The 288,358-nt window shown below is 57.2% G+C and overlaps 1 protein-coding gene across 1 annotated transcript; it reads left to right on the forward strand.

The window, feature by feature from the left end:
• The first annotated feature begins 94,539 nt into the window (after nt 1-94,539).
• On the forward strand, nt 94,540-239,325 carry LOC124592640 (proteoglycan 4-like). Its single transcript, XM_047131857.1, has 5 exons — nt 94,540-95,064; nt 157,224-157,498; nt 222,428-223,436; nt 227,186-227,237; nt 239,063-239,325. Exons 1-5 carry the CDS (start codon nt 94,540-94,542, stop codon nt 239,323-239,325), a joined length of 2,124 nt encoding a protein of 707 aa, XP_046987813.1.
• The last annotated feature ends 49,033 nt before the right edge of the window (nt 239,326-288,358 follow it).

Consider the following 288,358-nt stretch of genomic DNA (forward strand, 5'->3'; position numbering starts at 1 on the left):
CGCGCCCCACTCGATTCACAACTCACGCGACACCGTCAACGACGGGCTCGCTTCCCGCAACCTACCACCTTTCCGCCACGACGCACAGCCCCAGCCCCACCCGACGACTGCACTTTCACCACCGCCTCCCCCTTCCCCCCCAAAACACACACACACACACACACACACACACACACACACACACAGCCAGCCAAAAACGCACTCGCGACCCACACATGCACGTGCATCGGCACACGCCAACCAGTCAACGTCGACAACCACACGCAAGGCTCGAAACGAAAACGAAACCGGCGTCCTTCCACGTTGCCATCAAGCTACGCGACACAAGACACAAGGAACCAACACAACAGCCGGCCCCACTAATTCCCACTCTCACGCCGCAAAAAGCACACCGACACCGCCAAACACGCACGCACATTCCCCTTCGCACTGACACCACCGACCGGCTCGCTACCACACACCTCTCGGCAGCCGTTTTCACGCCAATTCGCCACACCGCCCACACAGTCGACAAGCGCCCGCCCTGTACGGCACACGCAACGACGCAGCGCAGCAAAGGGCGCCCGCAACACATACCTCTCCGCCGCCCGACGCGCCAACCGCCACGCCACACCACACCGCACCGCCAGCCACTCGCAAATTGTGCACTGCCACCAGCCACACGTCCAACACGCCGCGCCGCCTCCGGCCACCCGCCAGGGGGCGCTCACGTCCGCGACAACAGCGCGGCCCGCCGGGCCGGGCCGAACCGAACCGAGCCGCCGCTGCTCTGCACTCGGCACGGCCACACCCTGCTGCAGACCGGGCTCGTCCCTCTGTACGCGTCTGCCTGCGCATCAACACAACACGACCTTTTGTTTTTTTTTTTTCTCTCTCTACCGCCATCCCTTCTTCTCGCGTTTTACTCGTTGTTGCAGCAGCGGCGCACACCTACACATCCACAGCCCCAGCCGAGCCGGCCTCACCTCAGGGCCCGCCGCCAGCGTCTCCTCCTCGGGCACAGGTGCGGTGCTGTGGCCGCCCATCCAACCGCATTGCTGGCCGTCCAGCCACCAGGCGTTCCCACTGCCGCGAGCCACGCCGCGCACCGACCCTGCTGCAGAAAACGAAGCATAGCCAGAGACCGACCGATACACAAAGCAAGCCGTCGCCTCGCCTCTTGTCCTTCCTGCCTTCCTTCCGCCCCCGCCCTTCTCACACCACCGCCTCTCCACTTTCGCCCCCCCCTCCTTTTTTTTTTTTTTTTTTGTTTTCTTCTTTCTTTCTTTCTTTCTTTGGCCCTCTCTCCTTCCCGCCATGGCGGTTACGGCACCGCGCTGCAGCGGCAGATTTTTTTGCGCCCACACGCCTACTCCTACCACCATTAACCTTGCCCTGCCCTGCCCTGCCCTGCCCTGCCCTGCCCATCAACGTCGCAGTCGAACCGACGCTTGCCAACACACTGCCCACGTTCCTTTCTCTTTTCGGCCTACGCCCATTACGCGCCGCCGCCACAGCACCTTCCCTTCCCACAACACACCGACGTCATCACACGCACCCAAAACAGGGGCCACGACCGTGTTCCTCGCCCACTCCCATCCCGCACGGTACGCACATTCCCAACTACTACCGCGCACCCTCCCTTTCCAATCTGTGTGTCTCTGTGTCTGTGTCCTGTCCGCGCGTGACGCCTCTCAACATCCGCCGTCCCCCGTCCCGTTTTCGCCCCCATGCCGTCGTCGCGCCGCCTCCTCCCCGTCCACCGCCGCCCCTGTCCGCCCCGCACCACACCATACACCGCTGCTTGTCCCGGCCGTTGCCACCAAAGGCGCCGACCGCAAACGCGCCACGCCGCAGCCCCCGTGCGTCTCGCGCTCGCTTGCATCTCCGTGCCGACGCTGCCTCTCTTCCCGCTCGCACTCGACCTCGACAACACAGTCTTTGGCTCCGCCACTGCGTGTTCCGGTGGTACGCACGCTGCAACACGTATGTATTCATTACCAGAGCGATGGCGAGGCATGACAGCATCTCTGTCTGACCAGAGAGTTCTTTATCGCTGCTAGTCGGCGCTTGGACCGCGCCAGACGACAGTAGTGGCACGCACCGGGTCGCCAGGAACAGTTGTTATATATATATTGTAGCGCGAGTCGGGAGAGGTAGTAGTCGGTCGACAGTAGTAGCGGGTGGACGGTTGTACTGAGCGGGCGTCGGCGGCGTGCTCTGCTCGTCTCGCGACTCTGGTCACGGTTCGGGACGATGTATAGTCTATTGTGTTATAATCAAAAGGTGGTGTGACGCTGCATTGCGCAAATCTGATAACGTATGTTCATTGTACTTATTTTGTTCAACAACAAAAGCCCCACTATTACTTTTTTTCTAAAGTAACTTTTGTCTCTTAACGAAAAACATTCACTTTTTAAAGACTACTTCCTATGGCATTTCCCTCCAAGGAGTGCAATTAATTACCAGCCAGCACTCATTCATTGCACACAGCTGTGTAAGGGGTATCTACAATTGAGGAGCGGATATAAATGCAATTTTTTTGTTTTTTTTTGTTTTTTTTTTTTTTTTTTTTTTTTTGTGTGTGTGTGTGTGTGTTGTAACCTCCCAGCAAAATTTAAAATAATGGACAATGTTATTTACGGATGCTAATGGACATTGCGCTAATTGTAACCTCGCCCACAATGAGAGGTATTGAAAATGGCAACAAAAATGTGAAATTCGCAATCTGACTCAAATATAAAGTCTTCACACAACATTTAAAAAAGTCCGTTCAGTGACAAGAAACTTCAATTAAACCGAAATATCGGTCTTTGGCCCTGTGCAAAACAATCAGAATTAAAGTCTTACCTCCGAATAAATGGATGTCACATTTCTGCTCTGGTTGTTGCGCAGCGCTTGGAGGAACTGCATTGCAAATAATAATATTCTCTTTTTTTGTGATTTTAGTGACATTTTTCTTCAAAGAAGTGGAATGAAATGTGAAGTGCAACGAACTCTTTAGTTCAATAAACAATTAAATGTTTGAAAAATGCTTTTGAAATAAAAATTATTATTGGGGAACTTGTTGGAGAATAATTACAATAAATACAATTTTTCATTATCTAATGATTATATTAATTAACAGTATACCTTATTCACCATCTTGACCAGTGTTGCCGACCGCCTACATCACACAACCGCGCTCGGCTGCTACTACTGACCGACCGCTCTGCATGACGACTATTAGCGTACTGCACGCGACGACTACTGACAGAGTACAGCCCTCAACTACACATAGCTACGGACTCGCAACGACTACTGACTGACTGAGAACCGCTCGCAACACTCGCGCAGTCCAGCGCAAACTCTCTGGTCACAGATGCTACAATGTCTCGCCATCGCTACTATGTTACATACGTGTTTCAGTGTCTTTTTCATTGGGGTAACGATCTTTGGCTCTTTTTATTCTGAATACAGGGCCAAAGGTCAACGCTGCTGCCCTTATACAATTTATCAGGTTTCATTATGTCTGTTGCAATGTTACATACGGTTCACTCTTTCATTAATATTATCGTTGGGTTTGTTTTGTAGGGACGTTAACATTCTGGCACATTTTTATTATCATCGGACTCTCTGCTATTTGTGCAGGGAGGTTATACCTGGGTCCATTTCCATTTTAATATTGATAGACTTTTTGTTTTCTCGTTGTTTTTCCTTCTTTTTTTTTTGTTTTGTTTTTCCCGCTCTCACCACCACCGCCGCATCACGCCTTCCGTTTTCTTGGTTTCTTTTCTGTTCTTCAACTGCTTCAACATCACCGCGCCCCATTTCCACACCACAGCCATCAGCCTCCAAGACGGGCGGGCGCAGTGTGCCATTTCCGGCGCACAAGCACACCCGTACGGTACTCTCCTCGCCCCCACGCCACCAACAACACAGCGACCACGCGGCTTTCAGGCATGGCACGGCACCGGCGAAATGCGCCGCCCCCGCCCCTCCGCGCATCCGTCCGTCTCGCCACGTTCACTGACAGCCGCGTCTGCGGCTACACCACGACAACCACAACACAACACCGCTCCCCTCCCTGGCAACTCACATTGTTTTTCTCCTCCTCTTTTGCACAAACCACAACGCCGAGCACAGGCGCAAGCCACCCACACCGCGCCCCTCCCCGTCCCGTCTTTGGCCGCCGCTCCTCGTTTGCCCCCTCCCATCTCCCGAAATGCCATGCCAGCAGCGTTACGCATGCCCCTCCCCTGTCCACACAACACTACCGCCTAACGAACAGCCTTCCGGGCCACATGCAGGGCACGCCCACCTCCAAACACTGCCAATTCACGGACGCACGCACACACACACTCACTTTCTCGACACCTTTCTGTACGGAGGGTGCGTCATCTCGACCGTGACAGAGTGACGGCAACTATCGACGATCCATTTCCCCCCAATGGTAAAACATGTCCACTAACACCTACATACATCATTCACGTACACAGACAATAGCATACACACAATGGGAGGGCACACGAACATGGACGGCACGGCACTGTCATACACTCTTCCTCAGAACCATATCAACAAACGTTACGTACATCCGGGAAAGCGAAAGCGAAAGCAAAAGCAAAGGCAAAGCCCAATGCAGCCGTCAAAGGTAACGTTCACCACGGCAGACACTTGCAGCCGCGCCGCCGTTAAACGCATTTCAGTGCGGCTCCAATACGCCTCCGACACGGGAACGTTCCGTTGCTCTACGAATGCGTTTCTCCCCTTTTTCCCTTCCTCTCTCTTTTGCCCCCCCTCCTTGCACTCTTGCCTCATTCCTCACGTTCTGCCCAGACATTCGACCGATCAAAGTCAACCTTTCGTTACCGTTCTCAGCGCGACGGTGTACAACAGTATGACGGGTGTGCCCAAGACTTCGGTTCAGTTGCGTGACGCCCGTCTATCGCGCCGATCGACAGTTACTCAGGGGGCGACGGATCGGACCACGTCACCGACACACAAAACACTTTCAAACAAACAAATACGCACCGGATGGACACAGACAAACACGTGTACAGACATTCGCCAAACAAACGACCGCCGCCGCCGCCGCCGCCGCCGCCGTCGTCGTCTAGCGTCGCGCTTACTGTACTGCACTGGACACGCGTGCATCTTGAATGACGACATCGGTGTGCGTGCGTCGTACGCAATCAGTCAGACACGGCTATCAAACATCAGAGTCGAATGGTACATCATCGTGCGTGTTCGCCGTACACGTACAGTACAATACAACAACAATGCGTCTTAATGGCACGTTCATTTCAACGTCACTCACACACCTCCACGCTGCAGTTACGTCGCACCATTGTCAAACTCGGCGTACAGCAAAGGGAATAGTGGGCGGCAAAAAAAAAAAAAAAAAAAAAAAAAAAAAAAAAAAAAAAAAAAAAAAAAACAACCAAACAAAAACATTTCACATTTCACCCTCGCCATGTATGATGTGCAAAAAAACAAACCCGCAAACGGCCGTCGTTACGGTGACACAAAAGTCGCCGATCGCACAGTCCCCCCTCGCAGACGGGTAACACACACACACACACCAACAACACCAATGGGTCAAAAACCACGCCAACGAGGCGTGCCACCATTCCACGCCACGGCGACCAACCTCGTGGCCGTACCCCGCGCAACACGCTTTGACGCGCCCCCCCACCCACAATCAAAATGCACACATACATCACAGCCGTCCACACAAACAACAACAACAATTCCGCCCTTCCCGCAAAAGGCAAGTTGGTGGCCCTGAAAAGGGCCGTTTTGCCGCTCTCGCAACGGAGGAGCCTTCTCCATCCTTCCTTCCATTCCAGAGCCACCTCCTTACTTGGAGCTCGTGTACTTGGTCACCGCCTTCGTGCCCTCGCTCACGGCGTGCTTGGCCAGCTCGCCAGGCAGCAACAGCCGCACAGCGGTCTGGATCTCGCGGGACGTGATGGTCGAGCGCTTGTTGTAGTGCGCCAGCCGAGAAGCCTCGGCCGCAATGCGCTCGAAAATGTCGTTCACGAAGCTGTTCATGATGCTCATCGCCTTCGACGAGATGCCCGTGTCAGGGTGCACCTGCTTCAGCACCTTGTAGATGTAGATGGCATAGCTCTCCTTCCTCTTGCGCTTCTTCTTCTTGTCGCCCTTCGAAATGTTCTTCTGCGCCTTGCCAGCCTTCTTGGCGGCCTTCCCGCTAGTCTTGGGCGGCATCTCGAACCAACGTACGGCAGCAGCAACACCAGTACCAAGCGCTCCGCTCTAGTCAGCGTCTCCCCACACAGTGGCACCCGCCGCCAGCCGCCGCCGCACCTTTACCAGCTCGCCCTGTTGCGGCCGCCGACCAATGGGGCGCGCGCGCAACCGGCCGCCGCACCCGAGCCCATAAAGCACCCCCACCCCGGCTGCGCCGGCACTCTCGCTGAGTAGCTTCTGGAGAGTGCGGACGCGTGTGCAGGGCTGCGCTAGCACTTTCCCTCTTCGTTGCTACTCAGCCATAGGAACCTGCTTGCGGGTTTAGTCGCTGATTGTCCTAGCGCTTTTGCTGGACGGTTCGGCACTAAGGCTTCCGAGCTCCTGATTTTTTCAAATTTGGAGCGGAGTAGCGTGAAGATTACGGCGCGGGCGGCTGATTTGACAGCTGCTTGTGAGCATAATTGTCGTTGCGGGTTGCGGGCTGTGGGTTGGCGCGCGTTGGTGCGCGTCCTCTTGCTGCCGCCGGCCGCTTTTCCGGCTACGTCGAGCACCTCAGTCGTCACAAGAACTCCTGCTGCCGCAGAGGCTAGCTCTGCCCCCCCTAGCTTAGGGAAATCTGCACGCCAGGGCCTGGTCGCTGGCCAGTTACCCGCGCGTGATAGGCCGATTAGGGTCGGACTCGCCTGCTTGAGACCTAACGGTGCCAACCAAGGCAGCGACCGACACTCCCTTGGCAGCCACTCTCACCGTTTCGGACATGGCACTACCACCGGTCTTACTAACAATAACGAGGCAAGAAAATTCCCCTGGCAGTTACGAGGTCCACAGGACTGACCAGACGGACAGCCAAGGTGAAATAAGCCCCAAATCTCGCCTCTTACTAGCGAACGCGATAGCGGGATTAACGGGGAAGGATAGAAAAAAGTACGAGCGACGTCTCGAGAGGGCACTCAAACCACGCCCAGAGAGCGAAACTACACCAACTCGTCCACGCCCACTAAAAGCGAGCCCCAAGTCAAACAAGAAAAAGACCCCCATGAAAAAGCGAAAGTCGCCGCTGAGGAAAACTTCGTCAAAGACGAGGAAAACTCAGCGCGCGGAAAGACCGGCTAGCCCGAACGAGGCACAGCCGACCGAGTCAGCGCAGGACGCGCCCGAGCAGACAAAGGCCACCACGCGCCCAGGTAACGGAGCGGGCGGCCCCGCGCAGGTACAATGCGCCGAGGCGCGAGGCGAGCACAATGGCCCGGCCGCGTCACCCGGCCCGTCGCGGGAACAAAGCCGCGACGCAGGTACCTCGCCAGCACCGGCGGCCGCCGTGCAGCGCGCTGCTGCGGGCGCGCCGCGGCATGAGAATGCAACGGCGGGCGGGCAGCAGTGCGCGGACGTGGCTGACGCCGAAGCTACCACACCACACGACGATGACGGTTTCAAGAGGCCCAAAAGAACCGCCGGCCGCTCCCCTGTGCTGCACACAACCTCCCCGGTAGCAACAAGTAACAGGTTCTCCCCCATAGAAGACCCCCCTCACACACAGGACAACACCATCCAGCCAACCGACACAGACGGAGACACGGAGGAGAGACGATATAGGATCCCTCCTCTTATAATCCATTACAATAAATCGTACTCGGAGTTGTATAACGACATCAATGAAACTCTCGGCGAAAACAAATTCACTGCAAAAACAACCGGGGAGGACCAACTCAAGATCACACTAAAGACAGTCGACGATTACAAAGCGGTGAAGGCCATGCTAAAAGAAAAGCAAACTCACTTCTATACCTTCCCCATAGCGGCCAAAAAGCCAATAAAAATAGTGTTCAGGGGCATGCCGCACAAGACGGACACAGAGGAAATAAAACATTACTTGGAAAGGGAAGGTTTCGAAGTGAGCTCGGTCGTCAAGACAAACCCTAGACGACCGTGGCCGCTACACACAGTCACCCTACCAGACTCCGCCCAGAATCGAAAGATATGGGAAGTGACAATGATCATGCGAGTAACAGTCACGCCGGAGAAACTGAAGAAAAGATCGGGCCCAGGGCGATGTTTCAATTGCCAAAAAGTAGGGCACATGGCTAGGGACTGCGACATGCCTATGAGGTGTGTCAGGTGCGGTGAAAAGCACAAGTATGAGGAATGCCCGGTACCGCAGGGGGAGGGCAAGGAGAAGTGCTGCAATTGTGCAGGCGCGCATCCTGCCAGCTACCTGGGGTGCCCGGAATTCCGCAAAGCTAGGGACCGCCTAAGGGGAAAGCAACCACAGACAGCAGGGGCAAAGCATCGCACCGCACCTCCACCACCGCCACCAAGCCGATATCCAAGATCCACAGCGACAAGGGTATTTCAATCCAGAACATACTCGTCAGCTGTCAGTGCCCCAACTCGCCCTCCACCACACAACCAGGTTCCTGTCAACGGAGAATCGCCTAGGGAAGCCCCCCCCTACTCACTAGAGCCCAGTCTGCGTGACACGACACAGAACGTCTCGGTAGAACACCTAGCAGCGACCATAAAGGCCCTTCAGGCTCAGGTGAACCAACTGGCAAACATCTTGGCCACCATGACCCAACACCCCGCCGAGCACTTATCGGCAGCAAAGCAGGCGCCGTCATCGGCGATGACTTCAGGAAACCCCACCCCCCGACATGGATAGACGACCTAACATACAAGGTCTAAAAATGTGCGTCTTCAACGCAAACGGTCTATTCCAGCAAGCCCTCGAATTCAGGGAATTCATAAAAGAGGAAGACATTGACATATGCTTAGTGGCCGAAACACACCTGAAGCCAGGTGTAAGAGCATCTGTAGCTAACTACAACTGCTACAGACGCGATCGGCCTACCGCTGGAGGCGGGGTTGCAGTATATGTCAAACGAGGTATTAGACACCATCAAGTGTACCCACCAGCAACTCGCCAAATTGAAACAGTCGCAATAGAAATTGCCACTGTAACAGGGCCCCTCACAGTCGTTGCAGCCTACCGCCCCCCTTCCCAAACGTTAGAAGAAGAGGACATAGCTGCACTAGGGAGAATAAGAGGCAAACTCCTAATAGGAGGAGACCTCAATGCCAAGCACGCAGACTGGCACTCACGAGTAAGCAACAGAGCTGGTCGACAACTGCAACGACTCGCGCGCACCCACCAGTTTCAGGTATGGGGCCCCGAGGAGCCCACCCACTTCCCAAACAACGGAAACAGGGCGGACGTCCTCGACATCGCACTCACGAAACACGTCACGGGTTTCGTGTCTGCCAGTTCGATAAACAGGATGTCGTCGGACCACAATCCAGTTATCCTAGAGGTCGACATGGGAGAATGGCTCTCGCTCCCACAGCGCACCACAAATTACAAACGAACAAACTGGGAACAGTTCAGCAACGGAATAGCTGCTGAACTTGCCCAAGCCCCGCCTCCAACAGCAGAGACTGCTGAACAAGCGCTGGACGACTTCACTAAAGCGATCCTGCAAGCAGCTGAGGAAGCAACGCCTGCGCCAGCGGGAGCCCCCCGCTCCAGGCAGCTCCCACAGCACCTGCTTGCCCAAATAAGACACAAAAATAGGATCGCCAAAGAATGGAAACTTACTAGGAACAAAACCACAAGGAGGCTGCTCAACAGACTACAAAGAGAGTTGAAAGTTACACTCACTGAGTATCGCAACCAGCAATGGTCAGAACGACTATCAACTCTCAAACTAGATGACCACAGCTTGTGGCAAGCCACAAAGCAGTTCACGAGAAGACGCGCAAAAATGCCCCCTCTGCATGGTGAACGTGGACTGCAATTCAGCACTGAAGACAAAGCAAATGCGCTAGCAGACGTGTTCGAAAAACAATTTACGCCAGCAGAGGTACAAGACAGAGAACACGTCGCAATCGTCCGCAGACAACTGGCCACCTTTTTAGAGGCAGACGACGATGAGGAATACACGCCGATCTTCAGTTCCGAAGACGTGGCGAGTGTCATCAAATCGCTGCCAACAAAAAAGGCACCAGGCCACGACCAGCTCACCAACGAACTATTAAAACATATCCCGCCCATGGCAATAACACACTTAACAGATATACTTAACGAAATTACGCGATCGCTAAAATTCCCGACACAGTGGAAACACGCTGAAGTAGTCTCGATCGCAAAACCTGGAAAAGACCCGGTGTTCCCGCAACACTACAGACCAATTAGTCTACTGCCTACCCTCAGTAAACTATATGAGCGCCTCCTCTTAGTACCGATACAGGATCACATCAGTAGAGAGCAAATCCTGCCCAAATTCCAGTTTGGGTTTCGCCCACATCATTCGGCCCCCCAACAAATAATGAGGGTGGTTGAAGCAGCCACAGAAAGCTTCAACCGCAAAGGCTACTGCGGGATAGTCTTACTAGACGTGGCAAAAGCCTTTGATTCTGTTTGGCACACCGGGCTACTCCACAAAATGTACACCCAGGGCTTCCCCGGAAAGATTGTGAAACTTATAAAAAGCTATCTCTCCGGTAGGACATTCTCCGTAAAAGTAGAAACATCACTGTCAAGCAGGAGAAGAATACATGCAGGGGTACCACAGGGTTCGGTTCTTGGACCAACCCTGTACAGTCTCTACACTGCAGACATACCAACCACACTACACGTACAAACAGCACAGTATGCTGATGACACTGCATTCTTCTCCTGCTCAACAAACAGGAACCTGGTCACGAGACGTCTTCAAACCGCCCTGAACAAGACAGACGAATGGGCCAAACAATGGCGAATCTCACTTAACTCCGAGAAAACACAAGCCATGCTGATGACTAGACGTCTCGGTAAACGCCGCCCCCCCAGAAGACCCTACCAAATGCTGCACCTGCAGGGCCAAAACCTCCCCTGGAGAAACTCTGCGAGGTACCTCGGTGTGACACTAGACAAGCGTCTGACTTGGAAGTGCCACATCGAGGAGGTTCGCAAAAAGGCCCTAGGCAGGATGCAGATCCTTTACCCAATACTCAACAGTACAAGTTCCCTTGACCCGAGCACAGGAGTAGCCGTATATCGAAGTCTAATTAGACCGATACTGGAGTATGCGTGCCCAGTATGGGGTTACGCTGCTAGATCGACGGTAGAACGGCTACAAAAAATTCAAAACAGAGCGCTCAGAAGAGCCCTACACACACCGCCGCGCTTCCCGACGGAAGACCTCCACATAGCGGCCGACATTATAAAATTAAACACGCGATTCCGTACCCTGGCGGAGCAGTTCTACGCCAACGCGGAAAGGTCGCCAAACGATTTAATAAACTCACTTGGTCGGTACAATAACGTACCAGACCGATACAAAAGACCAAAGGCATTACTCGTAGCTTAAAATAAAAAAAAAAAAAAAAAATATATAAATAAATAAATAGAAAACAAAAAAGCCGTCACCACTAGAGTGACAGAAGAGAAACACATAATACTCTAAAGAACAGAATTAACAAAAGATAGGCACATCCAAAAACTAACCAAAAATTGAAGGAAATGTCCGAATAGGACAAAAACCTTCGCAGTAAACATCCTCTCTCTAAAGACAGAGGAAGAAATTAGAGTGTGCTGCTGCTGCGCCGGCACGCACTCCGCTGCTCGACTCGCTGCCGCTCGCACCGGTCGTTTTCGTTTCCGTTTCGTGTGCACCGTCGCTAGCCCATCGCCATGTCCGGACGCGGAAAGGGAGGCAAAGTCAAGGGCAAGTCAAAGTCCCGCTCAAGCAGGGCTGGGCTCCAGTTCCCGGTCGGCAGAATCCACCGCCTCCTGCGCAAGGGAAACTACGCAGAGCGCGTCGGCGCCGGGGCGCCCGTCTACCTCGCCGCCGTCATGGAGTACCTCGCGGCTGAGGTGCTCGAGCTGGCCGGAAACGCGGCCCGCGACAACAAGAAGACGCGCATCATCCCGCGCCACCTGCAGCTTGCCATCCGCAACGACGAGGAGCTCAACAAGCTCCTGTCGGGCGTCACCATCGCACAGGGTGGTGTCCTGCCCAACATCCAGGCCGTCCTGCTGCCAAAGAAGACCGAGAAGAAGGCCTAAAGGAGGCCAGGCAATCGCAGCCGCCGCGTGCTCCCCTGCACGCAACGCGCTTTGCCGGCTCGGCCCACAACAATCGGCCCTTTTCAGGGCCACCACACAAACCTACGTCCAAAGCAAAATTTCAGTCGTCCTCGCCGCACCTTGTTTTGTTTTTTAACTTTGCACTTTCACAGCACAGCCGCCGCCGGCGCACGTCCGCCATCTTGTCGTCCACACAGCCCGTGTGGCCCAACACACACACACACACACATTTTGCACGGTCGCAGTCGCCTTCCAAACGACAACGGCAGCAATAATGACCATTGTTAAAGGGAGGCGTGTCGACACACCGCCCTCCACTCCCGCGCGCAACGGCCGTCGACACGAACGAAACAGCTGATCCGGCCGCCTTGCCTCGGAAACCCCAACGCCGCCGCAAACACACAGAGCCAAACCACGCAAGCAAATAATCACCGCCTCTCGCACAACAACACACAGCCCGCCATCTCCGTCGCGATCGATACAAAGACACACAAACGAAGCAGCTCCACACACAGCCAGCCACATGACACGTTTCCTTTCCTTCTCCCCTCCCAGTCACATCACGTCGCTCACAAACGGAAAGAAAGAAACAAAGAAAGAAAGAGAGAGAGAAACAAACAAACAACACAGCGCACACACGCAGCAACAACACAGACTCTTTCGCACTTTTCAACTTCCGAACAGTGTGGTGGCCCTGAAAAGGGCCGTTTTCTAGTCTCTCCCACCCACAAGCACGGCCGCGGGAAGGCCAGCGCCCGCTGCGACGCAGCCTAACCGCCGAAACCGTACAGGGTGCGCCCCTGCCTCTTCAGGGCGTACACCACGTCCATGGCCGTCACAGTCTTGCGCTTGGCGTGCTCAGTGTACGTCACCGCGTCGCGGATCACGTTCTCCAGGAACACCTTCAGCACCCCGCGGGTCTCCTCGTAGATCAGACCAGAGATGCGCTTCACGCCGCCCCTGCGAGCCAGGCGGCGGATGGCGGGCTTCGTGATGCCCTGGATGTTGTCGCGCAACACCTTGCGGTGCCGCTTGGCGCCACCCTTGCCGAGCCCCTTTCCTCCCTTGCCGCGGCCTGTCATCCTTCCTTCCTCGGGCAAAGCAAAACGTGCACAAACAGCAGCTGCAGCGGCTGGAGAGTCGGCTACGGTCTGCGCCCAGCGCGCCCGCCGCCCCCCTATATAGACTCTGGCCCGCCCTCCCCCCACCACGCGCAACCGAGGGCATATAAGCGCAGCACGGAGGCGCGCGGGCCCGTTGTCAAGGCAGCACCGGACGCCGCGCCGCACCTAACCTCCACGCACGCCGCTCCGCTACCGCTACCGCCATGGCCCGCACAAAGCAAACGGCCCGCAAGTCCACCGGCGGAAAGGCGCCGCGCAAACAGCTCGCCACCAAGGCGGCGAGGAAGAGCGCGCCCGCCACCGGAGGCGTCAAGAAGCCCCACCGCTACAGGCCGGGCACCGTCGCCCTGCGAGAAATCAGGCGCTACCAGAAGAGCACAGAGCTGCTCATCCGCAAGCTGCCATTCCAGCGCCTAGTGCGCGAGATCGCCCAGGACTTCAAGACCGACCTGCGCTTCCAGAGCTCCGCAGTCATGGCCCTGCAGGAGGCCAGCGAGGCCTACCTCGTCGGCCTCTTCGAAGACACCAACCTGTGCGCAATCCACGCCAAGCGCGTCACCATCATGCCCAAGGACATCCAGCTCGCGCGCCGCATCCGCGGCGAGCGCGCCTAAACCGCGCCGCGGCACCGCACCGCACAAACAAAAACGGCCCTTTTCAGGGCCACTAACATCTCTCCGTCGCGAGCAACCTTTGTCGGTCGCCTGCCTCTCGCCCCGCAACCCAAAAACAAAAACCACCACTTCCCGTCCGTCCGCCACACCCGCTCACTCTGCCTGCCTGCTAGCAGCGCGCAACAATCACACATCATCCCTCCCCGGCGCACAATACCCAACGGCCGACGTCACACCGCACGGGTGGCTGGCCGGCCGCCGCTTTCGTTTCGAAAACAAAAACAAAAACACCCGCACTCCACTCCGACGGCCAACGGCCAGGCAGGCGCGCTCGCTCGCTCTACACGCCACCGAAATCCCCCGCCGACTCCTTCCCACATCTCAACGTGCCCCCCGTTGCAAAACATAACACACACAAAGGAACAAAACAAAGACCAGACACGACTCGACAAGACGACAGACATCCGAGAAGAACGAACGCAGGCAAGCCAACCAACGTATTCAAACAAAACAACAACGTGACAGAAAACCAACCGTCGGCCGCCGCCACAAACACGGCGACAATCAACCACGACAACAACAACAACACCGCTTACCGCTACCGCCGCCCACACCCGCCACCGACCCCCGCAATCCAACCACCGCGGCACGCAAACAGCATCCCCACGGGCATACAGACAGACCCCCACACCAAACGCAACACGACAATCAAAACCTTCCCCGACGTGCTTTGATGGCCCTGAGAAGGGCCGTTTTGGGCCGCGCGTCTCTTGCGCGCCACTAGACGACGACGGGGGGTGGGGACGACGGAGCCAAGCGCCAAACCCTTCCTTTCCCATCTCTTTCTCCTCTACTCTACTTCTTCTTCTTGGGCGAAGCCTTCGCCTTAGACGGCGTCGTCGCCTTCTTCGGGCGCGGCGCCTTCGGCTTCTTCGTCGGAACCTTGGCGGCCTTCTTCGCCTTCGACGGCGACTTGGCCTTGGCCGGCTTGGCCGCAGCCGCCTTCTTCGCACCCGCGGGAGCGGCCGACGCCGCAGACGCCTTCTTGGCGGCGCCCGCCTTCCGACCGGTCGCCGCCTTCACGCCACCAGCCTTCTTTGCGCCGGCCGCACGGGCGCCCTTCTTCTCCTTGCTGGCCGGAGCGGCGCGCTTCTTCTTGGCACCGCCAGCACGAGCCTTGCCGCCCTCGGCCGCCCCCCCGCCGCCGCCGGCGCCGGCAAGCTTGAACGAGCCGGACGCGCCCTTCCCCTTCGTCTGCACCAGCTCGCCCGCCACGACGGCCGACTTGAGGTACTTCTTGATAAACGGCGCCAGCTTCTCCGCGTCCAGCTTGTAGTGCGCGGCTATGTACTTCTTGATCGCCTGCAGCGACGACCCGCCGCGCTCCTTCAGACTCTTGATGGCGGCCGTCACCATCTCAGAGGTGCGCGGGTGCGCAGGCTTGGCGCGCGGCTTCTTCGCAGACGACGCAGACTTGGCCTTCTTCGTAGTGCCGGTGGCGGCGGGTGCCGCAGCAGTCTCGTTCGTAGCCGCCTGATCTGCCATTTCGACGACGCGCGTAACACACAGCGAGAGCGAGCGGGACGGCAGGCACGCAAGCACAGCACAGCAGCAGAGCAGAGAATGAATGCCTTCTGTTTGCACTTTTGTAATGAAGTACCACTGGGCTGTGCCCGTCTGACTTCTAGAAATGCGCTAGAGGGTTCATGAAGTTGGTGGTTTGGTTTGTGTGCGTGTTTTTGAGTAAATGTTTGTTCTGGGTGTGTGTTTGTGTGTTTTAAATGTCCCTAAAGTGGCGCGTGAGGGTTAATTTAGGTCTCTTATGTTGAAGGTTTGGGTGTTCGCAGCCTAAATTTTGAATGAGGTGATGGGGCGATGCTTGTGTTCTCTCATAAAGTTTGGCAGATTTTTCCTTTATCAGGGAATAGATGGTGGGCTGTTCTAGGAATTCTCTGATATGTGTGTTCCGGACGTATCTGTCAGCACCTGAGATTACCCGGAAGGTTTTATTTTGTAGCCGTTGTAGCCTTAAGAGTGAGGTGTCTGACGCCATTGACCACACTTCCGAACCATACAAGATGACCGGAAGCATGAGTTGGCGCCAGAGAAGCATTTTGCATTTCAAGGTGAGTCCTTCACCCTTCAAAAGAGGGTATAGTTGGGACAGGAGCGCGCACCCTTTGTTTGCCGCTTTCTTTATGTGTTGCCTCCATGTGAGGCGGCTGTCGATCTCCATCCCGAGATATGTGATGCAATTTCGCCAGGCTAGGTCCCGACCCCCAATTGTTAGTTGCTGGTCAGGGAGTTTTAGCCTGGTTGTGAAGTATATGGCCTGGGTTTTGTTGGGATTGATTTTAATTTTCCATAAATTGCACCACTGCGTTATGGAGTCGAGGTGGGCTTGCAGCTTTCGTCGTATGAATTCAAGGTTGCGGCTACTCCTGTAGATGGCTGTGTCGTCGGCGTAGAGAGCGATCTCCCCGCCGACCTGCTTCGGTATGTCGTTCGTGTAAATGGAGTATAGGACTGGACCTAAAACCGAACCCTGGGGAACTCCGGCCGCAATCGGTCGCATCTGGCTCAATCCCGTCCCATTTCTTACGAAGAAGTGACGCTCCGCAAGAAATGAGTCAATGATCTTTATTATATGTTCTGGGCACCCTATGTGATCTAGTTTAAATATTAGGCCATCGTGCCAGACGCGGTCGAATGCTTTCTCTATGTCCAGGAATACTGCTCCTGTGGATTCTCTCTTTGCCCTGGCCAGACAAGCGTGTTCAACCAAGCGCAGGCATTGTTGGACTGTGGAGTGCTCAGCGCGGAATCCAAACTGCTCAGGCAACAGGATGTTGTTGTCAGTAAGGAATTTCTGGAGGGTTGTGAGTATAAGCAGCTCAAGGATTTTACTCATGCCAGTGAGTAAGGAAATTGGTCTGTAACTTTCAGGTAGGAGAAGGTTTTTGTTAGGTTTGGGGAGGGTGATTACCTTAGCAGTTTTCCACGCTGAGGGGAAGTAGGTGAGTTTTAGGCAAGCGTTGAAGACGCTTACCAGAAATGTTATGGCGGGAGGCGGAAGGTGCTTTAGGAGTGGGGTGCGGATGCGGTCAGGGCCAGGAGCCTTGTGGTTTCCCTGTCGCTTGATGAGTGCACTTATTGTCGGTTCGTTAACGGGCACGAATTCTGTGTTTGGGCGCGAATTTCTTATCTGAGTCACTCGTCCGATGACTATTCTTTCCTGCCTCTCACTCTCGTCATCATCGATGACGTGAGTTCGGAATTGTGACTCTAGTGATTTTGCCATTATTTCCGCCTTTTCTTGGTCTTCGTAAGCTAGTCCGTTCTCGCCGTGGAGTGGCCTGTTCTCTCTGGTGGGGGCTTTCCGCTGCCGGGCTATTTGCCAGATCTTGCGTTTACTGTTCTCTGTTTCGGCGGTTTGTAACATCTCCTCCCAGCAGTGGCTCCTGTGCTCCTGCAGTCGGAGTTTCACCTGGTCCTCAAGCCTCCGCAGCAGGCGGCGGTCAGTGGGGTCGCGGTGACGCTGCCACTGCTTACGCAGCCTGCGTTTGGCGACTATGAGGTCCCAGATGTCAGGGGGCAGGTCCCTGGCGCCCGGCTCTGTAGTGAGTCTGACGCTAGTAGCACGAGCACAGGCGTGGAGGACGTCTGTGAAGTTCGCTATTGCGTCGTCAATTTCTCCTGTTGTCTCCATCTGCGGGATTTCCTCCACGTGCTCACCCACCAGGTATTTATATCGGTCCCAGTTTGTTATAACTTCTGTTCTTGCCATCCTCCCGGCATCGTCTTCGACACTGGCTATGTCCAGAACGACCGGATTATGATCGGAGTTCAGCTCGTGGTGCACTGTGACCGTCGCATCGAGAGCAAAGTTTTTAACGACAAAAATATCCAGGATATCCGGGTTTTTTGTCGGGTCCGCAGGGATATGCGTAGGCTCGTCGGGTGCGATGACGCTGAGGGCGGCACGCCTCTCGACGAGTCTATGCAACCTCACGCCACTACAGTTCTCGGCGCGGCAGCCAAAGGCCCTATGCTTCGAGTTGAGGTCCCCCCCCACAATTACACGAGCGCCAGTACCGAGCAGTGCCTGAAGGTCCTGTTGCAGTATAGTGGTGGCTGGGGAGTGGTACGCGGAAATTACAATGTGTGTTGTGTTTCTGATTTTTATTTCTATACCGGCCGCCTCGATGCTGGGTGTCTGAGGTAAGTCCACGGTGCGAAAGCACCGCCTGCCTTTCACAAGGATCGCCACTCCGCCACCTGCGCGGCCTACGCGGTCGGCTCTATGTATGACATAGTTACGGACGGAGAAGCGGTCCTCGGGCTTAAGGTGGGTCTCTGTCAGGCACACAACATCGATGTCATGCCGGTCGAGAAATTCTTCTAGCAACTGTTTTTGAGGTTTTACGCCATTGGCGTTAAAATTTAATATTGAGACTTTTCTGGATCTAGGGGGATCCATTAAAAGTTTCAAATAATGTCATAGCTCCCTCAGCGAGGGCCATGAATTTGCTGAGGCCATCAGGCGCCGCCCGCACGCGCGCCATGGTGTCCCTAATTGTGTACATTATGTTTGCTAGGCTGAAGCCCGCAAACAGTTGGCGCAGCTCGTCAAAGACGCCGAGCGGCGTCCCTGGTTGCTGGCCAGCAGCCCACTGAGGCGGCGCGGCAGCTGCGGGCGCCTGAGTGCGCTGGTGGCGTGGAGGGGGTGGCCAGGCGGCGGCAGCCGTCGGGGCGCGTGGTGGGGGTAGCGAGGGAAAGGCCTCTCGCCCCGGCGCAGTCGCTCCGCGACTGCTGGTGGCGGCAGAGCTAGCTGTCGGCGCCTTGGCCGCAGAGGCAGGCTGCGCCGACCCCGCAGAAGCGCCCCGCGTCAGCGCCACGCCGTTTGCCGACCGGGGTGGACGGGTAGCCATTAGCTGTATGCGTGCGGGGCAGCGGCTGTAGTTCGCCGGGTGATCGCCCTCGCACAGCGCGCATTTTGCTGGGGTCTTTCGGCTCTTTTTGCACGCGTTTGTCAAGTGCGGCCCGGCGCACTTGACGCATTTTGGGGGGTGGTGGCATTGTTCCGCAGTGTGGAACAGCTGTTGGCATTGGTGGCACTGTACAGGGCCTTCAGGCTGTTGGTATTTTTCAATGGTGACCTTACAGTTCATGAAGAGCTCGGTCCTTAAGAGCTCTCTATTCTTCTCGTCTGGGTGAAGGATCACCTTGAATTGCGCACGCTTTCTACGTCCCTCACCGGGGTTGTTGGGGTCAGAGGCGCGCGTTTCCTGTTTTACCTCAATGACTTTGTATTTGCGCTCAATGAGGAGTTCTTTTATTTCGGCGGGATCGGTGTCTCGCGGGAGACCCTTAATCACCGCCTTATATGCGTTTTTTTTCCGTTACCGGAAATGTGTGGAAGGGGATTTTCTTTTGTGTGAAATACTCCACAAGAAATCTGAAGTCAGGAGGTGTCGACGGTTGAAATTTCACCGACGACCCTTTGCATGACGTATTGAGTCCCCCTTTTAATTGTGGGGCGACCTCTTTTATGAGTTTCATGGTCCCATTTTGGATAGTGGCAATAATGGGAGGCACTTTCTCCCGTCTCTGTTTTTGTTGCGCTTGCGCGCCAGAGGTCGAGGGACGGGCTGGCGTCGCTTCGACCGCTTCCACGCCGTCGGAAGCGATCGGCGCGAAGCTGTTTGATGTGGGGATGTTGGCTACAACGGTTTCCCCCCCTACTTCCATGTCATCGCTGTTTGGGGTCTCGTTTTCCTCAGCGAGCCGGCTTGGGGCCGGACGCTTAGGTGCTGGCATTACGTCCGTATCTTGTAAACGTGTTTTTGCCTTGGTTATGCTTGTGGAGGATTGGCCGCGGGTACCCAGGGCCTGGGTGCCGCAGCGGACTGGGACTTTGGGCTTACCCAATATGTCTGATCTAGCGGTCCTAGAAGCCTGACATGCACTGCCAAGGGGCACTGGTTGCTCGCTCGTTGGCACCGTTAGGTTTCCCTGAGCAGTGCCAGCCCTAACATTGACTACGCGCGGGTTACCGGGTAGCACCACGGGCCCTGACGTAGGAATTTCCCTACTCTCGGGGGAGCAGGGAGGATGCCCTGCGGCAGTGTCTGAACGGATCACTACGGAGGCAGATCAGACGACGATTGAACAAGAAAACCACGGCCCTCGCCGCCACCGCGCCGCCAGTAGACCGGCGGCAGCTGCACGACAAAGGGACCAGGCCCGTGTCACCACACGACAATAATGCGGCGCAATCGCTAAGCGTGCGCACCCACACACACGACAATTTTGCTTGCGTTACGCATGCGCAACGCACACAACAATTTTGCCCCGCTACGGCAAGCGTAGCGCGCTCGAAGTATCGTCCGGCAGCGTGCGGCAGCAACGCGTCCGCACTCGACCGGTCGTCCCCCTCGAATGCGCGGCAGAGAATCACAAGGCCCAGCCAGTGTCGCGGGCGGGCGCGGACGGCCGAGAGAGCGGCCGCCACTCTGCGCGCCGCCGCGCCGCGCCTCCCGCGCTTGCTACCGCCCAACGTCCGACAGCCTGTGCGGAGCAGCCCCAAACCTGCGCCACAACCGCCCGCGCCTTTCAAACCACCGAGGATGGGGCTACACACAGCCACACCACAGTCGCCAACCAGTCGCCACGGCAGCGCCGCAAACCACGGCCAAACTGCAGCTACCGCGCGCTACAGCCTGGGTCGGCCCGCCGAGAATCGCCGCCCCCGCCCAAATGCCGCCCCCACAGCCCCAGCCGACGACCCGCCACAATGGCCAAACCTTCGGCAAAACTCCCACACCGTCGCCGCGGCAGCCCGGCCAGCGCGGCCGGCGCGGCCGGCGCCACAGCCACACAAGCCGAGGCGTGCGGCGATGACGGCCGTGCAAACGCGCCTCCGCCGCCCCATCGCCTTCCGTCGCCCTCCCGCCGTTTCCCGATCGGCCCGCAGCCGTCGGGCCACATCGCGCGCCGTCCTCCTCCTCTCGCCGGCCAACATTCACAGCCGTTTCTCACCAATTGCCCGCCGCAAACGGACGCCGCCTGCGCAACAGGCGCCGCCGCCCCTCGCCGCTTCCGACCCAACCCCTCGACCGAGGCAAACCGCAATCCGAATCTACAGACCAACCCAATCTGCCGTCAAGCACACACGACAGCCGACCTTACACGTTACGCGTTACACATTACGTTTACACGTCTACGTTAGGTTAGGTTAGGTGGACGTGGGTTAGGTTAAGGGGACTTGGGTTAGGTTAAGCGTCAAACTTAGGTTAAGCATTCAAACACGTCAGGCGTCAGAGGTTAGGTTAGGTTAGGTTACACGTTAGGTTAAGGGGTCAGTGCTAGGTTAAGAAGCGTCAAACGTAGGTTAAAAAAGCGTTCAAACGTGAGGCGTGAGCCGGACAGCTTACCTTACGTAGACGTTAGGGGCTCACAGGCTGAGCTCACCTCGCCACACCACAGGTTAGGTTCGGTTCGGTTCGCTCGGCTCAGCGTAAAGCGCCGAGGTCAGGGTTACGTTCGTTCACCTTCGGGCGCCACACTTTCGGTTGAAAGGTCGCGACGGGACGACGTCGGCACGCACGCCGCAAACGAACAAAAACGTACAGACGACGTCGGAAACCGCCGACAGACGGGGGAGCAGCACGACCACGACCAGACACCGAGCGCGAACGAGACACACGCGAACCACCCCCACCGGCCAAAGGGCACCACACAACAACCCAGAGCACCACGTGTCGACACCAGAGCAACCCGCCGCTCACGCGACATGGCTGGCACCGAAGGGCAACCGCCCGCAACTGCGCTTTCCGCGCCGGCCCGGATGCACGTCGTGCTACAACAACACCACTACCGTACACAGCCGCTGTTCACAACATCACTATCAATGGCGCGCCCGCGGCTCGCCGCCGTCGCAGTCGCAGCCCCAACGCCAGCACTTTTGCACCACCATTCACACGCACCGCAACACAGCTCGCCGACACAGCCGAACAAAACAAACACCACACAACAACAGCAACAACAACGCCGCCGCCTCTACTTGTGCCGGCGACCCACCCCGCCGATGGCGCACCTTTCGCCAGCCGGCAATCGACACACACGCACCCACCCACCGGGGCCCAGTGCAAAAAAAAAAAAAAAAAAAAAAAAAAAAAAAAAAACACACAAAAACAAAAAAACCAAACAACACAAACGACACGGGAAGCGCACACCGCCACTTCGCGCGCACGCCACCAACCAGTCGTCGTCTCAAAATAACAAACACAAACAAAATAAACTAACAACTAGGGCAACACAAAACAAAAACGCCTCGCACGAACCGAACCGCCCACAAAAAGGACAAGCACACGCACAGCCTCTGCTGACGACCACGACGCAGCGGCACGCTGCTCCTGTCCCGCGCCCCGCGCCCCGCGCCCCACTCGATTCACAACTCACGCGACACCGTCAACGACGGGCTCGCTTCCCGCAACCTACCACCTTTCCGCCACGACGCACAGCCCCAGCCCCACCCGACGACTGCACTTTCACCACCGCCTCCCCCTTCCCCCCCAAAACACACACACACACACACACACACACACACACACACACACAGCCAGCCAAAAACGCACTCGCGACCCACACATGCACGTGCATCGGCACACGCCAACCAGTCAACGTCGACAACCACACGCAAGGCTCGAAACGAAAACGAAACCGGCGTCCTTCCACGTTGCCATCAAGCTACGCGACACAAGACACAAGGAACCAACACAACAGCCGGCCCCACTAATTCCCACTCTCACGCCGCAAAAAGCACACCGACACCGCCAAACACGCACGCACATTCCCCTTCGCACTGACACCACCGACCGGCTCGCTACCACACACCTCTCGGCAGCCGTTTTCACGCCAATTCGCCACACCGCCCACACAGTCGACAAGCGCCCGCCCTGTACGGCACACGCAACGACGCAGCGCAGCAAAGGGCGCCCGCAACACATACCTCTCCGCCGCCCGACGCGCCAACCGCCACGCCACACCACACCGCACCGCCAGCCACTCGCAAATTGTGCACTGCCACCAGCCACACGTCCAACACGCCGCGCCGCCTCCGGCCACCCGCCAGGGGGCGCTCACGTCCGCGACAACAGCGCGGCCCGCCGGGCCGGGCCGAACCGAACCGAGCCGCCGCTGCTCTGCACTCGGCACGGCCACACCCTGCTGCAGACCGGGCTCGTCCCTCTGTACGCGTCTGCCTGCGCATCAACACAACACGACCTTTTGTTTTTTTTTTTTCTCTCTCTACCGCCATCCCTTCTTCTCGCGTTTTACTCGTTGTTGCAGCAGCGGCGCACACCTACACATCCACAGCCCCAGCCGAGCCGGCCTCACCTCAGGGCCCGCCGCCAGCGTCTCCTCCTCGGGCACAGGTGCGGTGCTGTGGCCGCCCATCCAACCGCATTGCTGGCCGTCCAGCCACCAGGCGTTCCCACTGCCGCGAGCCACGCCGCGCACCGACCCTGCTGCAGAAAACGAAGCATAGCCAGAGACCGACCGATACACAAAGCAAGCCGTCGCCTCGCCTCTTGTCCTTCCTGCCTTCCTTCCGCCCCCGCCCTTCTCACACCACCGCCTCTCCACTTTCGCCCCCCCCTCCTTTTTTTTTTTTTTTTTTGTTTTCTTCTTTCTTTCTTTCTTTCTTTGGCCCTCTCTCCTTCCCGCCATGGCGGTTACGGCACCGCGCTGCAGCGGCAGATTTTTTTGCGCCCACACGCCTACTCCTACCACCATTAACCTTGCCCAGCCCTGCCCTGCCCTGCCCTGCCCTGCCCATCAACGTCGCAGTCGAACCGACGCTTGCCAACACACTGCCCACGTTCCTTTCTCTTTTCGGCCTACGCCCATTACGCGCCGCCGCCACAGCACCTTCCCTTCCCACAACACACCGACGTCATCACACGCACCCAAAACAGGGGCCACGACCGTGTTCCTCGCCCACTCCCATCCCGCACGGTACGCACATTCCCAACTACTACCGCGCACCCTCCCTTTCCAATCTGTGTGTCTCTGTGTCTGTGTCCTGTCCGCGCGTGACGCCTCTCAACATCCGCCGTCCCCCGTCCCGTTTTCGCCCCCATGCCGTCGTCGCGCCGCCTCCTCCCCGTCCACCGCCGCCCCTGTCCGCCCCGCACCACACCATACACCGCTGCTTGTCCCGGCCGTTGCCACCAAAGGCGCCGACCGCAAACGCGCCACGCCGCAGCCCCCGTGCGTCTCGCGCTCGCTTGCATCTCCGTGCCGACGCTGCCTCTCTTCCCGCTCGCACTCGACCTCGACAACACAGTCTTTGGCTCCGCCACTGCGTGTTCCGGTGGTACGCACGCTGCAACACGTATGTATTCATTACCAGAGCGATGGCGAGGCATGACAGCATCTCTGTCTGACCAGAGAGTTCTTTATCGCTGCTAGTCGGCGCTTGGACCGCGCCAGACGACAGTAGTGGCACGCACCGGGTCGCCAGGAACAGTTGTTATATATATATTGTAGCGCGAGTCGGGAGAGGTAGTAGTCGGTCGACAGTAGTAGCGGGTGGACGGTTGTACTGAGCGGGCGTCGGCGGCGTGCTCTGCTCGTCTCGCGACTCTGGTCACGGTTCGGGACGATGTATAGTCTATTGTGTTATAATCAAAAGGTGGTGTGACGCTGCATTGCGCAAATCTGATAACGTATGTTCATTGTACTTATTTTGTTCAACAACAAAAGCCCCACTATTACTTTTTTTCTAAAGTAACTTTTGTCTCTTAACGAAAAACATTCACTTTTTAAAGACTACTTCCTATGGCATTTCCCTCCAAGGAGTGCAATTAATTACCAGCCAGCACTCATTCATTGCACACAGCTGTGTAAGGGGTATCTACAATTGAGGAGCGGATATAAATGCAATTTTTTTGTTTTTTTTTGTTTTTTTTTTTTTTTTTTTTTTTTTTTTGTGTGTGTGTGTGTGTGTTGTAACCTCCCAGCAAAATTTAAAATAATGGACAATGTTATTTACGGATGCTAATGGACATTGCGCTAATTGTAACCTCGCCCACAATGAGAGGTATTGAAAATGGCAACAAAAATGTGAAATTCGCAATCTGACTCAAATATAAAGTCTTCACACAACATTTAAAAAAGTCCGTTCAGTGACAAGAAACTTCAATTAAACCGAAATATCGGTCTTTGGCCCTGTGCAAAACAATCAGAATTAAAGTCTTACCTCCGAATAAATGGATGTCACATTTCTGCTCTGGTTGTTGCGCAGCGCTTGGAGGAACTGCATTGCAAATAATAATATTCTCTTTTTTTGTGATTTTAGTGACATTTTTCTTCAAAGAAGTGGAATGAAATGTGAAGTGCAACGAACTCTTTAGTTCAATAAACAATTAAATGTTTGAAAAATGCTTTTGAAATAAAAATTATTATTGGGGAACTTGTTGGAGAATAATTACAATAAATACAATGTTTCATTATCTAATGATTATATTAATTAACAGTATACCTTATTCACCATCTTGACCAGTGTTGCCGACCGCCTACATCACACAACCGCGCTCGGCTGCTACTACTGACCGACCGCTCTGCATGACGACTATTAGCGTACTGCACGCGACGACTACTGACAGAGTACAGCCCTCAACTACACATAGCTACGGACTCGCAACGACTACTGACTGACTGAGAACCGCTCGCAACACTCGCGCAGTCCAGCGCAAACTCTCTGGTCACAGATGCTACAATGTCTCGCCATCGCTACTATGTTACATACGTGTTTCAGTGTCTTTTTCATTGGGGTAACGATCTTTGGCTCTTTTTATTCTGAATACAGGGCCAAAGGTCAACGCTGCTGCCCTTATACAATTTATCAGGTTTCATTATGTCTGTTGCAATGTTACATACGGTTCACTCTTTCATTAATATTATCGTTGGGTTTGTTTTGTAGGGACGTTAACATTCTGGCACATTTTTATTATCATCGGACTCTCTGCTATTTGTGCAGGGAGGTTATACCTGGGTCCATTTCCATTTTAATATTGATAGACTTTTTGTTTTCTCGTTGTTTTTCCTTCTTTTTTTTTTGTTTTGTTTTTCCCGCTCTCACCACCACCGCCGCATCACGCCTTCCGTTTTCTTGGTTTCTTTTCTGTTCTTCAACTGCTTCAACATCACCGCGCCCCATTTCCACACCACAGCCATCAGCCTCCAAGACGGGCGGGCGCAGTGTGCCATTTCCGGCGCACAAGCACACCCGTACGGTACTCTCCTCGCCCCCACGCCACCAACAACACAGCGACCACGCGGCTTTCAGGCATGGCACGGCACCGGCGAAATGCGCCGCCCCCGCCCCTCCGCGCATCCGTCCGTCTCGCCACGTTCACTGACAGCCGCGTCTGCGGCTACACCACGACAACCACAACACAACACCGCTCCCCTCCCTGGCAACTCACATTGTTTTTCTCCTCCTCTTTTGCACAAACCACAACGCCGAGCACAGGCGCAAGCCACCCACACCGCGCCCCTCCCCGTCCCGTCTTTGGCCGCCGCTCCTCGTTTGCCCCCTCCCATCTCCCGAAATGCCATGCCAGCAGCGTTACGCATGCCCCTCCCCTGTCCACACAACACTACCGCCTAACGAACAGCCTTCCGGGCCACATGCAGGGCACGCCCACCTCCAAACACTGCCAATTCACGGACGCACGCACACACACACTCACTTTCTCGACACCTTTCTGTACGGAGGGTGCGTCATCTCGACCGTGACAGAGTGACGGCAACTATCGACGATCCATTTCCCCCCAATGGTAAAACATGTCCACTAACACCTACATACATCATTCACGTACACAGACAATAGCATACACACAATGGGAGGGCACACGAACATGGACGGCACGGCACTGTCATACACTCTTCCTCAGAACCATATCAACAAACGTTACGTACATCCGGGAAAGCGAAAGCGAAAGCAAAAGCAAAGGCAAAGCCCAATGCAGCCGTCAAAGGTAACGTTCACCACGGCAGACACTTGCAGCCGCGCCGCCGTTAAACGCATTTCAGTGCGGCTCCAATACGCCTCCGACACGGGAACGTTCCGTTGCTCTACGAATGCGTTTCTCCCCTTTTTCCCTTCCTCTCTCTTTTGCCCCCCCTCCTTGCACTCTTGCCTCATTCCTCACGTTCTGCCCAGACATTCGACCGATCAAAGTCAACCTTTCGTTACCGTTCTCAGCGCGACGGTGTACAACAGTATGACGGGTGTGCCCAAGACTTCGGTTCAGTTGCGTGACGCCCGTCTATCGCGCCGATCGACAGTTACTCAGGGGGCGACGGATCGGACCACGTCACCGACACACAAAACACTTTCAAACAAACAAATACGCACCGGATGGACACAGACAAACACGTGTACAGACATTCGCCAAACAAACGACCGCCGCCGCCGCCGCCGCCGCCGCCGTCGTCGTCTAGCGTCGCGCTTACTGTACTGCACTGGACACGCGTGCATCTTGAATGACGACATCGGTGTGCGTGCGTCGTACGCAATCAGTCAGACACGGCTATCAAACATCAGAGTCGAATGGTACATCATCGTGCGTGTTCGCCGTACACGTACAGTACAATACAACAACAATGCGTCTTAATGGCACGTTCATTTCAACGTCACTCACACACCTCCACGCTGCAGTTACGTCGCACCATTGTCAAACTCGGCGTACAGCAAAGGGAATAGTGGGCGGCAAAAAAAAAAAAAAACAACCAAACAAAAACATTTCACATTTCACCCTCGCCATGTATGATGTGCAAAAAAACAAACCCGCAAACGGCCGTCGTTACGGTGACACAAAAGTCGCCGATCGCACAGTCCCCCCTCGCAGACGGGTAACACACACACACACACCAACAACACCAATGGGTCAAAAACCACGCCAACGAGGCGTGCCACCATTCCACGCCACGGCGACCAACCTCGTGGCCGTACCCCGCGCAACACGCTTTGACGCGCCCCCCCACCCACAATCAAAATGCACACATACATCACAGCCGTCCACACAAACAACAACAACAATTCCGCCCTTCCCGCAAAAGGCAAGTTGGTGGCCCTGAAAAGGGCCGTTTTGCCGCTCTCGCAACGGAGGAGCCTTCTCCATCCTTCCTTCCATTCCAGAGCCACCTCCTTACTTGGAGCTCGTGTACTTGGTCACCGCCTTCGTGCCCTCGCTCACGGCGTGCTTGGCCAGCTCGCCAGGCAGCAACAGCCGCACAGCGGTCTGGATCTCGCGGGACGTGATGGTCGAGCGCTTGTTGTAGTGCGCCAGCCGAGAAGCCTCGGCCGCAATGCGCTCGAAAATGTCGTTCACGAAGCTGTTCATGATGCTCATCGCCTTCGACGAGATGCCCGTGTCAGGGTGCACCTGCTTCAGCACCTTGTAGATGTAGATGGCATAGCTCTCCTTCCTCTTGCGCTTCTTCTTCTTGTCGCCCTTCGAAATGTTCTTCTGCGCCTTGCCAGCCTTCTTGGCGGCCTTCCCGCTAGTCTTGGGCGGCATCTCGAACCAACGTACGGCAGCAGCAACACCAGTACCAAGCGCTCCGCTCTAGTCAGCGTCTCCCCACACAGTGGCACCCGCCGCCAGCCGCCGCCGCACCTTTACCAGCTCGCCCTGTTGCGGCCGCCGACCAATGGGGCGCGCGCGCAACCGGCCGCCGCACCCGAGCCCATAAAGCACCCCCACCCCGGCTGGTCGATGGCCAGTTACCCGCGCGTGATAGGCTTGTTAGGGTCAGAACAACCAGCTGGAAACCTAACGGTGCCAACCAAGGCGGTGACTGACACTCCTTTGGCAGCCTCCCGTTTTCGTCCGGACATGGAGCATAAGACACAGTCCCCAGTGGTCCTCACGGTCACAAGGAACACAGAGACACCTGGCAGCTACGCGGTCCAAAGGACCGACCACACGGACTGCCAGGTTGAAATCAGCCCGAAGTCCAAGCTTCTGCTTGCTAACGCTATCGCGGGACTCACGGGCAAAGATAGAAAGAAATATGAACGGCGTCTCGAAAGAGCGCTGAAACCGAAAACGGAAAACGAAAAAATACCAACACCAACACGACCACCGAAATCGAACTGCGGAGCGCGCCAGAAAAAGACCTCCACAAAAAAACCGCGCAGCTCCCCAACAAGGACAAAACAGAAGCAGACGCTTACACGGTCACGCAAGCGTAAAGTCTCACACCTGCCCGCAGACCCGAGCGCGGAGCAGCAGACCGCACTAGCGAGCGCTCACCAACACCACACAAAGGCGGCCGCCCACCCCGGAAGCGGGGAGGGTGACCGCGCGAGCGAACAAAGCCCTCAGGTATGCGGCCAGCGGCCCGAGTCGGCCGCGTCACCCGAACACGTGCAGGAGCGGAGCGGCACGGACCGCGCGCCGCGTGGCGAGGCGCCGGCCGTGGCGGAACGGGCGACCGGCGGGCCGCGGCAAAACGAAATGGCCGCGGCCGGCGGGCCGCAACGAGCCGTCACGACGGACGTCGAAGAGCTAGCCCACGCCGACGTGAACACAACAGACGCAGACGAGGATGGCTTCATACTCGCCAGAAAAACAGCCAGTCGACTCACCACCCCCGTCACACACACACCAGTCACAACACACAATAGGTACGACACAATAGATGAACAAAACACAGAGACAACGGCACCGGACGACACACAAACTAACAACACAAAAACAACAGAGGAAGAGGTGACAAAATATAGAATCCCCCCACTAGTAGTTCAGTACGACCAATCGTATAAAACCATCCATGACCTGATTAAACAAACCGTAGGAGACGGAAAATTTACGGTAAAAACTACAGGGGAAGATAAAATAAAAGTAACACTACACACAGTAGACGAATACAAGAACGTCAAAACAATGTTACAAAACCACAAAGTCCACTACTATACGTTTCCAATAGCGGCTAAGAAACCCATTAAGGTAGTGTTCCGCGGCATGCCGCATAAAACTAACACAGCTGACATCAAAACATTCCTCGAGGAACAAGGCTTCGAGGTAAGCACGGTGGTAAAAACCCACCCAAAGAGGCCATGGCCCCTACACACTGTCACCCTCCCAGACTCCTCACAGAACAGAAAGATTTGGGAGGTGGAGAGAATCCTGGCAGTGGAAGTAACTCCCGAAAAACTGAAGAAGAAATCAGGACCGGGTAGATGCTTCAACTGCCAGGAAATAGGACACCTAGCAAGGGACTGTGGCATGCCAATGAGATGCGTCAGATGCGGAGATGCCCACACATATGACGAATGCAGGGTGCCTAGGGGGGAAGGCAAGGAATCGTGCTGCAACTGCAGAGGAGCACACCCTGCCAGCTACCTAGGGTGCCCTGCATATCGGCACGCCAGGGATCGCCACAGGGGAAAACAAACCTACGGTGGCCGCTCTCAAAGACCGGCAAATAAAACGGCACCCCAACAACCGCCCCCTTACCGACAATTTAGACAGACAACAACGAGAGTGTACGCATCGCGTACATACGCAGCAACCGTAGGCGATCCCAACAAACCACCCGACCCAAACCAGGTTCCTGGAAACGGAGAACTGCCTAGGGAAGCCCCTCAGCGCCCCCCCAAGCCCAGTCTGCATCAATCAACCGAGGACGCCACTATACAGGGACTCGCCTCGTCGATCAAAATGCTGCAAGAACAGATGACCCACTTGGTCAACGTTCTTGCCAGCATCACGCGCCTTCCAGCCGAACTCGCTACGGCAGCTAAGCAGTCGCAACCTACAGCGACTACCACAGGAAACCCCACACCCCACCATGGATAGACGACCAAATATACAAGGTCTCAAAATCTGCGTCTTCAACGCAGACGGTCTATTCAATCAAGCCCTCGAATTTAGAGAATTCATAAAAGAGGAAAACATTGACGTATGCCTAGTAGCCGAAACACACCTTAAACCAGGGGTAAGGGCATCTGTACCAAATTACAATTGTTACAGACGCGATCGGCCCACTGCAGGAGGCGGGGTCGCAGTATACGTCAAACGAGGCATAGAACACCACCAGGTGTACCCACCAGCAACCCAACAGGTAGAAACGGTCGCAATACAAATAGCCACCGTAACAGGACCCCTCACAGTCGTTGCAGCCTACCGCCCCCCTTCCCCAACGCTTGAAGAGGACGACATAGCTGCATTAAGCCAAATAAGAGGCAAGCTCCTAATAGGAGGAGACCTCAATGCCAAACACGCAGACTGGCACTCAAGAGTAAGTAATAGAGCTGGTCGACAACTGCAACGACTCGCGCGCACGCATCAGTTCCAAGTGTGGGGCCCAGAGGAACCCACCCACTTCCCGAAAAACGGGAACAGGGCAGACGTCCTCGACATTGCGCTCACAAAACACATCATGGGTTTTGTGTCCGCAAGTTCAATGAACAGAATGTCGTCGGACCACAACCCTGTCATTCTCGAGGTCGATATGGGAGAATGGCTCTCTATCCCACAGCTAAGAACCTCACACAAACGCACAAATTGGGAACAGTTCCGCGCCAATATAGCTACAGAACTGACCCAAGCCCCGCCTCCAACAGCAGACACTGTCGAGCAAACGCTGGAAGACCTCACGAAAGCGATCCTGCAAGCAGCTGAGGAAGCCACGCCTGCGCCAGCGGGTCCCCCCCGCCCCAGGCAACTTCCCCAGCACCTGCTTGCACAAATAAGACACAAAAACAGGATCGCCAAAGAGTGGAAACTCACAGGCAACAGAAACACAAGGAGGCTGCTCAACAGACTACAAAGAGAGTTGAAAGTTGCGCTCACTGAGCACCGCAACCAGCAATGGTCCGAAAGACTATCAACTCTCAACTTAGAAGACCACAGTCTATGGCAAGCCACGAAACAGTTCACGAAAAGACGCGCTAGAATGCCGCCTCTGCACGGCGAACGTGGACTGCAGTTCAGCGCCGTAGACAAAGCAAACGCGCTAGCCGACGTGTTCGAGAAGCAATTCACGCCAGCAGAGGCACAGGACAGGGAACACGTCGAAACAGTTCGCAGACAACTGGCCACCTTTTTAGCAGCAGAAGACGAAGATGAATACACGCCACTCTTCAGCCCTGAAGACGTGGCAGGAGCCATCAAGTCACTGCCAATAAAAAAGGCACCAGGCCACGACCAGCTCACCAACGAACTCCTAAAACATATCCCGCCACTGGCAATAACCCACTTAGCTGATATCTTCAATGAAATTACGCGATCACAAAAATTCCCGACCCAGTGGAAACATGCAGAAGTAGTCGCGATCGCAAAACCAGGGAAAGACCCGGTATTCCCGCAGCACTACAGACCAATTAGTCTCCTGCCCACCCTCAGCAAACTGTACGAGCGCCTCCTCTTAACTCCGATTCAAGATCACATCAGAAGAGAGCAAATTATGCCAAAATTTCAATTCGGTTTCCAGCAACAACACTCCGCCCCCCAACAAATAATGAGGGTAGTTGAAGCAGCTACAGAAAGCTTCAACCGAAAGGGCTACTGCGGGATCGTCTTATTAGACGTCGCCAAGGCTTTTGATTCAGTCTGGCACACCGGAATCTTGCACAAAATGTACACCCAAGGCTTCCCAGGGACGATAGTAAAACTTATACAGAGCTATCTAACCAGTAGGACATTCTCCGTTAAGATCGATCGATCACAGTCGAGCAGGAGAAGAATACGCGCTGGAGTGCCCCAAGGGTCCGTACTGGGTCCTACCCTGTACAACCTTTACACAGCCGACATTCCTGTAACGCAGCACGTCCAAACAGCACAATATGCAGACGACACCGCCTTCTTCTCCTGCTCCACGAACAGGAACCTGGCAACGAGAAGACTACAAACAGCACTAAACAGGACTGACTCATGGGCCAAGAAATGGCGCATCTCATTGAATACTGAAAAGACCCAGGCACTTATGATAACAAGACGCATCGGGAAACGCCGCCCCCTAAGAAGACCCATCCAACTGCTGCAGCTACAAGGGCAAAATCTCCCCTGGAGAAACACGGCGAGATACCTCGGTGTGACACTGGACAAGCGACTAACTTGGAAGTGCCACATCGAGGAACTCCGCAAGAAAGCCCTAGGAAGGATGCAAGTCCTCTATCCTATATTGAATGAACGCAGTTCACTAGACCCCAGCACCGGAGTAGCGGTCTATAGAAGCCTTATTAGGCCGATACTGGAATACGCATGCCCCGTATGGGGCTATGCAGCCAGATCGACAATAGGCCGCCTACAAAAGATTCAAAACAGAGCTCTCCGGAGAGCCTTACACGTACCTCCACGATTCCCCACAGCAGATCTACATGCTGCTGCGGATATCGATACACTACAAACACGGTTCCGAAACCTGGCAGAACAGTTTTATGCCACAGCCGGTACCGCATATAATGAACTCATCAACACACTTGGCCAATACGACCAAACACACGATAAATATAAGAGACCCAAATCAATACTCTCCTGAGTAAAACAACAGAAACACACACCTCTCACGAGTAAAACAACAGAACCACACACCTCTCACCACAACAGATAAAAACAAAAGAACAGTACATCCAAAAACACCCAGCCACAGTGAAGGAAATGTCCCCAAGGGACAATAACCTTCCCAGCAACACCTTCCAATAAGAGGAAGAAATTAGAGAGGAGCGCGCGCTGCGCCGGCACGCACTCCGCTGCTCGACTCGCTGCCGCTCGCACCGGTCGTTTTCGTTTCCGTTTCGTGTGCACCGTCGCTAGCCCATCGCCATGTCCGGACGCGGAAAGGGAGGCAAAGTCAAGGGCAAGTCAAAGTCCCGCTCAAGCAGGGCTGGGCTCCAGTTCCCGGTCGGCAGAATCCACCGCCTCCTGCGCAAGGGAAACTACGCAGAGCGCGTCGGCGCCGGGGCGCCCGTCTACCTCGCCGCCGTCATGGAGTACCTCGCGGCTGAGGTGCTCGAGCTGGCCGGAAACGCGGCCCGCGACAACAAGAAGACGCGCATCATCCCGCGCCACCTGCAGCTTGCCATCCGCAACGACGAGGAGCTCAACAAGCTCCTGTCGGGCGTCACCATCGCACAGGGTGGTGTCCTGCCCAACATCCAGGCCGTCCTGCTGCCAAAGAAGACCGAGAAGAAGGCCTAAAGGAGGCCAGGCAATCGCAGCCGCCGCGTGCTCCCCTGCACGCAACGCGCTTTGCCGGCTCGGCCCACAACAATCGGCCCTTTTCAGGGCCACCACACAAACCTACGTCCAAAGCAAAATTTCAGTCGTCCTCGCCGCACCTTGTTTTGTTTTTTAACTTTGCACTTTCACAGCACAGCCGCCGCCGGCGCACGTCCGCCATCTTGTCGTCCACACAGCCCGTGTGGCCCAACACACACACACACACACATTTTGCACGGTCGCAGTCGCCTTCCAAACGACAACGGCAGCAATAATGACCATTGTTAAAGGGAGGCGTGTCGACACACCGCCCTCCACTCCCGCGCGCAACGGCCGTCGACACGAACGAAACAGCTGATCCGGCCGCCTTGCCTCGGAAACCCCAACGCCGCCGCAAACACACAGAGCCAAACCACGCAAGCAAATAATCACCGCCTCTCGCACAACAACACACAGCCCGCCATCTCCGTCGCGATCGATACAAAGACACACAAACGAAGCAGCTCCACACACAGCCAGCCACATGACACGTTTCCTTTCCTTCTCCCCTCCCAGTCACATCACGTCGCTCACAAACGGAAAGAAAGAAACAAAGAAAGAAAGAGAGAGAGAAACAAACAAACAACACAGCGCACACACGCAGCAACAACACAGACTCTTTCGCACTTTTCAACTTCCGAACAGTGTGGTGGCCCTGAAAAGGGCCGTTTTCTAGTCTCTCCCACCCACAAGCACGGCCGCGGGAAGGCCAGCGCCCGCTGCGACGCAGCCTAACCGCCGAAACCGTACAGGGTGCGCCCCTGCCTCTTCAGGGCGTACACCACGTCCATGGCCGTCACAGTCTTGCGCTTGGCGTGCTCAGTGTACGTCACCGCGTCGCGGATCACGTTCTCCAGGAACACCTTCAGCACCCCGCGGGTCTCCTCGTAGATCAGACCAGAGATGCGCTTCACGCCGCCCCTGCGAGCCAGGCGGCGGATGGCGGGCTTCGTGATGCCCTGGATGTTGTCGCGCAACACCTTGCGGTGCCGCTTGGCGCCACCCTTGCCGAGCCCCTTTCCTCCCTTGCCGCGGCCTGTCATCCTTCCTTCCTCGGGCAAAGCAAAACGTGCACAAACAGCAGCTGCAGCGGCTGGAGAGTCGGCTACGGTCTGCGCCCAGCGCGCCCGCCGCCCCCCTATATAGACTCTGGCCCGCCCTCCCCCCACCACGCGCAACCGAGGGCATATAAGCGCAGCACGGAGGCGCGCGGGCCCGTTGTCAAGGCAGCACCGGACGCCGCGCCGCACCTAACCTCCACGCACGCCGCTCCGCTACCGCTACCGCCATGGCCCGCACAAAGCAAACGGCCCGCAAGTCCACCGGCGGAAAGGCGCCGCGCAAACAGCTCGCCACCAAGGCGGCGAGGAAAAGCGCGCCCGCCACCGGAGGCGTCAAGAAGCCCCACCGCTACAGGCCGGGCACCGTCGCCCTGCGAGAAATCAGGCGCTACCAGAAGAGCACAGAGCTGCTCATCCGCAAGCTGCCATTCCAGCGCCTAGTGCGCGAGATCGCCCAGGACTTCAAGACCGACCTGCGCTTCCAGAGCTCCGCAGTCATGGCCCTGCAGGAGGCCAGCGAGGCCTACCTCGTCGGCCTCTTCGAAGACACCAACCTGTGCGCAATCCACGCCAAGCGCGTCACCATCATGCCCAAGGACATCCAGCTCGCGCGCCGCATCCGCGGCGAGCGCGCCTAAACCGCGCCGCGGCACCGCACCGCACAAACAAAAACGGCCCTTTTCAGGGCCACTAACATCTCTCCGTCGCGAGCAACCTTTGTCGGTCGCCTGCCTCTCGCCCCGCAACCCAAAAACAAAAACCACCACTTCCCGTCCGTCCGCCACACCCGCTCACTCTGCCTGCCTGCTAGCAGCGCGCAACAATCACACATCATCCCTCCCCGGCGCACAATACCCAACGGCCGACGTCACACCGCACGGGTGGCTGGCCGGCCGCCGCTTTCGTTTCGAAAACAAAAACAAAAACACCCGCACTCCACTCCGACGGCCAACGGCCAGGCAGGCGCGCTCGCTCGCTCTACACGCCACCGAAATCCCCCGCCGACTCCTTCCCACATCTCAACGTGCCCCCCGTTGCAAAACATAACACACACAAAGGAACAAAACAAAGACCAGACACGACTCGACAAGACGACAGACATCCGAGAAGAACGAACGCAGGCAAGCCAACCAACGTATTCAAACAAAACAACAACGTGACAGAAAACCAACCGTCGGCCGCCGCCACAAACACGGCGACAATCAACCACGACAACAACAACAACACCGCTTACCGCTACCGCCGCCCACACCCGCCACCGACCCCCGCAATCCAACCACCGCGGCACGCAAACAGCATCCCCACGGGCATACAGACAGACCCCCACACCAAACGCAACACGACAATCAAAACCTTCCCCGACGTGCTTTGATGGCCCTGAGAAGGGCCGTTTTGGGCCGCGCGTCTCTTGCGCGCCACTAGACGACGACGGGGGGTGGGGACGACGGAGCCAAGCGCCAAACCCTTCCTTTCCCATCTCTTTCTCCTCTACTCTACTTCTTCTTCTTGGGCGAAGCCTTCGCCTTAGACGGCGTCGTCGCCTTCTTCGGGCGCGGCGCCTTCGGCTTCTTCGTCGGAACCTTGGCGGCCTTCTTCGCCTTCGACGGCGACTTGGCCTTGGCCGGCTTGGCCGCAGCCGCCTTCTTCGCACCCGCGGGAGCGGCCGACGCCGCAGACGCCTTCTTGGCGGCGCCCGCCTTCCGACCGGTCGCCGCCTTCACGCCACCAGCCTTCTTTGCGCCGGCCGCACGGGCGCCCTTCTTCTCCTTGCTGGCCGGAGCGGCGCGCTTCTTCTTGGCACCGCCAGCACGAGCCTTGCCGCCCTCGGCCGCCCCCCCGCCGCCGCCGGCGCCGGCAAGCTTGAACGAGCCGGACGCGCCCTTCCCCTTCGTCTGCACCAGCTCGCCCGCCACGACGGCCGACTTGAGGTACTTCTTGATAAACGGCGCCAGCTTCTCCGCGTCCAGCTTGTAGTGCGCGGCTATGTACTTCTTGATCGCCTGCAGCGACGACCCGCCGCGCTCCTTCAGACTCTTGATGGCGGCCGTCACCATCTCAGAGGTGCGCGGGTGCGCAGGCTTGGCGCGCGGCTTCTTCGCAGACGACGCAGACTTGGCCTTCTTCGTAGTGCCGGTGGCGGCGGGTGCCGCAGCAGTCTCGTTCGTAGCCGCCTGATCTGCCATTTCGACGACGCGCGTAACACACAGCGAGAGCGAGCGGGACGGCAGGCACGCAAGCACAGCACAGCAGCAGAGCAGAGAATCACAAGGCCCAGCCAGTGTCGCGGGCGGGCGCGGACGGCCGAGAGAGCGGCCGCCACTCTGCGCGCCGCCGCGCCGCGCCTCCCGCGCTTGCTACCGCCCAACGTCCGACAGCCTGTGCGGAGCAGCCCCAAACCTGCGCCACAACCGCCCGCGCCTTTCAAACCACCGAGGATGGGGCTACACACAGCCACACCACAGTCGCCAACCAGTCGCCACGGCAGCGCCGCAAACCACGGCCAAACTGCAGCTACCGCGCGCTACAGCCTGGGTCGGCCCGCCGAGAATCGCCGCCCCCGCCCAAATGCCGCCCCCACAGCCCCAGCCGACGACCCGCCACAATGGCCAAACCTTCGGCAAAACTCCCACACCGTCGCCGCGGCAGCCCGGCCAGCGCGGCCGGCGCCACAGCCACACAAGCCGAGGCGTGCGGCGATGACGGCCGTGCAAACGCGCCTCCGCCGCCCCATCGCCTTCCGTCGCCCTCCCGCCGTTTCCCGATCGGCCCGCAGCCGTCGGGCCACATCGCGCGCCGTCCTCCTCCTCTCGCCGGCCAACATTCACAGCCGTTTCTCACCAATTGCCCGCCGCAAACGGACGCCGCCTGCGCAACAGGCGCCGCCGCCCCTCGCCGCTTCCGACCCAACCCCTCGACCGAGGCAAACCGCAATCCGAATCTACAGACCAACCCAATCTGCCGTCAAGCACACACGACAGCCGACCTTACACGTTACGCGTTACACATTACGTTTACACGTCTACGTTAGGTTAGGTTAGGTGGACGTGGGTTAGGTTAAGGGGACTTGGGTTAGGTTAAGCGTCAAACTTAGGTTAAGCATTCAAACACGTCAGGCGTCAGAGGTTAGGTTAGGTTAGGTTACACGTTAGGTTAAGGGGTCAGTGCTAGGTTAAGAAGCGTCAAACGTAGGTTAAAAAAGCGTTCAAACGTGAGGCGTGAGCCGGACAGCTTACCTTACGTAGACGTTAGGGGCTCACAGGCTGAGCTCACCTCGCCACACCACAGGTTAGGTTCGGTTCGGTTCGCTCGGCTCAGCGTAAAGCGCCGAGGTCAGGGTTACGTTCGTTCACCTTCGGGCGCCACACTTTCGGTTGAAAGGTCGCGACGGGACGACGTCGGCACGCACGCCGCAAACGAACAAAAACGTACAGACGACGTCGGAAACCGCCGACAGACGGGGGAGCAGCACGACCACGACCAGACACCGAGCGCGAACGAGACACACGCGAACCACCCCCACCGGCCAAAGGGCACCACACAACAACCCAGAGCACCACGTGTCGACACCAGAGCAACCCGCCGCTCACGCGACATGGCTGGCACCGAAGGGCAACCGCCCGCAACTGCGCTTTCCGCGCCGGCCCGGATGCACGTCGTGCTACAACAACACCACTACCGTACACAGCCGCTGTTCACAACATCACTATCAATGGCGCGCCCGCGGCTCGCCGCCGTCGCAGTCGCAGCCCCAACGCCAGCACTTTTGCACCACCATTCACACGCACCGCAACACAGCTCGCCGACACAGCCGAACAAAACAAACACCACACAACAACAGCAACAACAACGCCGCCGCCTCTACTTGTGCCGGCGACCCACCCCGCCGATGGCGCACCTTTCGCCAGCCGGCAATCGACACACACGCACCCACCCACCGGGGCCCAGTGCAAAAAAAAAAAAAAAAAAAAAAAAAAAAAAAAAACACACAAAAACAAAAAAACCAAACAACACAAACGACACGGGAAGCGCACACCGCCACTTCGCGCGCACGCCACCAACCAGTCGTCGTCTCAAAATAACAAACACAAACAAAATAAACTAACAACTAGGGCAACACAAAACAAAAACGCCTCGCACGAACCGAACCGCCCACAAAAAGGACAAGCACACGCACAGCCTCTGCTGACGACCACGACGCAGCGGCACGCTGCTCCTGTCCCGCGCCCCGCGCCCCGCGCCCCACTCGATTCACAACTCACGCGACACCGTCAACGACGGGCTCGCTTCCCGCAACCTACCACCTTTCCGCCACGACGCACAGCCCCAGCCCCACCCGACGACTGCACTTTCACCACCGCCTCCCCCTTCCCCCCCAAAACACACACACACACACACACACACACACACACACACACAGCCAGCCAAAAACGCACTCGCGACCCACACATGCACGTGCATCGGCACACGCCAACCAGTCAACGTCGACAACCACACGCAAGGCTCGAAACGAAAACGAAACCGGCGTCCTTCCACGTTGCCATCAAGCTACGCGACACAAGACACAAGGAACCAACACAACAGCCGGCCCCACTAATTCCCACTCTCACGCCGCAAAAAGCACACCGACACCGCCAAACACGCACGCACATTCCCCTTCGCACTGACACCACCGACCGGCTCGCTACCACACACCTCTCGGCAGCCGTTTTCACGCCAATTCGCCACACCGCCCACACAGTCGACAAGCGCCCGCCCTGTACGGCACACGCAACGACGCAGCGCAGCAAAGGGCGCCCGCAACACATACCTCTCCGCCGCCCGACGCGCCAACCGCCACGCCACACCACACCGCACCGCCAGCCACTCGCAAATTGTGCACTGCCACCAGCCACACGTCCAACACGCCGCGCCGCCTCCGGCCACCCGCCAGGGGGCGCTCACGTCCGCGACAACAGCGCGGCCCGCCGGGCCGGGCCGAACCGAACCGAGCCGCCGCTGCTCTGCACTCGGCACGGCCACACCCTGCTGCAGACCGGGCTCGTCCCTCTGTACGCGTCTGCCTGCGCATCAACACAACACGACCTTTTGTTTTTTTTTTTTCTCTCTCTACCGCCATCCCTTCTTCTCGCGTTTTACTCGTTGTTGCAGCAGCGGCGCACACCTACACATCCACAGCCCCAGCCGAGCCGGCCTCACCTCAGGGCCCGCCGCCAGCGTCTCCTCCTCGGGCACAGGTGCGGTGCTGTGGCCGCCCATCCAACCGCATTGCTGGCCGTCCAGCCACCAGGCGTTCCCACTGCCGCGAGCCACGCCGCGCACCGACCCTGCTGCAGAAAACGAAGCATAGCCAGAGACCGACCGATACACAAAGCAAGCCGTCGCCTCGCCTCTTGTCCTTCCTGCCTTCCTTCCGCCCCCGCCCTTCTCACACCACCGCCTCTCCACTTTCGCCCCCCCCTCCTTTTTTTTTTTTTTTTTGTTTTCTTCTTTCTTTCTTTCTTTCTTTGGCCCTCTCTCCTTCCCGCCATGGCGGTTACGGCACCGCGCTGCAGCGGCAGATTTTTTTGCGCCCACACGCCTACTCCTACCACCATTAACCTTGCCCTGCCCTGCCCTGCCCTGCCCTGCCCTGCCCATCAACGTCGCAGTCGAACCGACGCTTGCCAACACACTGCCCACGTTCCTTTCTCTTTTCGGCCTACGCCCATTACGCGCCGCCGCCACAGCACCTTCCCTTCCCACAACACACCGACGTCATCACACGCACCCAAAACAGGGGCCACGACCGTGTTCCTCGCCCACTCCCATCCCGCACGGTACGCACATTCCCAACTACTACCGCGCACCCTCCCTTTCCAATCTGTGTGTCTCTGTGTCTGTGTCCTGTCCGCGCGTGACGCCTCTCAACATCCGCCGTCCCCCGTCCCGTTTTCGCCCCCATGCCGTCGTCGCGCCGCCTCCTCCCCGTCCACCGCCGCCCCTGTCCGCCCCGCACCACACCATACACCGCTGCTTGTCCCGGCCGTTGCCACCAAAGGCGCCGACCGCAAACGCGCCACGCCGCAGCCCCCGTGCGTCTCGCGCTCGCTTGCATCTCCGTGCCGACGCTGCCTCTCTTCCCGCTCGCACTCGACCTCGACAACACAGTCTTTGGCTCCGCCACTGCGTGTTCCGGTGGTACGCACGCTGCAACACGTATGTATTCATTACCAGAGCGATGGCGAGGCATGACAGCATCTCTGTCTGACCAGAGAGTTCTTTATCGCTGCTAGTCGGCGCTTGGACCGCGCCAGACGACAGTAGTGGCACGCACCGGGTCGCCAGGAACAGTTGTTATATATATATTGTAGCGCGAGTCGGGAGAGGTAGTAGTCGGTCGACAGTAGTAGCGGGTGGACGGTTGTACTGAGCGGGCGTCGGCGGCGTGCTCTGCTCGTCTCGCGACTCTGGTCACGGTTCGGGACGATGTATAGTCTATTGTGTTATAATCAAAAGGTGGTGTGACGCTGCATTGCGCAAATCTGATAACGTATGTTCATTGTACTTATTTTGTTCAACAACAAAAGCCCCACTATTACTTTTTTTCTAAAGTAACTTTTGTCTCTTAACGAAAAACATTCACTTTTTAAAGACTACTTCCTATGGCATTTCCCTCCAAGGAGTGCAATTAATTACCAGCCAGCACTCATTCATTGCACACAGCTGTGTAAGGGGTATCTACAATTGAGGAGCGGATATAAATGCAATTTTTTTGTTTTTTTTTGTTTTTTTTTTTTTTTTTTTTTTTTTGTGTGTGTGTGTGTGTGTTGTAACCTCCCAGCAAAATTTAAAATAATGGACAATGTTATTTACGGATGCTAATGGACATTGCGCTAATTGTAACCTCGCCCACAATGAGAGGTATTGAAAATGGCAACAAAAATGTGAAATTCGCAATCTGACTCAAATATAAAGTCTTCACACAACATTTAAAAAAGTCCGTTCAGTGACAAGAAACTTCAATTAAACCGAAATATCGGTCTTTGGCCCTGTGCAAAACAATCAGAATTAAAGTCTTACCTCCGAATAAATGGATGTCACATTTCTGCTCTGGTTGTTGCGCAGCGCTTGGAGGAACTGCATTGCAAATAATAATATTCTCTTTTTTTGTGATTTTAGTGACATTTTTCTTCAAAGAAGTGGAATGAAATGTGAAGTGCAACGAACTCTTTAGTTCAATAAACAATTAAATGTTTGAAAAATGCTTTTGAAATAAAAATTATTATTGGGGAACTTGTTGGAGAATAATTACAATAAATACAATGTTTCATTATCTAATGATTATATTAATTAACAGTATACCTTATTCACCATCTTGACCAGTGTTGCCGACCGCCTACATCACACAACCGCGCTCGGCTGCTACTACTGACCGACCGCTCTGCATGACGACTATTAGCGTACTGCACGCGACGACTACTGACAGAGTACAGCCCTCAACTACACATAGCTACGGACTCGCAACGACTACTGACTGACTGAGAACCGCTCGCAACACTCGCGCAGTCCAGCGCAAACTCTCTGGTCACAGATGCTACAATGTCTCGCCATCGCTACTATGTTACATACGTGTTTCAGTGTCTTTTTCATTGGGGTAACGATCTTTGGCTCTTTTTATTCTGAATACAGGGCCAAAGGTCAACGCTGCTGCCCTTATACAATTTATCAGGTTTCATTATGTCTGTTGCAATGTTACATACGGTTCACTCTTTCATTAATATTATCGTTGGGTTTGTTTTGTAGGGACGTTAACATTCTGGCACATTTTTATTATCATCGGACTCTCTGCTATTTGTGCAGGGAGGTTATACCTGGGTCCATTTCCATTTTAATATTGATAGACTTTTTGTTTTCTCGTTGTTTTTCCTTCTTTTTTTTTTGTTTTGTTTTTCCCGCTCTCACCACCACCGCCGCATCACGCCTTCCGTTTTCTTGGTTTCTTTTCTGTTCTTCAACTGCTTCAACATCACCGCGCCCCATTTCCACACCACAGCCATCAGCCTCCAAGACGGGCGGGCGCAGTGTGCCATTTCCGGCGCACAAGCACACCCGTACGGTACTCTCCTCGCCCCCACGCCACCAACAACACAGCGACCACGCGGCTTTCAGGCATGGCACGGCACCGGCGAAATGCGCCGCCCCCGCCCCTCCGCGCATCCGTCCGTCTCGCCACGTTCACTGACAGCCGCGTCTGCGGCTACACCACGACAACCACAACACAACACCGCTCCCCTCCCTGGCAACTCACATTGTTTTTCTCCTCCTCTTTTGCACAAACCACAACGCCGAGCACAGGCGCAAGCCACCCACACCGCGCCCCTCCCCGTCCCGTCTTTGGCCGCCGCTCCTCGTTTGCCCCCTCCCATCTCCCGAAATGCCATGCCAGCAGCGTTACGCATGCCCCTCCCCTGTCCACACAACACTACCGCCTAACGAACAGCCTTCCGGGCCACATGCAGGGCACGCCCACCTCCAAACACTGCCAATTCACGGACGCACGCACACACACACTCACTTTCTCGACACCTTTCTGTACGGAGGGTGCGTCATCTCGACCGTGACAGAGTGACGGCAACTATCGACGATCCATTTCCCCCCAATGGTAAAACATGTCCACTAACACCTACATACATCATTCACGTACACAGACAATAGCATACACACAATGGGAGGGCACACGAACATGGACGGCACGGCACTGTCATACACTCTTCCTCAGAACCATATCAACAAACGTTACGTACATCCGGGAAAGCGAAAGCGAAAGCAAAAGCAAAGGCAAAGCCCAATGCAGCCGTCAAAGGTAACGTTCACCACGGCAGACACTTGCAGCCGCGCCGCCGTTAAACGCATTTCAGTGCGGCTCCAATACGCCTCCGACACGGGAACGTTCCGTTGCTCTACGAATGCGTTTCTCCCCTTTTTCCCTTCCTCTCTCTTTTGCCCCCCCTCCTTGCACTCTTGCCTCATTCCTCACGTTCTGCCCAGACATTCGACCGATCAAAGTCAACCTTTCGTTACCGTTCTCAGCGCGACGGTGTACAACAGTATGACGGGTGTGCCCAAGACTTCGGTTCAGTTGCGTGACGCCCGTCTATCGCGCCGATCGACAGTTACTCAGGGGGCGACGGATCGGACCACGTCACCGACACACAAAACACTTTCAAACAAACAAATACGCACCGGATGGACACAGACAAACACGTGTACAGACATTCGCCAAACAAACGACCGCCGCCGCCGCCGCCGCCGCCGCCGTCGTCGTCTAGCGTCGCGCTTACTGTACTGCACTGGACACGCGTGCATCTTGAATGACGACATCGGTGTGCGTGCGTCGTACGCAATCAGTCAGACACGGCTATCAAACATCAGAGTCGAATGGTACATCATCGTGCGTGTTCGCCGTACACGTACAGTACAATACAACAACAATGCGTCTTAATGGCACGTTCATTTCAACGTCACTCACACACCTCCACGCTGCAGTTACGTCGCACCATTGTCAAACTCGGCGTACAGCAAAGGGAATAGTGGGCGGCAAAAAAAAAAAAAAAAACAACCAAACAAAAACATTTCACATTTCACCCTCGCCATGTATGATGTGCAAAAAAACAAACCCGCAAACGGCCGTCGTTACGGTGACACAAAAGTCGCCGATCGCACAGTCCCCCCTCGCAGACGGGTAACACACACACACACACCAACAACACCAATGGGTCAAAAACCACGCCAACGAGGCGTGCCACCATTCCACGCCACGGCGACCAACCTCGTGGCCGTACCCCGCGCAACACGCTTTGACGCGCCCCCCCACCCACAATCAAAATGCACACATACATCACAGCCGTCCACACAAACAACAACAACAATTCCGCCCTTCCCGCAAAAGGCAAGTTGGTGGCCCTGAAAAGGGCCGTTTTGCCGCTCTCGCAACGGAGGAGCCTTCTCCATCCTTCCTTCCATTCCAGAGCCACCTCCTTACTTGGAGCTCGTGTACTTGGTCACCGCCTTCGTGCCCTCGCTCACGGCGTGCTTGGCCAGCTCGCCAGGCAGCAACAGCCGCACAGCGGTCTGGATCTCGCGGGACGTGATGGTCGAGCGCTTGTTGTAGTGCGCCAGCCGAGAAGCCTCGGCCGCAATGCGCTCGAAAATGTCGTTCACGAAGCTGTTCATGATGCTCATCGCCTTCGACGAGATGCCCGTGTCAGGGTGCACCTGCTTCAGCACCTTGTAGATGTAGATGGCATAGCTCTCCTTCCTCTTGCGCTTCTTCTTCTTGTCGCCCTTCGAAATGTTCTTCTGCGCCTTGCCAGCCTTCTTGGCGGCCTTCCCGCTAGTCTTGGGCGGCATCTCGAACCAACGTACGGCAGCAGCAACACCAGTACCAAGCGCTCCGCTCTAGTCAGCGTCTCCCCACACAGTGGCACCCGCCGCCAGCCGCCGCCGCACCTTTACCAGCTCGCCCTGTTGCGGCCGCCGACCAATGGGGCGCGCGCGCAACCGGCCGCCGCACCCGAGCCCATAAAGCACCCCCACGCTCACGCCGCGGAGAGTACACGTTAGCTCGTTGTCGCTGTTACTACTCGTGATGTCGGGACGCGGAAGTGGACGCAAAGCTGCTGCCTTGGCTGAGTTGCTGCTCACGTTAGCAGGACCAGCCGGGAAGAAGAAGAAGAAGTCTACACCGCAGTGCTTTCGCTGCCAAAAGCTTGGCCACGTCGCCAAGCACTGCAGCGGAGCAGTCGCGTGTTTGAAGTGTGCGCAAGCACACGACACACGCGACTGCAAGAAGCAGAAGGACGCCCCCTGCACCTGTGCCAACTGCGGTGGCGCACACGCGGCTAACGCCCGTTCCTGCGCGTACAGGAGAAATTGGCGCGGACCAGAGAAGACGCAGAAGCAAGTGACCACTACACGCGAAGAGGTGGTCACTCGCACAGAAGACGTCATCACCAGGCGCCTCAACGACGCCGTAGAAGAAGCCATGTCCGCCTTCAAATCCGCCATGGCGGAAGAGAGGGCGGCCATGCTGGCGGAACTGGGCGAGGCTCGGCGTCAGATTGCTGAGCTGACGCAGGAGCTTCGCTCAGCCAAGGCAGCTTCCGCCACAGCGGTCGACACCGCCAGCCAGACGACTCCTCCACGAGAGAAGAAGTTTGCGACGGTGGCCACGCAGACCGACGTGCCTGCCGAAGGGGAGCCCAAGACGGACACCGAGGCAGCAGCGCACGAAGACGAGTGGGAAGAAGTCCCATTCCTCCCGCTTCCGGACATGTACAGCGCAAGCGCTGTGACGCAGAAGATCGCTGCATCGCTTCGCGACGGTACTTACCCCCACCACGATAACCCTTATCCTTTCGTTCCGCCTACCCATCCTAAACCACAACTCCCACATCGCCCACTCGGGTACCCAGAAGGCCTTCTTGGTCTTTCTAGGGAGGAGTTCAATCTGATTGACTCCTACCCTATCTTCACAGATGCGCAGATGCGCTGTATCATCATCGCTCTCGTCAACGGGGAGTATGATAAAGCGGGATGCATTTTGCACAACATCCCAACCGAGGAAGAGCCCTCAGCCACAGCAAAGAAGAAAAAGAAGAATCGTCATAACGACAAGTCCAGAAGATAGGTCATCGGCACTCCTTGCCAGTACAGAAGAACCTACAAGTCAAGAAAGAAGACTCATCAATCATCCCAGGGGAGTAAAGGCCAACAGGCCACAAACTTCCACCTGAACCTCCTCACAGTGAGGAAGTCAGAAAAGGAGCAGAGAGAGGCTGCAAACCCATTCGCCGAGCGGCAGTCGGGCGTTGAGCAAGTCTCCGTCAGTCTGTGACGCGAAGCCATAGGCCCCCGCTTGTACGGGTGACTAACCAGGGGTGTTTTCGGATGCGCCTTTATTAAGGCGTAGACGAGCACTCGCAGCTAATTGTTTATGTCTATGACGAGCGAATCTTCGACTGCGATGGCAAGTTGCAGTGACGCCTTGGGGCCCCAGCAGCACGCTGCTGGCGGCAACGACGCCGTCTCCTTGTTTCCGCCGGCCGCTTTTCCGGTTGGCTCGAGCGCCTCAGCTGCCGCAGAGAATAGCTCTGCTCCCCCGAGCGTTAGGGCAACCACAGGTCAGGGCCTGGTCTCTGGCCAGTGTCCCGCGCCTGCTAACGTGATAGGACCAGTTTCAGCCGCCGGAAACCTAACGGTGTCGGCAACTAAGGCGGCGACTGGTAGCCCCACGGCAGCCATTGACTTTGGTTCCCTTACCTGCGTGCGACATGCAAATGGGGAGTACACGACCAAAAGGAGCTCATCTCTCCCACCTACCAGCGGTAGGATGTCCATGGCCACCCTGATGATCACCACAGGGCAGGCACAAGCGCTGGCACAGCACCTTACCCCTGCACAAAAAAGGCATCTCCCAGTCAGCATCCTCCCCAAGCCCTTACCTATAGCCCAACCCAAAAAGACCGCTCCCGCCCCTAAACCCTCTCCTCCCGAACAAACCAAGACGCCACACCCATCTGCCCCCTCCAAACGCATCAAAGACGTAGTCAAAAGTGCGAAAAAACACAGAACTACTGTCAGGCGCAAGCCAACAAAGAAAGCAATATCAATCCCACCACCCCCCACCAAGACACGTACTCCCTCCCCCTCAGGGAGCGGAGACGAGGTAGACCGCCCCCTCGTCATCGACGAGTCCAGAGAGACAACCGAGCCTCAAACACCCGTCACCGACGGGGATGGGTTTCAAAAAGCGCGGAAAACCGCCCGCCCACCCACCCCCCAGCAAGCGAGAGGCATTGCCTCTACTAGTAATAAGTTCTTGCCACTATCCGACGAGGACGAAGCGGTACCCGGGAGCAGTGATGCGCCACAGCACATACACACGCCTAGACACAGACTCCCCCCAATTATCGCTGAATTTGACAAAAACTACGAGGAGCTTCACTCCCTCGTCAGCAACTGCCTCGGAGAGAAGCAGTTCACAGCGAAGTCCGCCGGAGGGGACAAAATCAAACTTATGTTCAGAGAGCTGGACGATTACACCGCTGTGAAGGCCCTGCTCTCTGAACACAAAGTCCCCCATTACACCTTCCCCACAGCCAAACAACGTCTAATGAAGGTAGTACTAAGGGACTTACCCCGCAAAGTGGGCACTGACGCCATCAAGAAGGACCTGCAGAGGCAGGGCTTCGAAGTCAACAGCGTCACCCACATGAAGGAAGTCTACAGTGGCAACAAATGGCCACTGTATCAAGTCAACCTTCCTGACACTCCGCAAAACAGACAGAAACACGTCACACACGTCCTGTCAGTGCCAGTCACAGTCGAACCTCTACGCAGGAAAAGTGGCAATGTGCAGTGCTACAACTGCCAAGGATTAGGGCACGTTGCCAAGCACTGCGACATGCCCACCCGCTGCATGAAATGCGCAGAAGGGCACCCAACTTCCGAGTGCTCCTTACAGAGAGGAGACCCAAAAAGCAAGTGTGCCCTATGCGGCGAATCTGGACACGGCGCCTTCTACCAAGGCTGCCGAGTACAGAAAGAGTACCGCCTACGCGCACAAGGGACCAAAACCCCCGCCACACCAAAAACCAACCGTGGCGCCGGTCCTACAAACTCTAGAGCGCCGGCGAATCCACAACCGCGCCAAACACGTCCAGCAACCCGCTCGAGACCGCGAGGTGGCGCAAGCTACGCGAGTGTGGCAGGCACTGACAGGAGCCAACAAACGACTCCTACCATACACTTAGCCCAGCAGCCGATCCCCGCTAACGGAGAAACGTCCAGGGAAGCCTCCCCCCCCCATAGTCCCAAGCCCAGTCTGCGGCCAGTAGCGGCAGCTGAGTGCACATCAAAAGGCCCTCAGCTTAGCACTTCTGAAGAGAGTGCAAATGCCCTACGGCCCTCAGGAGTCGTGGAGCAAACGTTAGGCCTCCTAACGCAACTGCTCCACGAAATCAGGCAACAGAACGCCCAAATTCTTACCGCCATTAATTTGGTGCTCCAAGGGTCGCACAACAATGCGACCACAGCAGAGACATCCTCCCTTCAGTGATGGATAGACGACCCCATATCCAAGGACTCAAAATGTGCGTCTTCAACGCAAACGGCATTGTCGGACAAAACAACGAGTTCCGCGAGTTCCTACGCGATGAAAACATAGACGTATGTATGGTGGCCGAGACACACCTTAAACCGGGTGTAAGGGTGTCGGTACCCAACTACAACTGCTACAGGACCGACCGGCCCACCGCTGGAGGCGGGGTAGCAACATACGTCAAACGCGGAATCCCCCATCATCAGGTCCACCCACCAGCAACTAGGCAAATAGAAACAGCGGCAATAGAGATTGCCACTGTCACAGGGCCCCTCACTGTCGTTGCAGCATATCGCCCTCCCTCCTATACTCTGGAAGAGGACGACATAGCAGCCCTAGGCCAAATAAGAGGAAAACTCTTCATTGGCGGTGACCTAAACGCCAAACATGCAGACTGGCACTCGCGAAACTCAAACAGAGCTGGTCGTCAACTGCAACGACTCGCGCGCACCCACCACTTTCACATATGGGGTCCAGAGGAGCCCTCCCACTTCCCCAGAAACGGGGGAAGGGCGGACGTCCTCGACATAGCGCTCACCAAAAGAATAACGGGATTTGTGACCGCGCAATCGGTTAACCGAATGTCTTCCGATCACAATCCCGTGATTCTCGAGGTCGACATAGGAGACTGGGTACCTCTCCAGCAACAACACGTCTCATACAAGCGCACTAATTGGGAGCAATTCAAAGTTGACGTAACTTCAGCAATTGCCCAGGCCCCGCCTCCAACTGCAGATTCTGCAGAACAGGCGCTTAAAGATCTCACCAGCACGATCCTGCAAGCAGCAAAGGAGGCCACACCACAGCCACCGGACGGCCCTCCCCCTGTTAAGCAACTCCCGCCGCACCTGCTTGCCCAAATTAGAAACAAAAATAGGATCGCCAAAGAGTGGAAGCTCACAAAGAACCCCGTAACTAGGAGGCTACTGAACCGCCTACAAAGAGAGCTCAAGGTCGCACTCACTGAGCACCGCAACCAGCAATGGTCGGCGCGACTTTCGGCCCTCCGCGTGGACGACAATAGCCTCTGGCAGGCGACCAAACAGATCACCAAAAGACGCGCCAGACTGCCACCTCTGCACGGCGAGCGCGGACTTGTCTTTAGCACCGCAGATAAGGCAAATGCCCTGGCAGATGCCTTTGAAAAACAGTTCCGCCCCGCGGAGGCGCAGGACAGGGACCATGAAGCCGTCGTTCGACGTCAGCTCGCCACATTCCTTGCGGCGGACGACGCCGACGACGACGAAGAAAACACACCGCTCTTCACACCCGACGACGTGAACCGAGTAATCAGGTCGCTACCTAACAAAAGAGCCCCAGGCCACGACCAGCTCAACAACGTAGTAGTGAAACACCTCCCACCCCCTGCCGTAGCCCACATCGCAAATATCTTTAATGAGATCACGCGTTCCCGCAAGTTTCCAAGGTGCTGGAAACACGCAGAAGTCGTTGCGATCGCGAAACCCGGTAAAGACCCGGTTATCCCGCAGAACCACCGACCAATCAGCCTTTTGCCAACCCTTAGCAAAATTTACGAACGCCTGCTACTCATCCCCATTCTCGACCACGTCAGCACACAACAAATCCTGCCGGACTTTCAGTTCGGTTTCCGGCAGGAACACTCCGCGCCCCAGCAACTAATGAGGGTCGTCGAAGCAGCTACCGAAAGCTTCAATCGTAAAAGTTACTGCGGGGTAGTGCTACTTGACGTAGCCGCTGCCTTTGACTCTGTCTGGCACACCGGGCTTCTCTACAAGCTATACTCCCAAGGCTTCCCAGGTCCGATAGTGAAGCTACTCGCGAGCTATCTCTCCAAAAGGACCTTCTCCGTTAGGATCGAGTCGTCGCTCTCCACAAAGCGGCGCATCAGGGCAGGTGTGCCCCAGGGGTCGGTACTGGGCCCGGTTCTGTACAACCTGTACACTGCCGACCTCCCGACCGTACCGCTGGTGCACACTGCTCAGTATGCCGACGACACAGCGTTCTTCACGCGTAACCCGAACAGAGACAGGGTTACGCGAAGATTGCAAACAGCGCTGGACGAGACCGGCCGCTGGGCTAAAAAGTGGCGCATCACCCTCAACGAACAGAAAACCCAAGCCATCATGATCACCCGCAAACTGGGCAAGCGGGCTCCCGCCCGTCGGCCGCTACTGCTCAAGCTGAACGGCCAAGAGCTTCCATGGCGACGTACCGCCAGGTATCTTGGAGTCACTCTCGACACCAGGCTCACCTGGAGGGCTCACATCGGGGACTTGCGCCGGAAAGCTAGTGGTAGGATGCAAATGTTGTATCCTATCCTTAACACCCACAGCACCCTAGCGGCTGACATAGGAGTTAGAACGTACTGTTCCTTAATAAGACCAATAATGGAGTATGCTTGCCCAGTCTGGGGATACGCGGCGGATTGGCACCTCCGCAAACTTCAGGCAGTGCAAAACCGTGCACTTAAAAGGGCATTACACCTTCCCTTCCGCTTCCCCACTGCTGACCTGCACGAAGCAGCGGGAATTCCAACGCTCCATGAGCGATTCAAAGAACTGGCCGAAAGCTTCTACGAGAACTCGGCCAGATCAGACAATAGACTTATTAAAAACCTGGGACTGTATGACACATCACTGGACAGACACAGACGACCTAAATTCATGATTACAAATTAAAACAGCCGTAAAGGCAGCACAGAAACAGTAAACACACTGCACCATAAAATGACGTACCAAAAAAACATCGACCATTTACCCACTCAACATAGAGGAGGAAATGTCCAGAAGGACAACACCCTCCATTACATACGCTCTCCTCGAAAGTGAGGAAGCTCAAATGCAGTAACGGCGGCTGCAAACTAGACGACAATAGTTTATGGCAAGCCACCAAACAGTATACAAAAAGACGCGCAAAAATGCCACCACTCCATGGCGAACGCGGACTGCAGTTCAGCCCCATCGACAAAGCTAACGCACTAGCCGACGTGTTCGAAAAACAGTTCAGACCAGCAGAAGTACAGGACAGAGAACACGTCGCAACAGTCCGCAGAGAACTGGCCGTGTTCCTGGAAGCAGACGACGAAGATGACTACACGCCACTCTTCAATACTGAAGATGTGGCGCGCTGCATCAAGTCCCTGCCCACCAGGAAAACCCCGGGTCACGACCAGGTCACAAATGAATTGCTGAAACTCCTCCCGCCTCTGGCAATCACCCACCTGACCGATATAGTTAATGAACTGACGCGATCACAAAAATTCCCGGCGCAGTGGAAGCACGCAGAAGTTATTGCGATCGCGAAACCAGGAAAAGACCCGGTGTTCCCGCAACACTATAGACCAATTAGTCTACTGCCTACCCTCAGTAAACTTTACGAGCGCCTCCTACTAACCCCCATACAGGACTATATCACAAGAGAGCAGATTCTGCCGAAATTCCAATTCGGATTTAGGCAAAGACACTCCGCCCCCCAGCAAATCATGAGGGTGGTTGAAGCAGCCACAGACAGCTTCAACCGAAAGGGCTACTGCGGGCTTGTCTTGTTAGACGTAGCAAAAGCCTTCGACTCAGTCTGGCACACCGGGATATTACACAAGATGTACACCCTAGGCTTCCCCGGAAAGATAGTCAAAATCGTTAAAAACTATCTCTCCGGTAGGACTTTCTCAGTCAAGATCGATGGATCCCTGTCGACCAGGAGAAGAATCAGTGCAGGCGTGCCCCAGGGCTCAGTCCTGGGACCCGTCCTCTACAGTGTCTACACTGCTGACATCCCTACGACTCAGCATGTAAACACTGCACAGTACGCAGACGACACTGCATTCTTCTCCTGCTCGACAAACAGGAACCTGGTTACAAGGCGTCTGCAAACCGCCCTAAACAGGACGGAAAACTGGGCAAAGCAGTGGCGCATCTCAATTAACTCTGAGAAAACACAAGCCATGCTGCTCACCAGACGCTATGGGAAACGCCGACCCCCAAGAAGACCATACCAACTGCTGAGATTGCAGGGGCAGAATTTGCCATGGAGAAATTCTGCGAAGTACCTCGGTGTCACACTTGACAGACGCCTGACATGGAAGTGCCACATAGAGGAGCTTCGCAGAAAGGCTCACGCCAGGATGCAGATTCTGTACCCTGTCTTGAACAGCACCAGTTCCCTCGACCCCGCAACAGGAGTAGCGATCTATCGAAGTCTAATTCGACCGATACTGGAATATGCGTGCCCTGTATGGGGCTACGCAGCCAGATCGACGATAGATCGCTTACAAAAGACTCAAAACAGAGCGTTAAGACGAGCCCTACACGTCCCCACGCGCTTCCCCACGGCAGATTTGCACGAAGCCGCAGACATAGAGCCAATCACCACAAGATTCCGCGCCCTGGCAGAAGTGTTCTACGCCACGGCGCGGAAGTCAGAAAACGAATTAATCAACACCCTTGGGCAATACGAACCCCATAGGCAGAGATATAACAGACCCAAGTCGCTACTCCTGCAGTAGCAGAAAAAGAACAACTAAAGAAAACTCTCAACGAACAGCAACCAACAAAAGCAAAGAAACAAAAACAACACAAAAGAAAAGAGGAGGAAATGTCCTAATGTGACAACAACCTCCACCAGCACACCCTCTAAAGGTAGAGGAATAAAAGAGAGAAGCTGAGGCTGCGCCGGCACGCACTCCGCTGCTCGACTCGCTGCCGCTCGCACCGGTCGTTTTCGTTTCCGTTTCGTGTGCACCGTCGCTAGCCCATCGCCATGTCCGGACGCGGAAAGGGAGGCAAAGTCAAGGGCAAGTCAAAGTCCCGCTCAAGCAGGGCTGGGCTCCAGTTCCCGGTCGGCAGAATCCACCGCCTCCTGCGCAAGGGAAACTACGCAGAGCGCGTCGGCGCCGGGGCGCCCGTCTACCTCGCCGCCGTCATGGAGTACCTCGCGGCTGAGGTGCTCGAGCTGGCCGGAAACGCGGCCCGCGACAACAAGAAGACGCGCATCATCCCGCGCCACCTGCAGCTTGCCATCCGCAACGACGAGGAGCTCAACAAGCTCCTGTCGGGCGTCACCATCGCACAGGGTGGTGTCCTGCCCAACATCCAGGCCGTCCTGCTGCCAAAGAAGACCGAGAAGAAGGCCTAAAGGAGGCCAGGCAATCGCAGCCGCCGCGTGCTCCCCTGCACGCAACGCGCTTTGCCGGCTCGGCCCACAACAATCGGCCCTTTTCAGGGCCACCACACAAACCTACGTCCAAAGCAAAATTTCAGTCGTCCTCGCCGCACCTTGTTTTGTTTTTTAACTTTGCACTTTCACAGCACAGCCGCCGCCGGCGCACGTCCGCCATCTTGTCGTCCACACAGCCCGTGTGGCCCAACACACACACACACACACATTTTGCACGGTCGCAGTCGCCTTCCAAACGACAACGGCAGCAATAATGACCATTGTTAAAGGGAGGCGTGTCGACACACCGCCCTCCACTCCCGCGCGCAACGGCCGTCGACACGAACGAAACAGCTGATCCGGCCGCCTTGCCTCGGAAACCCCAACGCCGCCGCAAACACACAGAGCCAAACCACGCAAGCAAATAATCACCGCCTCTCGCACAACAACACACAGCCCGCCATCTCCGTCGCGATCGATACAAAGACACACAAACGAAGCAGCTCCACACACAGCCAGCCACATGACACGTTTCCTTTCCTTCTCCCCTCCCAGTCACATCACGTCGCTCACAAACGGAAAGAAAGAAAGAGAGAGAGAAACAAACAAACAACACAGCGCACACACGCAGCAACAACACAGACTCTTTCGCACTTTTCAACTTCCGAACAGTGTGGTGGCCCTGAAAAGGGCCGTTTTCTAGTCTCTCCCACCCACAAGCACGGCCGCGGGAAGGCCAGCGCCCGCTGCGACGCAGCCTAACCGCCGAAACCGTACAGGGTGCGCCCCTGCCTCTTCAGGGCGTACACCACGTCCATGGCCGTCACAGTCTTGCGCTTGGCGTGCTCAGTGTACGTCACCGCGTCGCGGATCACGTTCTCCAGGAACACCTTCAGCACCCCGCGGGTCTCCTCGTAGATCAGACCAGAGATGCGCTTCACGCCGCCCCTGCGAGCCAGGCGGCGGATGGCGGGCTTCGTGATGCCCTGGATGTTGTCGCGCAACACCTTGCGGTGCCGCTTGGCGCCACCCTTGCCGAGCCCCTTTCCTCCCTTGCCGCGGCCTGTCATCCTTCCTTCCTCGGGCAAAGCAAAACGTGCACAAACAGCAGCTGCAGCGGCTGGAGAGTCGGCTACGGTCTGCGCCCAGCGCGCCCGCCGCCCCCCTATATAGACTCTGGCCCGCCCTCCCCCCACCACGCGCAACCGAGGGCATATAAGCGCAGCACGGAGGCGCGCGGGCCCGTTGTCAAGGCAGCACCGGACGCCGCGCCGCACCTAACCTCCACGCACGCCGCTCCGCTACCGCTACCGCCATGGCCCGCACAAAGCAAACGGCCCGCAAGTCCACCGGCGGAAAGGCGCCGCGCAAACAGCTCGCCACCAAGGCGGCGAGGAAGAGCGCGCCCGCCACCGGAGGCGTCAAGAAGCCCCACCGCTACAGGCCGGGCACCGTCGCCCTGCGAGAAATCAGGCGCTACCAGAAGAGCACAGAGCTGCTCATCCGCAAGCTGCCATTCCAGCGCCTAGTGCGCGAGATCGCCCAGGACTTCAAGACCGACCTGCGCTTCCAGAGCTCCGCAGTCATGGCCCTGCAGGAGGCCAGCGAGGCCTACCTCGTCGGCCTCTTCGAAGACACCAACCTGTGCGCAATCCACGCCAAGCGCGTCACCATCATGCCCAAGGACATCCAGCTCGCGCGCCGCATCCGCGGCGAGCGCGCCTAAACCGCGCCGCGGCACCGCACCGCACAAACAAAAACGGCCCTTTTCAGGGCCACTAACATCTCTCCGTCGCGAGCAACCTTTGTCGGTCGCCTGCCTCTCGCCCCGCAACCCAAAAACAAAAACCACCACTTCCCGTCCGTCCGCCACACCCGCTCACTCTGCCTGCCTGCTAGCAGCGCGCAACAATCACACATCATCCCTCCCCGGCGCACAATACCCAACGGCCGACGTCACACCGCACGGGTGGCTGGCCGGCCGCCGCTTTCGTTTCGAAAACAAAAACAAAAACACCCGCACTCCACTCCGACGGCCAACGGCCAGGCAGGCGCGCTCGCTCGCTCTACACGCCACCGAAATCCCCCGCCGACTCCTTCCCACATCTCAACGTGCCCCCCGTTGCAAAACATAACACACACAAAGGAACAAAACAAAGACCAGACACGACTCGACAAGACGACAGACATCCGAGAAGAACGAACGCAGGCAAGCCAACCAACGTATTCAAACAAAACAACAACGTGACAGAAAACCAACCGTCGGCCGCCGCCACAAACACGGCGACAATCAACCACGACAACAACAACAACACCGCTTACCGCTACCGCCGCCCACACCCGCCACCGACCCCCGCAATCCAACCACCGCGGCACGCAAACAGCATCCCCACGGGCATACAGACAGACCCCCACACCAAACGCAACACGACAATCAAAACCTTCCCCGACGTGCTTTGATGGCCCTGAGAAGGGCCGTTTTGGGCCGCGCGTCTCTTGCGCGCCACTAGACGACGACGGGGGGTGGGGACGACGGAGCCAAGCGCCAAACCCTTCCTTTCCCATCTCTTTCTCCTCTACTCTACTTCTTCTTCTTGGGCGAAGCCTTCGCCTTAGACGGCGTCGTCGCCTTCTTCGGGCGCGGCGCCTTCGGCTTCTTCGTCGGAACCTTGGCGGCCTTCTTCGCCTTCGACGGCGACTTGGCCTTGGCCGGCTTGGCCGCAGCCGCCTTCTTCGCACCCGCGGGAGCGGCCGACGCCGCAGACGCCTTCTTGGCGGCGCCCGCCTTCCGACCGGTCGCCGCCTTCACGCCACCAGCCTTCTTTGCGCCGGCCGCACGGGCGCCCTTCTTCTCCTTGCTGGCCGGAGCGGCGCGCTTCTTCTTGGCACCGCCAGCACGAGCCTTGCCGCCCTCGGCCGCCCCCCCGCCGCCGCCGGCGCCGGCAAGCTTGAACGAGCCGGACGCGCCCTTCCCCTTCGTCTGCACCAGCTCGCCCGCCACGACGGCCGACTTGAGGTACTTCTTGATAAACGGCGCCAGCTTCTCCGCGTCCAGCTTGTAGTGCGCGGCTATGTACTTCTTGATCGCCTGCAGCGACGACCCGCCGCGCTCCTTCAGACTCTTGATGGCGGCCGTCACCATCTCAGAGGTGCGCGGGTGCGCAGGCTTGGCGCGCGGCTTCTTCGCAGACGACGCAGACTTGGCCTTCTTCGTAGTGCCGGTGGCGGCGGGTGCCGCAGCAGTCTCGTTCGTAGCCGCCTGATCTGCCATTTCGACGACGCGCGTAACACACAGCGAGAGCGAGCGGGACGGCAGGCACGCAAGCACAGCACAGCAGCAGAGCAGAGAATCACAAGGCCCAGCCAGTGTCGCGGGCGGGCGCGGACGGCCGAGAGAGCGGCCGCCACTCTGCGCGCCGCCGCGCCGCGCCTCCCGCGCTTGCTACCGCCCAACGTCCGACAGCCTGTGCGGAGCAGCCCCAAACCTGCGCCACAACCGCCCGCGCCTTTCAAACCACCGAGGATGGGGCTACACACAGCCACACCACAGTCGCCAACCAGTCGCCACGGCAGCGCCGCAAACCACGGCCAAACTGCAGCTACCGCGCGCTACAGCCTGGGTCGGCCCGCCGAGAATCGCCGCCCCCGCCCAAATGCCGCCCCCACAGCCCCAGCCGACGACCCGCCACAATGGCCAAACCTTCGGCAAAACTCCCACACCGTCGCCGCGGCAGCCCGGCCAGCGCGGCCGGCGCCACAGCCACACAAGCCGAGGCGTGCGGCGATGACGGCCGTGCAAACGCGCCTCCGCCGCCCCATCGCCTTCCGTCGCCCTCCCGCCGTTTCCCGATCGGCCCGCAGCCGTCGGGCCACATCGCGCGCCGTCCTCCTCCTCTCGCCGGCCAACATTCACAGCCGTTTCTCACCAATTGCCCGCCGCAAACGGACGCCGCCTGCGCAACAGGCGCCGCCGCCCCTCGCCGCTTCCGACCCAACCCCTCGACCGAGGCAAACCGCAATCCGAATCTACAGACCAACCCAATCTGCCGTCAAGCACACACGACAGCCGACCTTACACGTTACGCGTTACACATTACGTTTACACGTCTACGTTAGGTTAGGTTAGGTGGACGTGGGTTAGGTTAAGGGGACTTGGGTTAGGTTAAGCGTCAAACTTAGGTTAAGCATTCAAACACGTCAGGCGTCAGAGGTTAGGTTAGGTTAGGTTACACGTTAGGTTAAGGGGTCAGTGCTAGGTTAAGAAGCGTCAAACGTAGGTTAAAAAAGCGTTCAAACGTGAGGCGTGAGCCGGACAGCTTACCTTACGTAGACGTTAGGGGCTCACAGGCTGAGCTCACCTCGCCACACCACAGGTTAGGTTCGGTTCGGTTCGCTCGGCTCAGCGTAAAGCGCCGAGGTCAGGGTTACGTTCGTTCACCTTCGGGCGCCACACTTTCGGTTGAAAGGTCGCGACGGGACGACGTCGGCACGCACGCCGCAAACGAACAAAAACGTACAGACGACGTCGGAAACCGCCGACAGACGGGGGAGCAGCACGACCACGACCAGACACCGAGCGCGAACGAGACACACGCGAACCACCCCCACCGGCCAAAGGGCACCACACAACAACCCAGAGCACCACGTGTCGACACCAGAGCAACCCGCCGCTCACGCGACATGGCTGGCACCGAAGGGCAACCGCCCGCAACTGCGCTTTCCGCGCCGGCCCGGATGCACGTCGTGCTACAACAACACCACTACCGTACACAGCCGCTGTTCACAACATCACTATCAATGGCGCGCCCGCGGCTCGCCGCCGTCGCAGTCGCAGCCCCAACGCCAGCACTTTTGCACCACCATTCACACGCACCGCAACACAGCTCGCCGACACAGCCGAACAAAACAAACACCACACAACAACAGCAACAACAACGCCGCCGCCTCTACTTGTGCCGGCGACCCACCCCGCCGATGGCGCACCTTTCGCCAGCCGGCAATCGACACACACGCACCCACCCACCGGGGCCCAGTGCAAAAAAAAAAAAAAAAAAAAAAAAAAAAAAAAAACACACAAAAACAAAAAAACCAAACAACACAAACGACACGGGAAGCGCACACCGCCACTTCGCGCGCACGCCACCAACCAGTCGTCGTCTCAAAATAACAAACACAAACAAAATAAACTAACAACTAGGGCAACACAAAACAAAAACGCCTCGCACGAACCGAACCGCCCACAAAAAGGACAAGCACACGCACAGCCTCTGCTGACGACCACGACGCAGCGGCACGCTGCTCCTGTCCCGCGCCCCGCGCCCCGCGCCCCACTCGATTCACAACTCACGCGACACCGTCAACGACGGGCTCGCTTCCCGCAACCTACCACCTTTCCGCCACGACGCACAGCCCCAGCCCCACCCGACGACTGCGCTTTCACCACCGCCTCCCCCTTCCCCCCCAAAACACACACACACACACACACACACACACACACACACACACAGCCAGCCAAAAACGCACTCGCGACCCACACATGCACGTGCATCGGCACACGCCAACCAGTCAACGTCGACAACCACACGCAAGGCTCGAAACGAAAACGAAACCGGCGTCCTTCCACGTTGCCATCAAGCTACGCGACACAAGACACAAGGAACCAACACAACAGCCGGCCCCACTAATTCCCACTCTCACGCCGCAAAAAGCACACCGACACCGCCAAACACGCACGCACATTCCCCTTCGCACTGACACCACCGACCGGCTCGCTACCACACACCTCTCGGCAGCCGTTTTCACGCCAATTCGCCACACCGCCCACACAGTCGACAAGCGCCCGCCCTGTACGGCACACGCAACGACGCAGCGCAGCAAAGGGCGCCCGCAACACATACCTCTCCGCCGCCCGACGCGCCAACCGCCACGCCACACCACACCGCACCGCCAGCCACTCGCAAATTGTGCACTGCCACCAGCCACACGTCCAACACGCCGCGCCGCCTCCGGCCACCCGCCAGGGGGCGCTCACGTCCGCGACAACAGCGCGGCCCGCCGGGCCGGGCCGAACCGAACCGAGCCGCCGCTGCTCTGCACTCGGCACGGCCACACCCTGCTGCAGACCGGGCTCGTCCCTCTGTACGCGTCTGCCTGCGCATCAACACAACACGACCTTTTGTTTTTTTTTTTCTCTCTCTACCGCCATCCCTTCTTCTCGCGTTTTACTCGTTGTTGCAGCAGCGGCGCACACCTACACATCCACAGCCCCAGCCGAGCCGGCCTCACCTCAGGGCCCGCCGCCAGCGTCTCCTCCTCGGGCACAGGTGCGGTGCTGTGGCCGCCCATCCAACCGCATTGCTGGCCGTCCAGCCACCAGGCGTTCCCACTGCCGCGAGCCACGCCGCGCACCGACCCTGCTGCAGAAAACGAAGCATAGCCAGAGACCGACCGATACACAAAGCAAGCCATCGCCTCGCCTCTTGTCCTTCCTGCCTTCCTTCCGCCCCCGCCCTTCTCACACCACCGCCTCTCCACTTTCGCCCCCCCCTCCTTTTTTTTTTTTTTTTTTGTTTTCTTCTTTCTTTCTTTCTTTCTTTGGCCCTCTCTCCTTCCCGCCATGGCGGTTACGGCACCGCGCTGCAGCGGCAGATTTTTTTGCGCCCACACGCCTACTCCTACCACCATTAACCTTGCCCTGCCCTGCCCTGCCCTGCCCTGCCCTGCCCATCAACGTCGCAGTCGAACCGACGCTTGCCAACACACTGCCCACGTTCCTTTCTCTTTTCGGCCTACGCCCATTACGCGCCGCCGCCACAGCACCTTCCCTTCCCACAACACACCGACGTCATCACACGCACCCAAAACAGGGGCCACGACCGTGTTCCTCGCCCACTCCCATCCCGCACGGTACGCACATTCCCAACTACTACCGCGCACCCTCCCTTTCCAATCTGTGTGTCTCTGTGTCTGTGTCCTGTCCGCGCGTGACGCCTCTCAACATCCGCCGTCCCCCGTCCCGTTTTCGCCCCCATGCCGTCGTCGCGCCGCCTCCTCCCCGTCCACCGCCGCCCCTGTCCGCCCCGCACCACACCATACACCGCTGCTTGTCCCGGCCGTTGCCACCAAAGGCGCCGACCGCAAACGCGCCACGCCGCAGCCCCCGTGCGTCTCGCGCTCGCTTGCATCTCCGTGCCGACGCTGCCTCTCTTCCCGCTCGCACTCGACCTCGACAACACAGTCTTTGGCTCCGCCACTGCGTGTTCCGGTGGTACGCACGCTGCAACACGTATGTATTCATTACCAGAGCGATGGCGAGGCATGACAGCATCTCTGTCTGACCAGAGAGTTCTTTATCGCTGCTAGTCGGCGCTTGGACCGCGCCAGACGACAGTAGTGGCACGCACCGGGTCGCCAGGAACAGTTGTTATATATATATTGTAGCGCGAGTCGGGAGAGGTAGTAGTCGGTCGACAGTAGTAGCGGGTGGACGGTTGTACTGAGCGGGCGTCGGCGGCGTGCTCTGCTCGTCTCGCGACTCTGGTCACGGTTCGGGACGATGTATAGTCTATTGTGTTATAATCAAAAGGTGGTGTGACGCTGCATTGCGCAAATCTGATAACGTATGTTCATTGTACTTATTTTGTTCAACAACAAAAGCCCCACTATTACTTTTTTTCTAAAGTAACTTTTGTCTCTTAACGAAAAACATTCACTTTTTAAAGACTACTTCCTATGGCATTTCCCTCCAAGGAGTGCAATTAATTACCAGCCAGCACTCATTCATTGCACACAGCTGTGTAAGGGGTATCTACAATTGAGGAGCGGATATAAATGCAATTTTTTTGTTTTTTTTTGTTTTTTTTTTTTTTTTTTTTTTTTTTGTGTGTGTGTGTGTGTGTTGTAACCTCCCAGCAAAATTTAAAATAATGGACAATGTTATTTACGGATGCTAATGGACATTGCGCTAATTGTAACCTCGCCCACAATGAGAGGTATTGAAAATGGCAACAAAAATGTGAAATTCGCAATCTGACTCAAATATAAAGTCTTCACACAACATTTAAAAAAGTCCGTTCAGTGACAAGAAACTTCAATTAAACCGAAATATCGGTCTTTGGCCCTGTGCAAAACAATCAGAATTAAAGTCTTACCTCCGAATAAATGGATGTCACATTTCTGCTCTGGTTGTTGCGCAGCGCTTGGAGGAACTGCATTGCAAATAATAATATTCTCTTTTTTTGTGATTTTAGTGACATTTTTCTTCAAAGAAGTGGAATGAAATGTGAAGTGCAACGAACTCTTTAGTTCAATAAACAATTAAATGTTTGAAAAATGCTTTTGAAATAAAAATTATTATTGGGGAACTTGTTGGAGAATAATTACAATAAATACAATTTTTCATTATCTAATGATTATATTAATTAACAGTATACCTTATTCACCATCTTGACCAGTGTTGCCGACCGCCTACATCACACAACCGCGCTCGGCTGCTACTACTGACCGACCGCTCTGCATGACGACTATTAGCGTACTGCACGCGACGACTACTGACAGAGTACAGCCCTCAACTACACATAGCTACGGACTCGCAACGACTACTGACTGACTGAGAACCGCTCGCAACACTCGCGCAGTCCAGCGCAAACTCTCTGGTCACAGATGCTACAATGTCTCGCCATCGCTACTATGTTACATACGTGTTTCAGTGTCTTTTTCATTGGGGTAACGATCTTTGGCTCTTTTTATTCTGAATACAGGGCCAAAGGTCAACGCTGCTGCCCTTATACAATTTATCAGGTTTCATTATGTCTGTTGCAATGTTACATACGGTTCACTCTTTCATTAATATTATCGTTGGGTTTGTTTTGTAGGGACGTTAACATTCTGGCACATTTTTATTATCATCGGACTCTCTGCTATTTGTGCAGGGAGGTTATACCTGGGTCCATTTCCATTTTAATATTGATAGACTTTTTGTTTTCTCGTTGTTTTTCCTTCTTTTTTTTTTGTTTTGTTTTTCCCGCTCTCACCACCACCGCCGCATCACGCCTTCCGTTTTCTTGGTTTCTTTTCTGTTCTTCAACTGCTTCAACATCACCGCGCCCCATTTCCACACCACAGCCATCAGCCTCCAAGACGGGCGGGCGCAGTGTGCCATTTCCGGCGCACAAGCACACCCGTACGGTACTCTCCTCGCCCCCACGCCACCAACAACACAGCGACCACGCGGCTTTCAGGCATGGCACGGCACCGGCGAAATGCGCCGCCCCCGCCCCTCCGCGCATCCGTCCGTCTCGCCACGTTCACTGACAGCCGCGTCTGCGGCTACACCACGACAACCACAACACAACACCGCTCCCCTCCCTGGCAACTCACATTGTTTTTCTCCTCCTCTTTTGCACAAACCACAACGCCGAGCACAGGCGCAAGCCACCCACACCGCGCCCCTCCCCGTCCCGTCTTTGGCCGCCGCTCCTCGTTTGCCCCCTCCCATCTCCCGAAATGCCATGCCAGCAGCGTTACGCATGCCCCTCCCCTGTCCACACAACACTACCGCCTAACGAACAGCCTTCCGGGCCACATGCAGGGCACGCCCACCTCCAAACACTGCCAATTCACGGACGCACGCACACACACACTCACTTTCTCGACACCTTTCTGTACGGAGGGTGCGTCATCTCGACCGTGACAGAGTGACGGCAACTATCGACGATCCATTTCCCCCCAATGGTAAAACATGTCCACTAACACCTACATACATCATTCACGTACACAGACAATAGCATACACACAATGGGAGGGCACACGAACATGGACGGCACGGCACTGTCATACACTCTTCCTCAGAACCATATCAACAAACGTTACGTACATCCGGGAAAGCGAAAGCGAAAGCAAAAGCAAAGGCAAAGCCCAATGCAGCCGTCAAAGGTAACGTTCACCACGGCAGACACTTGCAGCCGCGCCGCCGTTAAACGCATTTCAGTGCGGCTCCAATACGCCTCCGACACGGGAACGTTCCGTTGCTCTACGAATGCGTTTCTCCCCTTTTTCCCTTCCTCTCTCTTTTGCCCCCCCTCCTTGCACTCTTGCCTCATTCCTCACGTTCTGCCCAGACATTCGACCGATCAAAGTCAACCTTTCGTTACCGTTCTCAGCGCGACGGTGTACAACAGTATGACGGGTGTGCCCAAGACTTCGGTTCAGTTGCGTGACGCCCGTCTATCGCGCCGATCGACAGTTACTCAGGGGGCGACGGATCGGACCACGTCACCGACACACAAAACACTTTCAAACAAACAAATACGCACCGGATGGACACAGACAAACACGTGTACAGACATTCGCCAAACAAACGACCGCCGCCGCCGCCGCCGCCGCCGCCGTCGTCGTCTAGCGTCGCGCTTACTGTACTGCACTGGACACGCGTGCATCTTGAATGACGACATCGGTGTGCGTGCGTCGTACGCAATCAGTCAGACACGGCTATCAAACATCAGAGTCGAATGGTACATCATCGTGCGTGTTCGCCGTACACGTACAGTACAATACAACAACAATGCGTCTTAATGGCACGTTCATTTCAACGTCACTCACACACCTCCACGCTGCAGTTACGTCGCACCATTGTCAAACTCGGCGTACAGCAAAGGGAATAGTGGGCGGCAAAAAAAAAAAAAAAACAACCAAACAAAAACATTTCACATTTCACCCTCGCCATGTATGATGTGCAAAAAAACAAACCCGCAAACGGCCGTCGTTACGGTGACACAAAAGTCGCCGATCGCACAGTCCCCCCTCGCAGACGGGTAACACACACACACACACCAACAACACCAATGGGTCAAAAACCACGCCAACGAGGCGTGCCACCATTCCACGCCACGGCGACCAACCTCGTGGCCGTACCCCGCGCAACACGCTTTGACGCGCCCCCCCACCCACAATCAAAATGCACACATACATCACAGCCGTCCACACAAACAACAACAACAATTCCGCCCTTCCCGCAAAAGGCAAGTTGGTGGCCCTGAAAAGGGCCGTTTTGCCGCTCTCGCAACGGAGGAGCCTTCTCCATCCTTCCTTCCATTCCAGAGCCACCTCCTTACTTGGAGCTCGTGTACTTGGTCACCGCCTTCGTGCCCTCGCTCACGGCGTGCTTGGCCAGCTCGCCAGGCAGCAACAGCCGCACAGCGGTCTGGATCTCGCGGGACGTGATGGTCGAGCGCTTGTTGTAGTGCGCCAGCCGAGAAGCCTCGGCCGCAATGCGCTCGAAAATGTCGTTCACGAAGCTGTTCATGATGCTCATCGCCTTCGACGAGATGCCCGTGTCAGGGTGCACCTGCTTCAGCACCTTGTAGATGTAGATGGCATAGCTCTCCTTCCTCTTGCGCTTCTTCTTCTTGTCGCCCTTCGAAATGTTCTTCTGCGCCTTGCCAGCCTTCTTGGCGGCCTTCCCGCTAGTCTTGGGCGGCATCTCGAACCAACGTACGGCAGCAGCAACACCAGTACCAAGCGCTCCGCTCTAGTCAGCGTCTCCCCACACAGTGGCACCCGCCGCCAGCCGCCGCCGCACCTTTACCAGCTCGCCCTGTTGCGGCCGCCGACCAATGGGGCGCGCGCGCAACCGGCCGCCGCACCCGAGCCCATAAAGCACCCCCACCCCGGCTGCGCCGGCACGCACTCCGCTGCTCGACTCGCTGCCGCTCGCACCGGTCGTTTTCGTTTCCGTTTCGTGTGCACCGTCGCTAGCCCATCGCCATGTCCGGACGCGGAAAGGGAGGCAAAGTCAAGGGCAAGTCAAAGTCCCGCTCAAGCAGGGCTGGGCTCCAGTTCCCGGTCGGCAGAATCCACCGCCTCCTGCGCAAGGGAAACTACGCAGAGCGCGTCGGCGCCGGGGCGCCCGTCTACCTCGCCGCCGTCATGGAGTACCTCGCGGCTGAGGTGCTCGAGCTGGCCGGAAACGCGGCCCGCGACAACAAGAAGACGCGCATCATCCCGCGCCACCTGCAGCTTGCCATCCGCAACGACGAGGAGCTCAACAAGCTCCTGTCGGGCGTCACCATCGCACAGGGTGGTGTCCTGCCCAACATCCAGGCCGTCCTGCTGCCAAAGAAGACCGAGAAGAAGGCCTAAAGGAGGCCAGGCAATCGCAGCCGCCGCGTGCTCCCCTGCACGCAACGCGCTTTGCCGGCTCGGCCCACAACAATCGGCCCTTTTCAGGGCCACCACACAAACCTACGTCCAAAGCAAAATTTCAGTCGTCCTCGCCGCACCTTGTTTTGTTTTTTAACTTTGCACTTTCACAGCACAGCCGCCGCCGGCGCACGTCCGCCATCTTGTCGTCCACACAGCCCGTGTGGCCCAACACACACACACACACACATTTTGCACGGTCGCAGTCGCCTTCCAAACGACAACGGCAGCAATAATGACCATTGTTAAAGGGAGGCGTGTCGACACACCGCCCTCCACTCCCGCGCGCAACGGCCGTCGACACGAACGAAACAGCTGATCCGGCCGCCTTGCCTCGGAAACCCCAACGCCGCCGCAAACACACAGAGCCAAACCACGCAAGCAAATAATCACCGCCTCTCGCACAACAACACACAGCCCGCCATCTCCGTCGCGATCGATACAAAGACACACAAACGAAGCAGCTCCACACACAGCCAGCCACATGACACGTTTCCTTTCCTTCTCCCCTCCCAGTCACATCACGTCGCTCACAAACGGAAAGAAAGAAAGAGAGAGAGAAACAAACAAACAACACAGCGCACACACGCAGCAACAACACAGACTCTTTCGCACTTTTCAACTTCCGAACAGTGTGGTGGCCCTGAAAAGGGCCGTTTTCTAGTCTCTCCCACCCACAAGCACGGCCGCGGGAAGGCCAGCGCCCGCTGCGACGCAGCCTAACCGCCGAAACCGTACAGGGTGCGCCCCTGCCTCTTCAGGGCGTACACCACGTCCATGGCCGTCACAGTCTTGCGCTTGGCGTGCTCAGTGTACGTCACCGCGTCGCGGATCACGTTCTCCAGGAACACCTTCAGCACCCCGCGGGTCTCCTCGTAGATCAGACCAGAGATGCGCTTCACGCCGCCCCTGCGAGCCAGGCGGCGGATGGCGGGCTTCGTGATGCCCTGGATGTTGTCGCGCAACACCTTGCGGTGCCGCTTGGCGCCACCCTTGCCGAGCCCCTTTCCTCCCTTGCCGCGGCCTGTCATCCTTCCTTCCTCGGGCAAAGCAAAACGTGCACAAACAGCAGCTGCAGCGGCTGGAGAGTTGGCTACGGTCTGCGCCCAGCGCGCCCGCCGCCCCCCTATATAGACTCTGGCCCGCCCTCCCCCCACCACGCGCAACCGAGGGCATATAAGCGCAGCACGGAGGCGCGCGGGCCCGTTGTCAAGGCAGCACCGGACGCCGCGCCGCACCTAACCTCCACGCACGCCGCTCCGCTACCGCTACCGCCATGGCCCGCACAAAGCAAACGGCCCGCAAGTCCACCGGCGGAAAGGCGCCGCGCAAACAGCTCGCCACCAAGGCGGCGAGGAAGAGCGCGCCCGCCACCGGAGGCGTCAAGAAGCCCCACCGCTACAGGCCGGGCACCGTCGCCCTGCGAGAAATCAGGCGCTACCAGAAGAGCACAGAGCTGCTCATCCGCAAGCTGCCATTCCAGCGCCTAGTGCGCGAGATCGCCCAGGACTTCAAGACCGACCTGCGCTTCCAGAGCTCCGCAGTCATGGCCCTGCAGGAGGCCAGCGAGGCCTACCTCGTCGGCCTCTTCGAAGACACCAACCTGTGCGCAATCCACGCCAAGCGCGTCACCATCATGCCCAAGGACATCCAGCTCGCGCGCCGCATCCGCGGCGAGCGCGCCTAAACCGCGCCGCGGCACCGCACCGCACAAACAAAAACGGCCCTTTTCAGGGCCACTAACATCTCTCCGTCGCGAGCAACCTTTGTCGGTCGCCTGCCTCTCGCCCCGCAACCCAAAAACAAAAACCACCACTTCCCGTCCGTCCGCCACACCCGCTCACTCTGCCTGCCTGCTAGCAGCGCGCAACAATCACACATCATCCCTCCCCGGCGCACAATACCCAACGGCCGACGTCACACCGCACGGGTGGCTGGCCGGCCGCCGCTTTCGTTTCGAAAACAAAAACAAAAACACCCGCACTCCACTCCGACGGCCAACGGCCAGGCAGGCGCGCTCGCTCGCTCTACACGCCACCGAAATCCCCCGCCGACTCCTTCCCACATCTCAACGTGCCCCCCGTTGCAAAACATAACACACACAAAGGAACAAAACAAAGACCAGACACGACTCGACAAGACGACAGACATCCGAGAAGAACGAACGCAGGCAAGCCAACCAACGTATTCAAACAAAACAACAACGTGACAGAAAACCAACCGTCGGCCGCCGCCACAAACACGGTGACAATCAACCACGACAACAACAACAACACCGCTTACCGCTACCGCCGCCCACACCCGCCACCGACCCCCGCAATCCAACCACCGCGGCACGCAAACAGCATCCCCACGGGCATACAGACAGACCCCCACACCAAACGCAACACGACAATCAAAACCTTCCCCGACGTGCTTTGATGGCCCTGAGAAGGGCCGTTTTGGGCCGCGCGTCTCTTGCGCGCCACTAGACGACGACGGGGGGTGGGGACGACGGAGCCAAGCGCCAAACCCTTCCTTTCCCATCTCTTTCTCCTCTACTCTACTTCTTCTTCTTGGGCGAAGCCTTCGCCTTAGACGGCGTCGTCGCCTTCTTCGGGCGCGGCGCCTTCGGCTTCTTCGTCGGAACCTTGGCGGCCTTCTTCGCCTTCGACGGCGACTTGGCCTTGGCCGGCTTGGCCGCAGCCGCCTTCTTCGCACCCGCGGGAGCGGCCGACGCCGCAGACGCCTTCTTGGCGGCGCCCGCCTTCCGACCGGTCGCCGCCTTCACGCCACCAGCCTTCTTTGCGCCGGCCGCACGGGCGCCCTTCTTCTCCTTGCTGGCCGGAGCGGCGCGCTTCTTCTTGGCACCGCCAGCACGAGCCTTGCCGCCCTCGGCCGCCCCCCCGCCGCCGCCGGCGCCGGCAAGCTTGAACGAGCCGGACGCGCCCTTCCCCTTCGTCTGCACCAGCTCGCCCGCCACGACGGCCGACTTGAGGTACTTCTTGATAAACGGCGCCAGCTTCTCCGCGTCCAGCTTGTAGTGCGCGGCTATGTACTTCTTGATCGCCTGCAGCGACGACCCGCCGCGCTCCTTCAGACTCTTGATGGCGGCCGTCACCATCTCAGAGGTGCGCGGGTGCGCAGGCTTGGCGCGCGGCTTCTTCGCAGACGACGCAGACTTGGCCTTCTTCGTAGTGCCGGTGGCGGCGGGTGCCGCAGCAGTCTCGTTCGTAGCCGCCTGATCTGCCATTTCGACGACGCGCGTAACACACAGCGAGAGCGAGCGGGACGGCAGGCACGCAAGCACAGCACAGCAGCAGAGCAGAGAATCACAAGGCCCAGCCAGTGTCGCGGGCGGGCGCGGACGGCCGAGAGAGCGGCCGCCACTCTGCGCGCCGCCGCGCCGCGCCTCCCGCGCTTGCTACCGCCCAACGTCCGACAGCCTGTGCGGAGCAGCCCCAAACCTGCGCCACAACCGCCCGCGCCTTTCAAACCACCGAGGATGGGGCTACACACAGCCACACCACAGTCGCCAACCAGTCGCCACGGCAGCGCCGCAAACCACGGCCAAACTGCAGCTACCGCGCGCTACAGCCTGGGTCGGCCCGCCGAGAATCGCCGCCCCCGCCCAAATGCCGCCCCCACAGCCCCAGCCGACGACCCGCCACAATGGCCAAACCTTCGGCAAAACTCCCACACCGTCGCCGCGGCAGCCCGGCCAGCGCGGCCGGCGCCACAGCCACACAAGCCGAGGCGTGCGGCGATGACGGCCGTGCAAACGCGCCTCCGCCGCCCCATCGCCTTCCGTCGCCCTCCCGCCGTTTCCCGATCGGCCCGCAGCCGTCGGGCCACATCGCGCGCCGTCCTCCTCCTCTCGCCGGCCAACATTCACAGCCGTTTCTCACCAATTGCCCGCCGCAAACGGACGCCGCCTGCGCAACAGGCGCCGCCGCCCCTCGCCGCTTCCGACCCAACCCCTCGACCGAGGCAAACCGCAATCCGAATCTACAGACCAACCCAATCTGCCGTCAAGCACACACGACAGCCGACCTTACACGTTACGCGTTACACATTACGTTTACACGTCTACGTTAGGTTAGGTTAGGTGGACGTGGGTTAGGTTAAGGGGACTTGGGTTAGGTTAAGCGTCAAACTTAGGTTAAGCATTCAAACACGTCAGGCGTCAGAGGTTAGGTTAGGTTAGGTTACACGTTAGGTTAAGGGGTCAGTGCTAGGTTAAGAAGCGTCAAACGTAGGTTAAAAAAGCGTTCAAACGTGAGGCGTGAGCCGGACAGCTTACCTTACGTAGACGTTAGGGGCTCACAGGCTGAGCTCACCTCGCCACACCACAGGTTAGGTTCGGTTCGGTTCGCTCGGCTCAGCGTAAAGCGCCGAGGTCAGGGTTACGTTCGTTCACCTTCGGGCGCCACACTTTCGGTTGAAAGGTCGCGACGGGACGACGTCGGCACGCACGCCGCAAACGAACAAAAACGTACAGACGACGTCGGAAACCGCCGACAGACGGGGGAGCAGCACGACCACGACCAGACACCGAGCGCGAACGAGACACACGCGAACCACCCCCACCGGCCAAAGGGCACCACACAACAACCCAGAGCACCACGTGTCGACACCAGAGCAACCCGCCGCTCACGCGACATGGCTGGCACCGAAGGGCAACCGCCCGCAACTGCGCTTTCCGCGCCGGCCCGGATGCACGTCGTGCTACAACAACACCACTACCGTACACAGCCGCTGTTCACAACATCACTATCAATGGCGCGCCCGCGGCTCGCCGCCGTCGCAGTCGCAGCCCCAACGCCAGCACTTTTGCACCACCATTCACACGCGCCGCAACACAGCTCGCCGACACAGCCGAACAAAACAAACACCACACAACAACAGCAACAACAACGCCGCCGCCTCTACTTGTGCCGGCGACCCACCCCGCCGATGGCGCACCTTTCGCCAGCCGGCAATCGACACACACGCACCCACCCACCGGGGCCCAGTGCAAAAAAAAAAAAAAAAAAAAAAAAAAAAAAAAAAAAAAAAAACACACAAAAACAAAAAAACCAAACAACACAAACGACACGGGAAGCGCACACCGCCACTTCGCGCGCACGCCACCAACCAGTCGTCGTCTCAAAATAACAAACACAAACAAAATAAACTAACAACTAGGGCAACACAAAACAAAAACGCCTCGCACGAACCGAACCGCCCACAAAAAGGACAAGCACACGCACAGCCTCTGCTGACGACCACGACGCAGCGGCACGCTGCTCCTGTCCCGCGCCCCGCGCCCCGCGCCCCACTCGATTCACAACTCACGCGACACCGTCAACGACGGGCTCGCTTCCCGCAACCTACCACCTTTCCGCCACGACGCACAGCCCCAGCCCCACCCGACGACTGCACTTTCACCACCGCCTCCCCCTTCCCCCCCAAAACACACACACACACACACACACACACACACACACACACAGCCAGCCAAAAACGCACTCGCGACCCACACATGCACGTGCATCGGCACACGCCAACCAGTCAACGTCGACAACCACACGCAAGGCTCGAAACGAAAACGAAACCGGCGTCCTTCCACGTTGCCATCAAGCTACGCGACACAAGACACAAGGAACCAACACAACAGCCGGCCCCACTAATTCCCACTCTCACGCCGCAAAAAGCACACCGACACCGCCAAACACGCACGCACATTCCCCTTCGCACTGACACCACCGACCGGCTCGCTACCACACACCTCTCGGCAGCCGTTTTCACGCCAATTCGCCACACCGCCCACACAGTCGACAAGCGCCCGCCCTGTACGGCACACGCAACGACGCAGCGCAGCAAAGGGCGCCCGCAACACATACCTCTCCGCCGCCCGACGCGCCAACCGCCACGCCACACCACACCGCACCGCCAGCCACTCGCAAATTGTGCACTGCCACCAGCCACACGTCCAACACGCCGCGCCGCCTCCGGCCACCCGCCAGGGGGCGCTCACGTCCGCGACAACAGCGCGGCCCGCCGGGCCGGGCCGAACCGAACCGAGCCGCCGCTGCTCTGCACTCGGCACGGCCACACCCTGCTGCAGACCGGGCTCGTCCCTCTGTACGCGTCTGCCTGCGCATCAACACAACACGACCTTTTGTTTTTTTTTTTTCTCTCTCTACCGCCATCCCTTCTTCTCGCGTTTTACTCGTTGTTGCAGCAGCGGCGCACACCTACACATCCACAGCCCCAGCCGAGCCGGCCTCACCTCAGGGCCCGCCGCCAGCGTCTCCTCCTCGGGCACAGGTGCGGTGCTGTGGCCGCCCATCCAACCGCATTGCTGGCCGTCCAGCCACCAGGCGTTCCCACTGCCGCGAGCCACGCCGCGCACCGACCCTGCTGCAGAAAACGAAGCATAGCCAGAGACCGACCGATACACAAAGCAAGCCGTCGCCTCGCCTCTTGTCCTTCCTGCCTTCCTTCCGCCCCCGCCCTTCTCACACCACCGCCTCTCCACTTTCGCCCCCCCCTCCTTTTTTTTTTTTTTTTTTGTTTTCTTCTTTCTTTCTTTCTTTCTTTGGCCCTCTCTCCTTCCCGCCATGGCGGTTACGGCACCGCGCTGCAGCGGCAGATTTTTTTGCGCCCACACGCCTACTCCTACCACCATTAACCTTGCCCTGCCCTGCCCTGCCCTGCCCTGCCCTGCCCATCAACGTCGCAGTCGAACCGACGCTTGCCAACACACTGCCCACGTTCCTTTCTCTTTTCGGCCTACGCCCATTACGCGCCGCCGCCACAGCACCTTCCCTTCCCACAACACACCGACGTCATCACACGCACCCAAAACAGGGGCCACGACCGTGTTCCTCGCCCACTCCCATCCCGCACGGTACGCACATTCCCAACTACTACCGCGCACCCTCCCTTTCCAATCTGTGTGTCTCTGTGTCTGTGTCCTGTCCGCGCGTGACGCCTCTCAACATCCGCCGTCCCCCGTCCCGTTTTCGCCCCCATGCCGTCGTCGCGCCGCCTCCTCCCCGTCCACCGCCGCCCCTGTCCGCCCCGCACCACACCATACACCGCTGCTTGTCCCGGCCGTTGCCACCAAAGGCGCCGACCGCAAACGCGCCACGCCGCAGCCCCCGTGCGTCTCGCGCTCGCTTGCATCTCCGTGCCGACGCTGCCTCTCTTCCCGCTCGCACTCGACCTCGACAACACAGTCTTTGGCTCCGCCACTGCGTGTTCCGGTGGTACGCACGCTGCAACACGTATGTATTCATTACCAGAGCGATGGCGAGGCATGACAGCATCTCTGTCTGACCAGAGAGTTCTTTATCGCTGCTAGTCGGCGCTTGGACCGCGCCAGACGACAGTAGTGGCACGCACCGGGTCGCCAGGAACAGTTGTTATATATATATTGTAGCGCGAGTCGGGAGAGGTAGTAGTCGGTCGACAGTAGTAGCGGGTGGACGGTTGTACTGAGCGGGCGTCGGCGGCGTGCTCTGCTCGTCTCGCGACTCTGGTCACGGTTCGGGACGATGTATAGTCTATTGTGTTATAATCAAAAGGTGGTGTGACGCTGCATTGCGCAAATCTGATAACGTATGTTCATTGTACTTATTTTGTTCAACAACAAAAGCCCCACTATTACTTTTTTTCTAAAGTAACTTTTGTCTCTTAACGAAAAACATTCACTTTTTAAAGACTACTTCCTATGGCATTTCCCTCCAAGGAGTGCAATTAATTACCAGCCAGCACTCATTCATTGCACACAGCTGTGTAAGGGGTATCTACAATTGAGGAGCGGATATAAATGCAATTTTTTTGTTTTTTTTTGTTTTTTTTTTTTTTTTTTTTTTTTGTGTGTGTGTGTGTGTGTTGTAACCTCCCAGCAAAATTTAAAATAATGGACAATGTTATTTACGGATGCTAATGGACATTGCGCTAATTGTAACCTCGCCCACAATGAGAGGTATTGAAAATGGCAACAAAAATGTGAAATTCGCAATCTGACTCAAATATAAAGTCTTCACACAACATTTAAAAAAGTCCGTTCAGTGACAAGAAACTTCAATTAAACCGAAATATCGGTCTTTGGCCCTGTGCAAAACAATCAGAATTAAAGTCTTACCTCCGAATAAATGGATGTCACATTTCTGCTCTGGTTGTTGCGCAGCGCTTGGAGGAACTGCATTGCAAATAATAATATTCTCTTTTTTTGTGATTTTAGTGACATTTTTCTTCAAAGAAGTGGAATGAAATGTGAAGTGCAACGAACTCTTTAGTTCAATAAACAATTAAATGTTTGAAAAATGCTTTTGAAATAAAAATTATTATTGGGGAACTTGTTGGAGAATAATTACAATAAATACAATTTTTCATTATCTAATGATTATATTAATTAACAGTATACCTTATTCACCATCTTGACCAGTGTTGCCGACCGCCTACATCACACAACCGCGCTCGGCTGCTACTACTGACCGACCGCTCTGCATGACGACTATTAGCGTACTGCACGCGACGACTACTGACAGAGTACAGCCCTCAACTACACATAGCTACGGACTCGCAACGACTACTGACTGACTGAGAACCGCTCGCAACACTCGCGCAGTCCAGCGCAAACTCTCTGGTCACAGATGCTACAATGTCTCGCCATCGCTACTATGTTACATACGTGTTTCAGTGTCTTTTTCATTGGGGTAACGATCTTTGGCTCTTTTTATTCTGAATACAGGGCCAAAGGTCAACGCTGCTGCCCTTATACAATTTATCAGGTTTCATTATGTCTGTTGCAATGTTACATACGGTTCACTCTTTCATTAATATTATCGTTGGGTTTGTTTTGTAGGGACGTTAACATTCTGGCACATTTTTATTATCATCGGACTCTCTGCTATTTGTGCAGGGAGGTTATACCTGGGTCCATTTCCATTTTAATATTGATAGACTTTTTGTTTTCTCGTTGTTTTTCCTTCTTTTTTTTTTGTTTTGTTTTTCCCGCTCTCACCACCACCGCCGCATCACGCCTTCCGTTTTCTTGGTTTCTTTTCTGTTCTTCAACTGCTTCAACATCACCGCGCCCCATTTCCACACCACAGCCATCAGCCTCCAAGACGGGCGGGCGCAGTGTGCCATTTCCGGCGCACAAGCACACCCGTACGGTACTCTCCTCGCCCCCACGCCACCAACAACACAGCGACCACGCGGCTTTCAGGCATGGCACGGCACCGGCGAAATGCGCCGCCCCCGCCCCTCCGCGCATCCGTCCGTCTCGCCACGTTCACTGACAGCCGCGTCTGCGGCTACACCACGACAACCACAACACAACACCGCTCCCCTCCCTGGCAACTCACATTGTTTTTCTCCTCCTCTTTTGCACAAACCACAACGCCGAGCACAGGCGCAAGCCACCCACACCGCGCCCCTCCCCGTCCCGTCTTTGGCCGCCGCTCCTCGTTTGCCCCCTCCCATCTCCCGAAATGCCATGCCAGCAGCGTTACGCATGCCCCTCCCCTGTCCACACAACACTACCGCCTAACGAACAGCCTTCCGGGCCACATGCAGGGCACGCCCACCTCCAAACACTGCCAATTCACGGACGCACGCACACACACACTCACTTTCTCGACACCTTTCTGTACGGAGGGTGCGTCATCTCGACCGTGACAGAGTGACGGCAACTATCGACGATCCATTTCCCCCCAATGGTAAAACATGTCCACTAACACCTACATACATCATTCACGTACACAGACAATAGCATACACACAATGGGAGGGCACACGAACATGGACGGCACGGCACTGTCATACACTCTTCCTCAGAACCATATCAACAAACGTTACGTACATCCGGGAAAGCGAAAGCGAAAGCAAAAGCAAAGGCAAAGCCCAATGCAGCCGTCAAAGGTAACGTTCACCACGGCAGACACTTGCAGCCGCGCCGCCGTTAAACGCATTTCAGTGCGGCTCCAATACGCCTCCGACACGGGAACGTTCCGTTGCTCTACGAATGCGTTTCTCCCCTTTTTCCCTTCCTCTCTCTTTTGCCCCCCCTCCTTGCACTCTTGCCTCATTCCTCACGTTCTGCCCAGACATTCGACCGATCAAAGTCAACCTTTCGTTACCGTTCTCAGCGCGACGGTGTACAACAGTATGACGGGTGTGCCCAAGACTTCGGTTCAGTTGCGTGACGCCCGTCTATCGCGCCGATCGACAGTTACTCAGGGGGCGACGGATCGGACCACGTCACCGACACACAAAACACTTTCAAACAAACAAATACGCACCGGATGGACACAGACAAACACGTGTACAGACATTCGCCAAACAAACGACCGCCGCCGCCGCCGCCGCCGCCGCCGTCGTCGTCTAGCGTCGCGCTTACTGTACTGCACTGGACACGCGTGCATCTTGAATGACGACATCGGTGTGCGTGCGTCGTACGCAATCAGTCAGACACGGCTATCAAACATCAGAGTCGAATGGTACATCATCGTGCGTGTTCGCCGTACACGTACAGTACAATACAACAACAATGCGTCTTAATGGCACGTTCATTTCAACGTCACTCACACACCTCCACGCTGCAGTTACGTCGCACCATTGTCAAACTCGGCGTACAGCAAAGGGAATAGTGGGCGGCAAAAAAAAAAAAAAAAACAACCAAACAAAAACATTTCACATTTCACCCTCGCCATGTATGATGTGCAAAAAAACAAACCCGCAAACGGCCGTCGTTACGGTGACACAAAAGTCGCCGATCGCACAGTCCCCCCTCGCAGACGGGTAACACACACACACACACCAACAACACCAATGGGTCAAAAACCACGCCAACGAGGCGTGCCACCATTCCACGCCACGGCGACCAACCTCGTGGCCGTACCCCGCGCAACACGCTTTGACGCGCCCCCCCACCCACAATCAAAATGCACACATACATCACAGCCGTCCACACAAACAACAACAACAATTCCGCCCTTCCCGCAAAAGGCAAGTTGGTGGCCCTGAAAAGGGCCGTTTTGCCGCTCTCGCAACGGAGGAGCCTTCTCCATCCTTCCTTCCATTCCAGAGCCACCTCCTTACTTGGAGCTCGTGTACTTGGTCACCGCCTTCGTGCCCTCGCTCACGGCGTGCTTGGCCAGCTCGCCAGGCAGCAACAGCCGCACAGCGGTCTGGATCTCGCGGGACGTGATGGTCGAGCGCTTGTTGTAGTGCGCCAGCCGAGAAGCCTCGGCCGCAATGCGCTCGAAAATGTCGTTCACGAAGCTGTTCATGATGCTCATCGCCTTCGACGAGATGCCCGTGTCAGGGTGCACCTGCTTCAGCACCTTGTAGATGTAGATGGCATAGCTCTCCTTCCTCTTGCGCTTCTTCTTCTTGTCGCCCTTCGAAATGTTCTTCTGCGCCTTGCCAGCCTTCTTGGCGGCCTTCCCGCTAGTCTTGGGCGGCATCTCGAACCAACGTACGGCAGCAGCAACACCAGTACCAAGCGCTCCGCTCTAGTCAGCGTCTCCCCACACAGTGGCACCCGCCGCCAGCCGCCGCCGCACCTTTACCAGCTCGCCCTGTTGCGGCCGCCGACCAATGGGGCGCGCGCGCAACCGGCCGCCGCACCCGAGCCCATAAAGCACCCCCACCCCGGCTGCGCCGGCACGCACTCCGCTGCTCGACTCGCTGCCGCTCGCACCGGTCGTTTTCGTTTCCGTTTCGTGTGCACCGTCGCTAGCCCATCGCCATGTCCGGACGCGGAAAGGGAGGCAAAGTCAAGGGCAAGTCAAAGTCCCGCTCAAGCAGGGCTGGGCTCCAGTTCCCGGTCATCAGAATCCACCGCCTCCTGCGCAAGGGAAACTACGCAGAGCGCGTCGGCGCCGGGGCGCCCGTCTACCTCGCCGCCGTCATGGAGTACCTCGCGGCTGAGGTGCTCGAGCTGGCCGGAAACGCGGCCCGCGACAACAAGAAGACGCGCATCATCCCGCGCCACCTGCAGCTTGCCATCCGCAACGACGAGGAGCTCAACAAGCTCCTGTCGGGCGTCACCATCGCACAGGGTGGTGTCCTGCCCAACATCCAGGCCGTCCTGCTGCCAAAGAAGACCGAGAAGAAGGCCTAAAGGAGGCCAGGCAATCGCAGCCGCCGCGTGCTCCCCTGCACGCAACGCGCTTTGCCGGCTCGGCCCACAACAATCGGCCCTTTTCAGGGCCACCACACAAACCTACGTCCAAAGCAAAATTTCAGTCGTCCTCGCCGCACCTTGTTTTGTTTTTTAACTTTGCACTTTCACAGCACAGCCGCCGCCGGCGCACGTCCGCCATCTTGTCGTCCACACAGCCCGTGTGGCCCAACACACACACACACACACACATTTTGCACGGTCGCAGTCGCCTTCCAAACGACAACGGCAGCAATAATGACCATTGTTAAAGGGAGGCGTGTCGACACACCGCCCTCCACTCCCGCGCGCAACGGCCGTCGACACGAACGAAACAGCTGATCCGGCCGCCTTGCCTCGGAAACCCCAACGCCGCCGCAAACACACAGAGCCAAACCACGCAAGCAAATAATCACCGCCTCTCGCACAACAACACACAGCCCGCCATCTCCGTCGCGATCGATACAAAGACACACAAACGAAGCAGCTCCACACACAGCCAGCCACATGACACGTTTCCTTTCCTTCTCCCCTCCCAGTCACATCACGTCGCTCACAAACGGAAAGAAAGAAAGAGAGAGAGAAACAAACAAACAACACAGCGCACACACGCAGCAACAACACAGACTCTTTCGCACTTTTCAACTTCCGAACAGTGTGGTGGCCCTGAAAAGGGCCGTTTTCTAGTCTCTCCCACCCACAAGCACGGCCGCGGGAAGGCCAGCGCCCGCTGCGACGCAGCCTAACCGCCGAAACCGTACAGGGTGCGCCCCTGCCTCTTCAGGGCGTACACCACGTCCATGGCCGTCACAGTCTTGCGCTTGGCGTGCTCAGTGTACGTCACCGCGTCGCGGATCACGTTCTCCAGGAACACCTTCAGCACCCCGCGGGTCTCCTCGTAGATCAGACCAGAGATGCGCTTCACGCCGCCCCTGCGAGCCAGGCGGCGGATGGCGGGCTTCGTGATGCCCTGGATGTTGTCGCGCAACACCTTGCGGTGCCGCTTGGCGCCACCCTTGCCGAGCCCCTTTCCTCCCTTGCCGCGGCCTGTCATCCTTCCTTCCTCGGGCAAAGCAAAACGTGCACAAACAGCAGCTGCAGCGGCTGGAGAGTCGGCTACGGTCTGCGCCCAGCCGATAGACCATCTTCTTCAGGGTGTGCTCTCTTCACCCCGGTTGCTTGGAGTCCCTGCAGGATGTCCCTGCACTGCCTCCATTCATCTCTTTGACTAGATGTTGGTAATGCTTCTCTTTTCTTTCTTGTCTTCTCGTCGGCCCTTTTCAGGTATATGTTGGCTTCTTGGTTGCCCGCACGTGCGGACAACGGTGCTTGTCCGTGGACAAGCCGTCTTCAGTGCTCCCGGCGCGGACGGCGTTGGGAGCGTCTTATTTCGACGGCTGTTGAACAGCCGCCGGTGAGGCGGTCATCACTGTTTCAGCCACTCTCTGCAGCGTGTCGGCAAGGTGTGTTACCTTGTCGATTGCCGCAGAGAGTGCTGAAATTGCTGCAGCCAGCCCTCCTTCGAGCGCTGATGTTGCGGCGCCTTGGCTGGTTGCTGCAGGGTGACGTGAGGCGGCTGGCGCGTTGCCGCGCCTTTCGCCTCCCGTCGTTTGGTGGTCTTCTTTGCGCGCCTTCCCGTGGTAGGCGCGCTGGTCATCTGGCGTGCGCTCGCGCGCACGTTTTCTGACGCGGGTGCGCCAGCTTTTGTTGTCCCCTTCAGTGGGGACAGTGGTGGCAGCATTGGCTGCCGGCGTCTGCCTGGCGTGTGCCGGCCGCCTCGCCGGTTTTGCGCCTGGGCGCGGACGGCGGAGGGAGCGGCCGGCAGTCGTCTTCGCCTGCTGCCCGTTTTGGCGAGCTATTGCGGCTTTGAAGACTTCGCAGCCGCGGTAGCTCGCCACGTGTGGGCCGCTGCAGTTCGCACACTTGGGCGTGTGCGACCTCGGTAGCGGACAAAGTCTGCTGGCATGGGCCCCGGCACACTTCACGCACTTCTCGGGGAAGGAGCAGTGGCGAGCCACGTGCCCCATCCCCTGGCAGCGGAAGCATTGTACCAGGCCCCTCTTCTGTTTCAGGTTTTCGACGGTGACCTTTGTGTTGGCCACCCTCGTCACCTGGTAGAGCCGCCTGTTTTCTGGTGTATCGGTGGCGATAACCAGAAGTGACGGCGACTCTTTGTGGCTGACGTGCGACTTCACGCGCGTCACGTTGCGCACGCTGAAGTCGAGATCTGTCAGCTCCTCTCGTAGCAGCTCCGGTTGAGCTGCCATCGGTAGTCCCTTAAAGACTATCTTCAATAGTCGCTCGGGGACGGCGGCGTGTGTGAACCAGTGGAGGCCCTGGTTTGACGCCTCGCTCGTCACCTTGATGTAGTCGTCTGTGTTGGCGACCTGTAGCCGCACCAGGTTCCCTGCTGCAGCTCGCAAGGTGAAGTCGGCAGTCGTCCACTGCCTTACGAGCTGCAGGAAACCTTTGTAGTCTTCGGCCACCTCGAAGACTATGGGCGGCGGCCTCCGGTGTGACCGTCCGGTGGTGGGGACGGCCTCTTCATCTTCATCATTTGAACAGCCTGCTTCGGCGGCGGCCGTGGGCGCCGACCGCTCTGGAGTAGGCTGTTCAGTCGTAGTTTCGACCGCAAGGGCCCCAAAGCGGTTTGCGGTCGATGTGGGCGGCGGTGTAGGCGTCTTCCTGGGCCTGGCCGCACGTTTTGACGTAACAGTCGTCCAGGTTGCTCCCGCACCGCTGTCGTCAGGTAGGGCGCGTCTTCTGCCCCCGTTTGTGGAGACAGCCAGCTGCCTCCTCTTCTTTGGCGTCTTTTTGGCGCCGGATGCTGCGGTAGTACACGACCGCTTGCGCCGCTCGCCCGCAGGGCGCTGCTGCGTGATGGCCGTCGTTCTCCGCGCCCTCTCGTCGGCCGGTAGTGCGCCGTGCACCACGATGTCATCTTCACTGGATCCGTCGTCCAAGTCGTAGTCCGTGGACGGTGGCCGGGTCGTCCTAGGCGGCGGGTCAGACGGGGCCGCCGGGGGAGCAAGCTCCTCCGGACGGCGGTCTGCCACACCAACATCTCCAGTCGTCGTATGTGGGGGGCCGGATGGGGCCGTCGACCGAGCGGGCTCGGCCGAACGGCGATCCGCCACACCCATAGCTCTACTCAGCGATCCTCTAAACTCCGGGCGTGCCCACGACATCTCTGCGCGCTGCCGGAGCGACGACTCGTCTGCGTCTGGTCTGCGTCTGCGGTCTGCGTCGGTCTGCGCCCAGCGCGCCCGCCGCCCCCCTATATAGACTCTGGCCCGCCCTCCCCCCACCACGCGCAACCGAGGGCATATAAGCGCAGCACGGAGGCGCGCGGGCCCGTTGTCAAGGCAGCACCGGACGCCGCGCCGCACCTAACCTCCACGCACGCCGCTCCGCTACCGCTACCGCCATGGCCCGCACAAAGCAAACGGCCCGCAAGTCCACCGGCGGAAAGGCGCCGCGCAAACAGCTCGCCACCAAGGCGGCGAGGAAGAGCGCGCCCGCCACCGGAGGCGTCAAGAAGCCCCACCGCTACAGGCCGGGCACCGTCGCCCTGCGAGAAATCAGGCGCTACCAGAAGAGCACAGAGCTGCTCATCCGCAAGCTGCCATTCCAGCGCCTAGTGCGCGAGATCGCCCAGGACTTCAAGACCGACCTGCGCTTCCAGAGCTCCGCAGTCATGGCCCTGCAGGAGGCCAGCGAGGCCTACCTCGTCGGCCTCTTCGAAGACACCAACCTGTGCGCAATCCACGCCAAGCGCGTCACCATCATGCCCAAGGACATCCAGCTCGCGCGCCGCATCCGCGGCGAGCGCGCCTAAACCGCGCCGCGGCACCGCACCGCACAAACAAAAACGGCCCTTTTCAGGGCCACTAACATCTCTCCGTCGCGAGCAACCTTTGTCGGTCGCCTGCCTCTCGCCCCGCAACCCAAAAACAAAAACCACCACTTCCCGTCCGTCCGCCACACCCGCTCACTCTGCCTGCCTGCTAGCAGCGCGCAACAATCACACATCATCCCTCCCCGGCGCTCAAAGCGCACAATACCCAACGGCCGACGTCACACCGCACGGGTGGCTGGCCGGCCGCCGCTTTCGTTTCGAAAACAAAAACAAAAACACCCGCACTCCACTCCGACGGCCAACGGCCAGGCAGGCGCGCTCGCTCGCTCTACACGCCACCGAAATCCCCCGCCGACTCCTTCCCACATCTCAACGTGCCCCCCGTTGCAAAACATAACACACACAAAGGAACAAAACAAAGACCAGACACGACTCGACAAGACGACAGACATCCGAGAAGAACGAACGCAGGCAAGCCAACCAACGTATTCAAACAAAACAACAACGTGACAGAAAACCAACCGTCGGCCGCCGCCACAAACACGGCGACAATCAACCACGACAACAACAACAACACCGCTTACCGCTACCGCCGCCCACACCCGCCACCGACCCCCGCAATCCAACCACCGCGGCACGCAAACAGCATCCCCACGGGCATACAGACAGACCCCCACACCAAACGCAACACGACAATCAAAACCTTCCCCGACGTGCTTTGATGGCCCTGAGAAGGGCCGTTTTGGGCCGCGCGTCTCTTGCGCGCCACTAGACGACGACGGGGGGTGGGGACGACGGAGCCAAGCGCCAAACCCTTCCTTTCCCATCTCTTTCTCCTCTACTCTACTTCTTCTTCTTGGGCGAAGCCTTCGCCTTAGACGGCGTCGTCGCCTTCTTCGGGCGCGGCGCCTTCGGCTTCTTCGTCGGAACCTTGGCGGCCTTCTTCGCCTTCGACGGCGACTTGGCCTTGGCCGGCTTGGCCGCAGCCGCCTTCTTCGCACCCGCGGGAGCGGCCGACGCCGCAGACGCCTTCTTGGCGGCGCCCGCCTTCCGACCGGTCGCCGCCTTCACGCCACCAGCCTTCTTTGCGCCGGCCGCACGGGCGCCCTTCTTCTCCTTGCTGGCCGGAGCGGCGCGCTTCTTCTTGGCACCGCCAGCACGAGCCTTGCCGCCCTCGGCCGCCCCCCCGCCGCCGCCGGCGCCGGCAAGCTTGAACGAGCCGGACGCGCCCTTCCCCTTCGTCTGCACCAGCTCGCCCGCCACGACGGCCGACTTGAGGTACTTCTTGATAAACGGCGCCAGCTTCTCCGCGTCCAGCTTGTAGTGCGCGGCTATGTACTTCTTGATCGCCTGCAGCGACGACCCGCCGCGCTCCTTCAGACTCTTGATGGCGGCCGTCACCATCTCAGAGGTGCGCGGGTGCGCAGGCTTGGCGCGCGGCTTCTTCGCAGACGACGCAGACTTGGCCTTCTTCGTAGTGCCGGTGGCGGCGGGTGCCGCAGCAGTCTCGTTCGTAGCCGCCTGATCTGCCATTTCGACGACGCGCGTAACACACAGCGAGAGCGAGCGGGACGGCAGGCACGCAAGCACAGCACAGCAGCAGAGCAGAGAATCACAAGGCCCAGCCAGTGTCGCGGGCGGGCGCGGACGGCCGAGAGAGCGGCCGCCACTCTGCGCGCCGCCGCGCCGCGCCTCCCGCGCTTGCTACCGCCCAACGTCCGACAGCCTGTGCGGAGCAGCCCCAAACCTGCGCCACAACCGCCCGCGCCTTTCAAACCACCGAGGATGGGGCTACACACAGCCACACCACAGTCGCCAACCAGTCGCCACGGCAGCGCCGCAAACCACGGCCAAACTGCAGCTACCGCGCGCTACAGCCTGGGTCGGCCCGCCGAGAATCGCCGCCCCCGCCCAAATGCCGCCCCCACAGCCCCAGCCGACGACCCGCCACAATGGCCAAACCTTCGGCAAAACTCCCACACCGTCGCCGCGGCAGCCCGGCCAGCGCGGCCGGCGCCACAGCCACACAAGCCGAGGCGTGCGGCGATGACGGCCGTGCAAACGCGCCTCCGCCGCCCCATCGCCTTCCGTCGCCCTCCCGCCGTTTCCCGATCGGCCCGCAGCCGTCGGGCCACATCGCGCGCCGTCCTCCTCCTCTCGCCGGCCAACATTCACAGCCGTTTCTCACCAATTGCCCGCCGCAAACGGACGCCGCCTGCGCAACAGGCGCCGCCGCCCCTCGCCGCTTCCGACCCAACCCCTCGACCGAGGCAAACCGCAATCCGAATCTACAGACCAACCCAATCTGCCGTCAAGCACACACGACAGCCGACCTTACACGTTACGCGTTACACATTACGTTTACACGTCTACGTTAGGTTAGGTTAGGTGGACGTGGGTTAGGTTAAGGGGACTTGGGTTAGGTTAAGCGTCAAACTTAGGTTAAGCATTCAAACACGTCAGGCGTCAGAGGTTAGGTTAGGTTAGGTTACACGTTAGGTTAAGGGGTCAGTGCTAGGTTAAGAAGCGTCAAACGTAGGTTAAAAAAGCGTTCAAACGTGAGGCGTGAGCCGGACAGCTTACCTTACGTAGACGTTAGGGGCTCACAGGCTGAGCTCACCTCGCCACACCACAGGTTAGGTTCGGTTCGGTTCGCTCGGCTCAGCGTAAAGCGCCGAGGTCAGGGTTACGTTCGTTCACCTTCGGGCGCCACACTTTCGGTTGAAAGGTCGCGACGGGACGACGTCGGCACGCACGCCGCAAACGAACAAAAACGTACAGACGACGTCGGAAACCGCCGACAGACGGGGGAGCAGCACGACCACGACCAGACACCGAGCGCGAACGAGACACACGCGAACCACCCCCACCGGCCAAAGGGCACCACACAACAACCCAGAGCACCACGTGTCGACACCAGAGCAACCCGCCGCTCACGCGACATGGCTGGCACCGAAGGGCAACCGCCCGCAACTGCGCTTTCCGCGCCGGCCCGGATGCACGTCGTGCTACAACAACACCACTACCGTACACAGCCGCTGTTCACAACATCACTATCAATGGCGCGCCCGCGGCTCGCCGCCGTCGCAGTCGCAGCCCCAACGCCAGCACTTTTGCACCACCATTCACACGCACCGCAACACAGCTCGCCGACACAGCCGAACAAAACAAACACCACACAACAACAGCAACAACAACGCCGCCGCCTCTACTTGTGCCGGCGACCCACCCCGCCGATGGCGCACCTTTCGCCAGCCGGCAATCGACACACACGCACCCACCCACCGGGGCCCAGTGCAAAAAAAAAAAAAAAAAAAAAAAAAAAAAAAAAAAACACACAAAAACAAAAAAACCAAACAACACAAACGACACGGGAAGCGCACACCGCCACTTCGCGCGCACGCCACCAACCAGTCGTCGTCTCAAAATAACAAACACAAACAAAATAAACTAACAACTAGGGCAACACAAAACAAAAACGCCTCGCACGAACCGAACCGCCCACAAAAAGGACAAGCACACGCACAGCCTCTGCTGACGACCACGACGCAGCGGCACGCTGCTCCTGTCCCGCGCCCCGCGCCCCGCGCCCCACTCGATTCACAACTCACGCGACACCGTCAACGACGGGCTCGCTTCCCGCAACCTACCACCTTTCCGCCACGACGCACAGCCCCAGCCCCACCCGACGACTGCACTTTCACCACCGCCTCCCCCTTCCCCCCCAAAACACACACACACACACACACACACACACACACACACACAGCCAGCCAAAAACGCACTCGCGACCCACACATGCACGTGCATCGGCACACGCCAACCAGTCAACGTCGACAACCACACGCAAGGCTCGAAACGAAAACGAAACCGGCGTCCTTCCACGTTGCCATCAAGCTACGCGACACAAGACACAAGGAACCAACACAACAGCCGGCCCCACTAATTCCCACTCTCACGCCGCAAAAAGCACACCGACACCGCCAAACACGCACGCACATTCCCCTTCGCACTGACACCACCGACCGGCTCGCTACCACACACCTCTCGGCAGCCGTTTTCACGCCAATTCGCCACACCGCCCACACAGTCGACAAGCGCCCGCCCTGTACGGCACACGCAACGACGCAGCGCAGCAAAGGGCGCCCGCAACACATACCTCTCCGCCGCCCGACGCGCCAACCGCCACGCCACACCACACCGCACCGCCAGCCACTCGCAAATTGTGCACTGCCACCAGCCACACGTCCAACACGCCGCGCCGCCTCCGGCCACCCGCCAGGGGGCGCTCACGTCCGCGACAACAGCGCGGCCCGCCGGGCCGGGCCGAACCGAACCGAGCCGCCGCTGCTCTGCACTCGGCACGGCCACACCCTGCTGCAGACCGGGCTCGTCCCTCTGTACGCGTCTGCCTGCGCATCAACACAACACGACCTTTTGTTTTTTTTTTTTCTCTCTCTACCGCCATCCCTTCTTCTCGCGTTTTACTCGTTGTTGCAGCAGCGGCGCACACCTACACATCCACAGCCCCAGCCGAGCCGGCCTCACCTCAGGGCCCGCCGCCAGCGTCTCCTCCTCGGGCACAGGTGCGGTGCTGTGGCCGCCCATCCAACCGCATTGCTGGCCGTCCAGCCACCAGGCGTTCCCACTGCCGCGAGCCACGCCGCGCACCGACCCTGCTGCAGAAAACGAAGCATAGCCAGAGACCGACCGATACACAAAGCAAGCCGTCGCCTCGCCTCTTGTCCTTCCTGCCTTCCTTCCGCCCCCGCCCTTCTCACACCACCGCCTCTCCACTTTCGCCCCCCCCTCCTTTTTTTTTTTTTTTTTTGTTTTCTTCTTTCTTTCTTTCTTTCTTTGGCCCTCTCTCCTTCCCGCCATGGCGGTTACGGCACCGCGCTGCAGCGGCAGATTTTTTTGCGCCCACACGCCTACTCCTACCACCATTAACCTTGCCCTGCCCTGCCCTGCCCTGCCCTGCCCTGCCCATCAACGTCGCAGTCGAACCGACGCTTGCCAACACACTGCCCACGTTCCTTTCTCTTTTCGGCCTACGCCCATTACGCGCCGCCGCCACAGCACCTTCCCTTCCCACAACACACCGACGTCATCACACGCACCCAAAACAGGGGCCACGACCGTGTTCCTCGCCCACTCCCATCCCGCACGGTACGCACATTCCCAACTACTACCGCGCACCCTCCCTTTCCAATCTGTGTGTCTCTGTGTCTGTGTCCTGTCCGCGCGTGACGCCTCTCAACATCCGCCGTCCCCCGTCCCGTTTTCGCCCCCATGCCGTCGTCGCGCCGCCTCCTCCCCGTCCACCGCCGCCCCTGTCCGCCCCGCACCACACCATACACCGCTGCTTGTCCCGGCCGTTGCCACCAAAGGCGCCGACCGCAAACGCGCCACGCCGCAGCCCCCGTGCGTCTCGCGCTCGCTTGCATCTCCGTGCCGACGCTGCCTCTCTTCCCGCTCGCACTCGACCTCGACAACACAGTCTTTGGCTCCGCCACTGCGTGTTCCGGTGGTACGCACGCTGCAACACGTATGTATTCATTACCAGAGCGATGGCGAGGCATGACAGCATCTCTGTCTGACCAGAGAGTTCTTTATCGCTGCTAGTCGGCGCTTGGACCGCGCCAGACGACAGTAGTGGCACGCACCGGGTCGCCAGGAACAGTTGTTATATATATATTGTAGCGCGAGTCGGGAGAGGTAGTAGTCGGTCGACAGTAGTAGCGGGTGGACGGTTGTACTGAGCGGGCGTCGGCGGCGTGCTCTGCTCGTCTCGCGACTCTGGTCACGGTTCGGGACGATGTATAGTCTATTGTGTTATAATCAAAAGGTGGTGTGACGCTGCATTGCGCAAATCTGATAACGTATGTTCATTGTACTTATTTTGTTCAACAACAAAAGCCCCACTATTACTTTTTTTCTAAAGTAACTTTTGTCTCTTAACGAAAAACATTCACTTTTTAAAGACTACTTCCTATGGCATTTCCCTCCAAGGAGTGCAATTAATTACCAGCCAGCACTCATTCATTGCACACAGCTGTGTAAGGGGTATCTACAATTGAGGAGCGGATATAAATGCAATTTTTTTGTTTTTTTTTGTTTTTTTTTTTTTTTTTTTTTTTTTTTTTGTGTGTGTGTGTGTGTTGTAACCTCCCAGCAAAATTTAAAATAATGGACAATGTTATTTACGGATGCTAATGGACATTGCGCTAATTGTAACCTCGCCCACAATGAGAGGTATTGAAAATGGCAACAAAAATGTGAAATTCGCAATCTGACTCAAATATAAAGTCTTCACACAACATTTAAAAAAGTCCGTTCAGTGACAAGAAACTTCAATTAAACCGAAATATCGGTCTTTGGCCCTGTGCAAAACAATCAGAATTAAAGTCTTACCTCCGAATAAATGGATGTCACATTTCTGCTCTGGTTGTTGCGCAGCGCTTGGAGGAACTGCATTGCAAATAATAATATTCTCTTTTTTTGTGATTTTAGTGACATTTTTCTTCAAAGAAGTGGAATGAAATGTGAAGTGCAACGAACTCTTTAGTTCAATAAACAATTAAATGTTTGAAAAATGCTTTTGAAATAAAAATTATTATTGGGGAACTTGTTGGAGAATAATTACAATAAATACAATTTTTCATTATCTAATGATTATATTAATTAACAGTATACCTTATTCACCATCTTGACCAGTGTTGCCGACCGCCTACATCACACAACCGCGCTCGGCTGCTACTACTGACCGACCGCTCTGCATGACGACTATTAGCGTACTGCACGCGACGACTACTGACAGAGTACAGCCCTCAACTACACATAGCTACGGACTCGCAACGACTACTGACTGACTGAGAACCGCTCGCAACACTCGCGCAGTCCAGCGCAAACTCTCTGGTCACAGATGCTACAATGTCTCGCCATCGCTACTATGTTACATACGTGTTTCAGTGTCTTTTTCATTGGGGTAACGATCTTTGGCTCTTTTTATTCTGAATACAGGGCCAAAGGTCAACGCTGCTGCCCTTATACAATTTATCAGGTTTCATTATGTCTGTTGCAATGTTACATACGGTTCACTCTTTCATTAATATTATCGTTGGGTTTGTTTTGTAGGGACGTTAACATTCTGGCACATTTTTATTATCATCGGACTCTCTGCTATTTGTGCAGGGAGGTTATACCTGGGTCCATTTCCATTTTAATATTGATAGACTTTTTGTTTTCTCGTTGTTTTTCCTTCTTTTTTTTTTGTTTTGTTTTTCCCGCTCTCACCACCACCGCCGCATCACGCCTTCCGTTTTCTTGGTTTCTTTTCTGTTCTTCAACTGCTTCAACATCACCGCGCCCCATTTCCACACCACAGCCATCAGCCTCCAAGACGGGCGGGCGCAGTGTGCCATTTCCGGCGCACAAGCACACCCGTACGGTACTCTCCTCGCCCCCACGCCACCAACAACACAGCGACCACGCGGCTTTCAGGCATGGCACGGCACCGGCGAAATGCGCCGCCCCCGCCCCTCCGCGCATCCGTCCGTCTCGCCACGTTCACTGACAGCCGCGTCTGCGGCTACACCACGACAACCACAACACAACACCGCTCCCCTCCCTGGCAACTCACATTGTTTTTCTCCTCCTCTTTTGCACAAACCACAACGCCGAGCACAGGCGCAAGCCACCCACACCGCGCCCCTCCCCGTCCCGTCTTTGGCCGCCGCTCCTCGTTTGCCCCCTCCCATCTCCCGAAATGCCATGCCAGCAGCGTTACGCATGCCCCTCCCCTGTCCACACAACACTACCGCCTAACGAACAGCCTTCCGGGCCACATGCAGGGCACGCCCACCTCCAAACACTGCCAATTCACGGACGCACGCACACACACACTCACTTTCTCGACACCTTTCTGTACGGAGGGTGCGTCATCTCGACCGTGACAGAGTGACGGCAACTATCGACGATCCATTTCCCCCCAATGGTAAAACATGTCCACTAACACCTACATACATCATTCACGTACACAGACAATAGCATACACACAATGGGAGGGCACACGAACATGGACGGCACGGCACTGTCATACACTCTTCCTCAGAACCATATCAACAAACGTTACGTACATCCGGGAAAGCGAAAGCGAAAGCAAAAGCAAAGGCAAAGCCCAATGCAGCCGTCAAAGGTAACGTTCACCACGGCAGACACTTGCAGCCGCGCCGCCGTTAAACGCATTTCAGTGCGGCTCCAATACGCCTCCGACACGGGAACGTTCCGTTGCTCTACGAATGCGTTTCTCCCCTTTTTCCCTTCCTCTCTCTTTTGCCCCCCCTCCTTGCACTCTTGCCTCATTCCTCACGTTCTGCCCAGACATTCGACCGATCAAAGTCAACCTTTCGTTACCGTTCTCAGCGCGACGGTGTACAACAGTATGACGGGTGTGCCCAAGACTTCGGTTCAGTTGCGTGACGCCCGTCTATCGCGCCGATCGACAGTTACTCAGGGGGCGACGGATCGGACCACGTCACCGACACACAAAACACTTTCAAACAAACAAATACGCACCGGATGGACACAGACAAACACGTGTACAGACATTCGCCAAACAAACGACCGCCGCCGCCGCCGCCGCCGCCGCCGTCGTCGTCTAGCGTCGCGCTTACTGTACTGCACTGGACACGCGTGCATCTTGAATGACGACATCGGTGTGCGTGCGTCGTACGCAATCAGTCAGACACGGCTATCAAACATCAGAGTCGAATGGTACATCATCGTGCGTGTTCGCCGTACACGTACAGTACAATACAACAACAATGCGTCTTAATGGCACGTTCATTTCAACGTCACTCACACACCTCCACGCTGCAGTTACGTCGCACCATTGTCAAACTCGGCGTACAGCAAAGGGAATAGTGGGCGGCAAAAAAAAAAAAAAACAACCAAACAAAAACATTTCACATTTCACCCTCGCCATGTATGATGTGCAAAAAAACAAACCCGCAAACGGCCGTCGTTACGGTGACACAAAAGTCGCCGATCGCACAGTCCCCCCTCGCAGACGGGTAACACACACACACACACCAACAACACCAATGGGTCAAAAACCACGCCAACGAGGCGTGCCACCATTCCACGCCACGGCGACCAACCTCGTGGCCGTACCCCGCGCAACACGCTTTGACGCGCCCCCCCACCCACAATCAAAATGCACACATACATCACAGCCGTCCACACAAACAACAACAACAATTCCGCCCTTCCCGCAAAAGGCAAGTTGGTGGCCCTGAAAAGGGCCGTTTTGCCGCTCTCGCAACGGAGGAGCCTTCTCCATCCTTCCTTCCATTCCAGAGCCACCTCCTTACTTGGAGCTCGTGTACTTGGTCACCGCCTTCGTGCCCTCGCTCACGGCGTGCTTGGCCAGCTCGCCAGGCAGCAACAGCCGCACAGCGGTCTGGATCTCGCGGGACGTGATGGTCGAGCGCTTGTTGTAGTGCGCCAGCCGAGAAGCCTCGGCCGCAATGCGCTCGAAAATGTCGTTCACGAAGCTGTTCATGATGCTCATCGCCTTCGACGAGATGCCCGTGTCAGGGTGCACCTGCTTCAGCACCTTGTAGATGTAGATGGCATAGCTCTCCTTCCTCTTGCGCTTCTTCTTCTTGTCGCCCTTCGAAATGTTCTTCTGCGCCTTGCCAGCCTTCTTGGCGGCCTTCCCGCTAGTCTTGGGCGGCATCTCGAACCAACGTACGGCAGCAGCAACACCAGTACCAAGCGCTCCGCTCTAGTCAGCGTCTCCCCACACAGTGGCACCCGCCGCCAGCCGCCGCCGCACCTTTACCAGCTCGCCCTGTTGCGGCCGCCGACCAATGGGGCGCGCGCGCAACCGGCCGCCGCACCCGAGCCCATAAAGCACCCCCACCCCGGCTGCGCCGGCATTCCCGCTCACGCCGCGGAGAGTACACGTTAGTTCGTTGTCGCTGTTGGTTATCGTGATGTCGGGACGCGGAAGTGGACGCAAAGCTGCTGCCTTGGCTGAGTTGCTGCTCACGTTAGCAGGACCTGCCGGGAAGAAGAAGAAGAAGTCTACACCGCAGTGCTTTCGCTGCCAAAAGCTTGGCCACGTCGCCAAGCAATGCAGCGGAGCAGTCGCGTGCTTGAAGTGTGCGCAAGCACACGACACACGCGACTGCAAGAAGCCGAAGGACGCCCCCTGCACATGCGCCAACTGCGGTGGCGCACACGCGGCTAACGCCCGTTCCTGCGCGTACAGGAGAAATTGGCGCGGACCAGAGAAGACGCAGAAGCAAGTGACCACCACACGCGAAGAGGTGGTCACTCGCTCAGAAGACGCCATCACCAGGCGCCTCAACGACGCCGTAGAAGAAGCCATGTCCGCCTTCAAATCCGCCATGGCGGAAGAGAGGGCGGCCATGCTGGCGGAACTGGGCGAGGCTCGGCGTCAGATTGCTGAGCTGACGCAGGAGCTTCGCTCAGCCAAGGCAGCTTCCGCCACAGCGGTCGACACCGCCAGCCAGACGACTCCTCCACGAGAGAAGAAGTTTGCGACGGTGGCCACGCAGACCGACGTGCCTGCCGAAGGGGAGCCCAAGACGGACACCGAGGCAGCAGCGCACGAAGACGAGTGGGAAGAAGTCCCATTCCTCCCGCTTCCGGACATGTACAGCGCAAGCGCTGTGACGCAGAAGATCGCTGCATCGCTTCGCGACGGTACTTACCCCCACCACGACAACCCTTATCCTTTCGTTCCTCCTAACCATCCTAAACCACAACTCCCACATCGCCCACTCGGGTATCCTGAAGGCCTACTCGGTCTTTCTAGGGAGGAGTTCAATCTGATTGACTCCTACCCTATTTTCACAGAGTGGCAGATGCGCTGCATCATCATCGCTCTCGTCAACGGAGAGTACGACAAAGCGGGATGCATTTTGCACAACATCCCAACCGAGGAAGAGCCCTCAGCCACAGCAAAGAAGAAAAAGAAAAGTCGTCATAACGACAAGTTCAGAAGATAGGTCATCGGCACTCCTTGCCATTACAGAAGAACCCACAAGTAAAGAAAGAAGTTTCATCAACATCCCAGGGGAGTAAAGGCCAACAGGCCACAAACTTCCACCCGAACCTCCTCACAGTGAGGAAGTCAGAAAAGGAGCAGAGAGAGAGGCTGCGCCGGCATTCGCCGAGCGGCAGTCGGGCGTTGAGCAAGTCTCCGTCAGTCTGTTACGCGAAGCCATAGGCCCCCGCTTGTACGGGTGACAAACCAGGGGTGTCTTTCGGATGCGCCTTTATTAAGGCGTAAACGAGCACTCACAGCAGATTGCCGATGTCGAGCGATTCTTCGTTTGCGATGCCAAGTTGCAGCGGCGCCTTGGGGCCCCAGCAGCCTGCTGCTGGTGGCAACGACGCCGTCTCTTCGTTTCCGCCGGTCGCTTTTCCGGTTGGCTCGAGCGCTTCAGCTGCCGCAGAGAATAGCTCTGCTCCCCCGAGCGTTAGGGCATTCACAGGTCAGGGCCTGGCCTCTGGCCAGTGTCCCGCGCCTGTTAGTGAGATAGGACCAAGTTCTGCCGCCGGAAACCTAACGGTGACGGCAACAAAGGCGGCGACTGGTAGTCCCATGGCAGCCATCGACTTTGCTTCCCTTACTTGCGTGCGACATGCAAACGGGGAATATACAACAAAAAGAAGTTCTTCTCTTCCACCCACCAGCGGTAGGATGTCTATGGCCACCCTGATGATCAGCACAGGGCAGGCACAAGCGCTGGCGCAGCACCTCACCCCTGCGCAAAGGAAACATCTACCAGTCAGTATCCTCCCTAAACCAAACCCCATAGCCCTACCCAAAAAGACCGCTCCCGCTCCTAAACCCTCTCCTCCCGAACAAACCACGTCCCAACACCCATCTGCCCCACCCAAGCGCATCAAAGACGTGGTTAAAAGTGCCAGAAAGCACAAAACCACCGTCAGGCGCAAGCAAACCAAGAAAGCGTCATCCATCCCACCGCCCACCACCAAGGCACGTACACCCTCCCCCTCCGGGAGCGGTGACGAGTCAGACTGCCCCCTCGTCATCGACGAATACCGCGAGACCACCTCCGCAGGCACCGATGGCGATGGCTTCCAGAAAGCGCGAAAAACCGCCCGCTTACCCGTCACTCAGCAGGCGAGAGGCATTGCTTCCACAAGCAATAAGTTCCTGCCGCTGTCTGACGAGGACGAAGCGGTGCCCGCGAGCGGACCCGCGAGTGGTGATGCGCCACAACCCACACACACACAAAGACACAGACTCCCCCCCATAATCGCCGAATTCAGCAACAACTACGAGGAGCTTCACTCCCTCGTCAGTAACTGCTTAGGCGAGAAGCAGTTTACTGCTAAGTCCGCCGGAGGGGACAAAATCAAACTTATGTTCAGAGAGCTGGACGATTACACTGCTGTGAAGGCCCTGCTCTCTGAACATAAAGTCCCCCACTACACCTTCCCCACAGCCAAGCAGAGACTGATGAAGCTGGTAATAAGGGACTTACCCCGCAAAGTCGGCACTGACGCTATTAAGAAGGACCTGCAGAGGCAGGGCTTCGAAGTAAATAGCGTCACCCACATGAGGGAAGTATACAGTGGTAACAAATGGCCACTGTATCAAGCCAATTTACCTGACACCCCTCAAAACAGGCAGAAACACATCACACACGTCCTGTCAGTGCCTGTCACAGTCGAACCACTACGCAGGAAAAGTGGCAACGTGCAGTGCTATAACTGCCAAGGATTAGGGCACGTTGCCAAGCACTGCGACATGCCAACTAGGTGCATGAAATGCGCAGAAGGGCACCCCACATCCGAGTGCTCCTTAGAGAGAGGCGATCCCAAAAGCAAGTGCGCCCTATGCGGCGAATCTGGACACGGCGCCTTCTACCAAGGCTGCCGTGTACAAAAAGAGTACCGCCTACGCGCACAAGGCACCAAGCCCCCCGCCACACAGAAAACCAACCGTGGCGGCGGTCCTACGAACTCGAGAGCGCCGGCCAATCCACCTACGTACTCGAGAGCGCCGGCCAATCCACATACGCGACCAACAACTACCCGTTCGAGACCGCGAGGTAGCGCAAGCTACGCGACCGTGGCAGGCACTGACAGGAGTCAACAAACGACCCCAACAATACACCTAGCCCAGCAGCCGATCCCCGCTAACGGAGAAACGTCCAGGGAAGCCTCCTCCCCTCAAACTCTTAAGTCCAGTCTGCAGCCAGTAGCGGCAGCTGAGTGCTCGTCACAAGGCCCTCAGCCCAGCACTCCTGAAGAGAGTGCAAATGCCCTACGGCCGTCAGGAGTTGTGGAGCAAACGTTAGGCCTCCTAACGCAACTGCTCCACGAAATCAGGCAACAGAACGCCCAAATCCTAACCGCCATCAATTTGGTGCTCCAAGGGTCGCATAACAATGCGACTACAGCAGAGAAATCCTCCCCTAAGTGATGGATAGACGACCCCACATCCAAGGACTCAGAATGTGCGTCTTCAACGCAAACGGTATCGTCGGACAAAACAACGAGTTCCGCGAGTTCCTACGCGATGAAAACATAGACGTATGTATGGTGGCCGAGACACACCTAAAACCGGGTGTAAGGGTGTCGGTACCCAACTACAACTGCTATAGGACCGACCGGCCCACCGCAGGAGGCGGGGTAGCAACATACGTCAAACGCGGAATCCCCCATCATCAGGTTCACCCACCAGCAACTAGGCAAATAGAAACAGCGGCAATAGAGATTGCCACCGTCACAGGGCCCCTCACTGTCGTTGCAGCATATCGCCCTCCCTCCTACACTCTGGAAGAGGACGACATAGCAGCCCTAGGACAAATCAGAGGAAAACTCTTCATTGGCGGCGACCTGAACGCCAAGCACGCAGACTGGCACTCGCGAAACTCAAACAGAGCTGGTCGTCAACTGCAACGACTCGCGCGCACCCACCACTTTCACATATGGGGTCCAGAGGAGCCCACCCACTTCCCCAGAAACGGGGGAAGGGCGGACGTCCTCGACATAGCGCTCACCAAAAGAATAGCGGGATTTGTGACCGCGCAATCGGTTAACCGAATGTCTTCCGATCACAATCCCGTGATTCTCGAGGTCGACATAGGAGACTGGGTACCTCTCCAGCAACAACACGTCTCATACAAGCGCACTAACTGGGAGCAATTCAAAGTTGACGTAACTTCAGCAATTGCCCAGGCCCCGCCTCCAACTGCAGATTCTGCAGAACAGGCGCTTAAAGATCTCACCAGCACGATCCTGCAAGCAGCAAAGGAGGCCACACCACGGCCACCGGACGGCCCTCCCCCAGTTAAGCAACTCCCGCCGCACCTGCTTGCCCAAATTAGAAACAAAAATAGGATCGCCAAAGAGTGGAAGCTCACAAAGAACCCCGTAACTAGGAGGCTACTGAACCGCCTACAAAGAGAGCTCAAGGTCGCACTCACTGAGCACCGCAACCAGCAATGGTCGGCGCGACTTTCGGCCCTCCGCGTGGACGACAATAGCCTCTGGCAGGCGACCAAACAGATCACCAAAAGACGCGCCAGACTGCCACCTCTGCACGGCGAGCGCGGACTTGTCTTTAGCACCGCAGATAAGGCAAATGCCCTGGCAGATGCCTTTGAAAAACAGTTCCGCCCCGCAGAGGCGCAGGACAGGGACCATGAAGCCGTTGTTCGACGTCAGCTCGCCACATTCCTCGCGGCGGACGACGCCGATGACGACGAAGAAAACACACCGCTCTTCACACCCGACGACGTGAACAGAGTAATCAGGTCCCTACCCAACAAAAGAGCCCCTGGCCACGACCAGCTCAACAACGTAGTAGTGAAACACCTCCCACCCCCTGCCGTAGCCCACATCGCAAATATCTTTAATGAGATCACGCGTTCCCGCAAGTTTCCAAGGTGCTGGAAACACGCAGAAGTCGTTGCGATCGCGAAACCCGGTAAAGACCCGGTTATCCCGCAGAACCACCGACCTATCAGCCTTTTGCCAACCCTTAGCAAAATCTACGAACGCCTGCTACTTATTCCCATTCTCGACCACGTCAGAATACAACAAATCCTGCCTGACTTTCAGTTCGGTTTCCGGCAGGAACACTCCGCGCCCCAGCAACTAATGAGGGTCGTTGAAGCAGCTACTGAAAGCTTCAATCGCAAAAGTTACTGCGGGGTAGTGCTACTTGACGTAGCCGCTGCCTTTGACTCTGTCTGGCACACCGGGCTTCTCTACAAGCTATTCTCCCAAGGCTTCCCAGGTCCGATAGTGAAGCTACTCGCGAGCTATCTCTCCCAAAGGACTTTCTCCGTTAGGATCGAGTCGTCGCTTTCAACAAAACGGCGCATCAGGGCAGGCGTGCCCCAGGGGTCGGTACTGGGCCCGGTACTGTACAACCTGTACACTGCCGACCTCCCGACCGTACCGCTGGTGCACACTGCCCAGTACGCCGACGACACAGCGTTCTTCACGCGTAACCCGAACAGAGACAGGGTTACGCGAAGATTGCAAACAGCGCTGGACGAGACCGGCCGCTGGGCTAAAAAGTGGCGCATCACTCTCAATGAAACAAAAACCCAAGCCATTATGATCACCCGGAAACTGGGCAAGCGGGCTCCCGCCCGTCAGCCGCTACTGCTTAAGCTGAACGGCCAAGAACTCCCATGGCGACGAACCGCCAGGTACCTTGGAGTCACCCTCGACACCAGGCTCACCTGGAGGGCTCACATCGAGGACTTGCGCCGCAAAGCTAGTGGTAGGATGCAAATGTTGTATCCTATCCTAAACACCCAAAGCACCCTAGCGGCTGACATAGGAGTCAGAACCTACTGCTCACTGATACGACCACTAATGGAGTACGCTTGCCCTGTCTGGGGATACGCGGCGCACTGGCACCTCCGCAAACTTCAGTCAGTACAAAACCGCGCGCTCAAAAGGGCACTACACCTTCCCTTCCGCTTCCCCACTGCTGACCTACATGAAGCGGCTGGAATACAAACGCTCCACGAGCGCTTCATAGAACTGGCCGAAAGTTTTTACGAAAACACGGCCAGATCTGACAACCGACTAATCAAATACTTGGGACAGTACGACACAACACTGGACAGACACAGACGACCAAAAAGCATGTTAACTAACACAGCCTAAAAGGCAGCACAGCAACACCAAACACACTGCACCATAACATGACATACATGACAGCAAAGACAAACCACACATAAGCATAGAGGAGGAAATGTCCCAGAGGACAACACCCTCCACCACATATGCTCTCCTCGAAAGAGAGGATAGCACAAATGCAGTAGTCGGCGGCTGCGCCGGCACGCACTCCGCTGCTCGACTCGCTGCCGCTCGCACCGGTCGTTTTCGTTTCCGTTTCGTGTGCACCGTCGCTAGCCCATCGCCATGTCCGGACGCGGAAAGGGAGGCAAAGTCAAGGGCAAGTCAAAGTCCCGCTCAAGCAGGGCTGGGCTCCAGTTCCCGGTCGGCAGAATCCACCGCCTCCTGCGCAAGGGAAACTACGCAGAGCGCGTCGGCGCCGGGGCGCCCGTCTACCTCGCCGCCGTCATGGAGTACCTCGCGGCTGAGGTGCTCGAGCTGGCCGGAAACGCGGCCCGCGACAACAAGAAGACGCGCATCATCCCGCGCCACCTGCAGCTTGCCATCCGCAACGACGAGGAGCTCAACAAGCTCCTGTCGGGCGTCACCATCGCACAGGGTGGTGTCCTGCCCAACATCCAGGCCGTCCTGCTGCCAAAGAAGACCGAGAAGAAGGCCTAAAGGAGGCCAGGCAATCGCAGCCGCCGCGTGCTCCCCTGCACGCAACGCGCTTTGCCGGCTCGGCCCACAACAATCGGCCCTTTTCAGGGCCACCACACAAACCTACGTCCAAAGCAAAATTTCAGTCGTCCTCGCCGCACCTTGTTTTGTTTTTTAACTTTGCACTTTCACAGCACAGCCGCCGCCGGCGCACGTCCGCCATCTTGTCGTCCACACAGCCCGTGTGGCCCAACACACACACACACACACATTTTGCACGGTCGCAGTCGCCTTCCAAACGACAACGGCAGCAATAATGACCATTGTTAAAGGGAGGCGTGTCGACACACCGCCCTCCACTCCCGCGCGCAACGGCCGTCGACACGAACGAAACAGCTGATCCGGCCGCCTTGCCTCGGAAACCCCAACGCCGCCGCAAACACACAGAGCCAAACCACGCAAGCAAATAATCACCGCCTCTCGCACAACAACACACAGCCCGCCATCTCCGTCGCGATCGATACAAAGACACACAAACGAAGCAGCTCCACACACAGCCAGCCACATGACACGTTTCCTTTCCTTCTCCCCTCCCAGTCACATCACGTCGCTCACAAACGGAAAGAAAGAAACAAAGAAAGAAAGAGAGAGAGAAACAAACAAACAACACAGCGCACACACGCAGCAACAACACAGACTCTTTCGCACTTTTCAACTTCCGAACAGTGTGGTGGCCCTGAAAAGGGCCGTTTTCTAGTCTCTCCCACCCACAAGCACGGCCGCGGGAAGGCCAGCGCCCGCTGCGACGCAGCCTAACCGCCGAAACCGTACAGGGTGCGCCCCTGCCTCTTCAGGGCGTACACCACGTCCATGGCCGTCACAGTCTTGCGCTTGGCGTGCTCAGTGTACGTCACCGCGTCGCGGATCACGTTCTCCAGGAACACCTTCAGCACCCCGCGGGTCTCCTCGTAGATCAGACCAGAGATGCGCTTCACGCCGCCCCTGCGAGCCAGGCGGCGGATGGCGGGCTTCGTGATGCCCTGGATGTTGTCGCGCAACACCTTGCGGTGCCGCTTGGCGCCACCCTTGCCGAGCCCCTTTCCTCCCTTGCCGCGGCCTGTCATCCTTCCTTCCTCGGGCAAAGCAAAACGTGCACAAACAGCAGCTGCAGCGGCTGGAGAGTCGGCTACGGTCTGCGCCCAGCGCGCCCGCCGCCCCCCTATATAGACTCTGGCCCGCCCTCCCCCCACCACGCGCAACCGAGGGCATATAAGCGCAGCACGGAGGCGCGCGGGCCCGTTGTCAAGGCAGCACCGGACGCCGCGCCGCACCTAACCTCCACGCACGCCGCTCCGCTACCGCTACCGCCATGGCCCGCACAAAGCAAACGGCCCGCAAGTCCACCGGCGGAAAGGCGCCGCGCAAACAGCTCGCCACCAAGGCGGCGAGGAAGAGCGCGCCCGCCACCGGAGGCGTCAAGAAGCCCCACCGCTACAGGCCGGGCACCGTCGCCCTGCGAGAAATCAGGCGCTACCAGAAGAGCACAGAGCTGCTCATCCGCAAGCTGCCATTCCAGCGCCTAGTGCGCGAGATCGCCCAGGACTTCAAGACCGACCTGCGCTTCCAGAGCTCCGCAGTCATGGCCCTGCAGGAGGCCAGCGAGGCCTACCTCGTCGGCCTCTTCGAAGACACCAACCTGTGCGCAATCCACGCCAAGCGCGTCACCATCATGCCCAAGGACATCCAGCTCGCGCGCCGCATCCGCGGCGAGCGCGCCTAAACCGCGCCGCGGCACCGCACCGCACAAACAAAAACGGCCCTTTTCAGGGCCACTAACATCTCTCCGTCGCGAGCAACCTTTGTCGGTCGCCTGCCTCTCGCCCCGCAACCCAAAAACAAAAACCACCACTTCCCGTCCGTCCGCCACACCCGCTCACTCTGCCTGCCTGCTAGCAGCGCGCAACAATCACACATCATCCCTCCCCGGCGCACAATACCCAACGGCCGACGTCACACCGCACGGGTGGCTGGCCGGCCGCCGCTTTCGTTTCGAAAACAAAAACAAAAACACCCGCACTCCACTCCGACGGCCAACGGCCAGGCAGGCGCGCTCGCTCGCTCTACACGCCACCGAAATCCCCCGCCGACTCCTTCCCACATCTCAACGTGCCCCCCGTTGCAAAACATAACACACACAAAGGAACAAAACAAAGACCAGACACGACTCGACAAGACGACAGACATCCGAGAAGAACGAACGCAGGCAAGCCAACCAACGTATTCAAACAAAACAACAACGTGACAGAAAACCAACCGTCGGCCGCCGCCACAAACACGGCGACAATCAACCACGACAACAACAACAACACCGCTTACCGCTACCGCCGCCCACACCCGCCACCGACCCCCGCAATCCAACCACCGCGGCACGCAAACAGCATCCCCACGGGCATACAGACAGACCCCCACACCAAACGCAACACGACAATCAAAACCTTCCCCGACGTGCTTTGATGGCCCTGAGAAGGGCCGTTTTGGGCCGCGCGTCTCTTGCGCGCCACTAGACGACGACGGGGGGTGGGGACGACGGAGCCAAGCGCCAAACCCTTCCTTTCCCATCTCTTTCTCCTCTACTCTACTTCTTCTTCTTGGGCGAAGCCTTCGCCTTAGACGGCGTCGTCGCCTTCTTCGGGCGCGGCGCCTTCGGCTTCTTCGTCGGAACCTTGGCGGCCTTCTTCGCCTTCGACGGCGACTTGGCCTTGGCCGGCTTGGCCGCAGCCGCCTTCTTCGCACCCGCGGGAGCGGCCGACGCCGCAGACGCCTTCTTGGCGGCGCCCGCCTTCCGACCGGTCGCCGCCTTCACGCCACCAGCCTTCTTTGCGCCGGCCGCACGGGCGCCCTTCTTCTCCTTGCTGGCCGGAGCGGCGCGCTTCTTCTTGGCACCGCCAGCACGAGCCTTGCCGCCCTCGGCCGCCCCCCCGCCGCCGCCGGCGCCGGCAAGCTTGAACGAGCCGGACGCGCCCTTCCCCTTCGTCTGCACCAGCTCGCCCGCCACGACGGCCGACTTGAGGTACTTCTTGATAAACGGCGCCAGCTTCTCCGCGTCCAGCTTGTAGTGCGCGGCTATGTACTTCTTGATCGCCTGCAGCGACGACCCGCCGCGCTCCTTCAGACTCTTGATGGCGGCCGTCACCATCTCAGAGGTGCGCGGGTGCGCAGGCTTGGCGCGCGGCTTCTTCGCAGACGACGCAGACTTGGCCTTCTTCGTAGTGCCGGTGGCGGCGGGTGCCGCAGCAGTCTCGTTCGTAGCCGCCTGATCTGCCATTTCGACGACGCGCGTAACACACAGCGAGAGCGAGCGGGACGGCAGGCACGCAAGCACAGCACAGCAGCAGAGCAGAGAATCACAAGGCCCAGCCAGTGTCGCGGGCGGGCGCGGACGGCCGAGAGAGCGGCCGCCACTCTGCGCGCCGCCGCGCCGCGCCTCCCGCGCTTGCTACCGCCCAACGTCCGACAGCCTGTGCGGAGCAGCCCCAAACCTGCGCCACAACCGCCCGCGCCTTTCAAACCACCGAGGATGGGGCTACACACAGCCACACCACAGTCGCCAACCAGTCGCCACGGCAGCGCCGCAAACCACGGCCAAACTGCAGCTACCGCGCGCTACAGCCTGGGTCGGCCCGCCGAGAATCGCCGCCCCCGCCCAAATGCCGCCCCCACAGCCCCAGCCGACGACCCGCCACAATGGCCAAACCTTCGGCAAAACTCCCACACCGTCGCCGCGGCAGCCCGGCCAGCGCGGCCGGCGCCACAGCCACACAAGCCGAGGCGTGCGGCGATGACGGCCGTGCAAACGCGCCTCCGCCGCCCCATCGCCTTCCGTCGCCCTCCCGCCGTTTCCCGATCGGCCCGCAGCCGTCGGGCCACATCGCGCGCCGTCCTCCTCCTCTCGCCGGCCAACATTCACAGCCGTTTCTCACCAATTGCCCGCCGCAAACGGACGCCGCCTGCGCAACAGGCGCCGCCGCCCCTCGCCGCTTCCGACCCAACCCCTCGACCGAGGCAAACCGCAATCCGAATCTACAGACCAACCCAATCTGCCGTCAAGCACACACGACAGCCGACCTTACACGTTACGCGTTACACATTACGTTTACACGTCTACGTTAGGTTAGGTTAGGTGGACGTGGGTTAGGTTAAGGGGACTTGGGTTAGGTTAAGCGTCAAACTTAGGTTAAGCATTCAAACACGTCAGGCGTCAGAGGTTAGGTTAGGTTAGGTTACACGTTAGGTTAAGGGGTCAGTGCTAGGTTAAGAAGCGTCAAACGTAGGTTAAAAAAGCGTTCAAACGTGAGGCGTGAGCCGGACAGCTTACCTTACGTAGACGTTAGGGGCTCACAGGCTGAGCTCACCTCGCCACACCACAGGTTAGGTTCGGTTCGGTTCGCTCGGCTCAGCGTAAAGCGCCGAGGTCAGGGTTACGTTCGTTCACCTTCGGGCGCCACACTTTCGGTTGAAAGGTCGCGACGGGACGACGTCGGCACGCACGCCGCAAACGAACAAAAACGTACAGACGACGTCGGAAACCGCCGACAGACGGGGGAGCAGCACGACCACGACCAGACACCGAGCGCGAACGAGACACACGCGAACCACCCCCACCGGCCAAAGGGCACCACACAACAACCCAGAGCACCACGTGTCGACACCAGAGCAACCCGCCGCTCACGCGACATGGCTGGCACCGAAGGGCAACCGCCCGCAACTGCGCTTTCCGCGCCGGCCCGGATGCACGTCGTGCTACAACAACACCACTACCGTACACAGCCGCTGTTCACAACATCACTATCAATGGCGCGCCCGCGGCTCGCCGCCGTCGCAGTCGCAGCCCCAACGCCAGCACTTTTGCACCACCATTCACACGCACCGCAACACAGCTCGCCGACACAGCCGAACAAAACAAACACCACACAACAACAGCAACAACAACGCCGCCGCCTCTACTTGTGCCGGCGACCCACCCCGCCGATGGCGCACCTTTCGCCAGCCGGCAATCGACACACACGCACCCACCCACCGGGGCCCAGTGCAAAAAAAAAAAAAAAAAAAAAAAAAAAAAAAAAAACACACAAAAACAAAAAAACCAAACAACACAAACGACACGGGAAGCGCACACCGCCACTTCGCGCGCACGCCACCAACCAGTCGTCGTCTCAAAATAACAAACACAAACAAAATAAACTAACAACTAGGGCAACACAAAACAAAAACGCCTCGCACGAACCGAACCGCCCACAAAAAGGACAAGCACACGCACAGCCTCTGCTGACGACCACGACGCAGCGGCACGCTGCTCCTGTCCCGCGCCCCGCGCCCCGCGCCCCACTCGATTCACAACTCACGCGACACCGTCAACGACGGGCTCGCTTCCCGCAACCTACCACCTTTCCGCCACGACGCACAGCCCCAGCCCCACCCGACGACTGCACTTTCACCACCGCCTCCCCCTTCCCCCCCAAAACACACACACACACACACACACACACACACACACACACACACAGCCAGCCAAAAACGCACTCGCGACCCACACATGCACGTGCATCGGCACACGCCAACCAGTCAACGTCGACAACCACACGCAAGGCTCGAAACGAAAACGAAACCGGCGTCCTTCCACGTTGCCATCAAGCTACGCGACACAAGACACAAGGAACCAACACAACAGCCGGCCCCACTAATTCCCACTCTCACGCCGCAAAAAGCACACCGACACCGCCAAACACGCACGCACATTCCCCTTCGCACTGACACCACCGACCGGCTCGCTACCACACACCTCTCGGCAGCCGTTTTCACGCCAATTCGCCACACCGCCCACACAGTCGACAAGCGCCCGCCCTGTACGGCACACGCAACGACGCAGCGCAGCAAAGGGCGCCCGCAACACATACCTCTCCGCCGCCCGACGCGCCAACCGCCACGCCACACCACACCGCACCGCCAGCCACTCGCAAATTGTGCACTGCCACCAGCCACACGTCCAACACGCCGCGCCGCCTCCGGCCACCCGCCAGGGGGCGCTCACGTCCGCGACAACAGCGCGGCCCGCCGGGCCGGGCCGAACCGAACCGAGCCGCCGCTGCTCTGCACTCGGCACGGCCACACCCTGCTGCAGACCGGGCTCGTCCCTCTGTACGCGTCTGCCTGCGCATCAACACAACACGACCTTTTGTTTTTTTTTTTTCTCTCTCTACCGCCATCCCTTCTTCTCGCGTTTTACTCGTTGTTGCAGCAGCGGCGCACACCTACACATCCACAGCCCCAGCCGAGCCGGCCTCACCTCAGGGCCCGCCGCCAGCGTCTCCTCCTCGGGCACAGGTGCGGTGCTGTGGCCGCCCATCCAACCGCATTGCTGGCCGTCCAGCCACCAGGCGTTCCCACTGCCGCGAGCCACGCCGCGCACCGACCCTGCTGCAGAAAACGAAGCATAGCCAGAGACCGACCGATACACAAAGCAAGCCGTCGCCTCGCCTCTTGTCCTTCCTGCCTTCCTTCCGCCCCCGCCCTTCTCACACCACCGCCTCTCCACTTTCGCCCCCCCCTCCTTTTTTTTTTTTTTTTTTGTTTTCTTCTTTCTTTCTTTCTTTCTTTGGCCCTCTCTCCTTCCCGCCATGGCGGTTACGGCACCGCGCTGCAGCGGCAGATTTTTTTGCGCCCACACGCCTACTCCTACCACCATTAACCTTGCCCTGCCCTGCCCTGCCCTGCCCTGCCCTGCCCATCAACGTCGCAGTCGAACCGACGCTTGCCAACACACTGCCCACGTTCCTTTCTCTTTTCGGCCTACGCCCATTACGCGCCGCCGCCACAGCACCTTCCCTTCCCACAACACACCGACGTCATCACACGCACCCAAAACAGGGGCCACGACCGTGTTCCTCGCCCACTCCCATCCCGCACGGTACGCACATTCCCAACTACTACCGCGCACCCTCCCTTTCCAATCTGTGTGTCTCTGTGTCTGTGTCCTGTCCGCGCGTGACGCCTCTCAACATCCGCCGTCCCCCGTCCCGTTTTCGCCCCCATGCCGTCGTCGCGCCGCCTCCTCCCCGTCCACCGCCGCCCCTGTCCGCCCCGCACCACACCATACACCGCTGCTTGTCCCGGCCGTTGCCACCAAAGGCGCCGACCGCAAACGCGCCACGCCGCAGCCCCCGTGCGTCTCGCGCTCGCTTGCATCTCCGTGCCGACGCTGCCTCTCTTCCCGCTCGCACTCGACCTCGACAACACAGTCTTTGGCTCCGCCACTGCGTGTTCCGGTGGTACGCACGCTGCAACACGTATGTATTCATTACCAGAGCGATGGCGAGGCATGACAGCATCTCTGTCTGACCAGAGAGTTCTTTATCGCTGCTAGTCGGCGCTTGGACCGCGCCAGACGACAGTAGTGGCACGCACCGGGTCGCCAGGAACAGTTGTTATATATATATTGTAGCGTGAGTCGGGAGAGGTAGTAGTCGGTCGACAGTAGTAGCGGGTGGACGGTTGTACTGAGCGGGCGTCGGCGGCGTGCTCTGCTCGTCTCGCGACTCTGGTCACGGTTCGGGACGATGTATAGTCTATTGTGTTATAATCAAAAGGTGGTGTGACGCTGCATTGCGCAAATCTGATAACGTATGTTCATTGTACTTATTTTGTTCAACAACAAAAGCCCCACTATTACTTTTTTTCTAAAGTAACTTTTGTCTCTTAACGAAAAACATTCACTTTTTAAAGACTACTTCCTATGGCATTTCCCTCCAAGGAGTGCAATTAATTACCAGCCAGCACTCATTCATTGCACACAGCTGTGTAAGGGGTATCTACAATTGAGGAGCGGATATAAATGCAATTTTTTTGTTTTTTTTTGTTTTTTTTTTTTTTTTTTTTTTTTGTGTGTGTGTGTGTGTGTTGTAACCTCCCAGCAAAATTTAAAATAATGGACAATGTTATTTACGGATGCTAATGGACATTGCGCTAATTGTAACCTCGCCCACAATGAGAGGTATTGAAAATGGCAACAAAAATGTGAAATTCGCAATCTGACTCAAATATAAAGTCTTCACACAACATTTAAAAAAGTCCGTTCAGTGACAAGAAACTTCAATTAAACCGAAATATCGGTCTTTGGCCCTGTGCAAAACAATCAGAATTAAAGTCTTACCTCCGAATAAATGGATGTCACATTTCTGCTCTGGTTGTTGCGCAGCGCTTGGAGGAACTGCATTGCAAATAATAATATTCTCTTTTTTTGTGATTTTAGTGACATTTTTCTTCAAAGAAGTGGAATGAAATGTGAAGTGCAACGAACTCTTTAGTTCAATAAACAATTAAATGTTTGAAAAATGCTTTTGAAATAAAAATTATTATTGGGGAACTTGTTGGAGAATAATTACAATAAATACAATTTTTCATTATCTAATGATTATATTAATTAACAGTATACCTTATTCACCATCTTGACCAGTGTTGCCGACCGCCTACATCACACAACCGCGCTCGGCTGCTACTACTGACCGACCGCTCTGCATGACGACTATTAGCGTACTGCACGCGACGACTACTGACAGAGTACAGCCCTCAACTACACATAGCTACGGACTCGCAACGACTACTGACTGACTGAGAACCGCTCGCAACACTCGCGCAGTCCAGCGCAAACTCTCTGGTCACAGATGCTACAATGTCTCGCCATCGCTACTATGTTACATACGTGTTTCAGTGTCTTTTTCATTGGGGTAACGATCTTTGGCTCTTTTTATTCTGAATACAGGGCCAAAGGTCAACGCTGCTGCCCTTATACAATTTATCAGGTTTCATTATGTCTGTTGCAATGTTACATACGGTTCACTCTTTCATTAATATTATCGTTGGGTTTGTTTTGTAGGGACGTTAACATTCTGGCACATTTTTATTATCATCGGACTCTCTGCTATTTGTGCAGGGAGGTTATACCTGGGTCCATTTCCATTTTAATATTGATAGACTTTTTGTTTTCTCGTTGTTTTTCCTTCTTTTTTTTTTGTTTTGTTTTTCCCGCTCTCACCACCACCGCCGCATCACGCCTTCCGTTTTCTTGGTTTCTTTTCTGTTCTTCAACTGCTTCAACATCACCGCGCCCCATTTCCACACCACAGCCATCAGCCTCCAAGACGGGCGGGCGCAGTGTGCCATTTCCGGCGCACAAGCACACCCGTACGGTACTCTCCTCGCCCCCACGCCACCAACAACACAGCGACCACGCGGCTTTCAGGCATGGCACGGCACCGGCGAAATGCGCCGCCCCCGCCCCTCCGCGCATCCGTCCGTCTCGCCACGTTCACTGACAGCCGCGTCTGCGGCTACACCACGACAACCACAACACAACACCGCTCCCCTCCCTGGCAACTCACATTGTTTTTCTCCTCCTCTTTTGCACAAACCACAACGCCGAGCACAGGCGCAAGCCACCCACACCGCGCCCCTCCCCGTCCCGTCTTTGGCCGCCGCTCCTCGTTTGCCCCCTCCCATCTCCCGAAATGCCATGCCAGCAGCGTTACGCATGCCCCTCCCCTGTCCACACAACACTACCGCCTAACGAACAGCCTTCCGGGCCACATGCAGGGCACGCCCACCTCCAAACACTGCCAATTCACGGACGCACGCACACACACACTCACTTTCTCGACACCTTTCTGTACGGAGGGTGCGTCATCTCGACCGTGACAGAGTGACGGCAACTATCGACGATCCATTTCCCCCCAATGGTAAAACATGTCCACTAACACCTACATACATCATTCACGTACACAGACAATAGCATACACACAATGGGAGGGCACACGAACATGGACGGCACGGCACTGTCATACACTCTTCCTCAGAACCATATCAACAAACGTTACGTACATCCGGGAAAGCGAAAGCGAAAGCAAAAGCAAAGGCAAAGCCCAATGCAGCCGTCAAAGGTAACGTTCACCACGGCAGACACTTGCAGCCGCGCCGCCGTTAAACGCATTTCAGTGCGGCTCCAATACGCCTCCGACACGGGAACGTTCCGTTGCTCTACGAATGCGTTTCTCCCCTTTTTCCCTTCCTCTCTCTTTTGCCCCCCCTCCTTGCACTCTTGCCTCATTCCTCACGTTCTGCCCAGACATTCGACCGATCAAAGTCAACCTTTCGTTACCGTTCTCAGCGCGACGGTGTACAACAGTATGACGGGTGTGCCCAAGACTTCGGTTCAGTTGCGTGACGCCCGTCTATCGCGCCGATCGACAGTTACTCAGGGGGCGACGGATCGGACCACGTCACCGACACACAAAACACTTTCAAACAAACAAATACGCACCGGATGGACACAGACAAACACGTGTACAGACATTCGCCAAACAAACGACCGCCGCCGCCGCCGCCGCCGCCGCCGTCGTCGTCTAGCGTCGCGCTTACTGTACTGCACTGGACACGCGTGCATCTTGAATGACGACATCGGTGTGCGTGCGTCGTACGCAATCAGTCAGACACGGCTATCAAACATCAGAGTCGAATGGTACATCATCGTGCGTGTTCGCCGTACACGTACAGTACAATACAACAACAATGCGTCTTAATGGCACGTTCATTTCAACGTCACTCACACACCTCCACGCTGCAGTTACGTCGCACCATTGTCAAACTCGGCGTACAGCAAAGGGAATAGTGGGCGGCAAAAAAAAAAAAAACAACCAAACAAAAACATTTCACATTTCACCCTCGCCATGTATGATGTGCAAAAAAACAAACCCGCAAACGGCCGTCGTTACGGTGACACAAAAGTCGCCGATCGCACAGTCCCCCCTCGCAGACGGGTAACACACACACACACACCAACAACACCAATGGGTCAAAAACCACGCCAACGAGGCGTGCCACCATTCCACGCCACGGCGACCAACCTCGTGGCCGTACCCCGCGCAACACGCTTTGACGCGCCCCCCCACCCACAATCAAAATGCACACATACATCACAGCCGTCCACACAAACAACAACAACAATTCCGCCCTTCCCGCAAAAGGCAAGTTGGTGGCCCTGAAAAGGGCCGTTTTGCCGCTCTCGCAACGGAGGAGCCTTCTCCATCCTTCCTTCCATTCCAGAGCCACCTCCTTACTTGGAGCTCGTGTACTTGGTCACCGCCTTCGTGCCCTCGCTCACGGCGTGCTTGGCCAGCTCGCCAGGCAGCAACAGCCGCACAGCGGTCTGGATCTCGCGGGACGTGATGGTCGAGCGCTTGTTGTAGTGCGCCAGCCGAGAAGCCTCGGCCGCAATGCGCTCGAAAATGTCGTTCACGAAGCTGTTCATGATGCTCATCGCCTTCGACGAGATGCCCGTGTCAGGGTGCACCTGCTTCAGCACCTTGTAGATGTAGATGGCATAGCTCTCCTTCCTCTTGCGCTTCTTCTTCTTGTCGCCCTTCGAAATGTTCTTCTGCGCCTTGCCAGCCTTCTTGGCGGCCTTCCCGCTAGTCTTGGGCGGCATCTCGAACCAACGTACGGCAGCAGCAACACCAGTACCAAGCGCTCCGCTCTAGTCAGCGTCTCCCCACACAGTGGCACCCGCCGCCAGCCGCCGCCGCACCTTTACCAGCTCGCCCTGTTGCGGCCGCCGACCAATGGGGCGCGCGCGCAACCGGCCGCCGCACCCGAGCCCATAAAGCACCCCCACCCCGCAGCACCTCACCCCTGCGCAAAGGAAACATCTACCAGTCAGTATCCTCCCTAAACCAAACCCCATAGCCCTACCCAAAAAGACCGCTCCCGCTCCTAAACCCTCTCCTCCCGAACAAACCACGTCCCAACACCCATCTGCCCCACCCAAGCGCATCAAAGACGTGGTTAAAAGTGCCAGAAAGCACAAAACCACCGTCAGGCGCAAGCAAACCAAGAAAGCGTCATCCATCCCACCGCCCACCACCAAGGCACGTACACCCTCCCCCTCCGGGAGCGGTGACGAGTCAGACTGCCCCCTCGTCATCGACGAATACCGCGAGACCACCTCCGCAGGCACCGATGGCGATGGCTTCCAGAAAGCGCGAAAAACCGCCCGCTTACCCGTCACTCAGCAGGCGAGAGGCATTGCTTCCACAAGCAATAAGTTCCTGCCGCTGTCTGACGAGGACGAAGCGGTGCCCGCGAGCGGACCCGCGAGTGGTGATGCGCCACAACCCACACACACACAAAGACACAGACTCCCCCCCATAATCGCCGAATTCAGCAACAACTACGAGGAGCTTCACTCCCTCGTCAGTAACTGCTTAGGCGAGAAGCAGTTTACTGCTAAGTCCGCCGGAGGGGACAAAATCAAACTTATGTTCAGAGAGCTGGACGATTACACTGCTGTGAAGGCCCTGCTCTCTGAACATAAAGTCCCCCACTACACCTTCCCCACAGCCAAGCAGAGACTGATGAAGCTGGTAATAAGGGACTTACCCCGCAAAGTCGGCACTGACGCTATTAAGAAGGACCTGCAGAGGCAGGGCTTCGAAGTAAATAGCGTCACCCACATGAGGGAAGTATACAGTGGTAACAAATGGCCACTGTATCAAGCCAATTTACCTGACACCCCTCAAAACAGGCAGAAACACATCACACACGTCCTGTCAGTGCCTGTCACAGTCGAACCACTACGCAGGAAAAGTGGCAACGTGCAGTGCTATAACTGCCAAGGATTAGGGCACGTTGCCAAGCACTGCGACATGCCAACTAGGTGCATGAAATGCGCAGAAGGGCACCCCACATCCGAGTGCTCCTTAGAGAGAGGCGATCCCAAAAGCAAGTGCGCCCTATGCGGCGAATCTGGACACGGCGCCTTCTACCAAGGCTGCCGTGTACAAAAAGAGTACCGCCTACGCGCACAAGGCACCAAGCCCCCCGCCACACAGAAAACCAACCGTGGCGGCGGTCCTACGAACTCGAGAGCGCCGGCCAATCCACCTACGTACTCGAGAGCGCCGGCCAATCCACATACGCGACCAACAACTACCCGTTCGAGACCGCGAGGTAGCGCAAGCTACGCGACCGTGGCAGGCACTGACAGGAGTCAACAAACGACCCCAACAATACACCTAGCCCAGCAGCCGATCCCCGCTAACGGAGAAACGTCCAGGGAAGCCTCCTCCCCTCAAACTCTTAAGTCCAGTCTGCAGCCAGTAGCGGCAGCTGAGTGCTCGTCACAAGGCCCTCAGCCCAGCACTCCTGAAGAGAGTGCAAATGCCCTACGGCCGTCAGGAGTTGTGGAGCAAACGTTAGGCCTCCTAACGCAACTGCTCCACGAAATCAGGCAACAGAACGCCCAAATCCTAACCGCCATCAATTTGGTGCTCCAAGGGTCGCATAACAATGCGACTACAGCAGAGAAATCCTCCCCTAAGTGATGGATAGACGACCCCACATCCAAGGACTCAGAATGTGCGTCTTCAACGCAAACGGTATCGTCGGACAAAACAACGAGTTCCGCGAGTTCCTACGCGATGAAAACATAGACGTATGTATGGTGGCCGAGACACACCTAAAACCGGGTGTAAGGGTGTCGGTACCCAACTACAACTGCTATAGGACCGACCGGCCCACCGCAGGAGGCGGGGTAGCAACATACGTCAAACGCGGAATCCCCCATCATCAGGTTCACCCACCAGCAACTAGGCAAATAGAAACAGCGGCAATAGAGATTGCCACCGTCACAGGGCCCCTCACTGTCGTTGCAGCATATCGCCCTCCCTCCTACACTCTGGAAGAGGACGACATAGCAGCCCTAGGACAAATCAGAGGAAAACTCTTCATTGGCGGCGACCTGAACGCCAAGCACGCAGACTGGCACTCGCGAAACTCAAACAGAGCTGGTCGTCAACTGCAACGACTCGCGCGCACCCACCACTTTCACATATGGGGTCCAGAGGAGCCCACCCACTTCCCCAGAAACGGGGGAAGGGCGGACGTCCTCGACATAGCGCTCACCAAAAGAATAGCGGGATTTGTGACCGCGCAATCGGTTAACCGAATGTCTTCCGATCACAATCCCGTGATTCTCGAGGTCGACATAGGAGACTGGGTACCTCTCCAGCAACAACACGTCTCATACAAGCGCACTAACTGGGAGCAATTCAAAGTTGACGTAACTTCAGCAATTGCCCAGGCCCCGCCTCCAACTGCAGATTCTGCAGAACAGGCGCTTAAAGATCTCACCAGCACGATCCTGCAAGCAGCAAAGGAGGCCACACCACGGCCACCGGACGGCCCTCCCCCAGTTAAGCAACTCCCGCCGCACCTGCTTGCCCAAATTAGAAACAAAAATAGGATCGCCAAAGAGTGGAAGCTCACAAAGAACCCCGTAACTAGGAGGCTACTGAACCGCCTACAAAGAGAGCTCAAGGTCGCACTCACTGAGCACCGCAACCAGCAATGGTCGGCGCGACTTTCGGCCCTCCGCGTGGACGACAATAGCCTCTGGCAGGCGACCAAACAGATCACCAAAAGACGCGCCAGACTGCCACCTCTGCACGGCGAGCGCGGACTTGTCTTTAGCACCGCAGATAAGGCAAATGCCCTGGCAGATGCCTTTGAAAAACAGTTCCGCCCCGCAGAGGCGCAGGACAGGGACCATGAAGCCGTTGTTCGACGTCAGCTCGCCACATTCCTCGCGGCGGACGACGCCGATGACGACGAAGAAAACACACCGCTCTTCACACCCGACGACGTGAACAGAGTAATCAGGTCCCTACCCAACAAAAGAGCCCCTGGCCACGACCAGCTCAACAACGTAGTAGTGAAACACCTCCCACCCCCTGCCGTAGCCCACATCGCAAATATCTTTAATGAGATCACGCGTTCCCGCAAGTTTCCAAGGTGCTGGAAACACGCAGAAGTCGTTGCGATCGCGAAACCCGGTAAAGACCCGGTTATCCCGCAGAACCACCGACCTATCAGCCTTTTGCCAACCCTTAGCAAAATCTACGAACGCCTGCTACTTATTCCCATTCTCGACCACGTCAGAATACAACAAATCCTGCCTGACTTTCAGTTCGGTTTCCGGCAGGAACACTCCGCGCCCCAGCAACTAATGAGGGTCGTTGAAGCAGCTACTGAAAGCTTCAATCGCAAAAGTTACTGCGGGGTAGTGCTACTTGACGTAGCCGCTGCCTTTGACTCTGTCTGGCACACCGGGCTTCTCTACAAGCTATTCTCCCAAGGCTTCCCAGGTCCGATAGTGAAGCTACTCGCGAGCTATCTCTCCCAAAGGACTTTCTCCGTTAGGATCGAGTCGTCGCTTTCAACAAAACGGCGCATCAGGGCAGGCGTGCCCCAGGGGTCGGTACTGGGCCCGGTACTGTACAACCTGTACACTGCCGACCTCCCGACCGTACCGCTGGTGCACACTGCCCAGTACGCCGACGACACAGCGTTCTTCACGCGTAACCCGAACAGAGACAGGGTTACGCGAAGATTGCAAACAGCGCTGGACGAGACCGGCCGCTGGGCTAAAAAGTGGCGCATCACTCTCAATGAAACAAAAACCCAAGCCATTATGATCACCCGGAAACTGGGCAAGCGGGCTCCCGCCCGTCAGCCGCTACTGCTTAAGCTGAACGGCCAAGAACTCCCATGGCGACGAACCGCCAGGTACCTTGGAGTCACCCTCGACACCAGGCTCACCTGGAGGGCTCACATCGAGGACTTGCGCCGCAAAGCTAGTGGTAGGATGCAAATGTTGTATCCTATCCTAAACACCCAAAGCACCCTAGCGGCTGACATAGGAGTCAGAACCTACTGCTCACTGATACGACCACTAATGGAGAACGCTTGCCCTGTCTGGGGATACGCGGCGCACTGGCACCTCCGCAAACTTCAGTCAGTACAAAACCGCGCGCTCAAAAGGGCACTACACCTTCCCTTCCGCTTCCCCACTGCTGACCTACATGAAGCGGCTGGAATACAAACGCTCCACGAGCGCTTCATAGAACTGGCCGAAAGTTTTTACGAAAACACGGCCAGATCTGACAACCGACTAATCAAATACTTGGGACAGTACGACACAACACTGGACAGACACAGACGACCAAAAAGCATGTTAACTAACACAGCCTAAAAGGCAGCATAGCAACACCAAACACACTGCACCATAACATGACATACATGACAGCAAAGACAAACCACACATAAGCATAGAGGAGGAAATGTCCCAGAGGACAACACCCTCCACCACATATGCTCTCCTCGAAAGAGAGGATAGCACAAATGCAGTAGTCGGCTGCGCCGGCACGCACTCCGCTGCTCGACTCGCTGCCGCTCGCACCGGTCGTTTTCGTTTCCGTTTCGTGTGCACCGTCGCTAGCCCATCGCCATGTCCGGACGCGGAAAGGGAGGCAAAGTCAAGGGCAAGTCAAAGTCCCGCTCAAGCAGGGCTGGGCTCCAGTTCCCGGTCGGCAGAATCCACCGCCTCCTGCGCAAGGGAAACTACGCAGAGCGCGTCGGCGCCGGGGCGCCCGTCTACCTCGCCGCCGTCATGGAGTACCTCGCGGCTGAGGTGCTCGAGCTGGCCGGAAACGCGGCCCGCGACAACAAGAAGACGCGCATCATCCCGCGCCACCTGCAGCTTGCCATCCGCAACGACGAGGAGCTCAACAAGCTCCTGTCGGGCGTCACCATCGCACAGGGTGGTGTCCTGCCCAACATCCAGGCCGTCCTGCTGCCAAAGAAGACCGAGAAGAAGGCCTAAAGGAGGCCAGGCAATCGCAGCCGCCGCGTGCTCCCCTGCACGCAACGCGCTTTGCCGGCTCGGCCCACAACAATCGGCCCTTTTCAGGGCCACCACACAAACCTACGTCCAAAGCAAAATTTCAGTCGTCCTCGCCGCACCTTGTTTTGTTTTTTAACTTTGCACTTTCACAGCACAGCCGCCGCCGGCGCACGTCCGCCATCTTGTCGTCCACACAGCCCGTGTGGCCCAACACACACACACACACACATTTTGCACGGTCGCAGTCGCCTTCCAAACGACAACGGCAGCAATAATGACCATTGTTAAAGGGAGGCGTGTCGACACACCGCCCTCCACTCCCGCGCGCAACGGCCGTCGACACGAACGAAACAGCTGATCCGGCCGCCTTGCCTCGGAAACCCCAACGCCGCCGCAAACACACAGAGCCAAACCACGCAAGCAGATAATCACCGCCTCTCGCACAACAACACACAGCCCGCCATCTCCGTCGCGATCGATACAAAGACACACAAACGAAGCAGCTCCACACACAGCCAGCCACATGACACGTTTCCTTTCCTTCTCCCCTCCCAGTCACATCACGTCGCTCACAAACGGAAAGAAAGAAACAAAGAAAGAAAGAGAGAGAGAAACAAACAAACAACACAGCGCACACACGCAGCAACAACACAGACTCTTTCGCACTTTTCAACTTCCGAACAGTGTGGTGGCCCTGAAAAGGGCCGTTTTCTAGTCTCTCCCACCCACAAGCACGGCCGCGGGAAGGCCAGCGCCCGCTGCGACGCAGCCTAACCGCCGAAACCGTACAGGGTGCGCCCCTGCCTCTTCAGGGCGTACACCACGTCCATGGCCGTCACAGTCTTGCGCTTGGCGTGCTCAGTGTACGTCACCGCGTCGCGGATCACGTTCTCCAGGAACACCTTCAGCACCCCGCGGGTCTCCTCGTAGATCAGACCAGAGATGCGCTTCACGCCGCCCCTGCGAGCCAGGCGGCGGATGGCGGGCTTCGTGATGCCCTGGATGTTGTCGCGCAACACCTTGCGGTGCCGCTTGGCGCCACCCTTGCCGAGCCCCTTTCCTCCCTTGCCGCGGCCTGTCATCCTTCCTTCCTCGGGCAAAGCAAAACGTGCACAAACAGCAGCTGCAGCGGCTGGAGAGTCGGCTACGGTCTGCGCCCAGCGCGCCCGCCGCCCCCCTATATAGACTCTGGCCCGCCCTCCCCCCACCACGCGCAACCGAGGGCATATAAGCGCAGCACGGAGGCGCGCGGGCCCGTTGTCAAGGCAGCACCGGACGCCGCGCCGCACCTAACCTCCACGCACGCCGCTCCGCTACCGCTACCGCCATGGCCCGCACAAAGCAAACGGCCCGCAAGTCCACCGGCGGAAAGGCGCCGCGCAAACAGCTCGCCACCAAGGCGGCGAGGAAGAGCGCGCCCGCCACCGGAGGCGTCAAGAAGCCCCACCGCTACAGGCCGGGCACCGTCGCCCTGCGAGAAATCAGGCGCTACCAGAAGAGCACAGAGCTGCTCATCCGCAAGCTGCCATTCCAGCGCCTAGTGCGCGAGATCGCCCAGGACTTCAAGACCGACCTGCGCTTCCAGAGCTCCGCAGTCATGGCCCTGCAGGAGGCCAGCGAGGCCTACCTCGTCGGCCTCTTCGAAGACACCAACCTGTGCGCAATCCACGCCAAGCGCGTCACCATCATGCCCAAGGACATCCAGCTCGCGCGCCGCATCCGCGGCGAGCGCGCCTAAACCGCGCCGCGGCACCGCACCGCACAAACAAAAACGGCCCTTTTCAGGGCCACTAACATCTCTCCGTCGCGAGCAACCTTTGTCGGTCGCCTGCCTCTCGCCCCGCAACCCAAAAACAAAAACCACCACTTCCCGTCCGTCCGCCACACCCGCTCACTCTGCCTGCCTGCTAGCAGCGCGCAACAATCACACATCATCCCTCCCCGGCGCACAATACCCAACGGCCGACGTCACACCGCACGGGTGGCTGGCCGGCCGCCGCTTTCGTTTCGAAAACAAAAACAAAAACACCCGCACTCCACTCCGACGGCCAACGGCCAGGCAGGCGCGCTCGCTCGCTCTACACGCCACCGAAATCCCCCGCCGACTCCTTCCCACATCTCAACGTGCCCCCCGTTGCAAAACATAACACACACAAAGGAACAAAACAAAGACCAGACACGACTCGACAAGACGACAGACATCCGAGAAGAACGAACGCAGGCAAGCCAACCAACGTATTCAAACAAAACAACAACGTGACAGAAAACCAACCGTCGGCCGCCGCCACAAACACGGCGACAATCAACCACGACAACAACAACAACACCGCTTACCGCTACCGCCGCCCACACCCGCCACCGACCCCCGCAATCCAACCACCGCGGCACGCAAACAGCATCCCCACGGGCATACAGACAGACCCCCACACCAAACGCAACACGACAATCAAAACCTTCCCCGACGTGCTTTGATGGCCCTGAGAAGGGCCGTTTTGGGCCGCGCGTCTCTTGCGCGCCACTAGACGACGACGGGGGGTGGGGACGACGGAGCCAAGCGCCAAACCCTTCCTTTCCCATCTCTTTCTCCTCTACTCTACTTCTTCTTCTTGGGCGAAGCCTTCGCCTTAGACGGCGTCGTCGCCTTCTTCGGGCGCGGCGCCTTCGGCTTCTTCGTCGGAACCTTGGCGGCCTTCTTCGCCTTCGACGGCGACTTGGCCTTGGCCGGCTTGGCCGCAGCCGCCTTCTTCGCACCCGCGGGAGCGGCCGACGCCGCAGACGCCTTCTTGGCGGCGCCCGCCTTCCGACCGGTCGCCGCCTTCACGCCACCAGCCTTCTTTGCGCCGGCCGCACGGGCGCCCTTCTTCTCCTTGCTGGCCGGAGCGGCGCGCTTCTTCTTGGCACCGCCAGCACGAGCCTTGCCGCCCTCGGCCGCCCCCCCGCCGCCGCCGGCGCCGGCAAGCTTGAACGAGCCGGACGCGCCCTTCCCCTTCGTCTGCACCAGCTCGCCCGCCACGACGGCCGACTTGAGGTACTTCTTGATAAACGGCGCCAGCTTCTCCGCGTCCAGCTTGTAGTGCGCGGCTATGTACTTCTTGATCGCCTGCAGCGACGACCCGCCGCGCTCCTTCAGACTCTTGATGGCGGCCGTCACCATCTCAGAGGTGCGCGGGTGCGCAGGCTTGGCGCGCGGCTTCTTCGCAGACGACGCAGACTTGGCCTTCTTCGTAGTGCCGGTGGCGGCGGGTGCCGCAGCAGTCTCGTTCGTAGCCGCCTGATCTGCCATTTCGACGACGCGCGTAACACACAGCGAGAGCGAGCGGGACGGCAGGCACGCAAGCACAGCACAGCAGCAGAGCAGAGAATCACAAGGCCCAGCCAGTGTCGCGGGCGGGCGCGGACGGCCGAGAGAGCGGCCGCCACTCTGCGCGCCGCCGCGCCGCGCCTCCCGCGCTTGCTACCGCCCAACGTCCGACAGCCTGTGCGGAGCAGCCCCAAACCTGCGCCACAACCGCCCGCGCCTTTCAAACCACCGAGGATGGGGCTACACACAGCCACACCACAGTCGCCAACCAGTCGCCACGGCAGCGCCGCAAACCACGGCCAAACTGCAGCTACCGCGCGCTACAGCCTGGGTCGGCCCGCCGAGAATCGCCGCCCCCGCCCAAATGCCGCCCCCACAGCCCCAGCCGACGACCCGCCACAATGGCCAAACCTTCGGCAAAACTCCCACACCGTCGCCGCGGCAGCCCGGCCAGCGCGGCCGGCGCCACAGCCACACAAGCCGAGGCGTGCGGCGATGACGGCCGTGCAAACGCGCCTCCGCCGCCCCATCGCCTTCCGTCGCCCTCCCGCCGTTTCCCGATCGGCCCGCAGCCGTCGGGCCACATCGCGCGCCGTCCTCCTCCTCTCGCCGGCCAACATTCACAGCCGTTTCTCACCAATTGCCCGCCGCAAACGGACGCCGCCTGCGCAACAGGCGCCGCCGCCCCTCGCCGCTTCCGACCCAACCCCTCGACCGAGGCAAACCGCAATCCGAATCTACAGACCAACCCAATCTGCCGTCAAGCACACACGACAGCCGACCTTACACGTTACGCGTTACACATTACGTTTACACGTCTACGTTAGGTTAGGTTAGGTGGACGTGGGTTAGGTTAAGGGGACTTGGGTTAGGTTAAGCGTCAAACTTAGGTTAAGCATTCAAACACGTCAGGCGTCAGAGGTTAGGTTAGGTTAGGTTAGGTTACACGTTAGGTTAAGGGGTCAGTGCTAGGTTAAGAAGCGTCAAACGTAGGTTAAAAAAGCGTTCAAACGTGAGGCGTGAGCCGGACAGCTTACCTTACGTAGACGTTAGGGGCTCACAGGCTGAGCTCACCTCGCCACACCACAGGTTAGGTTCGGTTCGGTTCGCTCGGCTCAGCGTAAAGCGCCGAGGTCAGGGTTACGTTCGTTCACCTTCGGGCGCCACACTTTCGGTTGAAAGGTCGCGACGGGACGACGTCGGCACGCACGCCGCAAACGAACAAAAACGTACAGACGACGTCGGAAACCGCCGACAGACGGGGGAGCAGCACGACCACGACCAGACACCGAGCGCGAACGAGACACACGCGAACCACCCCCACCGGCCAAAGGGCACCACACAACAACCCAGAGCACCACGTGTCGACACCAGAGCAACCCGCCGCTCACGCGACATGGCTGGCACCGAAGGGCAACCGCCCGCAACTGCGCTTTCCGCGCCGGCCCGGATGCACGTCGTGCTACAACAACACCACTACCGTACACAGCCGCTGTTCACAACATCACTATCAATGGCGCGCCCGCGGCTCGCCGCCGTCGCAGTCGCAGCCCCAACGCCAGCACTTTTGCACCACCATTCACACGCACCGCAACACAGCTCGCCGACACAGCCGAACAAAACAAACACCACACAACAACAGCAACAACAACGCCGCCGCCTCTACTTGTGCCGGCGACCCACCCCGCCGATGGCGCACCTTTCGCCAGCCGGCAATCGACACACACGCACCCACCCACCGGGGCCCAGTGCAAAAAAAAAAAAAAAAAAAAAAAAAAAAAAAAAAAAAAAACCACACAAAAACAAAAAAACCAAACAACACAAACGACACGGGAAGCGCACACCGCCACTTCGCGCGCACGCCACCAACCAGTCGTCGTCTCAAAATAACAAACACAAACAAAATAAACTAACAACTAGGGCAACACAAAACAAAAACGCCTCGCACGAACCGAACCGCCCACAAAAAGGACAAGCACACGCACAGCCTCTGCTGACGACCACGACGCAGCGGCACGCTGCTCCTGTCCCGCGCCCCGCGCCCCGCGCCCCACTCGATTCACAACTCACGCGACACCGTCAACGACGGGCTCGCTTCCCGCAACCTACCACCTTTCCGCCACGACGCACAGCCCCAGCCCCACCCGACGACTGCACTTTCACCACCGCCTCCCCCTTCCCCCCCAAAACACACACACACACACACACACACACACACACACACACAGCCAGCCAAAAACGCACTCGCGACCCACACATGCACGTGCATCGGCACACGCCAACCAGTCAACGTCGACAACCACACGCAAGGCTCGAAACGAAAACGAAACCGGCGTCCTTCCACGTTGCCATCAAGCTACGCGACACAAGACACAAGGAACCAACACAACAGCCGGCCCCACTAATTCCCACTCTCACGCCGCAAAAAGCACACCGACACCGCCAAACACGCACGCACATTCCCCTTCGCACTGACACCACCGACCGGCTCGCTACCACACACCTCTCGGCAGCCGTTTTCACGCCAATTCGCCACACCGCCCACACAGTCGACAAGCGCCCGCCCTGTACGGCACACGCAACGACGCAGCGCAGCAAAGGGCGCCCGCAACACATACCTCTCCGCCGCCCGACGCGCCAACCGCCACGCCACACCACACCGCACCGCCAGCCACTCGCAAATTGTGCACTGCCACCAGCCACACGTCCAACACGCCGCGCCGCCTCCGGCCACCCGCCAGGGGGCGCTCACGTCCGCGACAACAGCGCGGCCCGCCGGGCCGGGCCGAACCGAACCGAGCCGCCGCTGCTCTGCACTCGGCACGGCCACACCCTGCTGCAGACCGGGCTCGTCCCTCTGTACGCGTCTGCCTGCGCATCAACACAACACGACCTTTTGTTTTTTTTTTTTCTCTCTCTACCGCCATCCCTTCTTCTCGCGTTTTACTCGTTGTTGCAGCAGCGGCGCACACCTACACATCCACAGCCCCAGCCGAGCCGGCCTCACCTCAGGGCCCGCCGCCAGCGTCTCCTCCTCGGGCACAGGTGCGGTGCTGTGGCCGCCCATCCAACCGCATTGCTGGCCGTCCAGCCACCAGGCGTTCCCACTGCCGCGAGCCACGCCGCGCACCGACCCTGCTGCAGAAAACGAAGCATAGCCAGAGACCGACCGATACACAAAGCAAGCCGTCGCCTCGCCTCTTGTCCTTCCTGCCTTCCTTCCGCCCCCGCCCTTCTCACACCACCGCCTCTCCACTTTCGCCCCCCCCTCCTTTTTTTTTTTTTTTTTTTGTTTTCTTCTTTCTTTCTTTCTTTCTTTGGCCCTCTCTCCTTCCCGCCATGGCGGTTACGGCACCGCGCTGCAGCGGCAGATTTTTTTGCGCCCACACGCCTACTCCTACCACCATTAACCTTGCCCTGCCCTGCCCTGCCCTGCCCTGCCCTGCCCATCAACGTCGCAGTCGAACCGACGCTTGCCAACACACTGCCCACGTTCCTTTCTCTTTTCGGCCTACGCCCATTACGCGCCGCCGCCACAGCACCTTCCCTTCCCACAACACACCGACGTCATCACACGCACCCAAAACAGGGGCCACGACCGTGTTCCTCGCCCACTCCCATCCCGCACGGTACGCACATTCCCAACTACTACCGCGCACCCTCCCTTTCCAATCTGTGTGTCTCTGTGTCTGTGTCCTGTCCGCGCGTGACGCCTCTCAACATCCGCCGTCCCCCGTCCCGTTTTCGCCCCCATGCCGTCGTCGCGCCGCCTCCTCCCCGTCCACCGCCGCCCCTGTCCGCCCCGCACCACACCATACACCGCTGCTTGTCCCGGCCGTTGCCACCAAAGGCGCCGACCGCAAACGCGCCACGCCGCAGCCCCCGTGCGTCTCGCGCTCGCTTGCATCTCCGTGCCGACGCTGCCTCTCTTCCCGCTCGCACTCGACCTCGACAACACAGTCTTTGGCTCCGCCACTGCGTGTTCCGGTGGTACGCACGCTGCAACACGTATGTATTCATTACCAGAGCGATGGCGAGGCATGACAGCATCTCTGTCTGACCAGAGAGTTCTTTATCGCTGCTAGTCGGCGCTTGGACCGCGCCAGACGACAGTAGTGGCACGCACCGGGTCGCCAGGAACAGTTGTTATATATATATTGTAGCGCGAGTCGGGAGAGGTAGTAGTCGGTCGACAGTAGTAGCGGGTGGACGGTTGTACTGAGCGGGCGTCGGCGGCGTGCTCTGCTCGTCTCGCGACTCTGGTCACGGTTCGGGACGATGTATAGTCTATTGTGTTATAATCAAAAGGTGGTGTGACGCTGCATTGCGCAAATCTGATAACGTATGTTCATTGTACTTATTTTGTTCAACAACAAAAGCCCCACTATTACTTTTTTTCTAAAGTAACTTTTGTCTCTTAACGAAAAACATTCACTTTTTAAAGACTACTTCCTATGGCATTTCCCTCCAAGGAGTGCAATTAATTACCAGCCAGCACTCATTCATTGCACACAGCTGTGTAAGGGGTATCTACAATTGAGGAGCGGATATAAATGCAATTTTTTTGTTTTTTTTTGTTTTTTTTTTTTTTTTTTTTTTTTTTGTGTGTGTGTGTGTGTGTTGTAACCTCCCAGCAAAATTTAAAATAATGGACAATGTTATTTACGGATGCTAATGGACATTGCGCTAATTGTAACCTCGCCCACAATGAGAGGTATTGAAAATGGCAACAAAAATGTGAAATTCGCAATCTGACTCAAATATAAAGTCTTCACACAACATTTAAAAAAGTCCGTTCAGTGACAAGAAACTTCAATTAAACCGAAATATCGGTCTTTGGCCCTGTGCAAAACAATCAGAATTAAAGTCTTACCTCCGAATAAATGGATGTCACATTTCTGCTCTGGTTGTTGCGCAGCGCTTGGAGGAACTGCATTGCAAATAATAATATTCTCTTTTTTTGTGATTTTAGTGACATTTTTCTTCAAAGAAGTGGAATGAAATGTGAAGTGCAACGAACTCTTTAGTTCAATAAACAATTAAATGTTTGAAAAATGCTTTTGAAATAAAAATTATTATTGGGGAACTTGTTGGAGAATAATTACAATAAATACAATTTTTCATTATCTAATGATTATATTAATTAACAGTATACCTTATTCACCATCTTGACCAGTGTTGCCGACCGCCTACATCACACAACCGCGCTCGGCTGCTACTACTGACCGACCGCTCTGCATGACGACTATTAGCGTACTGCACGCGACGACTACTGACAGAGTACAGCCCTCAACTACACATAGCTACGGACTCGCAACGACTACTGACTGACTGAGAACCGCTCGCAACACTCGCGCAGTCCAGCGCAAACTCTCTGGTCACAGATGCTACAATGTCTCGCCATCGCTACTATGTTACATACGTGTTTCAGTGTCTTTTTCATTGGGGTAACGATCTTTGGCTCTTTTTATTCTGAATACAGGGCCAAAGGTCAACGCTGCTGCCCTTATACAATTTATCAGGTTTCATTATGTCTGTTGCAATGTTACATACGGTTCACTCTTTCATTAATATTATCGTTGGGTTTGTTTTGTAGGGACGTTAACATTCTGGCACATTTTTATTATCATCGGACTCTCTGCTATTTGTGCAGGGAGGTTATACCTGGGTCCATTTCCATTTTAATATTGATAGACTTTTTGTTTTCTCGTTGTTTTTCCTTCTTTTTTTTTTGTTTTGTTTTTCCCGCTCTCACCACCACCGCCGCATCACGCCTTCCGTTTTCTTGGTTTCTTTTCTGTTCTTCAACTGCTTCAACATCACCGCGCCCCATTTCCACACCACAGCCATCAGCCTCCAAGACGGGCGGGCGCAGTGTGCCATTTCCGGCGCACAAGCACACCCGTACGGTACTCTCCTCGCCCCCACGCCACCAACAACACAGCGACCACGCGGCTTTCAGGCATGGCACGGCACCGGCGAAATGCGCCGCCCCCGCCCCTCCGCGCATCCGTCCGTCTCGCCACGTTCACTGACAGCCGCGTCTGCGGCTACACCACGACAACCACAACACAACACCGCTCCCCTCCCTGGCAACTCACATTGTTTTTCTCCTCCTCTTTTGCACAAACCACAACGCCGAGCACAGGCGCAAGCCACCCACACCGCGCCCCTCCCCGTCCCGTCTTTGGCCGCCGCTCCTCGTTTGCCCCCTCCCATCTCCCGAAATGCCATGCCAGCAGCGTTACGCATGCCCCTCCCCTGTCCACACAACACTACCGCCTAACGAACAGCCTTCCGGGCCACATGCAGGGCACGCCCACCTCCAAACACTGCCAATTCACGGACGCACGCACACACACACTCACTTTCTCGACACCTTTCTGTACGGAGGGTGCGTCATCTCGACCGTGACAGAGTGACGGCAACTATCGACGATCCATTTCCCCCCAATGGTAAAACATGTCCACTAACACCTACATACATCATTCACGTACACAGACAATAGCATACACACAATGGGAGGGCACACGAACATGGACGGCACGGCACTGTCATACACTCTTCCTCAGAACCATATCAACAAACGTTACGTACATCCGGGAAAGCGAAAGCGAAAGCAAAAGCAAAGGCAAAGCCCAATGCAGCCGTCAAAGGTAACGTTCACCACGGCAGACACTTGCAGCCGCGCCGCCGTTAAACGCATTTCAGTGCGGCTCCAATACGCCTCCGACACGGGAACGTTCCGTTGCTCTACGAATGCGTTTCTCCCCTTTTTCCCTTCCTCTCTCTTTTGCCCCCCCTCCTTGCACTCTTGCCTCATTCCTCACGTTCTGCCCAGACATTCGACCGATCAAAGTCAACCTTTCGTTACCGTTCTCAGCGCGACGGTGTACAACAGTATGACGGGTGTGCCCAAGACTTCGGTTCAGTTGCGTGACGCCCGTCTATCGCGCCGATCGACAGTTACTCAGGGGGCGACGGATCGGACCACGTCACCGACACACAAAACACTTTCAAACAAACAAATACGCACCGGATGGACACAGACAAACACGTGTACAGACATTCGCCAAACAAACGACCGCCGCCGCCGCCGCCGCCGCCGCCGTCGTCGTCTAGCGTCGCGCTTACTGTACTGCACTGGACACGCGTGCATCTTGAATGACGACATCGGTGTGCGTGCGTCGTACGCAATCAGTCAGACACGGCTATCAAACATCAGAGTCGAATGGTACATCATCGTGCGTGTTCGCCGTACACGTACAGTACAATACAACAACAATGCGTCTTAATGGCACGTTCATTTCAACGTCACTCACACACCTCCACGCTGCAGTTACGTCGCACCATTGTCAAACTCGGCGTACAGCAAAGGGAATAGTGGGCGGCAAAAAAAAAAAAAAACAACCAAACAAAAACATTTCACATTTCACCCTCGCCATGTATGATGTGCAAAAAAACAAACCCGCAAACGGCCGTCGTTACGGTGACACAAAAGTCGCCGATCGCACAGTCCCCCCTCGCAGACGGGTAACACACACACACACACACACACACACACACCAACAACACCAATGGGTCAAAAACCACGCCAACGAGGCGTGCCACCATTCCACGCCACGGCGACCAACCTCGTGGCCGTACCCCGCGCAACACGCTTTGACGCGCCCCCCCACCCACAATCAAAATGCACACATACATCACAGCCGTCCACACAAACAACAACAACAATTCCGCCCTTCCCGCAAAAGGCAAGTTGGTGGCCCTGAAAAGGGCCGTTTTGCCGCTCTCGCAACGGAGGAGCCTTCTCCATCCTTCCTTCCATTCCAGAGCCACCTCCTTACTTGGAGCTCGTGTACTTGGTCACCGCCTTCGTGCCCTCGCTCACGGCGTGCTTGGCCAGCTCGCGCCGCACAGCGGTCTGGATCTCGCGGGACGTGATGGTCGAGCGCTTGTTGTAGTGCGCCAGCCGAGAAGCCTCGGCCGCAATGCGCTCGAAAATGTCGTTCACGAAGCTGTTCATGATGCTCATCGCCTTCGACGAGATGCCCGTGTCAGGGTGCACCTGCTTCAGCACCTTGTAGATGTAGATGGCATAGCTCTCCTTCCTCTTGCGCTTCTTCTTCTTGTCGCCCTTCGAAATGTTCTTCTGCGCCTTGCCAGCCTTCTTGGCGGCCTTCCCGCTAGTCTTGGGCGGCATCTCGAACCAACGTACGGCAGCAGCAACACCAGTACCAAGCGCTCCGCTCTAGTCAGCGTCTCCCCACACAGTGGCACCCGCCGCCAGCCGCCGCCGCACCTTTACCAGCTCGCCCTGTTGCGGCCGCCGACCAATGGGGCGCGCGCGCAACCGGCCGCCGCACCCGAGCCCATAAAGCACCCCCACCCCGGCTGCGCCGGCATTCGCTGCGTGGCAGTCTGGCATCGAGCATCGTCTCTGTCAGTCTGTGACACAAAGCCATAGGCCCCCGCTTGTACGGGAGACAAACAAGGGGTGATCTCGGATGCGTTTTTATTAAAACGTAGACGGGCACTCACTGCGAACTGGCACCAGCACCTAAGACGGCGTCTGGTGAGCAAAACTTGTCGTTGTGTGTGGCGGACTGTTGTTGGCGCGGTTTGGTGCGCGCCTTCCTGTTGTCGCGCGCCGTTTTTCCGGCCACGTCGAGCGCCTCAGCCGCACAGGTACTCCTGCTGCCGCAGAGAATAGCTCTGCTCCTCCTAAGTTAGGGCATACTGCACGTCAGGGCCTGGTCGATGGCCAGTTACCCGCGCGTGATAGGCTTGTTAGGGTCAGAACAACCAGCTGGAAACCTAACGGTGCCAACCAAGGCGGTGACTGACACTCCTTTGGCAGCCTCCCGTTTTCGTCCGGACATGGAGCATAAGACACAGTCCCCAGTGGTCCTCACGGTCACAAGGAACACAGAGACACCTGGCAGCTACGCGGTCCAAAGGACCGACCACACGGACTGCCAGGTTGAAATCAGCCCGAAGTCCAAGCTTCTGCTTGCTAACGCTATCGCGGGACTCACGGGCAAAGATAGAAAGAAATATGAACGGCGTCTCGAAAGAGCGCTGAAACCGAAAACGGAAAACGAAAAAATACCAACACCAACACGACCACCGAAATCGAACTGCGGAGCGCGCCAGAAAAAGACCTCCACAAAAAAACCGCGCAGCTCCCCAACAAGGACAAAACAGAAGCAGACGCTTACACGGTCACGCAAGCGTAAAGTCTCACACCTGCCCGCAGACCCGAGCGCGGAGCAGCAGACCGCACTAGCGAGCGCTCACCAACACCACACAAAGGCGGCCGCCCACCCCGGAAGCGGGGAGGGTGACCGCGCGAGCGAACAAAGCCCTCAGGTATGCGGCCAGCGGCCCGAGTCGGCCGCGTCACCCGAACACGTGCAGGAGCGGAGCGGCACGGACCGCGCGCCGCGTGGCGAGGCGCCGGCCGTGGCGGAACGGGCGACCGGCGGGCCGCGGCAAAACGAAATGGCCGCGGCCGGCGGGCCGCAACGAGCCGTCACGACGGACGTCGAAGAGCTAGCCCACGCCGACGTGAACACAACAGACGCAGACGAGGATGGCTTCATACTCGCCAGAAAAACAGCCAGTCGACTCACCACCCCCGTCACACACACACCAGTCACAACACACAATAGGTACGACACAATAGATGAACAAAACACAGAGACAACGGCACCGGACGACACACAAACTAACAACACAAAAACAACAGAGGAAGAGGTGACAAAATATAGAATCCCCCCACTAGTAGTTCAGTACGACCAATCGTATAAAACCATCCATGACCTGATTAAACAAACCGTAGGAGACGGAAAATTTACGGTAAAAACTACAGGGGAAGATAAAATAAAAGTAACACTACACACAGTAGACGAATACAAGAACGTCAAAACAATGTTACAAAACCACAAAGTCCACTACTATACGTTTCCAATAGCGGCTAAGAAACCCATTAAGGTAGTGTTCCGCGGCATGCCGCATAAAACTAACACAGCTGACATCAAAACATTCCTCGAGGAACAAGGCTTCGAGGTAAGCACGGTGGTAAAAACCCACCCAAAGAGGCCATGGCCCCTACACACTGTCACCCTCCCAGACTCCTCACAGAACAGAAAGATTTGGGAGGTGGAGAGAATCCTGGCAGTGGAAGTAACTCCCGAAAAACTGAAGAAGAAATCAGGACCGGGTAGATGCTTCAACTGCCAGGAAATAGGACACCTAGCAAGGGACTGTGGCATGCCAATGAGATGCGTCAGATGCGGAGATGCCCACACATATGACGAATGCAGGGTGCCTAGGGGGGAAGGCAAGGAATCGTGCTGCAACTGCAGAGGAGCACACCCTGCCAGCTACCTAGGGTGCCCTGCATATCGGCACGCCAGGGATCGCCACAGGGGAAAACAAACCTACGGTGGCCGCTCTCAAAGACCGGCAAATAAAACGGCACCCCAACAACCGCCCCCTTACCGACAATTTAGACAGACAACAACGAGAGTGTACGCATCGCGTACATACGCAGCAACCGTAGGCGATCCCAACAAACCACCCGACCCAAACCAGGTTCCTGGAAACGGAGAACTGCCTAGGGAAGCCCCTCAGCGCCCCCCCAAGCCCAGTCTGCATCAATCAACCGAGGACGCCACTATACAGGGACTCGCCTCGTCGATCAAAATGCTGCAAGAACAGATGACCCACTTGGTCAACGTTCTTGCCAGCATCACGCGCCTTCCAGCCGAACTCGCTACGGCAGCTAAGCAGTCGCAACCTACAGCGACTACCACAGGAAACCCCACACCCCACCATGGATAGACGACCAAATATACAAGGTCTCAAAATCTGCGTCTTCAACGCAGACGGTCTATTCAATCAAGCCCTCGAATTTAGAGAATTCATAAAAGAGGAAAACATTGACGTATGCCTAGTAGCCGAAACACACCTTAAACCAGGGGTAAGGGCATCTGTACCAAATTACAATTGTTACAGACGCGATCGGCCCACTGCAGGAGGCGGGGTCGCAGTATACGTCAAACGAGGCATAGAACACCACCAGGTGTACCCACCAGCAACCCAACAGGTAGAAACGGTCGCAATACAAATAGCCACCGTAACAGGACCCCTCACAGTCGTTGCAGCCTACCGCCCCCCTTCCCCAACGCTTGAAGAGGACGACATAGCTGCATTAAGCCAAATAAGAGGCAAGCTCCTAATAGGAGGAGACCTCAATGCCAAACACGCAGACTGGCACTCAAGAGTAAGTAATAGAGCTGGTCGACAACTGCAACGACTCGCGCGCACGCATCAGTTCCAAGTGTGGGGCCCAGAGGAACCCACCCACTTCCCGAAAAACGGGAACAGGGCAGACGTCCTCGACATTGCGCTCACAAAACACATCATGGGTTTTGTGTCCGCAAGTTCAATGAACAGAATGTCGTCGGACCACAACCCTGTCATTCTCGAGGTCGATATGGGAGAATGGCTCTCTATCCCACAGCTAAGAACCTCACACAAACGCACAAATTGGGAACAGTTCCGCGCCAATATAGCTACAGAACTGACCCAAGCCCCGCCTCCAACAGCAGACACTGTCGAGCAAACGCTGGAAGACCTCACGAAAGCGATCCTGCAAGCAGCTGAGGAAGCCACGCCTGCGCCAGCGGGTCCCCCCCGCCCCAGGCAACTTCCCCAGCACCTGCTTGCACAAATAAGACACAAAAACAGGATCGCCAAAGAGTGGAAACTCACAGGCAACAGAAACACAAGGAGGCTGCTCAACAGACTACAAAGAGAGTTGAAAGTTGCGCTCACTGAGCACCGCAACCAGCAATGGTCCGAAAGACTATCAACTCTCAACTTAGAAGACCACAGTCTATGGCAAGCCACGAAACAGTTCACGAAAAGACGCGCTAGAATGCCGCCTCTGCACGGCGAACGTGGACTGCAGTTCAGCGCCGTAGACAAAGCAAACGCGCTAGCCGACGTGTTCGAGAAGCAATTCACGCCAGCAGAGGCACAGGACAGGGAACACGTCGAAACAGTTCGCAGACAACTGGCCACCTTTTTAGCAGCAGAAGACGAAGATGAATACACGCCACTCTTCAGCCCTGAAGACGTGGCAGGAGCCATCAAGTCACTGCCAATAAAAAAGGCACCAGGCCACGACCAGCTCACCAACGAACTCCTAAAACATATCCCGCCACTGGCAATAACCCACTTAGCTGATATCTTCAATGAAATTACGCGATCACAAAAATTCCCGACCCAGTGGAAACATGCAGAAGTAGTCGCGATCGCAAAACCAGGGAAAGACCCGGTATTCCCGCAGCACTACAGACCAATTAGTCTCCTGCCCACCCTCAGCAAACTGTACGAGCGCCTCCTCTTAACTCCGATTCAAGATCACATCAGAAGAGAGCAAATTATGCCAAAATTTCAATTCGGTTTCCAGCAACAACACTCCGCCCCCCAACAAATAATGAGGGTAGTTGAAGCAGCTACAGAAAGCTTCAACCGAAAGGGCTACTGCGGGATCGTCTTATTAGACGTCGCCAAGGCTTTTGATTCAGTCTGGCACACCGGAATCTTGCACAAAATGTACACCCAAGGCTTCCCAGGGACGATAGTAAAACTTATACAGAGCTATCTAACCAGTAGGACATTCTCCGTTAAGATCGATCGATCACAGTCGAGCAGGAGAAGAATACGCGCTGGAGTGCCCCAAGGGTCCGTACTGGGTCCTACCCTGTACAACCTTTACACAGCCGACATTCCTGTAACGCAGCACGTCCAAACAGCACAATATGCAGACGACACCGCCTTCTTCTCCTGCTCCACGAACAGGAACCTGGCAACGAGAAGACTACAAACAGCACTAAACAGGACTGACTCATGGGCCAAGAAATGGCGCATCTCATTGAATACTGAAAAGACCCAGGCACTTATGATAACAAGACGCATCGGGAAACGCCGCCCCCTAAGAAGACCCATCCAACTGCTGCAGCTACAAGGGCAAAATCTCCCCTGGAGAAACACGGCGAGATACCTCGGTGTGACACTGGACAAGCGACTAACTTGGAAGTGCCACATCGAGGAACTCCGCAAGAAAGCCCTAGGAAGGATGCAAGTCCTCTATCCTATATCGAATGAACGCAGTTCACTAGACCCCAGCACCGGAGTAGCGGTCTATAGAAGCCTTATTAGGCCGATACTGGAATACGCATGCCCCGTATGGGGCTATGCAGCCAGATCGACAATAGGCCGCCTACAAAAGATTCAAAACAGAGCTCTCCGGAGAGCCTTACACGTACCTCCACGATTCCCCACAGCAGATCTACATGCTGCTGCGGATATCGATACACTACAAACACGGTTCCGAAACCTGGCAGAACAGTTTTATGCCACAGCCGGTACCGCATATAATGAACTCATCAACACACTTGGCCAATACGACCAAACACATGATAAATATAAGAGACCCAAATCAATACTCTCCTGAGTAAAACAACAGAAACACACACCTCTCACGAGTAAAACAACAGAACCACACACCTCTCACCACAACAGATAAAAACAAAAGAACAGTACATCCAAAAACACCCAGCCACAGTGAAGGAAATGTCCCCAAGGGACAATAACCTTCCCAGCAACACCTTCCAATAAGAGGAAGAAATTAGAGAGGAGCGCGCGCTGCGCCGGCACGCACTCCGCTGCTCGACTCGCTGCCGCTCGCACCGGTCGTTTTCGTTTCCGTTTCGTGTGCACCGTCGCTAGCCCATCGCCATGTCCGGACGCGGAAAGGGAGGCAAAGTCAAGGGCAAGTCAAAGTCCCGCTCAAGCAGGGCTGGGCTCCAGTTCCCGGTCGGCAGAATCCACCGCCTCCTGCGCAAGGGAAACTACGCAGAGCGCGTCGGCGCCGGGGCGCCCGTCTACCTCGCCGCCGTCATGGAGTACCTCGCGGCTGAGGTGCTCGAGCTGGCCGGAAACGCGGCCCGCGACAACAAGAAGACGCGCATCATCCCGCGCCACCTGCAGCTTGCCATCCGCAACGACGAGGAGCTCAACAAGCTCCTGTCGGGCGTCACCATCGCACAGGGTGGTGTCCTGCCCAACATCCAGGCCGTCCTGCTGCCAAAGAAGACCGAGAAGAAGGCCTAAAGGAGGCCAGGCAATCGCAGCCGCCGCGTGCTCCCCTGCACGCAACGCGCTTTGCCGGCTCGGCCCACAACAATCGGCCCTTTTCAGGGCCACCACACAAACCTACGTCCAAAGCAAAATTTCAGTCGTCCTCGCCGCACCTTGTTTTGTTTTTTAACTTTGCACTTTCACAGCACAGCCGCCGCCGGCGCACGTCCGCCATCTTGTCGTCCACACAGCCCGTGTGGCCCAACACACACACACACACACATTTTGCACGGTCGCAGTCGCCTTCCAAACGACAACGGCAGCAATAATGACCATTGTTAAAGGGAGGCGTGTCGACACACCGCCCTCCACTCCCGCGCGCAACGGCCGTCGACACGAACGAAACAGCTGATCCGGCCGCCTTGCCTCGGAAACCCCAACGCCGCCGCAAACACACAGAGCCAAACCACGCAAGCAAATAATCACCGCCTCTCGCACAACAACACACAGCCCGCCATCTCCGTCGCGATCGATACAAAGACACACAAACGAAGCAGCTCCACACACAGCCAGCCACATGACACGTTTCCTTTCCTTCTCCCCTCCCAGTCACATCACGTCGCTCACAAACGGAAAGAAAGAAACAAAGAAAGAAAGAGAGAGAGAAACAAACAAACAACACAGCGCACACACGCAGCAACAACACAGACTCTTTCGCACTTTTCAACTTCCGAACAGTGTGGTGGCCCTGAAAAGGGCCGTTTTCTAGTCTCTCCCACCCACAAGCATGGCCGCGGGAAGGCCAGCGCCCGCTGCGACGCAGCCTAACCGCCGAAACCGTACAGGGTGCGCCCCTGCCTCTTCAGGGCGTACACCACGTCCATGGCCGTCACAGTCTTGCGCTTGGCGTGCTCAGTGTACGTCACCGCGTCGCGGATCACGTTCTCCAGGAACACCTTCAGCACCCCGCGGGTCTCCTCGTAGATCAGACCAGAGATGCGCTTCACGCCGCCCCTGCGAGCCAGGCGGCGGATGGCGGGCTTCGTGATGCCCTGGATGTTGTCGCGCAACACCTTGCGGTGCCGCTTGGCGCCACCCTTGCCGAGCCCCTTTCCTCCCTTGCCGCGGCCTGTCATCCTTCCTTCCTCGGGCAAAGCAAAACGTGCACAAACAGCAGCTGCAGCGGCTGGAGAGTCGGCTACGGTCTGCGCCCAGCGCGCCCGCCGCCCCCCTATATAGACTCTGGCCCGCCCTCCCCCCACCACGCGCAACCGAGGGCATATAAGCGCAGCACGGAGGCGCGCGGGCCCGTTGTCAAGGCAGCACCGGACGCCGCGCCGCACCTAACCTCCACGCACGCCGCTCCGCTACCGCTACCGCCATGGCCCGCACAAAGCAAACGGCCCGCAAGTCCACCGGCGGAAAGGCGCCGCGCAAACAGCTCGCCACCAAGGCGGCGAGGAAGAGCGCGCCCGCCACCGGAGGCGTCAAGAAGCCCCACCGCTACAGGCCGGGCACCGTCGCCCTGCGAGAAATCAGGCGCTACCAGAAGAGCACAGAGCTGCTCATCCGCAAGCTGCCATTCCAGCGCCTAGTGCGCGAGATCGCCCAGGACTTCAAGACCGACCTGCGCTTCCAGAGCTCCGCAGTCATGGCCCTGCAGGAGGCCAGCGAGGCCTACCTCGTCGGCCTCTTCGAAGACACCAACCTGTGCGCAATCCACGCCAAGCGCGTCACCATCATGCCCAAGGACATCCAGCTCGCGCGCCGCATCCGCGGCGAGCGCGCCTAAACCGCGCCGCGGCACCGCACCGCACAAACAAAAACGGCCCTTTTCAGGGCCACTAACATCTCTCCGTCGCGAGCAACCTTTGTCGGTCGCCTGCCTCTCGCCCCGCAACCCAAAAACAAAAACCACCACTTCCCGTCCGTCCGCCACACCCGCTCACTCTGCCTGCCTGCTAGCAGCGCGCAACAATCACACATCATCCCTCCCCGGCGCACAATACCCAACGGCCGACGTCACACCGCACGGGTGGCTGGCCGGCCGCCGCTTTCGTTTCGAAAACAAAAACAAAAACACCCGCACTCCACTCCGACGGCCAACGGCCAGGCAGGCGCGCTCGCTCGCTCTACACGCCACCGAAATCCCCCGCCGACTCCTTCCCACATCTCAACGTGCCCCCCGTTGCAAAACATAACACACACAAAGGAACAAAACAAAGACCAGACACGACTCGACAAGACGACAGACATCCGAGAAGAACGAACGCAGGCAAGCCAACCAACGTATTCAAACAAAACAACAACGTGACAGAAAACCAACCGTCGGCCGCCGCCACAAACACGGCGACAATCAACCACGACAACAACAACAACACCGCTTACCGCTACCGCCGCCCACACCCGCCACCGACCCCCGCAATCCAACCACCGCGGCACGCAAACAGCATCCCCACGGGCATACAGACAGACCCCCACACCAAACGCAACACGACAATCAAAACCTTCCCCGACGTGCTTTGATGGCCCTGAGAAGGGCCGTTTTGGGCCGCGCGTCTCTTGCGCGCCACTAGACGACGACGGGGGGTGGGGACGACGGAGCCAAGCGCCAAACCCTTCCTTTCCCATCTCTTTCTCCTCTACTCTACTTCTTCTTCTTGGGCGAAGCCTTCGCCTTAGACGGCGTCGTCGCCTTCTTCGGGCGCGGCGCCTTCGGCTTCTTCGTCGGAACCTTGGCGGCCTTCTTCGCCTTCGACGGCGACTTGGCCTTGGCCGCAGCCGCCTTCTTCGCACCCGCGGGAGCGGCCGACGCCGCAGACGCCTTCTTGGCGGCGCCCGCCTTCCGACCGGTCGCCGCCTTCACGCCACCAGCCTTCTTTGCGCCGGCCGCACGGGCGCCCTTCTTCTCCTTGCTGGCCGGAGCGGCGCGCTTCTTCTTGGCACCGCCAGCACGAGCCTTGCCGCCCTCGGCCGCCCCCCCGCCGCCGCCGGCGCCGGCAAGCTTGAACGAGCCGGACGCGCCCTTCCCCTTCGTCTGCACCAGCTCGCCCGCCACGACGGCCGACTTGAGGTACTTCTTGATAAACGGCGCCAGCTTCTCCGCGTCCAGCTTGTAGTGCGCGGCTATGTACTTCTTGATCGCCTGCAGCGACGACCCGCCGCGCTCCTTCAGACTCTTGATGGCGGCCGTCACCATCTCAGAGGTGCGCGGGTGCGCAGGCTTGGCGCGCGGCTTCTTCGCAGACGACGCAGACTTGGCCTTCTTCGTAGTGCCGGTGGCGGCGGGTGCCGCAGCAGTCTCGTTCGTAGCCGCCTGATCTGCCATTTCGACGACGCGCGTAACACACAGCGAGAGCGAGCGGGACGGCAGGCACGCAAGCACAGCACAGCAGCAGAGCAGAGAATCACTTTTCTTTTTTTTTTTTTTTTTTTTTTTTTTTTTTTTTTTTTTTTTTTTTTTTTTTTTTTTTTTTTTTTTTTGTTCGTGCGATGGCTGGGGTTCTAGCTCCTTAGGAGCTTGGTCCCCCGTGTGTGCAGGATAGGTTTTTCTTAATTGGGGGCTCCATTTATTTATTAGCAAGAACAAATAATGGGGTCTCCTTTTTCAGCGCTTTGGGACTCACTGTGGACACTTTCGCCCTTTTGTGGTCCTCATTTAATGGTGGTTCATGGGCTTGAGTATTGTTTCTTGTGTTCTACTTGTTTGTGTTCTTTCTTCACTCTCATCGGTTCCTATGTAGGTGCTTACTATTGTTGGTTCCTAATGATTGATAGAGGTACCTTGACTTTGTGCCAGGCGGTTGGTTCCACCGTGGCGATGTCTTCAAGCCTGTTGTTCGTGGGTCTGAGTCTCTCTATCTTTGTCACCAGTTTCCTGGTGGCTTCTTCGATTTGTTCAGCTATTCGTGGCATCTCGAGCTCCCTGTGGATTGCCTCTGTGCTGGTCCATGGAGGTGCGTGTAGGGTGAGTTTTAGGCACCTGTTCTGGAGTGTCTGCAGTTTCTTGATGTTCGTCTTGCACGTGATGCCCCATGCGGAGCACCCGTATAGGATGGCCGGCTGTATTATTGCCTTGTAAATCCGCAACTTAGTCCGGGTTGTCATTTCTTTGCTTGTCAGAAGTGGGTAGATAGCGTGGATTGCCCTTGTAATTTTCATCTTCTTCTCCTTGATGTGGTCTGTGAATAACATTTTCTTGTCAAGTGTGACTCCTAGATATTTTACTTTGTTTGTCCAGTTGATTCTATGTCCGTTGAGTTGTATTCTGTCTTGTATGTCCGGTCTGCGTCTTGTGAACAGGATGGCTTTGGTCTTTTCTGCGTTAATTTTTATTTTATTTAGCTTTGCCCACTTTTCAGTTAGGTTAGTTTGTTCTTGTAGTCGTCTCATTGTGGTGTCTAGTCTTCTGTGGCTTGTCAGTATTGCCGTGTCATCGGCGAATTGGGCCAGTACTGTATCCTCTGTTTTTGGAATGTCATTCACGTACACTGTGAAGAGGGTGGGAGACAGTACCGATCCCTGAGGAATCCCTTCCTCCAAGGTCTTGGTTTCAGATCTTTGCCCGTTTATTTTTACAAAAAATCGTCTGTTTGTCATGAAGCTGTTGATCATGCGTAAGTAGCACCTGGGTATGTCGGTATCTTCTTTTAGCTTCACCAGCAGATTGTTCCTCCACACCTTGTCGTATGCTTTTTCGACGTCCAGCATTAGTGCTGCTGTGTACTTTGCCAGGTTCATTGCTTTTGTGATCTCCTCTGTGATTCTTAGCAGCTGGAGCTCCGCTGATAACGTTTGTTGGTAAGCGAACTGTTCTCTCCTGATGACGTTCCCATCCAGGAGGGGTTGTCTTATTCGCGGGAGCAGCACACGTTCTAGAAGCTTCGACATGGTGCAGAGTAGGCTAATCGGGCGGTGGTTCTCGGGCTTCTTTAGATCTTTCTCTGCCTTGGGGATCGGTACTATCTTGCTGATTTTCCACGCATCTGGAAAGTAGTTTAGCATCATGCACGCATTTATGATGCGTGTTAGTAGCACCAGCGGTTTTCGTGGGATTTGTTTCAGCTGTTCGTTTGTGATGTTGTCTGGTCCAGGTGCTGAGCGTGTTCCTAGTCTTGCTATTATTCTCCGGACCTCTGTTGGTGTCGTCAGTTCTGGCCTATCATCTGCTGGTATGTTTTTGATTGCGTCAGCCTCCTGGTTGATGTGTCTGGCGAATTCTATCTCTTCTAGTGTTGGGTTACCCTCCTCTTCTATCTTGTTCTGCTCCTCATAGGTCTGGGCGAAGAGCTCTGCTTGTCGTAGTGCGTCAAATACTACGGTGTTTCCGTCCATTAGTGCTGACTTTCTTGGTTTAGGGTTCTTTAGGCTTTTGATCAGCTTCCAGTCCTCTCTTCCTCTGAGTGTTAGCTCACTCATGCGGTCCTCCCACTTTTCCGCCTTCCATTCTAGCACTCTTTTGTGTATTTCACGCGTGAGTCTATTCACCTCTCTTCTGTCTTCTGGGTTTCTGTCTCGAATCCATCGCTTCCTCGCTCTGTTTTTGAGGTACTTGAGGTCTTGGATCAACGGTGGGAGCTCGCTGTTCTTTCCTTCCACGAATGTCATTTTGGTTGTGGCCTTTCTTTGCGCGTTTTTGATCTGGTCCGCGAGGGTACCAATCACCTCGTCAATTTGCTGTTCATTGTTGAGTGGGGCAGTGGGGTTAACGTTGTTATTCAGCCAGCGGCTGAATTGGTTCCAGTCTGTTGTTATTTTTTGACTTTGTGGTGGGGGTTCTATTGTCTCGCCTAATTGAGTGATTACTGGAAGATGGTCTGATGTTAGGCTGTTTCTAACCTGCATTTCCATATCTGGATCCATGTTCTTGACCATGAATATATCCAGGACGTCTGGTTGGTGTCTGCTGTTGAAGGGTACATAGGTCGCTTCTAGGGGGGCTGTGACGACGGCTTGGAGCCTTTCTTCCAGGTTGTGTAGTGCTTCTCCTCTAGCGTTGCTCCTGTGTGCATTCCACGCTTCGTGCTTCGCATTTAGGTCGCCTGCCAGTAGTATGCGGTCGTGGTTATCGAAGATCTGTGTTAAATCATTTTCTTCCAGGTTCGCTCTTGGGCTGAGGTATGCTGCTACTAGTAGCAGTTTGCCATTGGACGTCTCTATGTTCACCAGTGTTGCCTCCAGAGCTGTCATTGGAGGGGTTGGCTCTGGGTGATGTATTATGTTTTGTCTGAGGTATATGGCAGTTCCTCCACCCATCCTGTTTACTCTATCTGTGCGGTGACATATCATGTTCCTCAGTTTGCAGCTTTGGGATGGACGTAAGTGGGTCTCTGTGACTATTAGCACATCTATTTTGTTTTGCTCAATGAATTCGTTGAGGAGGTCCTTTTTGTTTTTGATACCACATGCGTTGAAGTTGCAGATGCGCAGTAGTTTTTGTCCTCTCTTGTTAATTTCCATTAAAGATTTCGAAAATTTTCATCGCTCCTCCAGCGATAGCCATCAATTTTGACATGGCGTCAGGTGCTGAGTTTACTTCTTGTAGTGTTGATCGTGCTGTGTTCAGTACTTGTCTCCAGTTGAAGGATGCCCAGATGGATTTAACTTCGTCAATGAAGCCCTTGACTCCTTCCATCATCCCTTGGTTTCCTGTTGTTTGTTCTGCTCCTTGTGTGTTAATGTTGCCCCATGCTCTTCTTCTCCCTCTTTGTTGTGCCTCTGCTGGTGTTGGCATTGCTGTCGGTCTTATCTGTTGTTGTTGTTGTCTTGTTTGTCTTTGCAGGTGGTGTTGGTTTTCTCTTCCGTACGCTTCTGCTGCTTCCTGATAAGCCCTGCAGCCTCTGTGGGACGCTGCATGCCCGTCTTCTCCACAGTTGATGCAGTGTGGGATGGCATTTGTTGGTAGCTGGCAATCTTTTGCTCTGTGATCACCTCCACATCTTGCGCATCTGGTGGGCATGCCACAGTATCCCGCTGTGTGAAAAAATCCTTGGCACTTCTTACACTGTGGCGGTCCATCTCTGTTTTTGTAAGTCTCAATTGTTACTTTTGTGTCAAGTAGGTATCTCAAGTTGTAGATGTTCTGGTTTTCAGGTTTTTTGTCTAGTGATATGCAGAACACGTCCATGGGTTTAAGCTCCCTTGTTTCAGGAATCCTTTTCTTGTACTGGTGTACATTATTCGGGTGGAAGTTGTTGTATCTTAAGTCAGCGTTGAGTTCGTCTTCTGTGACTGTGTCAGGCAGACCTTTGATGACTACTTTCAGCTGTCTGTCTTCTTGAAGCTGGTGGGTGTAATTTCCGATTTGGTGGCGTCTGAAGAAGGCCAGTGCTGTTCTTTGGTCTCTGACCGACTCAAAGTGGTACTTTATTGACTTTCCTTTGTGTATCACCCTAATGGGTCCTTCCATTTCTTTTTTCAGTGCTGCGTTTAATGTCAGGTAGTGGCCTGCATACTGTATGGTTATGGGAGGTACCCTGGGCTTTTTCGGCGTTATTCTCTGCGATGTTGTCGGGTTTTGGCTCTGTTGAGGCGTCTCTTGTGGTGTACCGTTCCCTGTTTGCAGGTTTTGGGTATTCTGCAAGGTGTCAAATCTGTTCCTCGTTTCGATTGTGAACTGCTTGTTTTGGGAGTCGGTTTCAGCGGAGTTTTTCCTCTTGATTGTTTTTCTTGGCACTCTGAAGCCCTCGTTATCTTCGTATAGCTCCATTTGTTGCATTTGGTACGTGTTTTGATCTATTTGTGGCGTGTCTTGGTCCATTTCTTCGTCCTCGCTCGATGACGCATAATGTTCCGTTTTTCTTCCTTCCGCTCCCACTAGGTGGTTTGTTTCATGCTGGCTTTGCTGGTTGGTGCTATATATGTCTCTGATATCAATTTGGTGTCGTTCGGTTGGTGTTATAGCGCCGGCGGCCATCTTGGTTTCTTCCGCGGCGGCAGCAGCTGCGGCGGCCATCTTGCGCTTTTCCGCTTCAATGGCAGCGGCTCCGGCTTCAGTTGTAGCCGTAGTGGTTTTTCCCCCGTTGGGGGCAGAGAATCACAAGGCCCAGCCAGTGTCGCGGGCGGGCGCGGACGGCCGAGAGAGCGGCCGCCACTCTGCGCGCCGCCGCGCCGCGCCTCCCGCGCTTGCTACCGCCCAACGTCCGACAGCCTGTGCGGAGCAGCCCCAAACCTGCGCCACAACCGCCCGCGCCTTTCAAACCACCGAGGATGGGGCTACACACAGCCACACCACAGTCGCCAACCAGTCGCCACGGCAGCGCCGCAAACCACGGCCAAACTGCAGCTACCGCGCGCTACAGCCTGGGTCGGCCCGCCGAGAATCGCCGCCCCCGCCCAAATGCCGCCCCCACAGCCCCAGCCGACGACCCGCCACAATGGCCAAACCTTCGGCAAAACTCCCACACCGTCGCCGCGGCAGCCCGGCCAGCGCGGCCGGCGCCACAGCCACACAAGCCGAGGCGTGCGGCGATGACGGCCGTGCAAACGCGCCTCCGCCGCCCCATCGCCTTCCGTCGCCCTCCCGCCGTTTCCCGATCGGCCCGCAGCCGTCGGGCCACATCGCGCGCCGTCCTCCTCCTCTCGCCGGCCAACATTCACAGCCGTTTCTCACCAATTGCCCGCCGCAAACGGACGCCGCCTGCGCAACAGGCGCCGCCGCCCCTCGCCGCTTCCGACCCAACCCCTCGACCGAGGCAAACCGCAATCCGAATCTACAGACCAACCCAATCTGCCGTCAAGCACACACGACAGCCGACCTTACACGTTACGCGTTACACATTACGTTTACACGTCTACGTTAGGTTAGGTTAGGTGGACGTGGGTTAGGTTAAGGGGACTTGGGTTAGGTTAAGCGTCAAACTTAGGTTAAGCATTCAAACACGTCAGGCGTCAGAGGTTAGGTTAGGTTAGGTTACACGTTAGGTTAAGGGGTCAGTGCTAGGTTAAGAAGCGTCAAACGTAGGTTAAAAAAGCGTTCAAACGTGAGGCGTGAGCCGGACAGCTTACCTTACGTAGACGTTAGGGGCTCACAGGCTGAGCTCACCTCGCCACACCACAGGTTAGGTTCGGTTCGGTTCGCTCGGCTCAGCGTAAAGCGCCGAGGTCAGGGTTACGTTCGTTCACCTTCGGGCGCCACACTTTCGGTTGAAAGGTCGCGACGGGACGACGTCGGCACGCACGCCGCAAACGAACAAAAACGTACAGACGACGTCGGAAACCGCCGACAGACGGGGGAGCAGCACGACCACGACCAGACACCGAGCGCGAACGAGACACACGCGAACCACCCCCACCGGCCAAAGGGCACCACACAACAACCCAGAGCACCACGTGTCGACACCAGAGCAACCCGCCGCTCACGCGACATGGCTGGCACCGAAGGGCAACCGCCCGCAACTGCGCTTTCCGCGCCGGCCCGGATGCACGTCGTGCTACAACAACACCACTACCGTACACAGCCGCTGTTCACAACATCACTATCAATGGCGCGCCCGCGGCTCGCCGCCGTCGCAGTCGCAGCCCCAACGCCAGCACTTTTGCACCACCATTCACACGCACCGCAACACAGCTCGCCGACACAGCCGAACAAAACAAACACCACACAACAACAGCAACAACAACGCCGCCGCCTCTACTTGTGCCGGCGACCCACCCCGCCGATGGCGCACCTTTCGCCAGCCGGCAATCGACACACACGCACCCACCCACCGGGGCCCAGTGCAAAAAAAAAAAAAAAAAAAAAAAAAAAAAAAAAACACACAAAAACAAAAAAACCAAACAACACAAACGACACGGGAAGCGCACACCGCCACTTCGCGCGCACGCCACCAACCAGTCGTCGTCTCAAAATAACAAACACAAACAAAATAAACTAACAACTAGGGCAACACAAAACAAAAACGCCTCGCACGAACCGAACCGCCCACAAAAAGGACAAGCACACGCACAGCCTCTGCTGACGACCACGACGCAGCGGCACGCTGCTCCTGTCCCGCGCCCCGCGCCCCGCGCCCCACTCGATTCACAACTCACGCGACACCGTCAACGACGGGCTCGCTTCCCGCAACCTACCACCTTTCCGCCACGACGCACAGCCCCAGCCCCACCCGACGACTGCACTTTCACCACCGCCTCCCCCTTCCCCCCCAAAACACACACACACACACACACACACACACACACACACACAGCCAGCCAAAAACGCACTCGCGACCCACACATGCACGTGCATCGGCACACGCCAACCAGTCAACGTCGACAACCACACGCAAGGCTCGAAACGAAAACGAAACCGGCGTCCTTCCACGTTGCCATCAAGCTACGCGACACAAGACACAAGGAACCAACACAACAGCCGGCCCCACTAATTCCCACTCTCACGCCGCAAAAAGCACACCGACACCGCCAAACACGCACGCACATTCCCCTTCGCACTGACACCACCGACCGGCTCGCTACCACACACCTCTCGGCAGCCGTTTTCACGCCAATTCGCCACACCGCCCACACAGTCGACAAGCGCCCGCCCTGTACGGCACACGCAACGACGCAGCGCAGCAAAGGGCGCCCGCAACACATACCTCTCCGCCGCCCGACGCGCCAACCGCCACGCCACACCACACCGCACCGCCAGCCACTCGCAAATTGTGCACTGCCACCAGCCACACGTCCAACACGCCGCGCCGCCTCCGGCCACCCGCCAGGGGGCGCTCACGTCCGCGACAACAGCGCGGCCCGCCGGGCCGGGCCGAACCGAACCGAGCCGCCGCTGCTCTGCACTCGGCACGGCCACACCCTGCTGCAGACCGGGCTCGTCCCTCTGTACGCGTCTGCCTGCGCATCAACACAACACGACCTTTTGTTTTTTTTTTTTCTCTCTCTACCGCCATCCCTTCTTCTCGCGTTTTACTCGTTGTTGCAGCAGCGGCGCACACCTACACATCCACAGCCCCAGCCGAGCCGGCCTCACCTCAGGGCCCGCCGCCAGCGTCTCCTCCTCGGGCACAGGTGCGGTGCTGTGGCCGCCCATCCAACCGCATTGCTGGCCGTCCAGCCACCAGGCGTTCCCACTGCCGCGAGCCACGCCGCGCACCGACCCTGCTGCAGAAAACGAAGCATAGCCAGAGACCGACCGATACACAAAGCAAGCCGTCGCCTCGCCTCTTGTCCTTCCTGCCTTCCTTCCGCCCCCGCCCTTCTCACACCACCGCCTCTCCACTTTCGCCCCCCCCTCCTTTTTTTTTTTTTTTTTTGTTTTCTTCTTTCTTTCTTTCTTTCTTTGGCCCTCTCTCCTTCCCGCCATGGCGGTTACGGCACCGCGCTGCAGCGGCAGATTTTTTTGCGCCCACACGCCTACTCCTACCACCATTAACCTTGCCCTGCCCTGCCCTGCCCTGCCCTGCCCTGCCCATCAACGTCGCAGTCGAACCGACGCTTGCCAACACACTGCCCACGTTCCTTTCTCTTTTCGGCCTACGCCCATTACGCGCCGCCGCCACAGCACCTTCCCTTCCCACAACACACCGACGTCATCACACGCACCCAAAACAGGGGCCACGACCGTGTTCCTCGCCCACTCCCATCCCGCACGGTACGCACATTCCCAACTACTACCGCGCACCCTCCCTTTCCAATCTGTGTGTCTCTGTGTCTGTGTCCTGTCCGCGCGTGACGCCTCTCAACATCCGCCGTCCCCCGTCCCGTTTTCGCCCCCATGCCGTCGTCGCGCCGCCTCCTCCCCGTCCACCGCCGCCCCTGTCCGCCCCGCACCACACCATACACCGCTGCTTGTCCCGGCCGTTGCCACCAAAGGCGCCGACCGCAAACGCGCCACGCCGCAGCCCCCGTGCGTCTCGCGCTCGCTTGCATCTCCGTGCCGACGCTGCCTCTCTTCCCGCTCGCACTCGACCTCGACAACACAGTCTTTGGCTCCGCCACTGCGTGTTCCGGTGGTACGCACGCTGCAACACGTATGTATTCATTACCAGAGCGATGGCGAGGCATGACAGCATCTCTGTCTGACCAGAGAGTTCTTTATCGCTGCTAGTCGGCGCTTGGACCGCGCCAGACGACAGTAGTGGCACGCACCGGGTCGCCAGGAACAGTTGTTATATATATATTGTAGCGCGAGTCGGGAGAGGTAGTAGTCGGTCGACAGTAGTAGCGGGTGGACGGTTGTACTGAGCGGGCGTCGGCGGCGTGCTCTGCTCGTCTCGCGACTCTGGTCACGGTTCGGGACGATGTATAGTCTATTGTGTTATAATCAAAAGGTGGTGTGACGCTGCATTGCGCAAATCTGATAACGTATGTTCATTGTACTTATTTTGTTCAACAACAAAAGCCCCACTATTACTTTTTTTCTAAAGTAACTTTTGTCTCTTAACGAAAAACATTCACTTTTTAAAGACTACTTCCTATGGCATTTCCCTCCAAGGAGTGCAATTAATTACCAGCCAGCACTCATTCATTGCACACAGCTGTGTAAGGGGTATCTACAATTGAGGAGCGGATATAAATGCAATTTTTTTGTTTTTTTTTGTTTGTTTTTTTTTTTTTTTTTTTTTTTTGTGTGTGTGTGTGTGTGTTGTAACCTCCCAGCAAAATTTAAAATAATGGACAATGTTATTTACGGATGCTAATGGACATTGCGCTAATTGTAACCTCGCCCACAATGAGAGGTATTGAAAATGGCAACAAAAATGTGAAATTCGCAATCTGACTCAAATATAAAGTCTTCACACAACATTTAAAAAAGTCCGTTCAGTGACAAGAAACTTCAATTAAACCGAAATATCGGTCTTTGGCCCTGTGCAAAACAATCAGAATTAAAGTCTTACCTCCGAATAAATGGATGTCACATTTCTGCTCTGGTTGTTGCGCAGCGCTTGGAGGAACTGCATTGCAAATAATAATATTCTCTTTTTTTGTGATTTTAGTGACATTTTTCTTCAAAGAAGTGGAATGAAATGTGAAGTGCAACGAACTCTTTAGTTCAATAAACAATTAAATGTTTGAAAAATGCTTTTGAAATAAAAATTATTATTGGGGAACTTGTTGGAGAATAATTACAATAAATACAATTTTTCATTATCTAATGATTATATTAATTAACAGTATACCTTATTCACCATCTTGACCAGTGTTGCCGACCGCCTACATCACACAACCGCGCTCGGCTGCTACTACTGACCGACCGCTCTGCATGACGACTATTAGCGTACTGCACGCGACGACTACTGACAGAGTACAGCCCTCAACTACACATAGCTACGGACTCGCAACGACTACTGACTGACTGAGAACCGCTCGCAACACTCGCGCAGTCCAGCGCAAACTCTCTGGTCACAGATGCTACAATGTCTCGCCATCGCTACTATGTTACATACGTGTTTCAGTGTCTTTTTCATTGGGGTAACGATCTTTGGCTCTTTTTATTCTGAATACAGGGCCAAAGGTCAACGCTGCTGCCCTTATACAATTTATCAGGTTTCATTATGTCTGTTGCAATGTTACATACGGTTCACTCTTTCATTAATATTATCGTTGGGTTTGTTTTGTAGGGACGTTAACATTCTGGCACATTTTTATTATCATCGGACTCTCTGCTATTTGTGCAGGGAGGTTATACCTGGGTCCATTTCCATTTTAATATTGATAGACTTTTTGTTTTCTCGTTGTTTTTCCTTCTTTTTTTTTTGTTTTGTTTTTCCCGCTCTCACCACCACCGCCGCATCACGCCTTCCGTTTTCTTGGTTTCTTTTCTGTTCTTCAACTGCTTCAACATCACCGCGCCCCATTTCCACACCACAGCCATCAGCCTCCAAGACGGGCGGGCGCAGTGTGCCATTTCCGGCGCACAAGCACACCCGTACGGTACTCTCCTCGCCCCCACGCCACCAACAACACAGCGACCACGCGGCTTTCAGGCATGGCACGGCACCGGCGAAATGCGCCGCCCCCGCCCCTCCGCGCATCCGTCCGTCTCGCCACGTTCACTGACAGCCGCGTCTGCGGCTACACCACGACAACCACAACACAACACCGCTCCCCTCCCTGGCAACTCACATTGTTTTTCTCCTCCTCTTTTGCACAAACCACAACGCCGAGCACAGGCGCAAGCCACCCACACCGCGCCCCTCCCCGTCCCGTCTTTGGCCGCCGCTCCTCGTTTGCCCCCTCCCATCTCCCGAAATGCCATGCCAGCAGCGTTACGCATGCCCCTCCCCTGTCCACACAACACTACCGCCTAACGAACAGCCTTCCGGGCCACATGCAGGGCACGCCCACCTCCAAACACTGCCAATTCACGGACGCACGCACACACACACTCACTTTCTCGACACCTTTCTGTACGGAGGGTGCGTCATCTCGACCGTGACAGAGTGACGGCAACTATCGACGATCCATTTCCCCCCAATGGTAAAACATGTCCACTAACACCTACATACATCATTCACGTACACAGACAATAGCATACACACAATGGGAGGGCACACGAACATGGACGGCACGGCACTGTCATACACTCTTCCTCAGAACCATATCAACAAACGTTACGTACATCCGGGAAAGCGAAAGCGAAAGCAAAAGCAAAGGCAAAGCCCAATGCAGCCGTCAAAGGTAACGTTCACCACGGCAGACACTTGCAGCCGCGCCGCCGTTAAACGCATTTCAGTGCGGCTCCAATACGCCTCCGACACGGGAACGTTCCGTTGCTCTACGAATGCGTTTCTCCCCTTTTTCCCTTCCTCTCTCTTTTGCCCCCCCTCCTTGCACTCTTGCCTCATTCCTCACGTTCTGCCCAGACATTCGACCGATCAAAGTCAACCTTTCGTTACCGTTCTCAGCGCGACGGTGTACAACAGTATGACGGGTGTGCCCAAGACTTCGGTTCAGTTGCGTGACGCCCGTCTATCGCGCCGATCGACAGTTACTCAGGGGGCGACGGATCGGACCACGTCACCGACACACAAAACACTTTCAAACAAACAAATACGCACCGGATGGACACAGACAAACACGTGTACAGACATTCGCCAAACAAACGACCGCCGCCGCCGCCGCCGCCGCCGCCGTCGTCGTCTAGCGTCGCGCTTACTGTACTGCACTGGACACGCGTGCATCTTGAATGACGACATCGGTGTGCGTGCGTCGTACGCAATCAGTCAGACACGGCTATCAAACATCAGAGTCGAATGGTACATCATCGTGCGTGTTCGCCGTACACGTACAGTACAATACAACAACAATGCGTCTTAATGGCACGTTCATTTCAACGTCACTCACACACCTCCACGCTGCAGTTACGTCGCACCATTGTCAAACTCGGCGTACAGCAAAGGGAATAGTGGGCGGCAAAAAAAAAAAAAAACAACCAAACAAAAACATTTCACATTTCACCCTCGCCATGTATGATGTGCAAAAAAACAAACCCGCAAACGGCCGTCGTTACGGTGACACAAAAGTCGCCGATCGCACAGTCCCCCCTCGCAGACGGGTAACACACACACACACACCAACAACACCAATGGGTCAAAAACCACGCCAACGAGGCGTGCCACCATTCCACGCCACGGCGACCAACCTCGTGGCCGTACCCCGCGCAACACGCTTTGACGCGCCCCCCCACCCACAATCAAAATGCACACATACATCACAGCCGTCCACACAAACAACAACAACAATTCCGCCCTTCCCGCAAAAGGCAAGTTGGTGGCCCTGAAAAGGGCCGTTTTGCCGCTCTCGCAACGGAGGAGCCTTCTCCATCCTTCCTTCCATTCCAGAGCCACCTCCTTACTTGGAGCTCGTGTACTTGGTCACCGCCTTCGTGCCCTCGCTCACGGCGTGCTTGGCCAGCTCGCCAGGCAGCAACAGCCGCACAGCGGTCTGGATCTCGCGGGACGTGATGGTCGAGCGCTTGTTGTAGTGCGCCAGCCGAGAAGCCTCGGCCGCAATGCGCTCGAAAATGTCGTTCACGAAGCTGTTCATGATGCTCATCGCCTTCGACGAGATGCCCGTGTCAGGGTGCACCTGCTTCAGCACCTTGTAGATGTAGATGGCATAGCTCTCCTTCCTCTTGCGCTTCTTCTTCTTGTCGCCCTTCGAAATGTTCTTCTGCGCCTTGCCAGCCTTCTTGGCGGCCTTCCCGCTAGTCTTGGGCGGCATCTCGAACCAACGTACGGCAGCAGCAACACCAGTACCAAGCGCTCCGCTCTAGTCAGCGTCTCCCCACACAGTGGCACCCGCCGCCAGCCGCCGCCGCACCTTTACCAGCTCGCCCTGTTGCGGCCGCCGACCAATGGGGCGCGCGCGCAACCGGCCGCCGCACCCGAGCCCATAAAGCACCCCCACCCCGGCTGCGCCGGCACGCACTCCGCTGCTCGACTCGCTGCCGCTCGCACCGGTCGTTTTCGTTTCCGTTTCGTGTGCACCGTCGCTAGCCCATCGCCATGTCCGGACGCGGAAAGGGAGGCAAAGTCAAGGGCAAGTCAAAGTCCCGCTCAAGCAGGGCTGGGCTCCAGTTCCCGGTCGGCAGAATCCACCGCCTCCTGCGCAAGGGAAACTACGCAGAGCGCGTCGGCGCCGGGGCGCCCGTCTACCTCGCCGCCGTCATGGAGTACCTCGCGGCTGAGGTGCTCGAGCTGGCCGGAAACGCGGCCCGCGACAACAAGAAGACGCGCATCATCCCGCGCCACCTGCAGCTTGCCATCCGCAACGACGAGGAGCTCAACAAGCTCCTGTCGGGCGTCACCATCGCACAGGGTGGTGTCCTGCCCAACATCCAGGCCGTCCTGCTGCCAAAGAAGACCGAGAAGAAGGCCTAAAGGAGGCCAGGCAATCGCAGCCGCCGCGTGCTCCCCTGCACGCAACGCGCTTTGCCGGCTCGGCCCACAACAATCGGCCCTTTTCAGGGCCACCACACAAACCTACGTCCAAAGCAAAATTTCAGTCGTCCTCGCCGCACCTTGTTTTGTTTTTTAACTTTGCACTTTCACAGCACAGCCGCCGCCGGCGCACGTCCGCCATCTTGTCGTCCACACAGCCCGTGTGGCCCAACACACACACACACACACATTTTGCACGGTCGCAGTCGCCTTCCAAACGACAACGGCAGCAATAATGACCATTGTTAAAGGGAGGCGTGTCGACACACCGCCCTCCACTCCCGCGCGCAACGGCCGTCGACACGAACGAAACAGCTGATCCGGCCGCCTTGCCTCGGAAACCCCAACGCCGCCGCAAACACACAGAGCCAAACCACGCAAGCAAATAATCACCGCCTCTCGCACAACAACACACAGCCCGCCATCTCCGTCGCGATCGATACAAAGACACACAAACGAAGCAGCTCCACACACAGCCAGCCACATGACACGTTTCCTTTCCTTCTCCCCTCCCAGTCACATCACGTCGCTCACAAACGGAAAGAAAGAAACAAAGAAAGAAAGAGAGAGAGAAACAAACAAACAACACAGCGCACACACGCAGCAACAACACAGACTCTTTCGCACTTTTCAACTTCCGAACAGTGTGGTGGCCCTGAAAAGGGCCGTTTTCTAGTCTCTCCCACCCACAAGCACGGCCGCGGGAAGGCCAGCGCCCGCTGCGACGCAGCCTAACCGCCGAAACCGTACAGGGTGCGCCCCTGCCTCTTCAGGGCGTACACCACGTCCATGGCCGTCACAGTCTTGCGCTTGGCGTGCTCAGTGTACGTCACCGCGTCGCGGATCACGTTCTCCAGGAACACCTTCAGCACCCCGCGGGTCTCCTCGTAGATCAGACCAGAGATGCGCTTCACGCCGCCCCTGCGAGCCAGGCGGCGGATGGCGGGCTTCGTGATGCCCTGGATGTTGTCGCGCAACACCTTGCGGTGCCGCTTGGCGCCACCCTTGCCGAGCCCCTTTCCTCCCTTGCCGCGGCCTGTCATCCTTCCTTCCTCGGGCAAAGCAAAACGTGCACAAACAGCAGCTGCAGCGGCTGGAGAGTCGGCTACGGTCTGCGCCCAGCGCGCCCGCCGCCCCCCTATATAGACTCTGGCCCGCCCTCCCCCCACCACGCGCAACCGAGGGCATATAAGCGCAGCACGGAGGCGCGCGGGCCCGTTGTCAAGGCAGCACCGGACGCCGCGCCGCACCTAACCTCCACGCACGCCGCTCCGCTACCGCTACCGCCATGGCCCGCACAAAGCAAACGGCCCGCAAGTCCACCGGCGGAAAGGCGCCGCGCAAACAGCTCGCCACCAAGGCGGCGAGGAAGAGCGCGCCCGCCACCGGAGGCGTCAAGAAGCCCCACCGCTACAGGCCGGGCACCGTCGCCCTGCGAGAAATCAGGCGCTACCAGAAGAGCACAGAGCTGCTCATCCGCAAGCTGCCATTCCAGCGCCTAGTGCGCGAGATCGCCCAGGACTTCAAGACCGACCTGCGCTTCCAGAGCTCCGCAGTCATGGCCCTGCAGGAGGCCAGCGAGGCCTACCTCGTCGGCCTCTTCGAAGACACCAACCTGTGCGCAATCCACGCCAAGCGCGTCACCATCATGCCCAAGGACATCCAGCTCGCGCGCCGCATCCGCGGCGAGCGCGCCTAAACCGCGCCGCGGCACCGCACCGCACAAACAAAAACGGCCCTTTTCAGGGCCACTAACATCTCTCCGTCGCGAGCAACCTTTGTCGGTCGCCTGCCTCTCGCCCCGCAACCCAAAAACAAAAACCACCACTTCCCGTCCGTCCGCCACACCCGCTCACTCTGCCTGCCTGCTAGCAGCGCGCAACAATCACACATCATCCCTCCCCGGCGCACAATACCCAACGGCCGACGTCACACCGCACGGGTGGCTGGCCGGCCGCCGCTTTCGTTTCGAAAACAAAAACAAAAACACCCGCACTCCACTCCGACGGCCAACGGCCAGGCAGGCGCGCTCGCTCGCTCTACACGCCACCGAAATCCCCCGCCGACTCCTTCCCACATCTCAACGTGCCCCCCGTTGCAAAACATAACACACACAAAGGAACAAAACAAAGACCAGACACGACTCGACAAGACGACAGACATCCGAGAAGAACGAACGCAGGCAAGCCAACCAACGTATTCAAACAAAACAACAACGTGACAGAAAACCAACCGTCGGCCGCCGCCACAAACACGGCGACAATCAACCACGACAACAACAACAACACCGCTTACCGCTACCGCCGCCCACACCCGCCACCGACCCCCGCAATCCAACCACCGCGGCACGCAAACAGCATCCCCACGGGCATACAGACAGACCCCCACACCAAACGCAACACGACAATCAAAACCTTCCCCGACGTGCTTTGATGGCCCTGAGAAGGGCCGTTTTGGGCCGCGCGTCTCTTGCGCGCCACTAGACGACGACGGGGGGTGGGGACGACGGAGCCAAGCGCCAAACCCTTCCTTTCCCATCTCTTTCTCCTCTACTCTACTTCTTCTTCTTGGGCGAAGCCTTCGCCTTAGACGGCGTCGTCGCCTTCTTCGGGCGCGGCGCCTTCGGCTTCTTCGTCGGAACCTTGGCGGCCTTCTTCGCCTTCGACGGCGACTTGGCCTTGGCCGGCTTGGCCGCAGCCGCCTTCTTCGCACCCGCGGGAGCGGCCGACGCCGCAGACGCCTTCTTGGCGGCGCCCGCCTTCCGACCGGTCGCCGCCTTCACGCCACCAGCCTTCTTTGCGCCGGCCGCACGGGCGCCCTTCTTCTCCTTGCTGGCCGGAGCGGCGCGCTTCTTCTTGGCACCGCCAGCACGAGCCTTGCCGCCCTCGGCCGCCCCCCCGCCGCCGCCGGCGCCGGCAAGCTTGAACGAGCCGGACGCGCCCTTCCCCTTCGTCTGCACCAGCTCGCCCGCCACGACGGCCGACTTGAGGTACTTCTTGATAAACGGCGCCAGCTTCTCCGCGTCCAGCTTGTAGTGCGCGGCTATGTACTTCTTGATCGCCTGCAGCGACGACCCGCCGCGCTCCTTCAGACTCTTGATGGCGGCCGTCACCATCTCAGAGGTGCGCGGGTGCGCAGGCTTGGCGCGCGGCTTCTTCGCAGACGACGCAGACTTGGCCTTCTTCGTAGTGCCGGTGGCGGCGGGTGCCGCAGCAGTCTCGTTCGTAGCCGCCTGATCTGCCATTTCGACGACGCGCGTAACACACAGCGAGAGCGAGCGGGACGGCAGGCACGCAAGCACAGCACAGCAGCAGAGCAGAGAATGGCTGTCGCATCATGGTGTAGTGTCCTCCAGGTTGACACTACTGGTGTGTGGGTGAAGTTCTGGTAGAATCGCTCTACCCTTCCTTCAACAAGTGGGACATCAGTGTCCTTCCAGGTTTTTCTTAGAGAGAAGCTTTTGGGTGTCTATGCTGCCCTGCTTCGTGGGCAATTTGATAATTGATGCTTGCTGCGGTTTTTTTTTTTTTTTTTTTTTCCCCAGCAGGTGTGGCTAGGCGCTACTTGTTACGTAGCAATGTCTTCTAATCTGGTAGGGCGGCAACGTCTGCTGGCCGTCTCAGCAGGTCCGGCCAGCGGAGTGTGCGTCGCCAGTGTGGACGTTGTCCCAGATTCCTTATCAGCGGGTTGGTGGATGTACCCGCTTTGTTGTAGAAGTTTGTGGCCGCTTCTTCGAATCGCCTGCGTAGCGGTTCGATGTCTGCGACCACGTGAGTGTCCTCCGTCGGGAAGTCCCTTGGGAGGTGAAGAGCTAACCTGAGAGCCCTGTTCTGCAGTTTTTGCAGCCGCTCCAGGTTAGTTTGCGCCGTGTTGCCCCACACTACCGCCGCGTATTCGAGGAGAGGTCGAATTACGGACTTATATAGCGTGAGGCCGACGCAGGTAGGCAGCGTCGTAGTGGGGTTTAGCAGTGGGTAGAGGAGTCTTAGTCTACCCAGTGCTTTGCCCCTGATGCTCTCCACGTGTGGCCTCCAGGTGAGGTGCCGGTCCAGTGTGACGCCCAGGTACTTCACAGTACCGTTCCACGGGACCGGGACGCCTCGGACCGAGACTGTGGGCGCGTCGTCCTTGACGTGTCTCGTCGCAATGACGATGGCCTGGGACTTCTCCCCATTGTACGCCAGGCGCCATTTTTTCGCCCAGTCAGTGAGGGCGTCGGTGGCCGTCTGAAGTTTCCGCTGCAACGCCTCGACGCATCTGCTGCGGCTGTACACGGCCGTGTCGTCCGCATACAGCGCCAGGTTGACGTGGGCTGTGCGCGGTGGGTCGGCCGTGTACAGAGAGTAGAGCGTCGGCCCAACGACCGAGCCTTGAGGTACACCCGCGAGTATGCGACGCTCCGTGGAGATTCCACTGTCTGCTCTGACGTGGAACGTTCTGCCCTCGAGGTAGCTCTGTAAGAGCTTCACGTGCGACACCGGGACGCCCAGGTCAAATAGTTTGAACAGGAGGCCCCGATGCCACACGGAGTCGAAGGCACGCGACACGTCGAGCAGGAGAGCGCCGAAATACTCGCGTCGGTCGATGGCACCGAACGCCTCCTCTGTTAGGCGCAGCAGCTGGTGTGTCGTGGCGTGTTGGCTCCTGAAGCCAAACTGTTCGTTTGGTAGTAGTTGTTCTGCCTCGATGATCGCCCGCAGGCGGACCAGATACAGGCGTTCGAATATTTTCGAAAGTGCTGGAAGCAGGCTGATTGGCCTGTAGTTTTTCGCCCTTCGAATGTCCTTCCCTGGCTTGGGGAGGGCTACTATTTCAGCATGCTTCCAGCACGACGGGAACTGTTTGCTGAGCAGCACCTGGTTGAAGGTTGACGCGAGGACGTCGGCTGCCGTGTCAGGTAGCTGCTTCAGCATTATGTTCGTTACGTCATCTGGTCCACCTGCTTTTTTAGCATTTAGGTGGCGAAGTTGCAGCTTGACTTCGTCGGCTGAGATCGGCGGAATGGCGTCTTCTACCTCGTCATACTCCGCATCGAGGAAGACGGGGAGGCGTTCTTCTACCATCTGGATGTGGGCGGCGTCTATCGGGTCGTCGACCGGAGTGAAATTCGCGGCGAACGCGTCCGCTAGGGCTTCTGCCTTCGCGTTCGGCTCGCTCACGAATTCGGCTCCCACTTGCAGCGGGGGAATCCGTTGCATACGGCGCAGGTAGCCTTTTACGGCTTTCCACGCCGAGCCGTCATCGATGTTTAGTTGCTCCACCTTGCGCGCCCACTCCTGATTGCGGTGCGTGTCTACATCGGCCTTGATATGCCGGCACAATCTATTTAATTCGCGCTTTGTGGCTCGATTTCTTGTCCTCTGCCACTCGCGCTGTAGGCGGTTCTTTTGCGCTATAGCCTCCCGGATGTGTCGTGGCAGAGGGTGTGGCCGGCAGTCGATGTTGGCGTCGTCTCTGACAGGCGTGGCCGCTGCCGCGGCGTCAACTATCGACTGCCTGATGTGTTGAAGTGCTGCGTCTGCTCCGTGTTCCGCCGCGTCCGGTGTGGCCTCAAGGGAATCGGCGACGGCGTTGCGGAACTCGTCCCAGCTGATGTCTCGTATGTCGAGCCCTCTCCGCTGTCTTGGGAGAGCGTCGGCGTCGAGGTCAAATATGACCGGTACGTGGTCGGAGGACATCTTTGGCCGCGTACCGGCCGTGACGTGCAGGCGAGCGCCCTTGATGATCATGATATCCAGGATATCCGGGTGGCCCCGGTTCCGTGGATATATTGTCGGTTCATGAGGACCGATGACGACAGCTTCGTGGCGTTCCGCGACATGGAGTAAGCGCCGCCCGCTTGTGTTGGTCGTCCTGCTGTTCCAGACCGCATGCTTCGCGTTGAAGTCTCCCCCCAGTATGATTTTTCCGGGGAGAGCCAGCAACTTGTTGTAGTCTCCCGGTAGGAGCGCTCCTCTAGGCGGTCTGTAGACAGCGACGAACGTTATGGCGCCGTGTGCCGTCTCCACTGATACGGCAGTCGCTTCTGTCTTTGCCAGTTCCGGTATTTGGACGCGGTGGTGTCGTAGCGTCCTCCGTACATACACCGCTGTGCCGCCTCCGTGTGTTGGCCTGTCGTCCCTGTAGCATTCGTAGTTCGCTACGCCGACTCGGACGCCAGGCTTAAGCCACGTTTCGGTGACGAGACATACGTCGATGTTCTCGTCCCGTATAAGCTGCCGGAATTCGCCTGCCTGCTTAAGGAGTCCCTCGGCGTTGAAGACGCAGGCTGTTAAACTCCTTAGCGCTTCAGGCATGATGGCTGCATGGTTGGATGGCGGATGCAACTTTCTGCACCACGGCCAGGAGCTCAGTCATCTGCTGCATCATTGTTTCCATGCAGCTGAGCATCCGTTCCACGCGGGCTTCATTGGCAGCGTTGCCGCCGACAACATGGCGCGCGTTGGTCTCCATTTGTCCGCCATCTTGTCGGGCGCCGACAGTATGGCGGGGAGCCGTGGGACGCCGCCATCTTGGCTCCGGGAAGTCCTTCGGGCTCGCAAGGTCAGGCGCGGCTGCCGGTGGTTGGTCCGCTGCGCGTGCCGGCGGGGCCGGGAAGGCTCGCGCTGATTGGCCCGCAACGCGCTGGGTCGCTGCAGGGAGGGGAGCCTGGCGCTGCAGGGGTGCAGCGGCCGGGACTACCTGCCTGCGCGGCAGCGCTGTGGGCGGGGCAACGGCGCTTTGTCCTGCAGATGGGCCAGCTGCCGGCTGGGCTGCGGTAGGCGGAGTCTGTCCGCCATTTCTCGTCGATGCGTGCGGAGCGGGGGCTCCATTTTGTGGCGCCGCATTGTCTGCGACTTGGCGCGCTTTTGCGGTCGTTGCCCTGCCTCGGCGGCCGCCTCTCCTGTTGTTCCGAGAGCAGAGAATCACAAGGCCCAGCCAGTGTCGCGGGCGGGCGCGGACGGCCGAGAGAGCGGCCGCCACTCTGCGCGCCGCCGCGCCGCGCCTCCCGCGCTTGCTACCGCCCAACGTCCGACAGCCTGTGCGGAGCAGCCCCAAACCTGCGCCACAACCGCCCGCGCCTTTCAAACCACCGAGGATGGGGCTACACACAGCCACACCACAGTCGCCAACCAGTCGCCACGGCAGCGCCGCAAACCACGGCCAAACTGCAGCTACCGCGCGCTACAGCCTGGGTCGGCCCGCCGAGAATCGCCGCCCCCGCCCAAATGCCGCCCCCACAGCCCCAGCCGACGACCCGCCACAATGGCCAAACCTTCGGCAAAACTCCCACACCGTCGCCGCGGCAGCCCGGCCAGCGCGGCCGGCGCCACAGCCACACAAGCCGAGGCGTGCGGCGATGACGGCCGTGCAAACGCGCCTCCGCCGCCCCATCGCCTTCCGTCGCCCTCCCGCCGTTTCCCGATCGGCCCGCAGCCGTCGGGCCACATCGCGCGCCGTCCTCCTCCTCTCGCCGGCCAACATTCACAGCCGTTTCTCACCAATTGCCCGCCGCAAACGGACGCCGCCTGCGCAACAGGCGCCGCCGCCCCTCGCCGCTTCCGACCCAACCCCTCGACCGAGGCAAACCGCAATCCGAATCTACAGACCAACCCAATCTGCCGTCAAGCACACACGACAGCCGACCTTACACGTTACGCGTTACACATTACGTTTACACGTCTACGTTAGGTTAGGTTAGGTGGACGTGGGTTAGGTTAAGGGGACTTGGGTTAGGTTAAGCGTCAAACTTAGGTTAAGCATTCAAACACGTCAGGCGTCAGAGGTTAGGTTAGGTTAGGTTACACGTTAGGTTAAGGGGTCAGTGCTAGGTTAAGAAGCGTCAAACGTAGGTTAAAAAAGCGTTCAAACGTGAGGCGTGAGCCGGACAGCTTACCTTACGTAGACGTTAGGGGCTCACAGGCTGAGCTCACCTCGCCACACCACAGGTTAGGTTCGGTTCGGTTCGCTCGGCTCAGCGTAAAGCGCCGAGGTCAGGGTTACGTTCGTTCACCTTCGGGCGCCACACTTTCGGTTGAAAGGTCGCGACGGGACGACGTCGGCACGCACGCCGCAAACGAACAAAAACGTACAGACGACGTCGGAAACCGCCGACAGACGGGGGAGCAGCACGACCACGACCAGACACCGAGCGCGAACGAGACACACGCGAACCACCCCCACCGGCCAAAGGGCACCACACAACAACCCAGAGCACCACGTGTCGACACCAGAGCAACCCGCCGCTCACGCGACATGGCTGGCACCGAAGGGCAACCGCCCGCAACTGCGCTTTCCGCGCCGGCCCGGATGCACGTCGTGCTACAACAACACCACTACCGTACACAGCCGCTGTTCACAACATCACTATCAATGGCGCGCCCGCGGCTCGCCGCCGTCGCAGTCGCAGCCCCAACGCCAGCACTTTTGCACCACCATTCACACGCACCGCAACACAGCTCGCCGACACAGCCGAACAAAACAAACACCACACAACAACAGCAACAACAACGCCGCCGCCTCTACTTGTGCCGGCGACCCACCCCGCCGATGGCGCACCTTTCGCCAGCCGGCAATCGACACACACGCACCCACCCACCGGGGCCCAGTGCAAAAAAAAAAAAAAAAAAAAAAAAAAAAAAAAAACACACAAAAACAAAAAAACCAAACAACACAAACGACACGGGAAGCGCACACCGCCACTTCGCGCGCACGCCACCAACCAGTCGTCGTCTCAAAATAACAAACACAAACAAAATAAACTAACAACTAGGGCAACACAAAACAAAAACGCCTCGCACGAACCGAACCGCCCACAAAAAGGACAAGCACACGCACAGCCTCTGCTGACGACCACGACGCAGCGGCACGCTGCTCCTGTCCCGCGCCCCGCGCCCCGCGCCCCACTCGATTCACAACTCACGCGACACCGTCAACGACGGGCTCGCTTCCCGCAACCTACCACCTTTCCGCCACGACGCACAGCCCCAGCCCCACCCGACGACTGCACTTTCACCACCGCCTCCCCCTTCCCCCCCAAAACACACACACACACACACACACACACACACACACACACAGCCAGCCAAAAACGCACTCGCGACCCACACATGCACGTGCATCGGCACACGCCAACCAGTCAACGTCGACAACCACACGCAAGGCTCGAAACGAAAACGAAACCGGCGTCCTTCCACGTTGCCATCAAGCTACGCGACACAAGACACAAGGAACCAACACAACAGCCGGCCCCACTAATTCCCACTCTCACGCCGCAAAAAGCACACCGACACCGCCAAACACGCACGCACATTCCCCTTCGCACTGACACCACCGACCGGCTCGCTACCACACACCTCTCGGCAGCCGTTTTCACGCCAATTCGCCACACCGCCCACACAGTCGACAAGCGCCCGCCCTGTACGGCACACGCAACGACGCAGCGCAGCAAAGGGCGCCCGCAACACATACCTCTCCGCCGCCCGACGCGCCAACCGCCACGCCACACCACACCGCACCGCCAGCCACTCGCAAATTGTGCACTGCCACCAGCCACACGTCCAACACGCCGCGCCGCCTCCGGCCACCCGCCAGGGGGCGCTCACGTCCGCGACAACAGCGCGGCCCGCCGGGCCGGGCCGAACCGAACCGAGCCGCCGCTGCTCTGCACTCGGCACGGCCACACCCTGCTGCAGACCGGGCTCGTCCCTCTGTACGCGTCTGCCTGCGCATCAACACAACACGACCTTTTGTTTTTTTTTTTTCTCTCTCTACCGCCATCCCTTCTTCTCGCGTTTTACTCGTTGTTGCAGCAGCGGCGCACACCTACACATCCACAGCCCCAGCCGAGCCGGCCTCACCTCAGGGCCCGCCGCCAGCGTCTCCTCCTCGGGCACAGGTGCGGTGCTGTGGCCGCCCATCCAACTGCATTGCTGGCCGTCCAGCCACCAGGCGTTCCCACTGCCGCGAGCCACGCCGCGCACCGACCCTGCTGCAGAAAACGAAGCATAGCCAGAGACCGACCGATACACAAAGCAAGCCGTCGCCTCGCCTCTTGTCCTTCCTGCCTTCCTTCCGCCCCCGCCCTTCTCACACCACCGCCTCTCCACTTTCGCCCCCCCCTCCTTTTTTTTTTTTTTTTTTGTTTTCTTCTTTCTTTCTTTCTTTCTTTGGCCCTCTCTCCTTCCCGCCATGGCGGTTACGGCACCGCGCTGCAGCGGCAGATTTTTTTGCGCCCACACGCCTACTCCTACCACCATTAACCTTGCCCTGCCCTGCCCTGCCCTGCCCTGCCCTGCCCATCAACGTCGCAGTCGAACCGACGCTTGCCAACACACTGCCCACGTTCCTTTCTCTTTTCGGCCTACGCCCATTACGCGCCGCCGCCACAGCACCTTCCCTTCCCACAACACACCGACGTCATCACACGCACCCAAAACAGGGGCCACGACCGTGTTCCTCGCCCACTCCCATCCCGCACGGTACGCACATTCCCAACTACTACCGCGCACCCTCCCTTTCCAATCTGTGTGTCTCTGTGTCTGTGTCCTGTCCGCGCGTGACGCCTCTCAACATCCGCCGTCCCCCGTCCCGTTTTCGCCCCCATGCCGTCGTCGCGCCGCCTCCTCCCCGTCCACCGCCGCCCCTGTCCGCCCCGCACCACACCATACACCGCTGCTTGTCCCGGCCGTTGCCACCAAAGGCGCCGACCGCAAACGCGCCACGCCGCAGCCCCCGTGCGTCTCGCGCTCGCTTGCATCTCCGTGCCGACGCTGCCTCTCTTCCCGCTCGCACTCGACCTCGACAACACAGTCTTTGGCTCCGCCACTGCGTGTTCCGGTGGTACGCACGCTGCAACACGTATGTATTCATTACCAGAGCGATGGCGAGGCATGACAGCATCTCTGTCTGACCAGAGAGTTCTTTATCGCTGCTAGTCGGCGCTTGGACCGCGCCAGACGACAGTAGTGGCACGCACCGGGTCGCCAGGAACAGTTGTTATATATATATTGTAGCGCGAGTCGGGAGAGGTAGTAGTCGGTCGACAGTAGTAGCGGGTGGACGGTTGTACTGAGCGGGCGTCGGCGGCGTGCTCTGCTCGTCTCGCGACTCTGGTCACGGTTCGGGACGATGTATAGTCTATTGTGTTATAATCAAAAGGTGGTGTGACGCTGCATTGCGCAAATCTGATAACGTATGTTCATTGTACTTATTTTGTTCAACAACAAAAGCCCCACTATTACTTTTTTTCTAAAGTAACTTTTGTCTCTTAACGAAAAACATTCACTTTTTAAAGACTACTTCCTATGGCATTTCCCTCCAAGGAGTGCAATTAATTACCAGCCAGCACTCATTCATTGCACACAGCTGTGTAAGGGGTATCTACAATTGAGGAGCGGATATAAATGCAATTTTTTTGTTTTTTTTTGTTTTTTTTTTTTTTTTTTTTTTTTTTTGTGTGTGTGTGTGTGTGTTGTAACCTCCCAGCAAAATTTAAAATAATGGACAATGTTATTTACGGATGCTAATGGACATTGCGCTAATTGTAACCTCGCCCACAATGAGAGGTATTGAAAATGGCAACAAAAATGTGAAATTCGCAATCTGACTCAAATATAAAGTCTTCACACAACATTTAAAAAAGTCCGTTCAGTGACAAGAAACTTCAATTAAACCGAAATATCGGTCTTTGGCCCTGTGCAAAACAATCAGAATTAAAGTCTTACCTCCGAATAAATGGATGTCACATTTCTGCTCTGGTTGTTGCGCAGCGCTTGGAGGAACTGCATTGCAAATAATAATATTCTCTTTTTTTGTGATTTTAGTGACATTTTTCTTCAAAGAAGTGGAATGAAATGTGAAGTGCAACGAACTCTTTAGTTCAATAAACAATTAAATGTTTGAAAAATGCTTTTGAAATAAAAATTATTATTGGGGAACTTGTTGGAGAATAATTACAATAAATACAATTTTTCATTATCTAATGATTATATTAATTAACAGTATACCTTATTCACCATCTTGACCAGTGTTGCCGACCGCCTACATCACACAACCGCGCTCGGCTGCTACTACTGACCGACCGCTCTGCATGACGACTATTAGCGTACTGCACGCGACGACTACTGACAGAGTACAGCCCTCAACTACACATAGCTACGGACTCGCAACGACTACTGACTGACTGAGAACCGCTCGCAACACTCGCGCAGTCCAGCGCAAACTCTCTGGTCACAGATGCTACAATGTCTCGCCATCGCTACTATGTTACATACGTGTTTCAGTGTCTTTTTCATTGGGGTAACGATCTTTGGCTCTTTTTATTCTGAATACAGGGCCAAAGGTCAACGCTGCTGCCCTTATACAATTTATCAGGTTTCATTATGTCTGTTGCAATGTTACATACGGTTCACTCTTTCATTAATATTATCGTTGGGTTTGTTTTGTAGGGACGTTAACATTCTGGCACATTTTTATTATCATCGGACTCTCTGCTATTTGTGCAGGGAGGTTATACCTGGGTCCATTTCCATTTTAATATTGATAGACTTTTTGTTTTCTCGTTGTTTTTCCTTCTTTTTTTTTTGTTTTGTTTTTCCCGCTCTCACCACCACCGCCGCATCACGCCTTCCGTTTTCTTGGTTTCTTTTCTGTTCTTCAACTGCTTCAACATCACCGCGCCCCATTTCCACACCACAGCCATCAGCCTCCAAGACGGGCGGGCGCAGTGTGCCATTTCCGGCGCACAAGCACACCCGTACGGTACTCTCCTCGCCCCCACGCCACCAACAACACAGCGACCACGCGGCTTTCAGGCATGGCACGGCACCGGCGAAATGCGCCGCCCCCGCCCCTCCGCGCATCCGTCCGTCTCGCCACGTTCACTGACAGCCGCGTCTGCGGCTACACCACGACAACCACAACACAACACCGCTCCCCTCCCTGGCAACTCACATTGTTTTTCTCCTCCTCTTTTGCACAAACCACAACGCCGAGCACAGGCGCAAGCCACCCACACCGCGCCCCTCCCCGTCCCGTCTTTGGCCGCCGCTCCTCGTTTGCCCCCTCCCATCTCCCGAAATGCCATGCCAGCAGCGTTACGCATGCCCCTCCCCTGTCCACACAACACTACCGCCTAACGAACAGCCTTCCGGGCCACATGCAGGGCACGCCCACCTCCAAACACTGCCAATTCACGGACGCACGCACACACACACTCACTTTCTCGACACCTTTCTGTACGGAGGGTGCGTCATCTCGACCGTGACAGAGTGACGGCAACTATCGACGATCCATTTCCCCCCAATGGTAAAACATGTCCACTAACACCTACATACATCATTCACGTACACAGACAATAGCATACACACAATGGGAGGGCACACGAACATGGACGGCACGGCACTGTCATACACTCTTCCTCAGAACCATATCAACAAACGTTACGTACATCCGGGAAAGCGAAAGCGAAAGCAAAAGCAAAGGCAAAGCCCAATGCAGCCGTCAAAGGTAACGTTCACCACGGCAGACACTTGCAGCCGCGCCGCCGTTAAACGCATTTCAGTGCGGCTCCAATACGCCTCCGACACGGGAACGTTCCGTTGCTCTACGAATGCGTTTCTCCCCTTTTTCCCTTCCTCTCTCTTTTGCCCCCCCTCCTTGCACTCTTGCCTCATTCCTCACGTTCTGCCCAGACATTCGACCGATCAAAGTCAACCTTTCGTTACCGTTCTCAGCGCGACGGTGTACAACAGTATGACGGGTGTGCCCAAGACTTCGGTTCAGTTGCGTGACGCCCGTCTATCGCGCCGATCGACAGTTACTCAGGGGGCGACGGATCGGACCACGTCACCGACACACAAAACACTTTCAAACAAACAAATACGCACCGGATGGACACAGACAAACACGTGTACAGACATTCGCCAAACAAACGACCGCCGCCGCCGCCGCCGCCGCCGCCGTCGTCGTCTAGCGTCGCGCTTACTGTACTGCACTGGACACGCGTGCATCTTGAATGACGACATCGGTGTGCGTGCGTCGTACGCAATCAGTCAGACACGGCTATCAAACATCAGAGTCGAATGGTACATCATCGTGCGTGTTCGCCGTACACGTACAGTACAATACAACAACAATGCGTCTTAATGGCACGTTCATTTCAACGTCACTCACACACCTCCACGCTGCAGTTACGTCGCACCATTGTCAAACTCGGCGTACAGCAAAGGGAATAGTGGGCGGCAAAAAAAAAAAAAAACAACCAAACAAAAACATTTCACATTTCACCCTCGCCATGTATGATGTGCAAAAAAACAAACCCGCAAACGGCCGTCGTTACGGTGACACAAAAGTCGCCGATCGCACAGTCCCCCCTCGCAGACGGGTAACACACACACACACACCAACAACACCAATGGGTCAAAAACCACGCCAACGAGGCGTGCCACCATTCCACGCCACGGCGACCAACCTCGTGGCCGTACCCCGCGCAACACGCTTTGACGCGCCCCCCCACCCACAATCAAAATGCACACATACATCACAGCCGTCCACACAAACAACAACAACAATTCCGCCCTTCCCGCAAAAGGCAAGTTGGTGGCCCTGAAAAGGGCCGTTTTGCCGCTCTCGCAACGGAGGAGCCTTCTCCATCCTTCCTTCCATTCCAGAGCCACCTCCTTACTTGGAGCTCGTGTACTTGGTCACCGCCTTCGTGCCCTCGCTCACGGCGTGCTTGGCCAGCTCGCCAGGCAGCAACAGCCGCACAGCGGTCTGGATCTCGCGGGACGTGATGGTCGAGCGCTTGTTGTAGTGCGCCAGCCGAGAAGCCTCGGCCGCAATGCGCTCGAAAATGTCGTTCACGAAGCTGTTCATGATGCTCATCGCCTTCGACGAGATGCCCGTGTCAGGGTGCACCTGCTTCAGCACCTTGTAGATGTAGATGGCATAGCTCTCCTTCCTCTTGCGCTTCTTCTTCTTGTCGCCCTTCGAAATGTTCTTCTGCGCCTTGCCAGCCTTCTTGGCGGCCTTCCCGCTAGTCTTGGGCGGCATCTCGAACCAACGTACGGCAGCAGCAACACCAGTACCAAGCGCTCCGCTCTAGTCAGCGTCTCCCCACACAGTGGCACCCGCCGCCAGCCGCCGCCGCACCTTTACCAGCTCGCCCTGTTGCGGCCGCCGACCAATGGGGCGCGCGCGCAACCGGCCGCCGCACCCGAGCCCATAAAGCACCCCCACCCCGGCTGCGCCGGCACGCACTCCGCTGCTCGACTCGCTGCCGCTCGCACCGGTCGTTTTCGTTTCCGTTTCGTGTGCACCGTCGCTAGCCCATCGCCATGTCCGGACGCGGAAAGGGAGGCAAAGTCAAGGGCAAGTCAAAGTCCCGCTCAAGCAGGGCTGGGCTCCAGTTCCCGGTCGGCAGAATCCACCGCCTCCTGCGCAAGGGAAACTACGCAGAGCGCGTCGGCGCCGGGGCGCCCGTCTACCTCGCCGCCGTCATGGAGTACCTCGCGGCTGAGGTGCTCGAGCTGGCCGGAAACGCGGCCCGCGACAACAAGAAGACGCGCATCATCCCGCGCCACCTGCAGCTTGCCATCCGCAACGACGAGGAGCTCAACAAGCTCCTGTCGGGCGTCACCATCGCACAGGGTGGTGTCCTGCCCAACATCCAGGCCGTCCTGCTGCCAAAGAAGACCGAGAAGAAGGCCTAAAGGAGGCCAGGCAATCGCAGCCGCCGCGTGCTCCCCTGCACGCAACGCGCTTTGCCGGCTCGGCCCACAACAATCGGCCCTTTTCAGGGCCACCACACAAACCTACGTCCAAAGCAAAATTTCAGTCGTCCTCGCCGCACCTTGTTTTGTTTTTTAACTTTGCACTTTCACAGCACAGCCGCCGCCGGCGCACGTCCGCCATCTTGTCGTCCACACAGCCCGTGTGGCCCAACACACACACATACACACATTTTGCACGGTCGCAGTCGCCTTCCAAACGACAACGGCAGCAATAATGACCATTGTTAAAGGGAGGCGTGTCGACACACCGCCCTCCACTCCCGCGCGCAACGGCCGTCGACACGAACGAAACAGCTGATCCGGCCGCCTTGCCTCGGAAACCCCAACGCCGCCGCAAACACACAGAGCCAAACCACGCAAGCAAATAATCACCGCCTCTCGCACAACAACACACAGCCCGCCATCTCCGTCGCGATCGATACAAAGACACACAAACGAAGCAGCTCCACACACAGCCAGCCACATGACACGTTTCCTTTCCTTCTCCCCTCCCAGTCACATCACGTCGCTCACAAACGGAAAGAAAGAAACAAAGAAAGAAAGAGAGAGAGAAACAAACAAACAACACAGCGCACACACGCAGCAACAACACAGACTCTTTCGCACTTTTCAACTTCCGAACAGTGTGGTGGCCCTGAAAAGGGCCGTTTTCTAGTCTCTCCCACCCACAAGCACGGCCGCGGGAAGGCCAGCGCCCGCTGCGACGCAGCCTAACCGCCGAAACCGTACAGGGTGCGCCCCTGCCTCTTCAGGGCGTACACCACGTCCATGGCCGTCACAGTCTTGCGCTTGGCGTGCTCAGTGTACGTCACCGCGTCGCGGATCACGTTCTCCAGGAACACCTTCAGCACCCCGCGGGTCTCCTCGTAGATCAGACCAGAGATGCGCTTCACGCCGCCCCTGCGAGCCAGGCGGCGGATGGCGGGCTTCGTGATGCCCTGGATGTTGTCGCGCAACACCTTGCGGTGCCGCTTGGCGCCACCCTTGCCGAGCCCCTTTCCTCCCTTGCCGCGGCCTGTCATCCTTCCTTCCTCGGGCAAAGCAAAACGTGCACAAACAGCAGCTGCAGCGGCTGGAGAGTCGGCTACGGTCTGCGCCCAGCGTTTTTTTTTTTTTACAAGAGGTGGAGCCCCTCCACGCCCACACCGGCATGATGGCCAACACAAAAGGTCTACTGCCATCTCTGCATAAGGGTTAGTATTCACTAAAGTGAGGTGTCGCAGGATGTGGGTACTGCGATGTTTGCGTACGTCTGGTTAGGATTAACCATTAATACGCGCTCATCTGGAGATAGATTGGTCGAAATCTGACGAAGGGTAGCGGTTTGAAGGGCAGAGGAAAAAAAGTGCCAAGGCAAGAGCCAAGGGAAAAAAACCTCTGCGAAAGGTAGGTCGGGCGGCAAGAGCAGTAGCGGTTGTCTTGCTGCCTGCGACAGGTTGTGCAAGGATAGGCTTTGTTAGTAGTGGGTATCATGCATGTCGATACCTTGACGTTGTGCGTTTGTGCTGCTCGGCGGCTGGCGCTGGGTGCTGGTACAGAGTCCTCGTTCAGCGTCCTGCGACCTGCAACAGTTATGTTTGTTATCGGTCTTGTGTCCGATAGGTCATATACCGGAGGCACAGTGTGGGGGAGTGTTGGGAGATTGTTCGTGCGTCTGTGGGCGAGCTCGTCGGTGTCCCTGCTGTGGCCTGTTGGTCGGCTCTAATAGCAGCTGGTAGTTGCCAGTCAGTATTGCTGTTATGCAGGGGCTTACCGACGTTTGTCGCTGTTTGCGTATGTTAGTTTACCATAGGTGGTTATGCCCTAGCTAGCAGTGTCTTTGGTCGCTTGTGTTTCCACCTGTGGTTGTGATCGTAGTTTCCCAGAGTGAGGATGAAAGGATTGTTCGAGTGTCTCGAGTTCCTGTATAGTCGTGTAGCGTGTTTCTTGAATACTTCCTTGAGGGTATCAAGGCGGTATTCATGGTGAAGATCCACGGTGCGTGTGTAGCGTGGAGCATTGCTAATGATTCGTAGCACTTTGTTCTGTATGATCTGCAGGCGGCGCAGTCGTGTGGGAGCTGCATATCCCCAGACGGGAGCTGCGTACGTCATCAGAGGTCTAATCAGTGTAGTGTATAAGGACCTCGACACCCTCCTATTCAGTGTGCTTTCCCTGTTGAGCATTGGGTAGAGCTGTTTGAGCCTCGCGTGCGCTCGGTTGGCAACGTATTCGATGTGGTCCCCCCATGTAAGTTTCCGGTCCAGCCAGACACCAAGGTATCTGACTTTCTCTCGGAAACGTATTGGGCGTGTATGTAGTGTTATCGGTCTACAGTGTTGGTGTTTGCGCAGTAGTTTCGGTCTGCGTGTGAACAGAACTGCTTCGCACTTGTCGACGTTTACTTTAATACGCCATCGCTCCAGCCAAGGCTCAGCTGTTCTGAGTGCTGTCTGTATTCGTGAGTTGATGTTCGACGGTTTCCAGTCTTGCGCGAGGATGGCTGTGTCATCCGCGTAGACGGCTAACGTCGTGTTTCGTGTCGCTGGGTAGTCATTAATGTACAGGTTAAACAAGATGGGCCCCAGAATGCTTCCTTGGGGTACTCCAGCTTGGATACCGTGTTGTGTTGATTGTTTATCCTGCACGTTAGTGTTGAAACATCTGTTCGTGAGATATGAGTGTATGAGACGTACGAGTCCGTCTGGGAAACCAGCTTCGCTTAGTTTGCGTATGAGTCCGTTGTGCCAGAGACGATCGAAAGCCTTTTCGATGTCTAGGAACACGGCCCCTGTGGCTTTGTTCATGTTGTAGCCGTGTGTTATATGTTCGACTACGCGGAGGAGTTGTTGTGTTGTCGAGTGGTGATTCCTAAAGCCGAATTGCTCCGGTCTTAGGGTGTCGTTGGCGATGCAATGCCTAGTGATACGTTTTAGTATTACCTTCTCAACAATCTTGCTGAGCGAGCACAGCAGACTGATGGGACGGTAATTTTGTGGGAGGGAGTGGTCTTTCCCTGGCTTCCTGAACATCAGGACCTTGGCCGCCTTCCAAAAGTCAGGGAAGTGTTGGTGTGTCAGGATGGCATTCGTTAGGTGTGTGAGGTATTCTACGGCTTTATCCGTGAACTCCTGGAGGACACGGTTTTGAATGCCATCAGGCCCAGGGGCTTTTCTAGCGTTGGTGTGCTTGATAGCCCATGTGACTTCATTTGTGCTAGCACGTCTGATTACGTCGCGCGAGGGCTGGGCTACAAGTCGTGTAACCTCCTGGTCCGTTTCAAGTGTGAATGCTGGGTCTGAAGGAACCAGATTCGGCATGAAGGACGCTGCAAGTGTTGTGGCCATAAGCTCTGCCTTCTCCGTCGCGGAGTAGGCTGGGCCGTCTGGTCCTTGTAACGTGGGAATGTAATGTTTCTCCCTGGTGAAGTGTCTGGCCAGCTGCCACACGCCAGGACGTGTGGTATCCAGCCGAGCGAGTCTCTGTCCCCATTGTTCGTTTCTGAATGTTTGGATTTTATTCCGTATTATGCCCTGGAGTCTGTTGACGTGCAGTTTATAGAACGGACGCCTGGTACGCTGCCAGTATCTCCTGAGGCGGTTCCTCATTGAGATAAGGCCCAGGATTTCCTGGGGCAGGGCCGTCGAGTGTTGTCTTGGTGTTGTAAATGGAATGGCGTCAGTCATTGCGTCTTGGACGGCAGTTGTGAGAGCCTCCACAGCCTCATCGATTTGCTGTGTGTTGTTAATTTCGTGAGTGTCAGGAATGCGACTATCAAGCGTTTCCTTGAACAGTGTCCAGTTCGCACGTTTGTAGTTAAGCATCCTGCGTGGTTCAATGTCCTGCAGTCTCTCTTCCATGTGCAGTATTACAGGCATGTGGTCTGAGTCCAGATCGTTTTCAACCGTTAGGTTGAGTGTGCATGTGATGCCCTTTATGAGGGCTATGTCTAACACGCGCCCGCCGCCCCCCTATATAGACTCTGGCCCGCCCTCCCCCCACCACGCGCAACCGAGGGCATATAAGCGCAGCACGGAGGCGCGCGGGCCCGTTGTCAAGGCAGCACCGGACGCCGCGCCGCACCTAACCTCCACGCACGCCGCTCCGCTACCGCTACCGCCATGGCCCGCACAAAGCAAACGGCCCGCAAGTCCACCGGCGGAAAGGCGCCGCGCAAACAGCTCGCCACCAAGGCGGCGAGGAAGAGCGCGCCCGCCACCGGAGGCGTCAAGAAGCCCCACCGCTACAGGCCGGGCACCGTCGCCCTGCGAGAAATCAGGCGCTACCAGAAGAGCACAGAGCTGCTCATCCGCAAGCTGCCATTCCAGCGCCTAGTGCGCGAGATCGCCCAGGACTTCAAGACCGACCTGCGCTTCCAGAGCTCCGCAGTCATGGCCCTGCAGGAGGCCAGCGAGGCCTACCTCGTCGGCCTCTTCGAAGACACCAACCTGTGCGCAATCCACGCCAAGCGCGTCACCATCATGCCCAAGGACATCCAGCTCGCGCGCCGCATCCGCGGCGAGCGCGCCTAAACCGCGCCGCGGCACCGCACCGCACAAACAAAAACGGCCCTTTTCAGGGCCACTAACATCTCTCCGTCGCGAGCAACCTTTGTCGGTCGCCTGCCTCTCGCCCCGCAACCCAAAAACAAAAACCACCACTTCCCGTCCGTCCGCCACACCCGCTCACTCTGCCTGCCTGCTAGCAGCGCGCAACAATCACACATCATCCCTCCCCGGCGCACAATACCCAACGGCCGACGTCACACCGCACGGGTGGCTGGCCGGCCGCCGCTTTCGTTTCGAAAACAAAAACAAAAACACCCGCACTCCACTCCGACGGCCAACGGCCAGGCAGGCGCGCTCGCTCGCTCTACACGCCACCGAAATCCCCCGCCGACTCCTTCCCACATCTCAACGTGCCCCCCGTTGCAAAACATAACACACACAAAGGAACAAAACAAAGACCAGACACGACTCGACAAGACGACAGACATCCGAGAAGAACGAACGCAGGCAAGCCAACCAACGTATTCAAACAAAACAACAACGTGACAGAAAACCAACCGTCGGCCGCCGCCACAAACACGGCGACAATCAACCACGACAACAACAACAACACCGCTTACCGCTACCGCCGCCCACACCCGCCACCGACCCCCGCAATCCAACCACCGCGGCACGCAAACAGCATCCCCACGGGCATACAGACAGACCCCCACACCAAACGCAACACGACAATCAAAACCTTCCCCGACGTGCTTTGATGGCCCTGAGAAGGGCCGTTTTGGGCCGCGCGTCTCTTGCGCGCCACTAGACGACGACGGGGGGTGGGGACGACGGAGCCAAGCGCCAAACCCTTCCTTTCCCATCTCTTTCTCCTCTACTCTACTTCTTCTTCTTGGGCGAAGCCTTCGCCTTAGACGGCGTCGTCGCCTTCTTCGGGCGCGGCGCCTTCGGCTTCTTCGTCGGAACCTTGGCGGCCTTCTTCGCCTTCGACGGCGACTTGGCCTTGGCCAGCTTGGCCGCAGCCGCCTTCTTCGCACCCGCGGGAGCGGCCGACGCCGCAGACGCCTTCTTGGCGGCGCCCGCCTTCCGACCGGTCGCCGCCTTCACGCCACCAGCCTTCTTTGCGCCGGCCGCACGGGCGCCCTTCTTCTCCTTGCTGGCCGGAGCGGCGCGCTTCTTCTTGGCACCGCCAGCACGAGCCTTGCCGCCCTCGGCCGCCCCCCCGCCGCCGCCGGCGCCGGCAAGCTTGAACGAGCCGGACGCGCCCTTCCCCTTCGTCTGCACCAGCTCGCCCGCCACGACGGCCGACTTGAGGTACTTCTTGATAAACGGCGCCAGCTTCTCCGCGTCCAGCTTGTAGTGCGCGGCTATGTACTTCTTGATCGCCTGCAGCGACGACCCGCCGCGCTCCTTCAGACTCTTGATGGCGGCCGTCACCATCTCAGAGGTGCGCGGGTGCGCAGGCTTGGCGCGCGGCTTCTTCGCAGACGACGCAGACTTGGCCTTCTTCGTAGTGCCGGTGGCGGCGGGTGCCGCAGCAGTCTCGTTCGTAGCCGCCTGATCTGCCATTTCGACGACGCGCGTAACACACAGCGAGAGCGAGCGGGACGGCAGGCACGCAAGCACAGCACAGCAGCAGAGCAGAGAATCACAAGGCCCAGCCAGTGTCGCGGGCGGGCGCGGACGGCCGAGAGAGCGGCCGCCACTCTGCGCGCCGCCGCGCCGCGCCTCCCGCGCTTGCTACCGCCCAACGTCCGACAGCCTGTGCGGAGCAGCCCCAAACCTGCGCCACAACCGCCCGCGCCTTTCAAACCACCGAGGATGGGGCTACACACAGCCACACCACAGTCGCCAACCAGTCGCCACGGCAGCGCCGCAAACCACGGCCAAACTGCAGCTACCGCGCGCTACAGCCTGGGTCGGCCCGCCGAGAATCGCCGCCCCCGCCCAAATGCCGCCCCCACAGCCCCAGCCGACGACCCGCCACAATGGCCAAACCTTCGGCAAAACTCCCACACCGTCGCCGCGGCAGCCCGGCCAGCGCGGCCGGCGCCACAGCCACACAAGCCGAGGCGTGCGGCGATGACGGCCGTGCAAACGCGCCTCCGCCGCCCCATCGCCTTCCGTCGCCCTCCCGCCGTTTCCCGATCGGCCCGCAGCCGTCGGGCCACATCGCGCGCCGTCCTCCTCCTCTCGCCGGCCAACATTCACAGCCGTTTCTCACCAATTGCCCGCCGCAAACGGACGCCGCCTGCGCAACAGGCGCCGCCGCCCCTCGCCGCTTCCGACCCAACCCCTCGACCGAGGCAAACCGCAATCCGAATCTACAGACCAACCCAATCTGCCGTCAAGCACACACGACAGCCGACCTTACACGTTACGCGTTACACATTACGTTTACACGTCTACGTTAGGTTAGGTTAGGTGGACGTGGGTTAGGTTAAGGGGACTTGGGTTAGGTTAAGCGTCAAACTTAGGTTAAGCATTCAAACACGTCAGGCGTCAGAGGTTAGGTTAGGTTAGGTTACACGTTAGGTTAAGGGGTCAGTGCTAGGTTAAGAAGCGTCAAACGTAGGTTAAAAAAGCGTTCAAACGTGAGGCGTGAGCCGGACAGCTTACCTTACGTAGACGTTAGGGGCTCACAGGCTGAGCTCACCTCGCCACACCACAGGTTAGGTTCGGTTCGGTTCGCTCGGCTCAGCGTAAAGCGCCGAGGTCAGGGTTACGTTCGTTCACCTTCGGGCGCCACACTTTCGGTTGAAAGGTCGCGATGGGACGACGTCGGCACGCACGCCGCAAACGAACAAAAACGTACAGACGACGTCGGAAACCGCCGACAGACGGGGGAGCAGCACGACCACGACCAGACACCGAGCGCGAACGAGACACACGCGAACCACCCCCACCGGCCAAAGGGCACCACACAACAACCCAGAGCACCACGTGTCGACACCAGAGCAACCCGCCGCTCACGCGACATGGCTGGCACCGAAGGGCAACCGCCCGCAACTGCGCTTTCCGCGCCGGCCCGGATGCACGTCGTGCTACAACAACACCACTACCGTACACAGCCGCTGTTCACAACATCACTATCAATGGCGCGCCCGCGGCTCGCCGCCGTCGCAGTCGCAGCCCCAACGCCAGCACTTTTGCACCACCATTCACACGCACCGCAACACAGCTCGCCGACACAGCCGAACAAAACAAACACCACACAACAACAGCAACAACAACGCCGCCGCCTCTACTTGTGCCGGCGACCCACCCCGCCGATGGCGCACCTTTCGCCAGCCGGCAATCGACACACACGCACCCACCCACCGGGGCCCAGTGCAAAAAAAAAAAAAAAAAAAAAAAAAAAAAAAAAAAAAAAAAAAACACACAAAAACAAAAAAACCAAACAACACAAACGACACGGGAAGCGCACACCGCCACTTCGCGCGCACGCCACCAACCAGTCGTCGTCTCAAAATAACAAACACAAACAAAATAAACTAACAACTAGGGCAACACAAAACAAAAACGCCTCGCACGAACCGAACCGCCCACAAAAAGGACAAGCACACGCACAGCCTCTGCTGACGACCACGACGCAGCGGCACGCTGCTCCTGTCCCGCGCCCCGCGCCCCGCGCCCCACTCGATTCACAACTCACGCGACACCGTCAACGACGGGCTCGCTTCCCGCAACCTACCACCTTTCCGCCACGACGCACAGCCCCAGCCCCACCCGACGACTGCACTTTCACCACCGCCTCCCCCTTCCCCCCCAAAACACACACACACACACACACACACACACACACACACACAGCCAGCCAAAAACGCACTCGCGACCCACACATGCACGTGCATCGGCACACGCCAACCAGTCAACGTCGACAACCACACGCAAGGCTCGAAACGAAAACGAAACCGGCGTCCTTCCACGTTGCCATCAAGCTACGCGACACAAGACACAAGGAACCAACACAACAGCCGGCCCCACTAATTCCCACTCTCACGCCGCAAAAAGCACACCGACACCGCCAAACACGCACGCACATTCCCCTTCGCACTGACACCACCGACCGGCTCGCTACCACACACCTCTCGGCAGCCGTTTTCACGCCAATTCGCCACACCGCCCACACAGTCGACAAGCGCCCGCCCTGTACGGCACACGCAACGACGCAGCGCAGCAAAGGGCGCCCGCAACACATACCTCTCCGCCGCCCGACGCGCCAACCGCCACGCCACACCACACCGCACCGCCAGCCACTCGCAAATTGTGCACTGCCACCAGCCACACGTCCAACACGCCGCGCCGCCTCCGGCCACCCGCCAGGGGGCGCTCACGTCCGCGACAACAGCGCGGCCCGCCGGGCCGGGCCGAACCGAACCGAGCCGCCGCTGCTCTGCACTCGGCACGGCCACACCCTGCTGCAGACCGGGCTCGTCCCTCTGTACGCGTCTGCCTGCGCATCAACACAACAAGACCTTTTGTTTTTTTTTTTTCTCTCTCTACCGCCATCCCTTCTTCTCGCGTTTTACTCGTTGTTGCAGCAGCGGCGCACACCTACACATCCACAGCCCCAGCCGAGCCGGCCTCACCTCAGGGCCCGCCGCCAGCGTCTCCTCCTCGGGCACAGGTGCGGTGCTGTGGCCGCCCATCCAACCGCATTGCTGGCCGTCCAGCCACCAGGCGTTCCCACTGCCGCGAGCCACGCCGCGCACCGACCCTGCTGCAGAAAACGAAGCATAGCCAGAGACCGACCGATACACAAAGCAAGCCGTCGCCTCGCCTCTTGTCCTTCCTGCCTTCCTTCCGCCCCCGCCCTTCTCACACCACCGCCTCTCCACTTTCGCCCCCCCTCCTTTTTTTTTTTTTTTTTGTTTTCTTCTTTCTTTCTTTCTTTCTTTGGCCCTCTCTCCTTCCCGCCATGGCGGTTACGGCACCGCGCTGCAGCGGCAGATTTTTTTGCGCCCACACGCCTACTCCTACCACCATTAACCTTGCCCTGCCCTGCCCTGCCCTGCCCTGCCCTGCCCATCAACGTCGCAGTCGAACCGACGCTTGCCAACACACTGCCCACGTCCCTTTCTCTTTTCGGCCTACGCCCATTACGCGCCGCCGCCACAGCACCTTCCCTTCCCACAACACACCGACGTCATCACACGCACCCAAAACAGGGGCCACGACCGTGTTCCTCGCCCACTCCCATCCCGCACGGTACGCACATTCCCAACTACTACCGCGCACCCTCCCTTTCCAATCTGTGTGTCTCTGTGTCTGTGTCCTGTCCGCGCGTGACGCCTCTCAACATCCGCCGTCCCCCGTCCCGTTTTCGCCCCCATGCCGTCGTCGCGCCGCCTCCTCCCCGTCCACCGCCGCCCCTGTCCGCCCCGCACCACACCATACACCGCTGCTTGTCCCGGCCGTTGCCACCAAAGGCGCCGACCGCAAACGCGCCACGCCGCAGCCCCCGTGCGTCTCGCGCTCGCTTGCATCTCCGTGCCGACGCTGCCTCTCTTCCCGCTCGCACTCGACCTCGACAACACAGTCTTTGGCTCCGCCACTGCGTGTTCCGGTGGTACGCACGCTGCAACACGTATGTATTCATTACCAGAGCGATGGCGAGGCATGACAGCATCTCTGTCTGACCAGAGAGTTCTTTATCGCTGCTAGTCGGCGCTTGGACCGCGCCAGACGACAGTAGTGGCACGCACCGGGTCGCCAGGAACAGTTGTTATATATATATTGTAGCGCGAGTCGGGAGAGGTAGTAGTCGGTCGACAGTAGTAGCGGGTGGACGGTTGTACTGAGCGGGCGTCGGCGGCGTGCTCTGCTCGTCTCGCGACTCTGGTCACGGTTCGGGACGATGTATAGTCTATTGTGTTATAATCAAAAGGTGGTGTGACGCTGCATTGCGCAAATCTGATAACGTATGTTCATTGTACTTATTTTGTTCAACAACAAAAGCCCCACTATTACTTTTTTTCTAAAGTAACTTTTGTCTCTTAACGAAAAACATTCACTTTTTAAAGACTACTTCCTATGGCATTTCCCTCCAAGGAGTGCAATTAATTACCAGCCAGCACTCATTCATTGCACACAGCTGTGTAAGGGGTATCTACAATTGAGGAGCGGATATAAATGCAATTTTTTTGTTTTTTTTTGTTTTTTTTTTTTTTTTTTTTTTTTTTTTTGTGTGTGTGTGTGTGTGTTGTAACCTCCCAGCAAAATTTAAAATAATGGACAATGTTATTTACGGATGCTAATGGACATTGCGCTAATTGTAACCTCGCCCACAATGAGAGGTATTGAAAATGGCAACAAAAATGTGAAATTCGCAATCTGACTCAAATATAAAGTCTTCACACAACATTTAAAAAAGTCCGTTCAGTGACAAGAAACTTCAATTAAACCGAAATATCGGTCTTTGGCCCTGTGCAAAACAATCAGAATTAAAGTCTTACCTCCGAATAAATGGATGTCACATTTCTGCTCTGGTTGTTGCGCAGCGCTTGGAGGAACTGCATTGCAAATAATAATATTCTCTTTTTTTGTGATTTTAGTGACATTTTTCTTCAAAGAAGTGGAATGAAATGTGAAGTGCAACGAACTCTTTAGTTCAATAAACAATTAAATGTTTGAAAAATGCTTTTGAAATAAAAATTATTATTGGGGAACTTGTTGGAGAATAATTACAATAAATACAATTTTTCATTATCTAATGATTATATTAATTAACAGTATACCTTATTCACCATCTTGACCAGTGTTGCCGACCGCCTACATCACACAACCGCGCTCGGCTGCTACTACTGACCGACCGCTCTGCATGACGACTATTAGCGTACTGCACGCGACGACTACTGACAGAGTACAGCCCTCAACTACACATAGCTACGGACTCGCAACGACTACTGACTGACTGAGAACCGCTCGCAACACTCGCGCAGTCCAGCGCAAACTCTCTGGTCACAGATGCTACAATGTCTCGCCATCGCTACTATGTTACATACGTGTTTCAGTGTCTTTTTCATTGGGGTAACGATCTTTGGCTCTTTTTATTCTGAATACAGGGCCAAAGGTCAACGCTGCTGCCCTTATACAATTTATCAGGTTTCATTATGTCTGTTGCAATGTTACATACGGTTCACTCTTTCATTAATATTATCGTTGGGTTTGTTTTGTAGGGACGTTAACATTCTGGCACATTTTTATTATCATCGGACTCTCTGCTATTTGTGCAGGGAGGTTATACCTGGGTCCATTTCCATTTTAATATTGATAGACTTTTTGTTTTCTCGTTGTTTTTCCTTCTTTTTTTTTTGTTTTGTTTTTCCCGCTCTCACCACCACCGCCGCATCACGCCTTCCGTTTTCTTGGTTTCTTTTCTGTTCTTCAACTGCTTCAACATCACCGCGCCCCATTTCCACACCACAGCCATCAGCCTCCAAGACGGGCGGGCGCAGTGTGCCATTTCCGGCGCACAAGCACACCCGTACGGTACTCTCCTCGCCCCCACGCCACCAACAACACAGCGACCACGCGGCTTTCAGGCATGGCACGGCACCGGCGAAATGCGCCGCCCCCGCCCCTCCGCGCATCCGTCCGTCTCGCCACGTTCACTGACAGCCGCGTCTGCGGCTACACCACGACAACCACAACACAACACCGCTCCCCTCCCTGGCAACTCACATTGTTTTTCTCCTCCTCTTTTGCACAAACCACAACGCCGAGCACAGGCGCAAGCCACCCACACCGCGCCCCTCCCCGTCCCGTCTTTGGCCGCCGCTCCTCGTTTGCCCCCTCCCATCTCCCGAAATGCCATGCCAGCAGCGTTACGCATGCCCCTCCCCTGTCCACACAACACTACCGCCTAACGAACAGCCTTCCGGGCCACATGCAGGGCACGCCCACCTCCAAACACTGCCAATTCACGGACGCACGCACACACACACTCACTTTCTCGACACCTTTCTGTACGGAGGGTGCGTCATCTCGACCGTGACAGAGTGACGGCAACTATCGACGATCCATTTCCCCCCAATGGTAAAACATGTCCACTAACACCTACATACATCATTCACGTACACAGACAATAGCATACACACAATGGGAGGGCACACGAACATGGACGGCACGGCACTGTCATACACTCTTCCTCAGAACCATATCAACAAACGTTACGTACATCCGGGAAAGCGAAAGCGAAAGCAAAAGCAAAGGCAAAGCCCAATGCAGCCGTCAAAGGTAACGTTCACCACGGCAGACACTTGCAGCCGCGCCGCCGTTAAACGCATTTCAGTGCGGCTCCAATACGCCTCCGACACGGGAACGTTCCGTTGCTCTACGAATGCGTTTCTCCCCTTTTTCCCTTCCTCTCTCTTTTGCCCCCCCTCCTTGCACTCTTGCCTCATTCCTCACGTTCTGCCCAGACATTCGACCGATCAAAGTCAACCTTTCGTTACCGTTCTCAGCGCGACGGTGTACAACAGTATGACGGGTGTGCCCAAGACTTCGGTTCAGTTGCGTGACGCCCGTCTATCGCGCCGATCGACAGTTACTCAGGGGGCGACGGATCGGACCACGTCACCGACACACAAAACACTTTCAAACAAACAAATACGCACCGGATGGACACAGACAAACACGTGTACAGACATTCGCCAAACAAACGACCGCCGCCGCCGCCGCCGCCGCCGCCGTCGTCGTCTAGCGTCGCGCTTACTGTACTGCACTGGACACGCGTGCATCTTGAATGACGACATCGGTGTGCGTGCGTCGTACGCAATCAGTCAGACACGGCTATCAAACATCAGAGTCGAATGGTACATCATCGTGCGTGTTCGCCGTACACGTACAGTACAATACAACAACAATGCGTCTTAATGGCACGTTCATTTCAACGTCACTCACACACCTCCACGCTGCAGTTACGTCGCACCATTGTCAAACTCGGCGTACAGCAAAGGGAATAGTGGGCGGCAAAAAAAAAAAAAAACAACCAAACAAAAACATTTCACATTTCACCCTCGCCATGTATGATGTGCAAAAAAACAAACCCGCAAACGGCCGTCGTTACGGTGACACAAAAGTCGCCGATCGCACAGTCCCCCCTCGCAGACGGGTAACACACACACACACACCAACAACACCAATGGGTCAAAAACCACGCCAACGAGGCGTGCCACCATTCCACGCCACGGCGACCAACCTCGTGGCCGTACCCCGCGCAACACGCTTTGACGCGCCCCCCCACCCACAATCAAAATGCACACATACATCACAGCCGTCCACACAAACAACAACAACAATTCCGCCCTTCCCGCAAAAGGCAAGTTGGTGGCCCTGAAAAGGGCCGTTTTGCCGCTCTCGCAACGGAGGAGCCTTCTCCATCCTTCCTTCCATTCCAGAGCCACCTCCTTACTTGGAGCTCGTGTACTTGGTCACCGCCTTCGTGCCCTCGCTCACGGCGTGCTTGGCCAGCTCGCCAGGCAGCAACAGCCGCACAGCGGTCTGGATCTCGCGGGACGTGATGGTCGAGCGCTTGTTGTAGTGCGCCAGCCGAGAAGCCTCGGCCGCAATGCGCTCGAAAATGTCGTTCACGAAGCTGTTCATGATGCTCATCGCCTTCGACGAGATGCCCGTGTCAGGGTGCACCTGCTTCAGCACCTTGTAGATGTAGATGGCATAGCTCTCCTTCCTCTTGCGCTTCTTCTTCTTGTCGCCCTTCGAAATGTTCTTCTGCGCCTTGCCAGCCTTCTTGGCGGCCTTCCCGCTAGTCTTGGGCGGCATCTCGAACCAACGTACGGCAGCAGCAACACCAGTACCAAGCGCTCCGCTCTAGTCAGCGTCTCCCCACACAGTGGCACCCGCCGCCAGCCGCCGCCGCACCTTTACCAGCTCGCCCTGTTGCGGCCGCCGACCAATGGGGCGCGCGCGCAACCGGCCGCCGCACCCGAGCCCATAAAGCACCCCCACCCCGGCTGCGCCATGGCCTGACAATGTGCGTCTTTAACGCAGACGGCATTGTTAACCAAGAGGTCGAGTTCAGAGAACTCATGAAGGAGTTCTCCATCGACATATGCATGATGGGGGAAACCCACTTAAAACCGGGAATAAAAGCGACAGTCCCCAACTATGTTACCTATCGCAAAGACAGGCCAACCCAAGGCGGAGGAGTGGCCATATACATAAAAAGAGGGATCCCCCACCACCAGGTATTCTTACCAGCTACCAATAAAATCGAAGCAGTGGCGGTGGAAGTAGCCACTGCCACTGGACCCCTAACAATCGTTGCAATCTACCGACCCCCACAAGACCAGATAGATGAGGGAGACATAGCTACTCTAGGGCAAATTGAAGGCAAACTCATAATAGGGGGCGACTTCAATGCCAAACATCCTGATTGGAATTCTAGAGTAACCTCCAGAGCAGGCGCCAGATTGCAACAACTAGCGCGCAACCACCACTTCGAAACCTGGGGTCCAGTCGAGCCCACACATTTTCCAAAAAATGGAAGCAGGCCCGACGTGTTGGACATAGCTCTCACTAGGAGGATTACGGGGTTTGTGACCGCGAGGACGATCAACAGAATGTCCTCCGACCACAACCCAGTGATCCTAGAGGTCGACGTGGGAGACTGGGTAGCACTCCCACGGTACCAGACGTCTTACAAACGTACAAACTGGGAGCGATACCGAGAAACTGTCGCCTCTGATATCGCTCGCGCCCCGCCACCTACTGCCGAAACAGTAGAACAAGCGCTACAAGACCTAACAGGCACCATCTTGCAGGCAGCGGAAGAAGCCACCCCTCCACAAAGGGATGGCCCGCCGCCGCAAATACAGCTCCCGGAACACTTGCTAGCTCAAATTCGACATAAGAACAGAGTGGCAAAAGAGTGGAAGATAACCAGAAACCAGGCCACAAGGAGGCTGCTCAATCGTCTACAGAGAGAATTGAAGGTAGCGCTCAATGAGCACAGAAACCAGCAATGGCAAAACCGCCTCTCAGCCCTCAAAGTAGACGATCACACACTTTGGCAAGCAACCAAACAATTCACAAGAAGACGCGCTAGGATGCCGCCACTGCATGGCGAGCGGGGTATGGCCTACAGCCATGCTGAAAAGGCCAACGCCCTCGCCGACACTTTCGAGAAGCAGTTCCAAGCGGCTGAACCCCAGGATGATGAGCATGAAAGAGTGGTCCGTCGTCAACTGGCTGTCTTCCTCAATGCTGAGGAGGACCCAGAAGACGAACCCACAGTTTTTGCCCCCGAAGACGTGGCAAAAGTAATTAGGTACCTCCCCTCCAAAAAGGCGCCAGGACATGACAATGTCACCAACCAGTTGGTCAAAAACCTCCCACCCACGGCGATCGAACACCTCGCGAACGTCTTCAACGAGATTACTCGTACCCGCGAGTTCCCAGCTTGCTGGAAACACGCGGAAGTGGTCGCAATACACAAACCAGGGAAAGACCCTCTGTTCCCGCAGCACTACAGGCCGATTAGCCTCTTGCCAACTCTCAGCAAGATCTACGAGCGCCTCCTGCTAAGACCCATACAAGAACACATCACCAGAGAGCAAATTCTGCCGGATTTCCAATTCGGATTCCGGCAGAACCACTCTGCCCCACAACAGATCATGAGAGTGGTTGAAGCAGCCACAGAGGGCTTCAACCACAGAGGCTACTGCGGGATAGTGCTACTTGACGTAGCCAAGGCCTTTGACTCAGTATGGCATAGAGGGCTACTCTACAAGTTGTACACCCAAGGGTTCCCCGGGAGTATAGTTAAACAGATTAAAAGCTATCTCTCGAACAGAACTTTCTCCGTCAAAGTAGAAACGTCCACCTCCACCAGAAGGCGTATTCGTGCTGGGGTGCCACAGGGATCGGTCCTGGGGCCCGTTTTGTACAGTCTGTACACTGCGGACACTCCAACGGCCCCCCTGGTGCACACTGCACAGTACGCTGACGATACAGCCTTCTACACAAGAAACGCGAACAAGGACCTGGTCATCCGTAGGCTACAAAGGGTTTTAGATGACACAGAAACTTGGGCCCGTCGCTGGCGAATCACCATCAATTCTGAAAAGACGCAGGCGATGCTGATCACCCGTAGGCTCGGAAGGCGCGAACCTCCTCAACGGCCCCCCCTCCACCTTCACCTAAACGGAACCCAACTCCCCTGGCGCAGAACCGCCAAGTACCTTGGCGTAACCTTGGACTCTCGTCTTACGTGGAAACCCCACATAGATGAGGTCCATAGGAAGGTCTGTGCCAGAATGTCCATCCTGTACCCAATCCTCAACTCATCCAGCTCCCTTTCCTGCTCAGTAGGAGTGAACGTGTACCAGGCCCTGATCCGGCCAGTCATGGAATACGCGTGTCCTGTCTGGGGATACGCGGCGAAGCAGCACCTGGACAAACTCCAGAGGCTGCAGAACCGCGCCCTCAGGAGGGCACTGCGTTTACCCCTTGGATTCCCTATCGACGATTTGCATGCCGCTGCGGAAATCCCACTACTGAGAGAGCGTTTTCAAGACCTGGCAAGGGCCTTCTATGAAGGTACTTCCAGGTCGGGAAATGCTCTCATCCACTCCCTAGGTCGGTATGACATGTCCCGCGATAAACACGATCGCCCCATGACGATCTTCGACGACTAAGTCGAAGAGAAAAATCCCAATACCCATTCCCAAATCCTACTCCTACCCAAAATGCTACAATTATCTCGCCAAACCTCAGGCAAGTACCAGACCCACACAGAACAAACATCACAAATCACAGACATCAAAAAAGTACAGAAATAATCACACACACAAGTACACAGGGGAGTAAAAGCCGAAAGGCTACAAACTCCCCCTCACACTTCCCCAAAGAGGGGAAAGTATTAGATGTAAGCAGCAGGCTGCGCCGGCACGCACTCCGCTGCTCGACTCGCTGCCGCTCGCACCGGTCGTTTTCGTTTCCGTTTCGTGTGCACCGTCGCTAGCCCATCGCCATGTCCGGACGCGGAAAGGGAGGCAAAGTCAAGGGCAAGTCAAAGTCCCGCTCAAGCAGGGCTGGGCTCCAGTTCCCGGTCGGCAGAATCCACCGCCTCCTGCGCAAGGGAAACTACGCAGAGCGCGTCGGCGCCGGGGCGCCCGTCTACCTCGCCGCCGTCATGGAGTACCTCGCGGCTGAGGTGCTCGAGCTGGCCGGAAACGCGGCCCGCGACAACAAGAAGACGCGCATCATCCCGCGCCACCTGCAGCTTGCCATCCGCAACGACAAGGAGCTCAACAAGCTCCTGTCGGGCGTCACCATCGCACAGGGTGGTGTCCTGCCCAACATCCAGGCCGTCCTGCTGCCAAAGAAGACCGAGAAGAAGGCCTAAAGGAGGCCAGGCAATCGCAGCCGCCGCGTGCTCCCCTGCACGCAACGCGCTTTGCCGGCTCGGCCCACAACAATCGGCCCTTTTCAGGGCCACCACACAAACCTACGTCCAAAGCAAAATTTCAGTCGTCCTCGCCGCACCTTGTTTTGTTTTTTAACTTTGCACTTTCACAGCACAGCCGCCGCCGGCGCACGTCCGCCATCTTGTCGTCCACACAGCCCGTGTGGCCCAACACACACACACACACACATTTTGCACGGTCGCAGTCGCCTTCCAAACGACAACGGCAGCAATAATGATCATTGTTAAAGGGAGGCGTGTCGACACACCGCCCTCCACTCCCGCGCGCAACGGCCGTCGACACGAACGAAACAGCTGATCCGGCCGCCTTGCCTCGGAAACCCCAACGCCGCCGCAAACACACAGAGCCAAACCACGCAAGCAAATAATCACCGCCTCTCGCACAACAACACACAGCCCGCCATCTCCGTCGCGATCGATACAAAGACACACAAACGAAGCAGCTCCACACACAGCCAGCCACATGACACGTTTCCTTTCCTTCTCCCCTCCCAGTCACATCACGTCGCTCACAAACGGAAAGAAAGAAACAAAGAAAGAAAGAGAGAGAGAAACAAACAAACAACACAGCGCACACACGCAGCAACAACACAGACTCTTTCGCACTTTTCAACTTCCGAACAGTGTGGTGGCCCTGAAAAGGGCCGTTTTCTAGTCTCTCCCACCCACAAGCACGGCCGCGGGAAGGCCAGCGCCCGCTGCGACGCAGCCTAACCGCCGAAACCGTACAGGGTGCGCCCCTGCCTCTTCAGGGCGTACACCACGTCCATGGCCGTCACAGTCTTGCGCTTGGCGTGCTCAGTGTACGTCACCGCGTCGCGGATCACGTTCTCCAGGAACACCTTCAGCACCCCGCGGGTCTCCTCGTAGATCAGACCAGAGATGCGCTTCACGCCGCCCCTGCGAGCCAGGCGGCGGATGGCGGGCTTCGTGATGCCCTGGATGTTGTCGCGCAACACCTTGCGGTGCCGCTTGGCGCCACCCTTGCCGAGCCCCTTTCCTCCCTTGCCGCGGCCTGTCATCCTTCCTTCCTCGGGCAAAGCAAAACGTGCACAAACAGCAGCTGCAGCGGCTGGAGAGTCGGCTACGGTCTGCGCCCAGCGCGCCCGCCGCCCCCCTATATAGACTCTGGCCCGCCCTCCCCCCACCACGCGCAACCGAGGGCATATAAGCGCAGCACGGAGGCGCGCGGGCCCGTTGTCAAGGCAGCACCGGACGCCGCGCCGCACCTAACCTCCACGCACGCCGCTCCGCTACCGCTACCGCCATGGCCCGCACAAAGCAAACGGCCCGCAAGTCCACCGGCGGAAAGGCGCCGCGCAAACAGCTCGCCACCAAGGCGGCGAGGAAGAGCGCGCCCGCCACCGGAGGCGTCAAGAAGCCCCACCGCTACAGGCCGGGCACCGTCGCCCTGCGAGAAATCAGGCGCTACCAGAAGAGCACAGAGCTGCTCATCCGCAAGCTGCCATTCCAGCGCCTAGTGCGCGAGATCGCCCAGGACTTCAAGACCGACCTGCGCTTCCAGAGCTCCGCAGTCATGGCCCTGCAGGAGGCCAGCGAGGCCTACCTCGTCGGCCTCTTCGAAGACACCAACCTGTGCGCAATCCACGCCAAGCGCGTCACCATCATGCCCAAGGACATCCAGCTCGCGCGCCGCATCCGCGGCGAGCGCGCCTAAACCGCGCCGCGGCACCGCACCGCACAAACAAAAACGGCCCTTTTCAGGGCCACTAACATCTCTCCGTCGCGAGCAACCTTTGTCGGTCGCCTGCCTCTCGCCCCGCAACCCAAAAACAAAAACCACCACTTCCCGTCCGTCCGCCACACCCGCTCACTCTGCCTGCCTGCTAGCAGCGCGCAACAATCACACATCATCCCTCCCCGGCGCACAATACCCAACGGCCGACGTCACACCGCACGGGTGGCTGGCCGGCCGCCGCTTTCGTTTCGAAAACAAAAACAAAAACACCCGCACTCCACTCCGACGGCCAACGGCCAGGCAGGCGCGCTCGCTCGCTCTACACGCCACCGAAATCCCCCGCCGACTCCTTCCCACATCTCAACGTGCCCCCCGTTGCAAAACATAACACACACAAAGGAACAAAACAAAGACCAGACACGACTCGACAAGACGACAGACATCCGAGAAGAACGAACGCAGGCAAGCCAACCAACGTATTCAAACAAAACAACAACGTGACAGAAAACCAACCGTCGGCCGCCGCCACAAACACGGCGACAATCAACCACGACAACAACAACAACACCGCTTACCGCTACCGCCGCCCACACCCGCCACCGACCCCCGCAATCCAACCACCGCGGCACGCAAACAGCATCCCCACGGGCATACAGACAGACCCCCACACCAAACGCAACACGACAATCAAAACCTTCCCCGACGTGCTTTGATGGCCCTGAGAAGGGCCGTTTTGGGCCGCGCGTCTCTTGCGCGCCACTAGACGACGACGGGGGGTGGGGACGACGGAGCCAAGCGCCAAACCCTTCCTTTCCCATCTCTTTCTCCTCTACTCTACTTCTTCTTCTTGGGCGAAGCCTTCGCCTTAGACGGCGTCGTCGCCTTCTTCGGGCGCGGCGCCTTCGGCTTCTTCGTCGGAACCTTGGCGGCCTTCTTCGCCTTCGACGGCGACTTGGCCTTGGCCGGCTTGGCCGCAGCCGCCTTCTTCGCACCCGCGGGAGCGGCCGACGCCGCAGACGCCTTCTTGGCGGCGCCCGCCTTCCGACCGGTCGCCGCCTTCACGCCACCAGCCTTCTTTGCGCCGGCCGCACGGGCGCCCTTCTTCTCCTTGCTGGCCGGAGCGGCGCGCTTCTTCTTGGCACCGCCAGCACGAGCCTTGCCGCCCTCGGCCGCCCCCCCGCCGCCGCCGGCGCCGGCAAGCTTGAACGAGCCGGACGCGCCCTTCCCCTTCGTCTGCACCAGCTCGCCCGCCACGACGGCCGACTTGAGGTACTTCTTGATAAACGGCGCCAGCTTCTCCGCGTCCAGCTTGTAGTGCGCGGCTATGTACTTCTTGATCGCCTGCAGCGACGACCCGCCGCGCTCCTTCAGACTCTTGATGGCGGCCGTCACCATCTCAGAGGTGCGCGGGTGCGCAGGCTTGGCGCGCGGCTTCTTCGCAGACGACGCAGACTTGGCCTTCTTCGTAGTGCCGGTGGCGGCGGGTGCCGCAGCAGTCTCGTTCGTAGCCGCCTGATCTGCCATTTCGACGACGCGCGTAACACACAGCGAGAGCGAGCGGGACGGCAGGCACGCAAGCACAGCACAGCAGCAGAGCAGAGAATCACAAGGCCCAGCCAGTGTCGCGGGCGGGCGCGGACGGCCGAGAGAGCGGCCGCCACTCTGCGCGCCGCCGCGCCGCGCCTCCCGCGCTTGCTACCGCCCAACGTCCGACAGCCTGTGCGGAGCAGCCCCAAACCTGCGCCACAACCGCCCGCGCCTTTCAAACCACCGAGGATGGGGCTACACACAGCCACACCACAGTCGCCAACCAGTCGCCACGGCAGCGCCGCAAACCACGGCCAAACTGCAGCTACCGCGCGCTACAGCCTGGGTCGGCCCGCCGAGAATCGCCGCCCCCGCCCAAATGCCGCCCCCACAGCCCCAGCCGACGACCCGCCACAATGGCCAAACCTTCGGCAAAACTCCCACACCGTCGCCGCGGCAGCCCGGCCAGCGCGGCCGGCGCCACAGCCACACAAGCCGAGGCGTGCGGCGATGACGGCCGTGCAAACGCGCCTCCGCCGCCCCATCGCCTTCCGTCGCCCTCCCGCCGTTTCCCGATCGGCCCGCAGCCGTCGGGCCACATCGCGCGCCGTCCTCCTCCTCTCGCCGGCCAACATTCACAGCCGTTTCTCACCAATTGCCCGCCGCAAACGGACGCCGCCTGCGCAACAGGCGCCGCCGCCCCTCGCCGCTTCCGACCCAACCCCTCGACCGAGGCAAACCGCAATCCGAATCTACAGACCAACCCAATCTGCCGTCAAGCACACACGACAGCCGACCTTACACGTTACGCGTTACACATTACGTTTACACGTCTACGTTAGGTTAGGTTAGGTGGACGTGGGTTAGGTTAAGGGGACTTGGGTTAGGTTAAGCGTCAAACTTAGGTTAAGCATTCAAACACGTCAGGCGTCAGAGGTTAGGTTAGGTTAGGTTACACGTTAGGTTAAGGGGTCAGTGCTAGGTTAAGAAGCGTCAAACGTAGGTTAAAAAAGCGTTCAAACGTGAGGCGTGAGCCGGACAGCTTACCTTACGTAGACGTTAGGGGCTCACAGGCTGAGCTCACCTCGCCACACCACAGGTTAGGTTCGGTTCGGTTCGCTCGGCTCAGCGTAAAGCGCCGAGGTCAGGGTTACGTTCGTTCACCTTCGGGCGCCACACTTTCGGTTGAAAGGTCGCGACGGGACGACGTCGGCACGCACGCCGCAAACGAACAAAAACGTACAGACGACGTCGGAAACCGCCGACAGACGGGGGAGCAGCACGACCACGACCAGACACCGAGCGCGAACGAGACACACGCGAACCACCCCCACCGGCCAAAGGGCACCACACAACAACCCAGAGCACCACGTGTCGACACCAGAGCAACCCGCCGCTCACGCGACATGGCTGGCACCGAAGGGCAACCGCCCGCAACTGCGCTTTCCGCGCCGGCCCGGATGCACGTCGTGCTACAACAACACCACTACCGTACACAGCCGCTGTTCACAACATCACTATCAATGGCGCGCCCGCGGCTCGCCGCCGTCGCAGTCGCAGCCCCAACGCCAGCACTTTTGCACCACCATTCACACGCACCGCAACACAGCTCGCCGACACAGCCGAACAAAACAAACACCACACAACAACAGCAACAACAACGCCGCCGCCTCTACTTGTGCCGGCGACCCACCCCGCCGATGGCGCACCTTTCGCCAGCCGGCAATCGACACACACGCACCCACCCACCGGGGCCCAGTGCAAAAAAAAAAAAAAAAAAAAAAAAAAAAAACACACAAAAACAAAAAAACCAAACAACACAAACGACACGGGAAGCGCACACCGCCACTTCGCGCGCACGCCACCAACCAGTCGTCGTCTCAAAATAACAAACACAAACAAAATAAACTAACAACTAGGGCAACACAAAACAAAAACGCCTCGCACGAACCGAACCGCCCACAAAAAGGACAAGCACACGCACAGCCTCTGCTGACGACCACGACGCAGCGGCACGCTGCTCCTGTCCCGCGCCCCGCGCCCCGTGCCCCACTCGATTCACAACTCACGCGACACCGTCAACGACGGGCTCGCTTCCCGCAACCTACCACCTTTCCGCCACGACGCACAGCCCCAGCCCCACCCGACGACTGCACTTTCACCACCGCCTCCCCCTTCCCCCCCAAAACACACACACACACACACACACACACACACACACACACACAGCCAGCCAAAAACGCACTCGCGACCCACACATGCACGTGCATCGGCACACGCCAACCAGTCAACGTCGACAACCACACGCAAGGCTCGAAACGAAAACGAAACCGGCGTCCTTCCACGTTGCCATCAAGCTACGCGACACAAGACACAAGGAACCAACACAACAGCCGGCCCCACTAATTCCCACTCTCACGCCGCAAAAAGCACACCGACACCGCCAAACACGCACGCACATTCCCCTTCGCACTGACACCACCGACCGGCTCGCTACCACACACCTCTCGGCAGCCGTTTTCACGCCAATTCGCCACACCGCCCACACAGTCGACAAGCGCCCGCCCTGTACGGCACACGCAACGACGCAGCGCAGCAAAGGGCGCCCGCAACACATACCTCTCCGCCGCCCGACGCGCCAACCGCCACGCCACACCACACCGCACCGCCAGCCACTCGCAAATTGTGCACTGCCACCAGCCACACGTCCAACACGCCGCGCCGCCTCCGGCCACCCGCCAGGGGGCGCTCACGTCCGCGACAACAGCGCGGCCCGCCGGGCCGGGCCGAACCGAACCGAGCCGCCGCTGCTCTGCACTCGGCACGGCCACACCCTGCTGCAGACCGGGCTCGTCCCTCTGTACGCGTCTGCCTGCGCATCAACACAACACGACCTTTTGTTTTTTTTTTTCTCTCTCTACCGCCATCCCTTCTTCTCGCGTTTTACTCGTTGTTGCAGCAGCGGCGCACACCTACACATCCACAGCCCCAGCCGAGCCGGCCTCACCTCAGGGCCCGCCGCCAGCGTCTCCTCCTCGGGCACAGGTGCGGTGCTGTGGCCGCCCATCCAACCGCATTGCTGGCCGTCCAGCCACCAGGCGTTCCCACTGCCGCGAGCCACGCCGCGCACCGACCCTGCTGCAGAAAACGAAGCATAGCCAGAGACCGACCGATACACAAAGCAAGCCGTCGCCTCGCCTCTTGTCCTTCCTGCCTTCCTTCCGCCCCCGCCCTTCTCACACCACCGCCTCTCCACTTTCGCCCCCCCCTCCTTTTTTTTTTTTTTTTTTGTTTTCTTCTTTCTTTCTTTCTTTCTTTGGCCCTCTCTCCTTCCCGCCATGGCGGTTACGGCACCGCGCTGCAGCGGCAGATTTTTTTGCGCCCACACGCCTACTCCTACCACCATTAACCTTGCCCTGCCCTGCCCTGCCCTGCCCTGCCCTGCCCATCAACGTCGCAGTCGAACCGACGCTTGCCAACACACTGCCCACGTTCCTTTCTCTTTTCGGCCTACGCCCATTACGCGCCGCCGCCACAGCACCTTCCCTTCCCACAACACACCGACGTCATCACACGCACCCAAAACAGGGGCCACGACCGTGTTCCTCGCCCACTCCCATCCCGCACGGTACGCACATTCCCAACTACTACCGCGCACCCTCCCTTTCCAATCTGTGTGTCTCTGTGTCTGTGTCCTGTCCGCGCGTGACGCCTCTCAACATCCGCCGTCCCCCGTCCCGTTTTCGCCCCCATGCCGTCGTCGCGCCGCCTCCTCCCCGTCCACCGCCGCCCCTGTCCGCCCCGCACCACACCATACACCGCTGCTTGTCCCGGCCGTTGCCACCAAAGGCGCCGACCGCAAACGCGCCACGCCGCAGCCCCCGTGCGTCTCGCGCTCGCTTGCATCTCCGTGCCGACGCTGCCTCTCTTCCCGCTCGCACTCGACCTCGACAACACAGTCTTTGGCTCCGCCACTGCGTGTTCCGGTGGTACGCACGCTGCAACACGTATGTATTCATTACCAGAGCGATGGCGAGGCATGACAGCATCTCTGTCTGACCAGAGAGTTCTTTATCGCTGCTAGTCGGCGCTTGGACCGCGCCAGACGACAGTAGTGGCACGCACCGGGTCGCCAGGAACAGTTGTTATATATATATTGTAGCGCGAGTCGGGAGAGGTAGTAGTCGGTCGACAGTAGTAGCGGGTGGACGGTTGTACTGAGCGGGCGTCGGCGGCGTGCTCTGCTCGTCTCGCGACTCTGGTCACGGTTCGGGACGATGTATAGTCTATTGTGTTATAATCAAAAGGTGGTGTGACGCTGCATTGCGCAAATCTGATAACGTATGTTCATTGTACTTATTTTGTTCAACAACAAAAGCCCCACTATTACTTTTTTTCTAAAGTAACTTTTGTCTCTTAACGAAAAACATTCACTTTTTAAAGACTACTTCCTATGGCATTTCCCTCCAAGGAGTGCAATTAATTACCAGCCAGCACTCATTCATTGCACACAGCTGTGTAAGGGGTATCTACAATTGAGGAGCGGATATAAATGCAATTTTTTTGTTTTTTTTTGTTTTTTTTTTTTTTTTTTTTTTTTGTGTGTGTGTGTGTGTGTGTTGTAACCTCCCAGCAAAATTTAAAATAATGGACAATGTTATTTACGGATGCTAATGGACATTGCGCTAATTGTAACCTCGCCCACAATGAGAGGTATTGAAAATGGCAACAAAAATGTGAAATTCGCAATCTGACTCAAATATAAAGTCTTCACACAACATTTAAAAAAGTCCGTTCAGTGACAAGAAACTTCAATTAAACCGAAATATCGGTCTTTGGCCCTGTGCAAAACAATCAGAATTAAAGTCTTACCTCCGAATAAATGGATGTCACATTTCTGCTCTGGTTGTTGCGCAGCGCTTGGAGGAACTGCATTGCAAATAATAATATTCTCTTTTTTTGTGATTTTAGTGACATTTTTCTTCAAAGAAGTGGAATGAAATGTGAAGTGCAACGAACTCTTTAGTTCAATAAACAATTAAATGTTTGAAAAATGCTTTTGAAATAAAAATTATTATTGGGGAACTTGTTGGAGAATAATTACAATAAATACAATTTTTCATTATCTAATGATTATATTAATTAACAGTATACCTTATTCACCATCTTGACCAGTGTTGCCGACCGCCTACATCACACAACCGCGCTCGGCTGCTACTACTGACCGACCGCTCTGCATGACGACTATTAGCGTACTGCACGCGACGACTACTGACAGAGTACAGCCCTCAACTACACATAGCTACGGACTCGCAACGACTACTGACTGACTGAGAACCGCTCGCAACACTCGCGCAGTCCAGCGCAAACTCTCTGGTCACAGATGCTACAATGTCTCGCCATCGCTACTATGTTACATACGTGTTTCAGTGTCTTTTTCATTGGGGTAACGATCTTTGGCTCTTTTTATTCTGAATACAGGGCCAAAGGTCAACGCTGCTGCCCTTATACAATTTATCAGGTTTCATTATGTCTGTTGCAATGTTACATACGGTTCACTCTTTCATTAATATTATCGTTGGGTTTGTTTTGTAGGGACGTTAACATTCTGGCACATTTTTATTATCATCGGACTCTCTGCTATTTGTGCAGGGAGGTTATACCTGGGTCCATTTCCATTTTAATATTGATAGACTTTTTGTTTTCTCGTTGTTTTTCCTTCTTTTTTTTTTGTTTTGTTTTTCCCGCTCTCACCACCACCGCCGCATCACGCCTTCCGTTTTCTTGGTTTCTTTTCTGTTCTTCAACTGCTTCAACATCACCGCGCCCCATTTCCACACCACAGCCATCAGCCTCCAAGACGGGCGGGCGCAGTGTGCCATTTCCGGCGCACAAGCACACCCGTACGGTACTCTCCTCGCCCCCACGCCACCAACAACACAGCGACCACGCGGCTTTCAGGCATGGCACGGCACCGGCGAAATGCGCCGCCCCCGCCCCTCCGCGCATCCGTCCGTCTCGCCACGTTCACTGACAGCCGCGTCTGCGGCTACACCACGACAACCACAACACAACACCGCTCCCCTCCCTGGCAACTCACATTGTTTTTCTCCTCCTCTTTTGCACAAACCACAACGCCGAGCACAGGCGCAAGCCACCCACACCGCGCCCCTCCCCGTCCCGTCTTTGGCCGCCGCTCCTCGTTTGCCCCCTCCCATCTCCCGAAATGCCATGCCAGCAGCGTTACGCATGCCCCTCCCCTGTCCACACAACACTACCGCCTAACGAACAGCCTTCCGGGCCACATGCAGGGCACGCCCACCTCCAAACACTGCCAATTCACGGACGCACGCACACACACACTCACTTTCTCGACACCTTTCTGTACGGAGGGTGCGTCATCTCGACCGTGACAGAGTGACGGCAACTATCGACGATCCATTTCCCCCCAATGGTAAAACATGTCCACTAACACCTACATACATCATTCACGTACACAGACAATAGCATACACACAATGGGAGGGCACACGAACATGGACGGCACGGCACTGTCATACACTCTTCCTCAGAACCATATCAACAAACGTTACGTACATCCGGGAAAGCGAAAGCGAAAGCAAAAGCAAAGGCAAAGCCCAATGCAGCCGTCAAAGGTAACGTTCACCACGGCAGACACTTGCAGCCGCGCCGCCGTTAAACGCATTTCAGTGCGGCTCCAATACGCCTCCGACACGGGAACGTTCCGTTGCTCTACGAATGCGTTTCTCCCCTTTTTCCCTTCCTCTCTCTTTTGCCCCCCCTCCTTGCACTCTTGCCTCATTCCTCACGTTCTGCCCAGACATTCGACCGATCAAAGTCAACCTTTCGTTACCGTTCTCAGCGCGACGGTGTACAACAGTATGACGGGTGTGCCCAAGACTTCGGTTCAGTTGCGTGACGCCCGTCTATCGCGCCGATCGACAGTTACTCAGGGGGCGACGGATCGGACCACGTCACCGACACACAAAACACTTTCAAACAAACAAATACGCACCGGATGGACACAGACAAACACGTGTACAGACATTCGCCAAACAAACGACCGCCGCCGCCGCCGCCGCCGCCGCCGTCGTCGTCTAGCGTCGCGCTTACTGTACTGCACTGGACACGCGTGCATCTTGAATGACGACATCGGTGTGCGTGCGTCGTACGCAATCAGTCAGACACGGCTATCAAACATCAGAGTCGAATGGTACATCATCGTGCGTGTTCGCCGTACACGTACAGTACAATACAACAACAATGCGTCTTAATGGCACGTTCATTTCAACGTCACTCACACACCTCCACGCTGCAGTTACGTCGCACCATTGTCAAACTCGGCGTACAGCAAAGGGAATAGTGGGCGGCAAAAAAAAAAAAAAACAACCAAACAAAAACATTTCACATTTCACCCTCGCCATGTATGATGTGCAAAAAAACAAACCCGCAAACGGCCGTCGTTACGGTGACACAAAAGTCGCCGATCGCACAGTCCCCCCTCGCAGACGGGTAACACACACACACACACCAACAACACCAATGGGTCAAAAACCACGCCAACGAGGCGTGCCACCATTCCACGCCACGGCGACCAACCTCGTGGCCGTACCCCGCGCAACACGCTTTGACGCGCCCCCCCACCCACAATCAAAATGCACACATACATCACAGCCGTCCACACAAACAACAACAACAATTCCGCCCTTCCCGCAAAAGGCAAGTTGGTGGCCCTGAAAAGGGCCGTTTTGCCGCTCTCGCAACGGAGGAGCCTTCTCCATCCTTCCTTCCATTCCAGAGCCACCTCCTTACTTGGAGCTCGTGTACTTGGTCACCGCCTTCGTGCCCTCGCTCACGGCGTGCTTGGCCAGCTCGCCAGGCAGCAACAGCCGCACAGCGGTCTGGATCTCGCGGGACGTGATGGTCGAGCGCTTGTTGTAGTGCGCCAGCCGAGAAGCCTCGGCCGCAATGCGCTCGAAAATGTCGTTCACGAAGCTGTTCATGATGCTCATCGCCTTCGACGAGATGCCCGTGTCAGGGTGCACCTGCTTCAGCACCTTGTAGATGTAGATGGCATAGCTCTCCTTCCTCTTGCGCTTCTTCTTCTTGTCGCCCTTCGAAATGTTCTTCTGCGCCTTGCCAGCCTTCTTGGCGGCCTTCCCGCTAGTCTTGGGCGGCATCTCGAACCAACGTACGGCAGCAGCAACACCAGTACCAAGCGCTCCGCTCTAGTCAGCGTCTCCCCACACAGTGGCACCCGCCGCCAGCGACTACTGCATTTGTGCTATCCTCTCTTTCGAGGAGAGCATATGTGGTGGAGGGTGTTGTCCTCTGGGACATTTCCTCTTCTATGCTTATGTGTGGTTTGTCTTTGCTGTCATGTATGTCATGTTATGGTGCAGTGTGTTTGGTGTTGCTGTGCTGCCTTTTAGGCTGTGTTAGTTAACATGCTTTTTGGTCGTCTGTGTCTGTCCAGTGTTGTGTCGTACTGTCCCAAGTATTTGATTAGTCGGTTGTCAGATCTGGCCGTGTTTTCGTAAAAACTTTCGGCCAGTTCTATGAAGCGCTCGTGGAGCGTTTGTATTCCAGCCGCTTCATGTAGGTCAGCAGTGGGGAAGCGGAAGGGAAGGTGTAGTGCCCTTTTGAGCGCGCGGTTTTGTACTGACTGAAGTTTGCGGAGGTGCCAGTGCGCCGCGTATCCCCAGACAGGGCAAGCGTACTCCATTAGTGGTCGTATCAGTGAGCAGTAGGTTCTGACTCCTATGTCAGCCGCTAGGGTGCTTTGGGTGTTTAGGATAGGATACAACATTTGCATCCTACCACTAGCTTTGCGGCGCAAGTCCTCGATGTGAGCCCTCCAGGTGAGCCTGGTGTCGAGGGTGACTCCAAGGTACCTGGCGGTTCGTCGCCATGGGAGTTCTTGGCCGTTCAGCTTAAGCAGTAGCGGCTGACGGGCGGGAGCCCGCTTGCCCAGTTTCCGGGTGATCATAATGGCTTGGGTTTTTGTTTCATTGAGAGTGATGCGCCACTTTTTAGCCCAGCGGCCGGTCTCGTCCAGCGCTGTTTGCAATCTTCGCGTAACCCTGTCTCTGTTCGGGTTACGCGTGAAGAACGCTGTGTCGTCGGCGTACTGGGCAGTGTGCACCAGCGGTACGGTCGGGAGGTCGGCAGTGTACAGGTTGTACAGTACCGGGCCCAGTACCGACCCCTGGGGCACGCCTGCCCTGATGCGCCGTTTTGTTGAAAGCGACGACTCGATCCTAACGGAGAAAGTCCTTTGGGAGAGATAGCTCGCGAGTAGCTTCACTATCGGACCTGGGAAGCCTTGGGAGAATAGCTTGTAGAGAAGCCCGGTGTGCCAGACAGAGTCAAAGGCAGCGGCTACGTCAAGTAGCACTACCCCGCAGTAACTTTTGCGATTGAAGCTTTCAGTAGCTGCTTCAACGACCCTCATTAGTTGCTGGGGCGCGGAGTGTTCCTGCCGGAAACCGAACTGAAAGTCAGGCAGGATTTGTTGTATTCTGACGTGGTCGAGAATGGGAATAAGTAGCAGGCGTTCGTAGATTTTGCTAAGGGTTGGCAAAAGGCTGATAGGTCGGTGGTTCTGCGGGATAACCGGGTCTTTACCGGGTTTCGCGATCGCAACGACTTCTGCGTGTTTCCAGCACCTTGGAAACTTGCGGGAACGCGTGATCTCATTAAAGATATTTGCGATGTGGGCTACGGCAGGGGGTGGGAGGTGTTTCACTACTACGTTGTTGAGCTGGTCGTGGCCAGGGGCTCTTTTGTTGGGTAGGGACCTGATTACTCTGTTCACGTCGTCGGGTGTGAAGAGCGGTGTGTTTTCTTCGTCGTCATCGGCGTCGTCCGCCGCGAGGAATGTGGCGAGCTGACGTCGAACAACGGCTTCATGGTCCCTGTCCTGGGCCTCTGCGGGGCGGAACTGTTTTTCAAAGGCATCTGCCAGGGCATTTGCCTTATCTGCGGTGCTAAAGACAAGTCCGCGCTCGCCGTGCAGAGGTGGCAGTCTGGCGCGTCTTTTGGTGATCTGTTTGGTCGCCTGCCAGAGGCTATTGTCGTCCACGCGGAGGGCCGAAAGTCGCGCCGACCATTGCTGGTTGCGGTGCTCAGTGAGTGCGACCTTGAGCTCTCTTTGTAGGCGGTTCAGTAGCCTCCTAGTTACGGGGTTCTTTGTGAGCTTCCACTCTTTGGCGATCCTATTTTTGTTTCTAATTTGGGCAAGCAGGTGCGGCGGGAGTTGCTTAACTGGGGGAGGGCCGTCCGGTGGCCGTGGTGTGGCCTCCTTTGCTGCTTGCAGGATCGTGCTGGTGAGATCTTTAAGCGCCTGTTCTGCAGAATCTGCAGTTGGAGGCGGGGCCTGGGCAATTGCTGAAGTTACGTCAACTTTGAATTGCTCCCAGTTAGTGCGCTTGTATGAGACGTGTTGTTGCTGGAGAGGTACCCAGTCTCCTATGTCGACCTCGAGAATCACGGGATTGTGATCGGAAGACATTCGGTTAACCGATTGCGCGGTCACAAATCCCGCTATTCTTTTGGTGAGCGCTATGTCGAGGACGTCCGCCCTTCCCCCGTTTCTGGGGAAGTGGGTGGGCTCCTCTGGACCCCATATGTGAAAGTGGTGGGTGCGCGCGAGTCGTTGCAGTTGACGACCAGCTCTGTTTGAGTTTCGCGAGTGCCAGTCTGCGTGCTTGGCGTTCAGGTCGCCGCCAATGAAGAGTTTTCCTCTGATTTGTCCTAGGGCTGCTATGTCGTCCTCTTCCAGAGTGTAGGAGGGAGGGCGATATGCTGCAACGACAGTGAGGGGCCCTGTGACGGTGGCAATCTCTATTGCCGCTGTTTCTATTTGCCTAGTTGCTGGTGGGTGAACCTGATGATGGGGGATTCCGCGTTTGACGTATGTTGCTACCCCGCCTCCTGCGGTGGGCCGGTCGGTCCTATAGCAGTTGTAGTTGGGTACCGACACCCTTACACCCGGTTTTAGGTGTGTCTCGGCCACCATACATACGTCTATGTTTTCATCGCGTAGGAACTCGCGGAACTCGTTGTTTTGTCCGACGATACCGTTTGCGTTGAAGACGCACATTCTGAGTCCTTGGATGTGGGGTCGTCTATCCATCACTTAGGGGAGGATTTCTCTGCTGTAGTCGCATTGTTATGCGACCCTTGGAGCACCAAATTGATGGCGGTTAGGATTTGGGCGTTCTGTTGCCTGATTTCGTGGAGCAGTTGCGTTAGGAGGCCTAACGTTTGCTCCACAACTCCTGACGGCCGTAGGGCATTTGCACTCTCTTCAGGAGTGCTGGGCTGAGGGCCTTGTGACGAGCACTCAGCTGCCGCTACTGGCTGCAGACTGGACTTAAGAGTTTGAGGGGAGGAGGCTTCCCTGGACGTTTCTCCGTTAGCGGGGATCGGCTGCTGGGCTAGGTGTATTGTTGGGGTCGTTTGTTGACTCCTGTCAGTGCCTGCCACGGTCGCGTAGCTTGCGCTACCTCGCGGTCTCGAACGGGTAGTTGTTGGTCGCGTATGTGGATTGGCCGGCGCTCTCGAGTACGTAGGTGGATTGGCCGGCGCTCTCGAGTTCGTAGGACCGCCGCCACGGTTGGTTTTCTGTGTGGCGGGGGGCTTGGTGCCTTGTGCGCGTAGGCGGTACTCTTTTTGTACACGGCAGCCTTGGTAGAAGGCGCCGTGTCCAGATTCGCCGCATAGGGCGCACTTGCTTTTCGGATCGCCTCTCTCTAAGGAGCACTCGGATGTGGGGTGCCCTTCTGCGCATTTCATGCACCTAGTTGGCATGTCGCAGTGCTTGGCAACGTGCCCTAATCCTTGGCAGTTATAGCACTGCACGTTGCCACTTTTCCTGCGTAGTGGTTCGACTGTGACAGGCACTGACAGGACGTGTGTGATGTGTTTCTGCCTGTTTTGAGGGGTGTCAGGTAAATTGGCTTGATACAGTGGCCATTTGTTACCACTGTATACTTCCCTCATGTGGGTGACGCTATTTACTTCGAAGCCCTGCCTCTGCAGGTCCTTCTTAATAGCGTCAGTGCCAACTTTGCGGGGTAAGTCCCTTATTACCAGCTTCATCAGTCTCTGCTTGGCTGTGGGGAAGGTGTAGTGGGGGACTTTATGTTCAGAGAGCAGGGCCTTCACAGCAGTGTAATCGTCCAGCTCTCTGAACATAAGTTTGATTTTGTCCCCTCCGGCGGACTTAGCAGTAAACTGCTTCTCGCCTAAGCAGTTACTGACGAGGGAGTGAAGCTCCTCGTAGTTGTTGCTGAATTCGGCGATTATGGGGGGGAGTCTGTGTCTTTGTGTGTGTGTGGGTTGTGGCGCATCACCACTCGCGGGTCCGCTCGCGGGCACCGCTTCGTCCTCGTCAGACAGCGGCAGGAACTTATTGCTTGTGGAAGCAATGCCTCTCGCCTGCTGAGTGACGGGTAAGCGGGCGGTTTTTCGCGCTTTCTGGAAGCCATCGCCATCGGTGCCTGCGGAGGTGGTCTCGCGGGATTCGTCGATGACGAGGGGGCAGTCTGACTCGTCACCGCTCCCGGAGGGGGAGGGTGTACGTGCCTTGGTGGTGGGCGGTGGGATGGATGACGCTTTCTTGGTTTGCTTGCGCCTGACGGTGGTTTTGTGCTTTCTGGCACTTTTAACCACGTCTTTGATGCGCTTGGGTGGGGCAGATGGGTGTTGGGACGTGGTTTGTTCGGGAGGAGAGGGTTTAGGAGCGGGAGCGGTCTTTTTGGGTAGGGCTATGGGGTTTGGTTTAGGGAGGATACTGACTGGTAGATGTTTCCTTTGCGCAGGGGTGAGGTGCTGCGCCAGCGCTTGTGCCTGCCCTGTGCTGATCATCAGGGTGGCCATAGACATCCTACCGCTGGTGGGTGGAAGAGAAGAACTTCTTTTTGTTGTATATTCCCCGTTTGCATGTCGCACGCAAGTAAGGGAAGCAAAGTCGATGGCTGCCGTGGGACTACCAGTCGCCGCCTTTGTTGCCGTCACCGTTAGGTTTCCGGCGGCAGAACTTGGTCCTATCTCACTAACAGGCGCGGGACACTGGCCAGAGGCCAGGCCCTGACCTGTGAATGCCCTAACGCTCGGGGGAGCAGAGCTATTCTCTGCGGCAGCTGAAGCGCTCGAGCCAACCGGAAAAGCGACCGGCGGAAACAAAGAGACGGCGTCGTTGCCACCAGCAGCAGGCTGCTGGGGCCCCAAGGCGCCACTGCAACTTGGCATCGCAATCGAAGAATCGCTCGACATCGGCAATCTGCTGTGAGTGCTCGTTTACGCCTTAATAAAGGCGCATCCGAAAGACACCCCTGGTTTGTCACCCGTACAAGCGGGGGCCTATGGCTTCGCGTAACAGACTGACGGAGACTTGCTCAACGCCCGACTGCCGCTCGGCGAATGCCCCGCCGCCAGCCGCCGCCGCACCTTTACCAGCTCGCCCTGTTGCGGCCGCCGACCAATGGGGCGCGCGCGCAACCGGCCGCCGCACCCGAGCCCATAAAGCACCCCCACCCCGGCTGCGGGGGGACTCGCTGAGTGGCAGTCAAGGGTTGAGCTTGCTCCTCTGACTCGCGCACTGTCAGTCATAGGCCCCCGCTTGTACGGGTGACACACCAGGGGAATCTACGGCTTTGCTTTTATCAAAGCATCGGCGGGACCCAGTCAAGGTCTGCAGTAAGGAATTACGGCGGGCAGGATATTTTTTGGAGACGCCCGACAGCAGAATTGTCGTGTTTCCTTTTCCAACTGCGGGATGTCTAGCTCCAGTGGTGCTTTGGGGTCGAAGCGGTCAACCGCTGTCGACAAAAAGCGCGTCTTGTTGTTGCCGCGGGCCGCGTCGTCGGCCGTCTCGAGTACTTCGGCTGCCGCAGAGCCAGGCTCTGCCCCCCCCAAGGTTAGGGAAAATGTGGGCCAGGACCTGGGAGCCGGCCGCGGAACCGCAGAGAAGGTTTCCGCCGCCGCCGATCAGACCTCCGCGTCCACAAATACAGTAGGGCCAGCAATGCAGCCGGGATACCTAACGGTGTCAACGAAGGCTGTAACTGGCACCCCCCTGGCAGCAGCCCCACTTTCCGCCAGGGACATGGCAAGAAACACCCAAACAAACGCAGTCATACATAGTACGCCGACAACAAAATATATTGTCAGTACTTGCAATCCTGCCCCTCCTAACCTCGTCCTATCTCCGCTCCTGCTTGCCCACGCCACCGGCACACTTCCCGAATTTCTCACGTCCATGAAGAATGGCAAGCAGATGCCCCGTCTGCCGACAAAAATCCTCCCCAAACCCACCCCCTCGTCACAGTCTTCCACCCGCTCCAAATACCTTAAATCCCCCCCACTCAAGTCCACCACATCCGACCAGCGGCGTGCAAGGAAGGACAAGAAGGAGAAGCGCTCCAAGGGGAAGAAGAAATCCACCACCCCCACCCCAACCGCTTCCACACCCTCTGAGGAGTCAGCGCCCCCGACAGCACCTGTCGTCGCACTGGGAGGGGACCAGGAAACTCTTGCACTGGAAGGGAACCGCGTAACCGGGCAGGATTCGGACGGTTTCGTGCTGGCGAAGAAAACGTTTCGTCAGCCGAAGCTTCCGCCAGCCCGGGGGTTGGAACCCACCCCGAACAGATTTCAGGCGGTTGCTGATGAGCCTGAGACAACAACAGAAACCACCACAACGCAAACACAGAACCAAGTCGCCCACCACCTCCCCCCGATTGTTGCTGAGTTTGCCCACAGCTATGAGGAGCTCTTCGAGCTGTTGAAGGCAGAAATCGGGGGAGGCAGTTTCCAGGCAAAACCTGCTGGTGGAGACAAAATAAAAATCACACTGCACACACTAGAACACTACACAACAGTCAAAACACTTTTCACAAATAAAAACATACCACACTACACGTTCCCCACAACAAAAACAAGGAACAGAAACATCGTGATACGAGACCTCCCAAGACGAGTGTCCCCCCAGGCAATCAAAACAGATTTGACTGCCCAGGGGTACGTCGTCAAGGGGGTCCAACAGATGGGCAACATAAACAGTAAGTGGCCACTTTACCAGGCCACACTCCCGGACATCCCCCAGAACAAAAGGGAGATAAAGATGGTTCTGGCAGTGCCTGTCACCACCGAACCACTGCGCCGTAAGAACAAGACGGTGCAGTGCTTCAGGTGTCAGGGCCTTAACCACATCGCCGCCTACTGCACCATGCCAGTAAGGTGCAGGAAGTGCGCCGAGGCCCACGACACGAGAACATGCACACTTCACCACACGGATCCACAAATAAGGTGCGCGCTGTGTGGCAAAAACCACATGGCGGGATACCAAGGTTGTGAGGTCCACAAACGACACACACAACAGGCAAAGGGCGCAAAGGCCGCCCCCCACACACACAAACAAAACACCATAAACCCACAGAGACACACAAGAAAACAAACCATGGCAACACACACGGACAAGGCCTGGGTAAAACCAAGGCCGGACACACCGAGGGCGACTTATGCGGAAGTGGTTTCTCCACCGAGGAACCATGAAAGCATAGCCCAACCACCACAACACCAGACACTATCACGAGAACAACACCGGGAAACACTCAGCAACAACGACCAGGTCCACCATGACGGAGGAAGGCCCAGGGAACCCCACACACACTCTCCCCCCATGGATCAGTTGTTAGGCGTAATGGTGCAGACCATGAACCTCGTCATGGAAATGATGAAGGAATTCAGGGAAGCCCAGAAGCAGAACACACAGATCCTCGTCGCCCTTCAGGCAACAGTCCAGCAGTCGCTCCCCTCTGCGACTTCCTCAGTAGTATCTACACCCCATCATGAATAGACGACCAAATATTCAAGGCCTGACAATGTGCGTCTTTAACGCAGACGGCATTGTTAATCAAGAGGTCGAATTCCGAGAACTCATGAAGGAGTTCTCCATCGACATATGCATGATGGGGGAAACCCACCTGAAACCGGGAGTAAAAGCGACAGTTCCCAACTACATTAGCTACCGTAAAGACAGGCCAACCCAAGGCGGAGGAGTGGCCATATATGTAAAAAGAGGGATCCCCCACCACCAGGTATTCTTACCAGCTACCAACAAAATCGAAGCAGTGGCGGTGGAAGTAACCACTGCCACTGGACCCCTAACAATTGTTGCAGTCTACCGACCCCCACACGACCAGATAGATGAGGGAGACATAGCTGCTCTAGGGCAAATTGAAGGCAAACTCATAATAGGGGGAGACTTCAATGCCAAACATCCTGATTGGAATTCTAGAGTAACCTCCAGAGCAGGCGCCAAACTGCAACAACTAGCGCGCGCCCACCACTTCGAAACATGGGGTCCAGTCGAGCCAACACATTTTCCGAAAAACGGAAGCAGGCCCGATGTGTTAGACATAGCTCTCACCAGGAGGATCGCAGGGTTCGTGGCCGCAAGGACAATCAACAGAATGTCCTCCGACCACAACCCAGTGATTCTGGAGGTCGATGTGGGAGAATGGGTAGCACTCCCACGGTACCAGACGTCGTACAAACGTACAGACTGGGAGCGATACCAAGAAACTGTCGCCTCTGATATCGCTCGCGCTCCGCCACCCACTGCTGAAACAGTAGAACAAGCGCTACAAGACCTAACAGGCACCATCTTGCAGGCAGCGGAAGAAGCCACCCCTCCACAAAGGGAGGGCCCACCGCCGCAAATACAGCTCCCAGAACACTTGCTAGCTCAAATTCGACACAAGAACAGAGTGGCAAAAGAGTGGAAGATCACCAGAAATCAGGCCACCAGGAGGCTGCTCAATCGCCTACAGAGAGAGCTGAAGGTAGCGCTCAATGAGCACAGAAACCAGCAATGGCAAAACCGCCTCACATCTCTCAAAGTAGACGATCATACACTATGGCAAGCGACCAAACAGTTTACAAAACGACGCGCTAGGATGCCGCCACTGCATGGCGAGCGGGGACTGGTCTACAGCCATGCTGGAAAGGCCAACGCCCTCGCCGACTCCTTTGAGAAGCAGTTCCAAGCGGCAGAACCTCAGGATGAAGAACATGAAGAGGTAGTCAGTCGTCAACTGACCGTCTTCCTCAATGCTGAGGAGGACCCAGAGGACGAACCCATACTTTTTGCCCCCGAGGACGTGGCAAGAGTAATCAGGTCCCTCCCTACAAAAAAGGCGCCAGGACACGACAGTGTCACAAACCAGTTAGTCAAAAAACTCCCACCCACAGCGATCACACACCTCGCGAACGTCCTCAACGAGATTACTCGTTCCCGTGTTTTCCCAGCTTGCTGGAAACATGCGGAAGTGGTCGCGATACACAAACCAGGGAAAGACCCTCTATTCCCGCAGCACTACAGGCCGATTAGCCTCTTGCCAACACTCAGCAAGATCTATGAGCGCCTCCTGCTAAGACCCATACAAGAACACATTACCAGAGAGCAAATTCTGCCGGATTTCCAATTTGGGTTCCGGCAGAACCACTCTGCCCCACAGCAGGTCATGAGAATGGTTGAAGCAGCCACAGAGGGCTTCAACCACAGAGGCTACTGCGGGATAGTGCTACTAGATGTAGCCAAAGCCTTTGATTCAGTATGGCATAGAGGGCTACTCTACAAGTTGTACACACAAGGGTTTCCCGGGAGCATAGTTCAGCTCATTAAGAGCTATCTCACGAATAGGACTTTCTCCGTCAAAGTAGAAACTGCCACCTCCACCAGAAGGCGTATTCGTGCCGGGGTGCCACAGGGATCGGTCCTGGGGCCCGTATTGTACAGTTTGTACACTGCGGATACTCCGACGGCCCCCCTGGTGCACACTGCGCAGTACGCTGACGACACAGCCTTCTACACGAGAAATGCGAACAAGGACCTGGTCATCCGTAGGCTACAAAAGGTTTTAGATGACACAGAAACTTGGGCCCGTCGCTGGCGCATCACGATCAACTCCGAGAAGACGCAGGCAATGCTGATTACCCGCAGGCTCGGAAGGCGCGAACCTCCTCAACGTCCCCCCCTCCACCTTCACCTAAATGGAATCCAACTCCCCTGGCGCAGAACCGCCAAGTACCTTGGCGTAACCTTGGACTCTCGTCTTACGTGGAAACCCCACATAGACGAGGTCCACAGGAAGGTCTGCGCCAGAATGTCCATTCTATACCCTATCCTGAACACAAACAGCTCCCTTCCCTTCCCAGTAGCAGTAAATGTTTATCAGGCCCTGATCCGGCCAGTTATGGAGTATGCGTGCCCTGTCTGGGGATACGCGGCAAAGCAGCACCTGGACAAACTCCAGAGGCTGCAGAACCGCGCCCTCAGAAGGGCACTGCATCTACCACTCGGATTCCCCATAGACGACCTGCACGCCGCAGCCGAAATCCCACTCCTGAGAGAGCGTTTCCAGGATCTGGCAAGGGCCTTCTATGAGGGTTCTTCCAGATCCGAAAACGCGCTCATCCACTCCCTAGGTCGGTATGACATGTCCCGCGATAAGCACAAGCGCCCTATGACGATCTTCGACGACTAAGTCGAAGAGAAAATCCCAAAACCCAATCCCTAATCCAGTTCCTTCCCATATAACACCAATCTTTTCGCCTACCTCAGGCAAGTACTAGACTCACTCACAACAAACATCACAAGTCACAGACACCAAAAAACTATAGAAAAATCACACACACACGTTCACAGGGGAGTAAAAGCCGAAAGGCTACAAACTCCCCCACACACACTTCCCCAAAGAGGGGAAAGTAAAAGATGTGAGCAGCAGGCTGCGCCGGCACGCACTCCGCTGCTCGACTCGCTGCCGCTCGCACCGGTCGTTTTCGTTTCCGTTTCGTGTGCACCGTCGCTAGCCCATCGCCATGTCCGGACGCGGAAAGGGAGGCAAAGTCAAGGGCAAGTCAAAGTCCCGCTCAAGCAGGGCTGGGCTCCAGTTCCCGGTCGGCAGAATCCACCGCCTCCTGCGCAAGGGAAACTACGCAGAGCGCGTCGGCGCCGGGGCGCCCGTCTACCTCGCCGCCGTCATGGAGTACCTCGCGGCTGAGGTGCTCGAGCTGGCCGGAAACGCGGCCCGCGACAACAAGAAGACGCGCATCATCCCGCGCCACCTGCAGCTTGCCATCCGCAACGACGAGGAGCTCAACAAGCTCCTGTCGGGCGTCACCATCGCACAGGGTGGTGTCCTGCCCAACATCCAGGCCGTCCTGCTGCCAAAGAAGACCGAGAAGAAGGCCTAAAGGAGGCCAGGCAATCGCAGCCGCCGCGTGCTCCCCTGCACGCAACGCGCTTTGCCGGCTCGGCCCACAACAATCGGCCCTTTTCAGGGCCACCACACAAACCTACGTCCAAAGCAAAATTTCAGTCGTCCTCGCCGCACCTTGTTTTGTTTTTTAACTTTGCACTTTCACAGCACAGCCGCCGCCGGCGCACGTCCGCCATCTTGTCGTCCACACAGCCCGTGTGGCCCAACACACACACACACACACATTTTGCACGGTCGCAGTCGCCTTCCAAACGACAACGGCAGCAATAATGACCATTGTTAAAGGGAGGCGTGTCGACACACCGCCCTCCACTCCCGCGCGCAACGGCCGTCGACACGAACGAAACAGCTGATCCGGCCGCCTTGCCTCGGAAACCCCAACGCCGCCGCAAACACACAGAGCCAAACCACGCAAGCAAATAATCACCGCCTCTCGCACAACAACACACAGCCCGCCATCTCCGTCGCGATCGATACAAAGACACACAAACGAAGCAGCTCCACACACAGCCAGCCACATGACACGTTTCCTTTCCTTCTCCCCTCCCAGTCACATCACGTCGCTCACAAACGGAAAGAAAGAAACAAAGAAAGAAAGAGAGAGAGAAACAAACAAACAACACAGCGCACACACGCAGCAACAACACAGACTCTTTCGCACTTTTCAACTTCCGAACAGTGTGGTGGCCCTGAAAAGGGCCGTTTTCTAGTCTCTCCCACCCACAAGCACGGCCGCGGGAAGGCCAGCGCCCGCTGCGACGCAGCCTAACCGCCGAAACCGTACAGGGTGCGCCCCTGCCTCTTCAGGGCGTACACCACGTCCATGGCCGTCACAGTCTTGCGCTTGGCGTGCTCAGTGTACGTCACCGCGTCGCGGATCACGTTCTCCAGGAACACCTTCAGCACCCCGCGGGTCTCCTCGTAGATCAGACCAGAGATGCGCTTCACGCCGCCCCTGCGAGCCAGGCGGCGGATGGCGGGCTTCGTGATGCCCTGGATGTTGTCGCGCAACACCTTGCGGTGCCGCTTGGCGCCACCCTTGCCGAGCCCCTTTCCTCCCTTGCCGCGGCCTGTCATCCTTCCTTCCTCGGGCAAAGCAAAACGTGCACAAACAGCAGCTGCAGCGGCTGGAGAGTCGGCTACGGTCTGCGCCCAGCGCGCCCGCCGCCCCCCTATATAGACTCTGGCCCGCCCTCCCCCCACCACGCGCAACCGAGGGCATATAAGCGCAGCACGGAGGCGCGCGGGCCCGTTGTCAAGGCAGCACCGGACGCCGCGCCGCACCTAACCTCCACGCACGCCGCTCCGCTACCGCTACCGCCATGGCCCGCACAAAGCAAACGGCCCGCAAGTCCACCGGCGGAAAGGCGCCGCGCAAACAGCTCGCCACCAAGGCGGCGAGGAAGAGCGCGCCCGCCACCGGAGGCGTCAAGAAGCCCCACCGCTACAGGCCGGGCACCGTCGCCCTGCGAGAAATCAGGCGCTACCAGAAGAGCACAGAGCTGCTCATCCGCAAGCTGCCATTCCAGCGCCTAGTGCGCGAGATCGCCCAGGACTTCAAGACCGACCTGCGCTTCCAGAGCTCCGCAGTCATGGCCCTGCAGGAGGCCAGCGAGGCCTACCTCGTCGGCCTCTTCGAAGACACCAACCTGTGCGCAATCCACGCCAAGCGCGTCACCATCATGCCCAAGGACATCCAGCTCGCGCGCCGCATCCGCGGCGAGCGCGCCTAAACCGCGCCGCGGCACCGCACCGCACAAACAAAAACGGCCCTTTTCAGGGCCACTAACATCTCTCCGTCGCGAGCAACCTTTGTCGGTCGCCTGCCTCTCGCCCCGCAACCCAAAAACAAAAACCACCACTTCCCGTCCGTCCGCCACACCCGCTCACTCTGCCTGCCTGCTAGCAGCGCGCAACAATCACACATCATCCCTCCCCGGCGCACAATACCCAACGGCCGACGTCACACCGCACGGGTGGCTGGCCGGCCGCCGCTTTCGTTTCGAAAACAAAAACAAAAACACCCGCACTCCACTCCGACGGCCAACGGCCAGGCAGGCGCGCTCGCTCGCTCTACACGCCACCGAAATCCCCCGCCGACTCCTTCCCACATCTCAACGTGCCCCCCGTTGCAAAACATAACACACACAAAGGAACAAAACAAAGACCAGACACGACTCGACAAGACGACAGACATCCGAGAAGAACGAACGCAGGCAAGCCAACCAACGTATTCAAACAAAACAACAACGTGACAGAAAACCAACCGTCGGCCGCCGCCACAAACACGGCGACAATCAACCACGACAACAACAACAACACCGCTTACCGCTACCGCCGCCCACACCCGCCACCGACCCCCGCAATCCAACCACCGCGGCACGCAAACAGCATCCCCACGGGCATACAGACAGACCCCCACACCAAACGCAACACGACAATCAAAACCTTCCCCGACGTGCTTTGATGGCCCTGAGAAGGGCCGTTTTGGGCCGCGCGTCTCTTGCGCGCCACTAGACGACGACGGGGGGTGGGGACGACGGAGCCAAGCGCCAAACCCTTCCTTTCCCATCTCTTTCTCCTCTACTCTACTTCTTCTTCTTGGGCGAAGCCTTCGCCTTAGACGGCGTCGTCGCCTTCTTCGGGCGCGGCGCCTTCGGCTTCTTCGTCGGAACCTTGGCGGCCTTCTTCGCCTTCGACGGCGACTTGGCCTTGGCCGGCTTGGCCGCAGCCGCCTTCTTCGCACCCGCGGGAGCGGCCGACGCCGCAGACGCCTTCTTGGCGGCGCCCGCCTTCCGACCGGTCGCCGCCTTCACGCCACCAGCCTTCTTTGCGCCGGCCGCACGGGCGCCCTTCTTTTTTTTTTTTTTTTTTTTTTTTTTTAAAAAAAAATATTCTTTATTGACTATAATAATAATTATACAAATTTAACCCACTACCTAAAACTCATTAGTGGGTCCTAAATAATATACATTTATGTTAATTGTGCAGCTTTTCTTAATTTGATAGTGAGCTACAGTTACATTAACAACAATGGGCATTTAATTTCTATATCTACTGTTTATTCTAGTTCCTATATCTAATTTAATTTATGTAACTCCTGCAGCGTCACATGTGTGCCAGTAAAAATATAAACCTACTTATATGCCTTGTTCTTCGCGCTAAACCCGAAGAACATGCCCCTGGCACTGGGCAGGCCACGACGTTATTACTCGCTGCAGTACCTAATCTAATTGCCTATAACTAATTCCTACAAACTAACTTATCCTACGTCATATCCGGTGTGTCATGGTCGGTGGTTGGTCCCTGCTCCCCCTAGTCCCGTTTATGGCGGATTCCAACTCGGATGGAGTTGGCCAGTCCACGCACAGGCGGTATGGGATCAGGGCTCTAGGTCACAATCGGTAATAATTAGTTCTTTGCTGTTACTGTATCTCTCGTAGATATTCGGTTAAGACCTTTCGAGATACCTCGTTTGCCAAGGTGTTTAGCGTCTGAAAAGTTCCCTCACGTCTAAGCAGTTGATACGTGTCATGGTTAGGAAGTCTGTCTCGTAGTGTAGTTGCAACATCATTGAAGAGAGGGCATTCGTAAACAACATGTTCGGGTGTTCCCTCCGGATCGCCACAGTCGCACGCTGGTGTCGCCCTTTTCCCAAATCGGCATAAATATGTCGGGTAGGGTCCATGGCCAGTGAGGAAGTGAATCAGACCTCGTGTAGGCTCGAAATACCTCATACCCAGACGTTCCTTCACATCTGGTAGGAACTGGAAAGTTCGTCGTCCCGCCTCTTCTGCAGCCCAGGTCTCTTGCCAAAGTTCTTCCCCTCTTATCCTTATATCTCTTTTGTCGCCCAATCTGATACCCATAATATCTACAATCTTTTCATAATTCTCCCTTTTGGCCCAGTACCAGGCCGCTTGTTCCCTTATTTTGATGTCCAGGGGGCAGAGCCCCATTATGACTAACAGGGCCCCCCCTGGAGATGTTCTGTAGGCACCCACAGCCCTTAGTAGCATGCTTCTCTGGACCCTTCTCACTGCCATGGCGGGCACCACCCTCGTGAGCCTGTGTGCCCAGACTCCCGAGCCGTAACCCACGACTGAAGTTAAGATGCTGTTGTGGTATAACCTAATTAGGTGTGACGGAAGGTGGAATCTTTTATGACCTATTGAGATGAGATTGTTCAATATCTGAAGGGCTCTCTGGGTGACGGTATCAATGTGCTTGCCGAAATTCCACCTCTCATCAATGATGACTCCTAAGTAGCGTGTCTCACGTCGTCTAAGAACTGGTGAAACGGGCGCCCTTCTTCTCCTTGCTGGCCGGAGCGGCGCGCTTCTTCTTGGCACCGCCAGCACGAGCCTTGCCGCCCTCGGCCGCCCCCCCGCCGCCGCCGGCGCCGGCAAGCTTGAACGAGCCGGACGCGCCCTTCCCCTTCGTCTGCACCAGTAGCGTGTCTCACGTCGTCTAAGAACTGGTGAAACGGGCGCCCTTCTTCTCCTTGCTGGCCGGAGCGGCGCGCTTCTTCTTGGCACCGCCAGCACGAGCCTTGCCGCCCTCGGCCGCCCCCCCGCCGCCGCCGGCGCCGGCAAGCTTGAACGAGCCGGACGCGCCCTTCCCCTTCGTCTGCACCAGCTCGCCCGCCACGACGGCCGACTTGAGGTACTTCTTGATAAACGGCGCCAGCTTCTCCGCGTCCAGCTTGTAGTGCGCGGCTATGTACTTCTTGATCGCCTGCAGCGACGACCCGCCGCGCTCCTTCAGACTCTTGATGGCGGCCGTCACCATCTCAGAGGTGCGCGGGTGCGCAGGCTTGGCGCGCGGCTTCTTCGCAGACGACGCAGACTTGGCCTTCTTCGTAGTGCCGGTGGCGGCGGGTGCCGCAGCAGTCTCGTTCGTAGCCGCCTGATCTGCCATTTCGACGACGCGCGTAACACACAGCGAGAGCGAGCGGGACGGCAGGCACGCAAGCACAGCACAGCAGCAGAGCAGAGAATCACAAGGCCCAGCCAGTGTCGCGGGCGGGCGCGGACGGCCGAGAGAGCGGCCGCCACTCTGCGCGCCGCCGCGCCGCGCCTCCCGCGCTTGCTACCGCCCAACGTCCGACAGCCTGTGCGGAGCAGCCCCAAACCTGCGCCACAACCGCCCGCGCCTTTCAAACCACCGAGGATGGGGCTACACACAGCCACACCACAGTCGCCAACCAGTCGCCACGGCAGCGCCGCAAACCACGGCCAAACTGCAGCTACCGCGCGCTACAGCCTGGGTCGGCCCGCCGAGAATCGCCGCCCCCGCCCAAATGCCGCCCCCACAGCCCCAGCCGACGACCCGCCACAATGGCCAAACCTTCGGCAAAACTCCCACACCGTCGCCGCGGCAGCCCGGCCAGCGCGGCCGGCGCCACAGCCACACAAGCCGAGGCGTGCGGCGATGACGGCCGTGCAAACGCGCCTCCGCCGCCCCATCGCCTTCCGTCGCCCTCCCGCCGTTTCCCGATCGGCCCGCAGCCGTCGGGCCACATCGCGCGCCGTCCTCCTCCTCTCGCCGGCCAACATTCACAGCCGTTTCTCACCAATTGCCCGCCGCAAACGGACGCCGCCTGCGCAACAGGCGCCGCCGCCCCTCGCCGCTTCCGACCCAACCCCTCGACCGAGGCAAACCGCAATCCGAATCTACAGACCAACCCAATCTGCCGTCAAGCACACACGACAGCCGACCTTACACGTTACGCGTTACACATTACGTTTACACGTCTACGTTAGGTTAGGTTAGGTGGACGTGGGTTAGGTTAAGGGGACTTGGGTTAGGTTAAGCGTCAAACTTAGGTTAAGCATTCAAACACGTCAGGCGTCAGAGGTTAGGTTAGGTTAGGTTACACGTTAGGTTAAGGGGTCAGTGCTAGGTTAAGAAGCGTCAAACGTAGGTTAAAAAAGCGTTCAAACGTGAGGCGTGAGCCGGACAGCTTACCTTACGTAGACGTTAGGGGCTCACAGGCTGAGCTCACCTCGCCACACCACAGGTTAGGTTCGGTTCGGTTCGCTCGGCTCAGCGTAAAGCGCCGAGGTCAGGGTTACGTTCGTTCACCTTCGGGCGCCACACTTTCGGTTGAAAGGTCGCGACGGGACGACGTCGGCACGCACGCCGCAAACGAACAAAAACGTACAGACGACGTCGGAAACCGCCGACAGACGGGGGAGCAGCACGACCACGACCAGACACCGAGCGCGAACGAGACACACGCGAACCACCCCCACCGGCCAAAGGGCACCACACAACAACCCAGAGCACCACGTGTCGACACCAGAGCAACCCGCCGCTCACGCGACATGGCTGGCACCGAAGGGCAACCGCCCGCAACTGCGCTTTCCGCGCCGGCCCGGATGCACGTCGTGCTACAACAACACCACTACCGTACACAGCCGCTGTTCACAACATCACTATCAATGGCGCGCCCGCGGCTCGCCGCCGTCGCAGTCGCAGCCCCAACGCCAGCACTTTTGCACCACCATTCACACGCACCGCAACACAGCTCGCCGACACAGCCGAACAAAACAAACACCACACAACAACAGCAACAACAACGCCGCCGCCTCTACTTGTGCCGGCGACCCACCCCGCCGATGGCGCACCTTTCGCCAGCCGGCAATCGACACACACGCACCCACCCACCGGGGCCCAGTGCAAAAAAAAAAAAAAAAAAAAAAAAAAAAAAACACACAAAAACAAAAAAACCAAACAACACAAACGACACGGGAAGCGCACACCGCCACTTCGCGCGCACGCCACCAACCAGTCGTCGTCTCAAAATAACAAACACAAACAAAATAAACTAACAACTAGGGCAACACAAAACAAAAACGCCTCGCACGAACCGAACCGCCCACAAAAAGGACAAGCACACGCACAGCCTCTGCTGACGACCACGACGCAGCGGCACGCTGCTCCTGTCCCGCGCCCCGCGCCCCGCGCCCCACTCGATTCACAACTCACGCGACACCGTCAACGACGGGCTCGCTTCCCGCAACCTACCACCTTTCCGCCACGACGCACAGCCCCAGCCCCACCCGACGACTGCACTTTCACCACCGCCTCCCCCTTCCCCCCCAAAACACACACACACACACACACACACACACACACACACACACAGCCAGCCAAAAACGCACTCGCGACCCACACATGCACGTGCATCGGCACACGCCAACCAGTCAACGTCGACAACCACACGCAAGGCTCGAAACGAAAACGAAACCGGCGTCCTTCCACGTTGCCATCAAGCTACGCGACACAAGACACAAGGAACCAACACAACAGCCGGCCCCACTAATTCCCACTCTCACGCCGCAAAAAGCACACCGACACCGCCAAACACGCACGCACATTCCCCTTCGCACTGACACCACCGACCGGCTCGCTACCACACACCTCTCGGCAGCCGTTTTCACGCCAATTCGCCACACCGCCCACACAGTCGACAAGCGCCCGCCCTGTACGGCACACGCAACGACGCAGCGCAGCAAAGGGCGCCCGCAACACATACCTCTCCGCCGCCCGACGCGCCAACCGCCACGCCACACCACACCGCACCGCCAGCCACTCGCAAATTGTGCACTGCCACCAGCCACACGTCCAACACGCCGCGCCGCCTCCGGCCACCCGCCAGGGGGCGCTCACGTCCGCGACAACAGCGCGGCCCGCCGGGCCGGGCCGAACCGAACCGAGCCGCCGCTGCTCTGCACTCGGCACGGCCACACCCTGCTGCAGACCGGGCTCGTCCCTCTGTACGCGTCTGCCTGCGCATCAACACAACACGACCTTTTGTTTTTTTTTTTTCTCTCTCTACCGCCATCCCTTCTTCTCGCGTTTTACTCGTTGTTGCAGCAGCGGCGCACACCTACACATCCACAGCCCCAGCCGAGCCGGCCTCACCTCAGGGCCCGCCGCCAGCGTCTCCTCCTCGGGCACAGGTGCGGTGCTGTGGCCGCCCATCCAACCGCATTGCTGGCCGTCCAGCCACCAGGCGTTCCCACTGCCGCGAGCCACGCCGCGCACCGACCCTGCTGCAGAAAACGAAGCATAGCCAGAGACCGACCGATACACAAAGCAAGCCGTCGCCTCGCCTCTTGTCCTTCCTGCCTTCCTTCCGCCCCCGCCCTTCTCACACCACCGCCTCTCCACTTTCGCCCCCCCCTCCTTTTTTTTTTTTTTTTTTGTTTTCTTCTTTCTTTCTTTCTTTCTTTGGCCCTCTCTCCTTCCCGCCATGGCGGTTACGGCACCGCGCTGCAGCGGCAGATTTTTTTGCGCCCACACGCCTACTCCTACCACCATTAACCTTGCCCTGCCCTGCCCTGCCCTGCCCTGCCCTGCCCATCAACGTCGCAGTCGAACCGACGCTTGCCAACACACTGCCCACGTTCCTTTCTCTTTTCGGCCTACGCCCATTACGCGCCGCCGCCACAGCACCTTCCCTTCCCACAACACACCGACGTCATCACACGCACCCAAAACAGGGGCCACGACCGTGTTCCTCGCCCACTCCCATCCCGCACGGTACGCACATTCCCAACTACTACCGCGCACCCTCCCTTTCCAATCTGTGTGTCTCTGTGTCTGTGTCCTGTCCGCGCGTGACGCCTCTCAACATCCGCCGTCCCCCGTCCCGTTTTCGCCCCCATGCCGTCGTCGCGCCGCCTCCTCCCCGTCCACCGCCGCCCCTGTCCGCCCCGCACCACACCATACACCGCTGCTTGTCCCGGCCGTTGCCACCAAAGGCGCCGACCGCAAACGCGCCACGCCGCAGCCCCCGTGCGTCTCGCGCTCGCTTGCATCTCCGTGCCGACGCTGCCTCTCTTCCCGCTCGCACTCGACCTCGACAACACAGTCTTTGGCTCCGCCACTGCGTGTTCCGGTGGTACGCACGCTGCAACACGTATGTATTCATTACCAGAGCGATGGCGAGGCATGACAGCATCTCTGTCTGACCAGAGAGTTCTTTATCGCTGCTAGTCGGCGCTTGGACCGCGCCAGACGACAGTAGTGGCACGCACCGGGTCGCCAGGAACAGTTGTTATATATATATTGTAGCGCGAGTCGGGAGAGGTAGTAGTCGGTCGACAGTAGTAGCGGGTGGACGGTTGTACTGAGCGGGCGTCGGCGGCGTGCTCTGCTCGTCTCGCGACTCTGGTCACGGTTCGGGACGATGTATAGTCTATTGTGTTATAATCAAAAGGTGGTGTGACGCTGCATTGCGCAAATCTGATAACGTATGTTCATTGTACTTATTTTGTTCAACAACAAAAGCCCCACTATTACTTTTTTTCTAAAGTAACTTTTGTCTCTTAACGAAAAACATTCACTTTTTAAAGACTACTTCCTATGGCATTTCCCTCCAAGGAGTGCAATTAATTACCAGCCAGCACTCATTCATTGCACACAGCTGTGTAAGGGGTATCTACAATTGAGGAGCGGATATAAATGCAATTTTTTTGTTTTTTTTTGTTTTTTTTTTTTTTTTTTTTTTTGTGTGTGTGTGTGTGTGTGTTGTAACCTCCCAGCAAAATTTAAAATAATGGACAATGTTATTTACGGATGCTAATGGACATTGCGCTAATTGTAACCTCGCCCACAATGAGAGGTATTGAAAATGGCAACAAAAATGTGAAATTCGCAATCTGACTCAAATATAAAGTCTTCACACAACATTTAAAAAAGTCCGTTCAGTGACAAGAAACTTCAATTAAACCGAAATATCGGTCTTTGGCCCTGTGCAAAACAATCAGAATTAAAGTCTTACCTCCGAATAAATGGATGTCACATTTCTGCTCTGGTTGTTGCGCAGCGCTTGGAGGAACTGCATTGCAAATAATAATATTCTCTTTTTTTGTGATTTTAGTGACATTTTTCTTCAAAGAAGTGGAATGAAATGTGAAGTGCAACGAACTCTTTAGTTCAATAAACAATTAAATGTTTGAAAAATGCTTTTGAAATAAAAATTATTATTGGGGAACTTGTTGGAGAATAATTACAATAAATACAATTTTTCATTATCTAATGATTATATTAATTAACAGTATACCTTATTCACCATCTTGACCAGTGTTGCCGACCGCCTACATCACACAACCGCGCTCGGCTGCTACTACTGACCGACCGCTCTGCATGACGACTATTAGCGTACTGCACGCGACGACTACTGACAGAGTACAGCCCTCAACTACACATAGCTACGGACTCGCAACGACTACTGACTGACTGAGAACCGCTCGCAACACTCGCGCAGTCCAGCGCAAACTCTCTGGTCACAGATGCTACAATGTCTCGCCATCGCTACTATGTTACATACGTGTTTCAGTGTCTTTTTCATTGGGGTAACGATCTTTGGCTCTTTTTATTCTGAATACAGGGCCAAAGGTCAACGCTGCTGCCCTTATACAATTTATCAGGTTTCATTATGTCTGTTGCAATGTTACATACGGTTCACTCTTTCATTAATATTATCGTTGGGTTTGTTTTGTAGGGACGTTAACATTCTGGCACATTTTTATTATCATCGGACTCTCTGCTATTTGTGCAGGGAGGTTATACCTGGGTCCATTTCCATTTTAATATTGATAGACTTTTTGTTTTCTCGTTGTTTTTCCTTCTTTTTTTTTTGTTTTGTTTTTCCCGCTCTCACCACCACCGCCGCATCACGCCTTCCGTTTTCTTGGTTTCTTTTCTGTTCTTCAACTGCTTCAACATCACCGCGCCCCATTTCCACACCACAGCCATCAGCCTCCAAGACGGGCGGGCGCAGTGTGCCATTTCCGGCGCACAAGCACACCCGTACGGTACTCTCCTCGCCCCCACGCCACCAACAACACAGCGACCACGCGGCTTTCAGGCATGGCACGGCACCGGCGAAATGCGCCGCCCCCGCCCCTCCGCGCATCCGTCCGTCTCGCCACGTTCACTGACAGCCGCGTCTGCGGCTACACCACGACAACCACAACACAACACCGCTCCCCTCCCTGGCAACTCACATTGTTTTTCTCCTCCTCTTTTGCACAAACCACAACGCCGAGCACAGGCGCAAGCCACCCACACCGCGCCCCTCCCCGTCCCGTCTTTGGCCGCCGCTCCTCGTTTGCCCCCTCCCATCTCCCGAAATGCCATGCCAGCAGCGTTACGCATGCCCCTCCCCTGTCCACACAACACTACCGCCTAACGAACAGCCTTCCGGGCCACATGCAGGGCACGCCCACCTCCAAACACTGCCAATTCACGGACGCACGCACACACACACTCACTTTCTCGACACCTTTCTGTACGGAGGGTGCGTCATCTCGACCGTGACAGAGTGACGGCAACTATCGACGATCCATTTCCCCCCAATGGTAAAACATGTCCACTAACACCTACATACATCATTCACGTACACAGACAATAGCATACACACAATGGGAGGGCACACGAACATGGACGGCACGGCACTGTCATACACTCTTCCTCAGAACCATATCAACAAACGTTACGTACATCCGGGAAAGCGAAAGCGAAAGCAAAAGCAAAGGCAAAGCCCAATGCAGCCGTCAAAGGTAACGTTCACCACGGCAGACACTTGCAGCCGCGCCGCCGTTAAACGCATTTCAGTGCGGCTCCAATACGCCTCCGACACGGGAACGTTCCGTTGCTCTACGAATGCGTTTCTCCCCTTTTTCCCTTCCTCTCTCTTTTGCCCCCCCTCCTTGCACTCTTGCCTCATTCCTCACGTTCTGCCCAGACATTCGACCGATCAAAGTCAACCTTTCGTTACCGTTCTCAGCGCGACGGTGTACAACAGTATGACGGGTGTGCCCAAGACTTCGGTTCAGTTGCGTGACGCCCGTCTATCGCGCCGATCGACAGTTACTCAGGGGGCGACGGATCGGACCACGTCACCGACACACAAAACACTTTCAAACAAACAAATACGCACCGGATGGACACAGACAAACACGTGTACAGACATTCGCCAAACAAACGACCGCCGCCGCCGCCGCCGCCGCCGCCGTCGTCGTCTAGCGTCGCGCTTACTGTACTGCACTGGACACGCGTGCATCTTGAATGACGACATCGGTGTGCGTGCGTCGTACGCAATCAGTCAGACACGGCTATCAAACATCAGAGTCGAATGGTACATCATCGTGCGTGTTCGCCGTACACGTACAGTACAATACAACAACAATGCGTCTTAATGGCACGTTCATTTCAACGTCACTCACACACCTCCACGCTGCAGTTACGTCGCACCATTGTCAAACTCGGCGTACAGCAAAGGGAATAGTGGGCGGCAAAAAAAAAAAAAAACAACCAAACAAAAACATTTCACATTTCACCCTCGCCATGTATGATGTGCAAAAAAACAAACCCGCAAACGGCCGTCGTTACGGTGACACAAAAGTCGCCGATCGCACAGTCCCCCCTCGCAGACGGGTAACACACACACACACACCAACAACACCAATGGGTCAAAAACCACGCCAACGAGGCGTGCCACCATTCCACGCCACGGCGACCAACCTCGTGGCCGTACCCCGCGCAACACGCTTTGACGCGCCCCCCCACCCACAATCAAAATGCACACATACATCACAGCCGTCCACACAAACAACAACAACAATTCCGCCCTTCCCGCAAAAGGCAAGTTGGTGGCCCTGAAAAGGGCCGTTTTGCCGCTCTCGCAACGGAGGAGCCTTCTCCATCCTTCCTTCCATTCCAGAGCCACCTCCTTACTTGGAGCTCGTGTACTTGGTCACCGCCTTCGTGCCCTCGCTCACGGCGTGCTTGGCCAGCTCGCCAGGCAGCAACAGCCGCACAGCGGTCTGGATCTCGCGGGACGTGATGGTCGAGCGCTTGTTGTAGTGCGCCAGCCGAGAAGCCTCGGCCGCAATGCGCTCGAAAATGTCGTTCACGAAGCTGTTCATGATGCTCATCGCCTTCGACGAGATGCCCGTGTCAGGGTGCACCTGCTTCAGCACCTTGTAGATGTAGATGGCATAGCTCTCCTTCCTCTTGCGCTTCTTCTTCTTGTCGCCCTTCGAAATGTTCTTCTGCGCCTTGCCAGCCTTCTTGGCGGCCTTCCCGCTAGTCTTGGGCGGCATCTCGAACCAACGTACGGCAGCAGCAACACCAGTACCAAGCGCTCCGCTCTAGTCAGCGTCTCCCCACACAGTGGCACCCGCCGCCAGCCGCCGCCGCACCTTTACCAGCTCGCCCTGTTGCGGCCGCCGACCAATGGGGCGCGCGCGCAACCGGCCGCCGCACCCGAGCCCATAAAGCACCCCCACCCCGGCTGCGCCGGCACGCACTCCGCTGCTCGACTCGCTGCCGCTCGCACCGGTCGTTTTCGTTTCCGTTTCGTGTGCACCGTCGCTAGCCCATCGCCATGTCCGGACGCGGAAAGGGAGGCAAAGTCAAGGGCAAGTCAAAGTCCCGCTCAAGCAGGGCTGGGCTCCAGTTCCCGGTCGGCAGAATCCACCGCCTCCTGCGCAAGGGAAACTACGCAGAGCGCGTCGGCGCCGGGGCGCCCGTCTACCTCGCCGCCGTCATGGAGTACCTCGCGGCTGAGGTGCTCGAGCTGGCCGGAAACGCGGCCCGCGACAACAAGAAGACGCGCATCATCCCGCGCCACCTGCAGCTTGCCATCCGCAACGACGAGGAGCTCAACAAGCTCCTGTCGGGCGTCACCATCGCACAGGGTGGTGTCCTGCCCAACATCCAGGCCGTCCTGCTGCCAAAGAAGACCGAGAAGAAGGCCTAAAGGAGGCCAGGCAATCGCAGCCGCCGCGTGCTCCCCTGCACGCAACGCGCTTTGCCGGCTCGGCCCACAACAATCGGCCCTTTTCAGGGCACCACACAAACCTACGTCCAAAGCAAAATTTCAGTCGTCCTCGCCGCACCTTGTTTTGTTTTTTAACTTTGCACTTTCACAGCACAGCCGCCGCCGGCGCTCGTCCGCCATCTTGTCGTCCACACAGCCCGTGTGGCCCAACACACACACACACACACATTTTGCACGGTCGCAGTCGCCTTCCAAACGACAACGGCAGCAATAATGACCATTGTTAAAGGGAGGCGTGTCGACACACCGCCCTCCACTCCCGCGCGCAACGGCCGTCGACACGAACGAAACAGCTGATCCGGCCGCCTTGCCTCGGAAACCCCAACGCCGCCGCAAACACACAGAGCCAAACCACGCAAGCAAATAATCACCGCCTCTCGCACAACAACACACAGCCCGCCATCTCCGTCGCGATCGATACAAAGACACACAAACGAAGCAGCTCCACACACAGCCAGCCACATGACACGTTTCCTTTCCTTCTCCCCTCCCAGTCACATCACGTCGCTCACAAACGGAAAGAAAGAAACAAAGAAAGAAAGAGAGAGAGAAACAAACAAACAACACAGCGCACACACGCAGCAACAACACAGACTCTTTCGCACTTTTCAACTTCCGAACAGTGTGGTGGCCCTGAAAAGGGCCGTTTTCTAGTCTCTCCCACCCACAAGCACGGCCGCGGGAAGGCCAGCGCCCGCTGCGACGCAGCCTAACCGCCGAAACCGTACAGGGTGCGCCCCTGCCTCTTCAGGGCGTACACCACGTCCATGGCCGTCACAGTCTTGCGCTTGGCGTGCTCAGTGTACGTCACCGCGTCGCGGATCACGTTCTCCAGGAACACCTTCAGCACCCCGCGGGTCTCCTCGTAGATCAGACCAGAGATGCGCTTCACGCCGCCCCTGCGAGCCAGGCGGCGGATGGCGGGCTTCGTGATGCCCTGGATGTTGTCGCGCAACACCTTGCGGTGCCGCTTGGCGCCACCCTTGCCGAGCCCCTTTCCTCCCTTGCCGCGGCCTGTCATCCTTCCTTCCTCGGGCAAAGCAAAACGTGCACAAACAGCAGCTGCAGCGGCTGGAGAGTCGGCTACGGTCTGCGCCCAGCGCGCCCGCCGCCCCCCTATATAGACTCTGGCCCGCCCTCCCCCCACCACGCGCAACCGAGGGCATATAAGCGCAGCACGGAGGCGCGCGGGCCCGTTAGGCAGAAGAAGAGACTGCGCTGAGCCGCCGTAGCGAGAGGACGCTCTGGCTCACCGCAGCTGCTATTGTCTCGCTCGCGCTATTGTTCTCGCGCGTCTTTGTCTGCGCGCCTTTGTTAAGGTGCGTTGGTCAACGGCGCCCGCGTGGCAAAAGCAAAAGCTTGTCTCTCCTGCTGACTACTCGCACGCGGGTTTGTTAGCGGCAAAATTGTCGTGTTATCTGCTACTGGCTGTGGCACAAATCGATTCAGGAATCGATTTGCGTCACGCCTAGGGAACGATAGGGCACGCTGTGATCCAGGACCCCCTTCACGTGGGACCAGTCCGCGATCACTAGAGTTAGATATCTACATCTTTTCTTTCTCAATTACAGGTGCCCCATGGACCCAAATAATAGCTGCCTAACCGCCAAAGAGGATGTTGTCCCGACAGATCGCACTCTGTCGGCGGCAGCATCCGCCACACCACCCGCCTACAGCGATACCGCGTCCACGGTCGGCGCTTCTTGCGCCCCCTCAGGCTACCACCCCATCTCTGCAGTTGAGCTGTTCGTGATTATGAATCGCGCAGCAAAGCCAACAACACCCGCAGAAAAAGAGGCCGCGGAAAAGGCGTACAAACTTTTCGTGCGCCACGAATTAAGCGCCGCCCTGGCACAGCTGCCGCCAACAGAGGCTTCGTATCTGCTGAGTGGACTGCCGCGCTCGGCCTTAGAAGAGGTGATTGTTCCGCCGGGAGTCCTGCCGGGTGTAGCAACCCAAGACGCTGCTGCCCCGGCGGAGGCGGCCCCGAGTGGTGTTGCGTCACCAGACGTGGCTACTCAAGAAGCCAGTGCTCTGCTGATCGCCCCAACGGACAATTCCAGTGAAGAAGCCGCTAGTGCGCCAGTCCTCGCCGTGCAGGGACTGACTGACAGCGACCACCCAAACCCAACACGGCACCCAACAACGCCAGTTCTACTAGAAATTCCTGAAGCCAACCTGGGGACACTTCTATCGGCAGAAATGCCGATGGATGCGCAACAGGCATCACGGAAACGACCAGCCACCTCCGACTCCGAGGAACAAACTGCAGCAACCGCGCCTGAAGGGCGCCAAACAAAAAAGAAGGCTGCTGCTGCAGACGCACCCACAGCGCCCCCTACAGCCGAGGAAGACGGTTTTACCGTACCAAACCGGCGGCACACTGCCAAGCCCAAAAGGCTTGAGAAGGTGCTCGCCCCACTGCCAGCCACATCAAATCGGTTCGCAGAGGCAACCGAAGTTGTCATGGAAGCGGAACCCGCCGCCCCAACACGTAAACAGACACGCCCCCCTCCAGTAATCGTGACGTGGGACGACGAGTTCATGGACCTCCGCCGCATGATTAAAGAAGTGGTGGAAGTAAAGTCGTTCAAAGTCCAATCGAATAACGTCTACAAGGTCCTCCCAACATCCATAGACGAGCACAAAAAGCTCATGGATCTCGTTAGGGATCAGGGACTCCATTGCTATACCCACAACACCGAGTCCCTGAAGCTACTAAAGGTGGTTATACGTCACCTGCCAATCAAGATGGACCCTACCCACCTTAAACAAGAACTCGCGGAGTCGGGTTTTTCCGCGCGCACGGTAGAATTAATGACATCGCCGCGTACGCACAAAAAGATGCCGTTGTTCCTTGTCGTCCTAGTGGACAACGAGGACAACAGGAAAATCTTCCAACTCGACAAAATTGCGGACATCGACGTTTCAGTCGAACTACTCAAGGCCAAAGGCAAGAGGCTCCAGTGTTACTCCTGCCAAGGCCTAGACCATGTTGCACACAACTGCACCATGCCCGCGCGTTGCGTAAAGTGTGCAGGTGCACACCAAAGCCGTGACTGCGCAAAAAAGCGCGACGAACCGCCCAAATGCTGCAACTGCAGTGAGCCGCATGTTGCTAGCTACAGGGGCTGTAACGCATTCAAATCCCGCAAGCGTGGCAAGGCTGCCAAAAAAGTGCAGACAGGAGTCAGTTTTGCGTCCGTTGCCGGGAGACGGGCTGCTGAACAGCAGGCCCCGCCTCGCGGTGAACGCCGCCTACCCGCCCGCAACCTGCAACCACCTACCAACACACAGCCGGAACCCAGTGCTGCTGGGCTACTCCCACTGCCCCCCCCGACCCGCGCCGAAAATGGACAGGCTGCCCCTGCTGCGCAGACACCCGTCGCAAAACAGTGCCAGCCTAGTACAGCCCCAGCGCCACCCGCCCCCGCGGCCGCGAGCGCTATCAGTGATGATCTGCAGACGCTACTGCAAACATTAAACAGAATCATGACACAACTACCCAGTCTAGTCTCCGCAGCTGCGACGGCCCTCCAGGCCATCGCCCAGCCACCCAGTCATGGATAACGACCATACCCATGGCCTGACTATTTGCGTTTTTAACGCAAACAGTCTTATACCGCAGCAGGGTGAATTTAGGGAATTTCTATACAGCGAGGCAGTAGACATCTGCCTCGTCAGTGAAACATTCCTAAAACCCGGTGTGCACGTCAGGGTCGCAAACTACAGCTGCTACCGCACCGACCGGCCGACCCACGGCGGCGGAACGGCGGCGTATGTTAGGTCGTCCTTGCGGCACTACCCGGTGCAACTGCCACAACTCGAGCACGTTGAAGCCACCGGCGTGACCGTCAACACGTCTGTCGGCAAGATCACCTTCGTGGCGGCATACCGGCCGCCGCGGGGTGTTCTGCAAGAGGCCGATTTCGACACCCTACTGGACATGGAGGGGAGGCTGTTCATCGGGGGGGACTTTAACGCAAAGTCCGCCCACTGGAACTCCCGCCTCACAAATGTCAGCGGGCGCCGACTTGAACGCGCCGCCCTCAGACACGGCGCCATCATTCTAGGGCCCTACGACCCAACCCACATCCCAGTGCGCGGACAACCTGACGTTCTCGACGTTGCTATACTGAGGGGGGTCGATCGGTTTACGACTGCCGAGACGAGGACGGCTTTGTCATCAGATCACTTGCCGGTGATCTTCGACATAGACGTCGTCGGCGCGGCGGTGCGGGCCGGTCGTCCATCCTTCAAAAATATCAACGTCGAGCACTTCCAAACCGAGGTACGGGAGTACCTCACAGATGCCCCTGATCCGGAGGAGGTGGGGGCGGAAGCCGCCATCACCTCCCTAAATCAGGCGCTCCTGCGAGCGGCAGAGACTGCCACACCTGGTCGCACTCATCGGCCGCAAGACAGGTCGCGACGCCTCCCGCAAGCAATACGGGAGCTCATAGTTGCGAAAAACCATCTCTTCCGTGAGTGGCAAATAACGCGACAGCCGGAAACGAAACGCCGCGTAAACCGCATGCGTCGTGCCATCACTGCGGCCGTCCGCGAACACCGCAACCAAGCATGGGCCGACCTTGTCGAGTCCCTCGACCCAGATGACGGCAGTGCATGGCGAGTCGTGAGAGGTTTTCTGCGCCGCAGGCAGCGCATTCCCCCCCTGCAACTCGGTCAGGACCACTACTGCGAGCCGGACGCCAAGGCAAGTGTCCTAGCGGACACCTTTGAGGCAAACTTCCGACCCGTGGTAGAAGACATCGACGTGGCCCACGTCCGTCTAGTGGAAGAACGTCTCCCAGTCTTCCTCGACGCACGAGAGGAGGGTGACAGCATAGACCCCATCACCGCCGAAGAAGTCGCATTGCAACTCCGATCGCTCAACGCCCGGAGGGCAGGCGGCATCGACGGCATCCCGAACTCTCTCCTTAGGAATCTTCCTCAGGAGTACGAGCAATACCTGGCCACAGTCTTTAACGAAATCCTGGCCTCGGGTGTCTACCCCTCGGTGTGGAAACATGCCGAGGTGGTGGCCATCCCGAAGCAAGACAAGGACCCCCGGTCGCCATCCAGCTACAGACCCATAAGCCTCCTCCCAAGTCTCTCAAAGGTTTTCGAGAGACTTTACGTGCGGCGACTTCTGCAACACGTGGACCAGGAAGACATACTGCCAGACGAACAGTTTGGTTTTCGTGGAGGTCACTCCACGACCCACCAGCTGCTCCGCCTCGTGGAACCAGCTATGAGGGCGCTGGAGACGAGGGAATACCTTGGGGCGGTATTCCTGGACGTCTCACGCGCCTTCGACTCCGTGTGGCATGACGGCCTCGTCTACAAGTTGTTTGTACTCGGGGTACCGACGTCGCACGGAGTGCTTCTCAGGTCCTACTTATCTGGCAGGACTTTCCACGTCAGGGCAGAACAGGGAAGGTCCACAAACAGACCCATACGTGCCGGCGTACCGCAGGGATCGGTACTAGGCCCCATACTCTACTCGCTCTTCACCGCCGACGCTCCGCGAGTGAACGGAGTAGAGTTGGCCCTCTATGCGGACGACACTGCTCTGTTCACCCGGAGCATGAACGCGCATACCATGGGGCGTCGCCTCCAGCAAGGATGTGAAGCGCTCGGTGCTTGGGCCACCATGTGGCGCCTTAAATTTAACGCTGGCAAGAGCCAGGCGGTGGCGTTCACGAAGCGCAGAGTGCCGCCAAACCTAGAAGCCCTACACATCGCGGGAGGCCCCATCCCGTGGTCAAAAACAGCTACCTACCTCGGAGTGAGACTAGACCAGCGGCTCACCTGGGCCCCACACATCCAGTGGATCCGAAACAAGGGGATAGGGCGGCTTCGTGCACTCTATCCCTTGTTAAACCCGGAGTCCACATTGCCCTCCCGTCACGGCATCACGCTGTATCTGACACTGGTACGTCCAGTGTTAGAGTACGCGGCCGTGGTGTGGGGCAATGCCGCCGACTCCTCGATACGATCGCTACAATGCGTCCAAAACAAGGCGCTGAAGCTTGCGCTGGGCCTTCCCAGGTTCTACCCAACCACCTTTCTCCATGAAGACACGGGTATCCTGACGTTGCGGGACCGATTCCGAGTCCTAGCACGTCAGTTTTACCAAAAAGCGGGTCAATCCCGCAATCGGCTCATTCGGCGCTTGGGCCAGCAGCAACACCATCGACCAACTACCCGTTGGCCGGACCTGTTGCGGGAATAACCCTTCCCCCAACAACACCAGGACCCACGAGATAAACACCGAGAGGACCCCAACAACAGTTAGGAAGTCTTTTCAAAAACATCTCTTTCAGGTCCTGCAGGAACAGCACACAAGTGCTTACCCTGCTCACACACGTGCCTCAGGTAGGCACATGAGTAACGGAGTCGGAGTCGCGCGGGCCCGTTGTCAAGGCAGCACCGGACGCCGCGCCGCACCTAACCTCCACGCACGCCGCTCCGCTACCGCTACCGCCATGGCCCGCACAAAGCAAACGGCCCGCAAGTCCACCGGCGGAAAGGCGCCGCGCAAACAGCTCGCCACCAAGGCGGCGAGGAAGAGCGCGCCCGCCACCGGAGGCGTCAAGAAGCCCCACCGCTACAGGCCGGGCACCGTCGCCCTGCGAGAAATCAGGCGCTACCAGAAGAGCACAGAGCTGCTCATCCGCAAGCTGCCATTCCAGCGCCTAGTGCGCGAGATCGCCCAGGACTTCAAGACCGACCTGCGCTTCCAGAGCTCCGCAGTCATGGCCCTGCAGGAGGCCAGCGAGGCCTACCTCGTCGGCCTCTTCGAAGACACCAACCTGTGCGCAATCCACGCCAAGCGCGTCACCATCATGCCCAAGGACATCCAGCTCGCGCGCCGCATCCGCGGCGAGCGCGCCTAAACCGCGCCGCGGCACCGCACCGCACAAACAAAAACGGCCCTTTTCAGGGCCACTAACATCTCTCCGTCGCGAGCAACCTTTGTCGGTCGCCTGCCTCTCGCCCCGCAACCCAAAAACAAAAACCACCACTTCCCGTCCGTCCGCCACACCCGCTCACTCTGCCTGCCTGCTAGCAGCGCGCAACAATCACACATCATCCCTCCCCGGCGCACAATACCCAACGGCCGACGTCACACCGCACGGGTGGCTGGCCGGCCGCCGCTTTCGTTTCGAAAACAAAAACAAAAACACCCGCACTCCACTCCGACGGCCAACGGCCAGGCAGGCGCGCTCGCTCGCTCTACACGCCACCGAAATCCCCCGCCGACTCCTTCCCACATCTCAACGTGCCCCCCGTTGCAAAACATAACACACACAAAGGAACAAAACAAAGACCAGACACGACTCGACAAGACGACAGACATCCGAGAAGAACGAACGCAGGCAAGCCAACCAACGTATTCAAACAAAACAACAACGTGACAGAAAACCAACCGTCGGCCGCCGCCACAAACACGGCGACAATCAACCACGACAACAACAACAACACCGCTTACCGCTACCGCCGCCCACACCCGCCACCGACCCCCGCAATCCAACCACCGCGGCACGCAAACAGCATCCCCACGGGCATACAGACAGACCCCCACACCAAACGCAACACGACAATCAAAACCTTCCCCGACGTGCTTTGATGGCCCTGAGAAGGGCCGTTTTGGGCCGCGCGTCTCTTGCGCGCCACTAGACGACGACGGGGGGTGGGGACGACGGAGCCAAGCGCCAAACCCTTCCTTTCCCATCTCTTTCTCCTCTACTCTACTTCTTCTTCTTGGGCGAAGCCTTCGCCTTAGACGGCGTCGTCGCCTTCTTCGGGCGCGGCGCCTTCGGCTTCTTCGTCGGAACCTTGGCGGCCTTCTTCGCCTTCGACGGCGACTTGGCCTTGGCCGGCTTGGCCGCAGCCGCCTTCTTCGCACCCGCGGGAGCGGCCGACGCCGCAGACGCCTTCTTGGCGGCGCCCGCCTTCCGACCGGTCGCCGCCTTCACGCCACCAGCCTTCTTTGCGCCGGCCGCACGGGCGCCCTTCTTCTCCTTGCTGGCCGGAGCGGCGCGCTTCTTCTTGGCACCGCCAGCACGAGCCTTGCCGCCCTCGGCCGCCCCCCCGCCGCCGCCGGCGCCGGCAAGCTTGAACGAGCCGGACGCGCCCTTCCCCTTCGTCTGCACCAGCTCGCCCGCCACGACGGCCGACTTGAGGTACTTCTTGATAAACGGCGCCAGCTTCTCCGCGTCCAGCTTGTAGTGCGCGGCTATGTACTTCTTGATCGCCTGCAGCGACGACCCGCCGCGCTCCTTCAGACTCTTGATGGCGGCCGTCACCATCTCAGAGGTGCGCGGGTGCGCAGGCTTGGCGCGCGGCTTCTTCGCAGACGACGCAGACTTGGCCTTCTTCGTAGTGCCGGTGGCGGCGGGTGCCGCAGCAGTCTCGTTCGTAGCCGCCTGATCTGCCATTTCGACGACGCGCGTAACACACAGCGAGAGCGAGCGGGACGGCAGGCACGCAAGCACAGCACAGCAGCAGAGCAGAGAATCACAAGGCCCAGCCAGTGTCGCGGGCGGGCGCGGACGGCCGAGAGAGCGGCCGCCACTCTGCGCGCCGCCGCGCCGCGCCTCCCGCGCTTGCTACCGCCCAACGTCCGACAGCCTGTGCGGAGCAGCCCCAAACCTGCGCCACAACCGCCCGCGCCTTTCAAACCACCGAGGATGGGGCTACACACAGCCACACCACAGTCGCCAACCAGTCGCCACGGCAGCGCCGCAAACCACGGCCAAACTGCAGCTACCGCGCGCTACAGCCTGGGTCGGCCCGCCGAGAATCGCCGCCCCCGCCCAAATGCCGCCCCCACAGCCCCAGCCGACGACCCGCCACAATGGCCAAACCTTCGGCAAAACTCCCACACCGTCGCCGCGGCAGCCCGGCCAGCGCGGCCGGCGCCACAGCCACACAAGCCGAGGCGTGCGGCGATGACGGCCGTGTAAACGCGCCTCCGCCGCCCCATCGCCTTCCGTCGCCCTCCCGCCGTTTCCCGATCGGCCCGCAGCCGTCGGGCCACATCGCGCGCCGTCCTCCTCCTCTCGCCGGCCAACATTCACAGCCGTTTCTCACCAATTGCCCGCCGCAAACGGACGCCGCCTGCGCAACAGGCGCCGCCGCCCCTCGCCGCTTCCGACCCAACCCCTCGACCGAGGCAAACCGCAATCCGAATCTACAGACCAACCCAATCTGCCGTCAAGCACACACGACAGCCGACCTTACACGTTACGCGTTACACATTACGTTTACACGTCTACGTTAGGTTAGGTTAGGTGGACGTGGGTTAGGTTAAGGGGACTTGGGTTAGGTTAAGCGTCAAACTTAGGTTAAGCATTCAAACACGTCAGGCGTCAGAGGTTAGGTTAGGTTAGGTTACACGTTAGGTTAAGGGGTCAGTGCTAGGTTAAGAAGCGTCAAACGTAGGTTAAAAAAGCGTTCAAACGTGAGGCGTGAGCCGGACAGCTTACCTTACGTAGACGTTAGGGGCTCACAGGCTGAGCTCACCTCGCCACACCACAGGTTAGGTTCGGTTCGGTTCGCTCGGCTCAGCGTAAAGCGCCGAGGTCAGGGTTACGTTCGTTCACCTTCGGGCGCCACACTTTCGGTTGAAAGGTCGCGACGGGACGACGTCGGCACGCACGCCGCAAACGAACAAAAACGTACAGACGACGTCGGAAACCGCCGACAGACGGGGGAGCAGCACGACCACGACCAGACACCGAGCGCGAACGAGACACACGCGAACCACCCCCACCGGCCAAAGGGCACCACACAACAACCCAGAGCACCACGTGTCGACACCAGAGCAACCCGCCGCTCACGCGACATGGCTGGCACCGAAGGGCAACCGCCCGCAACTGCGCTTTCCGCGCCGGCCCGGATGCACGTCGTGCTACAACAACACCACTACCGTACACAGCCGCTGTTCACAACATCACTATCAATGGCGCGCCCGCGGCTCGCCGCCGTCGCAGTCGCAGCCCCAACGCCAGCACTTTTGCACCACCATTCACACGCACCGCAACACAGCTCGCCGACACAGCCGAACAAAACAAACACCACACAACAACAGCAACAACAACGCCGCCGCCTCTACTTGTGCCGGCGACCCACCCCGCCGATGGCGCACCTTTCGCCAGCCGGCAATCGACACACACGCACCCACCCACCGGGGCCCAGTGCAAAAAAAAAAAAAAAAAAAAAAAAAAAAAAAAAACACACAAAAACAAAAAAACCAAACAACACAAACGACACGGGAAGCGCACACCGCCACTTCGCGCGCACGCCACCAACCAGTCGTCGTCTCAAAATAACAAACACAAACAAAATAAACTAACAACTAGGGCAACACAAAACAAAAACGCCTCGCACGAACCGAACCGCCCACAAAAAGGACAAGCACACGCACAGCCTCTGCTGACGACCACGACGCAGCGGCACGCTGCTCCTGTCCCGCGCCCCGCGCCCCGCGCCCCACTCGATTCACAACTCACGCGACACCGTCAACGACGGGCTCGCTTCCCGCAACCTACCACCTTTCCGCCACGACGCACAGCCCCAGCCCCACCCGACGACTGCACTTTCACCACCGCCTCCCCCTTCCCCCCCCAAAACACACACACACACACACACACACACACACACACACACAGCCAGCCAAAAACGCACTCGCGACCCACACATGCACGTGCATCGGCACACGCCAACCAGTCAACGTCGACAACCACACGCAAGGCTCGAAACGAAAACGAAACCGGCGTCCTTCCACGTTGCCATCAAGCTACGCGACACAAGACACAAGGAACCAACACAACAGCCGGCCCCACTAATTCCCACTCTCACGCCGCAAAAAGCACACCGACACCGCCAAACACGCACGCACATTCCCCTTCGCACTGACACCACCGACCGGCTCGCTACCACACACCTCTCGGCAGCCGTTTTCACGCCAATTCGCCACACCGCCCACACAGTCGACAAGCGCCCGCCCTGTACGGCACACGCAACGACGCAGCGCAGCAAAGGGCGCCCGCAACACATACCTCTCCGCCGCCCGACGCGCCAACCGCCACGCCACACCACACCGCACCGCCAGCCACTCGCAAATTGTGCACTGCCACCAGCCACACGTCCAACACGCCGCGCCGCCTCCGGCCACCCGCCAGGGGGCGCTCACGTCCGCGACAACAGCGCGGCCCGCCGGGCCGGGCCGAACCGAACCGAGCCGCCGCTGCTCTGCACTCGGCACGGCCACACCCTGCTGCAGACCGGGCTCGTCCCTCTGTACGCGTCTGCCTGCGCATCAACACAACACGACCTTTTGTTTTTTTTTTTTCTCTCTCTACCGCCATCCCTTCTTCTCGCGTTTTACTCGTTGTTGCAGCAGCGGCGCACACCTACACATCCACAGCCCCAGCCGAGCCGGCCTCACCTCAGGGCCCGCCGCCAGCGTCTCCTCCTCGGGCACAGGTGCGGTGCTGTGGCCGCCCATCCAACCGCATTGCTGGCCGTCCAGCCACCAGGCGTTCCCACTGCCGCGAGCCACGCCGCGCACCGACCCTGCTGCAGAAAACGAAGCATAGCCAGAGACCGACCGATACACAAAGCAAGCCGTCGCCTCGCCTCTTGTCCTTCCTGCCTTCCTTCCGCCCCCGCCCTTCTCACACCACCGCCTCTCCACTTTCGCCCCCCCCTCCTTTTTTTTTTTTTTTTTTGTTTTCTTCTTTCTTTCTTTCTTTCTTTGGCCCTCTCTCCTTCCCGCCATGGCGGTTACGGCACCGCGCTGCAGCGGCAGATTTTTTTGCGCCCACACGCCTACTCCTACCACCATTAACCTTGCCCTGCCCTGCCCTGCCCTGCCCTGCCCTGCCCATCAACGTCGCAGTCGAACCGACGCTTGCCAACACACTGCCCACGTTCCTTTCTCTTTTCGGCCTACGCCCATTACGCGCCGCCGCCACAGCACCTTCCCTTCCCACAACACACCGACGTCATCACACGCACCCAAAACAGGGGCCACGACCGTGTTCCTCGCCCACTCCCATCCCGCACGGTACGCACATTCCCAACTACTACCGCGCACCCTCCCTTTCCAATCTGTGTGTCTCTGTGTCTGTGTCCTGTCCGCGCGTGACGCCTCTCAACATCCGCCGTCCCCCGTCCCGTTTTCGCCCCCATGCCGTCGTCGCGCCGCCTCCTCCCCGTCCACCGCCGCCCCTGTCCGCCCCGCACCACACCATACACCGCTGCTTGTCCCGGCCGTTGCCACCAAAGGCGCCGACCGCAAACGCGCCACGCCGCAGCCCCCGTGCGTCTCGCGCTCGCTTGCATCTCCGTGCCGACGCTGCCTCTCTTCCCGCTCGCACTCGACCTCGACAACACAGTCTTTGGCTCCGCCACTGCGTGTTCCGGTGGTACGCACGCTGCAACACGTATGTATTCATTACCAGAGCGATGGCGAGGCATGACAGCATCTCTGTCTGACCAGAGAGTTCTTTATCGCTGCTAGTCGGCGCTTGGACCGCGCCAGACGACAGTAGTGGCACGCACCGGGTCGCCAGGAACAGTTGTTATATATATATTGTAGCGCGAGTCGGGAGAGGTAGTAGTCGGTCGACAGTAGTAGCGGGTGGACGGTTGTACTGAGCGGGCGTCGGCGGCGTGCTCTGCTCGTCTCGCGACTCTGGTCACGGTTCGGGACGATGTATAGTCTATTGTGTTATAATCAAAAGGTGGTGTGACGCTGCATTGCGCAAATCTGATAACGTATGTTCATTGTACTTATTTTGTTCAACAACAAAAGCCCCACTATTACTTTTTTTCTAAAGTAACTTTTGTCTCTTAACGAAAAACATTCACTTTTTAAAGACTACTTCCTATGGCATTTCCCTCCAAGGAGTGCAATTAATTACCAGCCAGCACTCATTCATTGCACACAGCTGTGTAAGGGGTATCTACAATTGAGGAGCGGATATAAATGCAATTTTTTTGTTTTTTTTTGTTTTTTTTTTTTTTTTTTTTTTTTTTTGTGTGTGTGTGTGTGTGTTGTAACCTCCCAGCAAAATTTAAAATAATGGACAATGTTATTTACGGATGCTAATGGACATTGCGCTAATTGTAACCTCGCCCACAATGAGAGGTATTGAAAATGGCAACAAAAATGTGAAATTCGCAATCTGACTCAAATATAAAGTCTTCACACAACATTTAAAAAAGTCCGTTCAGTGACAAGAAACTTCAATTAAACCGAAATATCGGTCTTTGGCCCTGTGCAAAACAATCAGAATTAAAGTCTTACCTCCGAATAAATGGATGTCACATTTCTGCTCTGGTTGTTGCGCAGCGCTTGGAGGAACTGCATTGCAAATAATAATATTCTCTTTTTTTGTGATTTTAGTGACATTTTTCTTCAAAGAAGTGGAATGAAATGTGAAGTGCAACGAACTCTTTAGTTCAATAAACAATTAAATGTTTGAAAAATGCTTTTGAAATAAAAATTATTATTGGGGAACTTGTTGGAGAATAATTACAATAAATACAATTTTTCATTATCTAATGATTATATTAATTAACAGTATACCTTATTCACCATCTTGACCAGTGTTGCCGACCGCCTACATCACACAACCGCGCTCGGCTGCTACTACTGACCGACCGCTCTGCATGACGACTATTAGCGTACTGCACGCGACGACTACTGACAGAGTACAGCCCTCAACTACACATAGCTACGGACTCGCAACGACTACTGACTGACTGAGAACCGCTCGCAACACTCGCGCAGTCCAGCGCAAACTCTCTGGTCACAGATGCTACAATGTCTCGCCATCGCTACTATGTTACATACGTGTTTCAGTGTCTTTTTCATTGGGGTAACGATCTTTGGCTCTTTTTATTCTGAATACAGGGCCAAAGGTCAACGCTGCTGCCCTTATACAATTTATCAGGTTTCATTATGTCTGTTGCAATGTTACATACGGTTCACTCTTTCATTAATATTATCGTTGGGTTTGTTTTGTAGGGACGTTAACATTCTGGCACATTTTTATTATCATCGGACTCTCTGCTATTTGTGCAGGGAGGTTATACCTGGGTCCATTTCCATTTTAATATTGATAGACTTTTTGTTTTCTCGTTGTTTTTCCTTCTTTTTTTTTTGTTTTGTTTTTCCCGCTCTCACCACCACCGCCGCATCACGCCTTCCGTTTTCTTGGTTTCTTTTCTGTTCTTCAACTGCTTCAACATCACCGCGCCCCATTTCCACACCACAGCCATCAGCCTCCAAGACGGGCGGGCGCAGTGTGCCATTTCCGGCGCACAAGCACACCCGTACGGTACTCTCCTCGCCCCCACGCCACCAACAACACAGCGACCACGCGGCTTTCAGGCATGGCACGGCACCGGCGAAATGCGCCGCCCCCGCCCCTCCGCGCATCCGTCCGTCTCGCCACGTTCACTGACAGCCGCGTCTGCGGCTACACCACGACAACCACAACACAACACCGCTCCCCTCCCTGGCAACTCACATTGTTTTTCTCCTCCTCTTTTGCACAAACCACAACGCCGAGCACAGGCGCAAGCCACCCACACCGCGCCCCTCCCCGTCCCGTCTTTGGCCGCCGCTCCTCGTTTGCCCCCTCCCATCTCCCGAAATGCCATGCCAGCAGCGTTACGCATGCCCCTCCCCTGTCCACACAACACTACCGCCTAACGAACAGCCTTCCGGGCCACATGCAGGGCACGCCCACCTCCAAACACTGCCAATTCACGGACGCACGCACACACACACTCACTTTCTCGACACCTTTCTGTACGGAGGGTGCGTCATCTCGACCGTGACAGAGTGACGGCAACTATCGACGATCCATTTCCCCCCAATGGTAAAACATGTCCACTAACACCTACATACATCATTCACGTACACAGACAATAGCATACACACAATGGGAGGGCACACGAACATGGACGGCACGGCACTGTCATACACTCTTCCTCAGAACCATATCAACAAACGTTACGTACATCCGGGAAAGCGAAAGCGAAAGCAAAAGCAAAGGCAAAGCCCAATGCAGCCGTCAAAGGTAACGTTCACCACGGCAGACACTTGCAGCCGCGCCGCCGTTAAACGCATTTCAGTGCGGCTCCAATACGCCTCCGACACGGGAACGTTCCGTTGCTCTACGAATGCGTTTCTCCCCTTTTTCCCTTCCTCTCTCTTTTGCCCCCCCTCCTTGCACTCTTGCCTCATTCCTCACGTTCTGCCCAGACATTCGACCGATCAAAGTCAACCTTTCGTTACCGTTCTCAGCGCGACGGTGTACAACAGTATGACGGGTGTGCCCAAGACTTCGGTTCAGTTGCGTGACGCCCGTCTATCGCGCCGATCGACAGTTACTCAGGGGGCGACGGATCGGACCACGTCACCGACACACAAAACACTTTCAAACAAACAAATACGCACCGGATGGACACAGACAAACACGTGTACAGACATTCGCCAAACAAACGACCGCCGCCGCCGCCGCCGCCGCCGCCGTCGTCGTCGTCTAGCGTCGCGCTTACTGTACTGCACTGGACACGCGTGCATCTTGAATGACGACATCGGTGTGCGTGCGTCGTACGCAATCAGTCAGACACGGCTATCAAACATCAGAGTCGAATGGTACATCATCGTGCGTGTTCGCCGTACACGTACAGTACAATACAACAACAATGCGTCTTAATGGCACGTTCATTTCAACGTCACTCACACACCTCCACGCTGCAGTTACGTCGCACCATTGTCAAACTCGGCGTACAGCAAAGGGAATAGTGGGCGGCAAAAAAAAAAAAAAACAACCAAACAAAAACATTTCACATTTCACCCTCGCCATGTATGATGTGCAAAAAAACAAACCCGCAAACGGCCGTCGTTACGGTGACACAAAAGTCGCCGATCGCACAGTCCCCCCTCGCAGACGGGTAACACACACACACACACCAACAACACCAATGGGTCAAAAACCACGCCAACGAGGCGTGCCACCATTCCACGCCACGGCGACCAACCTCGTGGCCGTACCCCGCGCAACACGCTTTGACGCGCCCCCCCACCCACAATCAAAATGCACACATACATCACAGCCGTCCACACAAACAACAACAACAATTCCGCCCTTCCCGCAAAAGGCAAGTTGGTGGCCCTGAAAAGGGCCGTTTTGCCGCTCTCGCAACGGAGGAGCCTTCTCCATCCTTCCTTCCATTCCAGAGCCACCTCCTTACTTGGAGCTCGTGTACTTGGTCACCGCCTTCGTGCCCTCGCTCACGGCGTGCTTGGCCAGCTCGCCAGGCAGCAACAGCCGCACAGCGGTCTGGATCTCGCGGGACGTGATGGTCGAGCGCTTGTTGTAGTGCGCCAGCCGAGAAGCCTCGGCCGCAATGCGCTCGAAAATGTCGTTCACGAAGCTGTTCATGATGCTCATCGCCTTCGACGAGATGCCCGTGTCAGGGTGCACCTGCTTCAGCACCTTGTAGATGTAGATGGCATAGCTCTCCTTCCTCTTGCGCTTCTTCTTCTTGTCGCCCTTCGAAATGTTGTTCTGCGCCTTGCCAGCCTTCTTGGCGGCCTTCCCGCTAGTCTTGGGCGGCATCTCGAACCAACGTACGGCAGCAGCAACACCAGTACCAAGCGCTCCGCTCTAGTCAGCGTCTCCCCACACAGTGGCACCCGCCGACATGAAAATGGCTGGGTCTATACCCATGGTGTACTTGAAGAACCAGCGTCCTTGAAACGCTCTGTCTTACGAGGTGTTCCTTTATGGTGCGGATTCAGGGTTATATATGGTACTGGCTAGGGGTCGGTTTTCCCCTGGATAGATGATGGTTGTGGAGGCGGCAGCGATGATGATGTAAGTGTATGTTTGCACATGAATTTATATGACTAACGCCTGAATTGGCGATGGATGGTGGCGATTGGTGCTCTCTGGCCAGGGTTTTCATCCCTTCCCAGAGAGTTGATGAGTTGGTGTGGTGATGCATTGGATGATTCGTAGAATTTTAATGATTTTTGTTTTATGAGGTGATAGAATGATGGCTGTCCTAACATTGCTCTAATCTCCTCATTGCTCGAGAACCATGGAGCGTCTGCAACTATACGGAAGGCTTTGTTTTGGATGATTTCCAACTGTTTAAGGTTGGTGTCTGCTGCCATACTCCACGCTTCTGAACCGTAGAGCATGGCTGGCAGGATGATCGTTTTCCAAATTTTGAGCTTGGCAGGTATTGTGAGTCCCCTGCCTTTAAGGAGAGGATATAACTGAAAGAGCCGGGCGGAGCCCTTGTTTCTGGCCTCTTTAATGTGATGCACAAATGTCAGATTCTTATCCAGTTTTAGCCCGAGGTAGGTAACTACTTCTCTCCAGGGTAGTACCTGGTTGTTGTGCGTGATGTTCACTATGGGGCGTTTTATTTTGTGGCTGAATAAGATAATCTGGCATTTGTCTGCGTTTATCTTTATTTTCCACAGATTGCACCACTTTGTCACTTTGTCTAGGTGTCGCTGTAGGCGGTAGGCTAGATAGTTGATGTTTCTTCCACTGTGGTATAATGCAGTGTCATCTGCATATAGGGCAATGTTACCGCCCGGCTCCTTCGGCAGATCGTTGGTGTATAGTAAGTATAGGAGGGGGCCAAGCACAGATCCCTGTGGGACACCTGCTTCTATTTGTTTTAGCTCGCTGTCTGCTCGATCTACTGTAGAGTAAAATGTCCTTTCCACCAGGAACGAGTGGACTATTTTAAGCAGGTGAAGTGGGCAATTCATCTTCGACAGCTTGTATAGCAGGCCGCCATGCCAAACCCGGTCGAACGCTTTTTCAATGTCCAGGAAAATGGCAGCTGTGCTATTGCCCTGGCTCTTCTCTGTGCAGATGTGCTCCACCAGACGAATGGCTTGTTGTGTTGTGCTATGCCCAGCACGAAATCCAAATTGTTCAGGGATAAGGATATTGTTGGCAGATAGGAATTGTAGTAGGGAGTTTTGGATGAGGATTTCAAGTAATTTAGACAGGTGGTTTAGCAGGGAGATTGGTCGATAGTTTTGAGGGAATAGGTGATCTTTATTTGGTTTTGGAATTGATATTACTTTAGCAACCTTCCAGGTTGAAGGGAAATATTGTGCTGTAAGACAATTATTTAAGATGGCAGTGAGATGGGAGATTGCAGGTTGGGGGAGGGCCTTAAGGAAGGATGGTTTGATGTTGTCAGGACCAGGGGCTTTTGCAGTGCCGATTCGCCTGATGATAGCAGCAACTACACGCTCGCTGGTCAGTTCGAAGGTCGTGTCGGACCTGGTGCGAAGTCTACGATGGAGGTGTCGTTCTACCCGCTGTTCCAGGGCGTCTGCTTCGTCCTCGTCGTCCTCTATGACATTCTCCCGGAATTGGAGCTCGAGGGTGTTTGACATGGCAGTCGCTTTGTCCTCCGGCGTGTATACCAAGCCGTTCTGCCCGTGTAATGGTCTGTTGGCTTTGTGGGGTTGCCGCCTAGCTTTTATTATCCCCCAGAACTTTTCAGGATTTCTCTCAGCTGCCTGAAGACTTTGTTCCCACCTGGAACATCGCAGGAGTTTCAGTCTGGTTTGGATTTCATGGGCCATTTGATTCATGCGTCTCCTATCCTGGGGGTCTCGGTAGGTCTGCCATCTTTTGCGCATGCGGTTTTTATCTGAGATTAATTGTGCTAGTTCTGGGGGCAGGTTGGATCGCCCATTGTTGTGTGTGATTTTGGTGGTGGTAGCCTTTCCACACGCCTTGATAATGTTGGTAAATCGCTCTATTGCCTGGTCAATTTCCACATGGGTTGGCATGTCTGGTGCATGGTCTGGGATGTGTAGGGCGACCAGTTGCTTGTACCTATCCCAGTCGGTGTACACCGTTGTATGTATTCTGCTGTTGGGTACGTCTTGATCTCCCTCAAATCTGAGCACCACAGGGCTGTGATCAGAGTTTAGACTGTTGACAACTTCTGTGGTGGTTGCCAGATTGATATTTTTTAACAGAAATATGTCCAGTATGTCTGGTCGACATCTTGAATTATATGGGAAATGAGTGGGCTCGTCTGGAGAGACGACCTGCACTGCTGGGTGGTTATCAAGGTACCTCAGTAACCGATTTCCACTGGTGTTCGTGGTGCGGCAACCCCATGCCCTGTGCTTGGCGTTCAGGTCCCCTCCTACTATTGTGTTGTGACTGCCGTTCAGAAGACCGTCCAGGTCGTGAGGAAATAGTGTCGTGCTTGGTGGGTGGTATACTGCCACCAAGTGTGTGGGGCGGTTGTTCAGAACAACTTCCACCACTGTTGCCTCTGTGTTAATGAGTCTTGGTACAGGTACCTGGCGATGGCATATGCGCCGTTTTATTAGGATACCTGTACCGCCACCTTGTCTGTTAGGACGGTCCGTCCTAATTAGTTGGTAGTTGCGGACCTGAAATGTGTCATCTGGGGTTAGATGTGTCTCACTGAGGAGAGCTACATCAATTCCATGATCATCCAAGAACATCTCAAGCTCGAACCTGTCGTGATAGATGCCATCTGCGTTCCAGATGGCGATGGTGATATGCTGCTTCTCTTCTTCATTTGCCATTGGAGAGCAGTGGTAGGATGTTGGTGGCGAGTATTGAGATTGTAGAGATGAGGTCCGGGGCTGTTGCTATTTTGGTGCATAGCTGAGTTATGCCTTCAAGGAAGGCTGGTGAAATGAGGGACTTTATAAACGCCCATATCTTAGAGAGCAACTGGAGTGGCTGTTCCTGTTCGACCTGAACGGAACGTTCCTGCGCAGTGGTCTGGCCACTGACGATGTTAATAGTGTTGTTGGTAACTGCTGGTGCAGTTGTGGCTTGGGCGGGTTCGGTGGGTATGTCTTGGGCTGGTATGGCTCTTGGTGGTTGTACGTTTGTGGCCTTTGATGTTGAGGGCAGTGGTGTTGTTGCTGCCTTCTCTGTTACAGGTTGGGTTGGGGTGGGGAGGGGTATGTTTTGTGGGGGAGAGGCGACCTGTTGGGGTGGAGTTCTGTTAATAGGCAGAGTTGCCTTGAGGGGGGATCGTTGAGGCTTTGGTTTAGGGGTATTTGGGGGGGGAGGAGTGCGCCCAGTTTTCACAACCTCGGCTAAAGTCCTGTTGCCAATAGGGCTTTCTTCGTGGCGTGGTTGATGTTGTGGAGCAGATGGTTGTGTACTCCGTTGGGGTTTGGCAGGGTTTGGAGGGCTTGTGGATTCTGCTCTGGCAGAAACCACAACTTCCATGGGGGGAGCTGGAGGGGGGTTGGGGTTTCTCAGTGGAATTCTGGGAAGTGGTTCTTGCCTTCTGGGAGCTGAAGCTCGCTGGCGCTCCCACGCCTGGACGATCTTCAGTCTTTCCGGGCAGCCCCTGAAGGAGGCTGGATGGTTGCCCCTACAGTTGGCACATATGGCCGGTTCTTCCCTTTTCTTTGTGCAGGCGCCAGAAAGATGCGGTCCTGCGCATTTGACGCACCTGGGGGCGAGTTCGCATTGGTTTGCCCCGTGTCGAAATCTCTGGCATAAATAACACTGTGTGGGCCCACTAGGTTTTTGGTATAGTTCTATGGTGACTTTCATATGAAGTAGTCTTTCTACTTTAAATATTTTCCTGGCCTCCGCCGTGTTCAATAGGTTGACCTGGAAGTTGGCCGTTTTTCTCCTTGGCGCTGATACTACGTTTCCAAAGTCATCGATTTCAGTCTGCGGTTTAGACATTTGGAATACGTCTTGCACCGGAAAGCCCTTCTCGGCGAGTGCATTCTTGACGTCCTCTGGGGTCCAGTAGGGCGTCAGTCTTTTAACGACGACCTTCAGTGTGCTCTTTGGGTCGTCATTGTACGTGAAGAATTCTAGATTGCGCTTTCTGAATTCTTGCTTGAGGTATTGAAAATCCTCCGGGTTTGTAGCCTGGTAGACGATGCTATCACCCTTGTATGAGGTACTAAGGGCACCTGTTAGTTTTCCTTGAATCTGCCCTATCAAGGTAGTGTACCCTTTCGTCTCGAACACAGTGATAGGGGGAACCCTTCGGCCTCTGTTAGTTCTTTGGTTTCTATTTTGCGTAGGGCCCCCTTGCGCCTGGGGAGCTACTGGACTTGTTTTCTCCTGTCCCCTGTTGCCGCCCTCTGACGTCATCTGGGTGGCGTTTGGCGTTGGTGCTGCGCTTTCTGTGTTCGCACTAGTATCTGCTGTTGGTTTATGGGGGCGGTCAGATATCGTGGTTTCGATTTCTGTGCCCTGGCATTGTTGTGGCAGTACAGGATTTACCTGTTCTGCCGTTTCGACATGTTTTAGGTTTTCTTTTGTTGAGGCAGGTGGCGTCAGCGGTTGATTTTCTTCCGCAATAGCGGGTTGCAGGGGCTGCCCAGATTTTTCCTGTTTTTGAAGCAGCCTCCCGCTTCGCCGCAGACGTCCCTCGCCCAATGACGAGATAGAGCTGGTGTCACTGTCGGTGGCAATGACAAGATTGTCGGAGTCCGAACTAGTGACTGATGATGGTGATGGGGGTGAGTGGTCCATAGAAGAAGAAAGAGATGATGATGAGGTCGTGATAGTTGTCGGGTCCACACTGTGTGAGTCGTCGCTTGGATGTCGGTCTTGTGGGTGCCCCATAGTGGGGCAACTGTGAAATGAAACGGTTTACAGAATTTGTCCTATATTTCGACAATTTCCGTGCCAGTGACCTTTCCCTACACCTAGCAGGCGCGGGATACCACCAAGGGCCTCACAGTCAGTCTGTTTGACTGTGTGGCTCGGCGGGTCCCTGGACTGCAGCTTCCCTAACACCTATGGCACAGAAATTCTCGAACAATATCGCTGATTTATAGTCGCCTACTTGCGGCGCGATGTTCTTCTTTCTTCTCGATCTATCCCATGTCAGAACGAGCGCTCAGTGGTCCAGAATTCCGTCCCCGGTCTTGAGTGTGCAACACGACTTTTGCTTTTCTAGAATCGACAGATTTGCTTTTCCTGAAAACACACACTCGACCACGTCCGGAAACCCAGAACAAAGCGCGACCCGCTAGCCCCGACGGTACGGCAAAACACGCCGCTATAGCGCGAGCACGCGAGGCGGCGACCAAGCACACGAGAAGCAAGCAACGAGGCGAGCTCTGGACAAAGGCGGCGAGAGCGCGCGGTGGGAATTTCCAGGGCTGGGAGCACAATAGCGGCGCGGAGCACAGGTAGACGCACGTCCGTCCGCTTCGCAGTCCCACCTCGGAAATGGCCAGTGGCACCGGCACCCGCCGCCAGCCGCCGCCGCACCTTTACCAGCTCGCCCTGTTGCGGCCGCCGACCAATGGGGCGCGCGCGCAACCGGCCGCCGCACCCGAGCCCATAAAGCACCCCCACCCCGGCTGCGCCGGGTATTTCCCGCTCACGCCGCGGAGAGTACACGTTAGTTCGTTGTCGCTGTTGGTTATCGTGATGTCGGGACGCGGAAGTGGACGCAAAGCTGCTGCCTTGGCTGAGTTGCTGCTCACGTTAGCAGGACCTGCCGGGAAGAAGAAGAAGAAGTCTACACCGCAGTGCTTTCGCTGCCAAAAGCTTGGCCACGTCGCCAAGCACTGCAGCGGAGCAGTCGCGTGTTTGAAGTGTGCGCAAGCACACGACACACGCGACTGCAAGAAGCCGAAGGACGCCCCCTGCACATGCGCCAACTGCGGTGGCGCACACGCGGCTAACGCCCGTTCCTGCGCTTACAGGAGAAATTGGCGCGGACCAGAGAAGACGCAGAAGCAAGTGACCACCACACGCGAAGAGGTGGTCACTCGATCAGAAGACGTCATCACCAGGCGCCTCAACGACGCCGTAGAAGAAGCCATGTCCGCCTTCAAATCCGCCATGGCGGAAGAGAGGGCGGCCATGCTGGCGGAACTGGGCGAGGCTCGGCGTCAGATTGCCGAGCTGACACAGGAGCTTCGCTCAGCAAAGGCAGCTTCCGCCACAGCGGTCGACACCGCCAGCCAGACGACTCCTCCACGAGAGAAGAAGTTTGCGACGGTGGCCACGCAGACCGACGTGCCTGCCGAAGGGGAGCCCAAGACGGACACCGAGGCAGCAGCGCACGAAGACGAGTGGGAAGAAGTCCCATTCCTCCCGCTTCCGGACATGTACAGCGCAAGCGCTGTGACGCAGAAGATCGCTGCATCGCTTCGCGACGGTACTTACCCCCACCACGACAACCCTTATCCCTTCGTTCCTCCTAACCATCCTAAACCACAACTCCCGCATCGCCCACTCGGGTATCCTGAAGGCCTTCTGGGTCTTTCTAGGGAGGAGTTCAATCTGATTGACTCCTACCCTATCTTCACAGATGCGCAGATGCGCTGTATCATCATCGCTCTCGTCAACGGGGAGTATGATAAAGCGGGATGCATTTTGCACAACATCCCAACCGAGGAAGGGCCCTCAACAACAGCCAAGAAGAAAAAGAAAAGTCGTCACACCGACAAATACAGAAAATAGGTTATCGGCACTCCTTGCCAGTACAGAACAACCTACAAGTCAAGAAAGAAGACTCATCAATCATCCCAGGGGAGTAAAGGCCAACAGGCCACAGACTTCCACCTGAACCTCCTCACAGTGAGGAAGTCAGAAAAGGAGCAGCAGGCAGGCTGCGCCGGCACGCACTCCGCTGCTCGACTCGCTGCCGCTCGCACCGGTCGTTTTCGTTTCCGTTTCGTGTGCACCGTCGCTAGCCCATCGCCATGTCCGGACGCGGAAAGGGAGGCAAAGTCAAGGGCAAGTCAAAGTCCCGCTCAAGCAGGGCTGGGCTCCAGTTCCCGGTCGGCAGAATCCACCGCCTCCTGCGCAAGGGAAACTACGCAGAGCGCGTCGGCGCCGGGGCGCCCGTCTACCTCGCCGCCGTCATGGAGTACCTCGCGGCTGAGGTGCTCGAGCTGGCCGGAAACGCGGCCCGCGACAACAAGAAGACGCGCATCATCCCGCGCCACCTGCAGCTTGCCATCCGCAACGACGAGGAGCTCAACAAGCTCCTGTCGGGCGTCACCATCGCACAGGGTGGTGTCCTGCCCAACATCCAGGCCGTCCTGCTGCCAAAGAAGACCGAGAAGAAGGCCTAAAGGAGGCCAGGCAATCGCAGCCGCCGCGTGCTCCCCTGCACGCAACGCGCTTTGCCGGCTCGGCCCACAACAATCGGCCCTTTTCAGGGCCACCACACAAACCTACGTCCAAAGCAAAATTTCAGTCGTCCTCGCCGCACCTTGTTTTGTTTTTTAACTTTGCACTTTCACAGCACAGCCGCCGCCGGCGCACGTCCGCCATCTTGTCGTCCACACAGCCCGTGTGGCCCAACACACACACACACACACATTTTGCACGGTCGCAGTCGCCTTCCAAACGACAACGGCAGCAATAATGACCATTGTTAAAGGGAGGCGTGTCGACACACCGCCCTCCACTCCCGCGCGCAACGGCCGTCGACACGAACGAAACAGCTGATCCGGCCGCCTTGCCTCGGAAACCCCAACGCCGCCGCAAACACACAGAGCCAAACCACGCAAGCAAATAATCACCGCCTCTCGCACAACAACACACAGCCCGCCATCTCCGTCGCGATCGATACAAAGACACACAAACGAAGCAGCTCCACACACAGCCAGCCACATGACACGTTTCCTTTCCTTCTCCCCTCCCAGTCACATCACGTCGCTCACAAACGGAAAGAAAGAAACAAAGAAAGAAAGAGAGAGAGAAACAAACAAACAACACAGCGCACACACGCAGCAACAACACAGACTCTTTCGCACTTTTCAACTTCCGAACAGTGTGGTGGCCCTGAAAAGGGCCGTTTTCTAGTCTCTCCCACCCACAAGCACGGCCGCGGGAAGGCCAGCGCCCGCTGCGACGCAGCCTAACCGCCGAAACCGTACAGGGTGCGCCCCTGCCTCTTCAGGGCGTACACCACGTCCATGGCCGTCACAGTCTTGCGCTTGGCGTGCTCAGTGTACGTCACCGCGTCGCGGATCACGTTCTCCAGGAACACCTTCAGCACCCCGCGGGTCTCCTCGTAGATCAGACCAGAGATGCGCTTCACGCCGCCCCTGCGAGCCAGGCGGCGGATGGCGGGCTTCGTGATGCCCTGGATGTTGTCGCGCAACACCTTGCGGTGCCGCTTGGCGCCACCCTTGCCGAGCCCCTTTCCTCCCTTGCCGCGGCCTGTCATCCTTCCTTCCTCGGGCAAAGCAAAACGTGCACAAACAGCAGCTGCAGCGGCTGGAGAGTCGGCTACGGTCTGCGCCCAGCGCGCCCGCCGCCCCCCTATATAGACTCTGGCCCGCCCTCCCCCCACCACGCGCAACCGAGGGCATATAAGCGCAGCACGGAGGCGCGCGGGCCCGAAGGCACTTGTGGCCGTTCACACGGTAGACGCCGCGGGAAGAGGTGCGACGGGTCAAAAGACTCGTCGCAAAGAAGTCACCAAGGCGCTTCTGAGGGGACTACCTTGGATTCTGACGGAGCGGGCAGTGGAAGAAGGACTGCGCCGCCAAGGTTTTGTTGGGGCAACCGTCAGGTTGCACAACAGAACCAATAGGACGAAGCCGCCTCTGTTCATTGTCGCCACACCAGCGGCGGACAACGGCAGGGACGTTCTTGGCATCCGGAAGCTGTTGGGCTTCAACGTGCAGCCGGAGACTCTCCCCCCCCACCTGGACATGAAGCCGCAGTGTTTCAAGTGCCAGGAGGAGGGGCATGTGGCAAAGCACTGCCGCAACGCCGCCAGGTGCGTCAAGTGCGGATGTCACCATGACACCCGCACCTGTACCAGCACCAAAGCCGTCAAACCAACGTGCGCCCGCTGCGGCGGCGAGCACGTCGCCAGCTGGCGCGGATGTCAGGCCTTCAACGGCCAAAATCCCGCCACTGCAAAGAAGACTGCGGCCCAGACAAAGAGGCGACGCCGCAGGAGAAGGAGACAACGCTCTGCAGCTGCGGCGAGCAACGGAGGGACAGAAACAGCGAGAGGAGGAGGCAACGCCGCGGGAACAATGGCGGCCCCCGGAGGAGATACGAGGACGGCCACCGCTCACGTGCGGCCGCCTTCCCCCGCCGCCTGTGGCAAGGGCGGTGGAGGGGGGCGGCGGTGCGACGCAGCGAGTGGGAAGACGACGACGACAGCTGGTCCCGACTTCGACTCGGCCCTCCAGGAGGCGGAAACACGATTCCGCATGGTCCTCCATGCAGAGATGGAGGCCGCGTGCCTCACTCTCCGTGAACACCTCCGTCGCAATACCAGCAAGGAGACGCAGGCGCTGCAGACGGATCAGCAGCACAAAGACCACGGGTCGGCAACAGACGCAGCACACCCCAGGCGTGACCAGGCCACACAAACGGCCTGGCCGAAGAAATTGACCATCGGTCGAGCCATACAGGTCTCGCCAGAAGGCACGGGAGCACGTCAGGACTCAAGCGTCCAAACGAAGGAGTTCGTCAACCACTGGAATGCCCTAGTGGACAGCGAAATCCTCGACAACACCATCCCAAACTTGGCCGACCGAGAAGAGACACACCAAATGAGCTTCCTGCAAAGCAAGGAGCTCATAAGAAGAAAGAAGGAAGCCCGAGAAGAACAGCTCAGGAGAAGGCGAGAGGAGGAAGAGGCGGAGCGTGACAGACGACGCGAAGCCCACCGTGATCGCCAGCGCCAACGCTGGCAACACGGCAAATAAAGAGAAGTCAAGCCATTACAAGCAGTTCTGGCCGGGTTTTGCAGGTTTTCCTGGCCGCTAAGGTGAATACCGGAACTGTCCCCAACAATCTCCTGCAAATAAATTCCCAATTGGGAGATATCCACCCCTTTCCCAGCACCCCAGCAACCAAAACAATAAATTGTGCCAAAACAGCATAAATACAACCCTTGGCTGAAAAGAGCCCAAGCATGCTCTAAAACAGCCCGCCCTTCTCCATCCGAGAAGGGAATGAAATGTGCTAAAAAAAAAAAAAAAAAAAAAAAAAAAAAAAAAAAAAAAAAACGCGCGGGCCCGTTGTCAAGGCAGCACCGGACGCCGCGCCGCACCTAACCTCCACGCACGCCGCTCCGCTACCGCTACCGCCATGGCCCGCACAAAGCAAACGGCCCGCAAGTCCACCGGCGGAAAGGCGCCGCGCAAACAGCTCGCCACCAAGGCGGCGAGGAAGAGCGCGCCCGCCACCGGAGGCGTCAAGAAGCCCCACCGCTACAGGCCGGCCACCGTCGCCCTGCGAGAAATCAGGCGCTACCAGAAGAGCACAGAGCTGCTCATCCGCAAGCTGCCATTCCAGCGCCTAGTGCGCGAGATCGCCCAGGACTTCAAGACCGACCTGCGCTTCCAGAGCTCCGCAGTCATGGCCCTGCAGGAGGCCAGCGAGGCCTACCTCGTCGGCCTCTTCGAAGACACCAACCTGTGCGCAATCCACGCCAAGCGCGTCACCATCATGCCCAAGGACATCCAGCTCGCGCGCCGCATCCGCGGCGAGCGCGCCTAAACCGCGCCGCGGCACCGCACCGCACAAACAAAAACGGCCCTTTTCAGGGCCACTAACATCTCTCCGTCGCGAGCAACCTTTGTCGGTCGCCTGCCTCTCGCCCCGCAACCCAAAAACAAAAACCACCACTTCCCGTCCGTCCGCCACACCCGCTCACTCTGCCTGCCTGCTAGCAGCGCGCAACAATCACACATCATCCCTCCCCGGCGCACAATACCCAACGGCCGACGTCACACCGCACGGGTGGCTGGCCGGCCGCCGCTTTCGTTTCGAAAACAAAAACAAAAACACCCGCACTCCACTCCGACGGCCAACGGCCAGGCAGGCGCGCTCGCTCGCTCTACACGCCACCGAAATCCCCCGCCGACTCCTTCCCACATCTCAACGTGCCCCCCGTTGCAAAACATAACACACACAAAGGAACAAAACAAAGACCAGACACGACTCGACAAGACGACAGACATCCGAGAAGAACGAACGCAGGCAAGCCAACCAACGTATTCAAACAAAACAACAACGTGACAGAAAACCAACCGTCGGCCGCCGCCACAAACACGGCGACAATCAACCACGACAACAACAACAACACCGCTTACCGCTACCGCCGCCCACACCCGCCACCGACCCCCGCAATCCAACCACCGCGGCACGCAAACAGCATCCCCACGGGCATACAGACAGACCCCCACACCAAACGCAACACGACAATCAAAACCTTCCCCGACGTGCTTTGATGGCCCTGAGAAGGGCCGTTTTGGGCCGCGCGTCTCTTGCGCGCCACTAGACGACGACGGGGGGTGGGGACGACGGAGCCAAGCGCCAAACCCTTCCTTTCCCATCTCTTTCTCCTCTACTCTACTTCTTCTTCTTGGGCGAAGCCTTCGCCTTAGACGGCGTCGTCGCCTTCTTCGGGCGCGGCGCCTTCGGCTTCTTCGTCGGAACCTTGGCGGCCTTCTTCGCCTTCGACGGCGACTTGGCCTTGGCCGGCTTGGCCGCAGCCGCCTTCTTCGCACCCGCGGGAGCGGCCGACGCCGCAGACGCCTTCTTGGCGGCGCCCGCCTTCCGACCGGTCGCCGCCTTCACGCCACCAGCCTTCTTTGCGCCGGCCGCACGGGCGCCCTTCTTCTCCTTGCTGGCCGGAGCGGCGCGCTTCTTCTTGGCACCGCCAGCACGAGCCTTGCCGCCCTCGGCCGCCCCCCCGCCGCCGCCGGCGCCGGCAAGCTTGAACGAGCCGGACGCGCCCTTCCCCTTCGTCTGCACCAGCTCGCCCGCCACGACGGCCGACTTGAGGTACTTCTTGATAAACGGCGCCAGCTTCTCCGCGTCCAGCTTGTAGTGCGCGGCTATGTACTTCTTGATCGCCTGCAGCGACGACCCGCCGCGCTCCTTCAGACTCTTGATGGCGGCCGTCACCATCTCAGAGGTGCGCGGGTGCGCAGGCTTGGCGCGCGGCTTCTTCGCAGACGACGCAGACTTGGCCTTCTTCGTAGTGCCGGTGGCGGCGGGTGCCGCAGCAGTCTCGTTCGTAGCCGCCTGATCTGCCATTTCGACGACGCGCGTAACACACAGCGAGAGCGAGCGGGACGGCAGGCACGCAAGCACAGCACAGCAGCAGAGCAGAGAATCACAAGGCCCAGCCAGTGTCGCGGGCGGGCGCGGACGGCCGAGAGAGCGGCCGCCACTCTGCGCGCCGCCGCGCCGCGCCTCCCGCGCTTGCTACCGCCCAACGTCCGACAGCCTGTGCGGAGCAGCCCCAAACCTGCGCCACAACCGCCCGCGCCTTTCAAACCACCGAGGATGGGGCTACACACAGCCACACCACAGTCGCCAACCAGTCGCCACGGCAGCGCCGCAAACCACGGCCAAACTGCAGCTACCGCGCGCTACAGCCTGGGTCGGCCCGCCGAGAATCGCCGCCCCCGCCCAAATGCCGCCCCCACAGCCCCAGCCGACGACCCGCCACAATGGCCAAACCTTCGGCAAAACTCCCACACCGTCGCCGCGGCAGCCCGGCCAGCGCGGCCGGCGCCACAGCCACACAAGCCGAGGCGTGCGGCGATGACGGCCGTGCAAACGCGCCTCCGCCGCCCCATCGCCTTCCGTCGCCCTCCCGCCGTTTCCCGATCGGCCCGCAGCCGTCGGGCCACATCGCGCGCCGTCCTCCTCCTCTCGCCGGCCAACATTCACAGCCGTTTCTCACCAATTGCCCGCCGCAAACGGACGCCGCCTGCGCAACAGGCGCCGCCGCCCCTCGCCGCTTCCGACCCAACCCCTCGACCGAGGCAAACCGCAATCCGAATCTACAGACCAACCCAATCTGCCGTCAAGCACACACGACAGCCGACCTTACACGTTACGCGTTACACATTACGTTTACACGTCTACGTTAGGTTAGGTTAGGTGGACGTGGGTTAGGTTAAGGGGACTTGGGTTAGGTTAAGCGTCAAACTTAGGTTAAGCATTCAAACACGTCAGGCGTCAGAGGTTAGGTTAGGTTAGGTTACACGTTAGGTTAAGGGGTCAGTGCTAGGTTAAGAAGCGTCAAACGTAGGTTAAAAAAGCGTTCAAACGTGAGGCGTGAGCCGGACAGCTTACCTTACGTAGACGTTAGGGGCTCACAGGCTGAGCTCACCTCGCCACACCACAGGTTAGGTTCGGTTCGGTTCGCTCGGCTCAGCGTAAAGCGCCGAGGTCAGGGTTACGTTCGTTCACCTTCGGGCGCCACACTTTCGGTTGAAAGGTCGCGACGGGACGACGTCGGCACGCACGCCGCAAACGAACAAAAACGTACAGACGACGTCGGAAACCGCCGACAGACGGGGGAGCAGCACGACCACGACCAGACACCGAGCGCGAACGAGACACACGCGAACCACCCCCACCGGCCAAAGGGCACCACACAACAACCCAGAGCACCACGTGTCGACACCAGAGCAACCCGCCGCTCACGCGACATGGCTGGCACCGAAGGGCAACCGCCCGCAACTGCGCTTTCCGCGCCGGCCCGGATGCACGTCGTGCTACAACAACACCACTACCGTACACAGCCGCTGTTCACAACATCACTATCAATGGCGCGCCCGCGGCTCGCCGCCGTCGCAGTCGCAGCCCCAACGCCAGCACTTTTGCACCACCATTCACACGCACCGCAACACAGCTCGCCGACACAGCCGAACAAAACAAACACCACACAACAACAGCAACAACAACGCCGCCGCCTCTACTTGTGCCGGCGACCCACCCCGCCGATGGCGCACCTTTCGCCAGCCGGCAATCGACACACACGCACCCACCCACCGGGGCCCAGTGCAAAAAAAAAAAAAAAAAAAAAAAAAAAAAAAAAAAAAAAAAAACACACAAAAACAAAAAAACCAAACAACACAAACGACACGGGAAGCGCACACCGCCACTTCGCGCGCACGCCACCAACCAGTCGTCGTCTCAAAATAACAAACACAAACAAAATAAACTAACAACTAGGGCAACACAAAACAAAAACGCCTCGCACGAACCGAACCGCCCACAAAAAGGACAAGCACACGCACAGCCTCTGCTGACGACCACGACGCAGCGGCACGCTGCTCCTGTCCCGCGCCCCGCGCCCCGCGCCCCACTCGATTCACAACTCACGCGACACCGTCAACGACGGGCTCGCTTCCCGCAACCTACCACCTTTCCGCCACGACGCACAGCCCCAGCCCCACCCGACGACTGCACTTTCACCACCGCCTCCCCCTTCCCCCCCAAAACACACACACACACACACACACACACACACACACACACACACACAGCCAGCCAAAAACGCACTCGCGACCCACACATGCACGTGCATCGGCACACGCCAACCAGTCAACGTCGACAACCACACGCAAGGCTCGAAACGAAAACGAAACCGGCGTCCTTCCACGTTGCCATCAAGCTACGCGACACAAGACACAAGGAACCAACACAACAGCCGGCCCCACTAATTCCCACTCTCACGCCGCAAAAAGCACACCGACACCGCCAAACACGCACGCACATTCCCCTTCGCACTGACACCACCGACCGGCTCGCTACCACACACCTCTCGGCAGCCGTTTTCACGCCAATTCGCCACACCGCCCACACAGTCGACAAGCGCCCGCCCTGTACGGCACACGCAACGACGCAGCGCAGCAAAGGGCGCCCGCAACACATACCTCTCCGCCGCCCGACGCGCCAACCGCCACGCCACACCACACCGCACCGCCAGCCACTCGCAAATTGTGCACTGCCACCAGCCACACGTCCAACACGCCGCGCCGCCTCCGGCCACCCGCCAGGGGGCGCTCACGTCCGCGACAACAGCGCGGCCCGCCGGGCCGGGCCGAACCGAACCGAGCCGCCGCTGCTCTGCACTCGGCACGGCCACACCCTGCTGCAGACCGGGCTCGTCCCTCTGTACGCGTCTGCCTGCGCATCAACACAACACGACCTTTTGTTTTTTTTTTTTCTCTCTCTACCGCCATCCCTTCTTCTCGCGTTTTACTCGTTGTTGCAGCAGCGGCGCACACCTACACATCCACAGCCCCAGCCGAGCCGGCCTCACCTCAGGGCCCGCCGCCAGCGTCTCCTCCTCGGGCACAGGTGCGGTGCTGTGGCCGCCCATCCAACCGCATTGCTGGCCGTCCAGCCACCAGGCGTTCCCACTGCCGCGAGCCACGCCGCGCACCGACCCTGCTGCAGAAAACGAAGCATAGCCAGAGACCGACCGATACACAAAGCAAGCCGTCGCCTCGCCTCTTGTCCTTCCTGCCTTCCTTCCGCCCCCGCCCTTCTCACACCACCGCCTCTCCACTTTCGCCCCCCCCTCCTTTTTTTTTTTTTTTTTTGTTTTCTTCTTTCTTTCTTTCTTTCTTTGGCCCTCTCTCCTTCCCGCCATGGCGGTTACGGCACCGCGCTGCAGCGGCAGATTTTTTTGCGCCCACACGCCTACTCCTACCACCATTAACCTTGCCCTGCCCTGCCCTGCCCTGCCCTGCCCTGCCCATCAACGTCGCAGTCGAACCGACGCTTGCCAACACACTGCCCACGTTCCTTTCTCTTTTCGGCCTACGCCCATTACGCGCCGCCGCCACAGCACCTTCCCTTCCCACAACACACCGACGTCATCACACGCACCCAAAACAGGGGCCACGACCGTGTTCCTCGCCCACTCCCATCCCGCACGGTACGCACATTCCCAACTACTACCGCGCACCCTCCCTTTCCAATCTGTGTGTCTCTGTGTCTGTGTCCTGTCCGCGCGTGACGCCTCTCAACATCCGCCGTCCCCCGTCCCGTTTTCGCCCCCATGCCGTCGTCGCGCCGCCTCCTCCCCGTCCACCGCCGCCCCTGTCCGCCCCGCACCACACCATACACCGCTGCTTGTCCCGGCCGTTGCCACCAAAGGCGCCGACCGCAAACGCGCCACGCCGCAGCCCCCGTGCGTCTCGCGCTCGCTTGCATCTCCGTGCCGACGCTGCCTCTCTTCCCGCTCGCACTCGACCTCGACAACACAGTCTTTGGCTCCGCCACTGCGTGTTCCGGTGGTACGCACGCTGCAACACGTATGTATTCATTACCAGAGCGATGGCGAGGCATGACAGCATCTCTGTCTGACCAGAGAGTTCTTTATCGCTGCTAGTCGGCGCTTGGACCGCGCCAGACGACAGTAGTGGCACGCACCGGGTCGCCAGGAACAGTTGTTATATATATATTGTAGCGCGAGTCGGGAGAGGTAGTAGTCGGTCGACAGTAGTAGCGGGTGGACGGTTGTACTGAGCGGGCGTCGGCGGCGTGCTCTGCTCGTCTCGCGACTCTGGTCACGGTTCGGGACGATGTATAGTCTATTGTGTTATAATCAAAAGGTGGTGTGACGCTGCATTGCGCAAATCTGATAACGTATGTTCATTGTACTTATTTTGTTCAACAACAAAAGCCCCACTATTACTTTTTTTCTAAAGTAACTTTTGTCTCTTAACGAAAAACATTCACTTTTTAAAGACTACTTCCTATGGCATTTCCCTCCAAGGAGTGCAATTAATTACCAGCCAGCACTCATTCATTGCACACAGCTGTGTAAGGGGTATCTACAATTGAGGAGCGGATATAAATGCAATTTTTTTGTTTTTTTTTGTTTTTTTTTTTTTTTTTTTTTTTTTTTTTGTGTGTGTGTGTGTGTTGTAACCTCCCAGCAAAATTTAAAATAATGGACAATGTTATTTACGGATGCTAATGGACATTGCGCTAATTGTAACCTCGCCCACAATGAGAGGTATTGAAAATGGCAACAAAAATGTGAAATTCGCAATCTGACTCAAATATAAAGTCTTCACACAACATTTAAAAAAGTCCGTTCAGTGACAAGAAACTTCAATTAAACCGAAATATCGGTCTTTGGCCCTGTGCAAAACAATCAGAATTAAAGTCTTACCTCCGAATAAATGGATGTCACATTTCTGCTCTGGTTGTTGCGCAGCGCTTGGAGGAACTGCATTGCAAATAATAATATTCTCTTTTTTTGTGATTTTAGTGACATTTTTCTTCAAAGAAGTGGAATGAAATGTGAAGTGCAACGAACTCTTTAGTTCAATAAACAATTAAATGTTTGAAAAATGCTTTTGAAATAAAAATTATTATTGGGGAACTTGTTGGAGAATAATTACAATAAATACAATTTTTCATTATCTAATGATTATATTAATTAACAGTATACCTTATTCACCATCTTGACCAGTGTTGCCGACCGCCTACATCACACAACCGCGCTCGGCTGCTACTACTGACCGACCGCTCTGCATGACGACTATTAGCGTACTGCACGCGACGACTACTGACAGAGTACAGCCCTCAACTACACATAGCTACGGACTCGCAACGACTACTGACTGACTGAGAACCGCTCGCAACACTCGCGCAGTCCAGCGCAAACTCTCTGGTCACAGATGCTACAATGTCTCGCCATCGCTACTATGTTACATACGTGTTTCAGTGTCTTTTTCATTGGGGTAACGATCTTTGGCTCTTTTTATTCTGAATACAGGGCCAAAGGTCAACGCTGCTGCCCTTATACAATTTATCAGGTTTCATTATGTCTGTTGCAATGTTACATACGGTTCACTCTTTCATTAATATTATCGTTGGGTTTGTTTTGTAGGGACGTTAACATTCTGGCACATTTTTATTATCATCGGACTCTCTGCTATTTGTGCAGGGAGGTTATACCTGGGTCCATTTCCATTTTAATATTGATAGACTTTTTGTTTTCTCGTTGTTTTTCCTTCTTTTTTTTTTGTTTTGTTTTTCCCGCTCTCACCACCACCGCCGCATCACGCCTTCCGTTTTCTTGGTTTCTTTTCTGTTCTTCAACTGCTTCAACATCACCGCGCCCCATTTCCACACCACAGCCATCAGCCTCCAAGACGGGCGGGCGCAGTGTGCCATTTCCGGCGCACAAGCACACCCGTACGGTACTCTCCTCGCCCCCACGCCACCAACAACACAGCGACCACGCGGCTTTCAGGCATGGCACGGCACCGGCGAAATGCGCCGCCCCCGCCCCTCCGCGCATCCGTCCGTCTCGCCACGTTCACTGACAGCCGCGTCTGCGGCTACACCACGACAACCACAACACAACACCGCTCCCCTCCCTGGCAACTCACATTGTTTTTCTCCTCCTCTTTTGCACAAACCACAACGCCGAGCACAGGCGCAAGCCACCCACACCGCGCCCCTCCCCGTCCCGTCTTTGGCCGCCGCTCCTCGTTTGCCCCCTCCCATCTCCCGAAATGCCATGCCAGCAGCGTTACGCATGCCCCTCCCCTGTCCACACAACACTACCGCCTAACGAACAGCCTTCCGGGCCACATGCAGGGCACGCCCACCTCCAAACACTGCCAATTCACGGACGCACGCACACACACACTCACTTTCTCGACACCTTTCTGTACGGAGGGTGCGTCATCTCGACCGTGACAGAGTGACGGCAACTATCGACGATCCATTTCCCCCCAATGGTAAAACATGTCCACTAACACCTACATACATCATTCACGTACACAGACAATAGCATACACACAATGGGAGGGCACACGAACATGGACGGCACGGCACTGTCATACACTCTTCCTCAGAACCATATCAACAAACGTTACGTACATCCGGGAAAGCGAAAGCGAAAGCAAAAGCAAAGGCAAAGCCCAATGCAGCCGTCAAAGGTAACGTTCACCACGGCAGACACTTGCAGCCGCGCCGCCGTTAAACGCATTTCAGTGCGGCTCCAATACGCCTCCGACACGGGAACGTTCCGTTGCTCTACGAATGCGTTTCTCCCCTTTTTCCCTTCCTCTCTCTTTTGCCCCCCCTCCTTGCACTCTTGCCTCATTCCTCACGTTCTGCCCAGACATTCGACCGATCAAAGTCAACCTTTCGTTACCGTTCTCAGCGCGACGGTGTACAACAGTATGACGGGTGTGCCCAAGACTTCGGTTCAGTTGCGTGACGCCCGTCTATCGCGCCGATCGACAGTTACTCAGGGGGCGACGGATCGGACCACGTCACCGACACACAAAACACTTTCAAACAAACAAATACGCACCGGATGGACACAGACAAACACGTGTACAGACATTCGCCAAACAAACGACCGCCGCCGCCGCCGCCGCCGCCGCCGTCGTCGTCTAGCGTCGCGCTTACTGTACTGCACTGGACACGCGTGCATCTTGAATGACGACATCGGTGTGCGTGCGTCGTACGCAATCAGTCAGACACGGCTATCAAACATCAGAGTCGAATGGTACATCATCGTGCGTGTTCGCCGTACACGTACAGTACAATACAACAACAATGCGTCTTAATGGCACGTTCATTTCAACGTCACTCACACACCTCCACGCTGCAGTTACGTCGCACCATTGTCAAACTCGGCGTACAGCAAAGGGAATAGTGGGCGGCAAAAAAAAAAAAAAACAACCAAACAAAAACATTTCACATTTCACCCTCGCCATGTATGATGTGCAAAAAAACAAACCCGCAAACGGCCGTCGTTACGGTGACACAAAAGTCGCCGATCGCACAGTCCCCCCTCGCAGACGGGTAACACACACACACACACCAACAACACCAATGGGTCAAAAACCACGCCAACGAGGCGTGCCACCATTCCACGCCACGGCGACCAACCTCGTGGCCGTACCCCGCGCAACACGCTTTGACGCGCCCCCCCACCCACAATCAAAATGCACACATACATCACAGCCGTCCACACAAACAACAACAACAATTCCGCCCTTCCCGCAAAAGGCAAGTTGGTGGCCCTGAAAAGGGCCGTTTTGCCGCTCTCGCAACGGAGGAGCCTTCTCCATCCTTCCTTCCATTCCAGAGCCACCTCCTTACTTGGAGCTCGTGTACTTGGTCACCGCCTTCGTGCCCTCGCTCACGGCGTGCTTGGCCAGCTCGCCAGGCAGCAACAGCCGCACAGCGGTCTGGATCTCGCGGGACGTGATGGTCGAGCGCTTGTTGTAGTGCGCCAGCCGAGAAGCCTCGGCCGCAATGCGCTCGAAAATGTCGTTCACGAAGCTGTTCATGATGCTCATCGCCTTCGACGAGATGCCCGTGTCAGGGTGCACCTGCTTCAGCACCTTGTAGATGTAGATGGCATAGCTCTCCTTCCTCTTGCGCTTCTTCTTCTTGTCGCCCTTCGAAATGTTCTTCTGCGCCTTGCCAGCCTTCTTGGCGGCCTTCCCGCTAGTCTTGGGCGGCATCTCGAACCAACGTACGGCAGCAGCAACACCAGTACCAAGCGCTCCGCTCTAGTCAGCGTCTCCCCACACAGTGGCACCCGCCGCCAGCCGCCGCCGCACCTTTACCAGCTCGCCCTGTTGCGGCCGCCGACCAATGGGGCGCGCGCGCAACCGGCCGCCGCACCCGAGCCCATAAAGCACCCCCACCCCGGCTGCGCCGGCACGCACTCCGCTGCTCGACTCGCTGCCGCTCGCACCGGTCGTTTTCGTTTCCGTTTCGTGTGCACCGTCGCTAGCCCATCGCCATGTCCGGACGCGGAAAGGGAGGCAAAGTCAAGGGCAAGTCAAAGTCCCGCTCAAGCAGGGCTGGGCTCCAGTTCCCGGTCGGCAGAATCCACCGCCTCCTGCGCAAGGGAAACTACGCAGAGCGCGTCGGCGCCGGGGCGCCCGTCTACCTCGCCGCCGTCATGGAGTACCTCGCGGCTGAGGTGCTCGAGCTGGCCGGAAACGCGGCCCGCGACAACAAGAAGACGCGCATCATCCCGCGCCACCTGCAGCTTGCCATCCGCAACGACGAGGAGCTCAACAAGCTCCTGTCGGGCGTCACCATCGCACAGGGTGGTGTCCTGCCCAACATCCAGGCCGTCCTGCTGCCAAAGAAGACCGAGAAGAAGGCCTAAAGGAGGCCAGGCAATCGCAGACGCCGCGTGCTCCCCTGCACGCAACGCGCTTTGCCGGCTCGGCCCACAACAATCGGCCCTTTTCAGGGCCACCACACAAACCTACGTCCAAAGCAAAATTTCAGTCGTCCTCGCCGCACCTTGTTTTGTTTTTTAACTTTGCACTTTCACAGCACAGCCGCCGCCGGCGCACGTCCGCCATCTTGTCGTCCACACAGCCCGTGTGGCCCAACACACACACACACACACATTTTGCACGGTCGCAGTCGCCTTCCAAACGACAACGGCAGCAATAATGACCATTGTTAAAGGGAGGCGTGTCGACACACCGCCCTCCACTCCCGCGCGCAACGGCCGTCGACACGAACGAAACAGCTGATCCGGCCGCCTTGCCTCGGAAACCCCAACGCCGCCGCAAACACACAGAGCCAAACCACGCAAGCAAATAATCACCGCCTCTCGCACAACAACACACAGCCCGCCATCTCCGTCGCGATCGATACAAAGACACACAAACGAAGCAGCTCCACACACAGCCAGCCACATGACACGTTTCCTTTCCTTCTCCCCTCCCAGTCACATCACGTCGCTCACAAACGGAAAGAAAGAAACAAAGAAAGAAAGAGAGAGAGAAACAAACAAACAACACAGCGCACACACGCAGCAACAACACAGACTCTTTCGCACTTTTCAACTTCCGAACAGTGTGGTGGCCCTGAAAAGGGCCGTTTTCTAGTCTCTCCCACCCACAAGCACGGCCGCGGGAAGGCCAGCGCCCGCTGCGACGCAGCCTAACCGCCGAAACCGTACAGGGTGCGCCCCTGCCTCTTCAGGGCGTACACCACGTCCATGGCCGTCACAGTCTTGCGCTTGGCGTGCTCAGTGTACGTCACCGCGTCGCGGATCACGTTCTCCAGGAACACCTTCAGCACCCCGCGGGTCTCCTCGTAGATCAGACCAGAGATGCGCTTCACGCCGCCCCTGCGAGCCAGGCGGCGGATGGCGGGCTTCGTGATGCCCTGGATGTTGTCGCGCAACACCTTGCGGTGCCGCTTGGCGCCACCCTTGCCGAGCCCCTTTCCTCCCTTGCCGCGGCCTGTCATCCTTCCTTCCTCGGGCAAAGCAAAACGTGCACAAACAGCAGCTGCAGCGGCTGGAGAGTCGGCTACGGTCTGCGCCCAGCGCGCCCGCCGCCCCCCTATATAGACTCTGGCCCGCCCTCCCCCCACCACGCGCAACCGAGGGCATATAAGCGCAGCACGGAGGCGCGCGGGCCCGTTGTCAAGGCAGCACCGGACGCCGCGCCGCACCTAACCTCCACGCACGCCGCTCCGCTACCGCTACCGCCATGGCCCGCACAAAGCAAACGGCCCGCAAGTCCACCGGCGGAAAGGCGCCGCGCAAACAGCTCGCCACCAAGGCGGCGAGGAAGAGCGCGCCCGCCACCGGAGGCGTCAAGAAGCCCCACCGCTACAGGCCGGGCACCGTCGCCCTGCGAGAAATCAGGCGCTACCAGAAGAGCACAGAGCTGCTCATCCGCAAGCTGCCATTCCAGCGCCTAGTGCGCGAGATCGCCCAGGACTTCAAGACCGACCTGCGCTTCCAGAGCTCCGCAGTCATGGCCCTGCAGGAGGCCAGCGAGGCCTACCTCGTCGGCCTCTTCGAAGACACCAACCTGTGCGCAATCCACGCCAAGCGCGTCACCATCATGCCCAAGGACATCCAGCTCGCGCGCCGCATCCGCGGCGAGCGCGCCTAAACCGCGCCGCGGCACCGCACCGCACAAACAAAAACGGCCCTTTTCAGGGCCACTAACATCTCTCCGTCGCGAGCAACCTTTGTCGGTCGCCTGCCTCTCGCCCCGCAACCCAAAAACAAAAACCACCACTTCCCGTCCGTCCGCCACACCCGCTCACTCTGCCTGCCTGCTAGCAGCGCGCAACAATCACACATCATCCCTCCCCGGCGCACAATACCCAACGGCCGACGTCACACCGCACGGGTGGCTGGCCGGCCGCCGCTTTCGTTTCGAAAACAAAAACAAAAACACCCGCACTCCACTCCGACGGCCAACGGCCAGGCAGGCGCGCTCGCTCGCTCTACACGCCACCGAAATCCCCCGCCGACTCCTTCCCACATCTCAACGTGCCCCCCGTTGCAAAACATAACACACACAAAGGAACAAAACAAAGACCAGACACGACTCGACAAGACGACAGACATCCGAGAAGAACGAACGCAGGCAAGCCAACCAACGTATTCAAACAAAACAACAACGTGACAGAAAACCAACCGTCGGCCGCCGCCACAAACACGGCGACAATCAACCACGACAACAACAACAACACCGCTTACCGCTACCGCCGCCCACACCCGCCACCGACCCCCGCAATCCAACCACCGCGGCACGCAAACAGCATCCCCACGGGCATACAGACAGACCCCCACACCAAACGCAACACGACAATCAAAACCTTCCCCGACGTGCTTTGATGGCCCTGAGAAGGGCCGTTTTGGGCCGCGCGTCTCTTGCGCGCCACTAGACGACGACGGGGGGTGGGGACGACGGAGCCAAGCGCCAAACCCTTCCTTTCCCATCTCTTTCTCCTCTACTCTACTTCTTCTTCTTGGGCGAAGCCTTCGCCTTAGACGGCGTCGTCGCCTTCTTCGGGCGCGGCGCCTTCGGCTTCTTCGTCGGAACCTTGGCGGCCTTCTTCGCCTTCGACGGCGACTTGGCCTTGGCCGGCTTGGCCGCAGCCGCCTTCTTCGCACCCGCGGGAGCGGCCGACGCCGCAGACGCCTTCTTGGCGGCGCCCGCCTTCCGACCGGTCGCCGCCTTCACGCCACCAGCCTTCTTTGCGCCGGCCGCACGGGCGCCCTTCTTCTCCTTGCTGGCCGGAGCGGCGCGCTTCTTCTTGGCACCGCCAGCACGAGCCTTGCCGCCCTCGGCCGCCCCCCCGCCGCCGCCGGCGCCGGCAAGCTTGAACGAGCCGGACGCGCCCTTCCCCTTCGTCTGCACCAGCTCGCCCGCCACGACGGCCGACTTGAGGTACTTCTTGATAAACGGCGCCAGCTTCTCCGCGTCCAGCTTGTAGTGCGCGGCTATGTACTTCTTGATCGCCTGCAGCGACGACCCGCCGCGCTCCTTCAGACTCTTGATGGCGGCCGTCACCATCTCAGAGGTGCGCGGGTGCGCAGGCTTGGCGCGCGGCTTCTTCGCAGACGACGCAGACTTGGCCTTCTTCGTAGTGCCGGTGGCGGCGGGTGCCGCAGCAGTCTCGTTCGTAGCCGCCTGATCTGCCATTTCGACGACGCGCGTAACACACAGCGAGAGCGAGCGGGACGGCAGGCACGCAAGCACAGCACAGCAGCAGAGCAGAGAATCACAAGGCCCAGCCAGTGTCGCGGGCGGGCGCGGACGGCCGAGAGAGCGGCCGCCACTCTGCGCGCCGCCGCGCCGCGCCTCCCGCGCTTGCTACCGCCCAACGTCCGACAGCCTGTGCGGAGCAGCCCCAAACCTGCGCCACAACCGCCCGCGCCTTTCAAACCACCGAGGATGGGGCTACACACAGCCACACCACAGTCGCCAACCAGTCGCCACGGCAGCGCCGCAAACCACGGCCAAACTGCAGCTACCGCGCGCTACAGCCTGGGTCGGCCCGCCGAGAATCGCCGCCCCCGCCCAAATGCCGCCCCCACAGCCCCAGCCGACGACCCGCCACAATGGCCAAACCTTCGGCAAAACTCCCACACCGTCGCCGCGGCAGCCCGGCCAGCGCGGCCGGCGCCACAGCCACACAAGCCGAGGCGTGCGGCGATGACGGCCGTGCAAACGCGCCTCCGCCGCCCCATCGCCTTCCGTCGCCCTCCCGCCGTTTCCCGATCGGCCCGCAGCCGTCGGGCCACATCGCGCGCCGTCCTCCTCCTCTCGCCGGCCAACATTCACAGCCGTTTCTCACCAATTGCCCGCCGCAAACGGACGCCGCCTGCGCAACAGGCGCCGCCGCCCCTCGCCGCTTCCGACCCAACCCCTCGACCGAGGCAAACCGCAATCCGAATCTACAGACCAACCCAATCTGCCGTCAAGCACACACGACAGCCGACCTTACACGTTACGCGTTACACATTACGTTTACACGTCTACGTTAGGTTAGGTTAGGTGGACGTGGGTTAGGTTAAGGGGACTTGGGTTAGGTTAAGCGTCAAACTTAGGTTAAGCATTCAAACACGTCAGGCGTCAGAGGTTAGGTTAGGTTAGGTTACACGTTAGGTTAAGGGGTCAGTGCTAGGTTAAGAAGCGTCAAACGTAGGTTAAAAAAGCGTTCAAACGTGAGGCGTGAGCCGGACAGCTTACCTTACGTAGACGTTAGGGGCTCACAGGCTGAGCTCACCTCGCCACACCACAGGTTAGGTTCGGTTCGGTTCGCTCGGCTCAGCGTAAAGCGCCGAGGTCAGGGTTACGTTCGTTCACCTTCGGGCGCCACACTTTCGGTTGAAAGGTCGCGACGGGACGACGTCGGCACGCACGCCGCAAACGAACAAAAACGTACAGACGACGTCGGAAACCGCCGACAGACGGGGGAGCAGCACGACCACGACCAGACACCGAGCGCGAACGAGACACACGCGAACCACCCCCACCGGCCAAAGGGCACCACACAACAACCCAGAGCACCACGTGTCGACACCAGAGCAACCCGCCGCTCACGCGACATGGCTGGCACCGAAGGGCAACCGCCCGCAACTGCGCTTTCCGCGCCGGCCCGGATGCACGTCGTGCTACAACAACACCACTACCGTACACAGCCGCTGTTCACAACATCACTATCAATGGCGCGCCCGCGGCTCGCCGCCGTCGCAGTCGCAGCCCCAACGCCAGCACTTTTGCACCACCATTCACACGCACCGCAACACAGCTCGCCGACACAGCCGAACAAAACAAACACCACACAACAACAGCAACAACAACGCCGCCGCCTCTACTTGTGCCGGCGACCCACCCCGCCGATGGCGCACCTTTCGCCAGCCGGCAATCGACACACACGCACCCACCCACCGGGGCCCAGTGCAAAAAAAAAAAAAAAAAAAAAAAAAAAAAAAAAAAAAACACAAAAACAAAAAAACCAAACAACACAAACGACACGGGAAGCGCACACCGCCACTTCGCGCGCACGCCACCAACCAGTCGTCGTCTCAAAATAACAAACACAAACAAAATAAACTAACAACTAGGGCAACACAAAACAAAAACGCCTCGCACGAACCGAACCGCCCACAAAAAGGACAAGCACACGCACAGCCTCTGCTGACGACCACGACGCAGCGGCACGCTGCTCCTGTCCCGCGCCCCGCGCCCCGCGCCCCACTCGATTCACAACTCACGCGACACCGTCAACGACGGGCTCGCTTCCCGCAACCTACCACCTTTCCGCCACGACGCACAGCCCCAGCCCCACCCGACGACTGCACTTTCACCACCGCCTCCCCCTTCCCCCCCAAAACACACACACACACACACACACACACACACACACACACACACACACAGCCAGCCAAAAACGCACTCGCGACCCACACATGCACGTGCATCGGCACACGCCAACCAGTCAACGTCGACAACCACACGCAAGGCTCGAAACGAAAACGAAACCGGCGTCCTTCCACGTTGCCATCAAGCTACGCGACACAAGACACAAGGAACCAACACAACAGCCGGCCCCACTAATTCCCACTCTCACGCCGCAAAAAGCACACCGACACCGCCAAACACGCACGCACATTCCCCTTCGCACTGACACCACCGACCGGCTCGCTACCACACACCTCTCGGCAGCCGTTTTCACGCCAATTCGCCACACCGCCCACACAGTCGACAAGCGCCCGCCCTGTACGGCACACGCAACGACGCAGCGCAGCAAAGGGCGCCCGCAACACATACCTCTCCGCCGCCCGACGCGCCAACCGCCACGCCACACCACACCGCACCGCCAGCCACTCGCAAATTGTGCACTGCCACCAGCCACACGTCCAACACGCCGCGCCGCCTCCGGCCACCCGCCAGGGGGCGCTCACGTCCGCGACAACAGCGCGGCCCGCCGGGCCGGGCCGAACCGAACCGAGCCGCCGCTGCTCTGCACTCGGCACGGCCACACCCTGCTGCAGACCGGGCTCGTCCCTCTGTACGCGTCTGCCTGCGCATCAACACAACACGACCTTTTGTTTTTTTTTTTTCTCTCTCTACCGCCATCCCTTCTTCTCGCGTTTTACTCGTTGTTGCAGCAGCGGCGCACACCTACACATCCACAGCCCCAGCCGAGCCGGCCTCACCTCAGGGCCCGCCGCCAGCGTCTCCTCCTCGGGCACAGGTGCGGTGCTGTGGCCGCCCATCCAACCACATTGCTGGCCGTCCAGCCACCAGGCGTTCCCACTGCCGCGAGCCACGCCGCGCACCGACCCTGCTGCAGAAAACGAAGCATAGCCAGAGACCGACCGATACACAAAGCAAGCCGTCGCCTCGCCTCTTGTCCTTCCTGCCTTCCTTCCGCCCCCGCCCTTCTCACACCACCGCCTCTCCACTTTCGCCCCCCCCTCCTTTTTTTTTTTTTTTTTTGTTTTCTTCTTTCTTTCTTTCTTTCTTTGGCCCTCTCTCCTTCCCGCCATGGCGGTTACGGCACCGCGCTGCAGCGGCAGATTTTTTTGCGCCCACACGCCTACTCCTACCACCATTAACCTTGCCCTGCCCTGCCCTGCCCTGCCCTGCCCTGCCCATCAACGTCGCAGTCGAACCGACGCTTGCCAACACACTGCCCACGTTCCTTTCTCTTTTCGGCCTACGCCCATTACGCGCCGCCGCCACAGCACCTTCCCTTCCCACAACACACCGACGTCATCACACGCACCCAAAACAGGGGCCACGACCGTGTTCCTCGCCCACTCCCATCCCGCACGGTACGCACATTCCCAACTACTACCGCGCACCCTCCCTTTCCAATCTGTGTGTCTCTGTGTCTGTGTCCTGTCCGCGCGTGACGCCTCTCAACATCCGCCGTCCCCCGTCCCGTTTTCGCCCCCATGCCGTCGTCGCGCCGCCTCCTCCCCGTCCACCGCCGCCCCTGTCCGCCCCGCACCACACCATACACCGCTGCTTGTCCCGGCCGTTGCCACCAAAGGCGCCGACCGCAAACGCGCCACGCCGCAGCCCCCGTGCGTCTCGCGCTCGCTTGCATCTCCGTGCCGACGCTGCCTCTCTTCCCGCTCGCACTCGACCTCGACAACACAGTCTTTGGCTCCGCCACTGCGTGTTCCGGTGGTACGCACGCTGCAACACGTATGTATTCATTACCAGAGCGATGGCGAGGCATGACAGCATCTCTGTCTGACCAGAGAGTTCTTTATCGCTGCTAGTCGGCGCTTGGACCGCGCCAGACGACAGTAGTGGCACGCACCGGGTCGCCAGGAACAGTTGTTATATATATATTGTAGCGCGAGTCGGGAGAGGTAGTAGTCGGTCGACAGTAGTAGCGGGTGGACGGTTGTACTGAGCGGGCGTCGGCGGCGTGCTCTGCTCGTCTCGCGACTCTGGTCACGGTTCGGGACGATGTATAGTCTATTGTGTTATAATCAAAAGGTGGTGTGACGCTGCATTGCGCAAATCTGATAACGTATGTTCATTGTACTTATTTTGTTCAACAACAAAAGCCCCACTATTACTTTTTTTCTAAAGTAACTTTTGTCTCTTAACGAAAAACATTCACTTTTTAAAGACTACTTCCTATGGCATTTCCCTCCAAGGAGTGCAATTAATTACCAGCCAGCACTCATTCATTGCACACAGCTGTGTAAGGGGTATCTACAATTGAGGAGCGGATATAAATGCAATTTTTTTGTTTTTTTTTGTTTTTTTTTTTTTTTTTTTTTTTTTTTGTGTGTGTGTGTGTGTGTTGTAACCTCCCAGCAAAATTTAAAATAATGGACAATGTTATTTACGGATGCTAATGGACATTGCGCTAATTGTAACCTCGCCCACAATGAGAGGTATTGAAAATGGCAACAAAAATGTGAAATTCGCAATCTGACTCAAATATAAAGTCTTCACACAACATTTAAAAAAGTCCGTTCAGTGACAAGAAACTTCAATTAAACCGAAATATCGGTCTTTGGCCCTGTGCAAAACAATCAGAATTAAAGTCTTACCTCCGAATAAATGGATGTCACATTTCTGCTCTGGTTGTTGCGCAGCGCTTGGAGGAACTGCATTGCAAATAATAATATTCTCTTTTTTTGTGATTTTAGTGACATTTTTCTTCAAAGAAGTGGAATGAAATGTGAAGTGCAACGAACTCTTTAGTTCAATAAACAATTAAATGTTTGAAAAATGCTTTTGAAATAAAAATTATTATTGGGGAACTTGTTGGAGAATAATTACAATAAATACAATTTTTCATTATCTAATGATTATATTAATTAACAGTATACCTTATTCACCATCTTGACCAGTGTTGCCGACCGCCTACATCACACAACCGCGCTCGGCTGCTACTACTGACCGACCGCTCTGCATGACGACTATTAGCGTACTGCACGCGACGACTACTGACAGAGTACAGCCCTCAACTACACATAGCTACGGACTCGCAACGACTACTGACTGACTGAGAACCGCTCGCAACACTCGCGCAGTCCAGCGCAAACTCTCTGGTCACAGATGCTACAATGTCTCGCCATCGCTACTATGTTACATACGTGTTTCAGTGTCTTTTTCATTGGGGTAACGATCTTTGGCTCTTTTTATTCTGAATACAGGGCCAAAGGTCAACGCTGCTGCCCTTATACAATTTATCAGGTTTCATTATGTCTGTTGCAATGTTACATACGGTTCACTCTTTCATTAATATTATCGTTGGGTTTGTTTTGTAGGGACGTTAACATTCTGGCACATTTTTATTATCATCGGACTCTCTGCTATTTGTGCAGGGAGGTTATACCTGGGTCCATTTCCATTTTAATATTGATAGACTTTTTGTTTTCTCGTTGTTTTTCCTTCTTTTTTTTTTGTTTTGTTTTTCCCGCTCTCACCACCACCGCCGCATCACGCCTTCCGTTTTCTTGGTTTCTTTTCTGTTCTTCAACTGCTTCAACATCACCGCGCCCCATTTCCACACCACAGCCATCAGCCTCCAAGACGGGCGGGCGCAGTGTGCCATTTCCGGCGCACAAGCACACCCGTACGGTACTCTCCTCGCCCCCACGCCACCAACAACACAGCGACCACGCGGCTTTCAGGCATGGCACGGCACCGGCGAAATGCGCCGCCCCCGCCCCTCCGCGCATCCGTCCGTCTCGCCACGTTCACTGACAGCCGCGTCTGCGGCTACACCACGACAACCACAACACAACACCGCTCCCCTCCCTGGCAACTCACATTGTTTTTCTCCTCCTCTTTTGCACAAACCACAACGCCGAGCACAGGCGCAAGCCACCCACACCGCGCCCCTCCCCGTCCCGTCTTTGGCCGCCGCTCCTCGTTTGCCCCCTCCCATCTCCCGAAATGCCATGCCAGCAGCGTTACGCATGCCCCTCCCCTGTCCACACAACACTACCGCCTAACGAACAGCCTTCCGGGCCACATGCAGGGCACGCCCACCTCCAAACACTGCCAATTCACGGACGCACGCACACACACACTCACTTTCTCGACACCTTTCTGTACGGAGGGTGCGTCATCTCGACCGTGACAGAGTGACGGCAACTATCGACGATCCATTTCCCCCCAATGGTAAAACATGTCCACTAACACCTACATACATCATTCACGTACACAGACAATAGCATACACACAATGGGAGGGCACACGAACATGGACGGCACGGCACTGTCATACACTCTTCCTCAGAACCATATCAACAAACGTTACGTACATCCGGGAAAGCGAAAGCGAAAGCAAAAGCAAAGGCAAAGCCCAATGCAGCCGTCAAAGGTAACGTTCACCACGGCAGACACTTGCAGCCGCGCCGCCGTTAAACGCATTTCAGTGCGGCTCCAATACGCCTCCGACACGGGAACGTTCCGTTGCTCTACGAATGCGTTTCTCCCCTTTTTCCCTTCCTCTCTCTTTTGCCCCCCCTCCTTGCACTCTTGCCTCATTCCTCACGTTCTGCCCAGACATTCGACCGATCAAAGTCAACCTTTCGTTACCGTTCTCAGCGCGACGGTGTACAACAGTATGACGGGTGTGCCCAAGACTTCGGTTCAGTTGCGTGACGCCCGTCTATCGCGCCGATCGACAGTTACTCAGGGGGCGACGGATCGGACCACGTCACCGACACACAAAACACTTTCAAACAAACAAATACGCACCGGATGGACACAGACAAACACGTGTACAGACATTCGCCAAACAAACGACCGCCGCCGCCGCCGCCGCCGCCGCCGTCGTCGTCTAGCGTCGCGCTTACTGTACTGCACTGGACACGCGTGCATCTTGAATGACGACATCGGTGTGCGTGCGTCGTACGCAATCAGTCAGACACGGCTATCAAACATCAGAGTCGAATGGTACATCATCGTGCGTGTTCGCCGTACACGTACAGTACAATACAACAACAATGCGTCTTAATGGCACGTTCATTTCAACGTCACTCACACACCTCCACGCTGCAGTTACGTCGCACCATTGTCAAACTCGGCGTACAGCAAAGGGAATAGTGGGCGGCAAAAAAAAAAAAAAACAACCAAACAAAAACATTTCACATTTCACCCTCGCCATGTATGATGTGCAAAAAAACAAACCCGCAAACGGCCGTCGTTACGGTGACACAAAAGTCGCCGATCGCACAGTCCCCCCTCGCAGACGGGTAACACACACACACACACCAACAACACCAATGGGTCAAAAACCACGCCAACGAGGCGTGCCACCATTCCACGCCACGGCGACCAACCTCGTGGCCGTACCCCGCGCAACACGCTTTGACGCGCCCCCCCACCCACAATCAAAATGCACACATACATCACAGCCGTCCACACAAACAACAACAACAATTCCGCCCTTCCCGCAAAAGGCAAGTTGGTGGCCCTGAAAAGGGCCGTTTTGCCGCTCTCGCAACGGAGGAGCCTTCTCCATCCTTCCTTCCATTCCAGAGCCACCTCCTTACTTGGAGCTCGTGTACTTGGTCACCGCCTTCGTGCCCTCGCTCACGGCGTGCTTGGCCAGCTCGCCAGGCAGCAACAGCCGCACAGCGGTCTGGATCTCGCGGGACGTGATGGTCGAGCGCTTGTTGTAGTGCGCCAGCCGAGAAGCCTCGGCCGCAATGCGCTCGAAAATGTCGTTCACGAAGCTGTTCATGATGCTCATCGCCTTCGACGAGATGCCCGTGTCAGGGTGCACCTGCTTCAGCACCTTGTAGATGTAGATGGCATAGCTCTCCTTCCTCTTGCGCTTCTTCTTCTTGTCGCCCTTCGAAATGTTCTTCTGCGCCTTGCCAGCCTTCTTGGCGGCCTTCCCGCTAGTCTTGGGCGGCATCTCGAACCAACGTACGGCAGCAGCAACACCAGTACCAAGCGCTCCGCTCTAGTCAGCGTCTCCCCACACAGTGGCACCCGCCGCCAGCCGCCGCCGCACCTTTACCAGCTCGCCCTGTTGCGGCCGCCGACCAATGGGGCGCGCGCGCAACCGGCCGCCGCACCCGAGCCCATAAAGCACCCCCACCCCGGCTGCGCCGGCACTCGCTGAGTGGCAGTCAAGGGTTGAGCTTGCTCCTCTTACTCGCTTACTGTAAGCCATAGGCCCCCGCTTGCACGGGTGACAATCCAGGTGCTTCTTCGGCTTCGCTTTTATTAAAGCGTTGACGGGTGCACACGTCGAAGCGCAGCACGGTCAGGCTGCACGATGAGCAAATTGTCGTGTGCGGTTTCAATCTGCGGTGACGATTCGGGGTCCCAGCAGCTCGCTGCTGGCGGCGTCGATGTCGTCTCCTCGATGTCGCGGGCCGCTTTTCCGGGCGGTTCGGGTACTTCTGCTGCCGCAGAGCCATGCTCTGCTCCCCCGAGTGTTAGGGACTCTGCAGGTCAGGGCCTGGTCACTGGCCAGTGTCCCGCGCCTGCCAGTTTGTTAGGGCCAAGCACAGCCGCCGGAAACCTAACGGTGTCGGCAACGAAGGCGGCGTCTGGCATACCCAAGGCAGCCCTCGACTTTGCTTCCACTTCCGCCCCCAATGAGATCAATAGGGCGCCTAACGCCGTCAAACAACAAACCAGCACTACTTCTTTCATTGTCAGTATGAGCAGCGCCACTAATTCCCCAAATCCAGACGTTGACAGACTACTACTAGAAAACGCACAGAATAACCTCCTCCCTTATCTTGCGTCCCGCAGGCGTGAAAAAGGGAATCGTCTCCCAGTAAAAATTCTTCCGAAACCCTCCTCCAAAGCCCAACCCAAACCAACCCGGAAAACCACCCCCAACCTCAAATCCACCCTCCCACCTTCCCCTAAAGTTAAACTTTCCAGGACCCAGAAAAAGAACCGAGGCAGGCGTAAAAACCTCGTAAAGCGACTCAAAGCTTCCAGCCAATCTCCGGAAGCTGAGAACAAACAAAAGGAACACGATTCCGAATCAGATAACCCTCTGGTTATCGATGAGTCCAGGCAGGAGGAGCAGGAAAACGAGATCAGGGAAACCGCTACTAGCGGCGAAGGTGACGGCTTTCAACTAGCCAGAAAAACCATCCGCCAACCCACACCCCCGCCGGCCACGGAGGCGGCACCAACATCTAACCGTTTTTCCGCCATAGACGATGAACCCGCGACCATTGATGCGCCACCCCAACAAGCAGTGGGCTCGCAGAAACGAGCATACCTCCCCCCAATCGTCGCTGAACTTGATAGGGACTACAAAGAGCTTTACGATCTAGTGAAGAGCTCAGTAGGTGATAGATTCAAAGCCAAACCGGCAGGGGGCGACAAAATAAAGCTCACCCTCCACTCCATGGACGAATACATGGCGGTAAAACAACTCCTGAGTGATAAGAAAATACCGCACTATACTTTCCCGACTGAACGGATCAGGAACTTAAATATAGTAATACGCGACCTACCGCGCAAACTGTCGCCCACAGCAATAAAAGAAGACCTGATCCGTCAAAATTTCGATGTTAAGACGGTCACACAAATGAAACCACCTGGTTCTAACACCAAGTGGCCCCTATACCTCGCCGTAATGCCAGACACACCGATAAACAAAAAGCCTATGAGGAGTGTCCTGCAAATACCTGTAACGACCGAGCTACTGAAAAAGAAAAATCGGTCACAACAATGTTTTAGGTGTCAGGGACTGGGACATGTGGCCTCACACTGCGACATGCCTGTACGTTGCAGGAAGTGTGCGGAGGGACATGACTCCAGGACCTGTCAAATAAAAATAGACGACCCTAGAATAAAGTGTGCGCTATGCGGCGAAGGGCACACCGCCAGCTACCTGGGATGCAGGGTTCATAAGAACTTCGCCCAACGCTACCGAGGCACGAATGCACCTCCAAACAAACCACAAGCTAAACCCCCAAACCGACCTGAAATCACAAGACGAGATAGGCCGGCCTACAGAAGCAAATCCCGGGAGGTGACGGCCGCCGCGACGTTCGCAAACATCGCGGCCGACACTGAGGCGCGCAGTAGTGCTCCTCTGGCGGCCGCGGTGGGACCGGAATCTTGCGGCCGTCGCTCCCCGGAAACAACCCAGGACACTCCTCCCCCTGACCAGATCCCTAACGACGGAGAATGCCCTAGGGAAGTCCTAACCCTTGCCCCAAAGACCAGTTTGCGGCGGGTGGAGGGCGCGGGCTGTCAGACCGATGGCAGACATCCTGTCACCCAAAGTCTGAGCGAAGCTGCCCCCTCGCCTGCCACAGACGATCCTGTGCTGGGAGTCATGTCCCAAACTCTGAATCTTCTCGCACAGATGATGCGGGAGATTCAGCAGCAAAATGCACAGATCCTCGCCGCCCTACAAGCAGCAGTTAAGCAGTCGCATCCCTCAGCGACTTCCCAAGCAACAACAACAGCCAAACATGGATAGACGCCCCCATATTCAAGGTCTGAAAATGTGCGTCTTTAACGCAGACGGCATCTTCAACCAAGTCATGGAGTTCCGAGAGCTCATGAAGGAGCTTAACATCGACGTTTGCATGATGTCCGAAACACACCTAAAACCGGGAGTAAAAGCGGCAGTCCCAAACTATAACAGTTACAGACGTGACAGGCCAACCGCAGGAGGCGGGGTGGCCATATACGTAAAGAGAGGGATCCCCCACCACCAGATATTCCCCCCAGCTACCCGCTCGTTAGAAACGGTAGCTGTGGAAATAGCCACAGTTACAGGCCCCCTCACAGTCGTTGCAGCTTACCGCCAACCGACCCCAACCTTAGATGAGGACGACATTCCCGCACTAGCACAAATCAGAGGCAAGCTCCTAATAGGAGGAGACCTCAATGCAAAACACGCAGACTGGCATTCTAGACTCACGACCAGAGCCGGTCGTCAACTGCAGCGACTCGCGCGAGACCACCAGTTCGACGTCTGGGGCCCAGAAGAGCCGACACACTTCCCTAAAAACGGAGGCCGGCCAGACGTCCTCGACATAGCTCTCACAAGGAGAATAACAGGCTTTGTGACTGCGAGAACAATAAATAGAATGTCCTCCGATCACAACCCAGTTATAATCGAGGTCGACGTGGGAGAAAGGGTAGCTCTCCCACAACACCAGGTGTCGTATAAGCACACGAACTGGGAGCACTTTCAGGTAAATGTCGCGTCTGAAATAGCTCGCGCCCCGCCTCCAACTGCAAATACTGCAGAACAGGCGCTTAAAGACCTCACCAACACGATCCTGCAGGCTGCTGAGGAGGCCACACCCCGGCAGCGGGAAGGCCCTCCTCCTCAAATACAACTCCCGGAGCACCTGCTTGCGCAAATTAGGCACAAAAACAGGGTCGCAAAAGAATGGAAAATAACAAGAAATCCGGCAACTAGGAGGCTGCTCAACCGTCTACAGAGAGAGTTGAAAGTAGCACTCAATGAGCACCGCAACCAGCAATGGTCCGCCCGCCTATCAGCCCTCAAAGTAGACGACAACAGCCTATGGCAAGCTACCAAGCAATTCACACGTACACGCGCGCGTATGCCACCTCTGCACGGCGAGCGTGGAAGCCTTGTCTTCAGCCCTGTCGACAAGGCCAACGCGCTCGCCGACTCGTTCGAACAACAGTTTCAACCAGCAGAGGCGCAGGACGAGGACCACGAAATCATAGTCCGTCAGCAGCTTGCAGTATTCCTTGCAGCTGAAGACGACGAGAATGAACACACTCCACTTTTCGCCCCAGAAGACGTGGCAAAAGTCATTAGGTCCCTGCCCAACAAAAAGGCCCCAGGCCACGACCGGCTCACAAACCAGTTAGTTAAGAACCTCCCGCCACTGGCAATCACACACATCGCGAACGTCTTCAACGAGATTACTCGATCCCGCGAGTTTCCAGCGTGCTGGAAACACGCGGAGGTGGTCGCGATAGCTAAACCCGGTAAGGACCCATTATTCCCACAGCACTACAGACCGATTAGTCTTCTGCCCACTCTCAGTAAAATCTACGAGCGCCTCCTAGTCACACCTATTGAGCAACACATCTCCAGAGAGCAAGTTCTGCCTGATTTCCAGTTTGGATTCAGGCAGAAACACTCCGCCCCCCAACAGATCATGAGAGTTGTTGAAGCAGCCACCGAGGCCTTCAACCGCAGAAGCTACTGTGGGATAGTGCTACTTGATGTAGCCAAGGCCTTCGATTCCGTATGGCACAATGGGTTATTGTACAAACTATACACACAAGGCTTCCCCGGGACGATAGTAAAGCTACTGAAAAGCTATCTCTCGAATAGGACATTTTCCGTCAGGGTTGACAACTCCCTGTCAACAAAAAGACGCATACGTGCAGGGGTGCCCCAGGGATCGGTGCTAGGGCCTGTCCTGTACAGCCTGTACACGGCAGACACACCCACCTCACCCCTGGTGCACACTGCACAATATGCAGATGATACAGCATTTTTCACCCGCAACCCAAACAGGGATCTGGTCACAAGACGCCTCCAAAGAGTTCTCAACGCCACAGAGGAATGGTCCAAAAGGTGGCGAATCACAATTAACAGCGGGAAAACCCAGGCAATTGTGATTACGCGCCGATTAGGACCGCGAGGACCACGCAGGCGACCACCCTTAAATCTAAGATTAAACGGCCAAGAACTGCCTTGGCGAAACACCGCAAAGTATCTAGGGGTGACCCTAGATAAGAGGCTGACATGGCAGGCGCACATCGACGACCTGCGCCGCCGAGCCAGCGCTCGCTTGAGCGTACTATACCCGGTCCTTAATACTGGTAGTGGGCTCACAGCAGACCTAGGAGTACGCATCTACTGCACCCTCATACGCCCCATAATGGAATACGCGTGCCCAGTATGGGGCTATGCGGCCAAGACGCACGTACTCAAACTCCAAAGGGTACAAAATAGGGCCCTCAAACGAGCCTTACACCTCCCCTCCCGATTCCCCACAGACGACCTTCACGCGTCTGCGGACGTAGTACGACTTCAACAACGTTTTGTTGACCTAGCTAAAGCATTCTACGAAACAGCTAGCAGGTCAACAAACCCCCTCATTAACTCACTGGGTCAATACGACCCCACCATCAAGCGCCATAAAACACCCAGGTCAATATTCTTTGACTGAACACACAATCGCCCTCCATCACATCACCCTCTCTCACCCCCATCAATTCACCATCATCATCATCACCCACAAATCGCCACAGATCAGGCAGCACAAGTTAAAGTAACAAACATGCACATAACCATACAAGACATACCACAAAAGTAAAGACACAACAATACAACCACACATTTCCCAATTGAAGTAAATGTCCGAGGACAAAAACTTCACCTCTAGTCACCCTCAAAGTCAGGGTACAAAATGTGCGAGCGGCGGCGGGCTGCGCCGGCACTCGCCGAGCGGCAGTCGAACGTTGAGCTAGTCTCCGTGCGTCTGTTACGCAAAGCCATAGGCCCCCGCTTGCACGGGTGACAATCCAGGTGCTTCTTCGGCTTCGCTTTTATTAAAGCGTTGACGGGTGCACACGTCGAAGGGCAGCACGGTCAGGCTGCACGATGAGCAAATTGTCGTGTGCGGTTTCAATCTGCGGTGACGATTCGGGGTCCCAGCAGCTCGCTGCTGGCGGCGTCGATGTCGTCTCCTCGATGTCGCGGGCCGCTTTTCCGGGCGGTTCGGGTACTTCTGCTGCCGCAGAGCCATGCTCTGCTCCCCCGAGTGTTAGGGACTCTGCAGGTCAGGGCCTGGTCACTGGCCAGTGTCCCGCGCCTGCCAGTTTGTTAGGGCCAAGCACAGCCGCCGGAAACCTAACGGTGTCGGCAACGAAGGCGGCGTCTGGCATACCCAAGGCAGCCCTCGACTTTGCTTCCACTTCCGCCCCCAACGAGATCAATAGGGCGCCTAACGCCGTCAAACAACAAACCAGCACTACGTCTTTCATTGCCAGTATGAGCAGCACCACTAATTCCCCAAATCCAGACGTTGACAGACTACTACTAGAAAACGCACAGAATAACCTCCTCCCTTATCTTGCGTCCCGCAGGCGTGAAAAAGGGAATCGTCTCCCAGTAAAAATTCTCCCGAAACCCTCTTCCAAAGCCCAACCCAAACCTACCCGCAAAACCACTCCCAACCTCAAATCCACCCTCCCACCGTCCCCTAAAGTTAAACTTTCCAGGACCCAGAAAAAGAACCGAGGCAGGCGTAAAAACCTCGTAAAGCGACTCAAAGCTTCCAGCCAATCTCCGGAAGCTGAGAACAAACAAAAGGAACACGATTCCGAATCAGATAGCCCTCTGGTTATCGATGAGTCCAGGCAGGAGCAGGAAAACGAGATAGGGGAAACCGCTACTAGCGGTGAAGGTGACGGCTTCCAACTAGCCAGAAAAACCATCCGCCAACCCACACCCCCGCCGGCCACGGAGGCTGCACCAACATCTAACCGTTTTTCCGCCATAGACGACGAACCCACGACCAATGAAGCGCCACCCCAACAACCAGTGGGCTCGCAGAAACGAGCATACCTCCCCCCAATCGTCGCTGAATTTGACAAGGATTACAAGGAGCTCTATGATCTAGTGAAGAACTCAGTAGGTGATAGATTCAAAGCCAAACCGGCAGGGGGCGATAAAATAAAGCTCACCCTCCACTCCATGGATGAATACATGGCGGTAAAACAACTCCTGAGAGATAAGAAAATACCGCACTACACTTTCCCGACCGAAAGGATCAGGAACCTAAATATAGTTATCCGCGACCTACCGCGCAAACTATCGCCCTCAGCGATAAAGGAAGACCTGATCCGCCAAAATTTCGATGTTAAGACAGTCACACAAATGAAACCACCCGGTTCAAATAACAAGTGGCCCCTCTACCTCGCCGTAATGCCAGACATACCGATAAACAAAAAGCCTATGAGGAGTGTCCTGCAGATACCCATAACCACCGAGTTGCTAAAAAAGAAAAATCGGTCTCAACAATGCTTTAGGTGCCAGGGACTGGGACACGTGGCCTCACACTGCGACATGCCTGTACGATGCAGGAAGTGTGCGGAGGGACACGACTCCAGGACCTGTCAAATTAAAATAGAAGACCCAAGAATAAAGTGTGCGCTATGCGGCGAAGGGCACACCGCCAGCTACATGGGATGCAGGGTTCATAAGAACTACGCCCAACGCTGGCGAGGCTCGAATGCACCCCCAAACAAACCCCAAGCTAAACCCCCAAACCGACCTGAAATCACAAGACGAGATAGGCCGCCCTACAGAGGCAAATCGCGTGAGGTGACGGCCGCCGCGACGTTCGCAAACATCGCGGCCGACACTGAGGCGCGCAGTAGCGCCCCTCTGCCGGCCGAGATGGGACCGGAATCTTGCGGCCGACTCTCCCCGGAAACAACCCAGGACACTCCTCTCCTTGACCAGATCCCTGACGACGGAGAATGCCCTAGGGAAGTCCTAACCCCTGCCCCAAAGACCAGTCTGCGGCGGGCAGAGGGCGCGGACCGTCAGACCGCTGGCAGACATCCTGTCACTCAAAGTCTGAGCGAAGCTGCGCCCTCGCCCTCCACAGACGATCCTGTGCTGGGAGTCATGTCCCAAACTCTGAATCTTCTCGCGCAGATGATGCGGGAGATTCAGCAGCAAAATGCACAGATCCTCGCCGCCCTACAAGCAGCAGTTAAGCAGTCGCATCCCTCAGCGACTTCCCAAGCAACAACAACAGCCAAACATGGATAGACGCCCCCATATCCAAGGTCTGAAAATGTGCGTCTTTAACGCAGACGGCATCTTCAACCAAGTCATGGAGTTCCGAGAGCTCATGAAGGAGCTTAATATCGACGTTTGCATGATGTCAGAAACACACCTAAAACCGGGAGTAAAAGCGGCAGTCCCAAACTATAACAGTTACAGACGAGACAGGCCAACCGCAGGAGGCGGGGTGGCCATATACGTAAAGAGAGGGATCCCCCATCACCAGATATTCCCCCCAGCTACCCGCTCGTTAGAAACGGTAGCTGTGGAAATAGCCACAGTTACAGGCCCCCTCACAGTCGTTGCAGCTTACCGCCAACCGACCCCAACCTTAGATGAGGACGACATTCCCGCACTAGCACAAATCAGAGGCAAGCTCCTAATAGGAGGAGACCTCAATGCAAAACACGCAGACTGGCATTCTAGACTCACGACCAGAGCCGGTCGTCAACTGCAGCGACTCGCGCGAGACCACCAGTTCGACGTCTGGGGCCCAGAAGAGCCGACACACTTCCCTAAAAACGGAGGCCGGCCAGACGTCCTTGACATAGCTCTCACAAGGAGAATAACAGGCTTCGTGACTGCGAGAACAATAAATAGAATGTCCTCCGATCACAACCCAGTTATAATCGAGGTCGACGTGGGAGAAAGGGTAGCTCTCCCACAACACCAGGTGTCGTATAAGCACACGAACTGGGAGCACTTTCAGGTAAATGTCGCTTCTGAAATAGCTCGCGCCCCGCCTCCAACTGCAGATACTGCAGAACAGGCGCTTAAAGACCTTACCAACACGATCCTGCAGGCTGCTGAGGAGGCCACACCCCGGCAGCGGGAAGGCCCTCCTCCTCAAATACAACTCCCGGAGCACCTGCTTGCGCAAATTAGGCACAAAAACAGGGTCGCAAAAGAATGGAAAATAACAAGAAATCCGGCAACTAGGAGGCTGCTCAACCGTCTACAGAGAGAGTTGAAAGTAGCACTCAATGAGCACCGCAACCAGCAATGGTCTGCCCGCCTATCAGCCCTCAAAGTAGACGACAACAGCCTATGGCAAGCTACCAAGCAATTCACACGTACACGCGCGCGTATGCCACCTCTGCACGGCGAGCGTGGAAGCCTTGTCTTCAGCCCTGTCGACAAGGCCAACGCGCTCGCCGACTCGTTCGAACAACAGTTTCAACCAGCAGAGGCGCAGGACGAGGACCACGAAATCATAGTCCGTCAGCAGCTTGCAGTATTCCTTGCAGCTGAAGACGACGAGAATGAACACACTCCACTTTTCGCCCCAGAAGACGTGGCAAAAGTCATTAGGTCCCTGCCCAACAAAAAGGCCCCAGGCCACGACCGGCTCACAAACCAGTTAGTTAAGAACCTCCCGCCACTGGCAATTACACACATCGCGAACGTCTTCAACGAGATTACTCGATCCCGCGAGTTTCCAGCGTGCTGGAAACACGCGGAGGTGGTCGCGATAGCTAAACCCGGTAAGGACCCATTATTCCCACAGCACTACAGACCGATTAGTCTTCTGCCCACTCTCAGTAAAATCTACGAGCGCCTCCTAATCACACCTATTGAGCAACACATCTCCAGAGAGCAAGTTCTGCCTGATTTCCAGTTTGGATTCAGGCAGAAACACTCCGCCCCCCAACAGATCATGAGAGTTGTTGAAGCAGCCACCGAGGCCTTCAACCGCAGAAGCTACTGTGGGATAGTGCTACTTGATGTAGCCAAGGCCTTCGATTCCGTATGGCACAATGGGTTATTGTACAAACTATACACACAAGGCTTCCCCGGGACGATAGTAAAGCTGCTGAAAAGCTATCTCTCGAATAGGACATTTTCCGTCAGGGTTGACAACTCCCTGTCAACAAAAAGACGCATACGTGCAGGGGTGCCCCAGGGATCGGTGCTAGGGCCTGTCCTGTACAGCCTGTACACGGCAGACACACCCACCTCACCCCTGGTGCACACTGCACAATATGCAGATGATACAGCATTTTTCACCCGCAACCCAAACAGGGATCTGGTCACAAGACGCCTCCAAAGAGTTCTCAACGCCACAGAGGAATGGTCCAAAAGGTGGCGCATCACAATAAACAGCGGGAAAACGCAGGCAATTGTGATTACGCGCCGATTAGGACCGCGAGGACCACGCAGGCGACCACCCTTAAATCTAAGATTAAACGGCCAAGAACTCCCTTGGCGAAACACCGCAAAGTATCTAGGGGTGACCTTAGATAAGAGGCTGACATGGCAGGCGCACATCGATGACCTGCGCCGCCGAGCCAGCGCTCGCTTGAGCGTACTATACCCAGTCCTTAATACCAGTAGTGCGCTAACAGCAGACCTAGGAGTACGCGTCTACTGCACCCTCATACGCCCCATAATGGAATACGCGTGCCCAGTATGGGGCTATGCGGCCAAGACGCACGTACTCAAACTCCAAAGGGTTCAAAATAGGGCCCTCAAACGAGCCTTACACCTCCCCTCCCGATTCCCCACAGACGACCTACACGCGTCTGCGGACGTAATTCGACTACAACAGCGCTTTGCCGACCTGGCTAAAGCGTTCTACGAAACAGCCAGCAGGTCAACAAACCCCCTCATCAATTCACTGGGTCAATATGACCCCACCATCAAGCGTCACAAAACTCCCAGGTCAATACTCTTTGACTGAACACACACTCGCCCACCATCACATCACCCTCTCTCAGCCCCCATCAACTCGCCAACATCATCACCCAAAAACCGCCATAGATCAGGCAGTACAAGTTAAGTAGCAAATACGCACATAAACACACAAGACATACCGCAAAAGTAAAGACACAACACAACAATCACACATTCCCAATTCGAAGTAAATGTCCAAGGACAAAAACTTCACCACTAGTCACCCTGAAGGCCAGGGTACAAAAGGTGCGAGCGCGCGGCTGCGCCGGCACGCACTCCGCTGCTCGACTCGCTGCCGCTCGCACCGGTCGTTTTCGTTTCCGTTTCGTGTGCACCGTCGCTAGCCCATCGCCATGTCCGGACGCGGAAAGGGAGGCAAAGTCAAGGGCAAGTCAAAGTCCCGCTCAAGCAGGGCTGGGCTCCAGTTCCCGGTCGGCAGAATCCACCGCCTCCTGCGCAAGGGAAACTACGCAGAGCGCGTCGGCGCCGGGGCGCCCGTCTACCTCGCCGCCGTCATGGAGTACCTCGCGGCTGAGGTGCTCGAGCTGGCCGGAAACGCGGCCCGCGACAACAAGAAGACGCGCATCATCCCGCGCCACCTGCAGCTTGCCATCCGCAACGACGAGGAGCTCAACAAGCTCCTGTCGGGCGTCACCATCGCACAGGGTGGTGTCCTGCCCAACATCCAGGCCGTCCTGCTGCCAAAGAAGACCGAGAAGAAGGCCTAAAGGAGGCCAGGCAATCGCAGCCGCCGCGTGCTCCCCTGCACGCAACGCGCTTTGCCGGCTCGGCCCACAACAATCGGCCCTTTTCAGGGCCACCACACAAACCTACGTCCAAAGCAAAATTTCAGTCGTCCTCGCCGCACCTTGTTTTGTTTTTTAACTTTGCACTTTCACAGCACAGCCGCCGCCGGCGCACGTCCGCCATCTTGTCGTCCACACAGCCCGTGTGGCCCAACACACACACACACACACATTTTGCACGGTCGCAGTCGCCTTCCAAACGACAACGGCAGCAATAATGACCATTGTTAAAGGGAGGCGTGTCGACACACCGCCCTCCACTCCCGCGCGCAACGGCCGTCGACACGAACGAAACAGCTGATCCGGCCGCCTTGCCTCGGAAACCCCAACGCCGCCGCAAACACACAGAGCCAAACCACGCAAGCAAATAATCACCGCCTCTCGCACAACAACACACAGCCCGCCATCTCCGTCGCGATCGATACAAAGACACACAAACGAAGCAGCTCCACACACAGCCAGCCACATGACACGTTTCCTTTCCTTCTCCCCTCCCAGTCACATCACGTCGCTCACAAACGGAAAGAAAGAAACAAAGAAAGAAAGAGAGAGAGAAACAAACAAACAACACAGCGCACACACGCAGCAACAACACAGACTCTTTCGCACTTTTCAACTTCCGAACAGTGTGGTGGCCCTGAAAAGGGCCGTTTTCTAGTCTCTCCCACCCACAAGCACGGCCGCGGGAAGGCCAGCGCCCGCTGCGACGCAGCCTAACCGCCGAAACCGTACAGGGTGCGCCCCTGCCTCTTCAGGGCGTACACCACGTCCATGGCCGTCACAGTCTTGCGCTTGGCGTGCTCAGTGTACGTCACCGCGTCGCGGATCACGTTCTCCAGGAACACCTTCAGCACCCCGCGGGTCTCCTCGTAGATCAGACCAGAGATGCGCTTCACGCCGCCCCTGCGAGCCAGGCGGCGGATGGCGGGCTTCGTGATGCCCTGGATGTTGTCGCGCAACACCTTGCGGTGCCGCTTGGCGCCACCCTTGCCGAGCCCCTTTCCTCCCTTGCCGCGGCCTGTCATCCTTCCTTCCTCGGGCAAAGCAAAACGTGCACAAACAGCAGCTGCAGCGGCTGGAGAGTCGGCTACGGTCTGCGCCCAGCGCGCCCGCCGCCCCCCTATATAGACTCTGGCCCGCCCTCCCCCCACCACGCGCAACCGAGGGCATATAAGCGCAGCACGGAGGCGCGCGGGCCCGTTGTCAAGGCAGCACCGGACGCCGCGCCGCACCTAACCTCCACGCACGCCGCTCCGCTACCGCTACCGCCATGGCCCGCACAAAGCAAACGGCCCGCAAGTCCACCGGCGGAAAGGCGCCGCGCAAACAGCTCGCCACCAAGGCGGCGAGGAAGAGCGCGCCCGCCACCGGAGGCGTCAAGAAGCCCCACCGCTACAGGCCGGGCACCGTCGCCCTGCGAGAAATCAGGCGCTACCAGAAGAGCACAGAGCTGCTCATCCGCAAGCTGCCATTCCAGCGCCTAGTGCGCGAGATCGCCCAGGACTTCAAGACCGACCTGCGCTTCCAGAGCTCCGCAGTCATGGCCCTGCAGGAGGCCAGCGAGGCCTACCTCGTCGGCCTCTTCGAAGACACCAACCTGTGCGCAATCCACGCCAAGCGCGTCACCATCATGCCCAAGGACATCCAGCTCGCGCGCCGCATCCGCGGCGAGCGCGCCTAAACCGCGCCGCGGCACCGCACCGCACAAACAAAAACGGCCCTTTTCAGGGCCACTAACATCTCTCCGTCGCGAGCAACCTTTGTCGGTCGCCTGCCTCTCGCCCCGCAACCCAAAAACAAAAACCACCACTTCCCGTCCGTCCGCCACACCCGCTCACTCTGCCTGCCTGCTAGCAGCGCGCAACAATCACACATCATCCCTCCCCGGCGCACAATACCCAACGGCCGACGTCACACCGCACGGGTGGCTGGCCGGCCGCCGCTTTCGTTTCGAAAACAAAAACAAAAACACCCGCACTCCACTCCGACGGCCAACGGCCAGGCAGGCGCGCTCGTTCGCTCTACACGCCACCGAAATCCCCCGCCGACTCCTTCCCACATCTCAACGTGCCCCCCGTTGCAAAACATAACACACACAAAGGAACAAAACAAAGACCAGACACGACTCGACAAGACGACAGACATCCGAGAAGAACGAACGCAGGCAAGCCAACCAACGTATTCAAACAAAACAACAACGTGACAGAAAACCAACCGTCGGCCGCCGCCACAAACACGGCGACAATCAACCACGACAACAACAACAACACCGCTTACCGCTACCGCCGCCCACACCCGCCACCGACCCCCGCAATCCAACCACCGCGGCACGCAAACAGCATCCCCACGGGCATACAGACAGACCCCCACACCAAACGCAACACGACAATCAAAACCTTCCCCGACGTGCTTTGATGGCCCTGAGAAGGGCCGTTTTGGGCCGCGCGTCTCTTGCGCGCCACTAGACGACGACGGGGGGTGGGGACGACGGAGCCAAGCGCCAAACCCTTCCTTTCCCATCTCTTTCTCCTCTACTCTACTTCTTCTTCTTGGGCGAAGCCTTCGCCTTAGACGGCGTCGTCGCCTTCTTCGGGCGCGGCGCCTTCGGCTTCTTCGTCGGAACCTTGGCGGCCTTCTTCGCCTTCGACGGCGACTTGGCCTTGGCCGGCTTGGCCGCAGCCGCCTTCTTCGCACCCGCGGGAGCGGCCGACGCCGCAGACGCCTTCTTGGCGGCGCCCGCCTTCCGACCGGTCGCCGCCTTCACGCCACCAGCCTTCTTTGCGCCGGCCGCACGGGCGCCCTTCTTCTCCTTGCTGGCCGGAGCGGCGCGCTTCTTCTTGGCACCGCCAGCACGAGCCTTGCCGCCCTCGGCCGCCCCCCCGCCGCCGCCGGCGCCGGCAAGCTTGAACGAGCCGGACGCGCCCTTCCCCTTCGTCTGCACCAGCTCGCCCGCCACGACGGCCGACTTGAGGTACTTCTTGATAAACGGCGCCAGCTTCTCCGCGTCCAGCTTGTAGTGCGCGGCTATGTACTTCTTGATCGCCTGCAGCGACGACCCGCCGCGCTCCTTCAGACTCTTGATGGCGGCCGTCACCATCTCAGAGGTGCGCGGGTGCGCAGGCTTGGCGCGCGGCTTCTTCGCAGACGACGCAGACTTGGCCTTCTTCGTAGTGCCGGTGGCGGCGGGTGCCGCAGCAGTCTCGTTCGTAGCCGCCTGATCTGCCATTTCGACGACGCGCGTAACACACAGCGAGAGCGAGCGGGACGGCAGGCACGCAAGCACAGCACAGCAGCAGAGCAGAGAATCACAAGGCCCAGCCAGTGTCGCGGGCGGGCGCGGACGGCCGAGAGAGCGGCCGCCACTCTGCGCGCCGCCGCGCCGCGCCTCCCGCGCTTGCTACCGCCCAACGTCCGACAGCCTGTGCGGAGCAGCCCCAAACCTGCGCCACAACCGCCCGCGCCTTTCAAACCACCGAGGATGGGGCTACACACAGCCACACCACAGTCGCCAACCAGTCGCCACGGCAGCGCCGCAAACCACGGCCAAACTGCAGCTACCGCGCGCTACAGCCTGGGTCGGCCCGCCGAGAATCGCCGCCCCCGCCCAAATGCCGCCCCCACAGCCCCAGCCGACGACCCGCCACAATGGCCAAACCTTCGGCAAAACTCCCACACCGTCGCCGCGGCAGCCCGGCCAGCGCGGCCGGCGCCACAGCCACACAAGCCGAGGCGTGCGGCGATGACGGCCGTGCAAACGCGCCTCCGCCGCCCCATCGCCTTCCGTCGCCCTCCCGCCGTTTCCCGATCGGCCCGCAGCCGTCGGGCCACATCGCGCGCCGTCCTCCTCCTCTCGCCGGCCAACATTCACAGCCGTTTCTCACCAATTGCCCGCCGCAAACGGACGCCGCCTGCGCAACAGGCGCCGCCGCCCCTCGCCGCTTCCGACCCAACCCCTCGACCGAGGCAAACCGCAATCCGAATCTACAGACCAACCCAATCTGCCGTCAAGCACACACGACAGCCGACCTTACACGTTACGCGTTACACATTACGTTTACACGTCTACGTTAGGTTAGGTTAGGTGGACGTGGGTTAGGTTAAGGGGACTTGGGTTAGGTTAAGCGTCAAACTTAGGTTAAGCATTCAAACACGTCAGGCGTCAGAGGTTAGGTTAGGTTAGGTTACACGTTAGGTTAAGGGGTCAGTGCTAGGTTAAGAAGCGTCAAACGTAGGTTAAAAAAGCGTTCAAACGTGAGGCGTGAGCCGGACAGCTTACCTTACGTAGACGTTAGGGGCTCACAGGCTGAGCTCACCTCGCCACACCACAGGTTAGGTTCGGTTCGGTTCGCTCGGCTCAGCGTAAAGCGCCGAGGTCAGGGTTACGTTCGTTCACCTTCGGGCGCCACACTTTCGGTTGAAAGGTCGCGACGGGACGACGTCGGCACGCACGCCGCAAACGAACAAAAACGTACAGACGACGTCGGAAACCGCCGACAGACGGGGGAGCAGCACGACCACGACCAGACACCGAGCGCGAACGAGACACACGCGAACCACCCCCACCGGCCAAAGGGCACCACACAACAACCCAGAGCACCACGTGTCGACACCAGAGCAACCCGCCGCTCACGCGACATGGCTGGCACCGAAGGGCAACCGCCCGCAACTGCGCTTTCCGCGCCGGCCCGGATGCACGTCGTGCTACAACAACACCACTACCGTACACAGCCGCTGTTCACAACATCACTATCAATGGCGCGCCCGCGGCTCGCCGCCGTCGCAGTCGCAGCCCCAACGCCAGCACTTTTGCACCACCATTCACACGCACCGCAACACAGCTCGCCGACACAGCCGAACAAAACAAACACCACACAACAACAGCAACAACAACGCCGCCGCCTCTACTTGTGCCGGCGACCCACCCCGCCGATGGCGCACCTTTCGCCAGCCGGCAATCGACACACACGCACCCACCCACCGGGGCCCAGTGCAAAAAAAAAAAAAAAAAAAAAAAAAAAAAAAACACACAAAAACAAAAAAACCAAACAACACAAACGACACGGGAAGCGCACACCGCCACTTCGCGCGCACGCCACCAACCAGTCGTCGTCTCAAAATAACAAACACAAACAAAATAAACTAACAACTAGGGCAACACAAAACAAAAACGCCTCGCACGAACCGAACCGCCCACAAAAAGGACAAGCACACGCACAGCCTCTGCTGACGACCACGACGCAGCGGCACGCTGCTCCTGTCCCGCGCCCCGCGCCCCGCGCCCCACTCGATTCACAACTCACGCGACACCGTCAACGACGGGCTCGCTTCCCGCAACCTACCACCTTTCCGCCACGACGCACAGCCCCAGCCCCACCCGACGACTGCACTTTCACCACCGCCTCCCCCTTCCCCCCCAAAACACACACACACACACACACACACACACACACACACACAGCCAGCCAAAAACGCACTCGCGACCCACACATGCACGTGCATCGGCACACGCCAACCAGTCAACGTCGACAACCACACGCAAGGCTCGAAACGAAAACGAAACCGGCGTCCTTCCACGTTGCCATCAAGCTACGCGACACAAGACACAAGGAACCAACACAACAGCCGGCCCCACTAATTCCCACTCTCACGCCGCAAAAAGCACACCGACACCGCCAAACACGCACGCACATTCCCCTTCGCACTGACACCACCGACCGGCTCGCTACCACACACCTCTCGGCAGCCGTTTTCACGCCAATTCGCCACACCGCCCACACAGTCGACAAGCGCCCGCCCTGTACGGCACACGCAACGACGCAGCGCAGCAAAGGGCGCCCGCAACACATACCTCTCCGCCGCCCGACGCGCCAACCGCCACGCCACACCACACCGCACCGCCAGCCACTCGCAAATTGTGCACTGCCACCAGCCACACGTCCAACACGCCGCGCCGCCTCCGGCCACCCGCCAGGGGGCGCTCACGTCCGCGACAACAGCGCGGCCCGCCGGGCCGGGCCGAACCGAACCGAGCCGCCGCTGCTCTGCACTCGGCACGGCCACACCCTGCTGCAGACCGGGCTCGTCCCTCTGTACGCGTCTGCCTGCGCATCAACACAACACGACCTTTTGTTTTTTTTTTTTCTCTCTCTACCGCCATCCCTTCTTCTCGCGTTTTACTCGTTGTTGCAGCAGCGGCGCACACCTACACATCCACAGCCCCAGCCGAGCCGGCCTCACCTCAGGGCCCGCCGCCAGCGTCTCCTCCTCGGGCACAGGTGCGGTGCTGTGGCCGCCCATCCAACCGCATTGCTGGCCGTCCAGCCACCAGGCGTTCCCACTGCCGCGAGCCACGCCGCGCACCGACCCTGCTGCAGAAAACGAAGCATAGCCAGAGACCGACCGATACACAAAGCAAGCCGTCGCCTCGCCTCTTGTCCTTCCTGCCTTCCTTCCGCCCCCGCCCTTCTCACACCACCGCCTCTCCACTTTCGCCCCCCCCTCCTTTTTTTTTTTTTTTTTGTTTTCTTCTTTCTTTCTTTCTTTCTTTGGCCCTCTCTCCTTCCCGCCATGGCGGTTACGGCACCGCGCTGCAGCGGCAGATTTTTTTGCGCCCACACGCCTACTCCTACCACCATTAACCTTGC

Source organism: Schistocerca americana, unplaced genomic scaffold, assembly GCF_021461395.2.
Source record: "Schistocerca americana isolate TAMUIC-IGC-003095 unplaced genomic scaffold, iqSchAmer2.1 HiC_scaffold_95, whole genome shotgun sequence".
Lineage (NCBI taxonomy): Eukaryota > Metazoa > Arthropoda > Insecta > Orthoptera > Acrididae > Schistocerca > Schistocerca americana.

What these genes read in the sequence shown, in the direction of transcription:
- LOC124592640 (XM_047131857.1), top strand. Translation starts at nt 94,540, where the DNA reads ATGTCTATGGCCACCCTGATGATCAGCACAGGGCAGGCACAAGCGCTG. An exon ending in TGATTAAAGAAGTGGTGGAA is followed by an intron (nt 223,437 to 227,185) that starts GTAAAGTCGTTC and finishes CATCTCTTTCAG; the next exon opens with GTCCTGCAGGAACAGCACAC. An exon ending in TGCTCACACACGTGCCTCAG is followed by an intron (nt 227,238 to 239,062) that starts GTAGGCACATGA and finishes CAATTATTTAAG; the next exon opens with ATGGCAGTGAGATGGGAGAT.